Source organism: Pectinophora gossypiella, chromosome Z, assembly GCF_024362695.1.
Source record: "Pectinophora gossypiella chromosome Z, ilPecGoss1.1, whole genome shotgun sequence".
Classification (NCBI taxonomy): Eukaryota; Metazoa; Arthropoda; class Insecta; order Lepidoptera; family Gelechiidae; genus Pectinophora; species Pectinophora gossypiella.
This window is the reverse complement of record NC_065433.1, coordinates 12,004,054-12,225,984: the sequence shown is the minus strand read 5'-3', so window position 1 is coordinate 12,225,984 and position 221,931 is coordinate 12,004,054. Positions and strand designations below refer to the sequence as shown.

The 221,931-nt window shown below is 37.8% G+C and overlaps 17 protein-coding genes, 1 long non-coding RNA gene and 1 other non-coding gene across 25 annotated transcripts; 7 read left to right on the top strand and 12 right to left on the bottom strand.

The window, feature by feature from the left end:
• Positions 1–830: 830 nt before the first annotated feature.
• On the bottom strand, positions 831–33,324 carry LOC126380726 (STE20/SPS1-related proline-alanine-rich protein kinase-like). 2 transcript variants are annotated; one of them, XM_050030320.1, is made up of 14 exons: positions 33,171–33,324; positions 29,760–29,855; positions 18,201–18,252; positions 16,107–16,296; positions 15,576–15,700; positions 15,257–15,350; positions 14,895–15,039; positions 12,414–12,579; positions 11,967–12,114; positions 11,539–11,741; positions 11,075–11,266; positions 9,615–9,679; positions 9,068–9,263; positions 831–8,597 (listed from the first exon to the last, which is right to left on the bottom strand). In XM_050030320.1, exons 1-14 carry the CDS (start codon positions 33,233–33,235, stop codon positions 8,523–8,525), a joined length of 1,812 nt encoding a protein of 603 aa, XP_049886277.1. In that variant the 5' UTR covers positions 33,236–33,324; the 3' UTR covers positions 831–8,522. The 2 variants fall into 2 exon arrangements, with proteins under 2 accessions (XP_049886277.1, XP_049886278.1); XM_050030321.1 differs by lacking the exons at positions 18,201–18,252; positions 29,760–29,855; positions 33,171–33,324 and adding an exon at positions 16,419–16,592.
• On the top strand, positions 28,458–46,640 carry LOC126380742 (uncharacterized). The gene is made up of 6 exons (XM_050030344.1): positions 28,458–28,515; positions 39,092–39,295; positions 41,285–41,353; positions 42,372–42,506; positions 43,311–43,384; positions 46,444–46,640. The coding sequence occupies exons 1-6, from the start codon at positions 28,489–28,491 to the stop codon at positions 46,535–46,537; spliced, it is 603 nt and encodes a 200-aa protein (XP_049886301.1). The 5' UTR covers positions 28,458–28,488; the 3' UTR covers positions 46,538–46,640.
• A 6,087-nt stretch (positions 46,641–52,727) lies between these two features.
• On the top strand, positions 52,728–81,098 carry LOC126380729 (putative fatty acyl-CoA reductase CG5065). 3 transcript variants are annotated; one of them, XM_050030327.1, is made up of 8 exons: positions 52,728–52,818; positions 76,758–76,957; positions 77,155–77,463; positions 77,741–77,939; positions 78,372–78,570; positions 78,650–78,889; positions 79,001–79,258; positions 79,574–81,098. In XM_050030327.1, the coding sequence occupies exons 2-8, from the start codon at positions 76,760–76,762 to the stop codon at positions 79,734–79,736; spliced, it is 1,566 nt and encodes a 521-aa protein (XP_049886284.1). In that variant the 5' UTR covers positions 52,728–52,818; positions 76,758–76,759; the 3' UTR covers positions 79,737–81,098. The 3 variants fall into 3 exon arrangements, with proteins under 3 accessions (XP_049886284.1, XP_049886283.1, XP_049886285.1); XM_050030326.1 differs by lacking the exon at positions 52,728–52,818 and adding an exon at positions 72,910–73,261; XM_050030328.1 differs by lacking the exon at positions 52,728–52,818 and adding an exon at positions 76,563–76,689.
• LOC126380739 (triosephosphate isomerase) lies at positions 81,092–83,857 on the bottom strand. 2 transcript variants are annotated; one of them, XM_050030339.1, is made up of 6 exons: positions 83,702–83,857; positions 83,337–83,465; positions 83,111–83,222; positions 82,550–82,659; positions 82,143–82,349; positions 81,092–81,874 (listed from the first exon to the last, which is right to left on the bottom strand). In XM_050030339.1, the coding sequence occupies exons 2-6, from the start codon at positions 83,445–83,447 to the stop codon at positions 81,668–81,670; spliced, it is 747 nt and encodes a 248-aa protein (XP_049886296.1). In that variant the 5' UTR covers positions 83,448–83,465; positions 83,702–83,857; the 3' UTR covers positions 81,092–81,667. The 2 variants fall into 2 exon arrangements, with proteins under 2 accessions (XP_049886296.1, XP_049886297.1); XM_050030340.1 differs by lacking the exon at positions 83,702–83,857 and adding an exon at positions 83,549–83,573.
• Positions 83,858–89,090: 5,233 nt separating this feature from the next.
• Positions 89,091–90,236, bottom strand: LOC126380426 (uncharacterized). Its single transcript, XM_050029813.1, has one exon. The coding sequence runs from the start codon at positions 90,234–90,236 to the stop codon at positions 89,091–89,093; it is 1,146 nt and encodes a 381-aa protein (XP_049885770.1).
• Positions 90,237–90,502: 266 nt separating this feature from the next.
• LOC126380725 (protein disulfide-isomerase A5) lies at positions 90,503–101,201 on the top strand. Its single transcript, XM_050030319.1, has 12 exons — positions 90,503–90,760; positions 90,868–91,112; positions 91,291–91,498; positions 92,900–93,028; positions 93,262–93,362; positions 93,757–93,908; positions 94,612–94,742; positions 94,967–95,128; positions 96,360–96,501; positions 96,985–97,187; positions 97,688–97,859; positions 98,329–101,201. Exons 1-12 carry the CDS (start codon positions 90,737–90,739, stop codon positions 98,583–98,585), a joined length of 1,926 nt encoding a protein of 641 aa, XP_049886276.1. The 5' UTR covers positions 90,503–90,736; the 3' UTR covers positions 98,586–101,201.
• Positions 101,202–102,180: 979 nt separating this feature from the next.
• LOC126380425 (phospholipid phosphatase 5-like) lies at positions 102,181–103,010 on the bottom strand. The gene has a single exon (XM_050029812.1). It carries the CDS (start codon positions 103,008–103,010, stop codon positions 102,183–102,185), a length of 828 nt encoding a protein of 275 aa, XP_049885769.1. The 3' UTR covers positions 102,181–102,182.
• Positions 103,011–116,173: 13,163 nt separating this feature from the next.
• Positions 116,174–119,066, top strand: LOC126380424 (uncharacterized). The gene is made up of 4 exons (XM_050029810.1): positions 116,174–116,193; positions 117,064–117,122; positions 117,536–117,631; positions 117,710–119,066. The coding sequence occupies exons 1-4, from the start codon at positions 116,176–116,178 to the stop codon at positions 119,064–119,066; spliced, it is 1,530 nt and encodes a 509-aa protein (XP_049885767.1). The 5' UTR covers positions 116,174–116,175.
• Positions 119,067–122,670: 3,604 nt separating this feature from the next.
• LOC126380423 (uncharacterized) lies at positions 122,671–129,976 on the bottom strand. Its single transcript, XM_050029809.1, has 4 exons — positions 129,902–129,976; positions 126,544–126,579; positions 126,318–126,370; positions 122,671–125,011 (listed from the first exon to the last, which is right to left on the bottom strand). Exons 1-4 carry the CDS (start codon positions 129,974–129,976, stop codon positions 122,875–122,877), a joined length of 2,301 nt encoding a protein of 766 aa, XP_049885766.1. The 3' UTR covers positions 122,671–122,874.
• A 14,269-nt stretch (positions 129,977–144,245) lies between these two features.
• Positions 144,246–144,319, bottom strand: Trnai-aau (transfer RNA isoleucine (anticodon AAU)). The gene has a single exon. It is a non-coding gene; the product is annotated as a tRNA-Ile (tRNA).
• A 10,827-nt stretch (positions 144,320–155,146) lies between these two features.
• On the top strand, positions 155,147–158,656 carry LOC126380747 (uncharacterized). The gene is made up of 3 exons (XM_050030350.1): positions 155,147–155,194; positions 157,607–157,841; positions 158,213–158,656. Exons 1-3 carry the CDS (start codon positions 155,177–155,179, stop codon positions 158,338–158,340), a joined length of 381 nt encoding a protein of 126 aa, XP_049886307.1. The 5' UTR covers positions 155,147–155,176; the 3' UTR covers positions 158,341–158,656.
• Positions 158,657–166,795: 8,139 nt separating this feature from the next.
• On the bottom strand, positions 166,796–168,314 carry LOC126380422 (post-transcriptional regulator MKT1L-like). Its single transcript, XM_050029808.1, has 2 exons — positions 168,232–168,314; positions 166,796–167,855 (listed from the first exon to the last, which is right to left on the bottom strand). Exons 1-2 carry the CDS (start codon positions 168,312–168,314, stop codon positions 166,796–166,798), a joined length of 1,143 nt encoding a protein of 380 aa, XP_049885765.1.
• A 1,636-nt stretch (positions 168,315–169,950) lies between these two features.
• On the bottom strand, positions 169,951–174,270 carry LOC126380746 (uncharacterized). The gene is made up of 4 exons (XM_050030349.1): positions 174,194–174,270; positions 173,317–173,363; positions 170,609–170,925; positions 169,951–170,125 (listed from the first exon to the last, which is right to left on the bottom strand). Exons 1-4 carry the CDS (start codon positions 174,209–174,211, stop codon positions 170,121–170,123), a joined length of 387 nt encoding a protein of 128 aa, XP_049886306.1. The 5' UTR covers positions 174,212–174,270; the 3' UTR covers positions 169,951–170,120.
• A 2,162-nt stretch (positions 174,271–176,432) lies between these two features.
• Positions 176,433–178,166, bottom strand: LOC126380420 (uncharacterized). Its single transcript, XM_050029807.1, has 3 exons — positions 177,147–178,166; positions 176,568–177,068; positions 176,433–176,495 (listed from the first exon to the last, which is right to left on the bottom strand). The coding sequence occupies exons 1-3, from the start codon at positions 178,164–178,166 to the stop codon at positions 176,433–176,435; spliced, it is 1,584 nt and encodes a 527-aa protein (XP_049885764.1).
• Positions 178,167–185,675: 7,509 nt separating this feature from the next.
• On the bottom strand, positions 185,676–186,788 carry LOC126380419 (uncharacterized). Its single transcript, XM_050029806.1, has 2 exons — positions 186,510–186,788; positions 185,676–186,084 (listed from the first exon to the last, which is right to left on the bottom strand). The coding sequence occupies exons 1-2, from the start codon at positions 186,581–186,583 to the stop codon at positions 185,676–185,678; spliced, it is 483 nt and encodes a 160-aa protein (XP_049885763.1). The 5' UTR covers positions 186,584–186,788.
• Positions 186,789–191,724: 4,936 nt separating this feature from the next.
• On the bottom strand, positions 191,725–192,379 carry LOC126380749 (uncharacterized). Its single transcript, XM_050030351.1, has 2 exons — positions 192,134–192,379; positions 191,725–192,054 (listed from the first exon to the last, which is right to left on the bottom strand). Exon 2 carries the CDS (start codon positions 192,052–192,054, stop codon positions 191,761–191,763), a length of 294 nt encoding a protein of 97 aa, XP_049886308.1. The 5' UTR covers positions 192,134–192,379; the 3' UTR covers positions 191,725–191,760.
• Positions 192,380–192,558: 179 nt separating this feature from the next.
• Positions 192,559–205,057, bottom strand: LOC126380736 (palmitoyltransferase ZDHHC3). The gene is made up of 6 exons (XM_050030335.1): positions 204,775–205,057; positions 202,336–202,482; positions 201,955–202,146; positions 200,504–200,725; positions 199,477–199,689; positions 192,559–199,032 (listed from the first exon to the last, which is right to left on the bottom strand). Exons 2-6 carry the CDS (start codon positions 202,474–202,476, stop codon positions 198,874–198,876), a joined length of 927 nt encoding a protein of 308 aa, XP_049886292.1. The 5' UTR covers positions 202,477–202,482; positions 204,775–205,057; the 3' UTR covers positions 192,559–198,873.
• Positions 205,058–205,313: 256 nt separating this feature from the next.
• Positions 205,314–209,832, top strand: LOC126380751 (uncharacterized). 3 transcript variants are annotated; one of them, XR_007568519.1, is made up of 4 exons: positions 205,314–205,540; positions 205,926–206,055; positions 206,229–206,311; positions 207,246–209,832. It is a non-coding gene; the product is annotated as an uncharacterized LOC126380751 (long non-coding RNA). The 3 variants fall into 3 exon arrangements; XR_007568518.1 differs by having other exon boundaries at positions 205,315–205,528; XR_007568517.1 differs by lacking the exon at positions 205,926–206,055 and having other exon boundaries at positions 205,317–205,875.
• A 1,175-nt stretch (positions 209,833–211,007) lies between these two features.
• LOC126380744 (transmembrane protein 208) lies at positions 211,008–215,647 on the top strand. Its single transcript, XM_050030346.1, has 4 exons — positions 211,008–211,214; positions 212,269–212,427; positions 213,474–213,610; positions 214,477–215,647. Exons 1-4 carry the CDS (start codon positions 211,206–211,208, stop codon positions 214,697–214,699), a joined length of 528 nt encoding a protein of 175 aa, XP_049886303.1. The 5' UTR covers positions 211,008–211,205; the 3' UTR covers positions 214,700–215,647.
• The last annotated feature ends 6,284 nt before the right edge of the window (positions 215,648–221,931 follow it).

The window sequence follows — 221,931 nt, the reverse complement described above, 5'->3', positions numbered from 1 at the left end:
TTGTTTTCTAAGTGCAATTGACTCATCGATTTAAATTATGTGACCGGTAACTTATGCAAAAATAATCGTTTGTTACCCTAGGCACTACTATGATGTGGGTTAGCGAATCACGAGGCTCAAAAGGATAGGACACTTGGCTAGACGTGCACGTGAAAACTCGTCACGGGAGAGTTGCGGATAAGGTTAGCGCATGGCCGGAAAGGATAGTACAAAATTAAGGAAGCATATACCCAGCAGTGGGATGATGCGGGCTAATTGATAATAATAATGTCTCAACAGGGTAGATACTTATCATCTATAAAAATACCTACATTAAAGTTGTTTGTTTGAGTAGTGGTATTTTCCAACACTAGGAAATAATTTACAACGATGCTATTTTAATTCGTAGGTATATTACAAACGAAATTGGTAATTGCTCAAGATAAAACCATATACAACGTAAATATTTACTTTCCCAGACTATATTATCGTGAGGATACCTATTTGTCATATCAATTTTATGTTGATGTTTTTAAATTATTTGCAGAATAATTCTTAGGTGAACAAATAAACTACTTAGGCAATACAGCTTGGTATCACATTTTATTTTGTTGACGATCCATGTTTTGAATAGTAGTAATAATATTGTCAACTAAAAATATTATCAATTTGTATAATTCATTTACAATATTAGGTGCACTTGAACATGTGTATTGCTTTAGCTTAGCAATAATAATAGCCTTAGCAATGTGTGTATGTGATATATTTTTACGGACTATATATTAATAAATAGGGGTCCTTGTGTATCCTTAGTCCGTAAAAATATAGTGAGATATAAAAAAAACAAAAAATCAAACAGCATACTGTACATTATTTTTATTTAATAACAAATTCGGTCAATTCACTCGTATTTTTATCATAGTTACACGTAATACACATACAATGCAATATGAAAATTTTAAAATAACAACACATCAAACTAGAATGTGGAAATTTGTATAGTCAGGGGCTTCAACCAAATACAATATAATTTAAATTCATTTCCTTAAAAAGGTTCCCTTTTACTAGTTTTAGTATTTCCTAAAGTGCTAGGTTAAAGGAATGTACAGCTAAGAAATATAAAAGTAGAATGGATAAAATGTAATTTAAATGAATTTTTACATTACGTATATGTTTCATAGTTAAAATGGGTATTAAAATGAAATTATTACTAATAGACAAGCAGGAAACGAAAGTTACATTAGAACTTAGTACAGTCTTCTATGGAGAACAAGCTCATAACTTAATACATTTCAATACTAGGATACAATATAGTTAGGAACGCCTAAGGGGGTGAAAAAGGCCATATCGAAGCAATTCATCTAAAAAAGCAATATTGCAATTTGACATTTACGCATATAAAAGTAAGTGCGCAATGCCAACAAATATCAAACAGCAATATTGCTTTTTAGAGGAATTCTTTTTAACCCCCCAGTACATTGTATTGCCATGAAAATATTAACATCATAATGCGTAGTGTTTACGATTGGGTAGTTTCCTAAGTCAAAGATAAAAAGATAGATATGAAATTCTGATTATTAAATAAAGACACATCTAAAGGTGACAAAAAACTTTTCATTTTTTAAATAAAGAAAAATGTAATAGTAAGTGCGACATTTTGTCACGCTTTTCTATGACGGGTTGCTTTTTCATACAAATTGCATAGTAATTTCGTGTTTTCAATCTATTTTTTATAATTATTATAAAGCGCGAAGGAGTCTGTTATTCCATTAGTAACATTACGGTTTAGGTCCTATCTAGAATATTATAACAATTATAAAATTTGTTATAATATACAGAAACTGTTTTTGCACAAGTGGCCGATCGTCATTGAAGGGTTAGGTTAATCTATCAGTTCATGTTTCATTTTAAGATTATTTGATTATATTTAAAACGGATTGTTTGTTACCTAAACAGGACCGTATATTAATAAGTGTGGTAGTTGTATAAATCTACATCTGTACACAGTCTAAGCAGATAGCAAGGCACACATAGGTCAGTTTTCTAAATGCTGGACCGATATTTATAACGCTATATAAATAGCATATAATATAGTAACACTAGAATATAAATTACAACATAAAAAATACTACATAATGCAAACCTGTTGCATTCTATTACTTTTCAACAATAACTAATTTGGATAAAACTATGCTTAGTGTTGTAAACTTAGATTACTACCGTAAAGACTGCACGGGAGATGCATGTAAAAATGAATACTTAAATTGACAAGAGCTTTCTTTTTCCACAAAAAAAAATGTTTCTGGCTCTATAGCGTTAATAATAATTACAGTTTGTGTTGTACAATAACTATCACGTCTACAAAAACTAGCTAACTATGGACAATAATTAACAAAAACTACGAAATAGGCTTCAACAAGAAATTATTAGTGATTCTGTTTCGTAATTTGCTACTACTGCATAAAGCTATATAACTAGGTATTATTTTAGGCACACTTGATGAACTTGCCATAGTAATACTACACTGCATAAGATCGACGGTCTGCGGAAGTAATAGATAATAGAACAAATTAACTCTACTCTCCATAGAAATGACAGGGCATCGAAACATGCCTGAAAACCCAAAGTTATTTTTATTCTTACAACTATTATAAACGACTACATGGGACTTAATATAGCTGGCGATCAGTGCAGTGGGTGTAACATACACACCCCTACCTACACCTCCGAGGCGTGACGCTATGCTGATATTTTATGTTACTATAACCAACTATGGTATAACATGCCCTTTGCACGAGTAACCTATTTTTCTACACTATCAATTGTCGGAATTTACGAAAAAAATATTTAACAAATAAATATAATACTTGTGTAGTTACGTTACGTGTCCTTTTGGACTTCTCATACTTACATGATAATGATTCCGATAACCTCCGACTTCATGTTTATCAAACTGATGTGCTCTTGGGATTTCACCAGGTATAAAAAATTCTAGAAGATATTACGAGTAATCAAGAGGATTTGCTGCTTTATTCACACACGTATCACAATTTTTACGTTCTTTATTTTTTGATAACTAAGCTAGAGTTACTTTAGTAAGTACGTCGTCGTTGGTTTTCCTTTCGGGCTGAAGGGACAAATTAACATTCGTTTCTGTAAAAAAACTCGACTTTTCGACAAACTCGGATTAATAAAAAATAAGCGGGTCGCGGAATAAAAATAGGGTTTATACACCCACAGATACTCAGGTGACGATTATTTTTTTGATAAAAACGTAGCTCCTTCTACCGCGCATTTAAACTAAAATACTACAAAATTTACCTAACGACTAAATATGCTAACCTAACACAAAATCAGATGCAACCTTCCATAATAAAATTAAAATCTATCTAAATATACTGGATAGCCCAGAGGTTACGTTCAAAATGAAAAATTAGATGAAGGAGCTCATTAGCTACCAGAAATACCCACATGTATGTTCAGCGATACCTATAAGGAGATATTAGTGCGAGCATACCTAATCCACTAGCTGAAAAAATAAAAACAGCCCAATCAAAGAAAATCTTGAAAAAGGTACAAAACGCATCATATCTTCTAATCCGTAAATAATCGCTGAGCATACATGGGGGTGTTTCTAGTAGCCAATGGGCCCCTGTATCTAGTTTTTCCTTTTCAACGTGAACCTTTAGACCATCCTGTATAAATCCTGTACAAAAATTTAGCAATCCTGACCATAATTTTACAAACGTATTATAAGACAAAGTATTGATTTGGATGTTAAAAAAATATACAATAGTAGAGCATGAATTTCATAAGTACTCTGTCTTACTTTTTAGTTCCCAGACCACGCAGCATGCGTAGCAGCAGCATGCTTTACTTTTTATCATCATGGTGCGAAATCAAGAATCTAAAAAAAACAACGGAATCGTTTCCCTAAGTACAACACATCGTAATCATAACAGGAGGAAGAATAAACTTCAAGTAGACTTATTAGCTTGAAATAAACATTGTATTCATTTTAATTGCAAATACAACTCCCTAAAAAAAATCAAGTCACAAAGCCCTAATCAAGTAAATGTTTGCAAAATATTTACGACTGCCATGTAAATGAAACTACCAATTTCCATGCGTCGGGTTTCACGTCCACCCAAAACCCTCGAAGGTGTTACATAATTATAAAAAAATGATCACCTAGATCCCGAGAAAAATAGACCTTTCAACCCGACTTCCTATTTCTTTCTATTGCTTTCTTTTCTGGATATCTTATGATGTGAAAGGTGAATGTATTATCATCATCATCATCAGCCGGAAATTGTCCACTGCTAGACATAGGCCTCCCCCAAGGGTCGCCACAACTTAGAACGGAAGGCCAGTGGGGCCCCGAGTGGCGACCAGGGACCGGGAAGCGCAGCGTGGGCAGCCGAGGAAATTTATTATATGTGAGTATGATTTATTACGGCACTACTAGTAAATAAGGTTGGTTGGTTGATGGATGAAAAAGAAGCATGAAAATCGAAACGATTATCAAAATTTTAGGTACGTAATGGCTGAATAGGGAAGCTATAATTATTACAAAATCAATAATACATTGAGTATTACGTTGAGGTTATAATTTTATTGTTTTATAAACCTACTATCTGCAGGGTGAAAGTCACGGAGCAATTGTTATTTATAGGTACAATAACGAGGCCAAGAGTGTATCTTTATTAGTAAACTATTTCATGACTTTAACCTTCCTACTACTAAAATACTCGTATTATCAATGCGATCTTTCTAGTAGATAATAATGAAGAAACGTCTGTAGGTAACGTACATTTAAGTTATACATAAAGGCTAATATTGTTTGCTTGATATGAATAAAACACAACTTTAATGTCTTAAGATATGTTGTATGGACAGACCATTTGAACCATACTCTTTATACTTTTGTTATTAAAACACTCTTACATACTACTACACCATCCTGATGTAGTATGATGGTTACTTATGGCATAGACGAAGTCTTCGTCTTCAATTTTCCTTAGTTCAATGTATATGAACTGAAGTTTAAGAATTTGCCAATACATAAATATAATATTTATATTATAGGTCTTTCAGAGGCGGAGAATAGGAGTCCTAGTACGGCTTTGAAATAGATTACTCTGGGCGCCATCCCACTCGCGTCAGAGTACTACGTGGCGGAAGGCAAGAGGGAAACCACGGCCCTATTTTTCCCTAAAAAGTAACACGGATACTGCTACACACCGACAAGAGCGTGGCTCTTAAATTAGGAATGATGATATTATAGGTTAGGATATAATTTAAGATCATAAACACTTTAAGTAAATTTACTGGTAACGAAACTGGCGTCATAGTGTAATGTGATAATGAAATCAATTAACCTTTTAAAACAATATTATTACATTACATGAAAAAGTTCGCACTCACCCGTGCCGCTCACGTATTTCTCATTTGTGCTAAGGAAAGTACCAAATAAAAAGAAACTGTGCGTTATACGGTTAAGTAAACAAAGACATAGACGTATTTCCAATTCGCGGTAGGCCCTGAAAATGACCTATTTTGGTAATAAATATCCTATCTCGCTAAAGACATATAAACAAGACAAAAACTCATTCTAGAAGATTAAAGTTTGCAAAAAGTTAAAAAAAGTTAAAATTAAATGTTTCAAACATTTGACGAACATGTCTCTTTGAAGGACTTAACCCATTTAATAATGGTCAATTAAGTCTAATGCAAATGTGATAATTATTACAAATTCATAATTGAAACAACTTTCTGCGCCTCTAACGCGAGAGAATGTACATGTTACCACCCAAAGAAGAGTTTCAGATTAAAATACTACTAGTAGGTATCATTTCACACAAAAAAAAATATGATTAACAGGTGTACTTAGCTGAAGAATAACCAAGTAGTGTTCCACGATAACATAGTTTTCAAGTACCGATTTGCTCTTATCCCTTTCAAACTCTACACTAAATCGAAGACAACTAGTAATTTAAATAATGCTGGTTGGTCCAAACCACTTCTCTATTAGTTTGATCTACGATAATACAAATTTGTCATTAATTTGGCTAGTAACATACACACATCTATCACGCAAGTTCAGTGTTACACGATGCAGTGATACTGATCCCAGCAAACACCTCCTAATTGTATTACAAGTTATACCTATTTTCTTATCCGGAATTCTGGAATCAACACCGTTATGGTTTATATTATTTAATTTGATCTGTGTATCAAATGCTTTCAGTTTCTAACTACAGCTATTCAGCGCTACTTACAATAATTATATGTAAACTATATATAATATAATATTTAAATATGTTAGGCCAGCCTTACAAACATATACCCACAAAGCTTACAAGTTAAAGTGTAAAACCTGTTTAGAAATATGTAGAGACCCTGTACAAGTGAATTTAATACTATGAACATGTTTATCGTCTATCTAACCATATAATAGCTTCCCGATCACTGATCGTAACTGTATTTCGAGTTCGAACATTTGAAAGTTTTAAATATTGAACATTTTGTTTCAATTTAATATATCATAATATTTCTAAACAGGAATAATACCTACGAATACAGTCATGCTTTAGCATAAGTATATAACTATAATCTATTAGTCTAAATATGAATCATGATGTTTCATCTACAACTAAGAATTGTTCATAAGATTGACGGCAATATGACTCTCACTTAAACAATTATAAAACTTATTTAATTTATATTCTGTAACTATAGAATTTACCCAAAGTAATAACTAACACCAAAACTATTAGCAAATATAACAAACACGCGTCTACTAGGCAAATTATAAGAACTTAAGCTGATATTAGGTATTGTTCTTCTTTTGTCTACGAACTTAAGAGAAAATGTAAAAATATTTGTTGGCTCTTAAACTTGGACCACTCTATAAAAACAGAATATACTATTTATCTTCTATATTACTTTTATTAATATAAAAATAAAAAGTAACTTAAATAGGTAATTGTTAAAGATATAAGGTGTAACTACATAATAAACATACTTTTCAGTAATACCATCATTAGTTATGTATAGAATTCATGTTGCTAGTGCTTAATTCATCAGCTATTAAATGCAAGAATATTAATAAGACTTACAACATACAGGGTGGCCCAATACAGGTAAAAGTGAACCATTCGGTTTCAGTTTTTTTTTTCGCCCTTTAGGCCACTCTGTATACTACGACAAATACAAAGTCAGATCACAAAAAATGTTATATTATACAAATATAGGCTCTAAATAGTCGTACTTCAACTGCCATGCCGCTACGCCAATCGAATTCTTAAATTAAAAATTCCAAATATCCTTCCAGAACTTGGACTAACAAAAAACATTTTTAACCTACTTAATTCATGAGATTTTATCAGAAATATTCAACCGTCACGTTAAAACAGATACACAATTTTAAAACGAGAGACTGCTTGGTTCTTTTGTACTATTAATTATGTAAATTCTCTCTTTAACCCGCAACTACATTCAGTTACATTCGACACGAATTGTGTGTATAGAATTTCGTGAAAATTTATACATATATATATTTTTTGCCTAAATAAATAAATTATAATACAATTATTTACGTATCAAAATAATTACGTATGTATATCAGCATCAAGCTTCGTTAATATAATACAAAAAGGCCGCCCGAATCATTTCCGACTTAGTTTCTCTTGTTTACACAAATGTCCTGAAACAAATGTTTTGGAATATTGCGCGATATTTTACCTTTTACACCTTGTATCTATCGCAGTAAAATTGTCAAATTACTCAAGTAGATTCTGTTCAGATCACTCAACTCCAAAAACTGCATTATTAGGGATTAATTTCAAGATTCTAAATATTCTGGTTTTAAGCTTACTGCGACATTATGTTTTCAATACATATAATTTATAATTTGAGGTAAGACCGATGGCTTAGTGTAGGTGTTTATGCACTTTAAATTTATTTTAAATTACGTGAGGATATAAAAATGTAAAGAAAATATATAACGTAATAAAATATTTAAGAATTTAAAATCACTAGATTACTTCAGTTCTTATTATTTTTACTACGAACAAACAAACCAGAAAGTATATAGAGTGAAAGTGCAATTACTTTTTAAGTGCTGTTATTTCTTTCATATTACATTATAGAACTTCATATCACCTAATAATAATAATAGTGAACTAATTCCACGTATTTTTTATCGCAGCCACTAGAAATTATTTAACAACACAACTGTTCACACAAAGTTCGCATAATTTTATAATGCATGAACACGTGAAATTATAAACGAAATATATTTTTACAAAATAATTTACGCTAAGTACCGCTTAACGTAGTGTAAGGCTAATGATCTTTGGCTCGATGCGTGTAGTAAATGGCCAATGACAGTGAAAACGTGTAAGTTAAATTACAATTTAAAATGGAAAAAATAAAACTTTACCTATAGTATTTTATACTCAGACCTGCTAGCACCATAATCTTCAAGTACAACGCTACTCTAGCCGCTCGCTAACATCACATGGTACAACCCTGCTAGTTTAATTTACGATAGATATCTGCGCGAATCCTACCAATGTCTTGTCGTCAAACTCCTCGTTAGGTCCCACCGAATTCTGAAAAGCAATAAACTTTCTTTGTATTACTTTATTTCCGCCAACCCGCAGTTGCGAACAGCGTGGCGGAGTATGTTCCCCGAACAAGAGCGTCTCTTGTCTTTTAAAAGGAGACCTCTGCCGCGTGAGACATGTTATTTAATGTTATATTCCTTGTCAAATACCAAAGATAAAGCAACCAAATTCCAAACTAATAAATTATGATATCGTGAACAGGGGGGTTAAAATGGCCACAACGCAATGTGGCCATTTTAACCACTCAGGACAGAATTATGACCACTTTTACATTGATTTCTATATGCGTATATGGGAGGGAGGCGTATATTACGATTATGAATAATTTCCAGTAAGACCTACATAAATATTTTATATTGCATCTATTTAATAACCTAGTCCGACTCTATCACTATTTTAGAAGACAAACATCATAAGATACAGATCAGCAAGTATCAAACGAGAAATAATCTTACCAAATGGAATGTAACAATTTTGGGCGGCGTTTGTTCATTCTGTGATTCTAGTAGTTTGGCCAGGTTGACGGAGATGGGGACAGAGTCGTGGGGATCCACTAGACCGGCGCCAACCAACTCCGAAGCAATTCCTTCCGCAGTGTCCTTTCCCTTGATGTACTCGAAACGGATATCATTCAACTCACGACGGGAGTTCCTGCAATAATTATATTGAGATTTGCAACCATAGTAAGGAGAAATCGATCATTTATAAAGCCAACAGTTACTTATTGGACTACAGCAGTTGATCTCAATCACAACATCTTTATTAAAAAATAAAAAGCCTATAAACCGCGTATTTATTGTCACTAACTAGAAGGGCTACAAAATATATTCGTGTTTCTTTTAAAAATGTGATAAAATATCAGAATATAGATAACTATATATCCTGCTTTATGTCATAGGTATTCGTTACACAAAAGCAATGTTCATTTTTCAAATAAACATTATTCACGTTTTCGTTTTTAGAAATACCATTTAACTTTCGTTCAAGTATAAAATGTTTTACCTCAATCTTAGCACGAGATTTATAACAGCAGCGTCCGCCTCAAATTCCTGGGTATTATCTGGAACCTGAAAAAAAATACATTTTATTCCGATTCAGCATCCAGACATGAAAAGACTTTTCTTTTTTAGAAGACAGATCATCAGAATGTCTATCAGAATGGTCAAAGCAACTTCTAAAAAAGCAATATTGCTATTTGACATTTGTTGTTGACATTGACAGTCACCGGCCTCCATGGTTCAGCGGTTGAGCGTTGGGCTCACGATCCGGAGGCACCGGGTTCGAATCCTGGTGGGGACATATCGCAAAAATCACTTTTTGATCCCTAGTTTAGTTAGGATTACAGGCTGGTCACCTGATTGTCCGAAAAAATAAGATGATTCCGTGCTTTGGAGGGCACGTTAAGCCGTTGGTCCCGGCTATTAGCCGTAAAAACACCTCCACCAACCCGCAATGGAGCAGCGTGGTGGAGTATGCTCCATACCCCCTCCGGTTGATTGAGGGAAGGCCTGTGCCCAGCAGTGGGACGTATATGGGCAGTTTATGTATTATGTATGTAGGTCGAGTATGGATTAGTGAGACTCGACCACAATCTCAACTTTGTCGTGACATTCGGCGACAATCTAGAATTTTGTGCGAACGTAGAGTCGTAATTTAAAACCACGTGGCGCTGTGTAACTATTACATAATCATTTCTAACTACTAACTTGCACATAGAATATTTACAATTGAAATTAGCTTTTGTGTAATATGGTAAGTAGTAAAAGATCGAAGTGAATAGATAAACGTGTTGTCCCATACAGAATAATGTTAAATCCGTGACAAATTATGTTAGAGACATTTCCAGGAATAAATATCGATAGTTTTGGAACCGATAGTGAGCCCTGGTAGCCCAGTTAGAAGTCGCAGGTTCGAATCCAGCACAGGCCTAAACCAATTATGGTCGAATTTGTTTTCGAATTCATGTTTGGATCATAAATGATTATCACGTGCTCAGCGGTGAAGGAAAATATCGTGAGGATCCTATGTGACCAAACCTGTATTGGGCTGGTTTTCCCTTCGCGGTTGGAAGGTCAGATAGGCAGTCGCATCTGTAAAGAACCCGACCCGTGAAATCTTCAGGTTGGGTAAGCGGACCCACGGCCACCGTGAGAAACGCGATAATGCTAGGGAGATGAGATGACTTTCAGAGCCGATTTTTTTAATGACCTGAAACTCTGCCCATCACTCTAGAGATCAATCGCGTGATATATCCTTGTCGCTAATTCCCAGTACCTACACAAAAGCATGCAGTATTTACGTGTCTATGCAAACAACTTAATGTTTTGTTTTTTTTTTACACTAACTTCTGTCAAGAGCTGTTAAACGTCAAAAAGGCATTAGCAACAGTGATGTGATACCTGGTCGAACGATTATACTATATCTAGCATTATGTAACTATTGTAATGTAAGTATGTATGTACCTCTTCATCGCTGGCGCTGCCGCTGGAGTCAGCACGGGCCAGCTCGTTCATTGGCCGCACATCCTCTACTGGTTCAGTCTCCACCAACTCTTGGGGTTCATTGAACCCTTCCTCCTCCTCCTCACTCCATACCCATTCACCAGTCACAGTACGATGGAGACGTCCCGACGTGCCAGGCTGTCTTTTACTCGCCTGTTAAATATTTTAATTTTCCGAGTTAAATGGGACTTGCGCAATGTAGCCATACCTTAGAAAACACACTCTTAATTAAACAGTGACGTAGTCCAAAATTGCAATCTTACGAAAACGTTTTAAGTTTTTTTGAGGCCTTAAATATCCAGGGATTTTGGACTTGGCCCATTATTAAGAGTAGACTAAAAGAAACTGATTATATCAAAAATGTAAACTCTCATTTGATACACAATAACTTCGACATGTCTATGTAAGGATCACATCACATTTACCTTGGACACTCTAGTCTCCATGCTAGGGCCGATAGCGACTAGAGTTTGCGTCAGGTACTTTCGATCCTTCGCTTTTTTGAAGAACGGATGTTTCAGCAGTTCTGTAGCCGTTGGCCTCTTGGTGGGGTCTTTTTGCAAACAATCCACAATCATTTTCCTAAAAGTCTTTCCGTATGCTTTGTACTGCTCTTTTTCATCGGCGCCTGCAAAAAGATTATAAAGTCAATAGCTTCAATAAAAGGAATAACTGCTTTAGTACGATAACGTAGCTTATTTAAAACTTATCCGGCAAACATCTATCGGATAAAGTTAACAGACACATTATTTGCAAGTAGAGTCTGTTCAAACATAAAATTCAATATTTTCGATTATTGGAATATAAGGAAAAGAGCATATTATATTATGATCGCAACCGTATAACACCTTACCTGTGTCCAAGTTAGGAGGGTCATTCTGCAAAGTCAGCATTAGCACTTTCATCGGTGGGTACTTGTGATACGGCGCTGTCCCTGTCGCCATTTCTATGGCAGTTATACCAAATGACCAGATATCTGCTTTGAAGTCATATCCATGATCCTGTACACAATAATATGACACTGTTTTATTTTATATCAGAAACCAGATTCGCCGAGTTTATGTTCTTTAGTATGGCATAAAAGGTCGATTGCCAACCTTACTAAACCTGGTCAGGGTGACTGATCCACAGAGACGATGAAGACGTAATGTTGCCTAATTTAATGAAGCCAGTTTTATTTTAATTTGATTGTTCTAAAACTAGCTCTATCTCTTTCTTGAGCATACTATTACATACAACAGTAAGACATACGTCAATAAGTAGTAGGCACAAAAATAACTAGCTTATAATTCGTTTTTACCTGTTCCATAACTTCAGGCGCCATCCAACAAGGCGTACCAACAAAAGTATGTCTAACTTTTTGTCTAGACATGTCCCTGCCTGTCGCTAGCCAAGCTGATACTCCAAAATCTGCTATCTGCACAGTCCCATCCTCTCCTAATAAAATATTACCAGCCTTTATATCCCTGCGAACCAAACATAACATACCTTTATCATAAGATTATTATTAGTGAGGGTTAGAGGGCCAAAGATAGATATCACCCACACTCGTTTCAGTCATTGTTGAAGCGTCCAAGGCCTTTGTCATTGCTCGTGTAACGATTGCATACCTACTTACTAAATAATAATACTCGGAACCGATAGCGTAACTGGCTTTCTGAGTAGCACGGAGTTATTTTAATTTTCGGACGCTACAACTAGCGACTCTAGCACACAGCCGTTTTTGTAAATTTCTCTACCAGGACTCGAATCCATGGATTCCTACGCTCAGAACGTGTATCGTTCGCTCTGACCGTCAGAGAGCACAGACGAGTTACTCCGTACTGCATTTGTCGAAAAGTTCGAACATATTTTATAATGGATTTTAATTTATATTATTATGGTGGTTAATATAATACAGTTGAGAAGCCCAGAGGGTGTCATATTTCTCGTGGGGGTCATCTCCTCATATAATAAGTATATAATATATTATAAGGGTGTCTGTCAAATATTATAAAACACATATTTATATAAAATTCGCGATTAATGACAAAGGCAAAACTATAAATACCACGTTAAGAATACAAATAAGCAGTATAATAATTATGATATACAGTGCAAAAGACGGTGACTGAAAAAATTACAACCACTTTGCATTAATTCTATAAATGCGAAAATAACTCTACCTGTTACCTCTTCACGCCTAAACCGGTGAACCAGTTTGGATGGAAATTGGCACAAACAGAGTATAGGGAACATTCCAGAAAAGGCACTTAAGACTAGCACGATATCACCGAAATCCACGCGAACGAAGTCGCTAGCTGGATTCTAGTAGAATAATTAAGCTGCTTCAGTTTCGCCTCAAACAGAAAATCCCATGACACCTACTTAAATTAAGTAATAATAGAAGCAAATACTTTTGTAAACGAAATAAAAGGGCATGATGACTTTTTACGAGTTTGTTTTATTGATAGCTACATAGGATCATACCCCATTTTACTATCCAATATCACATACACACATGCTTGCAAACTCCCATCCGTAACCTTAATAAGATGGGCAATGCTACAACCTTCCCAGTGGACAACTTACAACCACTTTTGATACGACGTAATAAGATGGAGGTGTCCAATGGTCAGCCCATCGCCACAAGAAGGATACAATCCTGCCGGTTTTAAATAGCCGAACATGTTTGAAGCTTTTGTATCCTCCACCAATCCGGCTTCAGATAAGAAGCAATCTTATGACCTTATCACATACTAAACACAAGCATTGCCTTATTATTGAGTACATATAGACACTTCGCTGGTTTTAAACATTACAATTTCTCAAACCTTCGCTTTAGCATTATTTACTAAAACAAAACCACATTTGTTGAATGCATCCCAAGAACTATCATTAATTGTGTCCTTCTATTTGTCTAAACACATTTCTTTTCAAAAAGCCAGCTGAAGAAGATTAGTGCATTACTCTATCTGTCTTTTCTATAATCTTCGTTCGCTAATACTCATAAGAATTTTTGCAGACTAATACATTCTTATTTGCCTCTCAATTTTCCTTTTTTTATTGACCTTATTTAAAGTACGGTCCCATGTTAAGCAAAAGTATATTATACAAAATTCTGTAAACCAAGTACTCCATAGAAGAGCCTTGCTTGTTTTGTTCCTTTAACATGACATGTGCCATTCATATTGAGGTCAAATGAATGGATAATGTTACAAAATTTCGCATAGCCAGCAAAACTCACTTAGCACAAATGTAAACATCACACCTATTGAATGAACTTTCTTTTTTGCAATTAAGTGCATTCATGACTAAAAAATGAAACAAAAAATAAATAAATTCACATAGCATGTAGTGTAATTGTTGTTTAACAAAACAACAATTAACTCAAACATAGGTTGCCCTCCTACATTTGCATGTTACATAAAAAGTACAAGTGTCCCAACTTGACATATAACCACCAAAACATCTATACATAGTTACACATCAACAGCCTATATGAGGTATGGAGCATACTGCACCACGCTGATTCACTGCGGTTTGGTCTAAATATTATACCTCAGTTAATGATATAAACCCCAATAGATTTATAAGTTATCTAAACAATAAAACAGGTCAGTGCATTCAAAGCATAGCCATCTTTCTCCCACAAATATAATCTCAATAAGTAGAATATAGAATACACATAAGTAGAACCAAATGATAACAGGTGATCAGCCGACTGAGTAAATAGACAGTTTATCATTTTGAAATTGACTTTTGTATATGCATTGCAAATATAAATTAAGTAGGTACCTACCTGTGCATTTGTCCGTTACTATGAAAGTATTCGAGTCCTTTTAACACTTCCTTCAGCACTGTAGCAATTGTTGACTCATCAAATACACCATGCTTGCAGTTTGTCACCTTCATTTTATGTTTTATAACATCTAATAGGCTGCCACCTGAAATCATACATTTACTGCTGTTTAGTTTACAGCATACTGGTGACCAACAGAACGCTTATTTATTTGTAATCATTCACAAACATGCATTATTTTACAGTGTCACATGTATTCTATTCTTTTGTACCACAATAAAGTATGAAATTGATTTACAAAAATATTAAAATTTTGTGAATTAATTTACAAAAATATAAGGATGGATAATATAATTAATTACCTTCAAGTAGCCTCAGCACTAGCCATAATTCATCATTTACAACAAAACTAGTATAGTATGTCACCACATTCTCATGGTTGCAGCTGGACATTACCTGCAGGTAAGAAAACTAAAATTAGATATGTGCATTAAGAATTGAACTGAACAACAATATTAAGAAATTCTAGGTGATTAATCATTTCTTTTGCCTTAAATATGCATGGTAGCTGTTATCCACTCCTGAATTTTAATTGAAATTTTTAGAAAGGTGCTCGCATCATATAACATCAAATGGAGCAAACCTCAGGTAGTTATTATTTTAACATTTACTAGACGTTACCTGTATTTCCTTGAGTAATTCGTCCATAGATGTATTCCATTTTTCCAGATTAATTCTTTTAATAGCACATTTCTCTTCTCTAGGCTTACAATAAGCCCCATACACAACTGCTGTTGCTCCCACGCCTGAAATATTAACGTGAAAATGGTATAGTGGTGTAATATTAGTGACTTTTTATAAACAGCTCATACTTACAAAGTTACATTGCAAATGCATAGCAGAATTTCATGATGTAGAGTACCCTAATTAAATATTGGCTGAGAAAATATTAGTACAGTAAAACTAACTTTAAATAGGTAGAAGTTGAAACCAAGTTGAATTAGATTTCACTTAGGCAAACGGTTTCTATAGAAGATATTCCTGAAAATGTATCACTATACCTATTTCAGTGACACTTCCACAGTCATATGGAATTTGACAGCTTGACGTTATGTGCCGCATATGCTGTTTTCTTGTGAACTTACAGAACAAATCTCTAAATATTACTTCTCAAGCACGGGAAAATGAATACGTAATAAATCTCATACATACCAATAACGTCCCGTAAGTCGTAATCATCTTGACTATTCGGCCACGGACAGGATGAATTTACACTGGCGGCCATTTTGCGAGTGAATAAATTTCCAATACCAACTGCGGCCGTGCCTATCGATACGCGTGCGGCCCGCGCATATGACGACAATGCTGTTATTTGACGATGATCACATGCACCAAACGATTTCTAAAAATAATTTATGCACTGTTTAGGTATAAAATGAATTAAATCAACCGAAATGAAAAGTAAAATAGAGATGATTCGTAATTTTAAATAGGTATAGGTAGCCAGGTAGGTTAGGTACCTACTTAATAAACAAGATTGAAGTTTTGCAAAGTACCTACCTACCTACTGACTACAATTAGTAGGTAGGTACCTATTTTGCATTATTAAGTGGGTATGTGTAGTACGTAGGTAACTATTAACTACTACTAATTTAGAGGAGCCGATAATGGGTGAAGAAAACTTTTGTGCCTAGTTCACACGTGCCGGCCGAGTAAACCGACCAGACTGCCAGACAGACAGTGCACTCGGCCACTTGACACACGTAATAAAATATGGCATTACGCGCAGAATAAATAAAGTCAATTTTCTTCAGTATATTCGCACCGACTATTCGGCCAAATGCACTATCTCGCCGGATTACTAAATAGAAACCGGGGCCAACGGCTTAACGTGGCTTGAAAGACCTTCCAAAGCACGGTATCATCTTAATTTTTGGACAATTAGGTAATTCCGCCTACAATAAAAATGTCCTACTAACTAACCATGGTGCAGTCTCACAACGTAATTTTGGCGAGACGTCCCCTCTACTGTAAGATACCTAGTTACACAAACAAGAGCAAATAAGTAGGTACCTGCCTACTTAAGTAAAATTTAACATACCTAGGTACCCAGCTGAAATTTGGCTTAAGTAAGCAATTGACTATAGAGTCAAATTTCAGACCTAGGGACCTAAATACCAATAAATAGGTACATAGTATATAAAACTCCCCATTCCTCCGCCGCTCGCGTCTTCAGATAGGTATATACGTATAGTAGGTACCTACCTACATAATGGACGTAGAGTAGGGCGCGAACGTTTAGCCGTTTGTTTGAAAAATTTTGAAGGCCTGTGACTTTTCATCTGTAAATAGCCTAGTACATTTATCCAGTTGTCATTTTACAGAATGTGCTTTTAATAGGTATAGTGGATATATAAAACAATTAATTAAAGGGGTCATAAATCTGACGCTTTCATGACGCGGTTAAACGTTGTAGGTTGGTACCTACTCATTGTTACTTAATTCATGATTAAAATTGAACTGCCAAAATAAATACTTAATTTTATACTTACTGGCCCCTATTTTTAAATTATTTATCTTTGAGACTGATTGACATTTACACGCTATCGATTGTCCAATATGTCACTAACCTCACTAACAACATTCCTTATAACAATATCCACACTAAGTAGGTACCTACCTAGTATAATATGATTTATCGATAGTCTAACTGTCGATACAGATACAACACTAGTGTTGTTTTCTAAACCTATGAGTGAATAAAAGACCGAACGAGTGAGTGAATTCGGGCATTTTTCCAAATGTAGCAAATGCAATTGGTACCGTAGATACCATACCGTTCGTTCCCGCCAAACATCTCCCATATATCCTCCTAATCATGACCATTTGTTAATTAACAACAAGGTCCGCGTCCGCGCCCTATAAACAAAGCCTTACTGATGAATGAATACTAAGGTATTAGCATAGAATAAAAAATAATACTACGTACCTACAGAACGGCAACTCTCCGCTCCCCACCAGCGTCTGAGCTAGGTTTACCTCACCTCCCCTCGAACACAGTTTAGACTTGAATCGTATGGTGTCAGACGTCACACACACAGACGCGCGTACACGATAATATCAATGTGTAGTGTCTGTGTAAAACGAGGTTGTTGAAGTGTCTGGGGTGTGGTACTTTTCAGTTCACTATTGTCGGGGTTCCTTCTTACCTGCCTTTAAATTAGGTAGGCACCTATCTTCGGAGGCCCGTATTGCTCTATACTTGGAACTTACTTACTCCTACGCATCTAGTATCTCGTCACCTACCTGTCTAAAAATTCCTGTGACTCCAGCTGAAATCGCATCGCCGCGCGTATTGCTGAAAATGAAAATTAGTCACGGTCAGTTAGGTACCTACTTACTACTTGAACTCGATAATGCCCTATATAGAGACACAGCCACATTGGAGGTCGAGGAGCCGCCAACGGAAGTTTGTGTGCAAACGCGATGTGACACAAATTTCTTTGTGACCGCATACGAACTCGAACGATACAAAATAGTTAAATGTAGGTACCTGCCTATTTTTTTGTATCGGTTGAGTTCGCATGCGATAATGCTAGGAATGGTTGTCGTTACCGTCTCTGTATAATTAGGTATATTATGCTATGCACCCATCAAGATTTACTAAACTTATAATAATTTATGTTAACAATGGCCCCGATTCCTGCAGACACCGCCTAATTTTATTTTAGGTTATAACCGTCATTTTCGTATCCGTCGAAAAGGAAAGGGACGGATGATTCACAGCTCTTAATTTTAGGAAGAATGAGTAAATGAATGAATAACCCGGGCGAATCAAAAGGTACGTCGCTGGTATGCATTCCGTTTGACGTGCTGTCTACTTAACTGTGTCGGGTTATTGACGGATGTAAAATTTTTAGACGGTTGGTTTAGATTTGTGCTTAAAATTGACGTGTGTTCCATACATTGCAGCACCATTGGTGCTAATTCCTGTAAATACCATCTAATTTTATTTTAAGTTATATCTGTCATTTTCTTATCCGCCGAAAAGGAAAGGGACGGGTAATCGACAAGCATAAAATTTATGGAACGTACGCCAATTTTAAGCATAAATCTAAAACAACCGTCTAAACATTTTACATCGACCCGACAGAATTAAGTTGACAGCACACGTCAAATGGTTTGCATACCAGCGAGATACTTTTTGATTCGCCCGGGTTATTCATTCATTTAAGTACTCATTCTTCCTAAAATTTACGACTGTCAATCATCCGTCTCATTCCTTTTCGGCGAATAAAAAGATGACAGGTATAGCTTAAAGTAAAATTAGGAGGCGTCTGCAGGAATCGGGGCCATTATTTGGCTTGAATTGGAATATTCCCGATAATATAAAAACACTTAAACATGGATGAACAAGTTACCTACTATACCTACCTATGCGTGTTCTGTCTATTCCTTACTCTACTTGTGAAAAGAATTGCCAAATAAATTTTATTTATCCCTTCTTAAAATAATATAATATCCTACATAGGCGCAGCGGTAAACGCGCTCGGTCTGCGATTGTTGAAGTTAAGCAACTTTCGCAAAGGGCAGTCATAGGATGGGTGACGACAAAAAAACTTTTCATCTCGAGCTCCTCCGTGCTTCGGAAGGCACGTTAAGCCGTTGGTCCCGGCTTCATTAGCAGTCGTTAACAACCATCAATCCGCACTGGGCCCGCGTGTTGGTTTAAGGCCCGATTTCCCTATCCATCCATAGGGAAGGCCCGTGCCCCAGCAGTGGGGACGTTAATGGGATGATGATGATGATAAGCTCACGACTGTATCCCAATCGGAGGAGTCAGAGGCACATTGATCGCGAGATGAACTGAGTAAGTAGGTACGCACGCTTCATCGAGCTTTTTTTTAGATAATAATAGGTTTATTATAAACTAGTTGTTGCCCTCGACTTGGCTCTAAAGCTTGACGCTGTTTTCACCATAGTCGGGTTTCATACAAATCCCGCGGCGCCTCCATTCCTGCTATTCCAGCTCTGCATGCATTAATCATAACATTCATAGCTCCGTCTCCCAAAATTAGACTCCATCACTCATCCAGAGTTTCTGAGTTTCAATAAGTAGGTGCCTTAATTTTTTATCCAAATCTGTCCAGTAGATTAGGCGCGAATAGGTACAGGCAAATAGACAGACGCTGCTTTGGCTCGATCCCGGGTCGTAGCATGAATCATCCTGTGCCGGACGACGCCCAGAACGATCTCATAGTTTAACAAATTATTGTAAATAACTTAGATTTTGAAATAAAGATATAGATAGTTAAATAAGTATAGTTAAGAAAATATTGTGATAACGATTGTATGTGATATTATTATTTTTGTTCCAATAAATTACACTCACCTCATTCGCGGCGCCGTCTCGTCTTAATGCGCGCAAGGCCCACTAGTTGCGAACCGTAAAATCGTATATGACTAGGGCGAGACGGCGTCGAAAACACACACAATTCGCACACCTCGCAACTCGAGGTTTATTTTTAGGAAGGTCGCAATAGGACCTTACACAACATAGCTTAGGTACAGACACAACTGTACAGAAATGAATCTTAAATAGTTGTTTTTATTTAGAACCAGCATCCCATAGAACATAGCGTGCGGTTTACAGTCCCGTACATTGGTCCTTCGAGCCGGATTACAGCCGGATAGAACATAGAAGATTCCGAATAACAGTCGGATATCGAAAACATAGTTCCGAACAACAGTCGGAAAACCTATAGTACAACTCGGATAACAGCCGGGTATAGTTAAATCCCGGGTAACAGCCGGGATACAGGAGTGTCTGGACAACAGCCAGACACGACACAGTATGAAAACCAGGAGTATGAAGTCGACAGAGATGGAACGGCCATCAACAGAAGACCCACCGGTCACCAACACAGCAACTCCCGCAGTCGCGGCCGCCGCCGTCACAGATAGAATAGATACAGCAGCCCCGCTGGTTACAGAACAGCCTGGTGGTGGTAGTACCGAAACATCTACTACCACTGGGACCAGCTCGGGCACCACAACGACGACGACGGGCACAACAGACGATACAGATAGGACTACGGGGGAATCCAACACAGAAGATAGCGTACAGAACGAGACGTTACGACCTGGATCGGTGGTCAGAGCCCCATCAGCGCCACACTCTACAGCTTCAAAGAAACGACGCCTAGCCTTACTTAAAGCAAAAGAGGAACTCCTGAAAAAAGAAGTCGAACTGGCAGCAGCACGCATCGCTACGTTAGCCGAAGAATCCGACGACGACACAGACATAGAGATAGCAAGTGTGAGCGACGTACGCACACGCACAAAGACGTGGGTGGACCAGCACTCAACGCTGGCCCCCCCGCTGCCCACCAACATAGCACCCTTAACTATAACGGGTGAATACAGAACCACAGTAGAAGAAAAACCGTCGCAAACTCAACACAGTCACGCGACACCTATAAACAAGGGGGCAAAACACAGCATAGCGGCACCCACTACACAAGGTGGATGCATCTCAACTCCCGTCACGGCGGGAGAACATGTGATCGCCAAACAACCATCGATAGAAATTACACAGTTAGCACAAGCGATCACGTTAGCTGCGCGATCAGCGTGTCCCACACCGCGCAGCACCTTCGAGCTTCCAACATACAGTGGATCTCACACAGAATGGCTGTCTTTCTACGCAGCCTACACAGCGACAGCTCCATCCTACTCCGACCAGGAGAACTTAGTACGCCTGCGGAAGAGCCTGAAGGGAATGGCGAAAGAAACGGTTGAAAGTCTTCTCATGTACAACGCGAACCCCACCGACGTAATGAAGACACTACAGCTTCGATTCGGCCGCCCCGACGCTATAGCTCACACCGAGCTCGACCGCCTCCGAGCTCTACCGCGCCTCAGCGACTCAGCCAAAGAAGTATGCGTATTTGCGACGAGGGTAAACAACATTGTGGCCACACTACGCGCCCTCCGAAAACAACAGTACCTGTATAACCCCGAGATAACTAAGCTCACTATAGACAAACTGACACCGACAATACGCTATAGATGGTACGACTTCGCGGCTGAGCAATCAGAAGACGACGCCGACCTACTGAAACTCGCAAGGTTCCTCGAACGCGAGGCTGAACGCTGTGGACCGTACGCGCAACCAGAGCGCGACACAGCTTCATCACAAACACAGCGGACAGCACCCGGCGCCGTCCAAATTCGAAAACAGACACAACAGCGTACTTACTCCACGACGGAAAAGGATAAGACAGCGTGCCCCGTATGCGACAAGACGGGACACACGGCGGTAAAATGTCAACAATTCACCGACGCGAACACAGACAAACGATGGGAAATGGCAAAAAACAAGTCACTATGTTTTCGATGCCTCACTCGACGCACTCTCAAACATGAGTGCAAAGCCCGAACATGCAACACCAACCAGTGCAACCGCACTCATCACCCTATGCTACATTTCCTGAAAAGAGAGGTCCCCGAAGAGAAAACAGAAACAGTCAGCACGGCATGGACGACGAGAAGAACTCACACCTTCTTAAAAATCCTCCCTGTCAAAGTCTCCGGTCCACAAGGCGATGTCGACACCTTCGCCTTACTCGACGACGGGTCCACAGTCACCCTAGTCGACGCCGACATCACCAACCAAGTCGGCATAAAGGGACCGAGCGACCCGCTACGCATAGAAGCCCTCTCAACCGACATAGGAGTCAGGAAATCACAGCGTGTAACACTCACGCTACACGGGGCGACTAACACCTTCGACACGCATGCCCGGACGATAGAAAACCTACAGCTCTCACCGCAACGCATCGAAAACGACGACCTCACCGAGTGCCACCACTTGTCCGACATCGCTCTACAACTAGTCTACGAGGCGACACCGAAGATACTAATAGGACAGGACAACTGGGAGCTACTCCTCGCCACCGAAACAAGAAGAGGGGCGCGGCATCAACCGGTCGCCTCCCTCACCCCTCTCGGCTGGGTGCTACACGGCGCACACACGCGCACTATAGGACATCGAATCAACTACATTACCGCACCCACACCCGAAGATAGTATGGACGAACAACTTCGTCAGTACTTCGCCATCGAGTCTCTCGCTATAGAACAGAAAAGGCCACAAAGCGACCCCGAACAGCGTGCGCTCAACATACTCGCCGAACGCACTACACGTAGCGACGACGGTCGTTACATAACGTCGCTACTGTGGCACACAGACAACGCGTCTATGCCCGACAACTACAATAACGCGTACAACCGCCTACTGTCTACAGAAAAAAAGATAGATAAAGATCCACTACTTAAACAGAAATACAACGAACAGATGGAAGCGCTTATAGAAAAGGGCTATGCCGAGCCCGCTCCGAGTACCAAAACAGCCAATAGAACTTGGTACTTACCTCATTTCCCCGTTCTCAACGCAATGAAACCGGGAAAAGTACGCGTCGTACACGATGCCGCAGCTAAAACGCAAGGTGTATCACTCAACGACTACCTGCTCACCGGTCCCGACTTACTACAGTCTCTACCGGGGGTACTCATGCGCCTCCGCCAGCACAAGTACGCCGTGTCCGCCGACATCAAGGAAATGTTCATGCAAGTCAAGATACGTGAACAAGATCGGGACGCCCTCCGCTACCTCTGGCGAGGCGACAATAGAGGCGACACGACTCCCCGAGAGTATCGCATGACATCACTCATCTTCGGAGCAAAGTCATCACCTGCGACAGCAATCTACATAAAGAATAGCAACGCCGAGCGGTACAAAGTCACAGACCCAGACGCGTACGACGCAATAGTCCGCAATCACTACGTCGATGACTATCTACAGAGCTTCGAGACAATAGAACAGGCCGTAGCTACGTCGAACAGAGTACGCGAGATACACAGCGAAGCACACTACGAGCTACGACAATGGACCTCAAACTCGCAGGAGGTTCTCACAGCACTCTCGGAGCCATCGACGACAACTCAGTCAGTCTCACTCGACGAAAACACGAAGACCGAACGGATACTAGGTCTCATCTGGAAGCCGTACAGCGACGAGTTAGCCTTCAACCTCGACCTAGCACGTCTGCCACAAGACGTGCTAAACAGAAAACAACCCACCAAGCGTGAGGCGCTCAAAATAGTCATGTCATTGTTCGACCCTCTCGGTCTCGCTTCGCCTGTCACATCTAAGGCGAAACAACTCCTTCAAGAAGTATGGAGAAGAAACATCGAATGGGACCAGCCGATCGACACTGACCTCGCCGCACAATGGACGGAGTGGATAGAACATCTCAAGAAGCTAACCCACGTCGCGATACCCAGATGTCACTTACATTACAGCGACGCTAGTAACATGCAACTACATGTTTTCGTCGACGCTAGTGAAACAGCCTTCGCCGCCGCGTTATACTGGCGCATACAGTCGCCGGAGGGACACGTGACTACATCACTGGTCTTGGGGAAGGCCAAAGTCGCACCGCTCAAAGTCACGTCAATCCCACGCCTCGAACTACAAGCGGCCGTCATGGGCAGTCGTATGGCCGCGACTGTAATAGAAGAACACGATCGAAAACCATCGTCAGTCACGTATTGGTCCGATAGCCGCACAGTACTCACCTGGCTAAAAACGGGCGCTCGCTCGTACAAACCGTATGTCGCACATCGAATCGCGGCAATAGAGGAGGTCAGCAAGCTAAACGAGTGGCGTTGGGTTCCAACTAAACTCAACGTCGCCGACGACGCGACCCGCGATGTACCAAGTGACTTCGATGTACAACACAGATGGTTCAGAGGCCCGGAATTCTTACGTGACGACCCAACTACGTGGCCTGCGGAGAAGCCACCACATATAGAAAACACCGGCGAAGAGAGACTGCACTATACAACACACAGAAGTGTCACCACAACGACACTAACAACAGCGCTCCCGGACAGTAATAGATTTTCGAAATGGGAACGCCTACTGCGAGCCACCGCTCGCGTCCTTCAGTTTATAGCTCTATGCCGCCGCAGCGCTGACGAGAAAGTCAACTACAAACGTACGGCGAAAGTCAGAGAAACAGACAGCACATGGGGGCGAAAATATAGAACCGCCACGCCCCGGCCTACAAAACAGAGGGACGACAGCTACAGAAAATTCATCCCACTAGATGCCCGATATAGCAAGGAGGCCGAAGCCCTCCTAGTGCGCGCCAGTCAACAACAGTCGTTCAAGAGCGAAATAGACACTCTGCAGAAAGGGGGCAACATACCCCATTCGAGCCGACTACGTCCTATCGCGGTCGAACTAGTCAACGGCGTGATTCAACTTAAATCACGTATAAACGCGGCGACGGACATAACACCACAGACACGAGCGCCGGCGGTCATCGACGGCGACAACCACGTAACAAAACTATACGTGGAGTACATACATCGACGCCTACATCACGCGAGCGTCGAAGCTACGATCAACGAATGCCGCCAGTACTATTGGATCCTACGCTTGCGTCCAATCGCACGCATGCTCATACATAGATGTCTGCCCTGCCGCATACGACGGTCGACACCACCGCGACCACCGACGGGTAACCACCCGCCGACCCGACTAGCGCACCATCAACGCCCTTTCACATACACTGGGCTTGATTACTTCGGCCCCCTCACGGTCACAGTGGGCAGAGGGACACAAAAGAGGTACGTCGCACTGTTCACGTGCCTCACAACACGCGCCGTACACCTAGAAATCGCCGCCTCACTAACGACAGATTCGGCGATTATGGCACTACGACGCATGATCGCGCGCCGTGGGTGCCCTACAGAAATTTGGTCCGACAATGGGACGAATCTACAAGGCGCCGACAAGGAGCTTCGCAAAACTATAGACAAAACAACAGAAGAGGCCGTCCGAATTTGCTCCGCCCCCCCGCCGCCGCGCCGCTACCTCGGCCCTCGCGTCCGCTCCCGCGCGACGCAAACAGAATCGACGAATTTTCTACGCGATCTCCAACGGAAAATAGAACAATTGGAGAGGGAGATCATCTACCTGAGAGCGAGCCAACTTCGAGGCTCTCCATATTCTCGGGACTACTTCACTTCCGACGCGACAATCTGCTACTACCACAAGAAATTCGGAGCAGAGGCTCGCAAATGCCACCCTCCATGCACATGGGAGCTTGAAGAAGGAGTAGAGGGACGCCGCCCGCACAACAGAAGAAGGAGTATGTCGACGTAGACTCCAGCGCCGTCAACATACGGCGGGAGGAATGTGCCGGACGACGCCCAGAACGATCTCATAGTTTAACAAATTATTGTAAATAACTTAGATTTTGAAATAAAGATATAGATAGTTAAATAAGTATAGTTAAGAAAATATTGTGATAACGATTGTATGTGATATTATTATTTTTGTTCCAATAAATTACACTCACCTCATTCGCGGCGCCGTCTCGTCTTAATGCGCGCAAGGCCCACTAGTTGCGAACCGTAAAATCGTATATGACTAGGGCGAGACGGCGTCGAAAACACACACAATTCGCACACCTCGCAACTCGAGGTTTATTTTTAGGAAGGTCGCAATAGGACCTTACACAACATAGCTTAGGTACAGACACAACTGTACAGAAATGAATCTTAAATAGTTGTTTTTATTTAGAACCAGCATCCCATAGAACATAGCGTGCGGTTTACAGTCCCGTACACATCCTTTATTTAATTATCCGGGCGGCAATCAACGAGATTGTTAGGGATAATCAACAAGTACCATTGATATCATTTCTAATCTGGCTGTTGTTAAAATGGTCCTCTAATACTTACACAAAATTAATTTTTAGCATAGCTTTGTATGGATACTCCTAAGCGATTTTTGCTGAAAATTTTCTAATAAACTTAGTAATTTTTCTGTTTTATTAAAAAAACTACATTAGTCCTTACTTAAATTAAATTACTAACTTAGTTTGTAAGTCACTGTACTAACAATATATGGATTATTGTCCGAAATAAAGTTATTTATTTTTTTATTCTTATTATTTATTTTTGTTTTATTTTATTAGTCTGGTTTAAACTGCTCCTTACTCATATTTCTCAAAATATCTCATAATATACAGTGGTTCGATACCACGGCGAACCCTTAAAAACTTGTGGTTCTTTTCTAATCTGATTTCCTTTTGAACAGTAGGTCGAGGCGGACAACCAGGCGAGGTACAAAGCAGAATTAACCTAATTTGGTAGGTTTTTTACGAACACTCATAAAACTATGATCAGAGTTGAACCTTTTCGATAAATTTAATACTATATTAAAATATCTCGAAAAATCATACGACTAGGTATGTAGAGTTATATGGCTGGTTAGATACCAACTTTAATATGTTAAAAATAATTATACATATACCTATCTATTTATACTTAGTAGCCCTAAGTAACCCAGAAGTTAAGTAATTAAAGTTATGATTCTATGTAATTTTGTTTATTTTGTATAATAATAGGCAGGGCTCTGAACTGCCCTAACCGATTTGATCGTTTGATAATACAATGTGGTGTAGCTACAACCCAACTAACAGGGAAGGCAGTAAAACACTGTTTTTTACAGCTTGTGTACTGGTTAGTAGCCGACCACAAAATATGTGAGCAATATGACAATTATAATTATGTTACTATTATCATAAAATCGTAAGCATTACTATGTTCTTTAATTACTTCTACATTATTAACTCTTTCAATGACCGTTTCCGAAATGTCGAAACCATTATAGGTAGAATAACTAGGTAGCTGGTTTACATTTTTATGATCTAAGTACATCTACTTAGTAGTAGCTACTTGTGATTAATGAAAATGTAATCTGTTACTTGTTAGTACCATCACAATATTGATTTAGTGTTGATACATTTTTTGAAAGTAGGTAAGTACCTAAGCACGCGGAGTCAAAAGTAGTGCCAATGACTCTAGCACATGGACATTTATAGTACTTAATTTAAAAAAAATAGGGTTGCGCCTTTTTGAAATATCACATCCTAATGCTGCTATTTCTTGTAAGTATTTTCATTCCGGGTACATAAGATTTTTTATCTGGATTTAAACTACATTGCCTATTGCGAAGTTTAGTAAAAAATGACATCCGAAGTGATTTTACAAAAAGGCGCTTGCGTGGTTTTTACTATAATGCGACTATTATGGAAGATATTGAACATTTAGCTTTATAAGAAAGATAGGTACTGAAATTGGTATAAGGTAGGTATTGTATAGTCGATTAAGATCAGAAAAGTTCAATGAGGTTTAGGTACTTAATTTATCTTGCAAGAGCTTATGTATGTATGATTTAGATCAACCTACCCCATAAAACAGTATACTTACGAGTACTTAAACATTTGCTTCTGTATCTATGTAAGTACAAATAGGCCAATTTTAAGATTTCTCAAATTCGTATCCATAATATTGTTAACGAACAGATTAACATTGACGTATTTTTACAAAAAACACTTCGACAATTGTAACGGATTGAGATAATACCGAACCTTTAATATAAATAGGACTTCAGCGGGAAAAATAAGTTATTTGAATTTGGCAGGGTGAAGCAAGTTAGTCAATTTCCATCATGTCACCGAAATATATGGTGTTGAGGGTAAGTAAGCTACTACTGTATACCTACTCTATTTCTAACCATGTTTAGTTTTAGAGCACCAAGAGGTGTTGTGTAATTTGAAAACATTTTTGCGGTTACGTAAAGCCTCTAAGAGAGGAGCTCGGTGGCGCAGCGGTTAACGCGCTCTGTCTGCGATTGTTGAAGTTAAGCGATTTTCACAAAGGCCGGTCATAGGATCGGTGACCACAGAAAAAAAAAGTTTTCATCTCGAGCTCCTCCGTGCTTCGGAAGGCACGTTAAGTCGTTGGTCCCGGCTGCATTAGCAGTCGTTAATAACCACCAATCCGCACTGGTCCCGCGTGGTGGTTTAAGGCCCGATCTCCCTATCCATCCGTAGGGAAGGCCCGTGCCCCAGCAGTGGGGACGTTAATGGGCTGGTGACGATGATGATGAAAGCTTCTAAAGCAAATTCATTCGAAGTACAAGTAGATCTAGCGCACCGGCATAAAACGGCATAGGTCCCTACATACTTAAATAGTTAAATCATAGAAAAAGGTAAGGTCCTAAGTAGGGGTACCTTTTCATTCAGTTCGGAATCCGGGAGTAAGTCTGACTCGAACTTATGGCCAGTTTTTATCATTTTTAATTTTCTCACATACATTAAGACTTGCACTACAATGATGAACGCACAGCGTAGCGTATACCTATAAGCCCGTTCATATTCAAGTAGATGCCAGAATGGCTGGATAAGATTAAATTTTATTAAAGCCCTTCGCGGTTTCCATTACGTACACACGGTACACATTACATTGTAACAGTCCTTAAGTGAAAGTTTACCATCATATAATATTAATTTATCGGTAAAAGTAAACTTTCTATAACAAAAAATGTAGATACCTATTAACCCGCTGTTGCTTGTCTTTCATAGTTTTTTTTTGACGTGACATATTGTAGATTTGCCGCTTAGGGCATTAACAACTTGGTTGGACAAATGGGGAGCGCTAGAGACTCTCACCCTTCTTTCATTGCCTTATAAAGTGTGAGGTTGTTTGGAAGGAATTGATACTTTAGCAATTAGAGTCGCATACTTTACTTCCTGTTTATTGTTGTGTCTTACGCGTGAAAGTAGGTAAGCATTTATGTATTTATGACTATAGTAATTATGTCTAGAAAAAAATCTTTATCCAGCTAGGAAGACATACGCGTGCAGCTAATTTAATTTTTGTAGGATTTATTGGTTATAATGAGGTATATAATACTCTTCAAAAATAAATATTACTAACCTGCTAGTGCCATTTTTGAAGGGCGCTCCTTTCTCTGATATTGGTTCCAATCTGAAGGTACCTCGATGTTTCCGACGAACCTCCAACCCCCGCGGCCTGCGGCATTTTTTAATACAATAAGTAAAACGAACATAAATCCTACACGAAATCTTTCTAAAACATGCACTATGAAACCAAACGTACGGCAGTCATTACGTACGGTCACGAGTACTAATATGTATACACTTTGCAACCATGTCACATTAAATTTTTTGAGTAAGCCTCGTGCGACAGGGTTCTAAAGGGTTCTAAAGTGGGTAAAATAGACAATAACAATCTATTTAGTCAAATAAGCCCCCGCGGGTGGCTCCGGGCGCAAAGGTCCCCATCACGCTTGCCGCGTTACCACGTTGTATGACGATGGACAACCTTTGCGCCAGGAAACAACCCGCACGAGCATCCGACCCCCTGTCACTTATCCTTCGCCCCACCTCCCTAACGAAAGCTATAGCCTCCGACCCCCAACAACCTGTCGTCTCGAACGCAAGTGGCACAAAGAGGTAGTTGCCCTCCAGGGCCGAATATTTCTCCCGCTTTCTACTCGCGGCAAATTCCGCCGCGGCGCCGGCTGTCTGTGCCGTTCGGCTGAGGTGCGAGGCGGCAAAAGTGCTGACGCACGTGGCATCCCAAAGTAGGCATTTCCCTCTCTGCCAAGGCACCATAGTCAGGCCGTCTGGCCTCTTTCCATCAGACCGACTGAGCCCCGGCGGCTCCAACACACATGGGATGTTGGCGGATATTAAGGCCCTCCGGACGATGTCATTGAGAGCGTGGTGGCGCGGGAATCTACCTGAACACCGACAGCAACTTAACGCGTGGCGACCACTCGCCTCCACCATGGAGCCGCAGATGCATTTATGAGGTTCACAAACATCGCAGCCCATGCGGAGAGCTACCGCCACACGCATAGAGTCATCGTCAAGCAGTGTTCCCACGTGAGGAGAAGGTAACGCCTGCAGCCACGCTCCCGATTCAGCCCTCGATACCGCCTTGAGCCTAGCCAGCTCTGCACCTACAGCCGCATTCTCGAGTCGTGCAAGTGCGGCCTTAGCCCCCACATCATCCCACGCGCGCTGCACCCGCGGAGAATCCGGCATGGACGCAGTCTGAACGCGAGCCGTCCACTTCGCGAAGGCATCGCTAACAAAAGGTATCGTAACCTTGTCTCCATGGGAATTTAAAATTTCAGAAACAAGGTTGTCAACCCCATGCGCCGACGCGAGAAAGGCTGGCAAGCCCACGTCCCCCGCACGCCTCACACCAAGGCCCCCATACCGTATGGGTAACGATGCCTGGCACCACTGGTCATCGGAAAGGGACACATTCAATATAATTTCCAATGTGTCCCTTAACGTGCCGTCAAACAAACCAACTTCATCGGGGCACAGCCACGTCGGGGTGGTTCTTAAAAGGTACGTTATTTTTGGTACCGCAAAACACACTCTCAACAGAAGCAAAGCGACATGAGCAGAAAGTTTAAAGAAGTTTAGGAATTGTAAAATTTGTCGGTTTCTCGACCCTTTTCCCTTTCCCCCCGAGAGCAAATTTTGCAGATTTTCCGAGAAAATTCTCGGGATAGAACCCTGTACCTGGCCTTCATCAGGAACGGATGCCCATTCTAAAGATAGACCCTAAAGTATCTTAAAGTCGATAAGTGGTTGTACGCTGCGCAATTCCTATGTATATGGAATGACCGGATGCGTGTCCGATTAACCGATTAAGATCAGGGTTCGGCAAATAGGACACAAAATCCCGACCGCTCGACCATATAGGTCAATGCAATGCAAATTATTTTAGGTATATGGTTTCTAACTTTGCAAGTCGCATCCGTCCAAAATATGATTCCGGCCAAGTAGTTAATGCCGTCTGCGGCAAATCTACAATAAGTCACAAAAAAAAGTCCGAAGTATGCACATCGGACTACGGATACACTACGTTTATGCACCCATTGCTCTTAAACGTTGTTGACCCCTGAGAAATATCTTTTTACCACAAATCAACGGCCTCAGTGGTCTAATGGTTGAAAGTTGGATTCACGATCCGGAGGCCCCAAGTGATCACTTTGTGGTCCCTAGTTTGGTAGGACATTACAGGCTGATCACCTGATTGTCCGAAAGTAAGATGATCCGTGCTTCGGCAGGCACGTTAAGCCTTTGGTCTCGATTACTATTTACTGATGTAAGTGAGTAATCGGCCTTTGGCGGCTCAATCATAACCCTGACACCAGGGTTGATGAGGCTGGTAATCCACCTCACAACCCACACGATAAGAAAAAGACTACAAATCAATCAACCATGCTATATCTCGTACCATAATGACATAGGTGTAACGTTGTGTATGGGGATCCAACGTGTACCTAAGAATTTACTATGGCTGGGACATGCTTAGATAAAATAAGACACTGGTACGTATTGCAATCACTTTTTAATGAGCAGAGCAATAATTTATGTATAAGAACAAACTTTTTCTGAAGGTCTGACGGACCTCAGAAGACTAATATATTTCACAGAAGGAGAAAAATGTGTGTTCAGCCTCGGGCAATGGCTGCAATCTATCAGCCACTATCAGCCAAAACAAACGACTCCTCTCAAAGCATTCAAAATACGAAAATTCAAATAAACCGACCATATACTAACTCACGGCCAGCACACTCTACATAATCTCATAAGTTTTTTTAATATTAAAAAATATATTTTATTTCAAATTATTTTTTTTTGCCATTTGCGCATCGCAGCGAAAGCGATAAGAAAAAATACATTAAAATTAATTAAGAATATTTCCAATCAAATAGGTATCGACGCTTGAGTGTTGTAAGTTTTCACATTGTTATCTACCTACCTATCAACCTAATTATACATTAATGATCTTTCTTGTCAGACCATTCCTCATACCATAATCATTCCTCTCAGAAAACAAATAAGTCAATTTTAAATGCGAGAGACATCAAAATCAATTTGATACGTAGCTAATCAAGGAAATAGTCCAGACTTCCGATTTCCACACCAGTTTTGTGCCGGAAATTTAAATAACATTTGCATAAGCCGCACGATAAATGTAACTTAGGTACCCATACCGATATATTTTATGGCCGAAATAAAATTATTGGTAGGTACTTATTCACTTACCTACTATATAATATATCTTGTGTGATTTACCTATAGGTACTGTGTAAGTATTCCGTATTACACGGGCAAAACACTTTATTAGAAGATGGTACTGTTTTTATTGACTACTTACATGTTTTATGGGTACTGTTACTCATAATGAATGCCTATAAAATTGCGACCTTTAAATTGCCCCCGACTATTAGTAGGTATATTCAAGAATAATTTATGTGTATGTATCCGATGAAGCTAATAAAATACAACTTACCCTTTAAAAAATAGCGGCACATTGCTCTTGAATTCAGCTGACATGCCGTTTTTCTTTCTTCTCATAAATCTATGACAATATCACTATATGTAATATAGGTTGTAGTGACCTACACAATAATTAATTGAATATGTGACTGAACTGAACAACAAAAGGTGTGGTGCAAGAGTGACGTACGGGCATGATATTAGAGGTTAGAGGTACTTACTGGACAAGTGTGAGAGCGACCCACGGGCCAAAGTTGCGACTGCGCAGGGCTAGATAGACTTGTTTACAAGTGCATGATATGACATATTGGCTGTTCAGCATACTTAGCTTATTTAGTGCTGATACGTTTTAATTATTGATAATTTTAGTACTTACCTGTAAAGCTAAAAATCTGATGACAGCTTCCTATATCCTAAGCCAACGTACATCGGATATCCTAAGCTAACGGACTATGATTTTTTTTATATAAATTATAGCATTTCTTTCCTTTCCTTCTGTATCTATTTCGAAAAACGACCTGCTAATATACATCGAAATTAAACGAAATTGTATGCCCCAGCCTTAAGTACCTACCTAATCAAACAATATTTTTCTCCGACCACGCCTCGGGATGGAGATTTACTCGTGGGATTGAGATAATAATCGATTTTGCGCTTCATTTTTATAACATCCCAAGCACAAAGAACGACTAAACTGCTATACCAACGCTGTCAACAGGCTTTATCAAGCACCTGCAAAATAATGTAGGTAGCTATAACATTCTGAAAAGCATCCTACATAATAATGCAAATATGGCAGACATCATGTCTGTTTATACTTTTTGGTGGCGTGATATTTTATAAAGTTAAGAACTCATCCAAATGTTGGCGGCAGCTGGCATCCTGCGGAGGCCAACATCGTAATAGGTACCAATCAGTGCGCCAGTGTCGACTAATCAGCTGAACGAACCGTTCTTGTGTTGTCGAGACGCATCTGCTCCCGAATGCATCACTACGTATATATTATGTTCGATCATCTTCGATGACATATATTCGGTGGTAGTTATTTTAATAGGTACTTAATTAGGTATTTCTATCTAGTACCATAGAAGAAGGAATAATACTTCATATAGAACAGCAACTCTCCGCTCACCACCAGTATCTGAGCTAAGTTTACCTCCCCCCACCCCTCGGACATAGTTTAGTCTTCAATCGTATGCCTTTAGACGTCACACACACAGATGCGCGTGTACTGTAATGTCAATGTGTGGTGTCTATGTAAAACGAGGTTGTTTGTATGAAGTGTCCGGGGTGTGCTAGTACCCATTTTGAATTTTCAGGAAACGCACATGACACGTTTGTTTTTACTGGTTGGAAATAGAATAGTATTTTTTTTTGAGAAATGTTTATAAGTACTCGTTACGTACGAGGTACGAGAGTCGTCAAGTGAAACGTATCAAAAAGTTTCGAAACATGTCTTTTATTGCTCCCACATCCGACGCGCCTAGAGACGTTGCTGAACGTCAGTCAGTGTGGGAGCACTTTTATTAGTCATGATAATTATAATCTATCTGACCTGACAAGCGATTCTCGGTACATAAATGTGGGTTGTGATTTTATACGAATCTTGCGTTGTCTGCGCATATTCGATGGATCAGCATCGATGGCGGGTGGCTACGCCCCTGGTGTCGAGTCCTGAATTTTAGGCAATACCTACTCTTAATTATAAGTACCTATGCTTTGATTTAACCAAATATTTTTCCCAAATAAATAATCCACCGCAGAATAGTTTTTTTTTTGCCATTATCACTAAGAAAGATCACATGCTGCCTGTATCATTTTTACCAATTTCACTAGAAGGTAGGGTGGTTTTCTGATTATCTCTCTCGATACCTACTTACTTTTATACATGGTTAGTTGACATCGTAACGGAACTGAAAATAACTTTGAAAAGCACTCAAATATTCATGAATTTTCCGACAGGAAATTCCGCTTGATATCAACTCGGAATCATGATCTGAATCATCCCAATCAATATTCGTTACAATGCCAATAACACCTGTATATAAAAACAATAAAATATCTTATTCATTGAAAATAAATAAATTATAAATTAATTCACATTTAATTTGATAAACATAAGTAAGGTACTTAGTAGGTTTCGTTCTTCTCTCAACCCTCAACAGCCTCAGTGGTCTAGTGGTTAGAGCGTTAGGCTCACGATCTGGTCCGGGTTGGATTCCTAATGGGGACACGTCAAAATCACTTTGGGAGACTGTCCTTTGTTTGGTAAAGGTTTTGCAGTCTTGAACTGGTTGTCCGAAAAAGTAATATGATTCCGGGCGCCTTAACGGCACGTTAAGCTGTTGGTCCCGGCTGTTAGCCGGAAAAACACCTTTTTTTTTTTTTTTTTTTTTTTTTTTTTTTTTTTTTTTTTTTTTTTTTTACGAGGAGAAATCCGTCATGGATACCCAGCCGCCCGGGGAAAGCGACTGGGTTATGTGAGACTCCTACTCACTAAAACTCCTCGGTGTTCCACTCCGTTCGCCGATTGGCGGGTGTCCGGGGACGTTGGCACACTCTTCCGTGCACCCGTCGGCGCCGTCCGATTCGGACTCTCCCTGGGTTCAGGATGGGAGGAGCAGTCCATCCTGATCTCCGATATTATGTGATCTGCCGGGAACACACGGCAGATCACAGCCTCCACAGCCCTTGATGGATTGAGCGACGGGATTTCCCCGCTCCCGTCGCCCAAGGGCTAACCGGGCAAGAGTTGGCGAGCAAATACCCCCCTTCTCCGCCCAGTTCTTCTGCGTCGGATAGGAGCAGAGAGGGGGTCGTCCTCTCTTGTCCGCTCCGCTGCCTCCTTCTGCGCCACCACGTCCTCGCAGAAGGAGACCATCGCGTCCCAGGCTCTCTTGCTGCCAACCATGGCCATGACCACAGCTGGCAGCGAGAGGTCGCCTCCAACCTCTGTGACAAGCGCTGCTCGTTGTTGCGCCCACGCTGGACAGACCCCCAGCGTGTGGTCGGCTGTGTCGTCACTGCAGGCGCAGTGGTGACATACTGCCAAGGGCTCCCTGCCGGCTATGTGGCACAGATATCTGCCGAAGCTGCCATGCCCCGACAGTATCTGTACCAGCCTGAAGGTAAGCGAACCGTGGCGTCGGTTCACCCATTCCTTGAGGACTGGGCGAACAGCCGCCACGGTCCGCAGGCCAGCGCATGGCTCTTCCAATCGCTGCCTCCATCTTCGCAGCAGATTGTTTTGAGCGCGCTTCCTCCATCTGGCCAGCTCGTCAAAGTCCGGCCCGACATCCTGCTCCTTGGCCTCCGCACATCTCACGTACATCTCCGCGAGAACCTCGGCGTCAAGGTCCCACGGAGGTGTGCCCGCAAGTGCACAAGCCGCCTCGTGCGAGATTGTGCGGTATCCTCGGATGACTCTGACTGCCATGACCCGCTGTGCTCGGTACAGCAAGGTCTTGTTCGGGCTAGTCAGAGCCCCGACCCACACCGGTGCGCCATACAGTGCCATCGAGCGTACTACGCCGGTGTATAATCGGCGGCACGTGGCACTTGGACCTCCCAGATTTGGAAGTAGCCTTCCGAGAGCAGACGCGGTGCTGATTAGCTTGGGTGCCAATCTCCGAAAATGCTCTCGGAAGTTCCACCTCGGATCAAGGTAAAGTCCCAGATATTTCATCTGAGGCTTTATCTCAATCCGACAGCCACCGATTTCGATGCTGGCACCTGCAGGTGGCCCCCTCCGAGGACCGTGAAAACACAGAGCCTCGGTTTTGTTGAGGGCCACCTTTAGGCCCAGCGACTCGATGCGCCCTACTACCCGCCGAACGCCAGCTGTAGCGAGCGCAGCCGCCTCCTCGTAACTCTCCCCCCGGGCCGTGACCAGAGTGTCATCTGCATAACAGACGATGTTAAGGCCCGAGGGAAGATCGCCCCGCAGGGTCCAATCGAACCCGATGTTCCACAGGAGTGGCCCTAGGACCGACCCCTGCGGAACTCCGCATTCCATGGCCTTTCGATGGAGTGTGCCATCCCGTCCGGTGTAGAGGACCTCCCTGTTGCACAGGTAGACCCCGATCAGTCTCCGTAGGTACTGAGGCAACCGATGATATCGGATTGCCTCTTGGATACTGCCAAACGGCAAGGTGTTAAATGCGTTGGAGATGTCCAGGGACACCGCCAACAGCACGCCGCCAGAGACAACCGCTTCCTCCGAGAGAGCTTTGACACGAGTGATCGCGTCAATGGTCGATCGGCTCACTCGGAATCCGAATTGGTTGTCTGACAGATCAGGGCCTACATTAGTCAAATGCTGGGTGACACGGGAGGCAATGATCCGCTCAAAGAGCTTTCCCGTGTCATCCAGCAAGACTATAGGGCGGTAGGCAGAGGGGGACTCTGCAGGGCGCCCATCCTTCCTGAGGAGAACTAGACGTCCCTCTTTCCAACAAGCCGGGAACTGGCCCGACGCTAAACAAGCGTCGAGAAGCTCGGCTAGGTGAGCCCCCAACTGGTTCAGCGCCAATGCCAGGACCCGACCCGGGACACCATCTGGTCCGGGCGCGGTATTTTTCGCCCGCAACTTTAGCGCAGCCGCGCGCACCTCCACCGACCTTAGTGGAGGAACCTCCTCAGCCTCGTCTTCCTCTAGGAAGTCCGCCATCGTTGGAGGTGTGTGAGCAGGTCTGTCCGGGAACAGAGCCCCCACCACATCGTCCAACAGCTGAGGCTGTAAGGTTTCCGTGATCGGGGGCGCCTGTGGGCGAAATTTACATCTCGCCGCACGGTACGGACGCCCCCACGGATCCCTATTGAGGTCCTCCAGCATCTGCTGCCTTGAAAGGGTTTTGGACCTGCTGATAGCCAATCGCAGGGACTTTTTGGCCTGGCTGTAGATATTATGCAGCAGGTCCTCCCTTTCTTCGCTACGAGCTCTAAGTCTTCGGTACCTGGTGAACTCTCGACGCGCCGCAACGCAAGCTTCGCGCAGATCAGCTATATCTTGAGTCCACCAGTACACTGCTCGTGTAGGGGGCCGCCTCTTGGCTCGAGGCATTGACGCATCGCAGATATGCGTCAAAGCCTCTCGGAATCGTACTGCGCTTTCGTGCACCTCTGCCGGATCATTGGGCTGCATGGTCCATGACTGGACAATCGCAGCCTCCTCCAGCAGCTCCTCGTTGAGGCGCACGAGTGACCACCTCGGGAAGACCGATGGTCTGGCTTCCCGTTCCCGACGGGAGATGAAATCACCGGATGAGGTGGAGACCTCGAACGTAATGTAGCGGTGGTCCGATAGGGTCTCCACATCATCAAGAACCCGCCAATTTGACACGCGCGATGCTAGGGCAGGGCTAGCGAACGTTAAGTCCACTATGGACCCACTCCGCCCTCGCACCCACGTGTCAGTTGAGCCGCAATTGAGCAGCGCAAGGCCGCACAATGCCGCCCACTCCTCAACCGCTTCGCCGCGGTCGTCGGTCTCCGGGGATCCCCATGCTGTGCTGTGGGCATTAAAATCGCCCAGCACGATCACGTTGCGTTGAGTTGCTCCTCTAATAGCTATCCCCAAACGATCGAGGAATAGCTGGTACTCAGCCAACGGAGCATTGGGAGAGAAGTAGACCCCGAAGACCAGATTGTCGCCCCAAGAGGAGCCGGAAAAAAAAAAAAAAAAAAAAAAAAAAAAAAAAAAAAAAAAAAAAAAACACCTTCACCAACCCGCACTGAAGCAGCTTGCTGCAGTATGCTCCACAACCCCTCCGGTTGATTGAGATCTGTGCCTAGAAGGGGACGTATATGGTTATAATAATAAAGATAAAGATTAAGATAATTTATTTGCTTAAACATGAGTAATATAAATACAGATGACAGTGTATATAATCGTTCTTACAGATTCCTCAGTGTTATTTTTTTTTGTTATCACAGGCGCTATGGATGTATTTCTGTTTGACTTCAACGTTGTCATCTTCAAATGAAGAATCAGAACGGGACTTCATAAAGCATGTGCTGAGGATTCCTAACCCTGACAAAGTCCTGAACTCAGTGTTCGGACGACTGGAGAGCAACCGGCAAGGTCTGATGGCAAGAGGTAGCTACTCAGAAGAAGCGGATTGTGAAGAATCTTATGAGGTTATTAACTTCATCTTTAAATACTTGTAGTATGTTTTCTTACAAAGTAAACTGGTGCTTCGATTCAAGGGTCATTTATTTGGTTCATTTGTTGTTCCTGACTATATGCACTTTAATGTTCTTTTTATAATTAAAACAGGCTAGTCCTATAGCACACGCGTTATTAGTGCTATTAATGCTACAGGTAGCACAATACATGTTCTTGGCAATACATACATATACATAGTTTATTAAGACAATAAAAATCTTAAGTACCTTGCCAGTATTTACAGGCTCCTTTCACTTCATACACTGTACATTGTAGTCTAAAATAATTACGACCTAAGTATTAGTTTTGAAATTCTTAGTCTAATAGTTTTACTAGCGTTACAATTACAATGTAGCGCTGAGGCATTAGCGTCCAAATGGCGGGAGCAATAGCTTAATGTTGAAATTCCATATTGCCAGATATACTTAGTACTCACTCGTTTACTTTTACTAAACTAAAAAATCTAGTATCTTTCTCATTCAAAGGCTATACACGATAAACAGTGGCTCCGCCATTTTGACGCTTATGCTGGGGCTGTGTGCTAAGCCTGTACCAGAAAGATAAAGTGCTGAATGTTTTATGTTTACTCTCAGACCGGTATAGAAAGTAAAATACCTACAAAACAGATTATAAAATTATTGAAAAAGATGCAATAGAGACTTATAAAAAAGTGTATAGATAAGCTTTAGAGCTCTTTCTAAACTTAGCGCTGGATAACGATGCATCGTGTAAAACGTAAAATCTCTAGATAAAGTAACTAACTTGTTCTGTTAGTTACTTTATCTAGAGATTTTACGTTTATCTAGAGATTTTACGTTTTACTAAATTGTTCTGGAATCCATGGTGAACTACATACAAATAGAAGAATACAAGTAGAAGAAATACAAGAATACATACAAATACAAGTAGAAGGAAACCCTATAAAACCCTGAACCTGTCTGGGTCATACAAATATTATGTACTGTTAGATAGAAAAGAATACATTACCCTAGCATTGTCTCGTTTTTCACGGGGTCCGCTTACCTAACCTGAAGATTTGACAGGTCCAGTTTTTTACAGAAGCGACTGCCTGTTTGACCTTCCAGCCCGCAAAGGGATAAAAACCAGTCCAATACAGGTTAGATCAAATGCATTTCTCGGAAATGTGGGTTTCCTCTCGATGTTTTCCTTCACCGCTGGGCACGTGATAAACATTTATGATCCAAACATGAATTCGAAAACAAATTCGACAATCATGTTTAGGCCCGTGTTGGATTCGAACCTGCGACCTGCTACCACGGCTCACGAAAAGAATCGATAGACCTAATCTCGACTAATACATCACTATGCTAACGAACTGAAATTTTGTTTACCTCCAGCACAGAGTAAACAAAATACTACGTATAGAAGGGGCACTTGATTTATCATACCCTGATGGCCACTTTTGTATTTTAGTAAGAGAGCGCGGACTGTCTGATTCGATTTAATATTTATCTTTTATATTCGAAGAACGAGATTTTCGTATGGAGTGTCGGGCTTTGGTTCTGGTGAACGCGGAAGAAGCGATTTAACGGGCATAATGTGCGGTGACCCTAATAGTTTTTCTTTGAGAATAGCCATGGATCGTACGTACCTCAAAACCCTAATGACGTGACCGCAACCAGTACGTACACGTGTTTAATGTCCGTATCTAAAGTTAATGAATTAACTGTACTGGATGCTTTGAAGGCATAAAAATATTATTATTCTATGTTTTGATAACAGAATTAGATTCTATTCAGCTATGGCAGGCTATTAAAACACAACACAACAATTATTAAGCTCACAACTGTATTCCCAATGGGGCTAGTTATCCTTTATAGGTACATCCATCGCAAGATGAACGCTTCACTGAGCTTTCTCTTAAACCAACGTCATAGATGAGCCATATTGCCGAAATCCTTTTAGGATTTCGATTTTAATTTTGTTTGTTATCACTACAGGGTTTGCCTGAGTATACGGAGACACTACAAGGGCAAAGAATAAGAGAGTTGAGACAACTGGGAGCGCAGGTGAGATAACTTATAATCAACAAGAGATGAATTTATGTTTTGTGTGCGAGCGCAGAGTTTTAAATTCTAATAATATTACTGGGCTTAGTGACTGATTAAATGAAACCTCTCGTATAAAGCATGCAACGTTTTGCCTCTACGTTGCGAAAAGTGCATCTATTATGATAAATTCGTCATTAGATGTTAACCAGAAGTTTTAGGTAAGTAAGTTGCAAACGACTACGAAAAACCATAGCGTAAATGAATAAAATGTATAAGACACCTCAATCCCTTTTTTATTAGATTACACTGTTCTCTCAATTCATTTGGAGTAGGACAAATGATTTTTAAGTGTCGTGATTTTAAATCATTTATTGTGCTCAGTAAGTAGTGTATTGGGGACTCTATTTTTACGCTTGTAAGTAATTCAATTCTAAACTACTTATCTTTCGCCAGTTCGTGATATAAAGTCGGCAGTCGCATAAAAAAAACATAACTTTGTCCTCTTATTGAAGTACTTTTTCTGTTATTTGATTTTTTACCTACTTATACTTATTTTACAACAGTTATTTACGACCCAGCCTGCTTAATTGCCTACCTGATGGGACAGTAACTTGTTACTATAAGATAGGTCCTTCATTCACTTCTACTTCCCCAAAATGAGTGACGATGCCCCAAGACGATGAACGATGTTTTAAACCAATGGTTTAGTAAGTTTTCAACTTAGGACGAATATAAGGATAGTTGCTGATTCCTTTTTTTTAATTTATGGCTGTTACGGGCCTGATTTTATACAGCTTCAGGATCGACCAGAACGTTATGTACACCGATTTGTCCATAACCAGAGTACGTGTCACGCAACAAGTCCCGCGAATTTTAATGGAACTAATTGACAAGTCATACAAAGTCACAATTATAATTAAGATGCCAGCGGCCCCGGCCGCGGGACTGGTTTTGTGGTACGGACTCTACATAATGTTTGAAATCTAGAAAGGCCTTGAAAGTGACACATAAAAACTAATCCTTTTTCAATTCGTAGAAACACTATCCTATCTGTCATCTGGAGAGGAAGATCAAGCGATTGAATACCAACGAATACGAATACAGACCAGCTTACTATGAAGAAGTCAGATGTCTTTCATCGAACGTCGAGGATGTTGGGGTCACCAATGAGGTAAATTACAAATAGTAATAGTATTCAGTGGTGGTTTCGTGACGTCACATTGAATCTGAAAGACATACGCTAATGAAGTAATGTACTATTTCGTTCATAGAAAGACCTAACCAACTGTAAGTGTCTCATTGCATACAAATTGGTCAAGCAGCAGACGTGAAAGTGGACGTGGACGTGATAGCAGTTAAGTTAGTTCTCGTGTATTTCGGCCCATATCCACAAGATTCTTTGCTGCCTGAATAAGTATAAATGGTATAAATAATAACATCAATACCTGCAGCTTTCTGTGCATGCATGTCGGGCACGATGCGAAAAACGTGCAAATATAATTTGTATATTTACTTTATCAAGCTGGCTCGATATGCGCGCACCGTGCTTCGGGTGCTGATCATCAATTAAGACACAGTGTAGACTTTCAAGGTGGTTTAGATTACCAAACTCTTTTAGAAACATTACTCTCAATAATATATTATATAGATAGACTTTCTAGTCTATATTTAGCTTTTAGTTTCATAACGTAGCCGATTAGCTTAGATTCGCGTGTGTTGAAATAAGGCCCCCGCTGAGGTCACTTTAGGAAAAGAACTTGCATAAATTGCCTCGGGTCTATAATATATTAGGTATCTTCGTGGTGAAGAATGCTCCGTGATGGAGTAACAACGTTGTGGTTTTTCAAATCAAATCATTTCATTTTCTGATAATAATAATTATTCCATAATAAAATTAAAATTTAACCACAATCAGAGTCCAAAATCAAGCTGAAGTTTTGGTAGTAAGTTACCTACATGAATCTTTCTATTTCAGATATGTTCCAGTCTAGGATTTTCGTGTGTTCAATGGAATAAAACTATACACCTGACACGGAGACGCTATCCTAGGTAATATCTATAATTAACCACTGACCTTTATAAATACAACTACTAACACGTTTATACATAATATTATATAATAATACAATATAAACCTGTTTCGCAAATAGTTAGGCATTCTAAAAATAGTTTTTATATAAATCTACGGATACACAGGTTGTTATATTAAACGCAACTGTTCTATCTCTTCGTTTAAGCAAATAATTTAATGACGTATTAAGATTTCATTGTATCGGACAAAAAATGTACCATAGTCGTTGTCGACACGGAGAAGACTGGATAGTATTAGGTATCTATAGGTAGGTACTTAAAAAATGAGGATAAATCTGCCTATTTCTTCCGTCAGCTGTCCCTACTGTTCTTAAATTTTGACAGTTCCCCATAATATTTGAGTAAACAAACATAGGGGAAGTACCTAAGCCCAAGACGGGTACCCCACCCAAGACGAGTCACGTCGGCAGTTCGCGCGTTCTACCGAGCTTAGTCGATGCGTTCGAAAGCCCCGCGCCACTACGGGCAGGCGTTTGGGCTCTGTGATGTGAGAGGTGTAGTCAAAAATATTTTTTTCGCTGCTTTTGTAAAAAATGCAACGGAAATAAGAGTAATTCCTCTTTTTGACATTATTTATTCCCAATAAGTTGCACGTGCTATCTAAACCATATTAATAGGCCTTAATAAACCAAAACTATTGCAAACGCTGGAAAATATTTTTTTGATTATTTTTCGAACCTCAATTTGAGGTCCTCAAATAGCTTTTAGTTTTATCTTCTAGTTTCAATATGAGAAAAAAAAAAGAAAATAACAACCAAAGTGCCAACCACCAATGTACTACACTAAGATTTCAAACGTAGGTGCACAAGACTTATTTGTACACTAGCTTTTGCCCGCGACTTCGTCCGCGTGGCGTGTTATATAAGAGAGAGATCTTTGTGTGTGTGGGAGTGCATATCAAATTTCAAGCATCTAACTTATGCAGTTTAGATTTTTTCATACAATTTTTTTCCCAATAACTCCCATTTTTCAAAATACAGCCAAAAATAAACTTTATATTTACTAAGGTATGCATGCATGCTAGATTGAATCAATTGATTGAATTGATTTTTTTTTAATTGATTGTTCATTGAGTTTTAATTTTAATACACACTTCCTCTCTTCCCTTCAACGTTGCTGTGCCCTACAGGGTCCATGTTTTAGTTCCTATGCCTATGTAACACCCCATTGTACTACGTGGAATGCAATAAATAATTTAATTGAATTGAATTGAAAACATCTATCTTACGCGGTTTCGATTTTTTCATACAAATGTTTTTTTCCCGCTAACTCCCGTTTCCGTGGGAATTTTGCAATATCCTGTTGCAACTAAGGTTTAAGTTAACTAAGGTACCTGCATGCCAAATTTCAAGCGTCTAACTTAAGCGGTTTAGATTTTTCATACAAAAGGATTTTCCCGCTAATTTCCGTTCCCGTGGGAATTCCGGGAATTCCTTTCTTAGTGCACCTCTACGGTACCTAAGCTATGTCCCTTCCAAATTTCAAATGCCTACATTTAGCCATTCAGGCTATGCGTTGATATGTCAGTCACTGAGTCAGTCAGTTTCTCCTTTTATTTAGATTTGATTTTTTCATACAAATGTTTTTTCCCGCTAACTACCGTTCCCGTGGGAATTTTGTAATATCCTGTTGCAACTAAGCTTTAAGTTTACTAAAGTACCTGCATGCCAAATTTCAAACGTCTAACTTGAGTGGTTTAGATTTTTCATACAAAAGGATTTTCCCGCTAATTCCCGTTCCCGTGGGAATTTCGGGAATTCCTTTCTTAGTGCACCTCCACGGTACCTAAGGTACCTGCATGACAAATTTCAAACGTCTAACTTGAGTGGTTTAGATTTTTCATACAAAAGGATTTTCCCGCTAATTCCCGTTCTCGTGAGAATTTCGGGAATTCCTTTCTTAGTGCACCTCCACGGTACCTAAGGTATCTGCATGCTAAATTTCAAATGTCTAACTTGAGTGGTTTAGATTTTTCATACAAAAGGTATTTCCCGCTAATTCCCGTTCCCGTGAGAATTTTGGGAATTCCTTTCTTAGTGCACCTCTACGGTACCTATGGTACCTGCATGCCAAATTTCAAACGTCTAACTTGAGTGGTTTAGATTTTTCATACAAAAGGATTTTCCCGCTAATTCCCGTTCCCGTGGGAATTTCGGGAATTCCTTTCTTAGTACACCTCTACGGTATCTAAGGTACCTTCATGACAAATTTCAAACATCTAACTTGAATGGTTTAGATTTTTCATACAAAAATATTTTTCCGCTAATTCCCGTTCCCGTGGGAATTTCGGGAATTCCTTTCTTAGTGCACCTCTACGTTATCTAAGGTACCTGCATGCCAAATTTCAAAAGTCTAACTTGAGTGGTTTAGATTTTTCATACAAAAGGATTTTCCCGCTAATTCCCGTTCCCGTAGGAATTTCGGGAATTCCTTTCTTAGTGCACCTCTACGGTATCTAAGGTACCTGCATGCCAAATTTCAAACGTCTAACTTGAGTGGTTTAGATTTTTCATACAAAAGGATTTCCCTTCACTACTCTGCTCCTATTGATTGTAGCGTGATGAAAAGTATACTATGACCTGTCCAGGAGTGTGAAGAATAATTGTACCAAGTTTCATTAAAATCCGTCCAGTAGTTTTTGTTTCTATAAGGAACATACAGACAGACAGACAGACAGACAGACAGACAGACAGACAGACAGACAGACAAAAATTTTACTGATTGCATTTTTGGCATCAGTATCGATCACTTATCACCCCCTGATAGTTATTTTGAAAAAATATTTAATGTACAGAATTGACCTCTCTACAGATTTATTATAAGTATAGATTGAAGTTTTGTGAATTATCATGTCACAAAAGTCGACTAAGGAATAACAGATCTATTCTATCCAGTTTATCACGTTTATTGGACAGATTGTATCAAAATTATTTGGAAAGTGATATAATCTGTAGTAATGTTGTCTACAGGAATTACTTGATTTTGCATTTGAAAGTTTATAGAATCCTTGCTTTTAGTGACTGCTGGGAGACAAAAACCTTGGTGATACCCGCTGGCTGCGAATGCATGTGGCCTGTCCACCAACTGGGAGATATGACCCTGCACCTCTGAAGACTTCTGAACAAACCTCGACCTACCCACGTTACAACGAAATATGATCCATTATATTAATACGTATATTTTTGTAAACGATATCAGTTATTATGAATAAACAAACGCCAAAATTGGCTGGGAATAACAATTCGTTTATCTTTTTATTCTGAACTTGTTCTTCTATCGTATGGGTTGTGAAGTGGATTACCAATCCTGGTCTCATTGTTACTATTGAGCCGCCAAAGGCCCTTGACATGGCTCATGCAACGACTACTAAGTTATACCAGTAAGTAGTAACCGGGACCAACGGCTTAACGAGCCTTTCGAAGCACGGATCATCTTTCTTTCGGACAATCAGGTGATCAGCCTGTAGTGTCCTATAGCCAAACTAGGGATCACAAAGTATTTTTGTGATGTGTCCCCCCAGGATTTGAACCAGCCGGTATTTGAACAGTAGGTACCTGAATTCCGAATAAGATTCTGAATATGAATGATCTATGAGGCCCGTAAAAGCTATTTGATGTTATGGGCGATAGGCTGATCCCTTATCACCATAAGGTTCATCATATCAATCTTTGGACTTCGTATCAACAGTGGCTGCAAGTTGTCTTTGATTACTTGTGGCTCTGCCCACCCCATTAGGGATTACGGGCGTGAGTTTATGTATGTATGAGGCCCGTCAGCGAAAAGTTTGAATGTAGATACTGTGTGTGTGTGTGTGTGTGTGTGGCAGTGGTTCTTAACAGATGGTCGTTGAAACCTCATCAAAATTTTTATACGTATTTAAAGGACAATGACTTTTTTTTTATTATAAACAATTACAAAGTACATTATCATGTTTAGTACAGTACATCACAAACTTAAAAGGTTTTACCGTGCACTGCAGATTCGTCGATTATAATAGGTAACAGATTAACAAATTATAACAATAACAAGATGAGGTACACATAGATATAGTAGAACACGTATAAATCATAATCGCAACGATCGTTCTTGCAAATGTGCGGTGTGCTGTCGTTTTTGTGTACATGTCACATTAACTTTTTTGACAAATTGAACTGTAAGTCTCACTAAATATCAAATATTTTATGTTAGTGCGACAGAGTCCTAAAGTGGGTACATTATATTGCTCATGACTGTACCTACCTAGTGTTGTTTGTTGCGAGCTTTCTATGTGTGCGAAATAATGTAGGTATACAGAGTGCCGCAATGATCGCACTAACTTGTAAATTAGGTACCTTTTGTGTATTATTTATAATATGGTTTTGAATATTTTCATTTGTGTTTTATTCATATAACAGAACTACAATAATAATAATGATAATTACCGCATGTCAACAATTTATTCAAATGGTCCCTGTGCCATACCCAGGATACTTCATACAAAAAACCTCGTTTTACATAGACACTTACATTGATGTTATCGCACACGCGCATCTGCGTGTGTGACGTCTGACGCCCATACCATTGAAGACTAAAGTAAGACCTAGGGACGGGGGTGAGGTAAACTCAGCTCAGCCGCTGGTGGGGAGCGGAGAATTGCTGTACTTTACGTAGAATACTTATTATATGCACGAATATACGTTTAGAACCGCTATAGAGATATAGAGATGCAGTTACTATATAACTAAACACCTTAAAGATTTCAACGATGATTAGTGATCTCAAACAAGGTGACCGAAACATTCACAACATTGTTTCGACTTTCAGACAAAGTGACCGACAACGATTTACCTAAGTACTTACATAAAAAACAATTTATTAAAAGAATTTGCATTTTAAGAAATAAAACTAATTTAACTTGGTTTTTTTTACTGTATCCATTCGTCCATGTGTGTAAAACTTGTTTTGTATGTTGTGTGCAAATAAAGTATATTTTGTAAAACTATTTTAAAATACGTAAGTACTGATATAGGTTGCAAAGGTACCCAGTAATGAGCGTACGCCAATATAAGAACTTTGAGAGACTTTTCTCCCTACCCTGATCCAGTGGACTCTTCAAACATATCTAAAACTTACCGGGTATGTAACAGTTAAGTTATAAAAATACCTCTAGATGTGCGCCTGTGTTATAACGGTCACGCCACTGTAATTGTAAGTACCTTTGGATACCTAATAGATATGTTACGGCTAATACCCGAAGTGCGGCTACACCTAGTTTTACCCGAAAACAATCGGCTTGCACTAGGTTTAACCAAGAGTAAGTGGCTACACCTAGTTCTAACCGGCTAAAACTAGGTGTAGCCGCACTTCGGGTATTAGCCGTAACATATAATTATAATAGGTCTATGAGGCCCTTATGAAGCGAGAACTTCAGAAAGACTTGTAAAAAGTGCGACCGACATCACGTAAAGAGAAACTTTCAAATAATGCATCTATTTACTCTCTCCCTATTGGCAAGCGTGTAGCAAATTGTGCCCAATCTAAGGCAAATCTACAATAAGTAAAAAAGAACATCAACCGGTACACTTAGGGCAACACGGGGCTCCGCGTTGGACCGCCGGATTGGTGGTACCTTGACAGTTGACACCCAACTAATCCAACTAAACTGCATCTTGTAGACTCAAGAACTTTTTGACAATCTTTTTAAAAAACGGCGCTCATAATAATGTTGTCTTAATGTATGTAAGGTTTCGTTATAAGTTATGCAAATGTTATTATTTACATTACCGTAAGTAGATGCCTATCGGGATGGGCAGAGCCACCAATAATCAGAATCATAATAATGGTGTGGTTAACAGTTGATTAGTTTATATGTCTAAATAGATACTAAGTTTGACATTTATGCCCGGTTAATGACAATAGGCTCCCACCCTATTAAATGGGAGTATTCATAGCTGGCGACGAGTGAGTGTAAACGATACACCTTTGCCTACCCCTTCTTGGGATATATACGTGATGCCATGTTATGAATCATAATATTAGAGTAACACGTACTCAACGATGAAGGAAAACATCGTGAGGAAAATCCACGATCCCGAGAAATGCGTTTTGAAGGGAAGCTTGGTGAGCAGTTCTGCGCTTTAGGACCCCAATACCGACCCCGCCGGCGTGGTCGACGACTTCCCTCAATCAGCGCTTATCGCTATCGACCCACTAGGGTCGATTGATTCTTTCAAATATTTTTTCCTCTCAGACGACGCCCTGAGCCGAGGTTCGCGCCCAACTGGGCACCCTCAGGTGTGTTGTCTTAAACGTTGTACCGGGTGAGAGCCTTCAGCGCTCCCCATTTATCCGGTCAAGTAGTTAATGCCACCTGCGGCAAATCTACAATAAGTCACGTCAAAAAAAAGTTCTGCGCGCCCTCTGGCGCACCATATCGAAAATTACGTTTTGTTTTTTCCTTCCAGACTTCACCGTAGAGGATCACCTTGTATCTGTTGCGGATTTAGTTTGCTAGTTTTGAGTGTAGAAAAATCTATAGGTATTATAATTTATGTTAGAAGAAAAAACTTGCCGTGATCTTTTGCCTTGCATTTGCCTTGACCGGTGTTTAGAGTCACAAAAATTAACACGTGGAATGTTCGTGAGGTAGGACATAAACGTGTAAAAATATTTTGTAGACTATGGTTCAATCAATTAGGTAATCCCGACAAATGATCAAGTCACCTTCAGTCAGACTTAGTAAGTATATTTCTATATTTCGGCTCTTGGGAAAAAACTGAACCTTTAATTTCAGCATATTTACGGAAATTGAATAAAAGATTGACACCGAAGGTTGCTTTTGTAGTTAATGTATGTATGTTATGTTGTAACTTATTTTAAGCATATTTTTCTAAAAATAGCAATAGGTTAATCGAATAAATCTGTCTCGACGCGTCATGAACCCACAGCTCTTGTCAAATCGGGACGAGCGTCTTAACCATTACACCACCGTGTCCTGCTCCTGTGCATGAGAAATTCTTCGATCTATGTATTGTCATTAAGCCGACGCCATATTATACTAAGTAGCAAACTCTAGTTTTAAACATTCCTTACCGAACTTATTCAGTGAGGTATCTTGTAGTGCTTTTAACAGTACAACCCTACCTCAATTAATATATTGTTTATACGAGATTACTTTTAAACAACTCCGCTATAGTCATCAGAAAATTGTAAATTAAGAAGAAGTATAATCAAGTGTAAGTATCATCTGCTTCTATCGTGCGTGTGGATTGTACTATGAGGTAAACCATATAAAGGAATGATTGACCATACCTCAGAACAGAAAATAAAGCACACCGAACCTGGTCCAGTATCTAGTATCGAGCAGCCAGGCAGGCCTGACATTTTATGAAGAAAATACTTATATGGTTTTTATAAACATAAGTATTTTCTTACATACATACATACATAAACTCACGCCCGTATTCCCCGAAGGGGCGGGCAGAACTACAAATAATCAAGAAACTATTTGCAGCCACTTTTGATACATAGTCCTAAGGCGGATAATGATAAACCGTATGATGATAGAGGATCAGCCTATCGCTCTCACAGATGATCCAACATTAAAATATAAATAAAAAAATAATAAGTAATAACATTTAGATTAAATTGTCGTTGGCTTCGGCCCCACGTACGCCTTCCAAAAGTCCGGGACTCCATAGGCCCGAGATATGAAAACGACATACAAATAATAATAATATTTTAATAAATTAAAATATATATGTTTTATTTTCTTAAAATGGAAAATAAATAACATTCCATCCGTCCTCCTGCTGGACATAGAGCTCCCCTCTATCAACCAGAAGGGGTATGGAGCATAGCAGTTGAGGTGTAATTTGGCAAGGATATTGGACTGCATCACCTGATAGTATGATGATTCCGATTCGGGAAGCACGTTAAGCCGTTTATTCGGGGGTATTAGCCCAAACACCTCCACCAATCCGTAGGTACTGCAGCATCGTGATGGAGTCAAAGGGGAGTTGGTGTAAGCAACTGAGGCGTAAATGAAGGAGACGGAAATCATAGGTTTCTTCAAAAATCCAGTGACAAAAATAAATGATCAGGTACTTAATTAAAAAGGCCACATTCATCTAAAAAACAATATTGCTTACGCACCTACTCTTGTAAGCGCAAATGTCAAACTGCTTCTTAGATGATTTGCTTCTATGGCCTTATTAACCCCTTTCCTTCAGCTGATGGGATATTCTGATCATTTCAACATGATGGACTAAGTTTGGACTAAGTAAATTTATTTGAAAAAACAATAGAGACTAATTCCTCTTTGACATTTATTTACTTTGGGCTCTATGACCACAATCCTTGTCACCATACAGATTAAACACCATAAACAGTGTGATACTGCTTGGCAGCACCATCATATTGTACTTTCCAATTAATCAATCATCAATGGCCATAAAATATACGTACCAAATTGTACTTACGTCATCTTAAAAAAAAACTAGAAGAAACAAATAGATATTTCGGAAATAAAAACACTTTCTTGTGGCGCGTGGCGCTGCGCTGCTACGTAGTATACTTACTAGCAGCCACAAAATTCTAATCGATTTTGAAATAAATGGCAGCAAATTGTATATAATTATACGTCATTCTGGTTGCCTAGAAGGAATTTCTTTAAAGTAATAAGTCCGCCCATTTGTACTGTATGTGTTGTGTATTGCGAAGATAGCCGTGAGTTTAAGTTATGTTTTCACATTGTCATTCTGGTTGCCTAGAAGGAATTTCTTTAAAGTAATAAGTCCGCCCATTTGTGCTGTATGTGTTGTGTATTGCGAAGACAGCCGTGAGCTTAAGTTATGTTTTTTTTATCATGTAAGTTTTTGTATGTTCCTGTTATTGTGCAATAAAGTATATGTATACTTGATTTGATTTAAAAAAAGTCAACTTGATTGTCTCGTTTAGACGACTAGCAAACAACGTACTATATTAATGTAAGTACCTATCAGCTCATTAAACCATCGAATACAAGATAGGTACGTCTATCATGTTAGGCAGATATGGCCTGAACCCTTCACCTATACGCGCCTTACCAGGGAAGATCAGCATCATTCATACCTACATCTAAAGTTGTTTTTATTCCTCAATCTAAATTTAGACAAACGCATCAGTAAAGTTGCGTAAACATTTAAATGAAAGTATACAATGCAGTTATACGTCTAACATTCTCCTCCCGAGGAAGATACTGTGTGATTTTTTTGTTAATGTTAGTGAATTAATTATTTTTTGGGCGCGCAGAGTACATAGCCGATGCTGCCGGTGCGCGCGCGTCAGTCTGTATCCGCAGGTGTGCGCGAGAAGCCGCCTTGTGTCCGTCGCGACCGTCACCGCTCCAAATAACATAGCCATCAAATAAAACAGTAAGTATTTTTCCATTCCCAAACTTTTACCTCCGTAACGGTGTCGGCATCACATCGGCACCGAACCGTGGTTCGGGCCTCCGATTCTCTGATACTCATCTCTTATAACCCAAAAATACCGATAGATATAGCCCGTATTTATACTACCGTAGTATACTAATTAAACTTATATTATCTCAATTTAAATAATAAGAAAATGTATTGAATTATATTTCCCGCGTTCATAGATGGCAGTGAATGAAAATTGCTATGTAACTTAAGAGACATCTATTGCAATGAAACGTCAATACAGTAGTAATTAATGAAGGCAATTACATGTAATCGCAGTCTAAGACTATAGGAACTAACAATTATAACATAGATTTACCTACTTGCTGCATTCTACTCACAGTTCAAAGTTCTCACAATTAGTTCTGACTAAAAAACCTAACATTCATAGCCTTGGTTGTGATGTACTATCAATATGTGACAGTTTTGCAATAGTTGAACGCTAATTGAAATGTACACTACTGAGATACAAACCTACAGAAATACAATTTTTTTTTGTATGCAGGTAAGAGTTATTTTTTTTAAGGCAGATCTCTACATCACATCTATTTAAACATACCCAAGCGTCATTATTGTATTATCTTAAAAGCCATTTTTATTAAAAAAAACTCAAAAAATATTTATTCTTCAAAATTGGCTTACATAGTTAGCGCTTTTTGAACGTCAAAAATTAAATTATATTTAACTATGTATAAATAAATAAATATTTATTCGTAGCATGTAACTAGCTGTAAAACTACTACCACATCGGAAGCTGTATCGCAGAAAAAAAGACGTGGCCAGAAAACCTCCCAGCATAGGTTATAAATACTTAATTAATTCCAGAACATAAAAAGTTCTGTTAGAGTTAGGTACTTATGTTGTAAATTTTTCGTGATACATGACAGTAGTGATGAGGATTCTGGATGACGAAACTCAATTTTATTATTTAAAAACAAACATAAACTATATACTTACATACATAAATTCACGCCTATTTTCCACCGAACTAAGTAGAGACAATGGAATTCCATTTGCTTCGATCCTGACATACTCCTTTTGCTTAAACATAAAATACTTTGGTAAGTATATTGTTATGCTTTTCAAATGTAATTTGAAGCGGTTGCGAGTAAAACGATATGAAACATAAACGTTTTGGACTTTCGGTCCTCCTCGACACTGTTTTGGTTAGGTAATCAAGGTTGTCGACCAGACTTCAAGGCTCTGTTTGCTCGCCCCCCACTGCCAGACTGAGATTGATAAACACAGCCAACGCATGTCAGTGTACAAGTAATTGACGAAAACGGCGTTTTCGATAATCGGGTATTTGACTGGGTCAAAGATAAATTATAAAATACTAGCGTAAAAATTGAAGACAGTCTAAGATGATCAAAATCAATCTTATTTTACTATTCTTATTATTTTCGAATTTTATTTATGAATTAAGTAACAATGAGTATTACGTTTGACCGCTTTTATTGATGTGGTCACAGGACAGTATTTCCATACAAACTCCAAAGAAAACGTTCGTTTTTACGTTTCGTAAAAAGTATCTCATTTGACTAGTCACCCGATAGGCTACTTGACAACCTAGTCAAATGAGATACTTCTTTCGAAACGTCAAAACGAATGTTTTCTTTGGAGTTTGTATGGAAATACTGTCCTGTGACATCATCAATAAAAGCGGTCAAACAGCGTACTCATTGTAACTTAATTCATAAATAGAATTCGAAAATAAGTCGAAAAGTAAATTGAGATTGATTATTGATTAGATCATCTTACACTGGCTTCTTTTTCTAGATTAGCATTTTATAATTTATCTTTGACCCAGTCAAATACCCTATTGCAATCACTTTTTACCCGACTGCGTCGAATCTAAAAGGAGTGTTATAGCTTGAGCGATTGGCTAAAACTGTCTAGGCTCTCAGAAGTTTAGTTATTATTTAAATATATATTTTTAAACAATCAGACTTTTTTAGTGAGGTCAGTTTGATGTAGAGAATATAATTTGTATTAGGTAACTAAATATTAATATATTAGTACATGTCATGGACCTGTATAAATTATTCCATCTCTGTATACCGTGTTTAAAGCAAATAAAGATTCTATTCTATTCTAAGAATTATACAATCCACAGGATAACTATTGATTTGAATAATTATCAAATTGATAGTATGTAAGTATTAAATAAATAATATTATATTTTAATAACGTGTCTGTATTCTCTTCAATTAACAAAATCCTTGATTTTTATTCTTATATGTTTAAGAATTGCCATGAGAAGTAAACGTAGGTACTTCCGTAATACACCATTTTATTGTTATTTTCATTTTTACGGTTAAGTACGTCTCTATTTTCCGAACCGTAACTGAGGTTATTAACCCCGGAAAAGTTTAAGCATAAAACATTTTTTTATAAGCTGTTGTGTCACTGTGATGTGGACTTAGATTAAGGTAAGTAAGTTATCAAATAGTCATGTAGGGTACTCTTAACTGCAATATAATGTAGGGGCCTCTACGACTGACTACCTTATGGATAAAAGTAGCAGTAGAAAGTCTATTCCACATTACTTACTAGTCTAATGCTAACGACACTTTTTATCATATCAAAGTTATTGCATTTTCAATATGATGGTAAACATAAATATGCAGTTGCATTAAACTAAATATTAGATACGATAGAATACTTGTTTCAGTAAAAGTATAGTCGATTATACAGGGTGTTAGTGACATTGTAACGAATACAAAGGGGGATAATTCAGACCATGATTCTGAATTTATATCAAATGGAAATTTCGGTCGCAAAATTCATGTTTTTTTTATTATTTTCAATTCTATATTTTTGCGATGGAAAATTCCACTTGATACCGGCTGAGAATCATGATCTGAATCATAACTCTCAGTATTCGTTACAAAGCCCATACCTACTTGTGCCACACAAGTAGGTCTGTATGGGTGTTAGTGACACCGTAACGAAGACTGAGGGGGATGATTCAGACCATGATTATGAGTCGATATCAAGTGGTATTTCTTTTCGGAAAATTCATGAAATTTTTAGTATTTTTTAGTACTTTTGCGACGGAAAATACTTGATTCAAGTCAAAATCATGGTCTGAATCATCCCTCAAAGTTTTCGTTACGAGGTTACTAACACCCCTGTATAAGTTTGTTAAGTTTTTATTAAAAAAAAATAACACACGTACCCACCTACTATAACTCTGAGCTTTGAATTAAGTAAGTTTGTCATTATTACAATAAAAGAATAACCTACAATATTTGTTGCTAATATTTATTATTTATTCATGTAGGATTATTATATTATTACCATATTACTTTCAAAATATAGCATTCTAAGCACTGACTTTTTGGTGACTTTGCTCAAACCCAGTCCACGAAACGAGATAGAGCGTAGTAAAACGTCTGGAGGTCACATTCTTTATAGGTTAATAAAACCATTTAAAATAAATATCCGGCATCATTTTACTATATATTTTATTATTACAATTATGCTCGCTGCACACTATACCGCAAGCATAATTGGCGGCATGCGAGTAGAATTTTGCTTGAAACCGCACACATGCTGTGTCAAGTTTCAGATGATGGCCCTACTTACGTCACAATAGCCTGCCTCATTCTGTCTTTATTTAGCATTATCTATATTATCTTAGTCGCTCGTTACCTTTATGTATAGATTTTAAAAACATACTCTGCTTAACTTGGAGAATTTGTTCCATACAAATAACTTTGTTAAACAGTACCCTCTTTAAGAAGAAACAGGAGATAAGAATCAAACAGTACCACAAAATTATAATGCAGGCAATATATTGGTTATTTTGGTATAAGACAACTTCACGTCATTTACACAAAGGCTTAGAGTTCAAATTTAAGTATACCTACCTATATAATATATTGCTCGTATATTCATCAATAATTATGACGAATTATTCCACGAAAAAATAAAAAGTTCATTATATATATATATATATATATATAATTTTAATAAGTAAGTAGTTGCTTTTTCTTTTTCACCGCCACTGGAAAGTCCAGTCCGCGTAAGTGAGTTCTTTCTCGTACATCTTTATTCTTCTTCCATCATTGCAAACTAAATAGCTTTCTTATAACTAGTAAGTGAAGTTACTCATATAAATATACATACATACATAAACTCACGCCTATTTCCCACCGGGGTAAGCAGAGACTGTAGAATTCCATTTGCTTCGATCCTGACACACTTCTCTTGCCTCCTCCACACTCATCAATCGCTTCATACACGCACGCCGGTTCAGAGTAGATCGTATTGAACCTTTTCTAAGGACATCGTATATCGATATAAATGGAAAAATAAAGCGTGAGTTGGACTCGAACCCTGAGTGGGTGATGTCACCAACATACAAAGGTTCACCCGAACAGGTGGGGGCAAATAATGCAGCGCGTCGCGTCCTTGAAGAATATTTTGTAGGATATTTCAACTTATTATATTATACCGTTCTAAATAAATGCTCATACAGCCAGCACTCTATTGACAGAATACTTCGAAGAGTTAACATGATATTCGTAGTAAAAACTTCTGAATTTGCGAAGATTAATCAGACAAAAGTGTCTGGATTGTTGACCCCTTCGTCCTTTTGTCAAAATTGAAAAATATTCAAATAAGAAACATATTGGATACAAAAAAATATTCGTTACGCGGAACATCTTTTGTATTGTTTATTATTAGTATTTTTTATAAGTACATAATTATTTAGTGTTATGTACAGTTTTGCAACTGTGTGAAACTGTAAGACGCAAAAAAATTTAAGCAGCAGCAAAATGGTCATGATACTAATAAAGGGGGTCCGACAGTTTGGCCTATGTGACCAATAAAGTTATGCGATATATCGTTAGAAAGGTTTTTTTATTTTCTACAACTTCCATTATGGCGGTAAGTTTCGAATCGCTGTGAGAAAAAAGTTATCCCAGCGTAAACACCATGAGTTTTGTAGATAAGCGGCGCGGGAGCAACGGGAGCGGGGAGGGGAGGGGGACGATAGGAATCTTCGTGCGAGACACTGGCTGTCGTCCGCAATCGTTATTTGATGTTATGGATATCATTATGGACAATCATCATCATCAGCCGTATGACGCCCACTGCTGGGCATAGTGTGTGTGCGGAGAGTTTCTGTGTTTTGATACGGCGGGTTCTAAAGTGTTTAGAACCTACCGTACGGACAGCATCCACCATCAGGTCGTTTATATCGTCCACGTCTGCGCAGTTCTCAAGGTACTCGAAGCTGTTTTGAAGCTCGAGCTGAAAGCGCTCGGGGTTTTGGATCTGGGCTGGCGACAGTCGGAGCGTGGATTTTATCAGTCGCGATCTTTCTAGCTTGATATTGATATTCAATGTGCCTCTTAGCGGTGATCGCTTCCCGTCTTAACGGCATTGATCACAGAGACATCATTGAATATGTGCTTTTTCGTCGACATGATAAAATCGATCTCGTTTTTATACTTGCCATTGGGACTTATCCAGGTCCATTTGCGGGTCGCGGGCTTCCTGAAGAAGGAGTTCATCATATAGAGGTTCTCCTTCTCCATAAAGTCCGCAAGCATCCGGCCTCTGGTGTTCCGGACCCCAAATCCAAATTGCCCCACTCTCAGCTCGTTACCGCAGCGCTTCCCCAACTGTGCATTAAAGTCCCCCATCACAATCGTGTAGTGGCTTTTATGGCTATGCATGGCTTTAGAAATCTCCTCATACATAGTCTCCACTTCGTCATCATGGTGTCCCGAGGTCGGAGCGTATACCTGGATGACAGTCGGCGAATATCGTGATGATATTCTGAGTACCAGGTACGCTACCCTGCTCGAAACACTACCGATGGTCAACACGTTGTTGACTAGGGACTTGTGGACGATAAACCCGACACCACCCATGGACAGTTGCTCGCCCTCCCGGAAGTACAGCAAGTTACCGGAGTCCAGAGTTATCGTGTCCTCGCCCTTTCTTCGGACTTCAGACAACCCTATGACATCCCAGTGTAACTTGCTGATAGCTTCTTACAACTCGGTAAGCTTCTCGTCGGTCCTCAGTGTGCACGTGTTATATGTTGCCAGGTACCCCCTGCCCCGCCGTTACCGTAGCCGCTACCGTAGCCACGGACAGCGGAGCTGCCGGGGACTGGGGGCCGTTTTACATGTGTTGAGGTCATGTTGGGGGGGTTTGGACCATAAGCCCACCGCGCTGGTCCAGTGCGTGTTGGTGGGTCGCCAGAGCCTCTTTCATTGACCAGCAGGATGTACCGCGTGCAGGCGAGGTTGGCTTGGGCTCCGAAAGGTGTCATTTGGAGCCCCTTACACCCCCACTAATTGAATACTATGAATTATGGACAATACTATGCATTAATATATAAATAACACGTTTAAAATCCTTTATAACAACTTATTATAATCAATAAAAGCTGTAAAGATATTGAGATGAAGTTTCATTTTATTTGCTCATAACGTTTTTCCCACAGCGATTCGAGACTTGCCGCCATAGTAAAAGTTGTAGAAAATAAAAAAACCTTTCCAACAACATATCGCTTAACGTTATTGGTCCATAGGCCAAGGTCCATGTAATTTTGCCGGTCCTCCTTTGTTCTTGAATGCTACACCAATAAGAGCGTGGCTCATATATTCGTGATGTCCGTTTGTTCTACTAAACAATAACTAAAACATTGGAAAAACCATATTTATTATATGGACTATTCCTTTATACTTTACGTATTGTTCTTTTTATTACTTAAAATCTGTGAAAAATTCAACTAGCCATTAGCTAGCACAGTTCAATAAATACTTCCAGCCCTTTAAAGTTGGGACAGACAGGCAGTCGGACGGACAGATAGCGTAGGCTTAGTCATAGGGTCCATGATGACCTACGCTGTCTGTCCGTCTTCAGGACCCCGATACCGACCCCGCCGGCGTGGTCGACGATTTCCCTCAATCAGCGCTTATCACTATCGACCCGCTAGAGTCGATTAATTCTTTCAAATATTTTTCCTGTCAGACGACGCCCTGTGACAAGGTTTTTTTTTATAAAATACGTCCCCCTGCCGCACAGGATAGGCAGGGACCTTGTTAAGACTACATACATAGCATCCTCCGAGAATGTCTTAAATATCTATTTGCCCAATAGGGCCCTACACTCAGCACGCATTCATTCCGGCCTCTATTACCATACAAGTTCTCGCTTTTATGCCTCTCGCCAATTCCTGAGACGAGGTTAGCGCCCAACTGGGCACCCTCAGGCCTGTTGTCTTAAACATTGTACCGAGTGAGAGCCTTCAGCGCTCTCCATTTGTGCGGCCAAGTAGTTAATGCCATCTGAGGCAAATCTACAATAAGTCACGTCAAAAAAAAAAGCTGTCTGTCCGTTACGCTAGTTACGACACCCTAAAAAGACGGTATCGATGTCAGTTAAGCGCATGCCATGACATAAGGAAAATACTAATACTTGCTCACGTTAACCCGGGTGGTTCAAAGTTCAACTTAACATTACATAATTAAGACTTACGTCGATTATAGCTATAAATAGATATACGGTTATAATTGAACGTTACATTACTTAATCGTTACTAATAATAACTAGGTTAGTACCGCTTTGCGAAAATTAATTTTTTTTTGCTCCTCTAGAAAAATGGCTATTCGTAATATTCTTTATAAATAATAGTGATATTGAATTAATTTAAAAATGTAATCATGCACTGCGAATATTTACTTATGCATTTGCGAATTACCATCACATCTCTATAGGTAAGTACTATTTATAACCGAGTGGGGCATCATGCATGAAGATATCCAGGAAATCACCGCAAGTTTTGTGTACAAACAAATTGGTATAATATGTAACGAAAACTTTGAGTGATGATTCAGACCCTGATTCTGCGAGTTGATATCAAGTGAAATTTTCCGTCGCAAAAGTATAGAACTGATAAAATAAATAAAAAAAAAATGTCATCAATTTTCCGACAGGAAATTCCACTTGATATTAACTCAGAATCATGGTCTGAATTATCCCCTTTAGTGTTCGTTATGATGTCACTAACACCCTGTATAACCTTATATACGAAATCCAAAACATTGTATAAATATATAAAAAAATATTGTTGTCAGTTTCATCAACATCGTGTAGAAATAAGATTCATAATTTTGAACTAGGTAGAGGTTACAAACTTGGAAAAGAGAACAAACTATGTGTCTTTCCTACCTACAAGGCTACATAACTATCAAGTGGTACTCGTATCTAGCAGGTCTAATCCGTAGATTTTAAACTGTTATAGAGTTTCAAGATAAACTTTATTGTTATACCTACTTGTTCAAAGAAAAACGTTTGTACTATTATTTTCGGACAGATATCAATCTAATCGTGGTAGGAAACGTGACTAGAAGACCTCACAAAGCGGTCAAAATTATCATATTTCTAAAATTAACAAACGTGGGTTTATACGTTGCAATCTATGTTTATTAGTGACCACAAGGGCAGGGCTCGATAATCTTAATACTCGGTATTTCAATATGCAGTAAATTAAAATAAAACATTTGTGTTATGGTAACTAGTGAGGAAGTAGGTGAATGGGTGAATTAATTAAGGACTAAGCAACCTTTGAGAGACTTGAAGAAAATTGCTCATATTTGATTGAAATTTTCCACTAACAAGCATAGAGCACTCGTACTTACTCCTTATACATAAACACAACATGCTATAGGTACATGAAATGAAAAAAAAAGGTATGTGAAATGAAAAAGTGGTCAAAAACCTGAGTAAGCAAAGCTACACACATTCGAGTACTAAACTACATACATCTATAATTACTATCCTATTTTTACATTTATCGTACTTACTTTGTAATTTATTATTCCCATAAACGATAATCTCTCGATATTCCGCCGTTCCACATAAACCTATCAGATGATGCAAACTCGCAGATCAGCACACCACATAACTCTGTATACAGATGTGATTATATAAATAAATTCATTTACATATTTATTTTATCGCTTAGTCGAAACATCCTCAAGATGTTTCGATATTGTCGCACAACAGTAACGTCACAGCAGGTTTTTTGATTTGTTGATTGATTGAATTCCGAACTAGGCATATTTTAATGAACTTTGGATCCATATATGACAAATATAAACATACTAGCTTTTGCCCGCGGCTTCGCTCGCGTTAAATACGGGGTAACACGGTTCTAAAAATAAGGCAGGTTGGTAACAATGAGTCTGTAGATATGCCAATTTTTAGCTTCCTACCATGAAAACTGTAAAATTTAACCCGTTCTTTAAAGGGGTTGGGGGCAAAAATTTAAAAAAAAATATGCCCGATTTTTATTAGTCACAAATAGTCCGCGTACCAATTTTTAGCTTTCTACCTTGAAAATCGCGGAATGCTCCATACAAACTTCCACCCCCCATTTTAGGGAAGTGGGTTGTAAAGAGACAAAAAGCAGCCTATGTCACTCTCCATCCCTTCACCTATCTCTACTTAAAAATCACGTCAATTCGTCGCCCCGTTTTGCCGTGAAAGACGGACAAACAAACATACACACACACACTTTCACATTTATAATATTAGTATGGATATGTAGTGATCCATTTGGGTGACGAGAGAAACTAGTCAGTAAACTCACAACAAAGATAGTCATGGCGACTTGTATTTTATTTCTGTAGTCGTTGACTTATTGCATTAAGTTTCCCAATAATATCATAATGAGCTTAGAAAGATTGTTACATTCGAACAAACTAAATTTATATTATGATAATAAAACACCAAAGTTTCGAACTGAGCGGTTTTACCTTGCCGTGTTATGGTAAATGTAATTGTTGCGTATGAGTTTATAGCTCTACCCTTGGTATACTTTTAGAACACACAGCTTTTATGGCCATTTTTGAATCTCTCTAGACGTAGCGTTACGCCCAACAAGCGTGCAAAATGATGGCAATTTAGGAAAATGGCAGACGTTGGGAAAATTCCGTCAAACGATTAATCAGTGAGGGACTTTCCAAGCTGCGTTCCTCAAAATCAATATAGATGGCGCTGTACAGATTTTCCTTCATTTAACCTTCTAATTTCATGGATAACAAACGTAATATGCATCTTTTATCCTTGTTTTTGGGTATAAATGATGACCCTTTTCATTATTAGGTACCTAGCAACATAACTTTTTATAGGTCCCCGATACCGACCCCGCCGGCGTGGTCGACGATTTCCCTCATTCAGCGCTTATCGCTATCGACCCACTAGGGTCGATTAATTCTTTCAAATATTTTTCCTCTCAGACGACGCCCTGAGCCGAGGTTCGCGCCCAACTGGGCACCCTCAGGCCTGTTGTCTTAAACGTTGTACCGGGTGAGAGCCTTCAGCGCTCCCCATTTGTCCGGACAAGTAGTTAATGCCATCTGCGGCAAATCTACAATAAGTCACGTCAAAAAAAATAACTTTTTATATAATGTCATTCAAATATCAAGCAAAAAATGTTTTTATACGTGCTTTTGCCAGTACATTGTACTCGTATTTTAGAATAACTATATACCCGAGAATGTGAAAATAGGTAATTATCACATTAAAGCTCTACAACGCCATCTATATTGATTATGGTGAACGAAGCCTGGAAAGACCCGCATTCCTGGAGCCCCGTTGACAATCGATTGAACACAGCAACTTACATTGTCGGCGTCTTCACTTCGATATAAGCAACATTATACTTGTATAAATGTGCTTACTGAACATTAGTATAAGAGGAAACCTGTTCTTATGTGTAAATGTTTTTTTTTTTTTTTGACGTGACTTATTGTAGATTTGCCGCAGATGGCATTAACTACTTGGCCGGACAAATGGGGAGCGCTGAAGGCTCTCACCCGGTAACGGATATACTTATATCTAATATAAAAATAGAAATATTTCAATCGGATAGGTAACTTACTCACGAATAGCCAGACGTGAGCTTGGATAGATAGACGCGAGACAGACCGACGAGTTGTATAATAGATACTGGTTATAATACAGGGTGTTATCACCATCGTAACGAATACTGAGGGGGATGATTCAGACCAAATGGGTTCCCCAAGATACAGGCACAGCCTAGTTTGGGGACCCTTGTTGAACTGCCGCTGTTTTTACTTAAATTGTAAAATTGCGCATAATATTCTATAAAAACAAAAATATCTTTGTAATGTGTTTGTGCAATAAAGTTATTATTATTATTAAGTGACATCGTAATAAATACCGAGGGGCGTGATTCAGCTCATTATTCTGAGTTAATATCAAGTGGAATTTTCCATCGCAAAAGCATAGGTAAAATTGAAAATATTTTAACAAACTAAAAAAAAACATGAATTTTGCTACGAAAAATACCACTTGATATCAACTCAGAATCATGGCCTGAATCATCTCTCAGTTTTCGTTACGATGTCACTAATACCTTGTTTACAAGATAAACATAAATGTCACACTAGTATCAGAAACAAATTAAACTACCTAATTGATATTTATGTGTAGTCTGAAATAAATGTGATGATTACAAGTAGGTTAGACGTGGATTTCCGGATTGAGAATCACTTAGGTTTCCATGACAACGTTTAGTAACCACGTAGCAGATAGGGCTGCTGCGAGAGTTACACTGGCGACCTCTTGGTGCATATTTACACTTGAATTTAACAAAATAAAGAGGTTTCAATAAGTTTACATATAAACATACATAAACTCACGCGTATTATACCGGGGTAAGCAGAGACTATAGAATTCCATTTACCAAAGCAAATGCAAGAGAAGTGTGTCAGGCTCGAAATCCTGACACACTTCTCTTGCTTCCTCCACATTCATCAATAAGTTTAATTACTTTTAATTGACTTTAGGTAATACTAACGACATAATTTTTAATTCAAACAGTTCAATTCTTATACCTAAACCTGAACTGATCTACGATTGCTGATTTCTAGGCATACAACTCTAGAGACATGTGTAGGGAAAAATTCCTTTTCGGCAGATAAGTAATTGACAGGTACAATCCAGGTATAATCTAAAATAAAATTAGGTGTTTGCTGGAATCCCGCCTATCTTCCATTCTTCTATTGTGTGGGTTGTGAGGTGGATGACCAACCTCATCAACCCTGGTGTCAGGGTTATTATTGAGCCCCCAAAGGCCGTTACTCTTGTAACGACTACGTACTTACATAAGTAAGTAGTAACCGGGACCAATGGCTTAACGTGCCTTCCGAAGCACGGATCATCTTACTTTCGGACATTCCGGTGATCAGCCTACAATGTCCTAACTAGGGATCACAAAGTGATTTTTGTGATATGTCCCCACCGGGATTCGAACCCGGGACCTCCGGATCGTGAGCACAACGCTTAACCACTGGACCACGGAAGCCGTCATTGGGGTAAGCAAATATCCCGGAATTCGGCTTACTATCCTGACACACCGCTTTCTCTTCCTCCATTTGGGTACATGTGTAGATGTACCCAAAATATATGTCAGCCCACGGGCAGCCCTAATCAGGTACGAGCATGTAGCCAGTCCCGCAGCCTCGCTCAGGCGAGTTTAGCAGGTGTCCTTTGACCGCAGAAGGAAAGTTGCCTAGCACTGCGACAAACAAACAAAATGGTGATTGATGCAACTCCTTATTAATATTTTATTGATTCCCTATGTACTGGTACTTACTTCTTATCACTTTCAAGGACAGAACGTCTAATGACGTTCCGATTCCAAGGTGTGATACTATCTATTATGAACCATCAATGACCCATGGTCTCTGCCCGTGAAAGGGTTAAGGCTAGATTTATTATTGTAGATTTGGCTCGGAGTCCGGGAAAAGCGTGGAGCGTTGTGGCAATGTTTATGTCCCTTTACTTATCGAAAAAATACTAGAAAAACAATAGGGAAAATATTCCTAATGTTTACCAATAAAAAACTTTCTAATGGAAAGCTATTGATAACGAAGAGTGTAGGTAAGTAGGTATAATAATGTCTACGATATACTGTGAGACTCTACCCTATTTTAATAGTTAATCGATGTAGACATGATTGTGTGGTATGGTAACTGTTCTTGGACTAAAAAGACAGAGTTTGGGTATCGATCGAGGCAAAGCTTAGTACTTATACTTATTTTAAGGTAATCAAGTGGTCCGTTCAAAGTCCGCAGTTTGGGCCGCCTTCCCGGCTCTGTGTGCACTGTAAAAAAAATGCACCACTTTCAAGTGATTCTCTCCATATGCCCGACCAAGTAGTGAATGCCATCCGAAGGAAATCTAAGATAAGTCACCTCAAGAAAAGGCTGTGATGAAAATGGTGATGGATTTTCCTTGCAGCGCTAATCTCTATAAAAAACTGCGTTTCAATTTCAAAAATAAGTACTAATAGAAAGTTTGTAATTACATTCAATGAAAAACAACGCAGCTAAGAAACGTAGCAACGGCAACAAATTGGTTGGGCGATTTTTATTTACCTGGGTGGGCCCCACTGTTACTAAATACTGCGAATTATAGACCAATGACCAAATGCCCATGATGCCACAACGCCGCCGACGCGTCTAATGTTCTGTTTACAACATACTTTTTCGGCTTTATTTACATACAAATGTATTAGTGTCGCGTTCCTGCCGGACTGGGCAGACCCACAAGACATCAAAACACATTCCGCAGCCACTGATAATAATTCCGAGATTTTACTGGATAAACACGGTGTCAACCCCTCGTCCAAAATTATTTAGGCTTCTTTAGAAAAAAAGAAAGCAACATTCTTTTTGTACATTTTTTTTCTCAAATCATAAAAAAAATAAGACTGGTAATTAAACAACCGTGTCAGTATAGTTACCTCCTACCTACGTACTTTAAAGTTTCGTAGGTACATACAAAACGTATACTTAGCTAGATAGATGCGAAGACCAATTTTTATATGTGAATTTCTATGTTGGTAACCACGGAAGATTACGGATTTCATAATCATACTATATTTAAAAGCGATGTTATATTTTTAGATTTTGAATCGAGTTTAAGAGGTCAAACCGTTTAACTTTCACTTCTCTTTGATTTATTGAGATTGGCTTTTAGAAGAAAGCATGTAACGCCAATTTACAAAAAAAATATTCAAATGTTATACTATTAATTTCTTTATCGTTCACATGACACATCGTGAACACCACAGAAAACCACCTTAAAATGTCATAAATTCATGCATCGCCTTATAGTGAACCACGTAAGCACTTTTTGAAAAATCACTTGCGTTTGCGACTATTGTTAACAAAATCTCGCGATAGATAGCTAGTTTCATAAAAAAATCTCAATTTTTATCCGGAATGAAATTAATTGGGAGGTTTTGTGTAAGATTATTAGGTCACAATGCGATTTTTCAAAAACATTTCTTGGTTTTCTTTATTAGACGACATAAGAAAATAAATAAGAATACATTATATTGTTAACAAAATTCGAATTTTGAATTACCTAGGTCATATGTTTTCATCTTCAACCTTCAACGCTTTATTTACCGGACCAGTCACCCAAATATTAAACTTAAAACAAATACTAAAGTACGTATACAGACAGGGTCAAATCACGTCGGTACGTGAAATAAGGTCAAACACTCAAAGAAGAATGTTGTTCCGTACATGTCAATCGAGAAATAGCAACGGAAAGTACCTCTCTATAATTATATATTTATAACTTGTCAATGTTGGTCGCGCCGTGGCCAAAAACGAGACGGCTGAATTAGAACGCAGACGAAAAAGTAAAAGCAAAATAACCACACTGTAAAAGATTCTAACACACAAAACCACATACTTTCAAAATGCTGACTTGAGGTTCAGTTAGCGTATCTTATCTATGTGAGTCTAGTGTTTTTTAGCAATTTTGTCTACATATTTGTAGCACTGGCACATTGATACATTAGCTCCAGATCGTCAAACTCGTACTGTTGGACAACAAGTAGGTAATTTGAGTAAATGAAATATTTATATAGACACTCTAGTATAAGTTGGGTGCAGCCGTATAAGAATAATTTAAAATATTATTTAATTTCTCTGAAAGTAAATAACCATGGATATAACGCTAGTAAGTGAATGTCGAAAACAATTTTAATGTTGTCCGTACGATGAAAGTTACCGATTACTAAATATTTTTAGAGAATAAATGTCGATGACCTGCGTTTACATCGGGTCACCGCACCGTCAGATTTCATAAAACTGGAAGAATTTAAGTTTTGGAACTTTGTTGATTTTTGAGGTAAAAAAGTAAGTACCAATGCACTGCGTACTTATTTGCATTCTCAAAAACATTGTTAAAAAATTCAAATAAAAGAGCAATATTACAATAATGCTTATTTAGATAAATTGCTTCAATATGGCTTTATTTTCCAACGTTAAATAATAAATCTAATTTGTTTTTTGTCCATTGCCCATTTGTTTGGTAACGACTTTGCAGGTTTGAAGCACCTGGTTGTACGGAAAAGTAAGATGATTCCGTGCTTCGGAGGGCACGTTAAGCCGTTGGTCCCGGCCCGGCTATAAGGTGTAAAAACACCTCCACCAACCCGCAGTGGAGTAGCGTGGCGGAGTATGCTCCATACCCCCTCCGATTAATTGAGGGGAGGCCTGCGCCCAGCAGTGGGATGTAGGTATATTGGCTGTTTATCTAAATAACACTGACAACAAACACAAAATAACAAACAGTAGTGACGTTTGTTTACGTCTCTCAGTCAACTGCAGATGCAGTAGCAAGTTGATCAATGACAATGAGCCACTTAGTCAATAAAGATGTTTGCCGACGTGTGTCGAACATAATACGTGTCACTTTATTGTTGTCAATTGAACTCGATAGATGGGCGGTTCAACAAGTTCAACCTGCCTATAAAAGTTTACAGACGTATAGAGAAAAGTTAAGCTTTTTTAGCACGTGTAAAGCACACTGGTTTGGCATTGACATGAGTCAAGCAAAAAATAATAACTTTAACGAAGACATAGTACTATTTCAACAATGTTCGCAACTACACAAAAATTAGAAATACAATTGAAATTTCAAAGTTCGATTTCTTTTACTAATAGTTTACGTAAAGTCCATAGTCAAGGCAAAACTGTTGTTTGGACTGACAAGTCCAACTACTGAATAATAAAAATGATAGACATAACTAACTAAAGTTACGTTTACATTAACATTCAGTTTAATTTAACTTACGGACAAGTTAGTAACTAATTACTAAATAAAAAGTCCTGAGCTAAATTCATCAATTACTACGAGCTAAATACCAGGCAAATTCAGGATTTCTGAAGCTACAAACTATGTATATTTTTTTCTTAGTTTTGTCTAAATGTTTGTCATTATACTACTTCTTGACCCCGTAGGCGTCGGGTACCTTGACGTGTAGGTATGTTTGCTTTGCGTATGCATGTTGCGCTCACAAAAATGATATTATTGACTTTTTTAGATAGTTATTTGCCATAAGATATAGTGTCTGAATGTAGCGAAATGTGAAATACTTATGCTTTTTAAAAAGATGTCGAAGTATTCACGCTTTTTTTGTCGGGTTAGTAGTGTCATTCTTTACAGACAACATTTTCTGAGACGCTTCGTACGTAGACGTCCCTCTAATATAAAACCAATGGCGTAATAGCCCTTTTTGTTGCAATTTAACATCCACGATGATTCCATCAAGCTGGAATTTTTCCGTAATTTTTTGGTCAGCTGGCGGGGTCGGCGGGGCCTTTGCATTGAGTAACGTCACATAAATTTATATGTGGTGCCTACCGAGGCCGACAACCAGATTTCCCCGCTACTACCGAGCCAAGTTGCCAACACTGTCTAATTGTAATATCAAACTATGTCAAAGGCTTGACGGTCAGCGTAGTACGTACGTAGTTCTTTCATCACCTCTCTCACGGTAATCATGAATCACCTTTAAAACGCATTTTGTTGTTCTGCTATTTTCTAAGGGCATTCTTATGAAATCGACAGAAACCCTTTTTTATTGTTGACGAACTTTTTGAAGGTCGTTAAACGTAGTAGGCATTTCAGTCGGTATGGGACTAATTAGGAGGTTGGCGTAACACAATAATTAATATCCACGCGAATGAATATTTACGGAGATAACTTCCTTATGATATGCTCAGTAGGTATTTGTGAATCAATGGGCTCAGGTGATAAGTACGTTATGTGCATCGTTAGAGATCAGTAGGTTTTTTATTTTACAAACCAATATAGAAAAGTACTTAGTATTTTTGCTACTGGCCTTAATGTACGTACGATGGATCATGAGATGGTTTAATTGGTGCAACATAAACGTTGTAGACCGCAAACGTACTGAATGTCCTTGTCTAAGTAGTGCGTAATAGCTGCATGGTGTTTCACATCAGATCTACCGCCGATTGACTGGTTATATCTAAGCACGGTTACATTATTATGTGTAAGTACTTGTTCCTTGACGTGTGTTACGTACTCAGTAGTGCCTAGGCCAAGGTATACTCTATATTGTGCTAACGTGACTTATTTTAAGTTTGTATGAAATGGTATTAACTACGTCACATAAGTTCACGACTATGTCCCCAATTGGGCTCGTCACGGGTACATTCTACGCAAGATGAACTAAGTACCCACGCTTCACCGCGCTTTATACTAACGTTTAAAATAATTGAAGGAAAATATATTTTTTCCATTGTATAAAGCTTTTTCGACAAAATAAAATATAGTGTCAAGTAGCAAATTATCAAAATACAAGTTCTAGCGACTGTGTTAGAGTTCAATGTCCAATGACGCAAAAAAGTAGTGACGTACGCTTGATAGGATCGTCATCTCCAGTCACGCCGCCATCAACCACGTACACAGTTACCTATTGTAATTGCCAATATGTACAAATATTTTACGGAGGCCCGTGTTGTAAGATCAAAAAAACCCGAAAGCGTTTTAGTGTCAATTCAATTCTTGGCATTTAACCTAATGACGTTACTTCACTTATAATAGGAATATTTGCCTCGGATGACATTCATTCAGTACTTGGCGGAGGAAAGGTATCTTTTAAGCATTTATATAAATATATATGAAAATTTATAGATTACATACATACAATTAGTTATTCTGTGTAAAAGACATCAACGAGGGCATTAACACGTGTGTTCTTTAACATAGTAGGTAGGTATATAAATGACATTTTAACTTTTTTTACTGACTTTACGTCGCTGCATAGGTATTTATTAGTTGAAGTAAACGTAATACATACTCAATGTGACTTTTTTATTATAGAAAAAAATAAATAAAATAGAAAACCTGTTCTTATATCTATAATTATAAAAACGGACAACATAATCCGCTGTGGTCTACACCTGTGTGACTTGTAAAGTACGTAAATGGATGACGTCATTGCATGACGTCGCAACCTACCAATCGCCGAATATTTGAATAATGAGGGACTTTCCAGGCTAAATTCACTAAAAACAATATAGATGGCGTTGTACAGCTTTTACCTGATGATTGCCTATTTTCTCATTACTCGGGTACATAATTATTCCAAAATACCCCCTCCGGTTGATTGAGGGGAGGCCTGTGCCCAGCAGTGGGACGTATAAAGGCAGTTTATGATGATGATGACAATGAAATGACAGAAGCTTAAAAAAAATATTTTTGCTTATATGCATTATATACGTTGCTACCTATATTGCTTCTCTTTATTTTGATCAGAGTAATAATGGGTGGTAGATGTAATTGTACCTGGGTGTAATAAAAAGGGTCATCATTTATACCCAAAAACAAAGATGCACATTTCTGTTATATCCATGAAATTTAAAGTTTATACGAAGTAAAATAAATGTAGAGGGCCATCTATACTGTTATTGAAGAACGTAGCCTGGAAAGTCCTTCATTAATTATAAAATTTTATTAGAGTTCCGATTTTCTCTTCTGATCAAAATTTCAATTCTTTAATTTTCCATCTAACATCGTCAGAGAATATTTATTACACTGCACAACAGCATTTCTGATGATTGGGTTCCGATACATGATATAAAGTCAATTTTTAAAGACAATTTAAAATCTGTGACTAAAATTTCTCTATCAGCTCTAGTTAAAAAAATATGGCATATGGGTCCTTTAACAATAAAACACAATATTTTAAAGATGATCCTACTTTATTTCGTAATTAATTTGAAAAAACTTTAATTTTTTGGACTTTCTTGCTGAAGATGAAGCCAGAGAGGCGTTCTGGATGCTCCAACAATAGTCAGCCATCATGTGCGCGTTTCAGTAGCCTTGATAGCGTTCCTCCATCGTACGAAGGTCCTGGTGGAATCGTTCGCCCTGTTCTTCACTTAGATCCCCAAGATTGGCAGGAAAATAGTCCAGGTGGTTGTGAAGAAAGTGTAACTTGATGCTCATGTTACATCCAAGCCTTTGAAAGTTAGTCATTAATTGTTCAATATGTTGAGAGTAATCTGAACTTTTCTTGTTTCCTAAAAAATTTTGGACAACCCAAACAAACTCATTTCATGCGTTTTTCTCATTTTCTGTCATAATATCCGTAAAATTTGAGTCATTTGTTAATGATCTTATCTGAGACCGATCAAAATTGCCTGGTTTTATCTTCTCTGCACTCGATTTCGCCTCAAAATCCATTGGCTCCTGTGGTGAAGCATCAGCTTGAGGTTCAGGTGGCATCTTAGGGCTCAAGATACGTCTACACGCCGTCCGAATACATGGATATTCCCATTTTTTATGATTTTTTTCGGTTAATGCCAGTTATGTTCACCAAACAAAAATAGCAGTCGTCCAAGTGGTTTACGGGTTTGTCCCAGATTATAGCACTTTCGTACCTAAATCTGTTTCTTTTCTTATTTGTCCACAAACGTAAACTCAACGCACGTTTTACATACCTTTTGCGGAATCCATGGCTTTTTTTTTAATTCATAGGGTGTCCAAAGTAATTTTTCTAAGCCTCATTAACGAACGCTGTCACATTTAAACGGTATTATTTAAACATAATACTCTCCGCAAATAAAGCAAAAATGATTTGGATCATTTAATCACACTCGACTTGATGATGCAAATTGTATTAAAATATTAATATTTTTTTTATTGTGTGCAAATTAAGACTGAAACTTAGCGAATTTTGAGTGAATGCTATAAATCGTAAACAAGAGCTGTTACAAAAAAAATGAGGGTATATTTAGAATCAGCGACATCAAATTAACAAACATCATGCATCAAAAGTCAATCATCAGGCAAAAATTGTCCAGTGTTATTGAATATCAAGATTATTTTTAGTTTAAAAAAAAACGAGACGATACCTAGTATTTTGTGTAATGTGTGTGTCCTGGTCTCTCGTTTTATAATAGGTACCTACTTCTAAGTCTAATCATCAAAGTTTACAGTGTATATTCAGACAGCACTAGACGTCGAAATTCTGGTCTATATTTTTTAATATTCAGTAAGTACACATGATATAATATTTTGTTCTTTGAGTAATATAGCCTCGTAACGCCGAAGCATAATTACGATTTCGAAGTAATAAACGACGGTGGTACCTTGAAAAGGACCAAATTTTTGTAGTCGTAAAGGCCGAGCACTTCAAGTTCAAATTTTTAAGTGTTAGAGTTATCCGATCGGGTTCAAATTAAGTGGAGACCTATGTAAGGACGAATAGAAGACATTTTTGAAAAAAATACGTTTTTTTTTAGTTCTTCCAGAAGGACTCCCGGTTTAAGTCACTACTTTTAGTAAAATTTGAAAAATATTATTATTATAAAGGGTTATGTATTTTTTCATTAACATACATACCTATTTGTATGTGTATATACTTACATATTTAAATATAAAATAAGTAACGAGTTTTAGTTTTTATGATGTAGTTTATGATTAGTCCCTCTGGAAGTACATTAGGTTTTTATTATTAGGAAAAAAAATAATTCATGGTGTCAGTTTAGATCACCATTAGAAGGAAAAAGGAAATAAAATGAAGACGGTAGTTTTTTAATCATAAGATCACGTAAGCAAGTCAGTCTATATCGGTATGATTTAATCACATATAACAATTTAAAAAGTATTTGAAAAATATCCGGACATGACACCTAAAGTCCCTTGCGAAGGACTAAAAAAGTTTGCTTTCATATTGCTAACGATATCGATACGAAATTGATAAAATAACTATGTCATGTTGTTGATTATTATGTTACCTGCGATTTCTGAAAATAATGTGTATGAAAAACTACGAAATTCGATTATTAACTTGATTTTTTTTTACCTCGTCGCCGTGTGCGCGCCATCTTTACCAATAAAATGACAAATTACGACAAGTGATACATATTTCTTTTTTATTAAAGCCACCTATTCACGAAATTGAATGAACTAGTTCATAGACAAAATACTTTTTTTCTCAATCGGCGCAAAGGTTTGAATTAAATTGACAGGCAAAGTTTTGGTACTTTTAAAAGTACCTTCGTTGATTATTAGAACAAACTATTTCAAAACCTTCGGCCTTTATGACTACAATTATTTGGTCCTTCTCAGAGGACCCCAGGGCTTACGAGGATAGAGCTAAAACAATATACAGTGTAGATTATAAAATACATACCTAGGAATGCTTGCAATGTTTAAAAATGTATCCTAGCAACAACACATTAATAAAGTTGCTGGATTTCGTAACGTAAGTACCGAACAGGTTTGCTTGACCCCACGTTAACATCGTCCTTACGTCGTTTTTTTACAATAGAGCATTTAATTTCTTTTTGTTCATCATAGTTCAGCCTGACCTTGCCTCGAAGCTTCTACAATACCAACGTCATAGCTACTGATTGTATTTGATCCTGTCACCTTTGTAAAACTACTGTTTGCTTACGGAAACCGTCTTTTAATAATAATATTACTCAACGACTGTAGATCATTCTTAGTCTAAGTAAACGTTTTGATAATTATTTGTTAAGTGATTAAAAATTTAATAGCGAATAACTTTTATAGATCCCTACGTATTCCTACTTAACAACAAAATTCTAAAAGGATATTTTTAGGTACTTATTATTATGGACATTACCAACTTATGGTACCATTATTTTCTTATATAACTTACCAAATGGCGATTATTCCTGGAAAATACTAGCTCCGCAACTTTGCTCTTAACTGTAGCATTGAAAACTGACCTCTCTACCTTGTTCAATTACTATAATAACATAGTTTGATAGTCTAGAACGATTGTCTTAGCGAAACGATTTTACAATGCAGTGAATTTCATAAAAATATCGCCAACAGCTCAGCCTTCATCTTTAGTATTATGTTAGTTAGGCAACAACGGTTGCGTTCATTGCGAAAACTATCTCGATTCTTTCTACTAAAACAAGGTCACAGTCTCATTAAACTACGTCTAAAAATAGAAGTTATGTAACAGAAAATAAGGTGAGCGGTAGATTATGACCCGCACCGTCCACACAGCTGATGAGGTGCTTTGTTTCTGACCATATTATAACTTACACTATTGTTTGTGTTTATTTACTAACAATATAATGGCCTAGTCCTTTTTGATGCGAACAGTCAAAGCCTGGAACAGTTTACAGCATAAGCATTTTGAATTTGGTTTTTCGAGAACTTGCGTCTTCGAATCCTAAAGTCGCAGATTGGAATCCTGGGTAGGGTCCACAAAACCCAACACATGAACCATTTATACATTTAAATTAGGTATAAAATATCGTGCGGAACCCGTCAGGGCAGCTGCTTGTGTAAAAGATCTGCTAGAATAACTTGACCTTTATTTCAGGTGCGTAGGTTAGTTAGGATACCCTGGAATAAACATAAAAACACATGCGTAGAATAGAAGTAGTGATATGTAATAAAATACTTTTTATCTGAGAAAGTACAGTACCTATTACAATTCAAGTTTCGCTTCTTTCGAATTTGGAAAGTTAGTTTAGAGCTATGTTATAATTATGACGTGTGGGTGGGGAAGGAGCATATTATCATTTTATTATGCTTTTTAGGGTGCTACTAAGGTTACGTAATATGTACGTCCGTTTGTCCTAACTCAAAATGTATATAACAGCCTCCGTGGTCTTGTGGTTAGAGCGTTAGGCTCACGATCTGGAGATCCGGGTTCGGTTCCAATGCAAAATAAGTGCACAATGCAAACAAATGCCAAATAGCAATATTGCTTTCTTGGATGAATTACTTCGATGTGGCCATTTTAACCCCCCTGGATGCTGTACGAGCCTTTATTTAAGTAAGCTTTGTATGCTGGTAAGGCACCTTCTTTGTGAGCAAGTCCCACTCGCATTTGACCGAATTTATTTAGATATTTAAATCATAAACTACTTGTACATGCCAATCATGGTTACATGGCATAGAATATTTTCAGTTTTTATTGCTGTCCCAATTCCACTAAGTAAATTGTTTTAAGTTTACGCGGTTATTATCATAATTAAAACACATAATAACGGGTTCTTACCGCGTTTAAATGGGGATATGAGACTCCCGATATTTCGACACTGTTGCAACGTCCCCAGACTCGTAAAAGAGGCTATTGAAATCAGAAAACATAAAAATTTCAACAGGGAAGACGGGTTCAAATTATCGACCATGTGGAATCCAGTAGTAGGTGTTGTAAAAAGCTTAAAACGGCCTAATGTGGTGAAAAAACGTGAGGACACAGTGAGTGCGGTTTGTCGTAGTGAGTTTGGTGCGAGTTCAGATGGTTCCGAACATTCCGATATCGGAAACATGAACAAGCGGCAAAGAAAGAGGGTAGACAGATATGTCTGCCCGTAGAAAATTATGGATCTACCTACTCCACTCCAATCTCATCAGTCATCCCGTGATCATGGCACTTGCAACAGTGTTGAAATATCGGGAGTCTCATATCCCCATTTAAACGCGGTAAGAACCCGTTATTATGTGTTTTAATCCACTAAGTAAGTTGCCTGATTCAATTATTTTTTCCACAGAAATGGATTCACCTGTTTCCGTGCGAGAATTCTACAAAGGGCGGAGTGTCCTTGTGACGGGCGGCACCGGGTTTATGGGCAAGGTGCTTATTGAGAAGCTACTGTACTCCATCCCGGACATCGGCAACATCTACATACTCATGCGACCGAAGCGGGGCAAGTCCGTCTCTCAGCGCCTAGAGGACATGCAGCGATTGCCCGTAAGTTCTACCAAATACCCGAATTATCACTTGTAAATAATTATTTTTAAACTGTTTCTTAGAAGCAAAAGCATTTTTTTGATTGATTATTACGCTCTGTCTGCCAGACTATAATACCTAATTTGCGAGTGAAAATTAAAACAATACTCTTTCAACACCTATTTATAAAAAAATAACACGTTTTTATCACTTTTTAGCTGTTTGACCGTCTCAAAAATGAACGACCGAAAGCCTTGTTGAAACTAAAACCGCTGCAAGGTGACGTGCTGTTCGAGGAGTTTGGACTATCCAGGCAGGACATAGAACTGTTATCAGATGAAGTGTCTGTAATTTTCCATTTTGCTGCTACGTTAAGACTAGAAGCTCCACTAAAGGACAACGTGAATATGAACACTACTGGCACGATGAGGACAATAAAAGTGGCGAAGCAGCTCAAAAACCTGCAGCTCCTTGTTCACCTTTCTACAGCCTTCTGTTATCCCGACTACGAGGTTTTGGGTGAAAAGGTACGTTTCTAGAGATATTTTAGTAAATGTAGTAATTTAAAATAGATAGTGCCCATTAAACAGTTGATTAATAATAATAATCTAAATTACGCCATATTCTTATTATGTTTTAAGAATAACAAAATAAAATTGAAAAGAATTACACTCTTATTACAATGAAGAATAGAATAACCAGACGGGACACTCTCCGCCCGGCACCAAATTCGCTCGGTGCAAACTTGATTTACCTAACCCTAAAGTGGGTGCCACACTAATTATATATTATTATTTATTGCAGTTATACGCACCGCCAGTAAAACCAGAGGATGTCATGCGACTGGTAGAATGGATGGACGACAAGTCGCTGGCTATCCTTACGAAATCGCTGCTCGGACCTCACCCTAATTGTTATACGTTTTCAAAACGCCTAGCCGAAAGCGTGGTGGCTGATGCTTACGATGAGCTCCCCGGTGCTGTCATCGCTCGCCCAAGCATTGGTAAAAGAATATATTATGTTTTTAATACATTAATTTAGCGGATGCAAATGGTAAAGTCGAAAGAGGAAGGCCTAGGCTAACACATCTCGCTCAAATTCATTTAAAACAAAGCGAGGTCAGGAGTACCCCAAATCGGCGGGCATATTTGAAGATTTTTATGAGAGTGCCGAAAGCGAAGGTGGTGTGTCAAGATCCGCTGGAGGACCATTTTGCTCTATGGGCAGCATAGGAAGTGGAATTTTGGTGGTATCTGCCTACCGCGATCTTACACATTAATTTGATTGATGATCTGTAAATATACCTAGTCGGTAATTTTCGAAAGAAGGTACCTAGTCAAGGATACACCTTTAATCATTGATGTTACTACTATGCCTTTAATATATTTAAGTAAATAACTATTACCTACTGACAGTTAATTTATTTCTTTTTCAGTTTGTCCTGCTCTTAAAGAGCCCGTATCAGGATGGGTAGACAACCTAAATGGTCCAGTGGGCGTTATGCTTGGCGCTGGTAAAGGAGTCATCCGCACGATGCTGTGCGATGGTTCTCTCACTGCACAAGTTATTCCTGTGGATACTGCTATCAACGCCATCATTGCTTTAACCGCAATTGAAGCAACGAAAAAAGTAAAGTGAGTGGAAGCGATCATTGGGCTTCGTAGATCCATTATTATCTCCGACATAAAAACATTGCTCTTTAATGATTTACAGGTCTGAAGTTATTCCCATATACAACGTAAACGTTGGTCATCAGAAGCCTACAACCTGGGGCGATGTTCTCGAAATTGCGAAGTCTTATGGGCGACAATATCCACTGTCTTGGCCCCTGTGGTACCCCAATGGAGATATCACCACCAACGAAACACTTCATGAATTTCGTCGAATTTTCTACCACCTGCTGCCTGCTTACGTCATCGACCTTCTACTATTGCTTACAGGACAGAAGCGTTTGTAAGTACATCTAGTCAAATGAAGACCACAGTTTAGTTTTTTGTTAGCTACATCTCAAACATACTGTAAATCTACTTACACCACACTGACTTCCTCTACTTTTCGTTACAGCATGGTCAGGATACAAGACAGAATCAGCCAGGGATTGGAAGTTCTTCAGTACTTCACTATGAGACCGTGGTCTTTCCCGTGCCCGAATTACGATGCTATTAAAGAAAAATTATCTGAAGAAGAGAATACAATTTTCGAAACAGACATAACTAATGAGGATCGCGTGAAGTACATGCAGAGTGCTGTCGAAGGCGGCCGCATCTACTGCTTGAAAGAAAATCCTACCAAGATGGCCGTGAATCGATCTTATCATAACTTGTGAGTATACTTCTACTTTGTTAGACAATATTATGCAGCTAGTTCTCCACCAACCCGCATTGGAGCAGCGTGGTGGAGTATGCTCCATACCCCCTCCGGTTGATTGAGGGAAGGCTTGTGCCCAGCAGTGGGACGTATGTTGTGCATGTTATGCAGCTATGACAGAATAACAGTGGAATTCGCTGGGCTAACAACAATCTATCCTTCCTCTATAGATAGTCATTTTATTATAAAATCCTAGTAGGATGCTTCAACCATAATGTGTTTGTTTAGTGTATTCTTCGTGCAATAATACACACTTGTTTATTTTTCCAGCCTCTACGTATTGGACTGGGTGGTGAAAATTTTCTTCTGGCTGTTGATACTTTCGTTCCTGGCTTCATGGTTCGAGCCAGTGAAGACTGTCTTCTCATATGGAGAACCAGTTGTAAAGCATCTACCATTCTTAGGTCCAGCGGTGTTCAATGGAAAAAACTAAAGTAGAGGGTATTAAGACTTAAGGTTGTGTAATCAGTCATACATTTCTGTTTGTATATGACTAACTCGATACATTCCATGAAAATAACATTAACATACTGAAAATAAAATCTTAAATAGGAATGTATCGAAATGTTCAAAAAATTACATAACTTCTTCATAAAGCTATTCTAAATTTACTAGAAAAAAAAACAATAGTGAAAGTAACTTTACGTATTATTGGCTAATTGGAATTTCTATTTAGATTAGAATTAATTTACGTTTGTCAGGCTAGTACGGCCCCTTGCCTTGATTGATAGTTGGGAGTTGTGCACAGGAGCGTAGCTCCGCCGTATTTGTCCAGGGGACCCCAACGCAACGTGCATAAGCAAAAAATAATAAAAACTTGCCCCGTTTTGAAGTAAACAACTTAAACCCACAATAATCGACGTTAAAGCACGCATGGAAAGCAGTGTTTATTTACATTGTAATACGATGCAAACAATTGTTCTTCTGGTTTAGTAGTACTTGTAGCGATTTGTAGAAAAACAAAGAGTGAAAGGATAAGGAGACTGTCCCAGCAGAGCTACGAAAAGAAAAAGTCTTTTGTGAGAAATCTTTACCCTTCCTCCGGAACATTTTTTTTATACGGGACCCCGCCAAGACACGCTTCGCTTCTGGGTATGCAAATATCATGTAAATCTATACAAATCACACATAAAACTCTCGAGCTCTTCTCAAGTCAGGGAGTCGTGCCAGTCTGCCAATCGTTTAGATTTAGGTGAAATCTCTACCAAATCGGGTCAATGTAAAAATAGGTTACCCTAGTCACCGACCAGTATACCTCTACTATTAATTCCATAACAAAGTGCCGCCGTAGAAAATACAATACTTTTATATCACATTTATAACGAACTAATTTATCATTGGCACTTTGTGAATAGCCAGCAAGCCAGTTTATAATCGAAATTAGTTTTAGTGTCGTTTATAATTCGGATGTTTAGATTATTGCAGTCTCATAAAATCTGATTTCAAAGGTTTGGGTAGAAAATCCTGTCATCATATTATGTAAATGTAAAATTATTTTTGCTTTTCAGTTTCTGCATGTTTTTCTAATACGCTTTTATTTGAAGGCGGCTTCTTTTTATTTTAATTTGTCCAATTTGCTCAATATACTTATTTTGATAAGTACATAACATTTTTGAGTTAAGTTTTATACATGTTTATTATTAGAATAATTGTTAAAATCTCTTTTACAATTGTTGCATCACTTTTTATTAAAGCTGTTTTATAGGGAAAATTATGGTTTAAGCGTTTTGGTTAGTTAAGCCCATGGTTAAGCCAAGGTATAAATATGATTTAATAAAATACTGTCCGAACATTACACATTGTTTATTTATTTTCATAACAACAGATAAACGTAAAAAGTATTCAAGGAAATACAATCAAAATATCTTTGAGAATTTCTTATAATATAAGGAAAGTAAATCTTCTTAATAAAAACAAGTTATGAACTTAATAATATTACATGATTTGAGGAAACAGTTTTTTGATGGTCAATTGATATTGAATGACCAGTAAAATAATCCTAAAATAGTAATGGTTCAATCCTTACATTAAGACTTTCTTAAATTAATAATTTCCTTTATGCTTTGCGCGACTTTTTGATAACATAAATCTACATAGCAGCAAATAAATATTATTAATATGACATTGATGTTATGCAATTGATTCGCTATGATCTTCTAAACTACAACATTACTTATAATAATTATAAGCAATTTTGTTATATAAATAAGTTTGCATTTCATACTAATAAGATTACTCGCATTGCTGCGCTAAATCACGTAAGCAGAAACATAAACTAGAAAATGGACCAATTCTGATTACGAAGTATGTTTGTTTACTAAAACAGCCATATAATGGTCCGAATCTAGTCTATGGGTTACCTTTTTACTTGGTAGCGTTGATAATGTCGACAAACTCTGGTTTGAGGCTAGCTCCTCCGACAAGGAATCCATCAATATCAGGGCAGGACGCCAGTTCCTTGGCAGTGGCACCAGTTACCGAGCCACCATATTGGATGCGAACAGACTCGGCAATGTCTGGGGAAGCATTTGTGGACAGCCAGTTGCGGAGAGAAGCATGCACTTCTTGGGCCTGTTGGATAATACATTTGTGATAAGCTATGGATGAGACTAATATAGGACTGGAGAGATTAGCGAGCAAGAGAGGAGACACACTCATTAGTGGATGAATACAGGCTGCATAGATAAATAAAAATATTTAATAATAGGCCTATGATTGATAGTTCATGTAACCATATAAAAACTAAAGATCAATAAGCTAGTTATTGTCTGAATGGGCACAAGATAAGCTGTAGAAAAGAATAGTCAGACTAACAATGGCAGGATTAAATAAAAATTACCTGTTGAGGACTGGCAGTTTTACCAGTTCCAATAGCCCATACTGGCTCATAGGCGAGCACAACATTGCCCCAGCTATTGCCAATAGCTGGCAGGAGAGCTTTAGTTTGCCTGAAGACAACTTCCTCGGTTTTACCGGCTTCTCTCTCTTCCAAGGTTTCACCAATGCAAGCAATAACCTTCAAGCCTGACTCCAGAGCATGTTTCACCTGAAAGTGCAAAATCAATTATAAACCGCCTGTCATATACAATATGTCTCACTATTGGCCAGAGTAGCACATTTACAGTTTCATTCACTGAATAGTAAGCTTACATCCTCTAGCACATTTTAGAAAGCCTTGTGACTACTATAATGTAATTAATCAAATGCAGTTTGTAATAAAAATAGCACAAACATTATTAGGCTTACCTTCTCAGCAACAAGGTCATCCTTTTCACCGAAAATGGTCCTTCTTTCAGAGTGACCAAGGATTACCCAATCAGCTCCAACATCCCTAATCATAGCAGGAGAGATTTCTCCTACAAATAAAAATAAATTATTTATATTAGGTACATACTTGCAAGTATAGTATGGTAAAAAACAGACAAAGACAAATGAAAATCTGAAATCTAAGTAATTGTATCTAAACAAATAGCATAGTTCACACATACAAGTCTGGCAGTCTTCAAGGCTAGAGTGAGTAGGCATTTGCTAGGTAAGCATGATGCACCCTAGACCACATCGCCACTTACCATTAGGTGAGATTGTGGTGAAACACTAGCCTATATTAATTTATAAAATACATGACTCAACTGTACCTAGATATTTTCTGGTGGCCTGGTAACAGGAAATTATCCCATATGAAAATATTGTTGGAGGGTAGGTATCTCAATACTAAGATACCATCACCTAGCGGGGTTAGCAAACTTCCTAAAGTATCACCTATATGAACCACAGCTACTGTTAATTGGGATAAATATAGTGTATTACCTGTGAAAGCCCCTTTAGCAACTTTCCAGCAATTCTGGGCCGCAACCCCAATGTTTTCGGGCACAATGCTTTTCACATATGCTAGGTAGATGGCTGGAATACCAAGTACAACCTGGGGAAGGAAACACTTTGATTTATGAAGAAATTGTGAGGCAACATCAAGTATTGATTGATAAGAATATTAAGAACATAATATTTCAAGAGATAACAAACTGGCTATTTGTACCTCAACATTAGGGTCCAATGGGCCTTTCTTGAGGTTATTGATGATCTCGTTGATCTGGTTCTTATCACCGTTCATCTTCCAGTTACCTCCAACAACAAACTTGCGACCCATTTTTGGAAGTTAGGTAGCCTACAAACAAAAGGTGCGGTAGGTGAGTTTTCACACAAGTTATTACATCATAAACGTATCAATAAATTGTACAAAAATATCACCTTGATAGCTTCTAGATAAAAATTAGGTAGGTACCTAGTTCGTTTGGCAAAAATCACAGCTGGCTAAATGAGATTAGTTATAGATAACCATCAATGAAATTACAATCGCCATTGCAAAGATTTAAACCCGTCTTACACGAAAAGAGAACTTACCTTTCACACAAAAAATGCAATAATTAAGACCGGCACAGTCTTTTATTTAGCCAAAAATTATTAAAAGTAATCAGCGGGAAATCGGAATGATAAGGATAGTTTGCAATTTCAAAAGCTTTTGCCTATAAAAATAAAACTCTACGTCGACTGGGCAGAATTAAATTTGCGATTGTGAAATTGTTTATTGCAGCCAATCAGCAGCAAGTTTACATAACAGTATTGAATTTCTTCTAAAAGAGAACAAACTGACTTTGCAATGACCTTTCCTGACATTGAATAAGATCTTGAGGTGACGATTTTTTTTTTAAGTTAAGCCGGTTTTACTCTATACGAATACCTCCGGCCATCTCCGGACCTAGTGCGCAAGGTAAAATTGCTCGGTTCGGTAGGGCCGAGTAGCAAGACCGAGTCGGTCCATTGGGTACCGAAATCCGACCGAGTAATCCGACTGCGCTTGAATTTGGCTTAAATCCTATTTATTGAATTATACAATTCTGCGCTCCCCACCAGCATCTGAGCTAGGTTTACCTCACCCCCCCTCCAATGCAATGAATACGATCATGGTAATGGGTAATTGGCTGAGTAAAATGATGTTGTTTCAAACATCGTACAAATGAATAATAATACAAAATAAAATAAGTCAGACAGAAGGTATACTGGTTTTATGGCTGATTTCACCTTTATTTCCTACAAAGACAGTAAAATTAAAGGTTCTTCTACTATTAATAAACCCTATAGGTAGTGGACCGGATGGGAGTAGCCACAGAGTAGCCATAGCGTTAGTTGCCAATACAACATTTTCTGCCATCTAGTTTTTATACAAGTATCGGGGACATGAAGGACATAGGGAAACGCCTATATATGTCTACTCCCTTCCTTCCGTGTCGCTCTTTATAGGTAGTGCGCTTTAGGTAACTAGATGTCGCCCTTTTGTTTATATTATGTTCTGCAAAAAGTTTTACCCAATTTAAAAAAAAAATGTTTCCAGAGAAATAAGTATCTGTTACCTTTTGCTACTAATGCTTAAATGTCTGCGGTATCCACTATGCTACGGAGAACGGCAACACCAAACGGGCAAAAATAGGGTGGGTGGATTGGGTAGTCTAATAAACTGTCCGACATTCTCGCACTCGGACCGGATAAAAATCGGATCTACCTAGTGCGGAAAGGCCTTTAGATTTTCTACAAACGTACTAATCAAACGAAAATATCATAACTTATGTTTATTGGCTTAAAAGACTAGTAGCTCGACGTTACGTACTTTAATAAATGGAAAGGATAAAACCTCGATAAAACCGAGGATAAAACTCGAAACCGATCAAAACTCTGCTACCAATCTGCTACTGATTAAACCATAAACATTTTTTTTTTTTGTTAAATTTGCCCCGAGAAGGAGCAGGCAAAGGGACATAGCCATACAGCCTGGTCGGATGAAGTTTTTCTTCGTGTATTATTTCTTGAATTTGTTTTCTTTGTCTTCAATAAATTGTTTTCAAAGGCCGGAGCCATTTCTTTTGTTTAATTATTTGTCTTCGTCCAATTATCATTTTGTCAAATATCAGGAATAAAAGTCTTAAATCGGGAATAGAAGTCTTAAATCAGGAATAAGAGACTTAAGTCAGGGATAGGAGTCTTAAATCAGGAATAAGCGTCTAAAATCAGGTGTAGTCTTAAATATCTTCAGTGGTTGATATTAAGTAATTATAAATTGGGTGAAAACATTCTCTTTTCTTTAAAAGTTGCTGAAGGGAGCGCGGGATTTCTTCAGCAGTATGGTATATTTGCATGAGGTGATCAATGAATAGCAATCTTTGTAAGGAAAAACAACGACATTCAAAAAAGATGTGATCCAGAGTTTGGATGGCATCTTGACAGAAATTACAAAGAGGGGACGATACGATATTAATACGAAAAAGATGAGCATTAAAACGACAGTGACCTAAACGCAAACGGCAAATTATTGTGTAGAATTTTCTATTCAAATATGTGTTGCCTTGGGTGAACCAAGGTTGTGATACATTATCTTTAACTTCAGCAAACCATTTGCCTTTATTCTGAACGGTTTCTACCCAAAAAGCTTTAAATTCAACTTTTAGCTGTTTTTTTACCAAGGATAAAATGTCAGTATCGGGGATATAACAAGATGAATTCACATTGGTAGGAATATTTGCAATTGTTTTGGCAAGAAAGTCTACTTTTTCGTTTCCAGCAACACCTATATGAGATGGGGTCCAAAATAAGGTGATTGATTTTGACATTTGAGATAATTTTAAATATTGTTCTCTTATACTGTAAATCAAGAAATGAGTATTAGAATTTAGTTTCGGATTATCAAGGGCACTAAGAACGCTCATACTATCTGTGACGATTAACCAGTTATTATATTCCTGTTTCTCTATATATTCAAGTGCCTTTAAAATAGCCATAGCTTCAGCGGTATATATGCTAGCAAGTTCAGGTAAACTAAACCCACACCCTCCTTTACAATTCATGTCATAAAAAGCTAAAGATACAGCATTAGAAGATTTTGAACCATCTGTATAGATTTGTCTATATTCTTTAAAAGAATCTAGAGCTAAATATACATCTTCCTTAGTTTTTAAAGACTTATCAATTACTATAGATATTAAACAAAATTTAGACTCGAAGGAACCTAAGTAACATGACAATTTAAAATTTTCGTATAAATTATAATTTTCTTTATAATTTATAATTTCAAACAATTCCTGAGCTATATAAGGAAGGTTAGAACTGTTACCAGAGGAAAAACAATGAATTATTTTCAAGACAAGAGGATGATTAGTTATAGATAGAAGTTTAAGGATAAACTTGGATTTTAAGAACGAAAACCTTAATTTCAACGGAGGGATGTTGCATTCCACTTGCAATGAGATTATAGGAGTAGACCTCATAGCTCCAACAACTATGCGTAAACACTTGTTTTGAATTTTTTCCAATTTTTCCACCAAATATGAGACATTACCAAAACAATAAAAAGCATATTCAAAGTGACTTCTAGCTATAGATTTATACAAATTTAATAGTATTTTTGGGTCTGCTCCCCAATAAGTACTAGCCAAAGATCTCAAGATATTTACAGCTTTGGTTGCACGATTTATCAAGCAATCAACATATTTATTCCATTTGAAATTGCTCTGAAATGTTACACCCAGAAACTTTGTGTTTTTCTCTACTGGTAGTGTGTTTTGATTGTATTTTACATTTATGGTTGTTACATTAGATTTGGAGAATAAAATTACTTTTGTTTTTTCAGCATTGATTTCAAGATTTAGTTGATCAAAATACAATTTTAGTTTTGATAAAGCAGAGTTTAATTTGTCTTGGACTTCTATTTTATTGTTACCAGAGGTGTACACAACTAGATCATCTGCAAATTGTAAGTTTTGTACCTTATTACCTAAGATTAAATTTAATTTATTGATGTACAGAATGAAGAGCAAAGGACTTAAAATCCCACCTTGAGATACTCCTTTATATGAGTACCTGGGACCAATTAAAGTGTGATTGTTACATTTAACAAAAATTTTCCTACAATGTAAAAAATTATAAATCCAATTTATCATTTTTGCAGGAATTTGCAGAGAACCAAGAATAGACGCTAATGTTTCTAAATTAACATTATTAAAAGCTCCAACAACATCAAAAAACACACAACAAAGGATTCCTCTAGAGGACAGTGCATCATGTATATCCAGATTCAAATGATTCAGACTCTCCCGAGCTGAACGACCACGCCTAAAACCAAATTGATTAAAAGGTAAAATATTGTTGCTTTCTACAAAAAACTCCAAACGTTGTTTAATTAATTGTTCAAATACTTTCCCCACACAAGAGCTAAGTGTGATGGGACGATAAGAATCTGCATTATTTGGGTCTTTGCCAAATTTTAAAATGGGAACCAAGCAATCTGTTTTCCACTCATCTGGAATAACGGAATTAAGCCATAAGCAGTTAAGTATATCTAATAATACGTGGAGGATGGATATATTTAGCAATTTAAACATTCTGTAAGTTATAAAATCCAAGCCACAAGCTGTGTCTTTTCTGGATCGAAGAGCTGACTGCAATTCTACTATTGTAAAGGGTTCAATAAGAAAACTATTGTGAGGAGTGATGGTAACAGAATTATTATCAATTTGAAAATGTCTTTGTACTGTATCAGGGGTGTATTTATGCAGAAAACCCTCAAGCCAATTGGAATCAGAAAATTCTGGCGTTACTGAAAAAGTCCTATTAAATTTCCGTATTTTCTGCCAGATTAGTTTCATAGGTGTGAGCCTGCTAATGGTTTGACAAAATTCATTCCAACTGTTACGACGTTCCTCTTTCAAAATGCGTTTTTTTAAGGCTTGGGCCTGTTTAAAGTTAATAAAATTTTGGAAGCCTGGGTTTGTTTTAAAAGTAATATAGGCTTGTTTGCAGTCATTAACAGCTTTGGTGCATTTTTCATTCCACCATACTAGAGGTATCCTTTTTTTTTTTAAAGTTCTACTGACAGATGCAACATAACTTCTATCTTGAATTGAACCAATTACAGATTTCTGCACAGCAGTCAAAATAAATGAACAGAATTGATTATATGAATTTTGAATATTTAGAAAATCTACTTGAAAATTAACAAACATTTCACCAACAGTTTTTTTATACAATTTCCAATCTATTGATTTCAGATTGACATGCTGAGGAAAGTTCAAGGAGTGCATTGGAGCACTGACTACAGGATCAACAATAAACTTAACAAGAGTGGGCAAATGATAACTACCAAGAGAATCCGAATGTACCTTCCAATCACAAGACAATGCTAATGAAGCAGACACAATAGTTAAGTCAAGTCCATTAGCCCTTCGATCATAAGAACCAACAGTAGTTGGCTGACCATCATTCAGAAGAACCAAATCATTTTCATCTATAGAATCCACGATAGATCTACCCCGAGAATCAACACTAGAACAACCCCAAATGGAATGATGAGCATTGAAATCACCAGCAACAAAAATAGGTTTGGGAATACTGTTTAACAAACTGTTAAATTTATTTTTATCAAAGTGTGTACTACCTGGACTATAAAAACTAACGAAAGAAATAAACTTTTTATTAATTTGTAATTTAATAACTATGTTTTGTAATGAATCATCAAAATATGATTCAATTTTTTTATAGTTTAATGTATTTTTAATTAAGATAGCTACACCATTGTGGTCATTACCACAATCGTTTCTCACAATAGCGTAACCTCTCATTGAGAATTGTATTTGTGGCTTAAGCCATGTTTCGGAAATTAAACATACATGTATATTATTTTCATAAAGGAAGTTTTGCAACTCTAGTTGATTGCTTAGCAAACTTTGTGCATTCCATTGCATAATATTTAGGACTTGATTTGTGAATTTTGATTATTTTTATTTTTAAACTCAAAAGTTTCCTTTATGGTATCTGTAATTGTTTTTGAATTTATATTGGTGTTCTGGGTTTTATTTAAATGAATAACTTTAATTATAGTTTCTGTAATAAGATTCAATATAGTTTTGTCAGACATGAATAAGTCAAGCAAATTTTTTGTTTGTTCAGCCTTATTAAGTGATGGGAAATTTTGAGCATTAAATAGATCTGAGAATTTAGCTTTAGTATATTTGTTTTTATTTTCTGCAATCTTTAGTTTTTTAACAGGACATTCGCCTGAAATAGAGATGTGATTTCCTTGGCAATGAGCACATACTGCCTTTTCAGCAGGAACTTGGCATTCTCTAAAACTGTGTTTGTCAGAACAAATCGAACAACGTTGAGCATTTTTGCAAAATTTGGCCATATGACCATATCTGAGGCAATTGAAACATTGCTTAACTGGTGGTATATATGGGAGGACAGGAAGTCTCCACATTTTGATGAAAACATAGTCAGGCAAGCAAGTCGAGGAAGCAAAAGTAATGGTAACAGTTTGAGTTGGTTCTAGTTTGAAACCTTCATCAACCTTTTGTTTTTTCAGTATACGTCTCACACAAATAATTTTTTTGGAGCTCGATTCCAAGGCTTTGAATACTTGATAGTTGCTCATTTCGGCGGGCACACCGGTGATAACTCCAGTGAGCTCGGTACTCCCTGCCGGAATAGAGGCCTTTAAACATTGGTCTCTTAAGAAAGTGGTATTTTCTAAGAAGGCGTTGGCCATATTCGGTCTGTCGAACACTACTCCCATTTTGTATTTGTTGACTTTCTTCAGATATTTGATGCCTTTAATTGACCGTACAAAACAGTTATTTAGGTACATCATGTCTCTCGAACCGATGGTTTTGTTCGGATCTGTGCTCTCAATAAATACAACAAACTCACTGCCTGCTGCACTGTCCTCAGGATATCGCCTGTTATAATCAATGACCCTGTAAGGGGTGTACTTATCCGGCTGTGTTTCATTGGAGTTGCTGCCCCGTTCCGTAGAGTCCGAATCGGTAGACTCCTCCGCCCCCGAAGTTTGCGACGGAGGCGGTTTTCCTTTTTTCCTCTTCGGGGGCTTCGTCATTATGACGAGCCCCACTTGTCACGTATGTACACTTTATACAGTAAAAATATTTATACTCGCTATTATATTAATTATCCTAAGTAAATATATACAAAATTAACAGTATGTACAACTTTTTCCGTATTATTACGAATGTACAAAATTAAAATCGCCCGCCTTCTTCAAGTGTTCCCGCGCTTTTTTTCTAAACCATAAACAACACGTATTAAAAAAAATCCAAGCCATCATCTATAGTCGCCATAGTTGACTGACTTGACTTGCCACATGTCATGTCTTCTTGTCTTGCTTGCTTGTCATGTCACTCGCCCACACAGACTATAAGAAGATAACGTACCAAGTTCGGCTTTGGAGAATAAACCACTTTACTTACTAGGATTTATGTTTTACTTTCAGTGAAGTATTTTAATAAAAAGCTCTATAACTTTTATTTTGTAGAATAATAGGTACCTATGCAATAAGTGTTTTATCAACTATTTTATTGTATATAAGGAGAAAGTATCATGCGGCGGAACTTATCATGGGAGGTAAGAACGTAAAAATAAAATAGAAACACACCGGGCGGCTGGTGTATGGTTGATTTTATTATTTAAATTCCTACAAGTACAATCTAATCTTACAACTTTTATTCCAGGTTTTACTCTTCTTATTGCTTGTACTAGTTCAAATATCTATACAAGCAAAGAAACAGAAAACGCTAGTAATTACGGATATCGATGATATTAAAGAATTTAAAAAGTTATTGAGGACGAAGACAAATGTGATGGTACTCTATCTGAATAAACCGAGGGCTTCTCAAGCAGTGTCCGATATCTTTAAAGACACAGCAGATGTGATGAAGGGCCAAGCTACCCTAGCCATGATAGACTGTAGCAACAGGTAAACTTTTTAATTCATGTTTTCTATCTTCTTCTTCTATCGTGTGGGTTGTGAGGTGGAGTGTTTTCTATAATTTAGATAAAAAGGTAGCTTTTCACTCTGTGTATCCAACATCTGTTATATTAATAGAAAATTTTAAGTGGATCTTGTTTTATAGTCAAATGTCTTGGTTTTTCAGTGAAGCCAAGAAGCTTTGTAAGAAACTAAAAGTTCCCTCAGATAAACCCTTCTACATTAAGCATTACAAAGATGGAGATTTCCATAAGGACTATGACAGAGGTGAAACAATTAGCTCAATGGTGAACTTCTTGCGGGATCCTACAGGAGATTTGCCTTGGGAGGAAGATCCAGCTGCTACTGACATCTACCATTTAGCAGATTCAGAGGTAAAGTCCATATAACAATGTTAATAAGGCTTTAGTTTATAGGTATATTTTATAAATATTTTCAAGTCACAATTTGTACCTTCTTTGTATAGAATCTTACATGTAATGTATGCAACAAATCACATACAGGGCTATCAAACAATTAGCGAGTATGCCTAACGCGTCATATTACTGCATAGCGAAAAACTGCTTACGGTTGTGAGACCAATGCTGTATTATTGGAAAACAAAACTTATACTCTATTGAACGTCTCTTTAATCATTATGTTTATGGATTACAGTAAACACTAATACTTATACTACACTACATTACAACTCATTGTCCAGTTGTTTATTTAAACAAACAGATAAGATAATAATGCAATGTGATTGTGTAGGGTGGGTGTGATTCTTTATTGTACCTCTTTGTAGTTTATGTTTAATATTATTTTTTATGTTTAATATTATTAAAAGAATAGCGCCTTTCAACAAGTTATATGACATATGATTTACAAAAAAAAACATCCATGATATTATGCTGTAATCTTGATTGATTAGCTTAATTTTCAAGCAGTACCTAGTTATGTAGTCTTTTGATAACAAAAATTGCTTTAACTTCTATATCACTGCTCAGCGATGCATGAAATTCGAAAATGTTATGACATTGGCATAGTACACACATGATTAAAATTTTTGTATGATGTGATGATACATATAGAAGACTTTAGGGTGCTTAAGTTAAGCCTTTGCTGGGGAAAATGCCATGCTTAGTTACATAGGTAGTATATTGAGGGTTTATGATAGTCATATTAATGTTATAGGCGTATTACGCCTGGACGCCTGACGCCAAAATATGTATAGCATTTACTTTTATTTTCTCTTTGATGATGGTTTTAATGAATTTTATTTTAAATTTTTGTAACAAAGAAATATGTATAAAGTGTTTCAAGACCTTGGTCACTCAAGTGCTAGATCCTTCTATACTCTCTTCTCTTTCTACCTGCAGTATAGGCTAACTAGACGTAAGTGTATTGATGATGATGTGATCCAGCCGATTTCGACTACGGCGACTGCTTCAATAACGAAGTTCATGTGCTCGAATGTGGCTTATGTATGCCAAGCTGAAGTGGCAGTGGACAGGCCACATAGTGAGGAGAACCGATGGCCGCTGGGGCGGAAAGGTTCTCGAATGCCAACCACGTGTCGGACGACGCTCAGTGGGTAGGCCCGCTACAAGGTGGACTGACGATCTGGGAAGGTCGCGGGAAGCTGCTGGATGCGGGCAGCGCAGGACTGATCGTTGTGGAGATCTTTGGGGGAGGCCTATGCCCAGCAGTGGGCGTCGTACGGCTGATAATAATATAATAATAACATCTCTTAGCATATACAACTATTGAGTGATTATTTTCGTGTTGTATTGTAGGCGCTGAACAAGTTTATAAAGAAAGGAGCTGCAGCATACAAGAAGGCTATGATAATGTTTTATGCACCATGGTGTGGTTACTGTAAGACATTGAAACCTGAATATGTTGAAGCAGCTATTGATTTAAAGGTAATTGACTTACGGGTTTACTTGGCTTCTTGCATAATCTGCCTTCCTCTAATTTACGTAATGTTTAGTCCCCTTTCTCTGGTTTATTTGATTTACTACCCACTTTTAATTTTCATCTCCTTCTTATTTGACACAAAATTTAAAGTACCAAAAGTCAATTGGAATTATTTGAGATGGCAGTTTACGTAAGTGTCTTAAGTATAAGTCATGATCACCCTACTTTTTTCTTTCAGGGAGAAGCCCTCCTCGCGGCGATTGATGTTGCTAAGCCAGGAAACTCTAAGATCAGACAAACTTACAATATAACAGGATTTCCGACACTCTTGTATTATGAGTAAGTGACTTATTCTTCATCATTCGTGAATTCATAAATAGTTCCATAAAATAATGACCAAAATGGACACAGCACTTTTTAATTTGACTTGCCTATAAGTGATATATCACAGAATACTTTTTAAGGTCTTCGTCATTTTATTGCGTGATTTATATGGCAGTTCATTGCAAATATGTGGAGGAAAAGATATGGAAATGTTAATTTCATATTTCATTGTGATTTTCACGTTTTCGAACTGGTGACGGTTTTTATGTTTGTACCGTTGTTTGTATGTTTGATCAATCACCTGGATTGTAATGTTTAAATAAAAATATTATTGACTTATGGACATTCATTTAATTTAAAAAGTAATAGGGTAAAGTATGAGGAATCTAGAAACAAATATCGTTTTCAGAAAAGGCCAGTTGCGGTTTCCTTACAATGGTGAAAATAAAAGACAGGCGATAGTAGACTTTATCCGGGATCCCGCGTCGCACATGCAACAAAAGAAAAAGGAGGTTGCTGACGAAAGTTGGTCACCAGACTCGGATGTTGTGCATTTAAATTGTAAGTACCTATTATTTGCGCTTAACGTAATACTGACCTAATAATATCCGCCCGCGACACCATCCATATAGACGTCGGCGTTAATATTGTGTAACTTCCGCTATCGTGACGGATTATTTCAAGGATAAAAACTATCTTATGTCCATCCCTAGGTCTGAAACTCTCTCCATACCGCATCTAAATCGATTCGGCGGTTCAATACAAATAAATATTGCATACAGGCACAGAATTCATTTTGTTTTTATGATTGTGCAGCTGTACCTGCCGTGACATGCGTGTTTTTATGTATGAATGTTTTTAACAATAACAAGATATTTATTTCACTCACCTCAGAAAATCACAAATGAATAAAAAGTGTCTAATCTCTGTGTCTGTAAAAATAGTGGTGCAAGAAGAATTTACAATGCTATTTTCTTTTTTCTGAGGCTAGTCATTTTATTATAACAGCTACTTGTCAATGTCGTGGCCTTGGTGATTTTTTGTGCACAACGATGGAAAATTATAGAAATTAACTTTTCCTTAACGGGTAAACCACAATTTAACAGCATGATTTAATAGAAAATTCAATAAAAATGTTGAATATTAATTATAACAGCATTGTATCGCTGTTCAGCCGATTACGGTCGTATAAAGGTAAAATCATCAGAAAGTGTAGAAATACTAACAGTGTGCAGTTATATTGATGCGATGACATTATTTTTAGCGGAAAATTTCGATAACGTGTTGTTGAAGGCTGAGCATGCTCTTGTCGTTTTCTACGCTCCGTGGTGTGGGCACTGCAAGAGGATAAAACCGGAGTTTGAAAAGGCTGCGACCAAAATTAAGTCTGAAAAGGTAATATTTATTTCATCAACTGTTTTCATGCACGAGTTTACTAACTTCCTAAGAAAAAAGTTGAAAATTCTAACTCGGGCGGGGATAAGCATCCGATGGTCAATCGACCCGGCTTTTGTGTTTGTGAATTTTCGCTAAGCACACGGGTACGGGATATAAAAATAATAAATATTTCAATTATGTTAGTTATTTATGTAAATATATCTTTTTACTATTTAACACAGATAAACGGCCTGCTCGCGGCCGTCGACGCTACGAAGGAGCCAGCACTCGCGTCTCAGTTTGGTGTTAAGGGATACCCAACCCTAAAATATTTCAATAAGGGTGAATTTAAGTACGATGCTGGCCACGTCCGTCAGGAAGATCAAATTATCAATTTTATCAAAGTAAGTTGAACGTTTCTCATGTCAAAAATAAAACGAACAGAATACTGTCTATTTTATTACTTATTCTAAAGATGACTGCTTCACTACATTACTTAGATAGATAAACTGATACTTCTCTGTTGAAGTGGTAGTAAAAAAATAAAAATTTTCGTCTAGTGCCTGACGTAAAAACCTTCGTGTCCACTAAGCATTGTATCACTCCGACAGGATGGACCATTATATGAAGACAGTGAAGACAGACTCTTACAATCGACATCAGTATCATGAAACGGAATTATAATGGGAGATTTTCTTTTTTGGAATTCATAAAAATAGACGCTTAACCAACTGGGCCATTACCATGATGCCAAAGATAGAAAAAAAATCTTTCTTTTTTAGGAAATAAATGGTTCGTTTAAATTTTGCACAAATCCACGAGACAAAGACTTCTGTTCTTATTCTCATTCTCTGGGCAAAATCTGATCAGATTCTGTTTTCTTTCTTCGTTATTTGTTTATTAAGTTTATTTTCAAAAATAAACATTTAAGTAAATTTTTATTTTCATTGTGACATGTACGTTCGTGATTTCAAAAAGAAAATCACAAATAATATAACGTTCCGCTCCTTTTTTTTTGGTAACTGAGGGGAAATCCTCATGGATACCTCGCCACCCGGGGGAGTGACGAGATGTCGGACTCTTACCGACTAAAACCCTTCCGATGGCCCTCTGCTGCGCATGTCGGGAAGCTCCGGGATCTCTAACGAACGCACCGGTGCTTCACTCGCGCTTGCTATTATAAGCGCGTCCCGGGGTAGGTCCCCACCCCTACGCCATCCTAGTTTTACGGCAATGTGAGGCCATGTCACATCGCCGTCCTTCCCGGAGGAGCACGTCCCTCCCGGAGGTATGAGGAGCGGCTCGGGCCCCCGCCATTACCACACACGGTCTCCAGTGTCCCCTTTCAGTCGCCTCTTACGACAGGCAGGGGGTACCGTAGCCCTATTCTGCGCCCGGAACTACAGGGCGGAACGTTCCGCTCCTTACAGTAACCTACCAAGTTTAGCGCCATCCCTCATATCCCTCAAAATCCCTCAATACGATGCGACCAGCCATATTTCGATGTGGCCAAGTCACTGTAGGCAATCGGCAAATACGTTGCTCCCAATTGATCTGCTCAGGCAGATTTTGATCGGCCCAGTTTTACGATCGGCCCACGACATATATAATTCATGAGAGGTGTATTTGTGTTAGAACCCACAGGAGCCGCCGCCCCCGCCGCCGCCAGAGAAGCCCTGGTCGGAGGAGGAGTCGGCCGTGCGCCACCTCGACGCCGCGACCTTCCGAAACACACTGCGGAAGATCAAGCACGCCATCGTCATGTTCTACGCTCCATGTAAGTAACATGTTACAGTTAAAACACGTTTTTATTTAAAACGAGTTTATCCTAGTTATTTAAAACTAGTTTTTATTATAGGCCTTTGTAAAAACTTTGTAAAGATAAGCAATTTAGGGCTGTCGTTACTTTTTGTCTAACCTAACCCATTTAGTAACGAAGCTTAGTTAATATTATAGGCATATATTTTTAAAACTATCTAGTTTTACCACAGAGCCTTAGTAAAAACTGGCTTCAACTAGGGAAAACTTTTTGGACATTGATGACTGATTGTCCGAAAGTAAGATGGTCCGTGTTTTGGAGGACATGAAGCAGTTAGTCCTGTTACTATTTATTTAAGTATGGTAGTCGTTACATGAGCTATGTCAGAGGCCTTTCTCAACACAATAGTAACCCTGACACCAATGTTTTGATCGGTCATTGGCCTCGCAAACTACACGTGAGAAGAGGGGCTTCTTTATAATTCATCCCTATCGTTTGCAGGGTGTGGTCATTGCAAGAGTACGAAGCCCGAGTTTGTGAGGGCGGCAGAGAAGTTCGCCGATGAACTGATGGTGGCATTCGGTGCGGTGGACTGTACCGCGCACCAGGAACTCTGTGCCAACTACAACGTCAAAGGATACCCAACACTAAAGTACTTCAGCTACTTCGATAAACTTGTCAAAGACTACAATGGCGGTCGCAAGGTAAACTACATTTCAGTTCTTAAGATACTATCATGAAAAATTGTAATAACCAAATAAGTGATTATTTAGAAGATAATTATGAATGCATGGGATTATCAGTTTGGGAACCGTCAGGGCCTAGGCAGCCAAATTACTGAGATCTTTTTTTAAGAATGTCTAGGGCCCTGTGCCGAGGTTTTTTAAAAAGCTTATTTTCCTCGGCTGTAGTACTGTACAAGTTGTTAGAGGCTGGAGTAGTTTTAGGTAGATGAGATTAGGTGGATGAGTAGGTAACATAGTTACCTATGTGAATAAATTATTTGAATATCAGACAAAAACGTTCACGACGTTCTGTGTTTTATTACATTACATAGATATATCCCTTAAATCAACAATGTAACGTAATGTAGAATCATAGTTTATAGTAGGTTTATAGTAACACTGGACCTTTGCCATATTTTTAAATAAATACGTAAATTGCGTTATAGACGACCAGATATGATTGAGTTTTTTCATTTCAGGAAGCGGACTTCGTGTCTTACATACATAGTCAAATGGAACATCAGACGCAACAGAAGGCTAAGACAGCTCAACAAGCAGGATTTGGCGTCAACGTAGTGTTGGCAACTGACAACGACTTCGAAAAGATAGTTGGTTCTGCCACGCCAACCTTTGTTATGTTCTACGCTTCATGTGAGTAATAGTCATATTTCTGGAGTCTATTGTAGTACTACTTTCGTATCCGTTAAGATACCATCGCAGCCATAATCCCATCTTTTATCGTGTGGGTTGTGAGGTGGATTACGATTCTCACCGACCCCGGTGTCAGGGTTATTATAGAACCGCCAAAGGCGCCTGACATGACTCATGTAACGACAACGTACTTACATCAGTAAGTAACCGGGACCAACGGCTTAACGTGCCTTCCGAAGCACGGACCGTCTTACTTTCAGACAATCAGGTGATCAGCCTGTAATATCCTAACCAAACTAGGGATCACAAAGTAATTTTTGTGATATGTCAGGGGTCTTTGGCGGCTCAATAGTAACCCTGACACCAGGGTTGATGAGGTTGCTAATCCACCTCACAACTCACTCGATAGAAGAAGAAGATACGATCAATGTAAAACGAGGGAAAGTGACAAAACTGTTTTTGTTTCCAGTTTGTGGTCATTGCACGACGGTAAAGCCCACCTTCAGCAGACTGGCCACCACAATGAAAGAGCAGAAAATAGTACAAATTATAGCCATTGACGCCGCTGAAAATCCCAAGGTGGCCGATCTTGCCAAGATTGAGACTCTGCCCACATTCAAGATGTACTCATCAGGGAAAGAGACAGCATTATACGAAGGAGATAGGTCCTACGACGACATGTTAAACTTTTGTAAAACACACCAAAAGGTGAAGGACGAATTGTGATCTTAGTGGCACCTTATTTAGTTTCCAAGCATCACATATATCCAAGACAAATAGAACTTAACTATATTATGTTGATTGCTCATGCGTACATCAATAGAGTATCCTTGTTAGCCCAGACCAGTTAGGCGAGTTAAGGAATGAATCCCGGAATTGTAGCTTATAAACAAAAAAAAATGTCCAAGGATAAATTTATTTTGTAACAAAATCTACCAAAAATTATGATTTTAAAATCCATAAAAGTGTAACAGTAATTAGTTTAATGTCATATTAAAAAAGGTTCAGAGGCACCTACCCGATAGCTTCGACATACCTTGATTTGGCGTATTACATTCATAACAAATTAACCTGTGAACCAGATATGTAGAAGCTAAACTTTGGGTCAAACGAAAACAGACGACTTCAATGTTCACACGAGTGTTTTCGCAAAGTAATATACCTGGTGCAACTGGAAAAGTGATAAAGATCGCCGAAGTGAATGAAAAAAATATAATATACAAAATTCCGATTCGATTCCGAGGTTGAATCCTTACTAACTTGGTATGTCTGGGGTATGTGTCGAGTCTTTCAGTATTGAAACTTGCATTTAAAACGATCACGTGAACGCTTAATAATTATTGAATGTATTTCATTATGTATGAAAGCTAATTAATTGTATAGTAAGAGTTGTTATAATATTTTTTTTAATTGTTGCCGTTTTGGTATCCATTTATATTTTAAAGTAAGATTTTAGAGTATGTACAGTCATATAGAATAACAGTTAATAAAATTGATATTATAGTTTATATACATACAATATACGTAATTTGTAATGTAGAATACGTACTAATAAATTTACTATGAGTTGATCTCGATGTGGTTGAAAATCCAATTAGGGACTTCCCAAACACACGATAGATGGCGTTGTTCACTTTTAATATGATAAGTACCTATTTTCTCATTGCTGGGGTACATAATTATTCAAAAACGTAATATAAAGGCGGAAGCATATATAAAACTAATTGTTGCTCCAATTGGTGATCTAAATAGGATCACATTATGTATAGAATGATTGCTTTTCTTTATTTTGATCAATAATAATGGGCGAAAGTTCTAATTGTACCGTGGTGTAATAAAAAGGCTCATCGTTTATACCCAAAAACAAAGACAAAAGATGCATATGTCTGTTATCCATGAAATTAGAAGTTTAAACGAAGAAAAAACTTAACAAAGCCTTCTATCGTGTTTTTGGGGAACGCCGATTGGTAAGTCCCTAACTGTATTTTCGCTGCATAATAAAATGTGTAATGAAATCTCATTGTTGTAAGTATCAGTGCGGCTGCCGATCAATTTGATAAATCAATCGTTAATATTATGCTGTACCCTGTTGCAATAAAGAATGTACTCATTACCAAGTAGTATCGACTTGACAATTACTTGCATTTACAGCATTTGCAATATGCTAGTTTTCAACTAGTCAAATCAGTCACTTTTTACTAAACATCAAAACACGAAGGGAATTTGTATGAAAAGCAACCTGTGACGTCATAGAAAAATGTGACAAAAAGTCGCTTATTATTACATTTTTCTTAATTAAAATTTATAAACAAGTTACTTAAAAATAGAAAACGTTTTTTGTCACCTTTAGATCTGTCTTTATTTAGTAAACAGAATTTCATAATTTATCTTTGGCCTAAGTGTGGTGTCTGACAACAAGTCTATGAAAACAAGTGTACTTATAAGAATGTACCTTTTATTTGTTAATTTCATATTTCCAGAAGTGAGTTTGCGATCGGAGCTGTCCATATTTTACGAGCTGTACCAATATTGCTTCTTTCAGTTCCACCACCTTAAAGAACTGGAATAGAATGGTGATATAATGGTGAGATCAACTTTATATCTGCAGTATGAAATTTATTAGTTTCTGAGAAAATAATTGGTCAGGTAAGGACAATCCACGTTGCTATTATTAAACGTAGCAACTTAATTGTTAAAATCGGAAACATATTTAGCGCGTTATTGTTAGTTCATTGGCAACTAAATTCCATTCGCATGTACTTAAATTAAGTATTATCATAAGCGTTTACGTTGGACACTGTAAATTGTACCTGTGTATCACATGGGCTTCCAAATGAGTAGTAAATAAATTCATATACGCATTGTAAATATGTATCTTTTTACCGTATACGCAAGTTGATATTGGAGTATTTTATTACAAACTTGAGGGTGTATTTTGATACAATTTGAGAATAACGATATTCCGAAAATGTTTAAGGAGTAGGTAGTGTATGGTTGCGGTGAACAAATCATACATTGAACATTAACGGGCGAAAACAATGAATATGAGCGAAACGCTTGACAACGTATACATTTGTGCCACAGCTTTCTATTAAACAAGCTTGTGCGGCTATTTTATTGATCCGAATGACGAATACCTTATATTAGTTTAAATTATAATATGTATATTGAATCAATCTTCTATACTGTTTATCATTTTGTTAAGGAAAAATGAATACTCCCGTTAATTTACAGATCAGCAACTTAATCCATGTCTACTGCAGAAAATCAAATCATTTATAATTATTTATACTATTATACATTTCCATTGTTATTTAACAATAAAAACTAATTTACACATTGTTTTTGTTCTTTTTTTGTGGAAAATTATGTTGGATAAGCTGCGTGTCTCAGTATAGTCTGCCGAGGTATAAGTACACAACTTTATCACGTTGGCCTAACAGAAAGCTGAGCGTGAGTACCTACTTCTTGCGATGGATGTGCCTCTGACTACCTCGATTGGGGTAGTTTCTGCTAGGTATAAATTGCAAAAGGCATGACCTTTTTGGTAAAGGATCTGTACTCCACTGTCTTGAGGCCACCAACTCCGCTCCTTGTCAATAGTTGCAAATTTTCCTATTTCGATAGGAACTCGTACTCCCGCACATCGAGATGCTATGAACCTACGCTCGTTTTTGCCGCAAAGGTGCTCATTGATTTCGGCCACAAAAAAAGGCCACAGTATCTGACATAAAGTCAATATTTAATATACTGGGTGTTAGTGACATCGTAACGAATACTGAGGGGGATGATTCAGACCATGATTCTGAGTTAAAATCGAGTGGAATTTTCCGTCGCAAAATTCATGATTTTTTTTATTATTTTTTTAATTATTTTCAATTCTATACTTTTGCGATCGAAAATTCCACTTGATATTAACTCAGAATAATGAGCTAAATTAGCTCCCTCAGTATTCGTTACGATGTCACTTACACCCTGTACCAGTACATACAGGTAGCCATACAAGCATGTATGGGTGTTAGTGACACCGTAACGAATACTGAGGGGGATGATTCAGGCCATGATTCTGAGTTGATATCAAGTGGAATTTCCTGGCGGAAAATTCATGTTTTTTTTTGTGTTTTTTTAAATTATTTTCCATTCCATACTTTTGCGACGGAAAATTCCACTTGATATCAACTCAGAATCATGGCCTGAATCATCCCTCAAAGTTTTCGTTACCATGTCACTAACACCCTGTAGATAATGATGTGAGTTAAATACTCAAGGTACTTATGGCAAAGTAAAATAATTTATTTCAAAAACATTGGTGTGATTTTCTTATTAACTACACAGCGATAATTGATTCGTACAGCTCTTGGTTTGCGAAGAAATATTAGTCATGCGATTACTAGTCATTGCGTACGTGTAGCCAGAGTATTCAGAATCGAGAGGGTAGAAATACTGGTTGTAGCACAGGTAAGAGGAGACGAGACCGAGCAGGGAGCCGACTAGCACGTCCTCCCAGTGGTGGTGGTTGTCGCAGCAGCGGCTGATGGCGACGGCGGCGGCCGCCACTAGTGGCGACACGCACGTCACCACGTGGATCGCATTGCTCTCCTCACCCGACAGCACTCCCAGCTTACCGCATAGCCAAAAGCTCAAGAATCCCATGGAACAAAACGAAAAACTGCTATGTCCGCTCGGAAAAGATTTTCTCCCTTCCAGAATGTCTTTCAAATCACCGGTACAAACTAGCTCCTTCGTCATCTCTCCGTCTGGGAAGCAGCGATAGAAATAGTCGGGACGCGGCCGCCCAGTCATCAGCTTGATTGTTTCCGTGATCACGGCGTTGATCGACAGGGCGAGCGTCCACGCCAGGAAGGACTGGGTGAGGTCTACGTAGTTCTTTGTGAGGTACAAGGGTACACCGATAAGTATTAACGGTATGATGATGACAATCAGTATAGTAGCCCAGGGCGGTACGTAAGACTGATGTCGCGGGCGCTTATAATTGTTGAGCAAGTCGACTTCGCTGATGTGGTGCATGTGCGGAGAGACGGTCAGTTGCATGACAACCGCCACCAGCAGCAGTATCACCCGGACGATCAGTTCTGTGAATAACTCGGTGGAATCGATGGATGTTCGCAGGTTACGTATCCCCGGCCACATGTCTCGGCGGTGTGATGACGTCCGGATCCATTTGTCCACTATTTTAATTTATCGCCCGACGATGCGAGATCCATTTTTCACGTATTGATTTCATATTAATTACAATTTCAGAGTTCAAACTTTTATATAAAATTTACGAAATTATTGACAATACACCCGAGCCAACATAACAAAACCAAAGAGAAGAGGTATACAAAAATCACTATAAACAAAACGACAAGTCAAAACGTCAAGTCGCTTACGATCTTTTTTTTGCATTCATAATTGTTCTGATTGTTTTATATCGCAAGACGTGTGACTTTCGCAGAAGCTTTTAAGTTGCAAACACTTTGAATGTTTCCTTCGTTGAACCTCCCTTAATAGAAGATACCTGAGGTACCTGTCCAATATGTGAATATTGTATCAAGACATTAATATCGACCTACGTATTCGGCTAGCTGTAACGCACTCACATCTAACAATTCATGTTCTCCTGGTTTACCAATACGTTCGGACGACCTGCTAGCTTCCTGGCTTGCGCAGTAGATAGGCAGTAGTGTATGACGGATACAGTTAGTCGCGGATATTAGCTGCAGATAATTTGATAGAATTATCTTGCTTCTATGCTAGACTGGAAGCGAATAACACACATATAGGTAGAACGCGTTCAGCTGCTTCCCGGGCATGTGGTAAAAACCAAAATATTATGTCCCTTTCAAACATGATGGACTATTAAATGGGCGATACATGCGGTGTTCACAATAATATTCATCTAAGTGCTCTGTCGACAACTTGTGGCTCTGCCCTCCCCATTAAGCTATATTAGGTACGTGCCATTACGATTAACAGTTCTGTTGCCAAAACAAAATAACCACTATAGGTATGTAAATAACCTTTACCTACTTACCTACCTATTTCTTATCAAAATTGTTTTTCCAGTGCAATGATAATACCTATATAACTATACTTACTTGTTTCTTGTTCTTTAAATATTGTTAAAAATATGAATCCACGCGACAATAAAGGTTCGTAGATATGTGAACTATGATTTAATTCGGCTAGGACTGACCCATCCATCTAATCAAAAACGTAATTCATTTTTATGAATCTTTGCTGATTTTTGCATACTTGTTTTTGGACGTGACTGTACATATGCCTGCGGCGTTGCACCAATGGCCAACAATGCATTTTACGTCAATAGGAATCCTACAGTCAAAGCAGGACAGACATTTGCACACAGGACTAATGTTTAAAAGAGACAAAAGTATCATGACGTAGTTTGATCAATAACCTAGATTTTCTCCAGGTGACGTCACACTGCACTGGAAAACGTCACTAATACTGAGTGTAATAGGTTATCAGAATCTCGTGTGTTTGAGAGGGACAGTTGCAATCATTTTGATGTGTTTTATCTTCCTAGTCTCTCATGTTGTCCTGGTATCAGGAAAGTGCGATATGAAGATATTGACGGAAATAATACTTCGTACGTATCAAGTACACTGGGAGCTCATAAATCAAAGATGGTTAAAATATAGAGATAGAAATATTTTGATACTTTCATTTAAAATTGGGCGGGTCGAAGGTAAGCCCTACCTTTTAGCCCATTAAAATCTAGATTTTTCATCTTGCACCCTAATGCTCTGAAATATGATTGTAAATGATTTATTGCGACACAAGTCCTATATAGTTTTACGTCCGCTTTACACCCATGGGAGAGCTTCTTCCAAGACAAGCTTCTTCTAGGAGCATAACTACTTATTCAGAGTGTTCTCGAGGGTCGTAAACCCGTATGTAAGTACTTATGAAGGAACTAAAACTTCATCATCAGCCGTACGACGCTCACTGCTGGGCATAGGCCTCCTCCAAGGATCTCCACGAGGATCGGTCCTCCGCTGACCGCATCCAGCGGCTTCCCGCGACCTTTACCAGATCGTCGGTCCACCTTGTAGCGGGCCTACCCACTGAGCGTCGTCCGACACGTGGTCGCCACTCCAGAACCCTTCCGCCCCAACTAAAACTTAGTAGTCCTTAAAGCCGAGACTTTTATGGAAGCAAGTAGAAAGTAACGCTGGATATTCACAGGAACTAAAACTTTATCGATAATTTTAAGTTTTAAAATTGGCGTCTCGTGATAGAAAAGGTTATAAGTAGTCTATAGCTTACACTATTCAAAATTATGTATCAAAAATATCGAATACCTATTGAAAGAACCATTTTTTTAAACATCAATGATTTCAACAAAGCTTTTGAAAGCTTCGTGTTACTTACTAAATATTAATCTTTACTCACTATAAAGGTAAGTAAGTAAGTACCTATTCCTATTGAAGTTATTTCTTTTTTGTTACGATGAGATGCACATATTTATACTTCGACTTGAACAGCTTTCGATGTTATCTATTTTGTTACGTGATGTCCCTAACAGAACTTGTCGTGGTTTTCACATTTAAGTTTCTGCTGGTTTGATAGTTATAAATAGTGCTACATTTTGTGACTGCACTAGGAGACTAGAAACCTGAAGAGATGCATCCTGCGGATGACACAGATAGAAACAGCTGTCGCCCTGTTGCGCTTTAAATTCGGTGCAAATAAGGTGCAAATCTGTTGCAAATACAATTTCAGGAGGCGGTCCGAACTAAGCACTCAATGAAAATTAATACAAGACCTGAAGTTCTAGGCAATACGGTTGGGAATCAGGTTACAATTCGAAATGAACGTGGTGTCTACCGGAGCATCCTATCATGCACCCCCATCCCTTAAAGGTCCGTGCAAAGTGTTACAATATCAAACTGAATGGGAACTTACCAATGCAATGTATTTTTTCTAACTTTAGAGTGACAAGTGGAACTCTTAAATAAAATATATACAACTTATATAAGAGGTGCTGTTCTTCGATCTGAAATATAGTGGTGACGCCGACAATAGGCGTTCAGCCCTTGCAAATGTAGCCCATCTGTACGAGCCATTTGGGGAGGTGCCGTTAGTAGAATCGACTTCGCAAGTTTATGCACTCCTGGTACTGATACCACTGTACTAACGTTAGTGAGGTCATGGCACGTTGAGGTCCAGTTTCCGATAATGTTAATGAGTACGATTGTGATACGCAAACGATTGTTTGGCAATGTTTTATACCCATTCTGAAAACCAATGGTACTCAAGATGAACAATTTCCCGGAAAACTTTGCAGATAACCCATTATAGGTGCTAGAGTCGTTACAAAGCTTTTTGCACAGGGTATTTCTTCCACTAAACTATCTAATCGAGACGTTACTTCCGAATAATAACTTATGGCACCGAACAATATAAAACATCAATACTTACGCAATACACACTTGGATAATTTTGAAGATGTTTGTTTGTGTTGGTATACGTACTTATAGGAATGTTCTTACATTGTTGCATCACGTTACGCATGCCAAATCCGAGAATGGTGGTATAGTTACATATTAGTTTATGAATAGCTGTGATTCTTTGTTTACACGTTGGCACCAAAATTGGAACTCATTACAGTCGCCTATTCAATATCTAAAGTAGGTAATTACTGTCTAAGCTTTTCCTCGACTCTCGTGTGCGGTTGAAGCAATTTTATCCGTTGGATGCTTTTGTAGGCTTCGGTTATAATAATATGTGAGTAATACAAACAATGTCACCATAAGTATTTTGTATACACTTTAGATTTCTACAAAAGTTTTTATATACTCGTCTACAAAAATTAATGATTATATGTCATAAGATAAGTATCATGTTAAAGGGAATAGTATCTAGAATCAAGAAATGAAATCATTTGCGTAATTTCTATCTAAATTTGTGTCAACTTTTTGTCCACCAGTGTATACATGAAGTATATTTACAGCAAGTAAAGTATGGGTCATCATTATGTACCTTGTTAACTCATTACGCATTACTTCTTTCGGTGATAGGATAACATACCCACAATTACAAATTTACGCATTTTATAACAGTAAAGTTGTATCATTGAAGTAAGGTCGATAACTTAAAATATTTGGTAACATATAAAGCATTTTGTTTCATTTCTATTCTTTCTCTCTAAAGAATGCAATACCTACCGCAAGATAGTTTGTGGTTCACCATCCATCACCACGTTTGCCCCTGACAATGTTTCACCACGCCACGCTTTTTGCATTTTTGTGTTATGTACTGTAACGCTTACTATATTAGGTATATTCATTATAAGATTAACAACTGTTATTTAACTTTAATTTTAGAGGAGTCTTGTTCTTGCAAAGATGAATTGGCGATTGTGTTGACTTTCGTAAACAAAACATTTTCATTATCTTTAGAACTTGCAGCGACTTTTGATAAGATATGATGAATCGAGTGGTGACAGGTGACATAACACTATATTGTTCAATCGCTCTCAAGTCTAGCAAAAACCACATATCAATTACGCTTATTTTTTATTTTATAAAACCACCAACCCGCAGAGGAGCATCATAGTGGTGGTTCATACATCGTGTGTACTTAGTGGATTCATGTAAATAAACAATTTATTTACTCAGTAACATATTCTAATGAGTTATGTATTTAAATCTAATTCGAAAGTAACACATACCCGTGCGTGCAGATTTACAAGACTTGATCCAAGTTAGGAATATAGAAAAGTGAATTACCTATATCTTGCAATACAGGAATGGCAGATGATTATAGGTGTTCTAATAGTAACTACATTACAACCATTACCTATCTCTTTCCCGAAACACTTGTAAAGCAGCTATTTTCTGTAGGGTCGCTTGATAACATCATCTTTCAGTTAGCTAGGTAGATACCTACTTCTGAGACAGCTTCGTCCTTAAATCGAATGCAGTTAACTAATAAAGGTAAGTGCAAATTTTTTAATATTATTAAAATTACTTTTTAAAAGACAAGTTTACCAAACAGTAGCTCTTTGTTTCTGTCTTCGTGAGGTGATGTAGCTTTACTCAGCAACAAGTGAAGACTCGATCTTATCATAATAACCTTCCGCCTATTGTATAGTTATAATAACACCTCAAGCAATAAACATTATTGTTCTGCGAGAGTTTCACACAAAGTAATAGGTACCTTCCTACCTAAGCATCAGATTAACAGCGTCGAATTCGAAAATTCTTTAACATTTTACGTATTATAAGAATAATGATTGATGTTATATAAGAACAGTGTCAATAGGTATGCAATGAGATTATTATAATATTGATAAGTATTATGTAATATAAAAAAAATACTCAGTTTTTTTTTGATACATCAGACATGATAATTAGTATTACCTAAGTAGTTTTATTTTGTAAGTATCATGAGTAAAATCACCTATCATACCATGCAGGGTTGGCTGAAAGAGAAGCGTACGTTTTGTTACATAAAGAATATAAAATATGCTTACTTAAGTATATAAATATTATACCTATTACCTATTTTATAATCTGTAAAAAAATGAAGTAGGTTAAGGTAAATTAGATAATAAAGCTAAAATAGATACCTAATCGACATTAAAATGTGACAGGGGACATCTGGCTAGGCCTTCGCATTTGACTTTGAATTTGCTTACTTAGGTTACTAATTACATTAAGCCTAAATGCACAAAATAGAAGAATTCTAACAAATAACCGTGGTAAGTCTACATTACCTGTTGGAGAATTTCCACGCAAGTGCAGTCGCCGCCGGGTAGAACTAGCTAATCAGTGTTAGTGACACCTAATGTCTGTACTAGGAACAGGTTAGGACCTGGCATCCATATTTACTGGCATTTCCTTACTTCCTAACTGGAAACGAGTCTGCTCGGGCAGACAACCTCGACACTTTCTACTTGTATCTGGCTACCACGTGCTTCCAGTGTTACTACATAGAAATAAATCGTTTTTACTGTACTACCGACTGCTTTAATTGTAGATACTGGGAAATTGAGTACCTACTAGATTGTAGGTATACATTTGTTTATTTCTCACATCCTGTGGTTGCGTCTTAGTGATCGAGCTGATTTTATACGATTTCTGTCTTCAACGTTACTTATTGCCTGTAACTACTTATTAATTCACTATTTGAATTAGTTTACAATATTAATACGTTCCCGAATAGAATGTCAAAAGACGAGCATATAAATCGAATTTGATATGCCACACCTTTAAACAGCCGGCAATCATAATACAAAAAATGGTAGCATGACGTATTAGCTTCTTATTGTAAGATAATGGAGCCAAGTAGTACGTAAAGTTGTACACACAAGTAAAGTTTTACAAGAAGAAATGTGTAAAAAAATCATGTATATGACAATTTGAAGCGATATAAGCCTATCGCCACTTAACACTCGGTCCCGGAATGTGTTAATTTACCTACACAGAATAATAAAAATGATATTATTTTAATTAAATGTAAATTGGGTTTGTAGGGAAGGGCTTACTTATCACAATGGGCTTAATATTTCCGTGTTCGTCAGAGAGATTGTAAATATGATTACAACAAAATGTTATTAGCATATTTACGCAGAAGCAAAGATACCATGACGTTCCAAATTTAATGCATTGGGGGACATCCTTATTGGAATAAGGCAAGGTTTATTCAATTAAAAAACCTATCTCATTATGATGCTAGCAATTAATTAATTTACAGAAAGCGTGAATGGTACCATTCTTACTACTTACTTCAAAAAATAAGCTTGTTATATAATTAAATTAACGATCTAGTTTCAATCAGTGTATAAGTATGTCGATACGGATAAATAGAGGTCATACGTCAGCCGGGCATGTGCACCATCATGATGTAACGTCGGAAACTTCCTCTCTAAAAAATAAAAGTGAACGTACTGCACTCACGTAATCGCAGTAATAATTATTTGTGCTACAGACAGAGACAAGCAGAAAACGTCTCTGATGACTCGCTGTGATGAATCTGTGGAGCTTTTGCAATCTCAAGCCATTAAGAGTGAAAATCGTTCACATTAGGTCCCGGCCGTCGCAAATATGACGGGCCATCTAGTGCGATTGTGCTTATTTTTGCCACTTAACGTCAATTCAATGACAATGAACTGCTAAGTTTGATTGGGCTCGGGGTGTCAAAAGACGTTATATAAACTTTTTTGATGTTTTTGCAGTTTCTCGTTACGCTGGAGTAGGTCCAAACTCTCGACACCACAGATTTATACTATCACCCATTGATGTACAAATTAATATGTTACTATAGTTACCTATCACTGCCTCTATACTTGTGGATCTAGCTCGTGGCTACGAACTATTAAATATTCCAAGTTACGCTAGCACTGCCTCATCTTTTTGAAAGCAGGAAAAGTATGACTAACATTAGAGTAATGTATTTAATTCAACACTAATAAGTGTATTGTATAATTATATTTTCGTTCTTTTCAAAAGCAAGTAAGTATTAAAAATAGTACTTATAGAAATGTAGATTTAAACCGTGATAATTACAAAAAATCTTAACAGTTCTTAGCAATCAAAATACCTAGTTATACTTACAGTATAGTTTCTTTATTATTACAAAAGCTGCAGCCCAATGGTAAGTGGTAGATTGCACCATAAAAACAAAATAAGTAAGTACTTATGTAGAATGGTTTTATTGTTCGGGGGATGCGCATGGCGATTGAAGATATTTTCACATCAAGCTGCGCACTGACCGCTTGACCGCGTTTCGTCTGTAAAATTGCTGTCTGCTACAAAATAATTGAATCTACGATTTTGTTAGGAAACCACGGAGTCTTCACCATGATTTAGTGTAATTTTGTGTGAACTTTTGCGCCAAGCCGTTTTGGACATGACCTGCAATGATGTAATATTTATGTAATGGTATTTTAGATATTTTTTCGCATTCTACAGGTTGTGTGTAATTATAAGTAATTGTAATTCTTATAGGATTTATTAAGGAAATAGCATGAGATCGCGTGGATATCATAGCAACGAGAAAGTCTCGAGGGCTTAGTATCGCGAGACTCGTCTAGATCAACGTATTACAGACGTGTTATATCATAGACGCATAATTAAATTACACATTTGCATTTGATGCTTTTTAATTTAGCGAAATAATTTGCAAATTTTGTGTTTTCTCTAACGCACTAATAACATTCTTGTTGCGTTTCTTCTACTATCTATCACTATTAGAAATTAATTCATGGAAATATATATTATATATTTATTATTCTTAAGTACTTGAACTTATTCGTTGACCTGGAGTTATGTAAGAATGTTGATCTAATTACATTAAGTAAGTGGGTATAAATTAGTGAGAGACAGTTTGTCTATAATTTCTATAAGTAAACTTAGCGAAGAACAGTCATGTCAAATAGAAGTTAATAGCTTAATTTATATTACCTATCTAACAAACAATAAAAAGATGCAGTCTATGTTCAAGTGGTTTGTTCATCACGGCATGATAAAAGGCGCATCCAATAACGTAACGCGACACAATATCTCACATTTCGGCTAAATATAGTAGAACAAATTGCATAATAAGTATGTCAAGAAATTGTCTGTGCGCCTAAATACTTTAGTGGGCAGTGTTTTACTCAAGTTTGACAAACGTAAATTGGTAACGGAGCCGTGGTCACATTAACTGCTTCAAATTTCCCGGTTGATATGTGACCGTAGGTGTTGCAATACGCGGAAACTTCGCCGGTCTCAACTTTGACAGCCGTGATCGTCAAGCTCTTACTGCATACTTGCACATTCTTCAGGAAGTCATTAGCTCTCGCCTCATCGCACTGCGATGCTGCAGTCATGACTGTGCATGACCAGGAAAAACGACCATCAACCCCAGACACATTGCGTCTATTACGTAGGTACTTTGATTTGAACCCAGTCTGTGGTTAGACCCTTGTGGTCGCTACTGGTACCTGTTTATGTCGTGACCGGTACGGAGGTGTGTAAACAGGTGTTATATATATATTACATATTGTTCATTGAAGCCACTTGGGTCGGTGCCTGCCATTATGTAATATATGGAACTAGCTGAACTCAGATATTAATGATAACGGCCTCCGTGGTCCAGTGATTTGAGCGTTGGGCTCACGATCCCGCGTTCAAATCCCGGTACATATCACAAAAATCACTTTGTGATCCCTAGCTTGGTTAGGATATTACAGGCTGATCACCTGACTGTCCGAAAGTAAGATGATCCGTGCTTCGGAAGGCTCGTTAAGCTGTTGGTCCCGGTTACTACTTACTGACGTAAGTAAGTAGTCGTTACATGAGGCTAGTCAGGGGCCTTTGGCGGCTCAATAGTAACACTAGTAGACACTAGTAGTAGTAGTAGTGGTTGGTAATCCACCTCACAACCCACACGACAGAAGAAGAAGATCGATTGGTAAGCTTTAGGCTACAATATAAAAAGTGTAGGTAATGTGGGTTTTGAATAAAAAGAAGCACACTTACATCATGACAAAAAAAAAAGATTTTGTAAAAGTCAATGTATTGATTTGTTAATGTTTACCTTTGGGGTAGAATGTCATCGATCGCCCACGCAAGAGCCGAGGAGGTCTATGTCCTGCCGTGGGAGAGTGTACGTACTTTCTCTCTTCTTGCGGCTACCGACTAGATCAATTATTCAATGACGACCATTGTATTATCTTATGTGGAAAGCTTTTCCTGTGAGAAACTTTTCTCGCGTTTTTGGCCTGGTGACAATTATGTAAGCTGCTAAACAGGAAGAATCTGAACTAAGCAAGTGACAAGGCTATTCCAGAAAACGATAAAATATTATGTTCAACGCCTTTAAGCACACAATCCAACTGTCTGGGTAGATCTTTTTAACATAGTTTATGGACGATGGCCTGATCACCTATCATCATACGGTATGTACTTCATATAATCATATTTATCGATGGACTTCGAAGTTAAATGTCTTCTGATCCCTTATGGCCTTGCTTACCTTATTAGGGATTACGGGCGTAAATTTATGTAAGTCTTAGTGGCTGGGAGATGTTGATGATGATGTCTTTGACTGCCTGCATGGAGCCTGGGTTATGTTACCCTTATATGTACCTAAGTATGTTCCAAGTTTCAACCCCGATACTGACCCCGCCGGCGTGGTCGACGACTTCCCTCAATCAGCGCTTATCGTTATCGACCCACTAGTTCGATTAATTCTTTCAAATATCTTTCCACTCAGACGACGCCCTGAGCCGAGGTTCGCGCCCAACTGGACACAATCAGGCCTGTTGTCTTAAACGTCGTACCGGGTGAGAGCCTTCAGCGCTCCGCATTTGTCCGGCCAAGTAGTTAATGCCACTGTGGCAAATATACAATAAGTCACGTCAAAAAAAAATGTTTCGAATGTACGGTGCATGACGCGCAATCTGTGTATGTTCATCTTCGTGGCGAGGCATATGTTACACCCAACAAGGCGTGCGGCAGCGTACAGCGTGCAGCATGCCTCGCAATGGTTGTATCCACGTTACTTGTTAAAGTTTGATATGACCACATTTTAGAAATACTTAATTTATTTTATATAATTTTACAATAGCCACTGACTGCGCAAGTAGGTTCAGTGATTACCCATCACCCACGTTCTGTTCTCTCTTCTCTCGCGCGGGCAGTGAGATCAATGACCGACAACATCGGCCCTAGTGTTAGGGCATCAAGTCATCACCTGCATTAAATTAAAATATCATCATCATCACCAGCCCATTAACGTCCCCACTGCTGGGGCACGGGCCTTCCCTATGGATGGATAGGGAGATCGGGCCTTAAACCACCACGCGGGGCCAGTGCGGATTGGTGGTTATTAACGACTGCTAATGCAGCCGGGACCAACGGCTTAACGTGCCTTCCGAAGCACGGAGGAGCTCGAGATGAAAACTTTTTTTTTTGTGGTCACCCATCCTATGACCGGCCTCTGCGAAAGTTGCTTTACTTCAACAATCGCAGACCGAGCGCGTTTACCGCTGCGCCACCGAGCTCCTCAATTAAAATATCATCGATAATAAACAGGATAGAACCTTTTAATCATATTTCCTCGTCCATGACTAAACACCAAACGTGATATTGTGTCAAATAGAACAATTGTGTAAACAAATGCAAAATACTAGTGAGTTTCTAACTTAACGGTCCATAACAATATTTTGGTAATGTTCCAATTAGTTTGTTTTGTAACAATCGATCGGCCATATAGATATGACGTCTCAAAATTTTATGGGGTTTCGTAATGGTTGAATGAGCTTTACGAGTATTCTTTGTGGATTTAAATAGTTTTAATGGTGCAACATAATATTTGAGTAAAACTAAAGGCATTTTTCCGTATAGCCTTTCCGGTTTTTAAAGAAGGTTTTATAATAGTAACGATTGTCCCGATTCCTGCAAACACCGCCTAATTTTATTTTAAGTTATATCCGTCATTTTCATATCCGTCGAAAAGGAAAGGGACGGATGATTCACAGCTCTTAATTTTAGGTAGAATGAGTAAATGAATGTGTCGGGTTATTGACTGATGTAAAATTTTTAGACGGTTGGTTTAGATTTGTGCTTAAAATTGACGTGTGTTCCATAAATTTTATGCTTGTCAATTACCCGTCCCTTTCCTTTTCGGCGGATAAGAAAATGACAGATATAACTTAAAATAAAATTAGATGGTATTTACAGGAATTAGCACCAATATCAAAATAAATGCATTGATGCGCACTTATATTTTATGGATGACATTATTATTTTTCCAACGCGCTGATTCACGTTCGCGTTGATTTTTGACTGGCATAAGTAACTAAGTATTAAATAGTTCGTTTCAGTTAGAAGATGCTGAAATTGTTTTTCTTAGACTTCCTAGTGCCTAACTTAATGTGCATTCTTATTGTATAATTAATGATAAGCTCTTCGGAAGGCATTGCGCAGGTGATCTTCCGATATACAAAGTTGCATAATGTTATCGTGTAGGTACGTTACCTATTTAGGTAACATAGCGTAGCGTTGCCTACTTATTTGATAAACCAAATATAGAGAATGATATGCAATATTAAGACCGAATTTATCCCCAAGAAAGTCGTTGTTACTATGTTACTATGTTTTGTGATAATTATAGACGACATTCAGACGCTCAAGCACACACAAATAGAGCTTTTCCAGGAAACACTCTTTGATTTATCACTTATCGGCTTCTCAACGATTACGATCACACTCCTGTACGTATATGGATATATGGCGTCTATATACTATGTTATGTACAGTAATGACCTAATATGCACCAAGAGAATATCGAATGTACGCACTGCATAATATTATTATGTAGTATTTCTATGTTATGCATCTTTGCGTAACACACTGGACACTCTTACCGTACAAGTACCTCTATAAAATATGAATATTGGGCTCCTCAACGTATGGGTACTTGAATAATACTTTATTCCGTGTTTCTGCAATAAAATGTTTCGTAAATTAAAACTTTAGAGTTACCTAAGTTTGCACTCTACGAGTAATAAGGAAGTTCTAGTATATTTTTGAAGGTATTTCAGAAAAATAAAAATTATGAATAGGTGTTACACAATTAATAAACCTAGTGGGTAAATAAGGTCCTAGGTTCCGCCACCTAGCCACCGAACGGTAGAATATAAACTGTAAAGTTGTGAATGCGTAGACTGGTGACCTATGTCACTCCACTTCATAAAATGTAGGCCTCAATTTGTCTATATTGTACCTACTGTCACGAATAAGCACTTACAAATCGATTTAACTTAAACGGAAAGCTCGAAAGGACTTTTCCATAAACTTGAAAATATTGAATGAATCTATGTTACATAGGATTTCCTAGCTAAGTACCTACAATTTGTCGTAACAATTTGTATACTTACATTTAACAAAGAACTGTAAGAATTCTTCTCACATCGTGTAAAACTTAATTGCTTTATTACTGATATTACGAAATCATAACAACGTCTGTGATTAGTACAATTATGTCAATCGAAAAACGCGTAGTCGGTCCTGGGTGAGATACAGTGCATGCAAGCGGAACAATCGCAATGAATAACGTCGGAAGCATGCATACGTAGAAATTAACTTTTTGGCGTACTGTTCAAAGACAACATTTTCTTAATTACTTGAATTTACGTTATCAATACGTGTATGCTTGGGGAGTAGGGGTGGTGCACATTCACTGTCATATAAAAGGCAACGCTTTGGCCGGAGATGTTAAGAGTTGTTTGTTTGAAGTGATCAGCGACGGTCGGTGGAAGGAGGGTCTAGCTGGTGCACGTTCTCTCCCACACATCATGGCTTCCCGGCTAGCCGTGAGTACTAGAGTACCATATTTGCGCGTAAGCGAATGGCTTCCGGAAGAAGATGGACGGATTGTGCGCGACAGAAATCGACTGTGGAGGATTGTGAACTTTGTTATCGTATCTCAATAAGTGTAAAATCATAACGGGCAAAGTAAAAAAGAAATAATACCTACAATCAATTAGGAATAACATAATAATTTTAGTATTAGTCGTTCAAAGTGTTAGAAGTGAAGTGTTTGAAAGCTCTTTATTGAATTTTACTTTGCATGGCCTTGTTCATTAAAAGCGTGAGAGTCCTCCGACAGGCGCACATCTGAAGGATTTAACATTGTGCAGATGGCACCCTAAAATATCCCTGATATCTTTGTGATCAAAGTTCATAATTTTTCACCCATACATTTGTTGCCCATGTCTGGAATCTTATTTGTAAAACTTTTAATCATTAATGAGAATGAGTATTGTGTTTGGAAGTTTGATAGGCTTTTTATGATTTCAATGTTATCCTTTGCAATGTCGTAATGCGCGTGAGTGTCCGGCAATAACGGACCGTACACACGCACCGCCCGCATTATACCATTACGTCATTCGGAGCATGCAACATGAGATTCTATCTAGGCCTTACTGACCACTTTCGATTTCCTCTGCATTGTATACTATCTATACATCTTTAGAACGATTTGAGACTTATTGGTTGATATAAATATGCATTCTAATACTCCGGGGATTTGAGTGTCTCCATTATCATTGGACATAGAGCTGCGTACTGAAAACATCACTTTAGATGACAAGCTTAGGTGTATCCAGAGCCTACACTGGCCTAAATACCTACATTTAGGTAATCATTTGGATAACAAACTTAACTACTTATTGTTATTTCAGCTGAGCGGGTTTCTGCTGGCTAGCGTTGGCGTCTGCTTCGCGACTTTCGGACATGAACAGTTAGTATTTTCATGTTCCTATATTATATATACAACTCTATAACTCCATCCCTAGTTCTTGCTTCCTCTAATATACGAACAAGCGCACGACTTTAGCACGATTAAACAACGATTAGCGACCCCCGCCGCTATGTTGTTGTTAGCGGAACCGCAAAAACTGTGGATGGAGTAATTTGGATTTCTATAAGCGATTCTCACGCGCCTCTTCTTTGCGGTAAATGGTGAAAATCGGCCTATTGTGTTCTAATGATATCTTACCCTTAGTTTGTTTTCACTCATATCACATTTGACCTTGCATTGCGATTTTTCCTTTTGTTGCACATAATCATTAATTAACAGTTTAAGTAATGTCTATCTAGCGACGAGTGTATAAATAACTTATATGTTATTAAAGAATTTCTCTTTTGTTGCAGTGTTCACATTCGTATCCATTTACCTGAGCCCGAGCACCATTCGTCTAAAGAAGTGATAGTACATGAGCATCACGACGACCACGGACACGGTGGTGGTGGTTACGGCGGAGGCGGTGGCGGCGGCCACGGAGGCGGCTACGGGGGCGGACATGGTGGCGGCCACGGGGGCGGCCATGGTGGCGGCCATGGGGGCGGCCACGGTGGAGGCTTCGCTGAACACTTGCACGGAGGATTTGCCGACCACCTGAAAGGTCACGGAGGACACGGCGGAGGCGGTGGTTACGGAGGCGGCGGACATGGTGGTGGATTCGACGAGCACGACCACGGACACGGCGGCGGCGGCGGCGGTGGCGGCTACGACCTCGGCGGTGGCGGTCACGGCGGTCATGATTTCGGAGGTGGCCATGGTGGTGGCGGTTTTGGAGGACATGACTTTGGCGGTGGTCACGGAGGAGACTTTGGAGGTGGACATGGCGGCGGTGGTCATGATTTCGGAGGTGGTCATGATGTCGGAGGAGGACACGATTTCGGTGGAGGGCATGACTTTGGTGGCGGCCATGGAGGAGGCGGCCACGACTTCGGTGGCGGCCATGGAGGTGGCGGCCACGACTTCGGTGGCGGCCATGGAGGTGGCGGCCACGACTTCGGAGGCGGTCATGGAGGTGGCGGCCATGACTTCGGAGGCGGTCATGGTGGTGGCGGTGGACACGATTTCGGAGGTGGACACGGCGGCGGCGGTGGAGGCCATGACTTCGGAGGTGGCCACGATATCGGAGGCGGTTATGGAGGCGGCCACGGTGGTGGATTCGGAGGCGGTCATGGAGGAGGCTTTGGCGGCGGACACGACCACGGAGGCGGCCACGACCACGGCAGCGACTTTGGCGGAGGTTTTGGTGGTGGTTTCGGCGGAGGACATGATGATCATCACGGCGGCGGCGGTTTCTCCGGTGGCCACGGCGGCGGTGGATTCTCATCTGGCGGACACGACAGCTACAGCGGCGGTGGAGGTCACGGTGGACTGGGCAGCTTCGGCGGCGACAGTTACAGTATCGGCGGTCACGGAAGCGGCGGCGGTGGCGGCCATGACAGTTACTCCTCCGGAATCAGCAGTTATGATGCTCCATTGAGTGGTCACGGTGACAGCGGACACGGCGGCGGATTCAGTGGACACGGTGGTGACAGCTACAGCTCTGGATTCGGTGGAGGACACGGTGGCGGTCACGGCGGCGGCCACGGAGGTGACAGCTACAGTATTGGCTTCGGCGGTGGCCACGGCGGCGGTGACAGTTATAGTTCCGGAGGCCACGGAGGCGGTCACGGTGGCGGACATGGAGGAGATAGTTATAGCTCCGGGTTCGGCGGCCACGGCGGCGGCGGCGGTCATGGAGGTGGTCACGGAGGCGGCCACGGCGGGTTCAGTTTAGCAGACCTGGGCGGCGGTGGCGGCCACGGCCACAGTAGCTCGGGCGGCGATAGCTATACGAGCGCCATCTCCGCGGGGCACGGCGGCGGACCCTACCACCGAAAGTAGAAATCTACATACTCGATCCAGATCGAAACCAACTAAGTCATAGTCTTCCGATTTTTAACGAAATTGTTCACTGTTTTATAGTACAACGTATTGTACAAACTTATTGTTGTAAATAGTATAGGTTAAGTTATTGTTGATTTTTGTTAAGTAAATAATATTTAATTAATATAAATTAGTGTTTTGCTAAACTTTAAAGTTAGATTCCTTATTGCTAAAAGAAAACATAAGAATCATTACATTTGACTTATTTCACCACAAAGCAGTAGATAATGACTGAAGATGAACGTACATAGACTGGGGCACGTCTTAAATTATTTTATGCGAGATAAGGAATAAATTTATACAGTCACGAAAGTACATTATAGGTACCAAGTGGTATATTATAACCTTACAAATACCCACTTAGTATATTATGGTGAGTAACAATGAGCGAAACAAGAGTATATAACAATTTGTGTCAAAAAACCAGAAAGGGACTTTGGGATGTAAAAGATTATTTTATGAGGTGATATAATTATTTCGAGTTACATAACCATTATAAACAGGATAAGGCTGCCATAATAGGTAAGAGATGCGGAGAAATTCGTTATATAGCTAAGTACATAAAGTTATTATCTATCTATGTATATCAACTAACGTACAATATTCCACGGAAATCAACCACCTAAATATTAACGCACTGGTAGGTACTAGATGATCATGTCAAACAATAAAAAAACGAATAACTTTTTATAACGGACCTTGTTAGTATTTTTACTTGACTCTCACGATCACATCACTATCGCACATTCTGCACTCTATTCAAATATCTTCAAATAGTTCTTTGTTACGCATTAACTCTTGAGACGTACCAACTTGATAATATTTTATGTAACATTACTGTGAAAGTAACGAGTGAAGCGAGGCCTTAGGTCATATTTAACATCCAGGAAGGAAATATAAATACATGGCCGATGATGATGTGCATAAAGCTATAAGTTGGTATATAACTCGAATAAGTGGGTACCTACCTATATAACTCGAATACAATGGTATCTATCTACGCCTGATGCAATCCATTATGCAACGGAGCTTTTACGAGACAATGACGTTAAATTTCCATAGGATTTTATCTTGATTTTGTAGGTATAATTAGGTACCTAACATTTTGGCAACAATTTACGTCATAATACGTTATTAAACTAAAGAGTTGGGCTAGTCTGATGTTATAATAGGACTTGGTATGAAAAAAAACGTACCTACTCCAACATCACCCTGCATTTTATATTACGTTAGGTAAAAGCATAGAATAAGGAATAATATGACAAAAGCCTATGGAAATTGAGTAAGTAGATCGAACGAGCGCAAGTCCGTATTGGAGAACATTTGATATAATTTTTAGTAGTATTTCCCACTCATAAGATAACATAAGTTCGTGACTATATTCTAATTTGGGCTAGTCAGTGGTACATCAGTTGCTGAACTAAATATCCACGCCTCATCGATCTTTCTATTTGACCAACGAGGTCAGGATGAGCCGAGATTTATCAAATCAGAATAATGATAAAATTCAAAGAGTGGCTACTGTCAAACGACTTCGTAAATCTATATCTAACTATTTCAACGGATTTAATCACTCCTTCTTTTGTTCTTTTTTTGAACGGTAATATGAACACTATAAGAGTATTATGGTATACCATCAAGTTTAAGTAAATATGCCACCAAATGTCCGACCTATTTCATTAGGTACAAAATACTCATACGAAAATCTATCATATGACCGTTAAATATTATAATACACAATGAACTACTCGTAGTTACATGAATAAAAACAAGTTAGAATGTCGAGATAGAAGTCGGAGTAGTACTGGGATCTTTCCTACAGTTATGTAAGGGCTTCTCGTGTCCGACATTCGCCCTTCACTTGGGAACTCAGGTCTAAATACCAGCCTACCGTCCAACTTCCGTGTATGAGCATTCATTACATTATATCCTGCTCCTACATAATGTTCCAAACCTTATCTTTCACGACTGCGAAAGGAGAGTTATGTTTTTCGAAAGTAGGTAAGTTTAACGTGACTTACGAGTATAGAGGTTTGGCTTGAATTCACTACTTGGCCGGATAAAATCGGGTATATAATTCTAGGTAAGTATACAGTTTAACGCTTGATTCTCACTGTGAGATCACAGGTTCGAATACAAACACGAGCCTAAACCAATGATTTCAGAATTTATTTTCGAATTCATGTTTGGATCATAAAATGATTATCACGTGCAGAAACAACATAAAAGGAAACATAGCGAACAAAATCGCATTTCCAAGAAATGAGGTTGTAAGATCAATCAGGCTTCTGTAAAAACCGAACCTGTCAAATTATTAGGTAAGCGGATCTGTGAGAAACGGGGATAGCGCTAGGGAGATGATGAATTGCATAGGTAAGTGTACCTAATTAAGTTAATTTATAGACTACAGTAAGCTGTAGACTACAATCAATGACCTGATGCACACAAAAGTGTAGAATGTTTGATTATGTTTGACGATAACATTATTATACAAACCTAGTGTCAAAGTCAGTCAAAGAGAAGACACTGCTTTTTTGTTATCCAGATTTAGAATTGGTTAGTTTATTTCATTCATTCAAAACATTTGGAATTGATGAAAAGTTTCGCCAATCTAAGTAAGTACTAATATAGTTACCTATTGTAAAGTGGTGTAGGAATAAAAGTTAGTGGACCCCAATAAAATAATTTCTCAGGCGACGAAACTTTGTAGTATGATAAAGTATCGTGAAATAAACGTACAAAAAAAGTTCGTAAATAGTGTAAGGAAAAGACTACGCACTTTAACAATTAGTGATTTTTAACTATAATTCAGTTTGACATTCGGGTATTGTTTTATTAGTGATGTACGACAGTACTTATAATAATATTATGTACGTAAGTTACATCCCTAAACTGTCTGTGTGTATTGGTGTCCTAAAGTAGACTATATTAAAAACGTCTGTGCCAAATTGACCAATAAGTATGGAACATTTGAACTGTTCGGTGTTTGCCCTTTTCTATTTTGTTCTAGATTCAAATCCTCCATACAGAAACGTATTGAATCTTTTTTAGTTTTATAAGCAAAATATCTTTACACAATGATGATATTCACCAAAGTAGTGATCCGGCCAAGTACCTATTGAAACAGTTTAGGACAGAGGCTTCTTTGCACCCACACTAAGCTAAGTTTACGTCTCCTTAGTTGAATTTTTTCAGAGCAGTCGAGTACTCGAGGTCATATCGATCTGTCCGGCATTGGGTTTCTCACCCTATAAATAATTACCTAACTTTGAATCTATTAAAATGAACTCCTAAATATTAAAAAAGCACTCTCAGTTTAGCCTATACGTTGGAATAAAGCAAAGCACCTGTAGTGTATGTTTGCTATTCCGAAATAAGAAGGCGCTATGGACAAAAGTAAAAATTGTACATGATTATGGTGTTCGTATCATATACGTACATATCAAATTGTTTTTAGGGATGGAAGGTAACATTAAAAAGACATCGATTTTAATAATTTATTAAGATGTTTTTCTTACACTTCGTCTAGGCTTCGTATAAAATGCATGATTACCTACCGTTATCGTCGCGCGCTCTATGTATAGCTGGTGATAATCGGACTAGATTATTACAGCTATACATAGTGGTAAAGAAAAAAATATTCACATAGCAACAGAATTTGGGCACCATCTCACTCTACGTATAAAGTGTAAAAATACATAGAACTAAGATCACGAATATCTATAACTATCTTAAATAGCACTAAGTATATTCAGGTCCATGTTTGTTAAATTTTGTCACCATACTTGGGGCTCTCTCTGACACTGGAAGAATCTGTGGTACGGAAATATTTATTCTCAGCTTGCCGCAGTCCATGCGTATGCGGCGGTTGTTCGCCGTTCTGATATCCCGCTACTAACTCTTTAAATACAGCATTGTACCTTTGCCTATGCTCTCCTTTATTTTTTTCTCTACGTCGTTTGCCTAATCTCGTTTCTGTAATATACTCAGGTTCAGGTATCGCGTCTGTACTTTGTATCTTGTAGAAGTGAAGGGTCTGACTAGGTGTAGTGGTTGCAACCGGTGACTCGGTGGGATCAGACGATGGGGTCGGCGACTCATACTGCATATCATCATTTGACACATCAGGTTGCTCACTATGCAGAGCCTTTAGTGCCATAGCCGTGTAGTACTGATGTGCAGGGGAAGTTTCTTTTATCGTGTATGGCGTTGGAGTAGCCGAATCTGTCGTTTGATCAAAATTTGTGAAACTGCCTTCGAGAGCAGTCGGTGCTTCGTCACTTATAGATACAGCCGCATTATTAGAGGCCGAACCTTCTAGATGATCTACGTATGTTTGACGGTCTTGCCCTCCGAAACTTATATTTTGTGTTGACACGGACTTTTTGCCCTTTCCATCAGTTTTATCTTCGGACGTATGGATATTGGAAGACGAAGCAAACGTATCATAATCAAAATCACTCGAGTAACTATCTTTGAAATCTATCAAAGGATCTCTAAATTTCGAAAATCCCGTAGGAGCAGGTCCAGTCCCACCGTAATTTTTCGGATCATACTCATGAACGATTGTCGACGATACGGCGAATGGGGCTGGAACACTCGCTTGCTTAAGTTGGAAGTTAGGCAGAGGTTTATATCCATAGTGGCGTGCCTTTGTTTTTCTTTTAGAATCTTTAAATCTAAAGGCTGGAATAGGTCTAAAATTATTTATATTCGACTCTGACGACCCATCATAATATGGGGTAGGGTGTGTAGGTTTCGGAACCTTCTTTGGCCTCTGATTAGGAGTAGCGAATAGACTTTCATAATAAGTAAAATCGTGGTTAGGTTTTGTGGGTTTACCGTACCGTTTACCTTGATGTCGTTTTGAATGATCGTTAGTGATTCTCAATCCATGCTTGTCATAAGTGACTTTGGGTGGCAATCTTAAACCCTCTTTAGTTATATCCACTCCAGGTGGAATTTCACCATGGTCATGGAAAATGTGATCATGAGTTACTTCACGCGGATTATAAGAAGCGAATTCAAGATGAGATGGTGTACCCATGGAACCCATCACTGCCAAGTCTGCAAATGAATCTGTAGGAATCGCTACTAACGTCTGAGCGTTCTTGATAGGGATCAGAGGGTGCGCAGCATTGAGGGCTGACATACTGCCGATGGGGTCCACTCCCACAACGCCGGTCACCTTAGGTTCGTCATCAAACACTACTTTATGGATATGTTCTTCACTATAAGTGTGAATGTGTTCAGTGTCTCCGTCGATGATCTTTTCAATTCGTGGTGGTTTCTTAATTTTTCTGATGGTCCCAGCTTCTTCCAAATCGGAATAAAATTGTTCATGGAAAGATGATACCGGATGTTCATCCTCTGACAGTGGTTGCGCCGGTGGTTGCGGTCTGCCTCTAACTATGACGCGTTTGGGTTTTACTTTCCGAATAACTTTTTTACGAGGCGCGTCGGTCACCTTCACAAGTTTTATTTTCTTTGTTGGCGATGTAGGTTGAATCGAAGGTCCTGGCGCCGATGGTGCTGAGTACCCTGATGGTCCATAAATGTCGGTAGGCTCTGGCGGAGGCGACAAGTCGTACTCTTGTTCGTCCCAATCCGAGTGATTGGGTCCGTAGTGACCGCGCGCGCGATACAGTGGTAACAGTTTAGATGCAGCCGGTGATACCCCCTGCAGGCGAGGCCGCGTCTCGTCATACAACTCCACTGAGTTGAGGGGTACGATGCTAGCCACGGCCGGCCTCGCGACGTTCGACGGTAGTGCCACCGCACCCTTCACTCCTGGTAAGAAGGCTGGCGCATACTGTGAGGGTGCTTGGTGGTTCGTTATGTAAATCTTCTTATGATGGTGTATGTGCTTCACTTTTTGCGGTAGATGTATGCGGATCTTTTTCCTGCAACAAAAGAAAATTAGTGTTGGTATTTATTCGTGGGCGGTGGATCGCATGCACGCTCAATTGCATGGTTGAGTTTTTGCGAGTGTTGCAGTTCCGCCAAATGTCAATGGCTTAGAGTGTGTGCGGCTTTCCCTCTCGACGACGCGACGGCGCGCGGCTGCGACGTCGCCGTGACGTTGCCGCCGCCGCCCGCTAGCCGTCACACATGATATACAATTCAATTCCGACATTTCGTTTTTACGACAGTCTATAAATTTGTTATTGTTCCTGGGAAAGACTCGCACTTTCTACCAAGCAGGCGGCTATTACTCGGCTGGGTGGGCCGGTTCAACGTTCATCAATTAGAGCTTAGCAGGGAAACAGCAATCAATAGCAATCGCCGGCACAGTGACATTGGCAGTGTTTACAATTATATCGCATGGCTAACGCTGTTTGCAATGAAATCACTTTCGCATAGGAGAGGTGAATAACACATTCGATTTTCTATAAAAACAAAATTTTTCCCGTCAAACCTGTTGACTGGTATTTACAAACAACTAATATTGAACACTAAGCGAAACAGACTTTTTCAGAAAAACTTATTTCACTATTTGGTCCCTGGGTTATATAAACAAGAAACTAAATAGACTTCATGGGTTTTGACGTAAGTATTTTAGAAGTTCGTTGTTTGTCGTTCGTTATCTACTAATTCTTAGAATGGAGTGTATGATTTTCAAATAAATTATTACTAAGTATATCAGTTGCTGATGTTATTGGGAAGTGATATGAGTTTCATTACCTACTTAATAACTTAGATAGATAGATAAAATACTTTACTTACGGTTTCATGTACGAAGTTCGGTTATATAATTACTAGAATATTACAAGTATGATATTGATAACACTTTTTTTACAAACTAATATGTTAAATTAAGATTTTTTGGTTGTATTATTTTGGCTTTATGTTACTTAATTACATAACTATGTACCTACAAATTTCTACACTTAACAAAGTCATAACCTAATTATAACTACCTACTTCCGTCGTACATTTTTGACCTGTAAATAAAATATATTTCGCCAGCACATTTCGCTTAAATCACAATTAATACTAACAAAATTAAAAATAAAATAACAGAGTTTATGCCGATTATATGTATAAGGAGGAAAATAAATTCCTAGCTGTCATATCTCATTTTCTATTAAATACTACTTAAATAAAAATAATGAATACTTATAACTTTATTAATGCATAATTATATATACGTACTTATATTCGGCTTATACTTTATTATTTTGTCTTATTGTATTATCCAGTACTTACTTAGGTCCTTCTGCCGTGATCTGAACTGAAGCAACAGCAACCAGAAGAGCGAACTGCAATAAATAAAAACACACTATAAATACACTTGAGAAAATTACATAGGTAAGTATCATTTTAACTAACAAATCGCTGACACACGGTTCACTGAATCTTTGGAGGTCTGTTTCCTGAAGTGCCCTTTATAAGCTACCTAACATAGCTAACATATATTTCGTACTATACCTACTGGGCAAAGACCAGCCGTCAATAACAGCACTGTAAGCTATAGGACTAAAAAGATAATGATGATCAGTTGCTGTTTACAACCATTTAGGTAAGTCTACAAAATATACATTTCTAAATGAGTAAATTATCTAGTGACTGCAATTGAAGCAATGTCCAATTTGCCAATGGTTGCTTTTATTATTAATGTTTTCCATCATTCACAACCACGCGGACAATTCACAAGCAATAAATAAGCAAATAAATGACCGATAAGGCCGCCATTTCCCATGTACTTAGTTAAGAGTATTTTTGTAATTATTGCTTTTTATTTTGGTGCAATAAAGTGTATTTGTATTGTATTATAAGTAATTTAAAAAATATAAATAAGTACTAACTATAAGTACTTACTACGGTTGATATAGATTTTTATGCATTCTAATGTTTCAACTTCACTATATTTATCACGTACTTATTCAACTTTCATCAGATCATTATGGGTCGTTAACCAAAAGATTTGACATTGACAACAAATATGTATATAGCTTATAATAACTTACATATTTAGTGCACAAGAGAATTGGTCATTTTGCTTTAATGAAGTTACAAAGCTCAAGTAGTAGACTGCTAGTAAACAGAGTAGCTCTATTTCTACAGACCTAAAGGCTATTCTTTGCTTTATATATAAGTAAGCGATAAGTTCGCTAAGACCCTACATAATAATTTGATCTAATGGAGTTATTACCTAGGGATACTTAAGTATCTTTATGGTAATCATTTACTGTTCTTTATATTCATTCTATACCATAAAGCAATTAAAACTTACGTTATTTACCTACAAAGAATAAAATGGAAAAGAAAGATGGGGTTGACGAATAACTGTGTTCATTAACGATCATATTATACAGCACTTAACTAGAATTGTGTCACGGTTGGTAAAATATTATGAGGGGATATTTTTACTACTTATTACTACTTACAAATAAAGTTTACGTAACAAGAAATCAAGTTATTCATAAATTCAAATACACAGGTCTTTGGAGATTTTGACAATTAGGTAGATACCTATTTTTTTTCATTTAACAAATGTAATTTTTGATATCTGCGTCAATTTGACTTAAGCAAACAGTTGTCTAAACGCATTTTCGATGCTACTTATTATACACTTCTCATCAAAAAAATCGAAACACTTCCGTTTTCATTGTTTCTGTCGGAATTTAACACAAAAAAGAATTCATACGATGAAAAAAAATACATAAATGTATAGCTGGCAGTTTGGCCATTACAGTAATAAGCGAAAATTCTAAATTCAAAATTAGAATTTCATTTGTTTATCTTATAAACGAAATGAATCACTGTTTTGAGACAAATGTGTGTTTAGGGTTGGAGTACATTTAGCGTTTAAAAACTAAAAATTGGCGCCTATCCTTAAACTTTTTGTTTTTTATTTCAATACTGTGACTTTGGGACGTCTGAAAAAAGGTTTTTTTTCTAAAACGTATGGATACTTCGCCCACAGAAGCCGCCCAAGTTGTGGCATTGCTGGATTCTGGCCTTAGTCAGCGTGTTGTGGCTGCAAGACTGCATCTAAGCCTGTCATCTGTTCATAGAGTCTATAAACGTTATCGGGAGACTGGTTTGTTCACGCGCCGTTCAGGATCTGGCAGGAATCGGGTCACTTCTGAGCGAGATGATCGATTTATTGTAACAACTTCTTTAAGAAATCGACGCCTTAACGCTTTTCACCTGCAGCAGCGGCTTCGTGTTGTACGAAGGGTGGCTGTAAGTGACTCTACAATTAGAAGAAGGTTGAAGGATCGTGGACTGGTACCGCATAAGCCAGCAAATGGGCCGAAATTAACTGCAGACCATCGAAGAGCGCGCCTTAACTTTGCACGTGAGCACCTAAATTGGTCATACCTACAGTGGAGCAAAGTTCTCTTTTCTGATGAGTGTAAAATTATGCTGTATGGTAACGACGGAAGGAACAAGGTCTACAGAAGAGACGGAGAACGCTATGCACAATGCTGCATTGAAGAAAAGGTCAGCTATGGTGGCGGTTCTGTAGGTATGACCAATTTAGGTGCTCACGTGCAAAGTTAAGGCGCGCTCTTCGATGGTCTGCAGTTAATTTCGGCCCATTTGCTGGCTTATGCGGTACCAGTCCACGATCCTTCAACCTTCTTCTAATTGTAGAGTCACTTACAGCCACCCTTCGTACAACACGAAGCCGCTGCTGCAGGTGAAAAGCGTTAAGGCGTCGATTTCTTAAAGAAGTTGTTACAATAAATCGATCATCTCGCTCAGAAGTGACCCGATTCCTGCCAGATCCTGAACGGCGCGTGAACAAACCAGTCTCCCGATAACGTTTATAGACTCTATGAACAGATGACAGGCTTAGATGCAGTCTTGCAGCCACAACACGCTGACTAAGGCCAGAATCCAGCAATGCCACAACTTGGGCGGCTTCTGTGGGCGAAGTATCCATACGTTTTAGAAAAAAAACCTTTTTTCAGACGTCCCAAAGTCACAGTATTGAAATAAAAAACAAAAAGTTTAAGGATAGGCGCCAATTTTTAGTTTTTAAACGCTAAATGTACTCCAACCCTAAACACACATTTGTCTCAAAACAGTGATTCATTTCGTTTATAAGATAAACAAATGAAATTCTAATTTTGAATTTAGAATTTTCGCTTATTACTGTAATGGCCACACTGCCAGCTATACATTTATGTATTTTTTTTCATCGTATGAATTCTTTTTTGTGTTAAATTCCGACAGAAACAATGAAAACGGAAGTGTTTCGATTTTTTTGATGAGAAGTGTATAATTCTAGAATTAGAGCTATTGGAGCTGGTTAATGACCTTGCAACCCACACAAGAATAAAGAATAATCCGCTTGTACTAAGTACTTATTAATGATAAAAATCTTAATTTTTATAATTTATATATCAACTACAAGTTGTAACGTTTTGGGAAGCCATTAATTATTTGTTTTCTACGTATATTTCAGTTTGCGTTTAAATAATCATGTTTTTGTGTAGTCCACGAGCCACCTAATTCATTAGGTTCAGGCAACACACCACCATCCCTTGGGTTTTGTCACTGAAGGAAACTAAGTCACCAAACAACATTCTTTCACAGTTCTTTCAATTCACAACACTTTCACAAACACAATTCAATATTTTGGCGCCGAAAAGATACCGACCAATTTCAGCCAATCCATTGTCGCCTTCTGCTGTTGACGGGTCGGGACAAAGGTAATTTCACCTTTTTTGTAATTTTCATAAAAAAAGTTCGCACCGGTCGATTCAGCACTAGACTTGAAGCTCGTATGATAATTACGCGTAGTGTGGCTGATTATTTATAACATTCATTTTCACGCCTGAAGGAATTCCTGGGCGAGTGTGTGCGTGGTGCGCCGGCGCCGCAAGCCAGCCGGCCACCGCTGCATTCATATTGCACGCTGCAGTCGCTCGCTACACGTCTCCATCGCACACTACACAAATAGCTTCTTCAACATATTCGTTAAAAAACATTTAATATCTCGTATTTTTTTATTTATTCAAAACAATTATGTTGCTGTTATTAAACTTTCTCTCAAAACTCTGATTTAATTCAATACACTTACTTACTTAGGTAAATATAAATTTGTTTAAAAAACCTACCTAATCAAAATTTAAGATGGTGTTGCTTCATAGGTTAGCTTAGAGATTTAGATGATAAAATAGATAGATGCTATAGTATTTTTGCTCCTTGTTCATATACTTAAGTTATAAATTAGTATCATAACTGTTTAAAGCAACGTGTCGTCAGGTAAATTATATCATAATTCTTGTCATTCGGGTAAAGAGGTATTTGAATAGTCTAAATCCCCAGATTAACACATTTTACAAAAAAATGCAACAATGAAACTCTGCGTTTTGATTGTATCATTTGAATAAAATTATTGCGTCTGAAGGGAAGTGTGAGTGTAAACAAAGAAATGAAGAAGTAGCACAGTGGAGTGGAGAGTAATTTGAACACAAAGAAATGGTCCGCGGAGGCATTGCGTGCGCGGGCGCAGCACGCTACCTCGCCGCATCCGCATTATACTTAAAGCATCGCAGGGTTGCCAGAATGTTACATAAATTTTGTGTGATTTTTTAAATTTAAAATTGCTCATTATAATAAACTTACCCAATTAAAACAAATATTATATTTCGATCAAACATTATCGCTTTTCCTCAGTAATGTTCGAAAGTAAATACAACGACGATAAAGTGAGAATGAACTTAGAACAAAGACTGATTGAAAATAAAGTTATGATATGTCTTTTAAAAGTTTCAATACACTTCATCCCTGCGTCATCATATTATGTCTAATTTCTCCGTATTTAGGTAGGTAGTTATACTACTTATACTTTATTTACAGTAGGTAAGTATGCGTGCTTTCATGCGTTATTATTGGTACGGAATTGAGCTATCGTGCATAAAACAAATGAACTTACGAAAGATACCATCTACTTCCCTCTTAATATTGATGAGAAATAGATCAAATTGTAAAAGTTATTCATAACACTAATTAAATTGTCTAGGTCAGTAAATCTAATAAGTAGATAAAGTGGCTCTACTCAAGTTACAGCTATTATTTTTCCATGTAAGTAAGCTACTGTGCACGTGATTTGATGTCTCCAGGAACAGTATAAAATATACTTTAGCCTTTATCTGTGATAATCTTCAACGTAATCTTTAAGTCGACAAGAGATTATATGTGTTTCTGTTTAAATTTAAGGTTCTACCTAAACATAAATATTAAATAGATTACAACTATCGAAGAACTTGAACCAGAGCGGAATAAATACGTGACATTTTGAGTTTATCAATAAATAAATGTTTTGACTAATGAATTAATTGTCTACGTCTACTTTAGTCTAAATCTTTAAGTAAATATTGGTGCTAATTCCTGTAAATACCATCTAATTTTATTTTAAGTTATATCTGTCCTTTTCTTATCCGCCGAAAAGGAAAGGGACGGGTAATCGACAAGCATAAAATTTATGGAACACACGTCAATTTTAAGCACAAATCTAAACCAACCGTCTAAAAATTTTACGTCAGTCAATAACCCGACACATTAATTTACTCATTCTTCCTAAAATTAAGAGCTGTGAATCATCCGTCCCTTTCCTTTTCGACGGATACGAAAATGACGGATATAACCTAAAATAAAATTAGGCGGTGTCTGCAGGAATCGGGGCCATTTACCCCAAATATGTCGTTGAAGTCAAATGTGAGATAAAAATATATCCACCTTACAAGTGACAACCTTTTATTATCTGTAGGTACTCAGATAGGTTGAATTCTTTCAGACACGTAGGAAAGTATTTGTACGAATTAAGTAGATATTCTGACGAGGAAACGGTCTATCAACAATAGCAAGCTTCTTGTTTTCTTCAAAATCTAGATAAAATTACCCATTTGCACTTTAACGGGTTCTTACCGCGTTTAAATGGGGATATGAGACTCCCGATATTTCGACACTGTTGCAAGTACCCCCTCCGGTTGATTGAGGGGAGGCCTGTGCCCAGCAGTGGGACGTATATAGGCTGTTTATGTATGTATGTATGTATGCAAGTGCCATGATCACGGGATGACTGATGAGATTGGAGTGGAGTAGATAGATCCATAATTTTCTACGGGCAGACATATCTGTCTACCCTCTTTCTTTGCCGCTTGTTTATGTTTTTGATATCGGAATGTTCGGAACCATCTGGACTCGCACCAAACTCACTACGACAAACCGCACTCACTATGTCCTCACGTTTTTTCACCACATTAGGCCGTTTCAAGCTTTTTACAACACCTACTACTGGATACGTTAGATACGTTATTATGTGCTTTAATTATGATAATAACCGCGTAAACTTAAAACAATGTATAGTATTTTTTTGGTTATTAATTGTGTACCCTGTATACAGATTATAAAGAGGTACATCTGTATATCTACTTAGTATCGGAACAGATCAAGCTCAGCCGTGCTATTATGTTGCACTTGCAGCCCTAGATATTGTTGTTAAGGAAATACTGGATACGCATAGCTCTGCGCTATTCGCTCATTAAATTGCGTGAAACATTTTTTTTTAGTTAAATTGTTGACGTAAGGTTCGGATAATGCGTGTTAGGTAACTAAGTAAGTGCTTTAGTGAAACTGATTGGCTTCAACGCTAATCTACTTCCATTTTTGTTCATTTAATTACTAATTATGATTATCACTCATTTAAGATTATTTTTCACTAGAGCACCACGGTGGCGCCTGCACCAATAATTGTTTACCTGGTGGGTTAAAAAAGGAATTCATCTAAAGAAGCAATATTGAAATTTGACGTTTAATTTAATATAAAGTGCGCAATGCAAACATAACTTAAATAGCAATATTGCTTTTTTTAGATGAATTGCGTTTATGTGGCCTTTCCCCCCCCCCCCCTGCAGAGTAAGAAGTGACTTTATTAGGTAAATAGTGCTCATTATAAACTGTGGGGTGCAAAGACGTTTATGCCTACAAGACGTTCGACAAAAAACATATTAATAATGTACCAATATACGATTCAAAGTATAGCTATTTAACTAAAAAATAATAATATTTTTCAGTTTCATTTTGATAACTTACCAGCCCATATCGTGAATCGACTACTACTTTATCTGTCGTAGATACTTAAGTCATTGTTAGTTGCGTGAAAGAAGTACTTAAAACTGTACTTTATTTTATACTACAAATAAGGGCATTTAGATAAAGGGAATTATTTATGATATTTGGCAGAACTATCTAACTCGACTCCCATACCAATTGGTCTTCTTCTTCTTATTGTGTGGGTTGTTTGGTGGAACAACAGCCTCATCAACCCTGGTGTCAGGGTTATGATTGAGCCGCCAAAGGCCCCCGACTTGGCACATGTAACGATTACTCACTTACATCAGTAAATAGTAACCGGGACCAACGGCTTAACGTGCCTTCCGAAGCACAGTTCATCTTATTTTCGGACAATCAGGTGATCAGCATGTAATGTTCTAACTAGGGATCACAATGTGATTTTTGTGTTATGTCCCCACTCATTCGAACCCGGGGTCTCCGAATCGTGATTCCAACGGTCAACCCACAGAGGTCGGACCACAGAGGCCGCCTACGAATTGGTGAGGGACGGAGAGTTGTCTGCTGTTCTATTCTAAGTATTTCTAAGCTATAATCTCAGCTGGCATCAAATGTTACTGTTTTCAGTTTAGTTACCTAAACTTAAAATTATCGAAGAGTTTAGTCGATTACGACTACAACCAAAACATATTTTTGCGCTACAGTTGGTAAGTATATTAAGTGTTATTATAACTTTGATTTGATTATTTTCAATCGCTTTTGCAGCTTTTCCTTATTATAACTTAAGCTCTGTGTCGTCACAAGCGTTTGTTGGACAGTCACCATCACCACAGACCTCCACGTGGAATGCCTTGCTGTACTGCCTACATACGTCAATGATGATTTCAACATCACCAGTTCAATGACACCCGACCGTCTGACGCTCTAATGCTTCGATTAACGTATCACGTTTTCACACTTACCCTAGACACATAGGCCCTGATACGTTGACTGCACTCAGTAGAGTAGATAGTCCAGCGATTACGATGCATTAGTGTATTATGTCCGGCAACTATCCATGACCAGGAGCCTTGCACTTGTTGCGCGGGCGCACGCTTCGCTGCGTTCGCGCGGACGAAGGAAAAGTGATGCGTTCAAGGATAACACTTTCATGATGAAAATATTTTGATTAATCAAGCTCTAAGTAGGTGTACCTACCTAGTCACTCAGAAAGAGAAGGTCCAGAGTGTTTTAAATCGATCAGGTTAAGGGTAGGTACTTAGTCTGTGTTTGTAAACTTTAATGAAAAAAGAAACATTTCCACCAGTTTGAGCTTTTTAATAGAAACCCATTTATTTTGCTTTAGTATTACATAAACTACTCCACCGGTTACTCCACCGACAAGAGCGCAGCTCTTAAATAGAGAAAGAGATTACATAAACTAAACATATCATCACTAATTTAAGAGCCACGCTCTTTTCGGTGTAGCATTCTCCATTCTTGTCTATCAAAGACCAATTCCTTCACCTCCTTATAAGACACGACGTTCGCCTTCTCTTTAATCTGTTCCATGTAAGCTCTTCTTGGTCTTCCCCTTCCTCTCTTTCCTTGTAGCTTCCCTTCTATGATGTTTTTAATAAATTCGTAGTATCTTATTAAACAAACATATCATCATCATCATCAGCCCATTAACGTCCTCACTACTGGGGCACGGGCCTTCCCTATGGATGGATAGGGAGATCGGGCCTTAAACCATCACGCGGGCCCAGTGCGGATTGATGGTTATTAACGACTGCTGATGCAGCCGGGACCAAAGGCTTAACGTGCCTTCCGAAGCACGGAGGAGCTCGAGATGAAAACATTTTTTTTGTGGTCACCCATCCAATGGCCGGCCTTTGCGAAAGTTGCTTTACTTCAACAATCGCAGACCGAGCGCGTTAACCGCTGCGCCACCGAGCTCCTCCCAGTACACATATACAGTGACATTGCTCAAGAATTCACATGAGAATATACAGTGACATTGCTCAAGAATTCACATGAGAATATACAGTGACATTGCTCTAGAATGTTACTCCAGAATGACTAGCCTATGCACATATCGTGTCGGACTTACATAACCACACTAGCGGACCAAGAAAATTGTTTCACCCAGCTCGTATTGTATCGGACATTGAACGTGTAATTTGTTGGTGCAGAACATAAGTTTTCCTGTTTGTACGGTAATATCCCTTTTTACACACAATAGGGAGGTTTAGACTAGTAATATAGGTAAGGCGTCGTTTTCCGTAGTCTGTTTTTTTAGTTTGTTTATTATGAACTTCAACTACGGGTCTCGCGTAATATAAACCTACTTAACCGTTCTCCTCACAGCCTCCGTGGTCTAGTGGTTAGAGCATTAGGCTCACGATCTGGAGGTCCGGGTTCGATTCCCGATGGGGACATTGTCGAAATCACTTTGTGAGACTGTCCTTTGTTTGGTAAGGACTTTTCAGGCTTGAATCACCTGATTGTCCGAAAAAGTAAGATGATTCCGTGCTTCGGAGGGCACGTTAAGCCGTTGGTCCCGGCTATTAGCCGTAAAAACACCTCCACCAACCCGCATTGGAGCAGCGTGGTGGAGTATGCTCCATACCCCCTCCGGTTGATTGAGGGGAGGCCTGTGCCCAGCAGTGGGACGTATATAGGCAGTTTATGTTATGTAACCGTTCTATAAATTTTACTTATTTATTAAATTTGGTAACTTAATATTATTATGTTGAACACTTCGTTGAACATAATTCATCAAAATTATCTCTCATTAGTAAGTAGCGAATACTTACGTGTTATTGAACGTAACTAATTAAAGAAATTAAAAAATAACGAAGTAAGAAAGGCACGTTTATCCCACAAGTGTTTATCCTATTGTACCTACTTACACATTCGTATAGAAGTACGTACATGCTTCTGTAATAAAAATAATATTCATTTGTAATGTTTTACGTACGTATATAGCCGGTTATATCTACTAAAAATCTATATGATATACAATGTGTTCGTATAATTTTCCCTCCGTGTTATTAGCTTGGAATCATTTACGTAGTAGTTAATTATTATTCACATTACACGCGTGAATAGCAATGTGATAGTAAGATATTAAGAACCAGAATGCATGATAGTAGAAGCAAGAATAGTCTCTACTTACCCATATTATAATGCAGCGTGGTGGAGTACGCTCCATACCTCTTCCGGTGAATTTAGAGGACGCATGTGCCTGTGTTTAATTTATTCAGTAGGTGTTGTGAATATTAAAGTTACCTCGTAGCTAGAACTATCCTTTTTCATATCGGAACCTAATTTTTCACTAAACGAAATAATGATATGAAAGTTCGCCACAAAACTTGGCACATTTTGATATTCACCCGAGGGTGTGTGTTCGTGTAACAAAGCATAAAATTCTAACCTATGATTTCCTAAAATCTCAATGAATTTAAGTACTTACAGAAGTTGTCAGTTTCAACGAATCACAGAATAGGGTTTATATCAATATAGAAACTGAGTTACAGGATTAGGACTCAGAAAATTCGACGATAGTAACAGTTATGGATCATCTGAACCTACTTATTGGCATACAACCCTTTCGGTACCGTTTACAAGGCTCAAGTGTAATTTCGTGTGAGTGATATCGATCGGCTAAGCATACTTCGATTGGGTTGCATAAGTTGTTTCCCGCTTTCTACCAGCGGTCTAAACCTGACCGTCAGCCACACTCAAGGTATTAATGCAGGAAAAAAATGCATATTCCTTCCTCCAACACGCTTACCTAACGCGTGGTATGCGAACACTTATTGATCACAGGCGATTTACTGTAAAGTTATGAAGCGATTTCACTAATATTTTTTTATTAAACGTTATAAGTAAGTAATTATTACCTATTTGTGGATCACATCAGTGACTGGGCAATTGAATAAATAGTAGTTTCTAAAAAAGTCAGATTTCAAAATAAGGTTCAGGCAATATGAAGGTATCTCGTATAGATGGCGAATAATATTGAATTCCTATTTCAATGAATCAAGTTAGCGAATATAATAATGACTTACTTACCTAATATTTATCATACCTATCTATCTAGGATTGCGAATTGTAGCCATAGATATAGCCCAAGATTGGTATTGAAAATGTGGGTACAAAATTCCCTTCCTTACAATGGTCACGATTTATCCAGTCGACTGATTATTTGATATAGATACTTTACTAGATATAAGCTACTGAATAAGTAAGTAGGTAAGTACTTCCTATCGGAGAATAAGTGTATGAACGTTATCAAGGATCACATATAGGTACACCGACCGATTCCCACAGTAAATGGGTCCCGCTATTAAAATGTTACGACCGGTAACCAGGGTAATTGTGACCAATTTCTGAACCTTTTATTACCCATGCAACTATCAAACTGTTATCTTGCCCTGTTAGGATCGGTGCTACGCTTCAGTGAGGGCAACTATGCCACTTACTATAAAAAACCTGGCAAAGCGCGGGTCGGCCTCGCGCGCCTTGGATTCCTTACCAATACTTAGTTTTAATTTACGATTAAGTAATTACAACTTTTCCTTAATATTTTTCAATTTTGCTCTTTACTGTTCTAGTAATTGCTATTTAATCGCACAGTCGCAGAGGACCGACTTCCGCATCTACGTACACATGAATCTAGACTTAGATACCGATTGTTCATTACAATAGGACTGAAACATAGCTGACGAGGAGTGGGTATGTACATACTTACCATACGCCTCTGCCTAGCACTTCGGGGATCCAGAGGAGATGCTATGTTAAGGTAATTAAAAGAAGGCAATTTCACGAAGTAAAATCATGAAAGGATTAAAAGTACATATACGCGTGTGTACGTAAGGTAGGCAGTAAAAGTTTAATTGAAATTGACGTTTCATATTTTGGAAATAAAAAAGTATAAAGACAAAGATGCATCTTGAGAGTTGAAGATGTGAAAGATTGTAAAAGATTATAAAGAAAGGAAATAATAATTAAAAGGATTAGTAAGCAAGGAAGAGAAAGGATAGATTTTTTTTTTTTCAAAAAATATAGCTGCTGGTGTTACCAACAACAACCAGCGAAACCCTAAAAAGCTTGTTCGTCGGCACCAGTTTAAAGTTAAGGTATCGCGTCGAGACCGCTAATTAACTTAAAACAAAAAATCAAAACGATCTACGTGCTCCATGTTTGGATACAATTTCAATGACATTGAAATAATATGCATTAGTATATTAACACAATATACTTAAATGTTATCTTTCAGATTCATACATATTCAGGCATACTTAGACAAACATAGGTGTTAAATTTCGACGAAGGGATCACGCTGTGTTAAGCGTAATAAGACGGATGTACACTCATTGCGAGGCATGTGTATCGCACGTGTTAGGCGTGCGTAGCATATGCCTCGCCACGAATGTTAACTACACACAATTCGAGTTGAGAGGTTTGCGGCGCATGGCGTGCGGGGCATATGCCTCGCAATGTTTGTATCCACCTTAATGGTGGTGAGGCGACATGTTAATAACTTAGCTGTCACAATACCTAATAAATAGTACTTCTTACTTATCAAATCGTTCCTTACGATTTTAGTGCGGCTTTCAATTCTACCAGCTGTCTTTAAATGTATTATTTAGGTACTACGTCAATGCTAGGTACTTATATTTGTATAAAGTACATTATTATATACTTACACTTTGTTCAACTGTTCTTTTAATTTTTGATTTATATTCCAATAACAGCAGTAACTTGTTCAAATTACTGCTTAAGTTAACCTACTTGCAATTTGGCTTACCGCCTGTCAAGATGAAGTGTATCACAAATCTGTGATGGATACCAGGGAAGACAGAACTACGATTACCTATAATGTATCATTAGTACATGTCCCGGCACAGTGCACACGGTACATCTCCTCTGGCTTTTTATTGACTTAGGTACTTAAGTATATTGAATCGAAAATGTCATTGTCATAGCACTATAAGCTTGTTAGCGCTGACGAAAGGTTTCGATGACATAATAAATCATAACTTTCTTCATTACTGAGTGCAGTGGCGAAAGATACGTATTTTGGTTGACTTAATAAATCACTTTCGCTGCCATTTCCCTGCGCGGGTGCGCTGGCGCATTTTCATGAGTTTCACCGAGCGCCGCGCGCCGCGCTAGTAGGAAATGTTCGCGCACGCAATCCTCTGACGTCTGCCTATATACTTACATGCCGTTTACATACGCCCAATGTGCTATTTTTATTATTACCAATTAATTAATACTACATGGTTTATTTTCATTTAAACCTTCACTGTCATATTAGGTAAGTAAGTAGGAACAGAGAGATACGTTATCAAAACACTTGAATACTTATAACAGGCCTTATAGTTCGTTTAATGTATAACCGACACACCCTTGACCCTTTTCCAGTGTTTTTAGTTTACGTTTAAATTATTACTGATGCTTACTTATAGTATGGTCGAAACGCAAAATTCCTAATAATTTCAGTATATGTACGTCTCAATTTTTACTACATAACACGAAAATCACTAAACCTAGATTTTGATGAAAGTTGCACTAATTTATAAGCTGAATGCCCGATGGCCCGATCTCCCTATCCATCCATAGGGGAGGCCCGTGCCCTAGCAGTGGGGACGTTAATGGGCTGATGATGATGATAAGCTGAATGATTCCAATAAAAAAATGTTGACAGATACTATAAAATCACCTCTAGCTTTACGCTTACTTACGTTGAGGCTTTATGTTACACTGATAAGGGTTTCCTTCATACAAAAGACATCAACGAAATTATCATGGTAGAATAAGACCAGGTATGCTCAATCCTACGACAAGCCGTCATTGTTAGTCCATTGATGACGTAAGTGTTACCATTCAATTGGTATCTCAAAATGATAATTAAGTGAATTACGGACTAATGTATTTAATTACTATTATTTTTCACATATAAGTACTTATAATAATCATTAAAACTGTACGTAAATATTTTACTAAAAGTATAAAATTTCCTTGCAAAGTAAATTAAAAACATTGGATATTGGTAATTTACTTTTTACGAAATGGCAATGTAGGGTGAGCTGACGTAAGCTGGGCTAACCTTGAAATGCTAGCTGTCAGTTTTGGTTTTCTTATACCATGGAAATCATTATTGTTGTCCCATAATAATATTTTTTGCGCATAACTCATCATCATCATCAATTTAAGAGCCACGCTCTTGTCGGTGCAGCATTCTCCATGCTACTTTTTAGGGAAAAATAGGGCAATGGTTTCCCTCTTGCCTTCCGCCCCGCAGTACTCTGGTGGATAAATACTTCATCACCATTACCAGCCCATTAATGTCCCCACTGCTGGGGCACGGGCCTTCCCTATGGATGGATAGGGAGATCGGGCCTTAAACCACCACGCGGGCCCAGTGCGGATTGATGGTTATTAACGACTGTTAATGCAACCGGGACCAACGGCTTAACGTGCCTTCCGAAGCACGGAGTAGTTCGAGATGAAAACTTTCTTTTTGTGGTCACCCATCCTATGACCGGCCTTTGCGAAAGTTGCTTAACTTCAACAATCGCAGACCGAGCGCGTTAATCGCTGCGCCACCGAGCTCCTCAAACTTTACAACTACTTAGCCGATTTTGATAAACCTTGCACTTTTCCTATGGACAGTTCCTCCGTAATACATGGACAAACCTGCGAAATTTGACACACGCATTTAGAAACCCTCATAGATTAGCATAATGAACATTATGCAATTCCACGGATCAAATTGACAACCTTCTTTTTTGAAGTCGGTTAATGACTTTATGGACAGTATTCGGTGTCGATTAAATAAATAAGTAAGTACAAGGATTAAACAAATGGAATATTCAAGATCCCTACGTTACACCGGACTTAGCCTATAGGCATTTATAAATCTAAAACATTCGAAAGTTAATAACTAACTAGCTAGATATTTTTTTCAAATCAGTGATTTTCCAAAAGTACGAATGCTTACAAGTTTTGTCAGGTTTAGTTTATAGTAACTACCTACAGTTATCTACCAGTTTACCAATAATGTTCAAAACCTGTTTAGTTATATGTAATCTTTTCCCGCAATCCCAAATGTAAACACATTTTTGATCCCACCTTGATGTTGGAGACGTTTGGATTTTAATTTTAAATCAGTTTGTTTTTAATTCAAAATGTTTATTTATGAACACTCGCAGAGGTAGGTACTGTGATGGTGCAACCTCTTCTAGGCACATCATCTTGGCTGGCAGGTGCTTTGGTTGAAAAGGAAATTAGTTTTGAGTGACTTTATGAGAATGTCTTGAGATAGGGGGTGTCTAGGGTGCCGTGCGCCTGGCACCACGCTGAGAGTTTTGCAACTTTGATAATGTCCCCTTTGCTATGTTCGCCGTCTGTTTCTATATTTATTAAATTGGAGTTAATAATCTCAATACCCGCCTCATGATATTTCGCTTCATCCACGTGGACGTTCACAATTCGAACAATGTGAACGTTCACGTTCATCGTCGTAGTGAATCCTCAGAAAATCCTTCAAGTGCTTTGTAAAACTAATAAGTACAAAATTTTGCTACAAAACTTTTTTCTAAAAGTTAGTCTGCTAGCTTCTTTATAACACACTAATGTAAACGGCAGCGTAACTCTTTATTGGGCTTACTTAGTTCCACACAAAAGTAGGTGTTAATTATCAACTATCCATCAAATTATGAATGCAACTCAATTTACAGAACACTGCCAAACCATGCTGAAAGCATCGTTTACAATGTCCGTTATATGAATGATGTTACATCACGCAGTGAAATTTTATGAAATATGTTTTTATCGGTGCATTTTCTTTGAGAAAAGTAAATACTGTCCTGAAATACCTCTAAATACCTATCTATGTGTAACTAAGGGTCTTAGCTGAACCAAGCAAGCTTAGCTGAACCAACACAAATTGAAACGAACAAAAACGTATAGAATTGACACAAACTTAACGAAATACGTTTCTAGATTTCTATTGTTACATTAATTTTTCTTTTCCCTTATAGCAAATTAAACATATCACATATCAAGCTGAAAATACTGAATTCAAATAATGAACTCGTACTTAGATAATAAATGTAATAATGTAAATATTGAAGTCTCGTAACAACCCATAAAATTGCTATATCTGTTATTGCCTTTACCGTTGTTATATTGTGGCTATTAGTACCTCATTTGTTGCCTAATCTAACAAACCAATAAACATTCTCTGTTGCGTCTCTAAAATTTTATAACACCAAAAAATCTCGTATCGAACGGGAAACCTCAAACTCGGATAGTAATAAGAAACAAACAAATGTTTAAAAAACGAGCGTATCGCCGACCACGTGGCGATGGGAGTTCGTTCACAGGTCGCTTTCCTCGGCTTTTAACGGTGCAACGAGTAGAGTTGGACGGAGTGCATCGGAAAACTACGGGACTGAAACTCTAGTAGGAATATATAAATCCGCACAATCCACTATTCACGGTGAGACGTTAGCTCACACTTGTAACGTTTACAAACGTTATTAAATATTTATTGTTATCTATCATTGATTCATAATGGAATCGTACATAACCTCCTAAGGCAGAGATTCCCAGACACAATTGTTGAACAATGGGGTTTAGATTATAAAAGAACATTTGGTGTTATGACTTTAATCATATTTTTCCAAATCCTACAGACAAATCCTTCATGTTGCTCTAAGAATTCATGACGAATTTGTGAGACTAACGAGACGTCCCGTAAACTATTTGTGCAGTCGTAGACCACATCACTAGCGGGCCCTTATTACGAGAGGTAATATTCAAACTAAAGATAAAAAGGGAAAAAAGCCTCGATAAGAGTCCGGTGCAACAGAACTTGAGAGAGGCATCAATCTAGAGGCATGCTAAAGCCCACCGGTACACTCCTTGTCTTTTTTTTCTCTTTCTGATTATTAGGCCACATTAAAATGTCAGACAGCGATTGTTCAACTTTTCGGTTTTCAATAACGATAAGATGCATATTTAAGATGATTAATTTAAATAAATTAAAAATTTGTAACGCCAAAACTTACATAAATAATCTGCTTAGGTGTACTATGCGCAGTTACACGACTTTGCTTTATTGCCAGTCCATTAGTAATAGGTACCAAGACTAAATAAGATCGGACAGTAAAAAAAAAATAAGGCATGCAGAATTTTTTTCTTTTTTTAATATACCTATATTATTCGCGTTTTAAAATGTTAAAAGCATGTTCTTGTATGTAGCTGTTTTGAATAACTGGTGACCATTCAATGTTAAGACCGAGGGCTGTAAAAGTTCCATTGAAATTCAAAAAGGAATATTTTTTTACCTATAACGAGAATTTGTAATTTCAACGACAACGACGACGACGAATGGATGGGTATGGGTATAGAGCCTATAGATGGGTAGTATATAAATACACCAAGAGATCTAATTACCAAAGATTGAGCACCTCTGTGCATAAGGAGAGGACTCCTTAAGATTTATTATGTACAAGGAAGAAGGCTTGAACGGGGTTTATTAGAAAGTCGGCTTATCTGTACATTTTTTATGTTACGGTATATCGGTCGGCATTTCCCTGCGGTAACCGTTGTAGGCAAGTGTCCGTTTTAAGCCATCCATCCTAACTATTCCTAACACGTGGTCACCACATATTGCTCCAGGTACCAATATTAGGTTACTCGTAAAACTTTGTCTTGTAAGTACATGTAAGGTATATAAGAATGTCTTGTCTTGAATCAAATTAGCGCAATCAATTAATAATATGTAGGACATGTAGGTACGTTCTTGTTTATTTAAACAAATTGTTAAGAAACTTTACGTGCTACTATTAATTATGACCTTTATTATCCTATCATACAATAGAAATGCAAATAACAATATAGTATTTTATCGCAAAAAAGATAAACCATTAATCATAGTACATACGTAGTTTATCTATCTTCTCTCTTAAGAAATAATAAAAACTGAAATAGTATTTTAATTTCAAATTCTAAATATTACTCAATTTTGAAATAAGTTAGACTTGATAAATATTTGGGACTTTTTTTTCAAAGAAATGCCAAATAACGAAAAAAGTTTGGCCCATGAGGGGATCGAACCCGCGACCTTCGCGTTATTAGCACGACGCTCTAACCAACTGAGCTAATGGGCCGTTGTTAAAGGGTTGCAAAAACGGGAACACTATCGTCGTAAAACAGGGAATAACACGTTTTTTCCGACAATCTAGAGCAAATTTCTTAAACGTTAAACTTTTACATTGTTAAAAGGATATTAATCTACCATTTCCGAGTAAAATGATTTAGAAATAAGTGACATTTAACGAGTTTTTTAATTTTTTGGAAGAAATACCTACTTTAGAATACCTATGTCTTTACATGAGAAGAACACCATCTATTCGAGAATTTGCGCTTCATAGTCGCTGCGCAAATGCAACTAGACTGCGAATATACTGTAATATCTGCCACTCCAACTTTACTCCGAACCTACCTTTCTCTACGCTTCTGCTTTGAGCACCTAGATGGCGCTGAATATAATGAAAAATTATTGTATATAAACTCGTATATTTTACAATTTCATTTTTGTCACATAGCTTTTTGTTCATATAACATTTTACAAGCCTTTTCTAAAACAAATCACAGCGTCTCATTTCTTAATCCGCTCTTTAATATAAAAAGTAAAAATAATAAAAAAGAACATGAATGTGATTCAACAAATGACTACCGTCAAACGTCTCTGGGTAGGCTTAATTAATTGAAATATTAAAAGGAGATGGGACGTCATTATTCTAAATAAACTGTCATTTGTAGCCCACAGGGGGGTGGGAGCCGATCAGGTTGGGATACCACCCACGAATATGCTTATAGAAAAAAAAAACATCCTTTACCCGATGGGTCGCTTCAGGCGAAATGCTAGCTGGGAGAGTTAGTAGAGCAAGCGATCGATAAATTCCCGCGTGTTGTTTTTAGAAAATGTGTAATTAATAATTTCAATTTAAATATTCAATGACCAATATTATAGAGACGACCGAAAAGCGTTGCTTCATCACTCCCAAAAATATTTTGTCTAATTACTTACTACACTTTATGTGCCTAGAGCCTATACAGGTAAGTACTTCCTCAAGGACCCTAAACAGGAAAAGTAATAAAATGATTGTAATTTTAATCTATTTGACATCTTGTAAGTTTAACTTAATTTCTATATAAGTAAATATAAGTGTGTCTGATTGTAATGTATATTGCGATAAGCGCTGAATGAGGGAAATCGTCGACCTCGCCGGCCGGATCGGAATCAGGGAGACAAGTTATCGGAACATCATACGTTAGTCAATAATACCAAGCAGGTAATTGCTAATAAAGTAATGTAAGGGTAAAGCTGCAAGAACAGCCACCCTAAAAAATTACGAACTATGTTTAAGAAAAGTAATTTTATATAAAATTTTCACGTACTTACATTTAAAACTGTGCATTTATGTTCATTTTGTACTATTTTCGGTATCCTATGTTTTTTGTGCTCAATAAAGTTAATTAATCTAACCATTGCAATCAAAAGCGTAACGAAATCAATAAGCGAAGGCAAATTTGAGTAGGTGGGTTATGTATATAGAATTTTAAAGAAAAGTCTGTCAAGAGATGGTCAAGAGACTCACAAAATACACAATCCGTCTTGTGCCAAAAAAAAGAAAACAAGAAATTCTAGCGGTATCTCCTAGATAGGTACACAACCAAACTAATTCTTGTACTTAAAACATTTAATACTTACTTATATTAATTATTGTGATAAACAAATGTAAGTAAATTAACATTAGTGTCATTATACTCGTGCAGACAAACTGTAAGATCAATAAAGTCATTGAGAAAATGAAATTGAAAGTATTAATTTTGTCTTTGTAAAAAATGGTTGTTCGAGCATAGAGCAACACGAACCTACGCGGACCGGAGTTCGAGTGACTTTTATTTGTAACGTTGAATGGCAAATAGACTATACAAGTGCGTAAGTGTAGAAAATGTTTTACGCAAATCACGCAGTCACTACTGTGCTATGTGCAAACGGGCAGGCTCATTGCATTATATTTTAGACTGGAGGAAGATATATCGTCGTCCCTGGGAACGCTCTATGCAGATGGACGTGAAAGCGGACGTTTTCCCTTCCAACGTTAACATCACTATTGATTATATTGGAATGCAGGGAGGTCCGCACTCGGCCCAGAGCCCTTATCCAAAATAACGCGATCCCGCCTCAGATAATTGATACTTTTTTTGGGAATCAACTTTCATAATCTACTTACTAGGGCAACGGTGTTATAAGTTATAAGTCATGGTCGTGATAGATTTACATCCTACAACGACAGGGTAGGGTCTAATGTTATTTATAACATACTTTAATGTAACGAATACATTTAAATTATTATTTTCGTTGACGTGAAATGTGGAAATGAGTTATTTTCTGTGGGCTTAATGGGTGTCACAATGGAGGCACGGTGGGTTGACATTTATGTAGCCTTATAATGGTGGTAATGGGCTAGCCACCGCGGCGGCGTGCACTCCCTCATTAGGCGAAAGAAAGCATGACAAATCGATGGTCTTCCTTGGGACGTTCACTGTATGAAAGGCCTTGAATATTATAAGTTATAAATATTATCATTTTCGGCTTGAAGCTTCTAAATAAATAAAGACAAATTATACATCAGTGAATTATTTTTTTATATTAAACTTAGAATTCAATTTTGTTTTAGCGAATTGTACCTCTTTCTACCCTGATAAGAATAATGAGCGTGATCGTCAAAAACGTTCATTAAACACTCAAATTACTTGCTTTACAATTACATTTACTAAAAGAGCTTTATCTAATTATTTAATAAGCTTCAATATTTAGACGTGAAAGTCAGCATTACGTAGTTGCTCCATATTCTATACACTCGTAGTTTTTATTTTTATTTTGGTTGTTGATACTTACGCTTCCTCAATGCGATTATATCAGAAACTATCGTACCTCATACAGACTGGATTAAATACCTACTCAGTTTGCAATGTATACGTATTATGTAAGAACTTATTTTGATTGTAACAGGTTATTAAGTTATTATGTTGTACACTAACTACTTCTAGCCAGTAGTAAAATGTTTGTGACTTTCGTTTCATATTTTTTTATTGGTTACTAACTTGCGAGCCCTAATTTCGTCTGCGTGGACTTCATTCAAACTTCCGTCCCCTTTTTTAGCCTTAGGGGATGAATATTTAAAAAGTTCATATTTTAGTGTTCTTTTTCTTTCACTCAATAAATCTTTATGCAAAATTTCGTGTTTCTACCTATGCCCAGTAATTTTCGGTTTATGTTGAGCGGTCTATCAATATAATAATATTATTATAATATGTAATAATTACTTATATACTTACCTACTTATTATTACATCGCTCAACTTACCTACCAGTTAATTAATAATTGTCATCGAACGTTCTAGATTTTATTCTGGTTATCCACTGTATATTATAACAATCGATATTCAATTGAATATACTTAATTAAATTATTGTATTTATCTGCGCACAGAAATTGGTGCATTTATTTATCTCCCTTCTCATTTGATGGGAACTTCTTTTTTATTTTTTTTTACGTAGTTTTGGTACAATAGATATGATGTAGTGTAAAGGCTCGTAGCATGTCGGGAGTCATGTGTCGCGCGACAATTGAATACGAAGTTTTGGTTATACCTTATGACTCGCGACGACGCGACGCACCGCATGCAGCGTTGACGCTGCTCCTACTCACCTCACAGCTTGAATCGATTTTAGTGAACGTGAGACGCATCACGATTATAATATGCGAGATTTATATACTCGTTAGACATCTCATTATCTCATTGGATCATACATAAAACTGTAATATATTAATATATTTTTTTCTTTTTATAAAATAACCTTAAATCAGACAGTGTCGCAATGACAAGTCTTTATTGGTCTCCTCTGCGCTATTGGCGATCAGATCAAACCCGTTTACAGACGATATCGGCGAGTACGGCACTCTGCCGTTTACACGATCGTGCTCGCTAGTAATTGCCGACTGTGAAGAAGGGGCATTACATTTTAAAGGCTATTGACACTCTGCCGTTAATATTCCTGACACAAGATAAACATCAGCCCCTTTATTACAAGACGAACACTAAAGATAATACCAGGTTTAAAATAAGTATAGTTCGCGCCACGAAAGAAATTCAGCGGCCGCGGCGCTAGTGCCGCGGATTCTGTATATAAGTAAGTAATTATTGTGACTTGTCAATTAGTTCCATTAAAATTGGTCCATTGAATTGGAACTTCTTTCGTGCCGCAAACTATATTTTAAATCTGGTGTTTGTTTAGTCTTCGTTTTGTAATACAGCGACAGGGGGTTTCTTACCAACAAGGTGTCTACTTGATTCAGAACAAGAAGTTGCGTTAAGTAGGTACTTTACTACTGTGATGACAGCTACTACTACTGCTCTTAGGTGGGGAGGTGCTCGACGTAATCAGGCGGGAAAACGTTCGAAAAAGAAGAAATAAAAAAAAACAAGAAAATAATTGCCAGCGTCAAAAAAATAATTAGGTTGTGACACAGATTGACGACTTTATTCCATCTGTTATTAATTATTTAATCTAATAATAATTAAAAATAAAATATAATGAACCCTAACACTACTGTAGTCAACCGCCATTACGCCCTGTAGTAACGTAACACCATAGGTGCTCTATGGCACTTTCAAAAGTTCACTCATAGGAAATTTCAAATAATAGCTTAAAATGCTGGAGCCTCTAGAAACAAGCCACGTAGCGAGAAGTCTGTAGTTGTAGCTATGTCTGTAGTTGTACCTACATTCACGGCTGATTTGTTTGTCTAACCACAACATTACCGGCCGCTGTCACGTTGGTCAACAAACTTTAAAATAATAACAAAAGTAACGTAGAAGATATACCGCCGAGATGATTTGTATAATAATGTTAATTAACGTTCTCTTAGATATATTTTTTTACACAAAAGATTTCCACGAGATCCACTTACAAACTTAACTACACTTTAGGACTCTGTCGCACTAACATGTTTGACATTTAGTGAGACCTACTGTGCAATTTGTAAAAAAACATCATGTGACATGGTACAAAGTGTATGCATATTGATGCCCGTGACCGTACTTATTAAATTAAGATTATGGTTCAAAAAACTGTGACCTCATTCATATTCTAGTGAATAAAAACTTCTCATGAAGACTTTTAAAAATATTTTTTGTCTTTGATGAGTTGAGAAGAGATCGTTGTAATCTTTTATAGGGCCAAATTAAAAAAAAAGCTTCTTAATATCACTACATACATAAATAGTCTATATACGACTTAATATGACCCATTGCTGGGCACAGCCCTACCATCAATCAACCGGAGGCGGTATAAAGCATACTCCACCACGCTTCAGTAGGTACGGTTTGGTGGTGGCATTTGGGCCAGTAGCTGAAACCAAGGGTTGGAATCATCTTACTTATAAGGACAATCAGGTGATTCACCCTGCAATGTCCCAGCCAAATAAGGGACAGTCTCACAAAGTGATACACATAACATAAACCGCCTATATACGTCCATTTGCTGCTGCTGCAATCAACCGGTGATGGGGCCATTGACTTACTCCACCATACTTCTCCACTGCGGGTAGGCTTCCCATTCAACAGGCAGGTATTTAGATTTTACAAAAAAAAGATTATGTTGCTTGCTCAAAATTGGCACAGAAAAAATACTAAGTAAAGCACTTAATACATAATTGCTATGTATCAATTTAATTTCTTTTTACAAATTAAAGTAACTCAGTTAAATTGACCCAAATATGCTTCGTGCATAACAAACAATATGTAGGTATGGTGCAATCTTTTACTTTTCATTATGATTTTTGTATTTGTTGCATTGTTGTCCAGTTACAGGTGTTACGTCATACATTCAAATCGCTGTGAGAAACGTATGAACTAAGTACTACACTTTCCAATACTAGTTATAGTTGCGTAGGTACGAAAAAAAATCATTGGTATGGTCGTTGTAGCAGTAGAAACTACAATAATGGGTCTTGATGGTCTTAATTTTGACCCGACTGCGGCGAAGCAAACAGGAGGGTTATGTGTTTGACCGCTATGTATGAATGTATGCAGGTATGTTCCCACCTAACTTCTAAACCACCTGTCAGAATTTGACAAATGAGGTGTCACTAGAAACATTTTGATTGTCCGGTAGTTATAGGTATTGTCACGCTAAATTCAATGTAGCGCCCTCTAGGTCATAAATTGAGGACGATAACATTTTTTCCTTCACGGTTATCTGCCGTTTCTTATTTTACTGGAAGAGAATTCTACTAGAAATAAGCTGAACTATTTGTCTGTCTTGTGTTAGTCTAATTGTTCTATATCCTGTTCTGTGTACAATAAATTATTAAATGAAATAAATAATAAATTACTAAGTAAGTAATCAATAAATGAGGAGCTCGGTGGCGCAGCGGTTAACGCGTTCGGTCTCCGATTGTTGAAGTTAAGCAACTTTCGCAAAGGCCGGTCATAGGATGGGTGACCACAAAAAAAAAAGTTTTCATCTCGAGCTCCTCCGTGCTTCGGAAGGCACGTTAAGCCGTTGGTCCCGGCTGCATTAGCAGTCGTTAATAACCATCAATCCGCACTGGGCCCGCGTGATGGTTTAAGGCCCGATATCCCTATCCATCCATAGGGAAGGCCCGTGCCCCAGCAGTGGGGATGTTAATGGGCTGATGATGATGAAGTAAGTAATATTTTTTTAATAGATTAATAATGTTAAACTTTGCATCGATCGATTGATCTACAAATAAAAAGATTTATTGGGATGCAGTTTCCAACCTTTGCTGAGTATATAATATATATTGTTTGACATTCCTAATTTATGTTGATTTAAGATGGCACTTCACTACTTGGCTAAAGAAATGGGGAGCGGTGAGGTGTTCTACCCGGTAAAAACGTTAGGTTTTCTGCTTTAAGACAGACGACATACCTCGGAGTGGTCCATACAGTCGACTCAATGTCCTGATTGTTGATATAAAGCGATAAGCTCTGAAGAAAGGAAGACTCGTCCAAGCCGGCGGGTCAGATGGAGGCACTATGCCGTCGCTGTCGGCAGTTGCCAAGGCAACTCAGACGCATACTGATAATTCAAGGAAAGCGTGTCATCCATATGGTGAAAGAAGAAGAAGGCATAGAAATAAGTAACGCTTTTTTACGTTACGACAATGGGTCGCTTAATCTTACAACCATAAACGTCAGTGTCGATGTGATCGGAGAACAAACTATAATATGCAAGTAATTAGAAGTAACATCATTTTATTTGATTTGGTTCGGAAATGTAAAGAATGAATGAAAGTAGACTTATAGATTTATAAGGTGGGTGTATACTATACCAGGTAAGCTACCAAGCTTCAGAAGGTAGCCTAGGCGGACAAACCGTGACCAAACCAGGATGTTTTATAGCAATTGATAAAAGTGGATTGTTGTTGTTATCTTGTGCTAAAGTAGCAATATATTAAGTGGAATTCTGTTGTCTCTACCTACCCCAAACAGAAATAGGTGTGACTGATGTATGTTATTTGAATGTAAATAAAATACCCAGACGCTCGCATTTACACGCAGCTAAGCGTCTTGATTCCCTCGATGGTGATCTTAATAAAAATCTTATTTATTTATTTGTACACAGCACAGACAAAAGAAATATACTTACAAAGAAAACAGACAGAACAGGTAAGCTTATTTTAAGAAAGAGATTTCTTCCAGCTGACCTACGTGACAAGGAGACATGCTGTGCACGTAATGAATGATATAATATGTAAGTACTAGCCACAAAATAATAGTAATTCTCACATGAGACAGCTGGGTTGGACCTAATCTGTGGCTGAAAGGTCGATGACATGGTAGCCATGATAGTATTATAACGAGTTTAGAAAATGCAGGCCATTCTTTTGTCAATTAAGTATTAAAAAAATATGTACCTGCAGTAACTAGCCTCCAAAACGAGAATATCGTTATTTTTTGTTTACCTACATTTTGTGTTTTTGTAGGCTTAGGCAATATCCATTTAGATTTCCTGTCATGACCTTCCGTTGCAGGAAACTCTCTGTTTTCGGCTTGAACGATCCGTCACGCCCCACCGCGTTGATGGTGGGCGATATCAACTTTCATGTTACCTTGTTTTTGTAAATAATTAATCGAAAATTATCCCTTGACCCATTTTAGGAGGATTCGCTGATCGCTATATGCTGAAATGAAATCATTCGATGCATGGTTTGTGTGAAACCACGGAGGAAAACGATAGGGTTGCTTATTATTTATCATCATAAGTGAACTGTGATGATATCCTGTCTAATAAACGCTAATGATAAAAATCAGCTAACGGATATTTGATTAGAAGTCTAAACCTATGAAGTGCTATGATAGTGGAAGCGGCTTCTTACAAAAAAATTATACTTAATAAAAATCCTAGGATCAAACAAAAAATTTCCATGGTTTAAAATTTTATAGGTTTTCTTGTAACAAATTATGAATTTAAGCTACAAATACCTATCGGTTTGCGAGATTTTTTCTGTATAGCTTTAATCGTCAACCAGCGACCTTTAGATAAAGCAACCGAATATTTGAACACCAATCATAATTGATTCAGTCGCTCATAATAGAATAGTTTCCAACTAGTCAAATCAATTACTTTTTACTAAACGTTAAAACACGAAATTACTATGGAATTTGTATGAAAAAGCAACTTGCGACGTCATAGTAAAGCGTGACAAAATGTAGCACTTATTATTAATAAGTACATTTATCTTTATTAAAATTGATACATAAGGTAAGTAGAAAAAAAAGAAAACGTTTTCTGTCAGCTTTAGATCCGTCTTTATTTAGTAATCAGAATTTTATAATTAATCTTTGACCTAGGGAGCTACCCAATTGAAGGAATTATGGGCGTGGGTTTGTAAACATTATATACATTTGTAGATTATTGTAATGATACTTAAGTAACTGAGAACAGTTTTTAACATAAGTAATAAATAAATCCGACCTACTTGCGATCTATATATTATGCTCATTTGGCCGGCCAAATAGTTAATGTCACCGGCGGCAAATGTACTGTAAGCTACGTCAAAAAAAAAAAAGATATCTAAGTACATGCTCATGACCCTATCCCAGGGAGTAGAGCCACATTTCAACAATAAGACTGCATGGAGTCCACATGGCAACGAGATTCATATACTGTGCTAACCAAAACTCATGGTATTATAAGTATTAAACAAAGATTACTTAGTAGGATCATGTCAGCAATGATTGATCAGCTCAAATATTTCTTTAGTTACAACTAGGTTAGACAAAAATGTAACGATTATCATCATCTACTAAAACTATTTTCATTTTGCATATTTTCTGCTCATGTAATAGCGAAATGATAATTATCAAATACGACGAAAAAGAATTGAATACACCATTGTGGTATTACATAGGTTGTTATAAGCTCATCAAGTGGTTCCCTCTCGTTGTAACGATAGTAAAAGTGAGAGCGTCTTCCTATGCGCCTGCGCCGGTCGCGTGCAGACTGCACTGCACATGACGGTATGGTGCTATCTATGTGTACATGCCTTCGAGTGGAACGGGACATACAAACGGTCTAGATACTCATAGATTAACATCGTTATATTGAAATTCCTGCGTTTTAGAGCTCCAACAAGGAAATTGCACATACATATTGTTTTCGTTTCTGAACTTCATCTTGTATAATCTACACATATGTACATATACGTATATACGTAAGCTTACGCCTGTGATCCCTAATGGGCTGGGCATATATAACATAAACAGCCTATATACGTCCCACTGCTGGGCACAGGCCTCCACTCAATCAACCGGAGGGGGTATGGAGCATAATCCACCACGCTGCTCCGGGTTGGTGGAGGTGTTTTTACGGCTAATAGCCGGGACCAACGGCTTAACGTGCCCTCCGAAGCACGGAATCAACTTACTTTTTCGGACAATCAGGCAATTCAAGCCTGAAAAGTCCTTACCAAACAAAGGACAGTCTCACAAAGTGATTTAGACAATGTCCCCATCGGGAATCGAACCCGGACCTCCAGATCGTGAGCTTAACGCTCTAACCACTAGACCACGGAGGCTGTTACTAGACCACCGAGGCTGTTGGGCTGGGCATAGTTGAAAGTAATTATGAGACCACTTGCAGCCACTTATGTTGAACCATATGATGACTGATGATCAGTATACCACCCATTTAATGATGCATCATGTTAAAATAACCTCTGATGACAGGTCAGGACAATTCCTGTGATGTTACAATCCCTGAATCGATTTTGATTTGTTTTCAGTTTACATTCGTAACTTCTTGCACATAATTTTGTTCTTCATACGCATTGGTTCCCAATTACGCACACGCACACGCACGCACAATATTATGACGTGCATATTAAGATATTCCATAGCTCCCCATTCATAATCGTTATAATTCCATGACATAATTGTTATGAATGTAAGTATTGTTAATTTCCAAAGAATACTCAGGATTCTACGAGTCCACCCTGCTGCTGCCCAGCACCCGCCGACAGCGATCTTCACCTATGTTTTATCTCCATTACCGCGATCGAATTTCCACTCTGTACCCACAATGTAGACCACATTTTCACTATAATAACCAACTTTTAAACCCGTCTGTGCGAAACAGTTTCTCTTCCATTGTCATCTTTGCTACGGTCAGTTTTGAGTTCGAATTTATTTGTCTAGATACTAATTTAGCAAAGTAGCCTTTGATTTTGAAGTTTAGATTCTGTGTTGGGTGCCGTAGCAGTGAGATTGGGTTGAGGGGAGAGTGTTGTGGGTTAGACAGAAGCGGTTAAGAGTAGTGTCGCGAAACGCTAGCACGTTGCGATATAAAAGGAAGTTTGTGTAAATGTCTCTATCACACACAAGTAGACCGCTCGCGCGCTCGGACCCCGCACCACCACTCACCATGTCTGCTAAACTCCTGGTAAGTCCATATGTTAATTAAATATACACTACTTATTAATTAATATATTATAATAAAATATGTTACAACTACTAATATAAGCGTAAAGTTCCTGCATTAATTAGATGAACAGTAAAATTAATTTTAGTGCATCATGAAATCGATCCTGAAACTGAAAAAGTAAATCAGTGTTTTTTTCTTAATAAATATCGTATTTAAAAATAGATTTCATTCATAAATTATTCCCAATACAATTCATCAGGCTAACTATTCTTCAGTGATTTTGAAGAAAAAGACAATTATGCTATATACTATAGATTCATTACTTACCTAACTTATCGATCCCACAGCATTAGCTTTTCTCATCTACGGGGCCACTAATTATTCTTGAAAAATCTCCATATATATTCACGGTTTTAGTTTTGTGAGCTATAGCCACTAGATCTATAATCCCTTTGACAAAATCTTTTGTTATATTCCAGACGACTTGAGCAAAAAAACACTAAGCTTCTTACGTCTTTTTACGAGAGTTACATAAATGGCTGCTCGACAGATCAATGACCGTGCTAAGGGCTATTGCATTACAGTCTCAGTTTCCATCCCACCAGGTGATTTTCACATGAAAACCATTCACAGTTGCAAGTGTTGCAACACATTAATTATAATCCTGTTAAAAAATGTGCAAGCTTCAGATTACACCGTTGCAAACCATTGTACTAGGTAGCTAATAAAAAAATAATTGTTAATTTACTATGAATAAAAAAAAATGGCGCGCTTGATTGTTTCTATTTTAAAAGTTATAACGTTTTAGTAGAAAATTGTTGTAATAAAGGCTAAGGCTAAGTGTGGACGTGATTTGCTTGAGTATAGATTCGAGTATTAGGTACTTCAAGCTGATAAAGTAGCTTTATTAAGGTAGTAGAACCGTAACATCGTGTACCCGCTTTGAATCCGCGAAGATCTGCCTCCGGCCTAATGATTAGAAACCCGACGATGGTCTTTTTGCAAAATAAGGCAAAAAAATTCGAGTGAACGGCGTGAGTACCTCTCTTGGAGTCGAAAGTAAATCATTTTGTTGTTACAAAACTGACTCCAATTCGGACGCGCAAATTAGATGTATTATGTATTGTATTACCAAGGTGACATTTACTTTGTTATGGTGTATTTAGAAAGTAAATGAAATTTCTTTGTAAAGCCGCGGTAACAGTTGTAACATTAGTAGGCGTAAAAATTGTTACTGTTAAGTTGTATCGATTAAAAAGCATTGTGACTGCAAAAGCGAACTTTTATGTCTATTGTTGTATCTTAATTTTATGTATTTCGTGACGCTGTAGCGATTTGAATTAAAAATGCATACAGGTCAATAACACTGATGCTATTGATATGAAATATATCTTTTGCAATAAGTTTACAACTAATATCAATGTTACAATTGTTACTATGTTTCGTTTTTGTGTATTAGCAAGAAAAGTTACCGGCAAAACATTCAAAGCAGTGGGGCTACAGCATTTCGTTAAATGCACCTGTATCCTACATTAAATTAAAATGTCGACGGCGCCCACACTATCAGTCATTAATTGTATTGTATTAAGTAGTATTAAACAGAAAGACAGGATAGTATTAAACATAAGAGGACCTCGGTGGCGCAGCGGTTGACGCGCTCGGTCTGCGATTGTTGAAGTAAAGCAACTTTCGCAAAGGCCGGTCATAGGATGGGTTACCACAAGAAAAAAGTTTTCATCTCGTGCTCCTCTGTGCTTCGGAAGGCATGTTAAGCCGTTGGTCACGGCTGCATTAGCAGTCGTTAATAACCATCAATCCGCAATGGGCCCGCGTGATGGTTTAAGGCCCGATCTCCCTATCCATCCATAGGGAAGGCCCGTGCCCCAGCAGTGGGGACGTTAATAGGCTGATGATGATGATGAAACAGAAAGACCAGTTCAGTACAATAAGTGATTATATTATAATAAAGATAACATTTTACAATAGTCTCAACGTGCGGTACGAATTAGATCTGTCAAAGTACGTCAGCCAGTGTTGTGACGTTCATTAGCATAGTGATGCATCAGTCCACACATTAGGTCGATCGATTATTTACTAACTAACACTTAGGTACTTTCCAGAGAAGCGTCTGCGTACTGTAATGCAATGGTGCAATACTTCAAATTGGCCTATTTCTTTAAATAAACTGCTGCTTTAATTTGGGAACCTGAATACTTTGTTATTAATTAGGGTATTACTGATATTATTGAAGACAAACACGAATATTAAGTAACTCCACGTTTTACTAAGTAGAATAGAGAGCACGTGGCCACTGGTTATGCTTATAAGATATTTCTCCCGTACAACATTAGGGACAATCAAGAAAGTCATCCCTGTGAATTTTGGTACCTGATTTTCTTTAACTGACCGATCCTATTTCAACTTTTTCAGTTGGCATTAGTCTGCGTAGCGGAGCTGGCGTCTCTCATCCAGGCGGGAGGTCACGGAGGTGGTCACAAAAAGGTCATCATACACGTGCCGTTGTACGTGAAGCACCACCACCACAAGCACACGATCGTCAAACACATCCACCACCACAAGAAGGGCGGTGGCGGCGGCGACGACCACTACGAAGTGTTAGGCTACACCTATGGCGAACCCAAAGCTGCACCTCACTTCGGTGGAGGTAAGCATTTCGTCTCTATACTTAGAAAGACTTGTTTGTTCACTAAGTACTTCAAATTAATTAAAGTTCCCCTGTTGTTGTTGAGGCCAACCAACTATCATAATTTGTCCAGTCTAAGTCAACAAAAATCGTTCATCACTGTGTAGCTAAAATTATAAATATAGTATATTTATATCTTTTATAGCAGCTTTATCTCTATATAATAACCATAGTATAACCATAGTATAACCATATCAATTGAATCCTTTTCGTTTTAGAAATTAGTATATTGTTAAATTAGTCTATTTACTTTATGGGTCAATTATAATAATGAAAATCGGATATTACTCATCCGGGCTTTTTATTAAAGTTATTTTTGTTACCATTTTCAGGACACGGTTGGCACGCAGCTGACGAAGGACACGAAGGTGACGAGTCACCAGTCAGCTTCGAAGGTGACAGTGGGTACGGAGTATCTGGGGCTGAGTCGGAAGACCACGGAGGATACGGCGGCTATTAAACCTACTAGATATTCATAAGTCGAGAATATAAGAAAAGTCGAGATTCCTTGACTATAAAGCAAAGACTAAAGAGCCTCCAAATCATTGGCCGGAAGTCTCATTCTGCCATTGGTTTTCTATCTTCCATTAGGTACATGAATTTCTTGGAGACTTTCACGTAGAATTTCACTACGATAGTACAAACGCGTAAACTATTTTATTATCCCAAACTAATCAAATCTAGACTACCCAGGCCTTATTTTAAAACGTTATTCCTGCCAATCTTGTCTGTCATTGCAAAGATGGATGATAACATCATTTTACTCTAGACCTTTATCCAAATTAACCTACATATTTCAATATAATTCATTCATTTTATAGGTAGCTATTCATGAAGTAGTCGCCACTGCTAAACTATTGATCGACTTCATTATTTATAAAGTGTTATTTAATACGACAATAATGTTACCGACTCTACCTACCTACGTAATTCATGTAAAATCTTTAAACAATGTTTTTGTAACACATTATAAGTAAGTGCATGACATAATCTGTATATATATAGCACTGACAAAAAGCAATGTTGTCATCCCGTCTATGAAAGTATTCAATTTAATCTGAGAATAGATCGAACTACTAAATCATAGTTAGGAAAGTTTTCGACACAGTTTAAGTACCATATTCCTGAATTAATGTAATTAATGGCTTTCAATTAACTTTCTTAAAAGATTTATTGCATTTTTACAAATCATGGTTATCAACCATGTGAGCTGTGGAGGTTTGTGAACTATGTATGGTCAGCTACAGTCTTCAAGTTCGTTGGATTTCTACATGATTATGTTTGTATACTAGTCCTATCTAAAAATAGTTCACTTTATCGAAAGTAACTCAAAACGTATCGTATGATGAATAATCACATCATCGTTATGTTATGAAAATCGATATGTTATGTATTTACCCTTTCTTTTGTATTGACTAAATTTTAATTAACAATTTAACCCTGACTTTGTAACTGACTGTAGATGGTAAGAGTAACCATGATAGCCAAACCGTATCTACCTGTTAATGTTAAATAGTTTTAAGACTGTTGTGAATACATTCCCGGTTCAAACGGGAGTTTGTTATTAATATTATATTATGTTGTTAAGTTTTATTAAGATTTCGTACTTGATGTTTTATTTCACATATTTGACCCTACAACTATCTGTGAACGTGTTAAGTCCCGTAAATATGATGTTAGGGGTGATGTAAAAGATCTACAACATACACTTGATGGTTCTTTGTTGCTTTGTCCTCACCAAACTTGTTTGCTTATACACATTAGACATTAACATTTACTAACAGAAAACATAACTCCCATAGGTACACATTTTTAATGATATCACCAATGTTTAGGTATTTAATTCAAATTCAAGATTTTTATTTCAGATTCATGTACAGTATATCTGGTTAGTTACAATTACTTATAAGTACGTAGAATTAAGGAGCTCGGTGGCGCAGCGGTAAACGTGCTCGGTCTGCGATTGTTGAAGTAAAGCAACTTTCGCAAAGGCCGGTCATAGGATGGGTGACCACAAAAAAAAAGTTTTCATCTCGAGCTCCTCCGTGCTTCGGAAGGCACGTTAAGCCGTTGGTCCCGGCTGCATTAGCAGCCGTTAATAACCATCAATCCGCACTGGGCCCGCATGATGGTTTAAGGCCCGATCTCCCTATCCATCCATGGGGAAGGCCCGTGCCCCAGCAGTGGGGACGTTAATGGGTTGATGGTGATGATGACGTAAGTTAATAAGTATTTTGAAAGACATTTTTAGTATGTAGAGGTGCATAATCTAATCTCACATTCATACCAGTAGATGTCACCTCATAGGATTAACACGTTGACATTCCCCATAAAAAATGTTTTGACTTCCTTGTAAGTCCCGCATATTACTTATTTTTTTATACGTCCTTTTAAAAACGTAAAATATTGCTGATTATTTGAACATTTTTACTAAACTTTCACTTCACCCTTCAAACAGGTGGACAAGAGCATTCATCAAACATACAATACAATACAATACAAATACACTTTATTGCACCAAAATAAAAAGAAATAATTACAAAGTCTCTTAACTAAGTACATGCCAAATGGCGGCCTTATCGCTACATACTGTAATACAAACCTTTGCTAAGTTACCCGGGACCCAAGTGGAGCACCCGCCCTTAGTGCGTACCTGGGGCCTGTTTAATAAAACTTACAATTGTAAATTACAATGACAATTTGATGTACATTGCGGAGTTTGTGATCACAAATATTTTGCAGTTTCATATTAGCTACGTAATGAACACCAAATTGTCGTTGTAATTTACAATTGTAAGTTTTATTAAACAGGCCCCTGGTCGTTTCTTAGTGACCCATGTATGGGTCACGGACGTATGGAGCTAGTCCATCATGACCCGTAAATGGCTCACTGGATTGTCAACGTGTTAAGCGTCACCATTTATAACCGCTCTTCCATGGGGTGATGAATTCGGCTGGGTATCATTTGTAATTTTAAAGCTACATGCGTCAGATATACGATTAAAGAATTTTTATAAGTCCATAAAATACAAATGGATATATATGGCGACAGGCGCTGATCGCATGGCGTGTATGATGTTCGAAAAGAACACAACGACTCCGTCGAGGGTATTTCCGAAATGCCCTCGAAGACAAGCAGCGCCGTAGATGCCTTTTATTCTTTTTTGATGTTGGGAAATGCGTTACGCATACCAACGCCGCCCGGGGGGACGACGTGGTTATGTGGGACTCCCCGGGTGTCGCCACCCGGTATACCCACTAAAACCCAACGGTGTTCCTCTTTGCCGCCGTGTGGCGGGGATACGGGAACGCAATTGCACACAACCGCGTGCGCCGTAGATGCTTAGTTAGAAGAATGCTTGACTCTCACTGTGATTAGGTACACTAAAAATTTTAGGCTCATAAATGATTACCACGTGAAGCGGTGAAGGAAAACATCATAAAGAAACTCACACTCCCGAGAAATGCGTTTCGGAGCGTATGTGATCTAACCTGTATTGGACGGTTTGGAAGGTCAGACAGGCAGCCGTATCAGTAAAAACTGGACCTGTAAAATTTTCAGGTCAGGTTAGTGGAGCCTATGAAAAACGGGATGACGCTAGAGAGATGATGCCCGATAAGCAGCTGAATACGTTTTATGCTTTTAATTTCCTCCCTGTCCAGGGTAGAAGTCATGTACATAAGGGCATCGAAAGTGACTGCATACTTATCGTCTCCCGATTCCTTGTGGCTCCATCCCAATTAGGATTACGGGCGTGAGTGTATGTAAGTATGGGAATCCTTTACACTATATTCATTACGTTACTATTACTCAATTTCACTTTCAAATGTCGAATCCTGGTGGGGAGAAATCACAAAAATCACTTTGTGATTCGTAGTTTCGTTAGGACATTGCAGGCTGCTCACCTGATTGTCCAAAAGCAAGATGATCCGTGCTTCGGAAGGCACGTTAAGCCGTTGGTCCCGGTTATTACTTACTAATGTAAGTGCGTAGTCGTTACATGCGTCATGCCAGGGGCCTATGGCAGCTCAATAATAACCCTGACGCCAGGGTTGATAAATTGGTAATAATATATAACAATAACAACCCACACGATAGAAGAAGATTTTTCATTTCACCTCCACTTAAAATCAGTGGGTACTTACCTCATTCGTGTAACTTATAATTGTCTAATGAACAAATAAGCGGGCACTAGTAATAAAATCGTTATCAGTTTATAATTTATCGCATTCTTACTATACTTACCGCGTTTCGCGCGGTCACGAAGCTTCTAGATGTTTGTGCACGTTCGATACATTTGCGGTAAAACCACCGGTAAAAGTTTATAGATATTTGCATATGCGCGTACACAAGGGAAATTAAATCGATTTCAATGATTTATCAAGATGGCGGAAAGCTGACCGCAACGCACTTTCTACGATAGGTATTTTTGTTTCTTTTGTTTTCCGTGATACAATAATTTGATCAGTGAGAGTATCCGTCGGTTGAAGGCGTCTGAATACAATAATTTGTACACCTAGTTACTAAAATAGGGTAGTTTCCAACTAAAGTCAAATCATTTACTTTTTACTAAAAGTCAAAACACGAAATTACTCTGGCATTTGTATGAAGAAGCAACCTGAGACGTCATAGAAAAACGTGACAAAATGTCGCAAAAAAAATAAAACGTTTTTTTGTCACCTTTAGAACAGTGTTTATTTAGTAATCAGAATTTCACAATTTCTCTTTGACTTAGAACACTACCCAATTATGCCTATAGATCCCATAATTGTAAAGAGGCTCCCCTTCCATCTTTATGGCGTATTCCTAATTTAAGTCCTAATCTTGTAGTTTTATGTAGTAAATATAATTATTAGTCTTCCCTGTGCTAGTAGGTAACCATTGATGTATAATATGTTAGGTACTATTTGCTCTACACAAATATTATAAAGACAATGTTTGTAAGTTTATTTGTAGGGTCTAGTCTCTGGAACTCTACAACTAATTATTTCTGAGTGCTATAGCTTTGGTATATTTGATTATTATTAAAATAAATTATGACAAAACATACTAAACTTATAAAATTAAATGCAAAGCAAATTAGCCCGTATTAAAAATGATCTTAAAACTTAGTTCCCGAAAAATAAAGCAATAGTCACACTCATAAGTCCAGCAGCGCGGCTAATGTACAGGCGCTGTAAAGCGAAATTCGTAAACAATTTGTTCAGTTTACAATAATTTGAGAGCCCCGCTGTTGTCCGTGTAGCATTCTCCATGCTACTTTTTTTAGAGAAAAATACGCAGAACTTTGTCTGACGCGAGTGGGATGGCGCCCAGAGTAGTCGTTTTCAAAGCCACACTCCTCCACCTCTGAATATACACTTACTACTGCCATCTGTCAGGTTCCAGGTTACAGTGCCTGTGTTATGCCCCTTCCGTCCTGCATTGCCGTACCAGTGCCTCCCATCTCCGCCTATGCAACCGTTGAGGTTTTTACCCGTATCCCTTGGTAATGGTTCTACGGTATACCCCGCAGGTCTGGGTCATTATCTCACTCCGGCCTCTTGAGTCACCCATCCCCGCGGCAAGGGCGCGCCGAACAAGAATTGCCCCAGTGGAGGACAGAGAAAACGACTCTGCCCCCCCTCTGGGACCGGGTTAATGGTCTTGGTATGAAACATAAACCAAAGTAATGAGAATTAATAGTGGGATTAACAGCATTTCAAGATAGAGCTCTGAAATGAGATGTAAGTAATAGATGGGCAACCAACCGCAGTCCAATAGAATGTTGCTTAACTTTACCTATTTAATTTATTGTTCGATTCCGGTTGACAAATATTTAAGTTTGTTTCAGAGCCACGCTCTTTTCAGTATAGCATTCTTGACAAATAGGGCAGTGGTTTCCCTCTTGCTTTCCGTTCCCAAATAAGTTTGTTTAGTTGACGAAAACTATTAAATACTAATAAATACATAGACTAAGTAAGTCTATTCATTCATCGTTCAAACCACAAAAATACTTATATAATATATTTCCTATTTTCCAAATTTTCCGTAAGTAAATAGTTCTGTCGTTATCAAAGGTTATTATTCTGTTTGACGTAAACAAAGACATTATCATTTCAAACCCTATTATAATTGTCTAACTAAGGCATTGGTTGATTAGCCCATAATTATTTAATCGTCGGTACTAGAGTTTTGTAATAAAGTTTATAGTGTAACGTGGTTTATGGCCGTCAATCCAGGGTGATTAGTGATTGATGAGGGTCACTTCCACTGAGATATCATTCCGATCCCGATCCAACGCCACGTCTTCCGAGAAACGATTTGTATCGCTGCCTAAACCATGTTACTTTATAATACTTATAAATTATAATAATAGCGGTAAAAAATCTCCTTTACTGGTGAGGTTAAACTAAACCTCTTTGGGACGTTACACTTACTTATCTAAGGTTGAGATAAAAAGGAAAATTGTCGAGTAATAATAAACGATAAATATAATAATAATATTGTTATATAGTGATGTAATGTACTGTAATATTATAATTAGTTATAAATAGTTAAATAAGCATTTAAAACATTCGGTATTTACAGACGCGGACACAGCCAGGTAGAAAGTGAAATAATGGCTTTATTTGCTAGTTAGAATAATTAGAATAATAAAATTAATTATACGTTATGATATTATGAACGGTATGTGGCCATAAAAAATATTAAAGGAAATTCTGGTCATATTCTATTGTCACTTAATTAGTGAATTATAGTGATGATGACAAAAACTTCTTTGCTAAAAGGCAACTTCGCAGTAGGGAAAATTCGCAAATGATAAAGAATTACCATTTCACGGGATTAACATCTATGACTTCGCTGAACAGGGACTAAAGAGTAGAATGTGTACAAATTGTTGTAAGTAGAAAAAGTTAATCTTCTCTTCAAATGATGAATTCTATTAGGCAAAATAAGGAGAGGGCCTGATAATTAATCTGTTACCCTTATGGTTTATTTATCTTAGGACTTTCATTGGATCAAGTGTTGGTGCAAATTGACTTCTGGCGACTTAAAGAGGTATTTCTATAATGTTTTCTCTCTAATCATCTAATCATACTTAGAGCAAACAAATCTCAAACTTTTTGCATCAAACCAAAAGTAAAATTGAAAACAATCTCTGTCATTTTTAGAAACTGTCCGACCAATTTTTGCTATTAATTTCTCTGTCAGCAGTTTTCCGTTTCCCCACTAATGCGCGTGAGAAACGTTTTATACTTGGTGCATGCAAGAACTGCATAACACGATACAACAACAAGTAACAAAAACGCCAGTAACAACTGAAGGTAACACCATAATACTACGCCGCTCGTAATAGTCGCTTTTGTACACATAAAGATGAGAAATCAATAACATCCATTCGGCTCGTCTCATTGTATTGCCACTCATTCATTCGCTATTGTAATTAGACCGTTTAATATAAGTTAACGTTTTTATCACAACACCGATGATTAATTAAATTTTTAGCTTGGTACAAACCCGATATAAGGAAATAGCACAATGTTTTATTTGAACAGAAAAATAAAGTTAATAAAAATGTGAAAAACAAAATTTTAAAATTGAAAAATAATAGTAATTGCATTTACTCTGTCTGAGAGCTCATCGTAACTTTAGATGATTTCTATTTTTATATGCGATTTTACTCGACTCTCAGGAATAATTTATTATTTTAAATACTTAATTATAATCCATAATGAAATAAGTTCTACAAGTTACACAGGGAACAATCCCATGGACGATTTCTACGATGGCCCGGGTTGATAAACGACACGGAAAATTATAAGTGTTTGTTTATACCTATTAACAAAATTATTAATAGATATTACATTTTTGAGCGCAGTGTAAACTTACGTTGTTATCATTACCTGTTCAAGAAAGTTTGTTTTGAATTGGTTGACATTCGTTGGTAAAGTGAGTTAAGTACCTTATTAAGTTTGTTGTTATTTGATTGAATGTTGCTTATTTCCCAATAATAAATGTATTAACTTGAAGTAAGTAGAGCTGAAATGATGAAAACAGTTTATCAGCTGCGACTATTGTGTAGCGCCCGATTCCGTGAAATTGCGCAATATTTACTTTACTTTTTTCTTGTTAGCGTCGATTCGTTAGAGATTTAGACGTGGTTTATTTTCAATGTTTACGCAATTTCGGAATTGGGGCATGCCAAATCGGACCCGATATCATGTATTTTTTACACGTCAAATTACGTCGTTTGATTGATGACATAAATGTTGTCGACCGGCTCGGTAATTGCTTCCGCAATAGATTTGGGTAACTCCATTTTAGTTGGTGTTACGAGTACATAGAAAACATACCAACACATACATCGAGGAAAGCAGTAAGTATATCACAAAGTTTTGACGTTAACAAAACTGTAAAATAAGTAATAATATATTTTTGGTGTTTTATTAAATTCAACAGTTTAGTACAACATTTATTAAATACACTTTACATGCGCAATTGAACACTGAAACGTAATCAATTTACTGCTAAAATTCACATTTTTGTAACAAATAACAATAATAACAAACAGTTAACAAAGGTGTAAAAATGCAATACACTCTTCGTTTCAGTTATGAAACAATAAAATCTAGTTTGATAATTCAGCTAAATGGTGGGTTTTATATTCTAACTCATTCTTTTTAAACTCATTTCTGTAATTATTTAATGTACTTACTTATGGTAAATTGTACTTGTGTGTTATCTGAATCTCATCTGCAAGTCTAATCGTGTTATTATATAATATCGTAATAGAATATTTATAACATTGTCAATTGTCTTTAACACTAAAATTCCCGTAATAACCATATTTTACTTAACTTTTAGACGGCACCTTGACTTTTAAAGGCTCATATATTATTCAAATTAATACTTCTAACTAGATAAATACTTATTAATAAACGACAGTTTCTACACCCCCAGTCTTGATGGTCTGCTGGATGCCCGCTTCGCGGTGGTACGAGACGGGACTGTCATCATTGACCGGTTTGTCTGCAGCTGCCAGTAAAGGTGTACTACTTACATCACCAACGAAAGAATTAACTGGATTATTAAATCCTTGCCCTTGGAAGTTTACTGGGAACTCAGGAGAAGATGACGCACTGGGCGATGCGGAGGGTGCGGTCGGCGCCGACGGAGCCGAGGATGAGAATACGTCGTTCTGCGCTGCTCCAGCGAAAGACCCACCACCAGCAAACGCAACTGTGGGTTGAGCTACAGTTGAAAATGGATCATGCCCCTGAGTCTGGATCGTACTCTGAGGAGTAAACTCAGCGAAAGGATCGTGTGACTGTTGAGGAGCAGCTCCACGGATGAATCCATACGTCCCTGGGAAATCCTGCTGAATGCTGTTGACTGACGAGAACGAGTCATCATCGTCGTCTGCACCTTCTTCGGTGACCTGGTAGCCTCCTCCGCCCCCGTGTGTTCCAACAGGGGTAGGTATAAGTCCGGGTAAAGAGTCATACACTTTAACTTGCTTGACTGTGTGTTGAATGCCATGCAATTGCGGAGTGCCAGGGTAAGAAGCTACAGGAGGGGTGTAGGTTGCGTATTCCTCCTCGTAAGTTGGGGCGTCGTAACTGATGGCGGGGAAGTCGTGATGATGATGGCCTCCGTGGTGACCGTGATGTCCGTGACCGTGATGCCCATGGTGTCCGTGATGCTTATGATGACCATGATGCCCGTGGTGGCCGTGGTGGCCATGGTGACCGTGGTGGCCGTGGTGACCGTGGTGACCGTGGTGACCCTTAGATGTTGTGTGTCCTTTGGATACAGTGTGAGTCTTTTTATGGTGATGATGATAATGATGACCATGCGGTATATGCGGCTTGTGATGATGATGATGGTGATGATGATGCTCCTTCGGCTTGTGATGATGATGGTGAATCGTTATCACTTTCGTGTGGTGGTCGTGGTGAATAAACTCCGGAAGATGAATTTTCAGGTGGTCACTGGAAAAGAATATTTTCCGTTAACATAATATGATATTTTATTATTAGGTACTTAACGCAATGAGCATTGCAAAAGTGTTACTAAAAGTAGTGATATTTCGACATTTTAATATAAATAATGTAAATCTGCATATATTTCGCAATAAAGCTAGTAACTTACTTAGCACGTCCTTATTAACTGACCTAACGATCGCTTTAGTACAAACTGGTTGTTAAAAACATCGAACCGACTTAGGTATAATTTACTTGTTACGGTTAATTTTACGAAGTTTTATCAATACACAATAAACAATTAATTCGTATGCATCGTTCGCCAAGCTTAAAAATCGCAGATATTCATAAGCTCATACATAAAGCAGGAATGTGAAGTGCTTACTGGTGCTTCCCGCCGTGCCCGCCGCTCTCGCCGCCGTCGAAACATAACACCATCAGGACACTCAAATACTTGAACAAATCCATTTTTGATCAACAGATGTACACCACTATTGTCCGCAACGTTCTGTGTTCCAACTCAAAAGAACTCAACACCCGCCAGCCAACGTTCACATTTTGTTTTACACCACAGTCTATACTTTCTTTATATTTTTGGTTTTATTTTAGAGCAACTGAGCGAGCATCACGGGCCCACACCGCACCGCCGCCACACCGCACCGGATTGAATAGCGAAATATCGCGAGATGACCATTTATCCAATTTCACTTAAATAAACCCGTAATATCAACAAAAAGACAACAATTGCCATTGTCAGCGAAGCATGCAAAAGGCGTGCTGGTCAAATTCGACCGCGGGATATGCACTCTAATTGCCAGGGCGCAGAGTCGGTTTGCGGGTGAGGTAATTTGGTACATTCGTTTTTTGTGGCTACTGTGTGAAATAACTATTTCGCTACCGTTCCAAAACAACGCATTCGATAGGACTGCAGGGTGGATGCCGTAACCGACTTATGGATTGCATGGAGCTCTGTTCAACTCAACAAGTGGAATACGTGACACCTACTTACAGCACGGGGGCTTTCTAAATTATTACAGGAATTACATTAAACCTACACAATTTAGTCGACCATAGATAACACTAACGGACATTTAAGTTTACGAGTACTACATGATACACAACATATATTTGTACAACAACTATACATAAATAGTGTTTGGATAAATATAAAAATTCACACCCGTCGTCAGAATTCATAAAAAGGTAAACAAAATAGTGAAGAAGTGTTTCGGATAGTTAAAGTTAAGGGCGCGCGGTGGCGTCTAATAAATCAGACTTGGCCGTTCGTAGGCGTTGGATTGTACCCGTAAATATTCCCAAGTGTAAACGGGAACCATTAAAATTTAATTATCTATACCACTCGGACGCCAGAGCTATTGATTTCCCCAAGCAAGGAATTTGTGAATGCTTTACTACATAATTTATGTGGAAACGCTGGACGCGCCCGCCTATCATATTTTATTGATATCAATATACCTACTTACAATTTATTGAAATCGTTACGGTATTTATTAGCGTCTCCTCTGTTCTCTTTTTTAAATTTTGTAATTGTAATTATAAATTAAAATGTATATTATGCCCGTATCGGAAGTCAAAGAGTACGTTATTTCTATTCAAAGCATATGGAAAATTTGGATAAAACAACCAATCGTATTTCAAATTGTATTTAATACTTACGAAATCATTATATTATGAATTAACACGTAAACATCGAATTTGTTGCAAGAAGACATTGAATTTTAATAATGCTACTACAATCGCCAAAAGTCTAAGTACCTATATCATTCCATTTGATAATGTTATGAACTTATGAATTACAAGATATTGTAGGTAAATAAATTAAATTATGTTAAAATGTTACACAAGTGCAGTCTTTTCAAGTTTTTAAATAGCTATGTTTAATAACAAAGTTAGTAGATTTAAGTTAATAAATAGAGAAATATTAAAGCTATCTAAATAAAATTAGTCAACCTGAGACAGTCTCTGTTAAGTCTTTGGTGTTTCTTACAGAAAAGATAAACTTAAACTAAAGTACAACAAAATAACATTTTACTTTATAAATTAACATAAACGTTTGTACAACAAATCAATACCTAGTCAAAGATTCCGACCTCATATTTGTATAAGAATAATTTATTAATGAAAGAAATATTATGAAGTGTATCGCTTCACGAGTACGCGTACTCAGCATTAAAACTTAATTTGATAATAAATTAATACCTACTACATATGGCTTTTACGTATCCCAGATTTTGTTTGTCGTCTTGATCACCATTATTCTGAAAAAGAAAAGATTAACGTAACTGTTTGTACTCTCAAAATATGTTTTAAGAACTAATTACAAATTAATTTCAAAAAAGTAATTTTAAAATTCGAACATTTTAGGTACTTAAAATATTTCTGGTACCCTGCTGTTTCGTAACTTTTAGGTACGTAGAGTAACTATAACTGAGTAAATAGTTATAGTTACTCTACGTACCTAAAAGTTACGAAACAGCTTGCTTATTATCATATGTCGTGAAAACGATCAACTAAGAAATTATGTTGTCTCAACTACATCATAGGTGTGGCTACAAGTTGTATTTTGGTAATTTGTGGTCCCGTGTAACCCTATAGTCTACTTTCGTTGTGTCTCTCTGTTACTCTAGAAAGAAAAGCTTTCCTAACAGCTATGCTGAATGGGTTCATATCCCGTCTGAGTAAGAAATAATACGATCTAATTTTCTCTTTCCCTAATGTTATTACAAAATCATTAAGCTTACCTATTTTCCTTCTAAAAAGCGGGATGATGTGGCGGTTGGGGATGGGTATGGGCAGCGGCATGTCTGGTGGCACGTTTGGCACGTCCAGGGGCAACTCCGGCACGTCGGGGAGGAACTCCGGGATGCCTATTCCCGGGACTGGCTGGCTGTGCTGTGCTGACGGTGCCTCGTCGTGAATGTGCATGTGATGGAAGTGTTCGTGCTCCTCCATCGGGGCATGATCAATGTGATGGTGGTGCACAGTCTTATACACCATGTGAGTATGTTTTATTTTCTTCACCTTGTACGGAACATGGATCACCACTTTCTTGCTGCGCCTGCAAAATAAACTTGGGGTATAGTTGCTTGTAAGTTGATTTTTTTGTTCTTATTCAGGGAGGGAAGACAGTAGACCCCTCACATCGTGAAGTGGTAAGAGATCATCTGTTGCCCTTAATGTGATAAGTTAAATTAATGAATCCCCCACAATCTGTCATCATATTGTTATTAATCAGATCTTATTTATACCAAGTCGTCTTTTGAAGACTTGAATACAATTTCCATATAACAAGCACCAAATATAATTTGCTTAAGTAAATAATAATACTCGTAATAGGCATAGTGGCTTTTAAATAATTCAATTTATTTGAGATGACCAAGCTAATAATCTACAGTGAATAAGTTAGCCATAAAACAAAACCGTTACATTATAATTTAATACCATTACGTTAAAATTATGCTCAAGTTAAAACTATTTGAATTAATTTCCACTAACTGGACAATAATGGAATAAATATTCCACATTACATAAGGTTGCTAACAGTGCATGTTTGTATTGCATAAGTAAGTGCAAGCAAATCAGTCGTTAATAAATCGTCAGTAGTTGTGGGGTCGAGTGGATTTCCGGCGCAGGCGCAACGGTCATTTGGAAGCTTCCTAGTGCGATGCGCGCGAGTTGCTTCGGACGTTTCCTCGTACACACGCCTATTAATTATACTATACGACTTTTTAATCACTAAAAAGGTTTTTTCCCATCCGTCGCGACAAACGTTGTCGCTATACCACATTTTTTCTCCAATTTACACGTCTTGTTCCTAATACCGATGACTTTATTGGACACGATTTGTGCGTTCCTTAAATGTTCGTCCGGTGAAAAAAAATGTTTCCGACGTTTAAACTACAAGCCAGTAGTGAAATGACACAAAATGCTTGCACACAAACAAAAACTTACTACATGTGAGGTTGAGGCAGTAGATATAGAGTAACTAGGTTCCTAGACCAAGATACTGTATATTTATAACTTTAGAATATGGTATTGAATTCGACTATTTTATATCAACTTTTTTATACTTAAATGGGTGTTATTTTTCCGCATATCGGCTATTATCGAAGTCAGTTCAATACAAAGTAAAAATCCAGTTTAACCTTAAAAATACTGCTTGAATATAGTTAATTCTAAACAGTACTTATAGTTTAGCTAGCAGGTAGGTAGGTATGTATGAAACTTATGTTGAGTCAAAGTAACAACATAGGTAGAGTGTAATCGTCAGACCCTAAAACATACGAAAACTAAGCATGAAGATTCAAAACACGCAGGTGCGATAATCTTTTTGCTGTCCATATCATACCGGCAGTAGTTAGTGTAGAAACAATAGTTAATCCTCGAAGGCAAGTAACCAGCACTAACAAGGAACCCATCTTTACGCAACCGCTCTACTGCACGGTTTCTAAACCATTAATCCAACAGTATATTCAAGAAAAACATTCCTGTTATTACGTTAAATATATATCTAGATACAGGTAACTGATACGTACCTACTAGTGGTCTAAATTTAAAAAATATATCACAAGACTTTAATAATTTAAATATACCTAATAGCAAGTTCACTTTTATTGTAACTTACAAACATAAATTGGAAATTTACGTTTTAAATACTCAACCGATTATCATAAAATTGCACCTAGAGTACTTTTCAGGAAAGAGCATATTGTAAGACAACTGGCCTGAGGGTTACAACAGGCCTGAGGGTGCTTTCTACCTAGAGGATTCATTGAAGCCTAAATATGTATAGAAATAATTACTTACAGCCGAACATGATGAACTTCAATAAGACATCAAATGGGGTTTATACTTGCTTCTTACACTAAGTCCTATCTCCTAATATCACAAAATAACACTCTCCTAAAGCGCAAAAATTTCATGAAAAAAATAAAAATTTAAATTATGCCCCTCTAGTGATTTACTTTGGACCTTTTTTGAACGTTTGTTATGAAGCCTATTTATTTTGACGTGACTTATTGTAGATTTGCCGCAGATGGAATTAACTACTTGGCCGGACAAATGGGGAGCGCTGAAGGCTCTCACTCGGTACAACGTTTAAGACAACAGGCCTGAGGGTGCCCAGTTGGGCGCGAACCTCGGCTCAGGGCGTCGTCTGAAAGGAAAAATATTTGAAGGAATTAATCGACCCTAGTGGATCGATAGCGATAAGCGCTGATTGAGGGAAGTCGTCGACCACGCCGGAAGGGTCGGTATCGGGGTCCAGAAGTGGCTCGAGCTGATTGGCTGGCTGCCTTGATACGAAGCCTATATATATTATATAATGGGTGTGTTGGGTACACGATTTCGTGGAGTCATGATTATTTATTTTATTCAGGTAGTAACTTTTATTATTGCTGTGTAGGTACGTAAATTAATGGTATAAGGTAACAATCACGAACACACTTACCCTTCTGTGACCACCAGGGCGAGCAGAACAGCCACACAGAATAACAGCTGAAACCGATCAAAGTCTTAATTTTTGATCCCAAAAATTATATTATAAGTACAGTTTAAGAACTACCACTTAGGAATTCCATATACCTACTAGAATGTAACAGTTCTTTGTGACCACAAACGTTCTTTTATTTTTCTGTCTGTCGATGAATTCTTAAGGGTTTCTATGGAGATAGCCATTTTGGTTTCTTGTCACCATTACTTACATCGATTTTTGAACTATTGCTATTTAGAATAAATAGTTACTGTGCGGGCAATTTGAATTCGCTACTCCTCTTTTATGAGATCTTTCGAAAATCACTTGTTGCGAGAGAGAGAGAGAGAGAGAGACAGACAGAGACAGAGTATCTTCTAGCTTTTATAATATTTGTGTCTATCATCCATTGTCCTTTGCTAAAACGTATACGGTATATATCCCCATAATAATTCAGACTTCGGCTTTGAATTGAATATAATATATCATCGTCGTGTTAGACCTGGAGATATTGTAGAGGCCTTCAAATAAGTATTAGCGTCGAACTTATATCAATAACACTTCAAGCGTGTAAGTTGTAATATCACATCATTGCATAAATTAATAATAAGAACATAAACGTTAAAGTAAGCGAAGCGAATCACATCAGCACCGCAAATTACATTAATGCCACACTACCTATCTCACAACGACGCAAAGTTCACAGGTACAATAGTAATGAAATTGATTGTTTTCTTACTAATTCGTCGTCGCCATAAGCATTCCTTATGATAAAACATAATTACTATAATGAACCACAATCGACACTTACAAATTACCCTAATAGATTCTCATCTACAATGTTAAAAAAACTTACCAGTGCTCGGTAATCCATAATCTTGTAGCTATTGTCGACCAAACAATGCAGTGAAAAGCACAACTTACAATGTGTAAGCTGTGGGACAAAAAACGTAGAGAACCGTGCGAATCCGTCGTAGCCGTGGAAAACCACGCGTGCGCCGCTGTCGTAGCGAGCGATCGCGGAAAATCGATGCGCTTTCCCACGCTCGCGCAAAATGATGCGCTCGTGCCTACCAACACACTAGCAATGAAAGCCGATGCAGCTGTCAATACTTATATATGCCATACATTAATGCACTTTGCGATTATCCAGGCCCCGTGTTGTTTACAGCCGTCCCGTTCCCGAAGATAACTAGTGCAATGCTCCGTCTCTTTCTGCTGCACGTGGTGAGTACGAGAGGGGTTGGATTATTCTAGATCATGCTGGGTGATGAGCGTTCCTTCCGGAGGCTGCGAACCTACAGCGGATGCTCGATAAATGTGGCGGATTAGGTTTCTTGTTTCATGTATGCTGACATACCCACATTCATACGCTTTGTAGGTCTTAAAGCGATATTTAATGTTTACTTATTTCTGAATGTTGTACTTAGTACATCATATAAATAATTGCTTTATAGAGAAATAAACTTACCCTACAATTTACCTATTAAAATTATACTAAATATTAGATTTGTAAACTTTAACATTATTACCAACAGCTGTTACAAACAAAACCGCAATCATTACTGACAATCATAAAGTACTTCGGTATTACAATTTGTGCAATCAAGTTAAAGATTGATTTTATCGAATTTACAAATTTGATGCAGAAACAAAATTGCAGAAGCCATAAGACCGTAACTTTGTCAAAGTTATTAACGAATTATGGTGATGAAACCAGCATTTACCTGCTAGATTGTTCTATTATTACCAAACAATGACCCAGAATAGGTTACCTCGGTCAGAAGAATGGCAAAATGACAAGAGGTAAGTACTAAGCCCTCCTCTACCTAGGTATTCTAAAATTTCAATAAAAATGCCAATGATAAATGACATAAAATCATCGTTGAGGATTATTCGCGGATTAGAGGTCCCTGACTTGGCTCATGGAATGACTAGGTACATACTTACTAACGTATTTCGTCAATAATAGCTGAGAATATGGACTTAAAGTGCCTTCCGGAGTGCGGGATCTGCGACTGTACAATACCCTTATCAGACAGAGGACTGTCTCACAACGTGATTTCGATAATGGACTAAAGGGAATCGTACACGGACCTCCAGATCGTAAACGGAACACTATACTACGAGAGTATGGAGGTTGTTATTTTGTTACGTACAGTCATGAGTAAAATCATGTACCCACTTTAGAACCCTGTCGCACTATCATATTTGACATTTAATGAGACTTACGGTTTAATTTGTCAAAAAATTTAATGTGACATGGTATCAAAGTGCATACATATCAGTACTCGTGACCGTACGAATATTAGGTTCAGTTCAAATGCGACTATCACGGTACATCGATCTCTCTCCACTACGTAAACAATAAACATAGTCATCATGTTGCTACTAAATAAGGAAAATAATTTCAATATCATTTTCTTGTTAGTAATTTATGTTATAGACAATCGAAACGACTACCTTCTATGACAGACAATAGTTTACAATTAGTTAACAACATGAGAGTGAAACTGATGGGAGTGGCACCATCGGGGCATTGTCATAACTATGTCTTATTAATTGTACGTCTCTTTGTAGGCATAAGATAACATTGACGCATCGTTTAATGTTTGTAATAAAATTAGCGAGAAACAAGCTACAAAAAACACTACACCGCACATAGCAACTATTGATCCAGACGATGCAAGAGAAATCTAGTCTAAGATTAATTGCTTCTAATTATTATATTACAGCTTTATTGTTATGGCATAATAAATCAACGTTAGTAGAAATTATATAAACCAATACTCTACGTAAACTTTCCGCTATATACTTAAAAATAAAGAAAATTGTTGTAAATAAATTATAATTACTAACTACCAATTAGATATCTAATACACGCCAAGTGAAGCTACTAAAATACATAATACATGGAAGTGGTCTATAGCACTATAATAAATATTATTAATTGAAATTAATTATTTCCTAAAACCAAAGTAAGTAAGTACTTACTAACGAAATGGGACGCGTGCTCTGCCACTGTCTTGCCATTTGTACGACTCAGGAGTAACCTTTTACTTATCTATACTTCGTACGACGACACCGTACTACCTTCATGCCCCCATGTTTAAGGAAGGAATTTTTTTCACAAACTTATTTTCTCTCTCCTTTCCGGTCTGTAACAAAATCACCATTAAACATACCTATGCTCCAACAAAACTACATATCAGATAAGGAATTACACGTACTTGATCAATAAAATGTTTCCACAGTCCATATCTAAGCTCCCAATCTTCGAAAAAAAGTGTAGGTTTATTCCAAGTAACGTGATGATGTCCGATAGTGTAAACATGCATCAGAGGCGGGTTAAGTTGGGGAGCTTCTTTGGCTCGACGTGAAATGATTTGATTAACATAAGAATAAAGAACCGGGGACTTGTGCACCCAGCATATCAAAGACATTACGGACACGACGACGGCGTGCATCCAGTATCTGCAGGTGGCAGTTATGTTCTCTCCATTCAAAGCAAAGTCCTGGATGGACATGACGATACAGGCAGCGGCCGCCGCCGTCAGCCCACAAGGAACCTCCAAAACAATACAGCATATGACCAAGAACAATGCCTTTAAATTAACGCTGTTGTGACAGTGTCTCCTACAAGCTTTCATAATATACCGATGAAATGTTTCTCTGTGATGTCTCATGAATGTCTTGTCGCTGCTATCATAAATTCCTATTTCCAAGTTAATCTAAAAAATACAGAATCTTAGTAGGTATGTCTATAGGTGGGTAAGCAGCCGTATCATACATTCAAGCTAATAAAATACCTGTGAAAATTCATAAAATATTGTAGGTGTCACTAAATAATTTCCATTTCCCTGGCGATCGAGAAACCTTTGCAAAAGGCGACTACCGATGAGACTGTAGAAGGGATTTGAAGAACCCACTAAGTTCTTAAGCACATGATTAAATAACCCTTCGCTGAAACTGTCGCTGTAAGAGCCCACTATGTAGAGTTCAGCGGCTCTGTCGATCAGCGAGGAAAACTCTAGAACGTCATCGTCACTCATTTTTACCAACGCAAACCAGTTCAGCATTGTTGTTATAATAGTCAATCTATCTTTATTTTCCGCTCTCTCAAAAATTCGCCGTAGACATACTTCAAAACCTTTTCTTAGGTACATGTACACGGAAACGCGATTTTCACTTTTAGCAAAGAAATCTAAGAGCCTTGTTATGAAAGGTAGCAATTTCTGTTTGTCTATTACCCAATTTTTACTTTTGAGAAGCTCGTACAGGACCCTCATGCGATGCCTCGCAGACTTCACATCAGAAAATAGAACATAATGTATGTCTGTAAGCATTATATTATACAAGGTCATATTTCCTCGATTGAAATACAGGAGTACTTCTAATATTTGCTCAACGAAGCTCTCGAATGGCCACAATGCGACGTCGGAAAAGAAATTGAGGGTGATTTTAATCGTAATCTCGCTCCGTTCAGGTTGTAAAAGGTCCATAGTCTTTTGGAAGGCGGCTTCGGCCCTGACAAAGTCTCTCTTACCGCACCAGTACCACCACCTGGAAGTCAACCTGCTGAGTTTCAGCCGCATTCCGAAAAAATAAATCAACGTCAAAGCACAAATTAAAAGCTCCGTAAAATCTGCTTCCTGCAAGTTTCTTCTACTCGTGTGCTTTAAAATGAAGTCTAATTTCTTCATTGCGTTTAACTTATTGCGATAAAAGGCGGTATTCAAATCCATGGGCAAATACATATGGTGGAGCATATTGATCTTCTCTTGGAGATTCTGCTCCTTAAGAAATCCGCTATACCGTCTAAAAAACATATTTTTAATGTTTTAATGAATCTACTGATTACCGAAATTTAGTTTCAGAGTTTATATCATTATTACGTTAGGAATAGCAATAAAACGAATATTATGTATCCAAATTGTTTACGTTCAACATTGACACAATGAGCAAATAATCACTGCTCGGAATCACTGCGTTTTACATTGACATTTAACGGCAAACATAAATAAAGATGAAAAAAAAAATTAAAGAAAGAGATTCATCATTATTTATAAGCGACTTCAAAAAAATATAAATAAACTAGCTTTTGCCCGCGACTTCGTCCGCGTGGCGTGTTATATAAGAGAGAGATCTTTGTGTGTGTGGGAGTGCATACTTATGCAGTTTAGATTTTTTCATAAGTACATTTTTTTTTTCCCAATAACTCCCATTTTTCAAAATACAGCCAAAAATAAACTTTATATTTACTAAGGTATGCATGCATGCTAGATTGAATCAATTGATTGAATTGTTTTTTTTTAATTGATTGTTCATTGAGTTTTAATTTTAATACACACTTCCTCTCTTCCCTTCAACGTTGCTGTGCCCTACAGGGTCCATGTTTTAGTTCCTATGCCTATGTAACACCCCATTGTACTACATGGAATGCAATAAATAATTTAATTGAATTGAATTGAAAATATCTATCTTACGCGGTTTCGATTTTTTCATACAAATGTTTTTTTCCCACTAACTCCCGTTTCCGTGGGAATTTTGCAATATCCTGTTGCAACTAAGCTTTAAGTTAACTAAGGTACCTGCATGCCAAATTTCAAGCGTCTAACTTGAGTGGTTTAGATTTTTCATACATACATACATACATAAACTCACGCCTATTTCCCACCGGGGTAAGCAGAGACTATAGAATTCCATTTGCTTCGATCCTGACACACTTCTCTTGCTTCCTCCACATTCATCAATCGCTTCATACACGCACGCCGGTTCAGAGTAGATCGTATTGAACCTTTTCTAAGGACATCTCCAATTTGGTCATCATAAGTCCTAGATTTTTCATACAAAAGGATTTTCCCGCTAATTCCCGTTCCCGTGGGAATTTCGGGAATTCCTTTCTTAGTACACCTCTACGGTATCTAAGGTACCTGCATGACAAATTTCAAACATCTAACTTGAATGGTTTAGATTTTTCATACAAAAGGATTTTCCCGCTAATTCCCGTTCCCGTGAGAATTTTGGGAATTCCTTTCTTAATGCACCTCTACGGTACCTAAGGTACCTGCATGACAAATTTCAAACGTCTAACTTGAGTGGTTTAGATTTTTCATACAAAAGGATTTTCTTGCTAATTCCCGTTCTCGTGGGAATTTCGGGAATTCCTTTCTTAGTGCACCTCTACGGTACTTAAGGTATCTGCATGCCAAATTTCAAACGTCTAACTTGAGTGGTTTAGATTTTTCATACAAAAGGATTTTCCCGCTAATTCCCGTTCCCGTAAGAATTTCGGAAATTCCTTTCTTAGTACACCTCTACGGCATCTAAGGTACCTGCATGCCAAATTTCAAACGTCTAACTTGAGTGGTTTAGATTTTTCATACAAAAGGATTTTCCCGCTAATTCCCGTTCTCGTGGGAATTTCGGGAATTCCTTTCTTAATGCACCTCTAAGGTACCTAAGGTACCTGCATGACAAATTTCAAACGTCTAACTTGAGTGGTTTAGATTTTTCATACAAAAGGATTTTCTTGCTAATTCCCGTTCTCGTGGGAATTTCGGGAAATCCTTTCTTAGTGCACCTCTACGGTACTTAAGGTATCTGCATGCCAAATTTCAAACGTCTAACTTGAGTGGTTTAGATTTTTCATACAAAAGGATTTTCCCGCTAATTCCCGTTCCCGTAGGAATTTCGGAAATTCTTTTCTTAGTACACCTCTACGGTATCTAAGGTATCTGCATGCCAAATTTCAAACGTCTAACTTGAGTGGTTTAGATTTTTCATACAAAAGGATTTTCCCGCTAATTCCCGTTCCCGTAGGATTTTCGGGAATTCCTTTCTTAGTACACCTCTACGGTATCTAAGGTACCTGCATGACAAATTTCAAACATCTAACTTGAATGGTTTAGATTTTTCATACAAAAGGATTTTCCCGCTAATTCCCGTTCTCGTGGGAATTTCGGGAATTCCTTTCTTAATGCACCTCTACGGTACCTAAGGTACCTGCATGACAAATTTCAAACGTCTAACTTGAGTGGTTTAGATTTTTCATACAAAAGGATTTTCTTGCTAATTCCCGTTCTCGTGGGAATTTCGGGAATTCCTTTCTTAGTGCACCTCTACGGTACTTAAGGTATCTGCATGCCAAATTTCAAACGTCTAACTTGAGTGGTTTAGATTTTTCATACAAAAGGATTTTCCGCCTAATTCCCGTTCTCGTAAGAATTTCGGAAATTCCTTTCTTAGTACACCTCTACGGTATCTAAGGTACCTGCATGCCAAATTTCAAACGTCTAACTTGAGTGGTTTAGATTTTTCATACAAAAGGATTTTCCCGCTAATTCCCGTTCCCGTAGGAATTTCGGGAATTCCTTTCTTAGTACACCTCTATGGTATCTAAGGTACCTGCATGACAAATTTCAAACATCTAACTTGAATGGTTTAGATTTTTCATACAAAAGGATTTTCCCGCTAATTCCCGTTCTCGTGGGAATTTCGGGAATTCCTTTCTTAATGCACCTCTACGGTACCTAAGGTACCTGCATGACAAATTTCAAACGTCTAACTTGAGTGGTTTAGATTTTTCATACAAAAGGATTTTCTTGCTAATTCCCGTTCTCGTAGGAATTTCGGGAATTCCTTTCTTAGTGCACCTCTACGGTACTTAAGGTATCTGCATGCCAAATTTCAAACGTCTAACTTGAGTGGTTTAGATTTTTCATACAAAAGGATTTTCCCGCTAATTCCCGTTCCCGTAGGAATTTCGGAAATTCCTTTCTTAGTACACCTCTACGGTATCTAAGGTACCTGCTTGCCAAATTTCAAACGTCTAACTTGAGTGGTTTAGATTTTTCATACAAAAGGATTTTCCCGCTAATTCCCGTTCCCGTAAGATTTTCGGGAATTCCTTTCTTAGTGCACCTCTACGGTATCTAAGGTACCTGCATGCCAAATTTCAAACGTCTAACTTGAGTGGTTTAGATTTTTCATACAAAAGAATTTCCCTTCACTACTCTGCTCCTATTGATTGTAGCGTGATGAAAAGTATACTATAACCTGTCCAGGAGTGTGAAGAATAATTGTACCAAGTTTCATTAAAATCCGTCCAGTAGTTTTTGTTTCTATAAGGAACATACAGACAGACAGACAGACAGACAGACAGACAGACAAAAATTTTACTGATTGCATTTTTGGCATCAGTGTCGACCACTTATCACCCCCTGATAGTTATTTTGAAAAAATATTTAATGTACAGAATTGACCTCTCTACAGATTTATTATAAGTATAGATGATTTTGATTATGATTATGTTATAGGTGTACCAGAATCTGATGGCAAATGGGGAAATAAAATTTCTATAGTAAGCAACACTCGGATAACTGGATGAAAACGTCTTGATACTTTTTATTTTTTACCTATTGACGGACAATATGGACATTATATTTTATAAAGTATTTATAGAGGTAAAATGGTTTTGTGCTACTGCTTATCCTTACTAATGTGTTTTTGAGGAAGCGTTCATATCAATTTGACCCCGCAAATGCGTTGAAAACATCATAAGAAAACTACGCCGTAGGGCATAGGTAGGTAGGTACGTAACATGAGGAGTTCAGGTGTCCAGCCTGCAAGGATCATCACCTACGCTGTATCACCCACTACATATATGAAGGTCTAACAGAAAGCTCGGTGAAGTGTGGGTACTTTGTATGTAATGTAATTGCACAATATTTGTAAAATATATCTTAGTCTATGTGGGCTTCTCAACATGTGTGCCAAGATTTCCCAGGTGTACGTATGTATGTTATCACTGACTCGTAGGATCAGCGCCAGCCCCAACAGTATCCTGAGCATGATTGTAAATAGGCTGGACTGTCCGTACATGACTCATTGCTCCATGAGTCACTTGTACAGGAGCAGTAAATAAATGTCTTATTTTTATTGTCTATGTGTGTGTATTGTGTATTTGTGTAATACTAATATTAGTGAGTAAGAAATCATTGTTACTAGCATCCTGGGTCCAAGTTACGCGTAAAATATATTTTTTATTTATTGTTTATCCACGCATTTCTCAGAAACTACAATTCGTATTAAGTACAATAATCCTTTTGTTGTTAGATTAATTAATAATAACCAACTTAATGAATAGTGCAAGTTTAGAAAAAGCTTTGTAGTTTTAAAATTACGGCCAAAAATCATAACTATGGAAGATAAACAATGAACTCGTTGATGTCTTTTGTATGAAGGGAACCCCTATCAGTGTTAATAGGCGACATAATATGCGGGTGATGGTGTTGGCTGGTGCTGATGCGGATATTGGGGAGAACTGTTGCGGCTGCTGGAGGGCCAAAGCCAAAGCGTTATTAAAACACTCGTACAGGCTTTGGCTCTCCAGCAACCGCACCCGATCTCCCCGACATCCGCATCAGCACCAACCAACACCATCACCGCACGCGCATATATTATGTCGCCTATTAACACTGATAGGGGTTCCGTAGGTATTCAGTAGGTAACACACGGACTGATGTAAAAATATTTTATGACGTGATACCTACTGAATTTTAAACTAATAAAAAGTAAGCAAGTAAGTAGTTTAAAAAAAATAATCTGATTTCCAAACCTGTCTAATAAAAAGTTAGAAATAATTACCTAATTATATTTTGTTGACTGCAATGTTCAGAATCTAAATACATAAAATAAATAAACGTAGAATGATTTTGCACTGATCTAAGAAACGCAAGTTGCAATGTAACTTTTATTTGTTTTGTACCTACTAGGTACGGTCACGAGAATTAATATGTATCACTCCCGGCTATACAGGTTGTGAGAAGCTGCAGTAGTTTTAGGCGGATGAGACGTTCGTTATGTAAAAATTGACGATTCAAAGTGTAACTATGTTAACTACTGAATAAAGATATTTTTGAATTTGACTGAAACCATGCCACATTAACTTTTTTGACAAATTAAACCGTAAGTCTCATTAAATGTCAAATATGAAAGTGCGACAGGGTTCTAAAGTGGGTAAATGATATTGCTCATGACTGTACACTGGATCAGTAAAGTACGAAGCAAGTGAACGGCGACCAAATAAGGTGTTCCAATTCTATAATATGAATGATCGAGTTTCGTTTGAGTACCTAATATCTATAACACAATGAAAGTGGTTAGGTAACGGTTCCTGGTTAGACCGCGCTATGGCGCTCGTGCGCAGCGGGCCGTGCAAAAAGAAGAACCCGCCTAAACAAACACCCGTAAACTAAACTGTCAGATTACGACACCAAAACTATGTAATAAAAAGCGAATTGATAAATTCCCATTGAAAATCATGTCAAGTTAATTAATTTAAATATAATAATGTCCTCGAATCGTCAATGAAATCAAATCACGCTCGGATGCTGCTCATTTCCAATAACATAATAGCTTCATGCCTATATCCCCGAAAAGGTAGGCAGTAGACAGAGTATACCGCGGGTGTATAGATAGTATGAGGAGCTCGGTGGCGCAGCGGTAAACGCGCTCGGTCTGCGATTGTTGAAGTTAAGCAACTTTCGCAAAGGCCGGTCATAGGATGGGTGACCAAAAAAAAATGTTTTCATCTCGAGCTCCTCCGTGCTTCGGAAGGCACGTTAAGCCGTTGGTCCCGGCTGCATTAGCAGTCGTTAATAACCATCAATCCGCACTGGGCCCGCGTGATGGTTTAAGGCCCGATCTCCCTATCAATCCATAGGGAAGGCCCGTGCCCCAACAGTGGGGACGTTAATGGGCTGATCATGATGATAGATAGTATACACCACGCGAGCGAGGTAGCAGATTTAGCTCACGTTAGTCATTTTTAATTAAAGTGGTTCGATTTCCATACTAACTAGTTTATTTACTCAAATATTTCCCGACGACCCGATTACCCTAGCCATAGAGGCAGCCAATCAGCTCGCGACACCAAACACTTCAGGACCCCGATACCGACCCCGCCGGCGTGGTCGACGATTTCCCTCATTCAGCGCTTATCGCTATCGACCCACTAGGGTCGATTAATTCTTTCAAATATTTTTCCTCTCAGACGACGCCCTGAGCCGAGGTTCGCGCCCAACTGGGCACCCTCAGGCCTGTTGTCTTAAATGTTGTACCGGGTGAGAGCCTTCAGCGCTCCCCATTTGTCCGGCCAAGTAGTTAATGCCATCTGCGGCAAATCTACAATAAGTCACGTCAAAAAAAAAAAAAAAACTCAAATATAGGCACACGCCACTAAATTTTAAAAACTTATTTCGTGACAAATATTACGCTATGCCGCCAAACGTATAACTTTGAAACAATATTGTGTATAAAATCCAAAAATAAATAAAGCAAATTAAGACACCAACGCCATCTATTAACGCTTGAGCGCCTAGCTAACCGTACCGAACCACTTTAAGTTTAAAAATCGAATTTTAAAAATATCTTTACCTCATTGAACTATTTCATTCATTACAGCAGTTTTTTTTTTTACAAACTACTACCACACTTTATTTACCAATGTTTCTTGTATCATATAAGAACACATTCTGCCCTAGTTTTCATTATTTAACATTTGAGAGGTATACGTTAGTTGCTTTCGTGGATATTAGGTACCTACCTACCGTACCGATGTATTGATGTCACGTAATACCTAGAGCATTAAAAACAACAAACTGCTTTAGCAGTTGGGCCGCTTGATGTATTGTATGATCTATTCAGTACGATAACGGTATTTTTTTATATACAAAGGTAAGTACATACAACATTACAGGGTAAGTTAATGCGTTGTATGACGAGAAAAATTATACCGAAACAACACGGCGATTCTACCATTCACTCCACACACAGCTCACTTAAGGTGCACATATATTTATAATGACGAATTATCTAGAAACTACATACTTACTTGTGACAAAATAAGTAAGTCTTAGATGTTCATTCACGAGTTCATACGACTATAAAAGTAGATAATTAGTAGTACAACATTAAAAATGCACAGGAAATGCAGTTGCATTCTCAATGCAAACGTTTTATCCATCTTTTACACGCTGAATTTGACCAAAATAACCACATACACTCATTCAATCTTACACTTTTTTACAAACATACGAGGACTATATGCTTATTTTGAAGTAAGAATACGTTTTCATGTTGGTAAAATAAATAAGACCCGAAAAACCCAGTACTAAGTTATTTTATTACGAACGAACAAAGTTTACAAGTTTACACTTAAACTATCAGTCTTCATATATTGTGTAAATATAAATAGTATTCGTTTAAAATGTAATAAATTATACATAAAAAGAAAAACTCATTGGTGGGATTTTATATAACTTATAAACATAGTGCTACTGCGTTTGGGGGGTAGTTTTAGAGTTGTCGGGGGCGGCGACTGTTATTTGCTGGGGGACGGAGTATGATTGTTGAGTGTAGGTTGTTTGAGCGAGGTAGGGGCCGGGACCGACTTGCTCCTGAAGTTTCTCGGCCTCTTCGGGGGCCACGGGGCACATGCAGGGCACGAGCTGAACGTGCTGCAGCGACACGGGGGTCAGTCGCGCCCCCGCCGGCACGCTGATGGGGATCGGGGCGATGCTCTGCTGCACGGCCACCTCCGGCGGGTCCGGCTGCGCGTACTGCGGTGGCTGCATCTGATACACCTTGCGCGCCTCGTACGGCGAGTACGAGTACTGGTACCGGTACGCCGGAGACATCGGCGACAGTGGCTGCATCCACGTTTTCTGCGCCACCGCTTGTCTACTGCAACAACGATAATAACCATAAAATAACCTCCATTGCAAACCTTTGTGACTTAATAATAACGCGGTTACTTCTTTGAATTTCTTAACAACATTCCATTGACAGCCACGCCGCAGTTACGATACGGCCTATGGTCATCTATGAATGGGAAACTGTCGCGGTCACCGACGATTCCGGTAGTGCACGGTCCATTTAACAAGATAACCGCATAATAATTGGCATTACTCAATAATTACGTTCAATATAAATAACTATTCATAAGGCAGTCGAAAACGCATAATTCTTATAATACGACATGTGGTTGCTTGATAAGTTAGTATTCGCAGGCAATGGTTACAAGATTTCGCTTATGCGTACATATACGATAGATTATAAAGTACAATGACATTGATATAGGAACATAAGGTAGGGAATGGGATACATACTTGGAATCCGAGCCCCATTTCAGGAAAAACGCTTGCGACGACGCGACCAGAGCCAAACTGAACACGAGACGCATCTGAAATAAAACAACAAAATGTAACCATTCAAATGGACTTTTTCGAAGGTTACGCGTAACATCCGGTTCCGCTAATATTACTATTTCAATTCAGCAGTCATTATTTTAAATCTGCAGCAAAATAAGAACATAAGTTAATAAGAAAAAGTAAAAATATGTTACATCAATTGTAACGCAACGTACCCAGTCTGAAATAAAAACAAGCAGACAGCATTGTGTCAGTAGAGAGGTAGAGAAAACGAAAGTAGATCCAGCTATGGAGCTGCTCGCGTAATAAATGCTTAGGTATATAATGAAGGTCCACAAATAACACACAAAGGATGGAAAATTACATAATTTGTGTTATTGAAATGTTCTAAAAAACCCCCGTGGGTATTTTGGAAGCGGTATCAAGCTTTCCCCTCCGCTCCGCCCAAAATTAGAGGATATACGAACTGTAACGGAAAACGATTGAATGTTATGTAAAAACGATAACATTTATTCAAATAGCTACGTATGTTAAGGCGTTAATATTGTATTAGTATCTACTTATAATATGCAGTTGAAAAAAGGTTCATTAGCTGCGCTTTGATAAATAGGTAGATTAGTTAGTCCATTTACCCCACCCATAAACTTCAATTATTTATCCTTAAGAATTATAGAATGTTCTTGATTAATTACAAGAGCTTAATGTTTACTCATTCATTGTTGCGTAAATAGTATACGAACGCAAAATGTAGTCCATAATTTACGTTACATTATATCAGCGTTGGCTTAGGTAGTATTTCCCAGTGTTACCTAAGCTAATTTTATTGGGCATGCAAATTATTTCCTCGGCGCCAAGCGACAACAAATAAAATAAACAAACACATTCGCTTTGGCAAGTATTATTAAACTTCGCAAATGGGATTACGAAATGATTTTTGTACACAGTATTATAATTTATCTACTGAAGTAACATAGTTCCGACAACTTGCCTATATTTTCGAGATGGCGAAATCGATTTACAAATAACGCTAAACTTTGATCTGTAGTAAGTACATTTCCAAAGTTGGAGAAATGTAGGTACATTTTGATTGTATAGCAATTACCTAACACTCCAGCCAGATAAAAGGCTTTTAGAATATATCTAAAGCGGTAAGTGTTACGTATTCTTGAAAAGTAGTTTACAAATATAAAGTACAATGAGTTCGTTACTCGGAACCGAATTTACAATAATCTTACGCGATAGATTTTGTAGTTCGTCTTTCCGTTGACTTTTTGTTTTCCAGGTTAAGTTAGTTTAAGATTGATGACTGTACGCTTGTATGGTAAACTCTTAACGGCTTAATGATGAACTTTGTAATTATAGACATTAACACAGATGTCAATCATAGCCTCGTTACCAGCACAGTACTTAATTACTAAATCAGAAAAAGATGAATACTTTGAGTGTTTTTGAATGTTCCAAAATATTTTTGGTAATGTTTTTCTGACTATGCATTTGTATTTACGCGGTTAATTATAATATGTTCGAACAAGTACACAAGTGCAGCTTGATGTAGGTAAATTTCAGAATAAACATCAATAATTCTAACGTTCAACTTGCGCCCATTTGTAAAATAAAAAATTACTTGATACGTAGATAGGTACCTATTTCCTGGACAAGTTGTTAGACAATAAAATAATTAAGTATATGTTAAACGTTAATTTATGGTACGTTTATTTATTTATACGTAGGTACTTTATTAATAGGTACTTAATTTAATAGATTTTTTATTTAACTCAGTGTAATATTATAACATACTAAAGTCTAAGCATGTACAGTGGGCGATGATCAGCCAGAGCTGTGAACATTATAAAATAGTTTGTCGGGCCATGGTTAATCGACAAATGGGCCATGAGGCCCAAACTCATAAATATTTATTATTTTATGTCATTTTAACATGCGTGCCTATCAAATTTTAAAAGGTTTTTTTTTCTTTTATAGAATGTAGTAAGTACCTACAACATAACTAAATGATGGAGAAATAATTCCCTAAATATCCCTATCCTAAATTTATTTGAGTGCCAGATCCTTACTGCCTATCCCCTATGAGCGCAGCGTCTAGACCTTAATATCCTTTCTAACTCAGAAGGGAAATCAACCGGTTAAAAAAATGCGTCTATTTAGTTCACAAATTACATTGAGTTAACTCGATATCTCCATTATGTCTATTATGTTGATTTGATACGAGTACGTCGGTCTGTCAAAATATAGAGGCGTCGACAATAGCAGGGTGCATGACTTGCAATCGACCATCGGATTAGATCACATTGACTCGTTTAACTCAGCACCAAATTGAAAATCAACGCCACAATGACCCACTTGTTATAATGTAAACACGAAAATCCGATGACTGTCAATTTTTCAATATTTTTTTTTCAAGTGCTGATATATAGCAGCTAAAAATACACGTTGCATTTAAAATAATGACTGCGGAGTTAATATAGTGAAGCACAAAAAGTTTAATAAATAGGTAGGTATTGTAAATATAAAATATAATTAAATAATGTAACTCACCACTCCACTTGTATCCGGAAACATCGCACTAGGTCAATGAAAACTAAAACCGGGAAAACGATCACCCCTTCCGAGCCCTAGCTCAGAACTACAGCTTAATGTCGGAGGAAGTATTAAGTAGGCTGTGCTTTACACAAAAAAGACACCTTGTTTGAGAACGAAGATGCGCTCACCCACTCCGACGGCCGAATGACCGATCCCAGGGAACCACTCGTTTTTTATACACGGGTTTCAGAACATTCCTTCCCTAAAAGCCGGTCCCCGACCTCAACATGAGGTATAATAATAATCTTATTAACTTATCTACACTTCTATCTTTACTCAGAACGTACCGTTACATTAGCCCGATTTTAAAGAGAGGGTTCGTAGACACTGGCAACTTAAGATAATTTCACACTTTTTTCTTGTGCCGACTAAGTGTTTTGACATAGGTTTTGAAAGGGGCGGTTTGAATGATTGTCCGGCGCTCGCGCTCCAGTGCACCCGCGGCGGCGGGGTACCTACTACCAATCCCAGGTTTAATGAGGGACCACGTTTATTGACATAACAAGTTTTCTTTACTCCGTACTGATGTCATTACTCTATTAATTAAATGAAGGCTTTAATTTTGCTTGTCTGGGGTTTCTGTAACCTACCTACGTACAATACATGCGTACTTAAGTTTAGACTGCACCTCTGTTTCATTTAGGTTTATAAATAATTTATATAATATTTATAAATAATTTGTATAATTTTCATATCGTTGAATTTGAAGTATGTGGATACAGTAATAACGTAACAGCATGGTGTCTTAAGTGTATTCGTAACTAATATATTAAGACTGCCCAATTTGCCTCCGCAGGCAATTTTTAATCCAATTCATGTACCTTTGCGAGTTGCTATCTCCGGCTTTTTTGATGTCTCCCGTAGGAGGAAGTACGCGCCCGACACCCGTGTCGAATGTTCGGGACGTGTCTATTACCAGCCGCACTGGCGCATCACTTGCCTTGACCCACGCCCATGACTTGCTCTGCTCCTCCAACCGTGAAATCCTAAAGAGAACACTTCAGCTGCAACGCCCAAAGTACACAAAATGTCTCTTTAAACAAGTCAATTATGTGCCCCGAGAAAATCCAGAGATTGAATTATTCCCATCTCAGAATCAATTACTTACTTTCATAACGATGCTGACAAACATTTTTTTTTTCTAACAATGATGGAGATAATTTTGTTATCCGTATCTGTTATAAAATAGACTAAAAACACCAACTTTCCGCTCATTCTTTAAAACACGGCGTTCCGTGATTTTGCTAAGGACGGAACTATAACAAGACCTAACTAGAACCATTTCCTATTACACATGAGAACTTCGATACAAATATGTGGGACACATCGGCTGTTTTAAGCTGTAGTAACCCATTAGTTTCTTTAAACAAATTAATGTTAAAGTACAGTTAGGTTAGATAATGGTTTATTGATTATAAATCGTGTGGGCTCGTGAGGATGGGTCATCGGGAGTTTTTACGACTGGCAGTCGCCCACGTCAGTGTCGATAGCACTCGAGAGTAATGGATGAGGGTGCTCGAGATACCTCCTGACCTAACGAGATGGAAGGCGATGGACCATCAACAATCAATTTATAGACCCGGTTCTAGTAAACGTAACACAAACTTCAACTTGGTCAGCTTTTGTCTCATTTAGGTACACTTAGGTGCCGATTCCACTACACGCCCTCTAATTTTATTTTAAGTTATACCTGTTATTTTCTTATCTACTGAAAAGGAAAGGGACGGGCAATCGACAAGCATAAGATTTATGGAACACACGACAATTTTAGGCAGAAACATAAAAAACCTTCTCAAAATGTTATATTGGCTAATAACCCGATAGAATTAAGTTGACAGCACACGACAATCAGGTGGAATATCAGCGGGATGCTTATTTTATAAATTATTAATTTATTCGAAAAATTAACATTGGTCAATGATCCGTCCCTTTCCTTTTCGGCGGATAAGATAATGACGGGTATAACTTAAAACAAAATTGTACGTTTCGGCAGGGACACTTATAACAGTTAAACTTAATTTAAGCGCGAATAAAATCTAAGTCTATGCTTAAATTATTCAAAGTTTTTAAATATTCTGAGGTTTATATATTTTTAAAAATTAAATTGCATTGGAATTATGGCCATTACTATCGTTCCCATCGTTACTAGGTAAGTACATTTTTCAAATTATACATCAAATCAATTATAAGGTCCGTTATACCTTCAGGACTAGTTTACTCAATTCTTTTGTTCAATGAGAAAATAAAAACTTTTCGATGAGTCAAAGCGAGATAAAATGTGGGGATTTTCAGCATTTGATAAGTATCAATAGAGTAGGTATTTATTATAAAAAACCTAACATTCACTACTTTGCTATCGTACAAGTAGATAAAAGCAGCTAAGTTGTAAATTAATTAACAGTATATCACTTTTTACTGGTCCGTTATGTCACGCAAATTCGAATTCAAATTCGGTGTTTTTGGGAAGTAGGTAGGTTATCTATCTACCTACTGTCCAAAAGGTTTTTATAAAATTAGTAAACTCGGAAGGAAATGTGTTGTGCCACAAAGCTATGAATAACAGTGAAACAACAACTTTAAAAATATTCTATATTTGAACTAAATGAGCATATCATTCGTCATCGTCAAAATTGAACCTCCTCATACCGTCAAAGCGGAATCCGTATGCTGCAGCGTTTTTCACGTCCACTAGCGCCGGGTTGCGATATTTGTAGAAACTACCGTGCCCGTGCGCAGGCCGTGACGATCCGTTCGGAATCCCATGAGCCTCACGGGGATAGAACGCCTCAAATTTCCCGTTAGATGGCAGCACGCTCTTCAGATCATCGTCCTCCGGATCGTACGGCCGACACAGAGATGGCGCCACTATCATCAGCAACCAAAACACGCGGAGCAAGATCTGCATCTATCGTAAAACACCAATTAACTTTTTCACAACACGAATAAAACACTCGCAAAAATAAATAAATGTAAACGTTACGTACTATGATGGTTGACGACGCAATGCAGCGTGAGCGATCTCGATGGGACAGGTTACGTAAAGGAATGTGACAGGTTGGAGAGTAATCAGCGAAACTGGTAGCGACTAGCGGCGGCGTGCAGTGGGCGGCGGCGGGCGACCGCAGTCGGTCACCTTGGGCCGAGCCTCATGCTAAACCCCGAGCGCCGTGTGAGGTCGACACCGTTCCGCAACACAATACCTACTTTCCCTTTGCGTGTTGACTCTATAAACTAAGTCCAGTTCTTACACACTGGTAACGCAAAGTGGCAAACTGCGCGATCAATTATTTACTATTAATGCAATACCAATTACAAAATATTAATAGGTATGCATATTGAATATTCATTTGGTATATCAATGGTACACTCATCCTTACATTTTTTTAGTTGATATGAAAATAAACACTAATAATTGCATATTTCATTTTTAATGAAAATAAATCCCTTCAAAAACTTATCTTACTTTTTATGATAGACAAAAAGGACATTAAATAATATTTTACAATGGAATTCCACGCGACGGCAATGCTAAGTGGGTTCTACGTAGATGGATATTTATAATAGGACGTCCAGTATAAAGTAACTCGAACAATTAATACTAAAATAATATTAATTGTTACTACCTATAAGGCCTAGATAACATTACTGTGATCAAAGTACGAACTTCACACTTTATTCGCAGAAAATATATATTACAGTTTTCAATGCAGCTCATATGCAGGTGTACTTTCTTACAACTGTACTTATACCAGACGCCCCATTATAATTACAATAAATGTTTTTTCAAATTATCTGCAGCCATTTTGAAAGTTAACGTCACAACATAGCAAAGCGACAAAATGTGCAACATACACACAAATTAATTACTGTAATTATAATTAAATAGTACCTCGAAGTTTGCTCAAATTGCAAACTTGTACAATTACGACTGACTTACCAGTACTTTATTTAAAATTTTCAGTCTGCTTATAAATTATATAAAATAGGTAGATTGTTTGAAAGTTCTACATTAGTGACACTACATGTAAAAAAAATAACCCAAAAATGCAAATTAACACCAAAACATCATCGTCATCACCAACAACCATCAAGTTAAAAGAGACTCACTATAATGTTCATTAATATGATAATGTCCAGTATTCGTTCAATTTTTAATGTGTCGCTGTAGAGCCACTTTTAGATGTATGTATTAAAACCTATTAAGTATATTGTAATAGTAGGTATTTGTTTAAATCGAGACAGGGTCTAAGCATGAGAAAACTAATTAGAAAAATGAGGAGGTTCTTAAGTAATGAACTGAGTCTATCGTTTATAAATCATAAATGATGTACTATATTGTAACTCCTGGAACTTTTATTAATACTTATGTAACGATTCGCCGTGGCCATACCTTCCAGTTGAAGATCAAGTATTTCTCTATATAAAATAAATATAAAATGTCTTTTTATTATAAATATAATTGTGCTAATTTAGGTCTACCAAGGAATTCAAATTCATAGAATTTCTAATATTGCAAAACGCAAATGTCATATTACATGTAACTTTTGTTTTTTGTTCAATTTGACGATACAGCTATCATATCATTTATAACAGTATACATACGGATTATTATCACGATACATAGTGTAAATAATTATGTATCTGGTAAATAAATTTAATTTCTTTAAGCTATTTATATTTTATTGTATTAGGCACACAGTTCATGGTGTTAAATGTTGAAAACCGCCATCAAGTAGTTTTAAGAATCTAGATAGTGTTTGTATTACTTGTGATAAGGTAGGCGTCAGTTGTAGAAATAAATATACTAAATATAATTAGTCAAAGTGCATGTTTGCTTACATTTTAAACTTTAAGTATCATTGATACATTTTTTATCAGATCAGTTGAAATATTTTGATGAGTACCTAATTATTTATTCAGTAAAAAACTATGTTTCTAAATATATAACCAATTTGTTCAGTTCCTTATAATACCCGTTCCATACTCAGGTCATGTTTATTAAGTAAATGTTTCATGCAAACTTCGTATTTTAGTGGTCCTTAAGATGTACAAAATGTCAAGCTTATATTTTTAAGCCATAAATCACACAAACGTGTCGTCGTTCCTTTAAAAAGAATTTACTTTTACATTGGAACACGGCAATGAAGGACTGTTGAATTTTATAAATATATTGGCCAAGTATGTTGGCTAAACTATGCCTGATGGTAAACATAGAGAAGCCCTAATTGCAGTAGCAACTGGAAAGCAACAGAATGAGTCAGTTTCAAATCAGTTCCGATTACCATACTGGCCTACTAGGTGCTTCTTCACGCTTCGCTTAAAGGACCCCACGTTGTAAGAAGGAGACACTTGAGCCGGCAACCCGTTCCAGTTTTTAATGGTGCGCCAGATATAGGAGTTGCCGATTTTTTTGTGCATAGAATTTCTTCCACGGTAAAGCGGTGGCATAGTTGGCCGGCTCGTGTGGTCCTGTGACGGAAGAGGGAGAGTGGGATATGGGAAAACAAGTCTTCAGAACATTCCCCGTAATACAGGCGATAGAAGAGCTCAGAGATGCAACGTCTCTGCGGAGTTGCAGCGGTTCCCGGTGTTTGGTAACTGCTTTGTCGCCTATTATGCGGACAGCCCGTCGTTGCAATATGTCGAGGGCATCGAGGAGGTATTTGGCGAATCCATCCCAGAGATAAAGATAAAGATAAAGATAATTTATTTGCTTAAACATGAGAACAGTATTCCACACAAGACCGCACCTGCGTCTTATTTATACAAGAGGCAGAGTTGGTCGAGCGCGAAAAACCTCCGCATTCTGTTTAGGATACCCAGTTTTTTGAAGGCAGTAGAAATTAAGCCTTTAATGTAATTCCGTTGATTGAGATTGCAGCAAATGTTCATGCCTAACATGGTCAGACTATCCTGCAATACGAGAGGCACTCCATGATGATTGGGGACTGAAGGAAATGGGGACGTTTTGACGGCAAAAGTGCACACCTGGGTTTTCTTGGCGTTGAACTCAACTGGGTTGCTGGAGGCCATTCAGAAATGAGATCCAAAGTCCTGTTGAGCACAACAACAAGATTCTTCCGATTCTCGTCGGCGGCTCCCCGATCAGCTGCAGGTCCACCGATATATCGGCCATGCACCGTACTGTCATCCGCATAGCAGTGAACGTTACCATGTAGTAACATGTCATTGATATGAAGAAGAAAGAAGGTGGGGGACAGAACAGAACCCTGTGGCACATCAGCATTCACTTCCATGAACCTCGAAGCACATCCGTCAGCGAGAACACGGACTCTACGCTCATGCAGGAAGCCGGCTATCCAGTCACAGAGCTTAACAGGCAGACCGTATGCAGGAAGCTTGGAGAGAAGAACTTTGTGCCAAACCCTGTCAAACGCCTTGGCAATGTCTAAACTGACTGCCATTGATTCCCTGTGAAGGTCAATTGCCTCACCCCAGGGGTGCGTCACAAATGCTAGAAGATCACCCGTGGACCGTTTCGGTTTAAAACCAGATAGCGGATCAACTGGTTGTTTGTGATCCGCTCCATGACTTTGCACAGCACTGAAGTTATGGCAACGGGGCGGAAGTTAGCAGGATCGGATCGGTCTGTTGTCTCTCAATCTTACTTGTGTATGGAAGTCGACTAAAAACATATTACACTTGGTGATTGGCTGACTACGACAATACATAGGAAAAATCGATTTACTGTATAAGTACTATCATGTTCACAATATAATATCAACTCATTTTATGGTTAAAAGTAACGCAAAGAACTGCAACAAAAAACAAAGTCAAAAGATTATTATAAAAGCTAAAATACTGTTGCAATTAAAATATGTTCCCATAAATCGGCCTACAAGTTTGCTTACTTCTAATAAACAAACAATCAAACGCGCTAGCTTATTATTAACATACTTGATAACTGCTTCTAGGATACTTAAAACTGTGTTGATGCAAGTTAGGTTACTAAATAAGATTTGTTCTTTCGCAATTTAATTTATAGCAAAAATAGATCGCACTGTTAAAACAAGTGATGCAACTAAAAATTTGGGCTTACTGACTGTCTGAATTTGATCACAATATTAGTAGCAATGACTTTAATCTTATGAGCGACTGTAGACCTTAACGTTATAAGAAAAAGGGTACTCTATTTTTATGTCATTGTTTATCTAAGGGTCAATAATTCCAAATTTTCAGTTGCGTCACTATTGTTTTAAGAGTGCGAGATATGTAAGTGTAAAGACCCGGTAACGAATCCAAGAAATTACCAATATTATCTATATCTAACATTATAAATTAATGTTAAATGTCCTACTATATGAATAACAGGGATGTCGTACAAAACAATCTATTTAAATTGCAAGCACTAAGGCTATTAGCTTGTGCTGTGTTAAATGTAAGTATCAAATTTTTAACATTGAATAACTTTGTACTCATCAGTAAGTACGTAACGATAAATTCCGAGATTCGTCACCTTACACCTGTATTCTATAACAAACATAAACAACACTTTTCACAATTCCTTAAGCCATTAGTACATTGCTCACAGAGGTAAGAAAGTGTCCGATTACCAAGAATCTATTTTGGGAACCGTACTTCCTCCCGAGTGATACCTAGTGTTTTATACTACACCTACAAGAAAAATATGTAACATATTGGTATACCTACTCATTTTCATATTCAAAATTCATGTATAACAAGATGGCGAGTCCTGCCCGAATGTCATGATGACAAAAACGTACGGCCTGGCCACGCCCTCCCTTTAACATAAATTAGGTTAACAGCCTCGGTGGTCTAATGGTCAGAGCATTGGGCTCCCGATCCCGATGGTCCGGGGACATTGCCCATATCACTCTGTGAGACTGTATTTTGTGTGCCCAGGACATTCGATTCTCTGAATGTCCGAAAAAGTAAGATGATTTGCACTTCAGAAGACACGTTAAGTCATTGGTCCCAGGCTACTAGTACAAAAACCACCACCAACCCGCGCTGGAGCAGCGTGGTGGAGTATACTCCATACCCCCTCCGATTTAATAAGGGGAGGCCTGTGTCCAGCACTGCGATGTAAATAGGCTATTTACGTTATTTTATACTTTACTATGGATGACAAAAAGGTAAAAAAGCGGGAGGTAATGGATTTTTATACACTTTTCTTCCAGCTTTTTTGTATGACAGTTTACTCCCGAGTAGATGTAGTATAAAATAATGATGCCAAAGTATAACAATCTAATTGCAGCTATTTTTGTACACTTATAAGCCGTCTTATTTATTAAGTTAACTGGTTCAAATTATGCAAATAACGAAAAAAGAGTATAAGCATAAGTGGTGGTACCACTCACATGTCACACCGGCTACGCTCCAAACAATACTAGAGAGACCTACAAATTCCTCAATCACACAACAGGGACGAAACTTAACAGGGTAAACAGCAGAATATTGCAGTCATAAATTATTTAAGCTAATTAAATATCATGATTATCGAATACTAATCGTCAGTACTGTATATTACTTACACTATGGAATTAAGCTGACTACCTCGTGGACATCATTGCTGAGATGGAAGGATCAAATAGAAAACCGTTAAGTCAATGAAAAAACACCCAAAAAAATTATTGCCTAGCATGTAGACTCAACGCCCCTTGTCAAAAGCCAACAATACTAAAAAAGATTTTTAAATCACAAAAATAGAGATCCTTACACCATGTCATTGGTTCTAGATTAGACCTTATATTATGTATATCTACATAATTCCACCACAATACAGTTCAGAAAGTATATGATTTCATAGAAGTTCAAGCATTAGTCACACCCTAGAACTTATTTAAATATTTTGATTTGAACTCTTCCAGTAGTCCCTAATGCCATTGATATTATATGATTGGTGTTTATAAACCTAATAATAAAATCTAATACACGGTTTGAATATATTTAGACAAAGAGTAAACGTTATCTATATGAATTCACATACAATTAGTTCGTCTATCTATTTGATACAATATTACTCTTTGAAAAATATGCAGAACCGCAAATACACGAAAAACATCTTATCATTTATACAGCCGCTCCCCGCGCGCGGCGAGTGCGGTGTTTACAATCCGTCTCCTTCATAAATAAATAACACGACTAATGGATAATAATGTACATGCACAATTAACAGACAAAACATTTGTGATCAGTGTTTGTAACAATAGTAAATTAAATGCAGCTATTTTGGTTCCCTTGCGATACGAATGTTTCACATAAGATTATGTACTGTTGATTAGTGAATACACTTTGGTAAACTGACAATACTAATCTACCCCGCTTTGCGGTGATGAAAAATATACACGTAAAATTAACACATTTATTTATTGTAAAGTAACAAGAACACGATTTTGAGACGTACTAGATCCAGCGGTACACAATCATTAGAAACACTCGCATCTTCACGCAAATTCTTCTCTCTTAATTCTTTCTGTAGTTTATAGGGATTCAACTACCAGCAATAAATTAGACAACACATTTCTTTCTACAGAGAAAAGTAAGCTTATTAAAATAATAATTTTATCAAACTAAATAAATTATATACCAATACAAAAATAAGAGAATATTGCTTAAATTTGATTTTCCATTTAGCCAATGAGGCTGAAATGGGGATGAAAATTTTACTTTAGCAATTCTAATCTAGTCGTTAACCGGATCCAGTCCACAGACAACCCGATACACAAACTACACCGAGTCTTTACACACTATACAAGTAACTCTCGAGCTTGGTTTTCGGCGACGGCTGAGTGAAAGGAGAGAACCACAGAATGGAAAAGCGGCCGAACACTGATTGTATGCTCTTCCATCGTGACTTCCTTACCCAACGCGCTTGCTCCTTCTTCAGTTGTTCGATGCCCTGAAGCAAGAAGTGTATTGTAAGATTTAGTTTTGCTAAATAGGACTTACTTATCTACTGCGAGTCAACTTCACTAATGCATCCGTTGACGCAGCGCGCGTACTTTGTAGTTAATTGGCACGCGTTAATAATATACGTTAGTCGTTCCCCGCGACTCCTCCGACGAGCCTCGGCCAAGAAATAACGTCTAATGAGTTATGGTGTAGATGTCGCAGAAGTTTCTAACGTACAAAACTGTTAAATGACATTTTAATCTGTCTAGTGGTTTTTGCGCGATGCGCGAACAAATCCGGAATAGTGGCAGTATTTATCTAGGCATCGATACAGATACGTACATATACACAGACTCAAGCCTATAAACTCTAATGAGGTGGGCAGAGCCACAAGTAATCAAAGACGCAGCAGCACTGTGACTGTTGATCGATTTCTATAAATATGACTTACAGTTTCATCGTTCCAGATAGCGTGTAGCTGCGTGCCGAGCATGACTGCGGTGAAGATTGCGAAGAGCAGCGCCTCCGCGATTAAGAACAGAAGCAGCACCACCGTAGCCGGCGGAGAATACGTGCTGCAGTCGCGCCACTCGTGCCGGATGCACGTCACGAACTGGTACACCGACAGCGTCAGCGAGTGGATCGATATGGCCGCGATGTAGAACTGAAACGTCACAATAGTTATAACATAAACAGTTCAGTTGGTTAGATATACGAGCGAATCAAGAAAATTATTAAATAAATTCATATATTTTTATTTTATTTTATTCTACTTTAATTTCATATTTTATTCATATATGTCAGTTAAGGGTAAATAGAGACTGCTTTGTTAATTTAATTGCTAATTTGTAGATGCTTTGTACACTGTAATTGTCATATATATGTCTTAATTTTAGTAATTGTCTTGGTTGTTAATGTTTTATATATATGATGTAGTACTTAATAAATAAATAACATAAATAAATAAAATTGGACCTGCAATGAAGTCAGATGATATCTAAAATTGGACTCGCATTTTGGTTAAGGCTAGCAAAAAACAGTAATTAATGAAAGGTCTATGTGTCACAGGACATGGTGATCACCGAACCGGGAAATCCGATGCGTTAAATAATATTAGAAAGAAGTGTCAGCAATATAGGCTGCAAATAGTAAGACCCATTGAAAAACAAAATATTCACTAAAGATGATTGAACATAACTTAAACAGCCAGCTTATACCTATACGTCCCAGCAGTTAATAATAGGAAATGATCATAATTATTATAATGGCGTTCAGCAAGGGAATGGGTTAGCTGCAAATATAGTCCAGAAAACAGCAAATATTGTTACTAAAAACGATTGCGTGACAATCTATAGTAGATACCATGACAATTATATAAATTAAAATGAATTTAATGCAAGTAAGAAAAAGTCGCACTTCGCACCAAAAAAAAAAATACACCACCTCATCATCTCTTTTCTTTCATTACAAACACTCACAGTGAATAAGACGAAGTATTTCTGGTTGTTCTCGCCCACGCAGTTATTGACCCATGGGCAGTGGTGATCCATCTTCCTTATGCACCGCTGGCAGACAGAGCAGTGGTGGGCGCGCTCAGGCTTGATGCTGCAGCACTTGGTGCACTTGAAGATCACCTGACCTTCCCGGAAACTCATCTGCTTAATCATTTCTTTAGTCGCGTTGCCTTTTGGGACCGCACCCTGGAATAATGGTGTTGAATGAACAAGCTGGTATTCCTTGACTGAAACACTATTGGCTAACGATCGTAGCGCGACGAAATCGCGTTGTTTGCTCGTCGGACGACGCGTAAAGGCTTTATTCAAATGCGATATTGTTGTGTGCATGCATGGTCTGTCTATACTATATGTGTGGTGAAGCACCCAGTACTACATACATTTTATTGAAACATACATTTACATACATTTTCATATCTGTAATAATAACATAATTTACATATAACTGTTTTATTTGTATACGTAATTATAACCCCCTGGTTATAAATACCCTTATTTAATGCGGATACGGATAACCAATTTATTTTGATAATATAAAACCTGAGATCCACTAAAATGTTACATTAAAAATTTTACAGTAATGATATTCATATTAGTGAACTTTAGGTATATAAAATAAGCGCCCGAATACGAGTATCTGATTATAATCAGTGGATTACAACTTAAAACACAATGTGTTTCTCATGTAATAATCAGATAAAATTCATTGTTATTGATAAAGGACTGTAGTTTTTACTCTTCTATTATTTCTTTAATTCAAGGATTTTTAAACAATTTCTTAGATGACATGCTTTGCACGATTAACAAAATTGTACGGGTGTTATGTAGTAGCAGAAATAGTAATACAAAAACTAAAATAGAAGTAGTAATAGAAAGACAAAAACTTATTCACATTAAAAGGGCCCCCGCCCCCGTCTGATCGCGCATTTCTATATTAATTAGAGGATTTGACTGCCGCCACTGCAGAAAATGTGGGATGTGCTGTAGCGTTTGTACTCGGATGGAAGTTTGGCAGTGTGAAAGTGAATGTCACGTATCAAATTGATTGTCCCATTTTCACGACTTTAAAATGGGCAAATTGGCACATAAATCGAAACCCAGAGACAGCATAAGTTACTTTCGAAGCTTATGTATATGAAGTCGAGTGCGACAAGCAATATAATTAACTAGAAGCGCAGGCTGTCTGACGTCAAACGTACTAACTTTACATAAGGTTTTCCGCGCATAACTTTGGCTCATCCTCTGCTCACATACAAGACAAATGCACTGTATGTTGCTTTACCCGGTGCGTGCGAATAACACAGACAGTCCACAAGTGCTCCCTTACGCAATGGCGGAGGTAAATCAAGCTCCTATCGATGCATCTTTCATTCAGTCTCGCAGTTATAACAAAATGTCGATGCTTTATAACTTACAGGGTCGGTGAACATAGTCCTCAAATGAGAGGCGAAAGCTAGAAAGGCGAGACTCTGGAATATGAATATGTTGACGTAGCTGTAGATGGGATATGTGGAGAGGCCTGGCAGCAGCATCACCATCATCACCACGAACTCCGCATACAGGATCAGTAGCCATGTCAACACCGCACATATTATGCCGCAAATGTCCTGCAATGGAAATTAGAACTTGTAATGTTCAAGAAATGTTATACAGAAATTTACAGAATGAAAAAAGAAACATATTTATATGACAAAATAATAAGAAGAGCTCGCCACTAGAGGGGACGCGCTTATATATATTTTTTATAATCCCAACTGGTTTCTTTTGATGCTCCATATGAAACATAGATGGTGTACCTTAATGCACCAGGCCTTCCCCCCACAGCAGCGGTTATGCATGTCGCGGTCTGTCCGCGAGAGCACCGCGCATTCTGAGTCTACCTGGTACTGATTGTCCATATCATCTTCATCGGAACTGTCGTAAAATTCGCGTATCATTTAGACCTGAAATTCGAAACAATGATTAATAATAACAAATAAATATGTTATATAAGGATATAGTTACAAGTTAGAGATATACATACATACATAAACTCACGCCTATCCCTGCCTGTCACTGCTTACCCCGGTGGGAAATAGGCGTGAGTTATAGCTATGATGATATTTAACCAGGTTTTTTAAATTGTAAAATATAAAAGTTAAGTAAAATATCAAAATCTATCTAAATCTATAAAGATTTATCTTTAAATTGCAGTAAATATGTTTTATTAAACTAAGCAGAATATGTTTTAACTAAAAATCTGCATTTTATCTTGAATGCCTATGTACGTCCTTCTAAGCTGGAGTTGGACCTGAGATAAAACTCATTCAGCTGAGTATGTGCCCAGGCATGACGTAAAACCCGGCAGAGGGATTGTACACAAGTCCTTTCTTTTGTTGAACCATTCAAATGGCTAATCATCGGAATGTTGAACATCGGAACATGCAAACAATTTAAAAGTTGGCCAAGGAATAAAGACAGACAGACTATCTACAATGTGCTGAACTTAATGTAGATTTCGAGAAATATTTGGTTAAATCTCGAAATGCCGGCACATCATGATCTGCCAGGCACATCTCGATCGGCCCACGACATAGATAACAAATTGGAAACCAGCTGGCTTAGCACCGTAAGCACGCGACTCTTTCTCGCCGCGACAGAGATCAGTTGTCTCTTTCTGTGCAGTACTGTGAGAGAGTGACGGGTGACGTATGTCGAGGCGAGAAAGAGTCGCAAGCTTACAGTGCTAAGCCTGCTGGTCATCATATTTATCTTAAAACTGGAATACAAAGGTGGCTTGGTGGATACATTGCAGCAGTTAGTACATCAAATATATTAATTTATACTGAAAGGGTTTTTTCTATAAAATAATTTCGCAGAGTTGTTATAACAGCTTTACACAGCAGCAAACCTATTGTAGTCATTCGCCTTAACAATATTATCGGAAAATAGAGCAAAGTACCTTATTAAGTTATTATAAAGGTGAAAATTTTCAAATTACAAGAATTGATTTGTGAAGAGGTTTTAGAAATCAGTTTATATTAATTGGCAAGAATTGGTACCTTTTCTGCACAGTATCATATATTTTTATTATCAGGTACCTATGAACACACACATTCCTATACCCTTCCTGTGAACTGACAGGATTGATTTAAAATACTTGTAAATGTCATAGTACTTCTATACAAATTAGTTTTTTAGCCAGCATCTGCTTTCATGTTATGTTTATATTGAACTGAACAGGTAATTGCTTTCCTCTACAGTTTAAATAAAATCAACTATTTTATTGACTCCAATTATAGTTGATTACACATAATATACACAAACAGCATATTAAACTAAGTACCACTGCTGGGGGCAGGGGGAGCGGCATAAGTTGCTACCTCCAACCTTTATGTGAAACCTATTACCTCTTTTGGTGATTGTGGTAACACCTCCATATTTATTTTGTTGCTCTCTTAGAGCATAGGCCTCTACTCCAATTAAAACAGACATTGGTTAAATAAGAATGCATATATCCAACTACATATGTAGGCAAGTAGGACAAGCCACAAGTAGTCAAAACTTTGATATAACTCATACCATCAAAATCAATTTGTACACCAATGAACACAAAAGTGGGTATTTGTTTATATTTCACATACCTCCATGAAGTTTTATGAGGTTTAATTGAAACAAACAATACCTATTTACTTTCATAAAAAAAAAATAAACCGCCAAGCTAATTTACAATACAATATTGACATGGAAAACATTTAATAATCTACAAGCTAAAATCTAATAATAATAATATCTGCAAGCAGTTAAAGTGCATTACTAGATTCAATTAGTTAGTTTTTTGCATGATTCTACACCTTGAATTTTATAAATAGAATCTTAAATATAAACAGTAATTAAATCTTTCAGTATTCAAACTTTCCACAAACTGAATTATTTACAATCTCAAAAAAATTTTGCGTTTGTATAATTCTCGTTTTATTCTTATTTGTTAAGAAAACTCTTACATTGAATTTGTTTGCAATGCAAAGGTAATCATGAATCCAATGAAATACTTTATTACTAGCAAACAATACAATTCGCTAAGCAATTAGCATGTATGTACAGTAAATTCACTTGCGCATGATTTAAGAAACACGAAAGACGATCAAGTAGAACGCAGTTATTTGCAGGTTAATACACAGGTTAGGTGAACTTTGCAGGTATTTGTGCAATGAAAAAGCGTAACAAATACATGCGTAAACAATAAATAATCTTACCGTTTCTATTAGAAAGTAAATGAATTGAATTATAAGCGGTATTCTCCAAAGTATTTCATTAAGCACCGACGATGAATTTCAAGAAATCGCAACTACAGAATTTGAGGGTCAGGGTCTAACCAATACAAGGTCTCCACGGATTAACATATTGTAAAGAAAACTTGACGTCAAAGGGTTTATCACTAGCGAATGTCCCTCAATTTAGCACGATTTCAATCGGCTTTTCATTTCAGACTTTATTCAAAATCAATAAAACGTAAGGAAGGAACACTTCTGTCGCGAAGAATTGTCACAGAAAAAAAAGATATATGTCAGTGTCCTTTTTTTTTTTTTTTTGGAATTTTTGGCCTGGTTACATAGACCTTTAGGCCACGTCTTCATTTTGGAGCTGATTCCAGCAGACACATGAAAATATGCACTTATATTTTTTGAAATGTTTTCTTAATGTAATTATAAATGGGTTGGAAACACTTCACATTTTTTAATAAATCTTTAAGGCGGCGGGGGGTATTTGGTAATTTTTCACTTAATTCACTGGCAAGGATGAGTCTTTCTAACGGAAATTTATGACAGCTGAAAATCAAATGTTCAATATCACCAACAGTATTTTCACAGGCGGTGCACTTGTTATCCAGTATTATGCCCAATCTATATAAATGTGCAGGAGTGGTGTGGTGGCCAAAACGAAGCCGGTTCATGGTCGTAATAAAATCTCGGCTAGCAACCTTCAAATTGTTATACCACGGTTGAGTTGGTAAAACTTCTTGTACGCTTCCGTACCATTTTCCTTTTTCTTGTTGGTCTTCTTTCCAAAAATCAATCCATATTTCTAACATATCCTTTTTAATTGATGCATAGAAATCAGTGAATGGAGTATTTGCAACAAATGAAACATCTAATAAATTAGTCCCCTCATATGCAGCTTTATCCGCAATTTCGTTTCCTGTTATTCCTCTATGGGAGGGTATCCACATAAAGGATATTTCAACTCCCTTGACAGCTTTAAATTCATATAAAATTTGAATTATCTTAAATAATAAATAGTTGGATTTGAAGTGGAAGTTTAAATTGTCTAGTGCCTGGAGAACACTTAATGAATCAGTGAGTATTAAAAAATACTTGTGACTATTAATTTTACAAATTTTTTTCAGCGCTTCTAAAACTGCATATGCCTCTGCAGTAAAAATACTGGCATTGGTGCTAAGAGCAAAACTTTGACAAAAATTTATTTGAGGATCATATACCGCACTACGGACATGGGCCTGACCTTTGCTGCCATCGGTAAACAATGTATAATATTGTTTATTTTGTTCAATAAATTGAAGAAATTCATGATTATTGTCCACCTTAGTTTTTATTACTGAAATTCCAAATAATAAACTATTGTAAGATAGGGAGTAACAAGGCCATGGAGAATATTTATATATACTTGAATATTTTATCTGTGTTTTAAGGAAAATTTGAGACATGCTTGGTGATTTACGACAGAGAAGGTCACTTCCAGTTATTGAGGGTGCAATTTGCTGACATGGATGAGGTAATATTCTTTTAATTATTTCTTTATTGTCAGAAGCTTGTAGCTTTATACAAAATCTTTCAGCAATTAATAGCCTTCTTATGGTGAGAGGCATTACACCCGTCTCAACCTCCATAGCACGAATGGGAGTTGAACACATAGCACCAGATATGATCCTCAAAGCCTTATTTTGTACAACATCTAATCTATTTACAAAGTGACTATCTAAATATGCTAAACAACTATAGTCAAAATGGCTTCTTACAATGGCTTTATACAGAATGGACAATATTTTTGGGTCAGCTCCCCAAGAAACTCCAGCTAAGCATCTCATAATATTTATACCTTTTGATGCTCTTTGTACAATATAATTAACATGCTGTTCAAATGATAACCTATTATCAATGATTATTCCTAAGAAAGTATGTCTATTTACTACTGGGATGACCTGATCATTAAAAAACACAGCTGTGCTTGGGAGATCTTTTGTAAAAATCATAACATTACTTTTGCTAGGGTTTATATTTAATTTGAGCCTGGTGCTATAATATACATGTAGGCTATTTAAAGCATTATTTACATTATTAATAGCAAAATCAATATCATTATTTACACTATATACAACTAGATCGTCAGCAAATTGTAAAATATTTACATCTTGTATATTTACATATTTACAAATTTCACATGTATATATATTATACAACAATGGGGATAAAGTTGCCCCTTGCATTGTGCCTTTAGAAGCAGTTTTGGGTCCATATAAAGTATTATTGTGTCGGACATATAAAGTCCTATCTACTAAAAATTTATAAATCCACTGACATAGTACCCCAGGTATATCTAGTTGAGACATAATCTTAACCAGAATACCAGGTTGCACATTATCAAATGCGCCTTGTACATCAAGAAAGGCACAAGCAACACTTAACTTATTTGTTTTTGCATTTTTCAGATCTGACACAAGCGAGACAAAGCTGTCTGCACAACTTCTTCCTCGCCTGAAGCCATATTGAATATTTGGTATAATACCCTTGGACTCAACATACCAATCAAGACGGATTTTAATCATATTCTCGAAAATTTTTCCTAAACAAGATGATAACGAAATTGGTCTATAGGAATTTGCATTGTCTGGTGGTTTATCTGTTTTAAGTACTGGCACAACACATTGTGTTTTCCATGACTGTGGTATTTCTAGTTGAAGCCAAAGAGCATTAAGTATATCAAGGAATAATATTTGTACAGATGGATCTAATTTTTTGATTAAAATATATGGAAAGTCATCTAATCCTGGAGATGTGTTCCTACGACTTTGTAAACTAACTTTGAATTCTTGAAAAGAAAATGGTTGGATTAAAAAATTAGTATTTACATTGTCATTATGAAGACTAAAGAAATTATTTAAATTATCAACTTGTTCACCTCTATCTGCAAGTTTATCTAAAAAAGGGTTAACAAATTCATCACTATATGACCTATTTCCAACTTTAATGCCTTTAAATCTTTTGATATAATTCCAGATTTGACTAATAGGAGTAGTTCTGTTAAAACTATCACATAGAATTCTCCAACCGCTTTTCTTTTCCTCAGAAATAGTTCTCTTTTTAATTGCATCCAATCTTTTATACTTAATAAAATTTGCCATACTAGGATTATTTCTATAGAAATTCAAGGCTTTATAGGAGGCAATTACAGCCTCCTCACATCTTTTATTCCACCATGGAGCTGGCGGCTTACTTCTATACGCGTTAGTTTTAATAAATCTAGGAACACATTCCAACTTAAGGGCATTAAGCCGATCACAAAAACAGTTATATGATTCCATTGGATTAGAAACATTCACAGTTACATTGGAGAAGTAATTTAGAGACATTTGGCTATATAAACTCCAGTCTGTTTTATCATACAAAAACTTCTCAGTAGGAGGGTTTACCTGGTACCTGTCTATGGCTAATGTGATATTTGTAATAGTTGGAAAGTGATAACTACCCATATTATCATCATGCACCATCCACTCACACAGTGGTGTAATAGTTGGGCTAGCAAAGCTGACATCAATTGCAGATGGATTTCTATTAGGATAATTTATAGTTGTGAAATTACCATCATTTAATATGCATAGGTCTAAGTCGTCCATTAAGTCGTACAGTTGTTGTCCACGTCCTTTAATAGAAAGGCAACCAAAAGCTGTATGATGTGCATTAAAGTCACCAGCTATGAATATAGGCTTTGGGAGATCTCTAACTATATTACGAAGTTTACTTATTCTAATGTGACTAGTGGGAGGACAATAAACACACAGGATTGTAAGATCGCCATTCACTGTTGATAGTGATATAGCAATTGATTGTACATCTTCATAGAAGGTAGTTTGTAGGTTTTTATATTTAAGATAAGGTTTAATAAGTATTGCTACACCACCATGTTCATTCTGAGCATTTTTAAAATGAGTATTGTATCCAGAGACACGAAGAATATGATTATTATTGAGCCAGGTTTCATTCAGAAGGCAAATGTCAATATTTTGTTCTTGCAAGAACTTATTTAACAATGGTTTTTTATTGCGAACACTTTGGATATTATACTGAGCAATTCGTAACTGTGAATGTATATTGGGATCCATTATGAAAGATTTTGTAAAAGCATATCTTTAATTTTAGCATTTGTGATTGGCAGATTGCTAACATTGTTAGCCAACTCCACAAGTGTACGGACGATAGCCGACGTAAGGGCCCCGTTATTAAGTAACTGGGCCCTAACATCGATCGTCTCTTGCGGGGGTGGGGTATTTTTTTCTTTTTGTACATTTTCATTTTTATTTACAACATGTACAGGAGGGATATTTACATCTTTATTTACAATTTTGTGTACAGGTTTATTTACAGATTTATTTACAATTGCTTTATTCGCGTAAGAAATAGTTTTGGTTGTCTGAGGCAGGGGAGGGAATTCATTATCAGCATAGCTTAACTTTTTTGTATTTGTAATACTAGCATAAGTAATTTTATTTCGTTTTTCTTCAATTTTTTTCATTTTAATAGGACATGCTTTTGAAATAGCCAAATGAGGGCCACCACAGTTCGCGCAACATAAATCGTTTGGTGTATTACATTCTTTGTATATATGTTCACCGCCGCAGCAGCTGCAACGTTGCTTTCCATTACATATTTTTGCTGAATGATTAAATTTCATGCAACGATAGCATTGCTGCAACGGAGGAACATAATCAAAAACCCTGTAAGAGAATAAATCGTATTGCACTGTATCTGGTAATACATTCGACAAAAAAGTTAAGCTTACTGTTTGAAGGGGAATCTTTTGATTGCCAACCTTTTTTGTGAATCTACGTACTGCAATAATGTCAAAGTGGGATGAAAGTTTGTCATATAGTTCTTTGTTAGAAATATTAGTTGGGACAAAACGGATAATTCCAATCTTCTCAATATGAGCCGAAGGTATATACGCTGTCAGATTTTGTTTTTGTAAGAATCCTGTATTTGTTAAGAAATTGTTTGCCGTAATAAATTGTTTGAAAGTCACAGCAATCTTATTAGCATTCACTCTGTGGATTGCCACCACACCTTTTATTTCCGTCTGGAAAATATGGTTCAAATAGACTGGGCTTTTGTTGCCTAATCTTTCAGTCGAGGTTCCATTGATTCCTTGCACGTAGACCTTAAATTCATTGCCCAAAGAGTTTTCGGGGTATAATCTCTTATAGTTCGGTTTAAAGTATGGCGCGAAAGATGTGAAGTCACTCACCCCCGCCGCCGTGTCACTACACTCACCACTACCGCTATTGTCCAGCGTCCTTTTTCGCTTATACCCGGGGTTGGGGGCTTCGCCCCCACCCCCCTCATCACCGTCCATAATTACACTACTTAAAATACTATATTTGTACACTTTTTACAAATAATATTTTAAATTAAACTTCACAAGAAAAATTTAAGCTCCCGCTCAACTTAAGTTTTCCCGCCGAAACCTATGTCAGTGTCCTTGTCAGTGTCAGAGTCTATGGCCAAACGGCAGTCATAGACATTTTTTTTTTTTTTGTTTTGTTTTTCCCCGAAGGGTAAGGCAAAGGGAACTATGCCCATACAGCCATGTCTTACGTATTTTTTTTCTTGATGATTAATGAAATGATGAAAGGTGATGATGATGAAACCTAAGCCCCCACCCTCGGAGTAGACTCCTACTCCGAACCCCAAACGAATTAACTCAAAAGTCCGCATAAACTTTTGAGTTATGAAGCGGCTTCCCGGCACGAAGCGAAAATAGGCAGATACACTTTGTTTATTGAATACTCCAATATAATAACACTCGCGAATGTCTTCCGACTAACTTAATGCGATCATTAACCACAAAACACCACTTCGTATTAATTATTTAGATTACTCAATGAAGAAAGCAACTGTCCCGTTCCCGTTTCCCGCCGAAAAGCCGCAGTCATAGACATAAGTCCTATGCTCGTCCTATCCCAAAGACCATGTCCTATCCATTATCCATATCGTCCATATCCCATAAAATATGAAAAAATATATACTACCGCGTATGTATATTATTTGCTTATTTCCAGATCTTAGAATTCATCCTTTCATGATGTGTTCATATTTCATGAAATAGCCAACTTAAGCTGACCATATCGTTTATTGCGTGATGTATAAAAAATTTTGAACGTGCTGCCACATGGAGTGACGTATGACATAACGTTATTGAATTGACGTTTCGTAAAATCGACCGAAAGGCAAAGGGAAAGTAGCCGATTTTCGAAGAAAATAATCTGTCCTGAATTTAATTATTTATTAGAATAGGTCTCCTAGTTATAACTAAATCTGATATACTACAGTGTTTGCAACTAGAACAACAAGCAACTGAAAACTTCAAGAACAGAGTTTGTTATCTTCATTCAGACATGCCACCTGTAAGCATATTATTTTGTTCCTCTCGTTTGATAAGTTCCCGGTTTTTCGTAGAATAATTTTATAACTTCTTTATGAACATTTGTCTAAGATCTCTAAGTCATTAAGAAGAACAGTCTACGAATCATAAGTAAACGCGTACTTAAAATAAGAGACCGAAATAATAGTCTCAAGTTTCTGTCATTCACACTCAAAGATACTTTGACCTACTGTGTTTTTGCTATGTCATTTAGCACTTTTACCTTCCGTATTATATAAAATGGTCTATATTAAAATTGCTTAAACTCTACCACTATCTGAGTTCAAAATGTCAACACCGAGACAGTATTTTCACATCATGCCTACTGTACGGTCACAAGTACTAATATGTATACACTTCACATTAACTTTTTTGCAAATGAAACCGTAAGTCTCATCATCATCATCAATTTAAGAGCCACGCTCTTGTCGGTGTAGCATTTTCCATTCCAGTCTATCAAAGGCCAATTCCTTGACTTCCCTATAAGACACGACGTTAACCTTTTCTTTAATCTGTTCCATGTAAGCTCTTCTTGGTCTTCCCCTTCCTCTCTTTCCTTCTAGCTTTCCTTCTATGATGTTTTTAATGAATTCGTCGTGTCTTATTAGGTGTCCAATCATCTTGCCTCTTCTGTCCTCAATAATTCTCAGTATTTGTCTCTTAAACCACCGTACCGTAAGTCTCATTAAATGTCAAATATGATAGTGTGACAAGGTTCTAAAGTGGGTACATGATATTGCTCATGACTGTACAGTCACATCTACTACCTTTTCGGTCCACAAATTAGGGACACTAGGGAGCAGAAACTTGGGGCAGGGAAATTCCCCTAAAATTTGGACTGTTGGCTGTTACCTGGTCTGTGCTGGGTACATTTTAACCCCAGCTCTCTTTGCCCTGCTCCCATTTCAATTCAGCCATTTACGGTTAATAGTTTCCAAGTATTAGATGAACTTACATCATGTTAACAAAACTTGATAAAATAGCTAAAAATTTATACAGTTATCACACAGTATTTGAATCCTATTTATCATTTCTAGCCACAGAAAGGAAAAGCGCCAACCAAGGGTGCCAAACAGATCTTGGTGGAAAACACAGCCACCGTAAACTTCTACCGAAACATGGCACTAGGAGCCAGCTCTTTCTACGGCATAGTTACAGCTCTCCTGTACTATGACAGCATATCACCATGGATCCTTGTAAGTTGTACTCATAATTTATACATTTCTATTTTAGGGTGTGTGCGTGTAAAGGGTTTTTGTTGTTGTTATAAGTAGTAAGTTTTGTTTTTAGTGCACTTCACACCCATGCCTAGGGTTCAAATCCCATCTGAGTCAGACTTTTTCGATAAAATTTTCTAATAGTGACAAGTTGTGTTAGGATAATTTACCCACACAAATAGGTATAAATATCATGAGGTTATCATAAGCATTCTATAGTTTTGATTGATTATAGATTAACATTTAAATCACTAATAATTAGGTTATTTGTAATCACTATTTCTCTAATTCTATATGTAACATAAACTTTGTTTTGTCCATAAAAACTTCACGTACAAAAACACTTTATTTGAACATAAAATTTGTGAAGAGGCTAGACCCTAAACTAGTTGAAAACTGTCAGGTTTCCACATGGAGATATTTAAGTCAAATTGAATGTACAAGAAACAAAACAACTAGTAATATACATGCCACAGATATTAACAATTCAATTCCCACACAAATAAAATAAAAAATGCATAATATATGCATATATGTATAGAATTGAATTGTTATTTGGCATTTACAGAGACGGTAGCAACCAAACCAACTCTTCTTATCTTATCTAGCCTGCCTGATCCCAGTGCTACCCTTATTTACCAAATAATTAAAACCTTCACTTTTCTAGACAGCTTTCTTTAGGGAGAGTGTTACACATGTAAAAATAATGGTTCAACAGTTGATTGAACTCAACAGTTATTTATGTGTAGTATACCACATTTATATTATTCTAGTTTTAAAACACAGGGTACCCTAGTTTAGGCTCCAGCCTCTACAAATATTGTATTTTTGTATGTATTTATGTATCCATGTGTTTTTGTAGAGGAAATAAAGATTTTACTTACTTACTATTTCAACAACATATAAGCCTAGTAAATGGACCATCTTAAGAGTCTTAATGCAGAAATCAGAGCCCACTAACATAACAAGTCTAGTAAAGTATAACATACTTATCCCCACATTATTTGTTGTTTTTCCAATTTTAGTTCCTGAACTTACTTGTGATGGCAATTTATGTTGGGTGCTACCAAATCATGCGGTACATTAGCCGTCCTCGGTACTCTGACAACAGCCTGCTGGTGGATCCTGGCCTTGATTTGAACATGGAAGGCGGCATGGGAGAGTAAGTTCTATTCCTTTTTATATGGTGTATATATACCCTAACAGCATCGCAAAAAAAACAGTGCATTTTAGAGCAACCTAAAGTAAAATAAACTGAACATGATTTTTGTTAAGTTCTTCTTTCATCGTTGGTTTTACCAAAAGCTGTAAGTAAGCCTTGTTTACCTTGACATAACAATACTTAATACATGTAATAATAATATGAACCTTGGAGAGCTGATGGATGAATTTCCAAACAACAATTATTTATTGTAATGTACTAAATTACTTGCCCTTATAAGTAATACTTTAGGTCAATTAAAAACCAGTTTCAGATATGTTTTAATTTAAAGATGATGTGTAAAGTACCTACTGCAAATGTTGCAAGTCGTCCTTATACATCCAAGCACCAAAAACTGGACTTTACTAAAATGGATATTCTCTCAGCCACAAATTGACATACTTGCACAGCCATTGTAGGTGTTAATATCAAATCTGTAGATGAGGGAAACTGGTATATTTATTATTATTGGTATGCAGTTTATTTTTTCGTATTCTCAAATCATCTTGTGGTGGTAAACAAATTATATTGTGCATCAACTGAGTAATACAGTACAACTGATACCCGTAAAATATAGCTTATTACAGAATATGACGTCTGTAGTAGAATTGACCAATTATATCAGCTATTTTGCGGAAATAATTTCGAATTACATAATATATTCTTTATATACTTCTCAGTGAAGAAACTCAACTATGAGGGTCCTAATTTTGGTTAAGCCATTCCAGGTAAATAAAGGGATTGCCAAAAAATAAGATGATTACGTGCTTCGTAACTTAAGAAGTATTTACGAATGGCACATTAATTAATTGTAAGTTTGTTTGCAGGCATGTGAAGGACATCGTGATTCTTTCTTCAATAACGCATGTGCTGGCAGTGGTATCGAATTATTTCTGGCTGTTGCTCCTCCTACTACCAATCAGGGCTTTCTGGTTGCTGTGGTCTAACATTCTCGGTCCCTGGTTCTTCCAAGAAGCACCCCAAGACACCGAACAAGATGAAAAGAAAAGGAAAAAACTAGAAAGAAAAATGAAACGGTACCAACAGTAGGCACTAAGTTAGTAGGTACTTTTTAAGTTGTACAATTTGTAAAATGTTTTTTTTTTATTAAATAGTTATTTTGTATTCATAGAATGGAATTGGTTGTCTCTATTTTTAAGGTTCCGAACCAACAGAAACAATTACGATGATTAATATTGGGTTTATTAAATTTGTCCATTTATTCTCTTTGTTTGATGGTCGAATTGAGAAAAGTGAGAATTAAAAAGTCTCACTAGTTCTACATTTACGTGACTTATTGCTTAAAATGTTCGCTCCTCATAACGTATACCTATGCAAAATTTTAGTAAAAGGTCATAAATGTATTTAAATGACTGGCCATCGAAGTTTTTTTTTATAGTTAAGCTCATATTAAATTGACTTTGACTGAACTTTTTCTTAAGAATTATAGGTGATATATGAATGATATTTTTCATACATTGAAATACTACCTAAGTAATATAAGTAGGTATTTAAAAAAATAAACTAATATCTTACCGGTAGATTTGCTATAGGTAGATACTCTAAGTAGATATGTAGTGTGGAATTAACTGTATTCATATTAAATATAATTACTTTTTACGTTGATTTTCCTTCAAGCATTTTGTTTGTTTCCATAGTCGTAGCAGTTTCTGAATTATTAAGACGTGTACTTCTTAGTTAAGATGCACCATGCGTTACATAGTGAACAAGCAATTTAAATATTATAATACATAATTTTTTATTATTTATTTATTATTTTATAATATCCGCTACCTGTTGTACCCACTGTTTGTATTGAGAATAACTATTATAGGTCCTATGGTCCCTATTATGACCAACCATATTAAAGTAGCAATGTGAACTTTCAACTATTAAGACAAATGAATGTGCAATTTATGAACAATGATTACACTTACCTATATAATAATTATAACAATAATGTAATATATAATAAAAAATATATATGAATAGCCTTTATATTAGTATCTTCATTGTAGCGTTGATATTCAGAATCAAATGCTTTTCAATTATACCTGTCTGTTTACTGAGGGATTTTTCAGGGTACGTTCCATGAAAATGATATTTGATGGCGCTGTCCAAATTTGACGTGATAATAACCTATTTTCTTATTACTCGGGTATATAATTATTTAAAAATAAAAGGCAGAAGCATATATAAAAATAATTGTTGCTTGATATTTGCATCAGATTATGTGTAGAATTATGTCGCTACCTTTATTTTTACCGACTTCAAAAAAGGAGGAGGTTCTCAATTCGACCGTATATTTTTTTTTTTTTTTTTTTTATGTTTGTTCGGGCATATCTTCGTCGTATATGAACCGATTTTGATAATTCTTTTTTTGTTTGAAAGGAGATATACCCAAGGGGGTCCCATGTCAAGGAAGTCAGGATCTGAAGATGGAAGACCAGAGAAATCGAGGGGAATTTTCAAAAATCGTAGGAGCGACTAGTGCGTTTGTAAAGTCATATTAATCGGATCGATCTTTCTCTCTCTCTCTCTATTTAAGAGCTGCGCTCTTGTCGGTGGAGTAACCGCCATTCCTCTCTTCTTCCCGCCAAAACCTTCACCTCCCGATACGACACGACCTGCACCTTCTCTTTTATTTGTTTCATAAATGTTATCCTTGGTCTACCCCTTCCTCTCTTCCCTTCAATTTTTCCTTCTATAATGTTTGTTATAAATGAATCGTGTCGTATCAGGTGGCCAATCATATTTCCTCTCCGGTTCTCTATAGTCTTCAATATGGTTCTCTTTTCTTCAACTCTTTCCAGCACTTTTTCATTTGACACCATTTCAGTCCAGCTTATACCCTCCATCCTTCGCCAACACCACATCTCAAACGCTTCCAATCTCTCTCTGTCTCTCTGTGTCATAGTCCACGTTTCACTTCCATAGAGTGCAATGCTCCAAATATATGATTTAATAAACCGTTTCCTTATTTTTAATGATATGTTTTTGGTTTTCAAAATGTATTTTTTCCTGTTAAATGCTTGTTTGGCTATTGCAATTCTGGCTATTATGTCTTGTGTGCATCTAGAGTCACTATTTATTATACTTCCAAGATATTTGAAACTATCAACTCTTTCTAATATGTTGTCATTCAGTTTAACAGGTCTATAGTTTGCTGGATGTTTGGATGTTGTCATTATTTTAGTTTTGCTCGCGTTTATCTTTAACTGAAATTTTTTGATTACAATGTCCATGGTTGTTATCAGATTTTCTAATGCTATTTCATTTTCTGCGAATGCAGCAATGTCATCTGCGAATCTTACAAATTTGATGTTTTCCCCATTGATTTTAACCCCCCCTTCCGAACTTTCCTTGATTTCTTTAATGGCGCACTCTATGAATATGTTGAATATCAACGGTGAAAGGGGACAACCCTGTCTAACTCCTTGTCGTATTCTTGCTATTCCCTTTTCTTCTCTAATCTCAATCACTGCTTCTTGTTCTCTATATAATTCCATTATTATTTTCCGGTCTCTGTAATCCACTCCAATGTCCATAAGTGCCTTCATCATCAATTTCCAGTCCACCTTTAGGCTCGATGGATCGATCTTTAGGCTTCGGGAAAACTTCCCGACCTTCGAAAACTGGTCAGCATCAGGGAGACACCCTATGGCCTGGCAAAACTATACAACCTGGAGCAATTTTTCTTTCACGAAACGTATTTAAATCTTGATCAAATTCAATCGCCGGTGCAAAAAAACAAAATGGCGGAAAAACAAGATGGCCGCCATACAAATTTTGTCGATTTTGGAAGAAGCCCCTTTGGGTAAAAATAATGTATGGGGCGCTTACTCAAAACGTCATGTAGAGTACGGAAATACTTTCTGGTCACCAAAAATTGCTCCGCATCAGAGAAATACTCTACGGCCTGGCAAAACTATCGCACGTGAAGCAATATTTCTTTCAGAGCACTTATTTAAATCTTGGTCAAATTCCATAGCGTGTGAAAAAAAAAATGGCGGAAAAACAAGATGGCCGCCATACAAAATTTTGTTTTTCCAGAAAATGTCTTGGGGGTAAAAATGATGTATAGGGGTGTGATCGGAACGTCATCTTTGAAAACTGCTCCCAATCAGGGAGACATTCTACGGCCTGGCAAACCTATTGCACCTGGATTTTGTTTGTTTCCACGACACCCATTTAAATCATGGTCAAATTCTGTCGCCGGTGAAAAAAAACAAAATGGCGGAAAAACAAGATGGCCGCCATACGAAGAGGGACAGTTTCGAATAAACAGGACACGCGAGCTGCTTTAGCAGCGAGCGAACCACGCGAAATCTACTGTATCTATATGTGTGCGTGAGTGTGTATGATAGCAGCTTCCACTGACAACCACATGTGTGTGTATGTGTGTGTGTGTGTGTGTGTGTGCGCGCGTGTGTGTGTGTGTGTGTATAAACATGTTCATCAATAATAATTGTGATCACTACTAATCATGTATTAATATATATCAATATAAATCAGAAAATTTGTCTGTCTCTGCATCCTTGCTCGGTCTAACCATCACTTAAAATCGTAAAATAAAATAAAATTTTTAACAAAAAAAAACCGACTTCAAACGCAAAACTAAAAAGCAATAAATAAATTTACTTCGCACAAAGTAATTAGTACGTATTTTCAATTAGTTAATTATTTTTAGAAATCTGAAGTCGGTGCCAAGTAAATGCTACAACAACCCTACTACAATATCAAATTACTATGTACACACAATATTGTTTAATACCTATATCAAAGCAATTACAAAACAATGTCAAACAAAAAATTACAAAACAATCAGTATTGAAAAATATATGAATCGGTAGTGTGCGTTACCCCAGCAAGAAAGTATCTCCTAGAGTTATATGAGTAGAACGTATAGTTGGTGCCTTATCTGCTGTAAATGTGCCCCCACATAAAAAATGTGTGCCCCCTGTCGTTTCGAAAAAAAATCGAAAAAACGATTCTTGCTGGGGTAACGTTTTTCTAGCAGGAAAATTCTAAACGAATGATCGGAGAGAGAAAAACTGTGCATGGCCAGATAGCTTATATGTGTGCCAAAATGTGCCCCCAAAAATAAAATCTGTGCCCCTTCAGATTTTCGAGATATTGCATTTCCTGCTGGAGTAACGTTTTGATGAATAGTATATCTCTAAAACCATTGCATGTGCCCCTGTAGAATAAACATACGCGAGTAGCTCTTAATGTGTGCCCCTTTGTGCCCCAATTAGATTTTAGAAAATATTTATAGTTTTCAAGTTATCGCGGTTTTATGAAAACCCGAAAAAATATCGCAGCGCCTAAATGAGACAAGGCATAACTTCGCTGAAAACTGTATTCGGTCTTTCTTGACGCTAATAATAACCATACAAAGTTTCAAAAATGTTCATGCATGCGTTTTTGAATAATCTTGCTAAAAGTAAAAACGATGGTGTCATAACTTTGACGGCAAAATACAAGGAACTGGCACAATCCCAGATGTGTAGGTGTAAACCAAAATCTTGTGCCTTTAGTCAAAAATATATGGTGAAAATATTGAGCTTCAAATGTTACGCATTAAGTAAATATAAACAAAAAACCAAAATATGTAAACAACGGCTGGTTATCCGACCAAATTTGAATGACTACTAAAAAGCGACGGATTCATACATATCGATGACCTTCTTTACTTTACTCACTAACCGGTTCACACGTGTTGTGCCTGAGTACACTGAAGTAGAAAAGTAATAACTAATAAAATAAAGTTGTTATTGGATTATATTTTAATAGCTGTTTCTATGACCTTACACATGATTAAGCACATTTATAAGAGCCATTTTCAAATAAAATGTACATGTGACTAACATGCTCAAAATCGTGACCAAACTGTTTTGTGACATACCTGTATTTTTATACTAATGTAAATAATAATTTCCACATCAACAAGCTGTTTCATTTATATAGTCACAAGGTGCATTTAATATATTTTTTAATTAGCCCTCAAAACTTTTGAACGCGACTGTAAGGACAACAGCTTAGGTATAATACGTCCAATAAAGAAGGTCCTCGTTAAGTATGAATCCGTCGCTTTTTAGTAGTCATTCAGATTTGGTCGGATAACCAGCCGTTGTTTACATATTTTGGTTTTTTGTTTATATTTACTTAATGCGTAACATTTGAAGCTCAATATTTTCACCATATATTTTTGACTAAAGGCACAAGATTTTGGTTTACACCTACACATCTGGGATTGTGCCAGTTCCTTGTATTTTGCCGTCAAAGTAATGACACCATCGTTATTACTTTTAGCAAGATTATTCAAAAACGCATGCATGAACATTTTTGAAACTTTGTATGGTTATTATTAGCGTCAAGAAAGACCGAATACAGTTTTCAGCGAAGTTACGCCTTGTCTCATTTAGGCGCTGCGATGTTTTTTCGGGTTTTCATAAAACCGCGATAACTTGAAAACTATAAATATTTTCTAAAATCTAATTGGGGCACAAAGGGGCACACATTAAGAGCTACTCGCGTATGTTTATTCTACAGGGGCACATGCAATGGTTTTAGAGATATACTATTCATCAAAACGTTACTCCAGCAGGAAATGCAATATCTCGAAAATCTGAAGGGGCACAGATTTTATTTTTGGGGGCACATTTTGGCACACATATAAGCTATCTGGCCATGCACAGTTTTTCTCTCTCCGATCATTCGTTTAGAATTTTCCTGCTAGAAAAACGTTACCCCAGCAAGAATCGTTTTTTCGATTTTTTTTCGAAACGACAGGGGGCACACATTTTTTATGTGGGGGCACATTTACAGCAGATAAGGCACCAACTATACGTTCTACTCATATAACTCTAGGAGATACTTTCTTGCTGGGGTAACGCACACGAATCGGTACTTCGTTGTAGCATTTCCTTGGCACCGGCTTCAGATTTATAAAATTAATTAACTAATTGAAAATACGTACTAATTACTTTGTGCGAAGTAAATTTATTTATTGCTTTTTAGTTTTGCGTTTGAAGTCGGTTTTTTTTTGTTAAAAATTTTGATCAGTATAATAACGGGTGAAGATGTGTTGTGACTGATAATAAAAATTATCTTCATTTATACCCAAAGATAAAACATGCATATGTCCATTAAATTAGAAGGTTAAACGAAGGTAATTTTTTACAGCGCCAGCTATATGTTTTTTTGGGTAACGTAGCCTGGAAAGTCATTATAGATATGCATTGCGTGAGGTTGATGTGAAATACCTAATTACGATGATAAATATAGTATCATATTGCCATTACCGGACTGTAATTGATTCTACACAATTAAACAAAGGTATGTATACGCATTTACTTCCTGTTTTATTTTGCAACTTTTAATTTTTACATTTCGTAGAAATATTGCGTAAAGGGAGATCACCTTGAATGGTCCTGTATAGAAGGGATAGTTGGATTTTTTTTATACAAAAGTAACTGGTTATACAGTTGGACACGGAGGGTTCCGGGCCACCACAGAATAAGTATATACTTAATTGTATTATGTATTTATAAAAAAAACATGATTTCTTTCATTCGGTTCAAGGTCCTTAGCGCAAGCCGGCCACACTTGGCCGGTTTTTGTTATTTTCCCGATAGTTGCAACAAGTATTTATGTAGTCCACCAAAAATACCACAATCACCACAGTATGAAGCTTGTAAGTTTTAGTGCAACAAGAATCGTCTCGACATTATTTGTTTTAATAAGTACCTAATTATTTTGTAGAGAACTATAAAAAACAAAAATATTGTGTTTTGGGATGGATGCGGCACGTCGTACCTCCCATAGGTTAGTAATCGAGAATCTCTGTCTCTACAAGGTTTACATAAGATCGAAATACCTACAATTAACATTGCAATCACAATTTAGTATGTACACTATTACGAGCCCCATATCTGCCCTTGCTCGACCTAGACTTTGATACTGAGTAGGCCAATGAATATTATTGCTAAACTTTGAAACTATGGAGCGTAGTCGGTGGAATTCCGCTGTCTCTGCCTACCCTACTCTGATCTTATGTATTTAACCTTGAAGACGGTACTTACTACTCGATATTCCAATGATCCTGGAGTTTAGTCTTTTTACATCAACCCCAGTTGTAATATTATAGAAGCCTTCTAGTCATCAGGAGCTAACTAGCGACTACTCTTGCATCCAATTCGTACACCAATCTGACTCCGGTGGTCCAGTGGGTGAGCGATGGGCTCACGACCCGGAGGCCGCGTGTTCGAATCCCGGTG

Bases quoted from the DNA above. Each gene is read 5' to 3' on its own strand.
- LOC126380742 (XM_050030344.1), top strand. From the start codon at position 28,489: ATGTCACCGAAATATATGGTGTTGAGG. The intron at 28,516-39,091 runs GTAAGTAAGCTA...TTGTTATCACAG, and splicing joins CGAAATATATGGTGTTGAGG to GCGCTATGGATGTATTTCTG. The intron at 41,354-42,371 runs GTGAGATAACTT...TTCAATTCGTAG, and splicing joins TGAGACAACTGGGAGCGCAG to AAACACTATCCTATCTGTCA.
- LOC126380726 (XM_050030320.1), bottom strand. From the start codon at position 33,235: ATGAGAAGAAAGAAAAACGGCATGTCAGCTGAATTCAAGAGCAATGTG. The intron at 12,580-14,894 runs GTAGGTACCTAC...TTTGGTTCGCAG, and splicing joins AGTAACGGACAAATGCACAG to GGATATAAAGGCTGGTAATA. The intron at 8,598-9,067 runs GTAAGATTATTT...ATTGCTTTTCAG, and splicing joins AAATTGTTACATTCCATTTG to AATTCGGTGGGACCTAACGA.
- LOC126380729 (XM_050030327.1), top strand. From the start codon at position 76,760: ATGGATTCACCTGTTTCCGTGCGAGAATTCTACAAAGGGCGGAGTGTC. The intron at 76,958-77,154 runs GTAAGTTCTACC...ATCACTTTTTAG, and splicing joins AGGACATGCAGCGATTGCCC to CTGTTTGACCGTCTCAAAAA. The intron at 79,259-79,573 runs GTGAGTATACTT...TTATTTTTCCAG, and splicing joins AATCGATCTTATCATAACTT to CCTCTACGTATTGGACTGGG.
- LOC126380739 (XM_050030339.1), bottom strand. From the start codon at position 83,447: ATGGGTCGCAAGTTTGTTGTTGGAGGTAACTGGAAGATGAACGGTGAT. The intron at 82,350-82,549 runs GTAAGCCTAATA...TTGCACTTTCAG, and splicing joins ATGACCTTGTTGCTGAGAAG to GTGAAACATGCTCTGGAGTC. The intron at 81,875-82,142 runs GTAATTTTTATT...ATTATCCAACAG, and splicing joins AAACTGCCAGTCCTCAACAG to GCCCAAGAAGTGCATGCTTC.
- LOC126380426 (XM_050029813.1), bottom strand. From the start codon at position 90,236: ATGACGAAGCCCCCGAAGAGGAAAAAAGGAAAACCGCCTCCGTCGCAA.
- LOC126380725 (XM_050030319.1), top strand. From the start codon at position 90,737: ATGCGGCGGAACTTATCATGGGAG. The intron at 94,743-94,966 runs GTAATATTTATT...TATTTAACACAG, and splicing joins CCAAAATTAAGTCTGAAAAG to ATAAACGGCCTGCTCGCGGC. The intron at 95,129-96,359 runs GTAAGTTGAACG...TATTTGTGTTAG, and splicing joins AAATTATCAATTTTATCAAA to AACCCACAGGAGCCGCCGCC.
- LOC126380425 (XM_050029812.1), bottom strand. From the start codon at position 103,010: ATGTGGCCGGGGATACGTAACCTGCGAACATCCATCGATTCCACCGAG.
- LOC126380424 (XM_050029810.1), top strand. The intron at 117,123-117,535 runs GTTAGTATTTTC...CTTTTGTTGCAG, and splicing joins GCGACTTTCGGACATGAACA to TGTTCACATTCGTATCCATT. The intron at 117,632-117,709 runs TGGTTACGGCGG...CGGGGGCGGCCA, and splicing joins GACCACGGACACGGTGGTGG to TGGTGGCGGCCATGGGGGCG.
- LOC126380423 (XM_050029809.1), bottom strand. From the start codon at position 129,976: ATGAATGCAGCGGTGGCCGGCTGGCTTGCGGCGCCGGCGCACCACGCA. The intron at 126,580-129,901 runs GTGAAAATGAAT...TTAGTCCTATAG, and splicing joins GCCCAGGAATTCCTTCAGGC to CTTACAGTGCTGTTATTGAC. The intron at 126,371-126,543 runs GTAGGTATAGTA...TATTTATTGCAG, and splicing joins TGACGGCTGGTCTTTGCCCA to TTCGCTCTTCTGGTTGCTGT.
- LOC126380747 (XM_050030350.1), top strand. The intron at 157,842-158,212 runs GTAAGCATTTCG...TACCATTTTCAG, and splicing joins TGCACCTCACTTCGGTGGAG to GACACGGTTGGCACGCAGCT.
- LOC126380422 (XM_050029808.1), bottom strand. From the start codon at position 168,314: ATGGATTTGTTCAAGTATTTGAGTGTCCTGATGGTGTTATGTTTCGAC. The intron at 167,856-168,231 runs GTAAGCACTTCA...ATTCTTTTCCAG, and splicing joins GGGCACGGCGGGAAGCACCA to TGACCACCTGAAAATTCATC.
- LOC126380746 (XM_050030349.1), bottom strand. The intron at 170,926-173,316 runs GTAAGTGTGTTC...TTTATTTTGCAG, and splicing joins GCCCTGGTGGTCACAGAAGG to GCGCAGCAAGAAAGTGGTGA.
- LOC126380420 (XM_050029807.1), bottom strand. From the start codon at position 178,166: ATGTTTTTTAGACGGTATAGCGGATTTCTTAAGGAGCAGAATCTCCAA. The intron at 177,069-177,146 runs GTATTTTATTAG...TGTATTTTTTAG, and splicing joins TATTTTATGAATTTTCACAG to ATTAACTTGGAAATAGGAAT. The intron at 176,496-176,567 runs GTACGTGTAATT...ATTTTGTTACAG, and splicing joins GGAAACATTTTATTGATCAA to ACCGGAAAGGAGAGAGAAAA.
- LOC126380419 (XM_050029806.1), bottom strand. From the start codon at position 186,583: ATGCGTCTCGTGTTCAGTTTGGCTCTGGTCGCGTCGTCGCAAGCGTTT. The intron at 186,085-186,509 runs GTATGTATCCCA...TCGTTGTTGCAG, and splicing joins AAATGGGGCTCGGATTCCAA to TAGACAAGCGGTGGCGCAGA.
- LOC126380749 (XM_050030351.1), bottom strand. From the start codon at position 192,054: ATGCAGATCTTGCTCCGCGTGTTTTGGTTGCTGATGATAGTGGCGCCA.
- LOC126380736 (XM_050030335.1), bottom strand. From the start codon at position 202,476: ATGATACGCGAATTTTACGACAGTTCCGATGAAGATGATATGGACAAT. The intron at 199,690-200,503 runs GTGAGTGTTTGT...GTGACGTTTCAG, and splicing joins AATACTTCGTCTTATTCACT to TTCTACATCGCGGCCATATC. The intron at 199,033-199,476 runs GTAAGTCATATT...TTCTTGCTTCAG, and splicing joins CTATCTGGAACGATGAAACT to GGCATCGAACAACTGAAGAA.
- LOC126380744 (XM_050030346.1), top strand. The intron at 212,428-213,473 runs GTAAGTTGTACT...TTCCAATTTTAG, and splicing joins GCATATCACCATGGATCCTT to TTCCTGAACTTACTTGTGAT. The intron at 213,611-214,476 runs GTAAGTTCTATT...GTTTGTTTGCAG, and splicing joins ATGGAAGGCGGCATGGGAGA to GCATGTGAAGGACATCGTGA.